The 270,442-nt window shown below is 45.0% G+C and overlaps 3 protein-coding genes across 6 annotated transcripts; 2 read left to right on the top strand and 1 right to left on the bottom strand.

Annotated features, from left to right (window-relative positions):
• Positions 1-3,046: 3,046 nt before the first annotated feature.
• On the top strand, positions 3,047-33,801 carry LOC147431040 (uncharacterized). The gene is made up of 8 exons (XM_086493613.1): positions 3,047-3,532; positions 4,147-4,652; positions 4,863-4,935; positions 5,270-5,350; positions 5,427-5,490; positions 31,575-31,662; positions 33,162-33,246; positions 33,325-33,801. The coding sequence occupies exons 1-8, from the start codon at positions 3,431-3,433 to the stop codon at positions 33,358-33,360; spliced, it is 1,035 nt and encodes a 344-aa protein (XP_086349739.1). The 5' UTR covers positions 3,047-3,430; the 3' UTR covers positions 33,361-33,801.
• Positions 33,802-72,765: 38,964 nt separating this feature from the next.
• On the top strand, positions 72,766-224,920 carry LOC147431039 (MBOAT (membrane bound O-acyl transferase) family protein). 4 transcript variants are annotated; one of them, XR_015185668.1, is made up of 21 exons: positions 72,766-72,980; positions 73,120-73,190; positions 96,990-97,171; positions 104,950-104,998; positions 105,080-105,183; positions 105,689-105,753; positions 137,466-137,542; positions 137,644-137,703; positions 138,077-138,190; positions 138,262-138,386; positions 139,576-139,627; positions 159,106-159,168; positions 159,245-159,354; positions 176,226-176,318; positions 184,775-184,856; positions 184,923-185,000; positions 185,162-185,237; positions 217,766-217,815; positions 217,894-218,011; positions 218,869-219,112; positions 224,185-224,920. XR_015185668.1 is itself a non-coding variant. In XM_086493585.1 (19 exons), the coding sequence occupies exons 1-19, from the start codon at positions 72,848-72,850 to the stop codon at positions 217,951-217,953; spliced, it is 1,644 nt and encodes a 547-aa protein (XP_086349711.1). In that variant the 5' UTR covers positions 72,767-72,847; the 3' UTR covers positions 217,954-218,241. The 4 variants fall into 4 exon arrangements, 1 of the variants encoding a protein (XP_086349711.1); XR_015185669.1 differs by having other exon boundaries at positions 218,869-218,928; positions 224,185-224,917; XR_015185667.1 differs by lacking the exon at positions 224,185-224,920 and having other exon boundaries at positions 218,869-220,204.
• Positions 224,921-245,333: 20,413 nt separating this feature from the next.
• Positions 245,334-246,495, bottom strand: LOC147431038 (uncharacterized). Its single transcript, XM_086494501.1, has 2 exons — positions 246,303-246,495; positions 245,334-246,188 (listed from the first exon to the last, which is right to left on the bottom strand). The coding sequence occupies exon 2, from the start codon at positions 246,124-246,126 to the stop codon at positions 245,545-245,547; it is 582 nt and encodes a 193-aa protein (XP_086350627.1). The 5' UTR covers positions 246,127-246,188; positions 246,303-246,495; the 3' UTR covers positions 245,334-245,544.
• Positions 246,496-270,442: the final 23,947 nt, after the last annotated feature.

The following is a 270,442-nucleotide window of genomic DNA, read 5'->3' as shown; positions in this document are numbered from 1 at the left end:
AGTCCGAAGTTTTTATGTGCTTCGAATTGTTTTTGGCTATGGCTGAAAATGTTTTGAAATGTACTATGGGCACCCTCCATTCTGATCGAGGGGGGGGAGTATATGTCTCATGAATTTAATGCATCTCTGGCTAGTTGTGGGATAAAACACCAATGTACAGTGCCTTATACACCTCAAAAAATTGGTGTTGCTGAGAGGAAAAACAGGTCACTTACGGAAATGGTTCGATGTATGGTCAAAAGTCAAGCTTTGCTGCATTCTTTTTGGCTTAAGGCCATCATGTGTGCCACTTGTGTACTAAATAGATGTCCTACGAAAGCTTTGCCGTCTATTACTCCATATGAAGCATGGCATGATAGAAAGCCTTCTATTGAGCACATGCGTGTTTTTGGCTGTTTGGCACATGCTTTGGTGCCACAAACACAGCGCAGAAACTTGGATGATAAGGCTATCAAATGTATTTTTGTTGGTTATAGTTATGAAAGCAAAGGTTACAGGTTGTATCATCCGCAAACACAGCGTATTCTGGTTTCACGGGATGTAGTGTTTGTGGAAGATTCTGTTCAACCCTTGCTGTCATGTACTAGAGACAATAATGTAAGCTCACAAGACATTTATGACACTTTGTTGCCTCTTTTCAGTGGTGGAAATACGAATGTAAATTCCAATGAGGCAAATGTACAACCTATGGGGGTTTTCGAAAATGTTACAAATCAGCCTATTACTGATGCAGATGTTCATGATGTACTTGATGAGGAAAGGGCTGAAAATGAGCAGGCTAGAGGTATGCCAAAATGGCGGGTGCAGACATTGCGTGATAGTAAATTGGATGCACCTTTGTCTAGTCGTACTCGTTTGGGCTCTCACCATGCATCTTATGCATCATATTGTTATGCTTTGGTTGTGTCTAGCTTACATAATGTTGAGGAACCTCTGTCTTTTGATGAAGTACAAAATTCAAAAAATTGGATGGCTGCCATGCAATTAGAATATGATGCACTTATAGAAAATGACACATGGACTTTATTGGATTTGCCTCCTGGAAAAAAGGCCATTGGTACAAAGTGGGTTTACAAGTTGAAATGCAAGCCGGATGGTGAGATCGATTGTCATAAGGCTTGACTTGTTGCAAAGGGTTATGCATGACAAAAAGGCATAGATTATGAAGAGACTTTTGCTCCCACTTGTTGTATGACTACTGTGTGTTTTCTATGTGCATTAGCAGCTCATTTTGGTTGGGATGTACATCAATCAGACATTGTTACTGCTTTCTTGAATGGTGACATATTTGAGGAAGTTTATGTAATGCAGCCTCGCGGTTTTGTCAAGAAAGGACAAGAGAACAAAGTGTGCAGATGTAAGAAGGCTTTGTGTGGGTTGAAGCAATCTCCTCATGGTTGGTATGAGAAAGCTGACACTCATTTGGTAAAACAAGGCTTTCATAACAGTCCAACAGAAAGCACATTGTATGTAAAGCTAGAGGGTGATGTACTTCTCATTGTGGTTCTTTATGTAGATGATTTGCTGATCACTGGACCAAATGAGAGACATGTTGCTGAATTTAAGGCTGATTTGAATGCTACTTTCAAGATGAAAGATTTGGGATGTTGCATCATTACTTGGGTATATAGTGTAAGCAGTGTGATGGTGGTATTGCCTTGTGTCAAAAAAGTAACATAGAGACATTGCTATGTAAGTTTGGACTTGAAAATTGCAAACCTATTGCCACTCCTATGGAAACAGGTTTGAAGTAGAGTCTACATGATGCTGGTGATCTCGCTGATGTCACTCTTTACCGAACTGTTGCTGGCTACCTCATTTATGTATGCAACACGAGGTCGGATATTCAGTTTGCAGTCTCACAGGTCAGCAGATTTATGCATAGCCCAGGGTCTAAGCATTGGCAGGCTGTCAAGAGGATTTTTCGCTACCTTAGTGGCACTTTACACCTTGGCTTGTTTTATCCCAAGGGGGGATCATTGCTGCCAGACTTACATGCTTTTTTGGACTCAGATTGGGTTGGTTGTTTTGACACGCGAGTGTCCACAAGTGGTTTTTGTTTCATGCTTGGCAGTTCATGTATATCATGGTTGAGCAAGAAGCAGCTTACTGTGGCCACTTCGAGTCGTGAGGCTGAGTACATGGCAGTCTTCACAGCTACGTTTGAGTGTGTATGGCTCAGACGCCTTATGGCTTATTTGGGTATTGGATAGACACTGCCAACACTATCTACACTAATAGTCAAAGCGCATTGGCGGTTGCGAGGAACCCAGTTTTTCATGCTCGCACAAAGCACATTGAGGTGCATTACCACTATGTCAGGGAGAGGCTCTTAGCAGGAGAGATCAACTTGGCTTATGTGCCAACACAGGACAACCTTGCAGATCTTTTCACAAAGCATTGTCTCGTGAGAAGCTCGAAGCTTTGGGCTTACTCCCCTTTGTGGACCGATCACGTCCTCAGGGCATGGCACTTCCCTTTACTCATGTGTCATCTCTAGTTCACTGCATCACTCAAGGGGGGATTTGTTACCATATACATGTGGTAGTGATGTGTGTGAACACACTAGGACTGCTGGGGCATTTTTCCCCTCTTTAGGAGGTTTTCCCCCGTGCATTATATATACGCCCATCACTCTAGGGCTATCTATCTTTCCATTGCACACTAAGTAATACACTCTCTATTGTGTGCCTTCAACTTCCTTCGTCTTTTCCAAGCCGTGTGCGTTTCTTTGCAACCCTAATTCCAACAGACCATCATCCATAGAACCTATATCATAAACCCGGTCTTACATTATAACGACACACAACATTCCAAATGCCCTTTGCAACAAGCTTGGCATTGTTCATATGCTGAAAATATGAGAGGATTATCATATGCGGCTATTGTAAGTGGTACCTTGCATGAGAAAGCGCAATCAAGCATTCATGTCTCCTACCTAGCCTTAGTAAAACTATATTCAGCAGTAAGTCAAATGGTCATGCCATGTATGCCTTAGAAAAAGAAAACCTTTGCATTGTCATTCTAGGACAGGTTTAACCACCATAGAATCTGATCGACCATTTTTGGCCTCTTCTGCATTAGTGCATTTTAAGTGTCCAGGATACTGTTCCATGCGAGCGGCGATGGCGAAAACCCTAGCAGGTCCTACGAGAGTGAGCTATGGATGTTGAGCCGTTTCTGTGCGCAACTTGTGTGTGTATGTGTGTGTGCGCGCGCGCCCTCTTATGATCACCAGCAGTGCGGCAGAACACAGCAGATGCTCCTTACCAACCTGAACTTCATTTCATCCGATCTCTCACTGCTTGCGGCAATTTCTATATCAAGACCAAGCGACGGCTTGCACAGGTGGCTGTGTAAGAGCTTGAGCTCACATCTTCAAGGATGACGTTTCGCAGAACCATAGCTCTGAGGTAGATCTACAGCTATCATGGGGTGGAAAGGCAAGCTGGCGAATAAAGTGGGGCATTACCTCTCTCAGTCTCTGGAATTTCCTCTCAAACATCTGTACACATATCCATCTCCGTCCAGGGTAAATTACTCACTTGCAGATTGTTCTGGCAGAGTTGATCCATATAGCTTAACATCTGCTGATGCTGTTTGGGCCATAATTTGCATTTTGTTGCACTAGCTAAGAATATGCAGAGCTATCTATACAACATAACATGCACGTTGTGCACTTGTTTGATTGGTTATTGCTTGCAAGCAAGCCTTTTGAGAGAGAGTTAAGCATCCGCATATATTATTTGTATGGTGGAACATGCAAATTGTTGCACTTGTTTGATTATTTTTTAATCAGAATTTTCTGGAGTTTATTCCAACTGTGCCACTATCTTATTAGTTGCAATCCACTTATCTTGTTGTGTTGTTGCCCTTGTTTGATTATTTTTTTATCAGAATTTCCTGGAGTTTATTCCAACTCTGCCACTATCTTATAGTTGCAGTCCACTTATTTTGTTGTGTTTTGGGCAATTCATGTGGAGGCTGAAGGAGCATGGAATTGAAGAGTACTTACCGATGTGACTTTGTGACTGTGTGTATGTGTAATTGTGTACTATTAATTGAAAGAGATCACCTTTCCAAATGGAAAAGTACTTACTGATGTGACTGTGTGTGTGTGTGTGTGTGTGTTGTGTGTGCTATCAGTCGCAAGAGAGTACCTCAGTCGAAGAGGGCTTTCGAGAGTTTCAGCAACGCTCAGGAACCAGCATTGAGACTCCTGGAGGTATAGAAGATGAATATGGACCAGATACAACATCGTTGACTGCATTTCTTTTATCTCTCTTGTCAAGTTCCGATAACAGCTCAAGGAGGGGTAGTGATAGCGCTGAGGAGTCAGACACAGAGCAAGATGGCAGTGCAGGGTCACTGGGTCACAATAAGGCAAACGATGATGCCGGTAACAACAAAATCATGGGGTTTGGCAGTGAAGGCTCAGAAAGACGAGTGCACCCTTTAGAAGTAAGCGAGGTTGTTTCGAATTCCTTCAAAAGCAGATTGCAAGCAGCATCACATCAAGCAGCCACAAGTGCATCTCCAAGGCTTCCCCCAATGTCTGAAGACTCTTTGCTTTTGTCCGAAAGTTTCAGGGCGTTGCTATATTCAGCAATGCCAATTATTGTCAAGGACAGGCATTGGATTTTACTCTACAGGTATTTTTCTTCAAACACCAACTTTTATAACTACCATCTATAACAAAGCTTCTCGACTACATCTTGGTTAGTGCTTCGTAAACTTGGGATTTTTATAATTTTAATTCCAGTTGTGCTGCAAGGTATTTATGGTGGGTCCAAGAATTTCCTCTTTCATCTGAAGTTGAGTATGATCCGCTCATATCTTTTTACATTGTATATGAAGGGCAGCACAGCGAAACATGGAATTTCACTACGGACATTGTACCGGAAGAGTGCTGCTCTTCCTGACCCCTTTTTGTTGGTATGATATTTTCTACTGCTATCTTAACTTTCTGGTTGCATGCTGTGAGGTACGCAGATAGTGTACATTTTTATTTTCTGCAGCTGTGCCAGTCATTAAGAACCCTTTTTGAGAAGGACGGGGTGCTATGAAGGTGTTGTTGCAATTATCGAATATTTGAATATTTCTTTGAGGATTTGTTCTTTTAAAGTGCGCACTTAGATTCAAATTATTCTATGTTTTCATGGTTGGCATGTTGTATGAGTTTGTCAAGTTTAGATGTATTGCACCATTAATGACATCTTTGTTTCCAGCTTAGTTGACCAGGATTGCACTTACTTTGAATGGAATCCAGGTTGTGGGAGATGTTCGTGGAGCTACCTTTGGCGGGCTTTTGACAACACCTTTGAAGCCAACAACTAAACGGAAGTATCTGGCAAGTTTTTTGTGTTTGGATTTCTTGAATTGCTTACTTTAAAGCTTTTCCAGCTAGTGATTCAACATTTATGCAGGGAACCAATGAGATGTTTGTATTCACTAATGCTAATGGCAATCCAAGGATTTTCAAGGCTACAGGTAAGAGGAGGTATCATTGTTAGGGCTAATCTCAGAAGGATGTTCTAGTGTTTTTGGTTATGTGTTTCAGATGTTTAACATTCATTGTGAGATGTTTGAACTCTTCTTTGTTGTTATGTTTCGATTGCTACATTGCTTGTCTGCAGATTCACGTTGCAAGTTCTCCTTAGATGATGAAATTTATCTTTCTTTCTTGTAATGTTATCAACGGGAAGAGTTGCGACTTTTCATTAAAACCAACAACCTTTTGTAGTTCAGACTAAAGGAACAATATATACTTTTGTGTCATTTTATCAGTGCAAAATGCAATTTTTTTTCGATAGGTAGGTTGAAACTTATGTAACATCACCGATTTAATGAATTTATTGGGAAAACGCATGGATGTTTGGTTAGAAGGTTAAGTCTGTGCACAAGAGAGTGGATTTGAGTTTTTGTAAAGCTAAATAAACTCTTCTATTCCTTATTATTGCCATGTAACTTTGGAGGATGTATAACTCTAACAAGATTTTAACAAATTCCTAGGGCAACTTATGTTTGGGTGATTAGCTATTTTTAAGGAAGATCGTCTGAGACTTTTATATAGTACATGAATGAAGCTTTCGGTCATGTAGTTGTATGGTAAGATTGGCCTTGTATATGTATTTTAGTTCAGTGTCGTCTATCTTTATTGTCTTGGACTTTTGTTAGTCAATTAACCTGTTTTTGGTCCAAGTGTCCCTTTTTTAGTTGAGGTGGCACATTTATTAGCTTGATGCCCACTCTTGCCTCAAACCTGGTCGCCGCGCCCTATACTGCACAGAGACAAAACACTGAGAGAGAGAGAGAGAGAGAGAGAGAGAGAGAGAGAGAGAGAGAGAGAGAGAGAGACACCCAAGAGTACTAACTCAATAACTTAAGAGGTTGCTCATACAAGTCGATAATGAAAATGAGAGGATAGCGAGGATGGCTTAGAGATCCTACTTATTTTTTTGCATTGTCTAAGTGGGATCTTCAAGCCAAAACGCCTGGGGTGCTAGATGCCGGGGTACTGCGACGACGACGACGACGACTACGAGGGGTACTTGTATTGCGGTGCTGCTGAGGTACTAATGGGTATTGTTGTAGATGCTTGGTACTGCAACGACGATGACGACAACGAGGATGTGGGCTGATCTGCTATCGTTAGGGACGGCGATGGGTTGAAAACTGAAATCGCTGAAGAGCCTATGGGCTGAAAACTGAAAACGCTGAGGGTATTGGGACGAGGACTGCAATCGCGACGAGGATTGGGCTGAATGCTGAAAACGCTGCCCTAGCTGGTGCCAAAATGCTGGTGCTTCTGGAGAGGCTGTCACTGCTCCTCTGCCTTCTACTAGTGCACAAAGGGCTTCTTTTATAGGTCTTTTAGCCATTTGCCCTACCTACTTTTAATAAATGTCATGGACTTAAGTGATTGTTCATATGCCTATATGCTTAAGTGACATAACTGTTGCAAGTGAGGGTATGCAACCATGACTTGCCTGGACATGCTCGTCATGCTGGAGCCTCACCAAGTGCCAGGCTAGGTCCTATGCTAACTATGAGTGGCAGAAGCTTGTCGACGTGGTGCAAGTGCAGTGTGCACGTGACATGTTGCCAAGAGCATCAGTGAATCGCTCCCCTTGCAAAGCCGATGCCCATTACAGGTATTTTGTAGCAGTGCGTTTCAAACCGCTCCTGCGTTGAGAGACCAAGATCGGCCAGCCTGCCTGCATTTCAAACCGCTCGTGTTGAGAGACCAAGATGACCCAACCAACACGTGTCGAGGGATGATCAATAGATGCCGATCTGGCTTGTGTTTCAGGATGCTACAAAAAACGCAGGGGGGGGGGAGGAGCGTCGATAATGCTGCTCCTCTCTAATTCCTCTTCTTTGCGTCGTTTCTCTCCCGTGATCAAAGAGCACGTAGCTCTGATACCATTTCAAAGTCGACGATGCGGAAGCGTAGAGAGAGAGAGAGAGAGAGAGAGAGAGAGAGAGAGAGAGAGAGAGAGAGAGAGAGAGAGAGAGAGAGAGAGAGAGAGAGAGAGAGAGAGAGAGAGAGTCTCTTGAACCAACCAACCTTGGCAATGAATAAGTGATGTACAATACAATGGGGGTTGAGGGTTGCTTATATATATTATACCAACCTCAGTAAATTGGCCTACTGTCACGAGGATGTGGCAACTATTAACTATGTCTCGAGGATGTGGCAAGTGCTAACTTTAGTTGTTGGTTTCTTTCCAATGATTTTTGTTTTATTTTTGAGACCCTCTTTTTGAAGTTGCAAATGGTTCGACACTGTATGGCCAACGTGAACGGTAGTTTCACCGGCAGACGGGAAGTTGGTCGACACTGGAATTCGTAGTAAGAGGATGTCTAGGCTCAGTTCAAGATCAAGTAGGTCCCCTTGTCGCACTTAGCAAGTTGGTGGATACTAGGAAGTGAACTCAATAAAGGCATAGTGCCAAGGTGGAATCACCAAGGGAAAATACCCAACAGCTGGGCCACATTGCATTTTTGGATGCGGTCCCAGTGGGGATAGAAGGTAAGAAGACCGGTGGGAGCCCAACGGAAGCATCTCCTAAAATTTAGGGAATTGCTCTTTTGGGCCACGAAATCTGTTAGCGTCATTACCTCCGGAATGACAAGGGAAACATTTTAGAACTCTACTGCAAAGTCAATCGGGCAACCAATCGGGAGATTTTTAAGCGAGAAGCCCAAAGCGGGAAATCGCTTATAAATGTGCCAAGTGGCACACTGTGGTGCACTTTCCTCATGCAGAAGAAGGTAGCGCTGAATTTTAAGCCGAGAGAGCTCATTTGAGAGATTTTGTCACGGGTTAAAGAGCTATTGCTGCAAGCTTTCCCTCTCATGTACAATGTGGTGCAAGACGTCATGTCCTGCACACCTCACACTGCTCTCTCTCTTCCCTACGTGCAGTAATGTGATGCCCCACAAGAGGGCTCTTCATTTGACTCATGTGCAACTGTGAGGTCTATACGTTTTTGCGGAGGCAAGAGCCTCTCTGAGCAGGAATAGGAGTAGCTAACTGCTGCTCCAAAAGCAGGCACCGATGTGGGTGATAACCTCACTGTACATGTGCGTTTTCAACGCTAACTATGCGTTGAATTTGGATTGTTTTTCAGCCATACAAATATCAGAACCATTGGGAACAGTGCCCCAATGTTAAGAGGACAATTCAGGGACTGTTTAGGACTGAAAACAGGTCAAAAACCAGTAAATATAGAGTGCTGAATTTACTGTTTTTGGGCAGAAATCAGAGGGTTTATGTCAATGGAAGTGAGTTCCAGCAGGGGAATTGGTTTTAGGCACGTTTTGGGGTTGTTATGCTACCGAAATTTTTCCAGACCAGGTGGTATCTAGCTGGATACATGTAAAGAATCCCAGGACTCTTCTTGCAAGCTACCCTCTTAAAGAATAAAGAAATACCGAAAGGGACGCCAATATTGGGGCCTACAGGTTGTCGGCGTTTACTCGGAGCGTTCTAGCTATCTAGCCGTGTGTGTTTTAATTGTTAATCCCCGTTGCAGGTTACCTTTGCAAGTTCTCTGTGTGTGTGTCTAAAGTAAAGACTTTCGAGTGAAAGCCAAAGCCTACCGCCCCACGGACCGCTTTCAAGGTTCCATTGCTGGGACATAAATTACTTTTTGCTCAAGAAGTGAGCCTTGGTTGTTTTGTGTAACGACACAGAGTACAGAAACGCGGGATTACGCTATGACCGACGAAGGGAAGGGCATTATGGAAGACGGTTCCTCTTCGAAGGACAAACAAGAAATTCCAATGGTGTTCGAGATTGGCGAGTTCACGGCCACGACTGTCTGTACCTCCTGTTGATGTGAATGTGTAACAGATTTGGACACTCCAAGTCAAGAATCAATCGCGACAGCACCAAACAACCACTTCAAAACAATTCACAGATCACAATAGATTTGCACTGGCACGGCGGAGTTCCGTGCCTAGAGATATTGGCCCCAAAGATTGGCGCCCCTTCGGTATTTCTTTATGTATTAAATCAATGTCAAAGTACAAAGAGCGGTTAGGGTTTCACTCTCAGACTCTGCGCCAGATGCTCTGAGAAGTGAGGCCCTCACCGCGTATATAAAGATTACAAGGGATGCCCAAAAGCAGAGCCCCAAAAAGCTTCCACTTCAAAAGCAATCTCTCTCTCAAGAGAGAGAGCCATTAATAAAGCAAATCAACTCCCTCTCTCTCTCCAATTCCTTGTGTAGCCAAAAGCTGCAATTGCGTTGCCCATCATGCTGTTTTTCAACTTCCGCAAATTCCGTACACTGCACGTGGCAATAGCGCCTGCTTTTAAGATTTCCAGCCACCGTAGGGTTTCAGCCAGCAGTTAGGGTTAGGGTTTTGAGAAATTAGGGTTTTTGTAAAATTAGGGTTTTTGGCAGAAATTAGGGTTTGCAGGATTTTTAGAGTTTCTGGCAGAAATTAGGGTTTATGTTGTCGATAGCCACGTCATCACTTTGTGACATACCCCCCTCTTGAAAGCATTGTAATCGACCGCGATTACGCTTGCAAAACCGACAGAAGCCATAAACCATCTTGGCAGACACTGACTGTTAGTACCTACGTACTAGGAACACACATCTAGCACATGTACTAACTCGACAGTCACATCACTCGACATCACAGGACATCACTAGACATCACAGGACATCACATGACATTCAACATTCATTCGGATCTTAGACCATGATTTATCGGCAATGTAGCTAGCAATCGCATCTAGATCCAATCGGGACCTCATCGATGTTCGATTGTCTAACCCCTATTGCAACCATGTCTATTCGAGATCAATCATACCAAAATGCTGTAGTCATTTCGTCTATCAGTTCCTGCACTTAAAAAGTCAAGAACAAATTAGTATCATTATCAGGAATTCCATTTCATTAAAGTCATACAACAGAATATTGTCAGCTTTCAGTATCCCTGAAGCTCAAAGAGACATCAGTGACTCTAGTATCTAAATCAAGGCATCTTTTGACAAAGGAACGGAGTGACTCCCCTCTTATGCATCCCAGTGCACCAGATCTTCGGCCAAGCTGAATTATGGGTTCCGTTTGGAATAGACTATGCTAAACCAAAAGCATCGAGGTAAAGTTTCACAATTTGAGGAGTATCTGCTAGGTGGTCCTCCTCCATCCACTTCGCATCCAATGCAGGATAGTTCTTGAACTTATCCAAGAACCGCCTTCAGACTTTACCTTTATTCTTCGTATCCTTATGTGCCAAAATCTGTTCAGGAACAAGGATCTCCTCATTTTCTTCCACTTCTGGTTGCTCATCAGGCTCTCCATCATCAGACACATCACCCTTAAAAGGTTTCAAGAGACTCACATGGAATGCATTGTGAATCCTCCAAGTATCTGGCAGTTTCAATCGGAAGGAGACATCATTTATCTGTTCAGTGATTTGGAAAGGTCCGTAGTATCGCATACTAAGCTTTGGAAAAAGCCTCTCCTTTCCCTTTTTCTTTCTTAGGCGTGCCTTCTCAAAACGTAAGAGCACCCAATCATCCTCCTTCAATTCCAAGTCGCGACGATAGCGATCCGCTACCTTTTTCTGTCATTCTTGAGACTTCTGCAAAGTCTCGCAAACCTTGGTAAAAGCTGTATCCAAATCTCGCGTATATTTATCCGCTTCAAAGATCTTATCTTTTGTGCTTAGAAAGGGTGGAACCTTTGCAGCACCTTCAACAATCTCAAATGGCGTCTTCCCCGTCGAAGAGTGTATCGTGTTATTGTTGGCAAATTCCACCAAAGGTAAGTACTTTTCCCATTGAGTCTTCTGATATAAGACTTTAATAAATCTAGAACCACTGAATTTGCAATCTCAGATTGCCCACCAGTCTGCTGGTGGAACGATGACGAGAACTGCAACCGCGTGCCGATGTTCTCCCAAATTGCCTTCCAAAACAAACTCGTAAAATCTGGGGTTTCTGTCGGAGACAATCGTCTCAGGCATGCCATGTAATCTGGAGATCTGGGCCACAAACAGTCTCACTAAGTGATCCGGCTTGATTGTTTTCTTCACTGGAATGAAATGAGCGTGTTTGCTAAATCTGTCAATAACAGTCCAGATACCATCGTGACCACTTTGTGTTTTCGGGAGATCAAAAATGAAATCCATTGCAATACTTTCCCAGGGGCGGGTGGGTATGGGTAAAGGCTGTAACAATCCCTGTGCCTTATGCCTGTCAAACTTGACCTTCTTGCATACTAAGCAACTGCGCACAAACTCTTTTTGAGTCTCGGCCAAAAGAAGTATCTCTCTACCCCCTTCATGGTGGTGCCGTGGTCTCCCGTAAAAGGTGGACAGTGGCATTCGGTCATAATCTTTTCCCTCAACGGCTGTGTAACGCACAACATAGTCTTTCTCATCAAGTAGCCTTCCCGAATGGAGTATCTTGCTAGTGTCTCCCCATCCCGTATGCGTGTGAAAATATCTGCAAAATCTGATAACCGCCAAAAGCTCTTTCTCATAAATCTGTGCTGTCATCTCTGGCCTAGAGAACAATCGGCGCTCGTACGCAATGACATGGCCTTCTTGCATCAAGACCGCACCTAGACTACGACCACAAGCATCACAATATACTTCGAATGACTTTTGCAAATTTGGCAAAGTCAAAATTGGTCCCGTAGTCAATTTCTCTTTGAAAGTTTGAAAAGCAGTCACCTCTGTGGATCTCCACGAGAAAGGAACTCTTTTCTGTGTCAAGATATGCAAAAGGGAAGCAACCTTTGCAAACTTTCGTGTGAACCGCCTGTAGTACGAACACAGTCCCAAGAAGCTTCTAACTTCATGGACATTCTTCAAATCGGGCCAATCACATATAGTCTCTATCTTGGCCGGATCCATTTGCACTCCTGCTGCTGCTGACACAATGTGTCCCAAAAAGTGAATCTCTGGTAGGAAAAATTCACTTTTCTTTGCATTAATCACTAACTGGTGATCTTGTAATGCTTGAAAGACTTGAAGCAGATGATCTCTGTGTTCTGCCTCATTCTTGGAGAAAACAATGATGTCGCCAAAGAAATTGCCAACAAATAGCTTGTATTGTCGAAAAATCCTGTCCATCATCCGGTTAAATGTCGCAGGAGCATTGGTTAAGCCAAAAGGTATCACCAAAAACTCAAATAACCCAAAAGTCGTTCGAAAGGCTTGTCTTGTAGACGTCTCCCGTCGCGATTCGGATCTAATGATATCCACTCTTCAATGAAACCGGCCTGTTCAATCCAAAAAGGGCGGTAGACTTTACTTTAAACCTTGATTTAGCTTTCACCCATTATTAGTCGTCTATTTTACCTGAACTTTCAAGACACAACAAAGGGGAGAGGGATACAGGTTGCTAGATTGCACCTGTATGAGTAGACGGACACCAGATTGGCCCCTAACTTAGGCGTCCCTTTCGGTATTTCTTTATTGTTCAAAAGAGGGAATAAACGCTGAGGTTCCCTACAAGCTGCCCCGCACAAACTCGGCTGAATTTCCACTGTTCCAGCCCGATTTCGGCAGCATAACTGTACTAGAACCCTTCACAGTCAATATTCCCACGCATTAAATGACTTTCCCGACGCATACGGGCACTTTGCAAAACCTGGCGAGAATCTGTAGCACGCTGAATTCTCTGTTTTCAGCCCTGAAAATGCGCCAGATCACCTGTACAGCGGTCCCCTTGCGTCCCCGAACGTCCTGGGGGTATTAGGGTCCGCTTAGGGCCAAAACCCTAAACCTGCAAAAATACACAGCAGGCTGTAATTTACTGTTTCAGGCTCCGTTTCGCGTGCCGGTCGCATCCGTAGCAAGTCCTCGAGCTCCCGCACCTGTAGGGCTACTTGCCCTTTGAATCGGACGAGATTTCTGGCGTGAAACCTCTCCGAATTCACCTGTACCTGCGGGGGGATTAGCCGCTAGCTAATCCAGTACCTGTGCAAGAGGCTCTTGCCTCGGCAATCGCGCATGAACCCACACAACTGTACATTGGTCAAATGAAGAGCCCACTAAAGGGGCATAACATACTGCCAAAGGGGAGAGAGAGGGCAGTGCGTAGCGTGCAGGGCATCACTCCTGGCACCTCACTGTGCATAAGAGGGAAAGCAAGCACTCCATAGCTCTTAACCTGTGACAAAACTGAAAATGAGCCTCTCCCAGCTTAAAATTCAGCGCCACTTCTTGTTGCATGAGGCAAGTGCACCAGAAGGTGCCACTTGGCACATTTATAAGCATTTTCCCGTTTCGGGGTTGCCGTCTAAAAATATCCCAACCGGTTGCCCAATTGACTTCACGGCAGAGTAAGAAAATGTTCCCCTTGTCATTTCGGAGGTAATGACGTCAACACATTTTCAGGTCCCAAAATAGCAGTTCCCTAAATTTTAGGAGATGCTGCCATTGTATCTTTCTAGGTCATCCGACCCTCTTTGTACACTGCGGCCACATCCAGAACTGAAATGTAGCCACTGTAGCAAAGGATTCCACTTTGGCTAGTCAATGACCCCACTTGGCTAACCATAGTCCTTGTCCAACCTTAGTGCTCTCTTGCCCTCAGGCCTGGACTCCCTCTGGACAGTTCCACACTAGCTATGCAATGCAGGGCAGTTAGATTTCCCGAGGGGTGTTTCCAAAAAGTGAAAGTAAATAGATAATAAGAAAGAAATCAACAAAAAGGATAGATAGTAGTCACACGCTGGTGACATACCCCCCTCTTGAAATCTCAAACGTCCTCGGTTGCATCTATGTCGTACATGCTTACTGTCAACACTAATGTATTCAACACCTGTCGACACATATACGACACATACATGCTCATTGTCAACCACGACTCATGTATTGCTTGCGTGTGAACCCTGTCCCAATGACATAGTGGTAGCTGCGCACTCTGCCATTGCTTTGAGTCACTAACTTTCCAATGACAAAATGGTAGCTGCACATTTTGCCACTGTCTTATAGTACACGTTGGATCCCGTAACACTTTCGAGCATACCCAAACCGACATTTTAAGAATGCAGTTACACATGTACTCTTTAATAGAAGCAATCACTGTATCCTTGACAAACTGACAAGAAATACTCACTTCTATAGCACTAACCAAACTTTTGGACATTCCATAAGAGCAATTGCCAAATTGACAATCTGTATAGCTTTAACATTCATGTAACAGGTATTTGATTTGAGCTCACTTTAAATACCTTGTACATCATTTGTTTCAGAAGCCATTGTCACACTGACAATCCATGTAGCTTTGAAACTCAAGGGGTCAAGGTAGGTTGCAAACCGAAGGCTTCAAGGTAAAGTGATAACACAGTTGGTGACTCTGCAAGTTCACCTTCTTCCATCCACTTAGCATCCATTGGTGGATAGTTTCTGAACTTTACCAAGTAACGCCTAGCAATCTTGCCTTTCACTTTCCTTTCTTTGTGTGCCAAAATCTGTTCAGGGACCAAGATCTCGTCAAGTTCCTTGACTTCTGGCTGATCTTCAGCTGGCATATCTTCTGGCACATCACCCAGATAGGGTCTGAGAAGACTCACATGAAACGCATTGTGAATCTTCCAACTGTCAGGCAATTTCAGCCTATATGCAACATCACTGATTATGTCGCATACTTGAAAAGGCCCATAGTAACGCATGTTGAGCTTTGGAAACAGTCTTTCCTTGCCCTTCATCTTCTTTAACCTTGCCTTTTCAAAGCGTAAAAGCACCCAATCACCAAGTGAATATACCACTTCACGACGGTGACGATCAACTGCTTTCTTTTGCTTTGCCTGAGTCCTTTCTAAGGCCACTTTGACCTTCTTGTACATTTCATCCATGTCCTGAACATACTTATCTGCTTCAAATATCTTGTCCTTTGTATGCAGTATGGGAGGAACTTTCTTGCCACCTTCAACTATCTCAAAGGGTGCCTTGCCAGTTGATGAATGCACTGTATTATTGTATGCATACTCCACCAATGGCAAATACTGCTCCCACTTTCCTTTATGCTCTGACACATAGCACTTCAGCATATCTAGGACAGTAGAATTTGCCTCTTCTGACTGCCCATCTGTTTAAGGATGAAATGACGAAGAGAATTTGAGCGTGGTGTCCATATTCTCAAACAAACCTCTCCAGAACAAACTTGTCATGTGTGTGTTGCATTGGGGAGCATATGTTAGTACCTAGTTCTACACCCACTGTTGGGCACTGACGACGTTAGTGGGGATGTCGTGGTATTTGGTCGATACTATGCATGATGGAGCTAATGGTTATATTGTCTTGTGGGTGACTACCATGGGTCTATACCTTGCACTTTCCTTCAAGGGTGAATCTGGGCTTATCCTGGATTCATCTAGGTATATATATCGAGTAAACAAACAATAGGGACAGACTCGCCCTTTAGTTTAATATCAAGTACAATTGTTCTGTCCTTTTCTGTAGTCAAAGTCGCTTTTCTCGTCTGTTTATCGACAGCGGCGTTGTTCTTGTGGTACCAAGGAATCCCTAAGAGAACATCACAACCCTCCAAAGGCATTATGAAGAAGTCCTCATGCCCCAAATACCTCTGACAATGCAACCGAAGTTTGCCAATGACAGGTGTAATGGCTAAGTCCCTGCTGGGTGCCGCTAGAACTGCCTCCTCAAGTGGTCCCATCCGATCGGGAGTGATCTCGAGCCGCGCCGCCAATTTCGGTGAAATGAAGTTTGCCTTGGCTCCTCCATCAAAGAAGATCAGGGCTTCTTGATCTTTCACTTTGCCCCAAGCTTGGCAAAGTTCTGTACTCTCGTCCATGGTGTTGTACCCACACAATCTGGAACCAATCCTGTTTTCATCTTGCCTTTCCGTCCACGTTCCTCAACTGCTCTCGACCTCTCAGGCCTGTCGTCGTCCTTATCATTTTGTTTTTTCTGTGCTTTTTTAGGGCACTTCGCGGAGATATGTCCATGTTCCCCACATCCAAAGCACTTCCCCTCCTTGATGAATTGAGCTCGCTCCTGAGGAGTAAGCTTGGGTCGTGCATCCTTTTTCTTTGGGTTGCTCTTTTTCTTTCTACTTTCATTCCCAGAAATCTGTTCGGCTCGTTGTGTCATGGCCTCATTTGTGGGGTAGGTCAGATTGCCAGAGTGAATGGCAAAGCCATGCTTCGCATGACTCATCATCTCCTGAATAGAAGTTGACTTCTGCTCCAAGCAGTGATCTCGGATCTCTGTAGGTAGACCCAAGGTAAACCGCTCAATCTCTTCTCTGAAGAAGATCTTCTTGAATGAAGAGGCGGGTAGAAAAGAGCTCCAGAATCTTTCACAGTAAGCATTGATTGTATCTTTCTTGGTCATCCGAAGATGGTTCCAAGTAGCTCGTATATCTCGTTCATACTCTTGCGTCAACCAAGAAGAAATAAAAGCTTCTTAAATTTCAGCCATTTAACTGGCGCAGTCTTGTTTAGAAGAAGCGTGAACCACCAAGTGCGAGCATTCCCTTTAAAGGAAGAGGCAGCTCTCCGAATCTTGGAGTGCTGTGAGTAGCGTCCTCCCGCGAAAGCGATGTCAAACTGTTGTATAAAAGACAAAGCCTTTGAAGCATCTGAGTATCCTGAAAAAGTATCAAATTTAATCGAGTGTCCACCTTCCTTAAACTCTCGGCTTGCTTTTATCTTCTAGAAAGTCATACTGGTTGGCTTTATAAAAATTCTTCTTGTTCGCATAAAAGTTTTCGTCATCGGAATCTGAGCTGTCTATAGACGAGTTCTCAGTAGAACTGTGAGTCTCTGGGCGAGATTTAGCCTTCTTTGCCTTTTTCTTGCCCTTTCCGAAGCTTTGTTTCTTGCTTCGCTTTTTACCTTTTCTGTCTACTTCGCTCGAATCTGAAGAGCCAGAAGAACTGCCAGAAGAAGAAGAAGAAGAAGAAGAAGAAGAAGAAGAAAAAGAAGAACTAGGTACTCCTTCAAATTGATCACGCTTCTTCTGTTTCTTTGCCTTGTCAAATGTCGACTGACGACCCTAATAACCAGGGAAGTTAGTGCTTTTCTTTTGCTTTTTGCCGTGCTTTTTGGCTTTCTTTTGCACGTCAAAAAGCTGAGCAATCCGTGCATCAACCACCTCTTGTAATTCCTTCTCTAAATATTGTTTGTAATCAGAAGGTTTCTCTAGAGCGGGTTTCAAGGGTGGTGTAGTGGTTTTCTGCCACTGCGCATGCACTTCTTGAAAAGAAGTCTCGCTCATATATTTTGCCAATTTCGGATCCTTGGTAAAACTGAGCATCTTCTTTGTTGCATCGCCGATCAATTGACGACGCTTCATCTATATTTGCTCCTCCTGAGTAGGCCGAGGCGGGCCATACTCTCTGCCGGAATCTTCGCTGTGATCCCTGTCCGCATCTCCAGATGCAGAGGGAGTCGACTGATCCTTGCATGAGGAAAAAAAAGATTGGGGATCGGATTTCTCGTAGAAGAGAAATTGGCCATGCTCTGATACCACTGTAACAGACTTGGACACTCCAAGTCAAGAATCAATCGCGACAGCACCAAATAACCACTTCAAAACAATTCACAGATCACAATAGATTTGCACTGGCCCCACGGAGTTCCGTGCCTAGAGATATTTGCCCCAAAGACTGGCGCCCCTTTCGGTATTTCTTTATGTATCAAATCAATGTCAAAGTACAAAGAGCAGTTAGGGTTTCACTCTCAAACTCTGGGTCCAGATGCTATGAGAAGTGAGGCCCTCACCGCGTATATAAAGATTACAAGGGGTGCCCAAAAGCAGAGCCCCAAAAAGCTTCCAGTTCAAAAGCAATCTCTCTCTCTCTCTCTCTCTCTCTCTCTCTCTCTCTCTCTCAAGAGAGAGCCAATAATAAAGCAAATCAACTCTCTCTCTCTCTCTCTCTCTCTCTCTCTCTCTCCAATTCCTTGCGTAGCCAAAGTTGCAATTGCATCGCCCATCATTCTTTTTTTTAGCTTCCGCAAATTCCGGAAATTCCGTACACTGTTGCCACGTGGCAATAGCACCTGCTTTTAGGGTTTCCAGCCACTGTAGGGTTTCAGCCAGCAGTTAGGGTTAGGGTTTCGAGAAATTAGGGTTTTTGCAAAATTAGGTTTTTGGCAAAAATTAGGGTTTGCAAGATTTTTAGGGTTTTTGGCAGAAATTAGGGTTTTTGCTGTTGGTAGCCACGTCATCACTTTGTGCCAGAATGTTCCTTCAGTACAAGGCTTTATGATTGGGCAACTTGAGGATGATGCGTTCAGAACTCGGTTAGTTGCCGCGGTGAATATGTTTTTGCAACTGGTGCAGAACCCAAGGTTTATGGAGTTCTTGCAAGCGTCACTAGTGCCACAACAAAATAGGTAACCTACACCGCGAACATAGCTTGTTGAGGCTCAAGCCCAAGTACTTCATGCGTCTCAGCAGGATAGGGAACACTCGCATGTTGCGCAGTCAGGGGCTCCAAAACAGGTTCCTCTTGTCCTGAACATGTGGTTAGGACGCCTATTCCACAGGCTATGCCAATTCAGTCCGCCCTCTGCTGTCTTGAATGGACAAGGAACTGATTACCAAGCGATGCATCAAGTTTTTCCACCGCCCATGGTATATCCTTGGTATTTTGGGGGTGGATCTATGTTCGTGAGTACGGCTGGTCATGCGCTCGGAAGCAAGCCGTACATGCCAAGAACATTGTTTGGGGGTATGAAAGGCATGATGCCAAACCCCATGCATCGACATGCAGCGAGGTTTTCAGAGGAACCAGGGCCTGTTTGGGGTACCCCAGGTTCAGTTTGGCATGGCAGGTTTTTCTGGACAGCAGCCAGATATGGCATCTATGACTCAAAATGTCAATGGCCAAGATGTGCCGATGATTCCTACTACAATGCCCATGTTGCAGACCATTCCTTATGACAATTTGGGGGCACTGGAAAAGCCGGAAGCTTACAAAGAAGGTGGTGCAGTTGTAAAGTTTAGCACTTTTAGCGGCTTCAAGGATAAGGCAAAGGCTCTCACTTTCCTCCAGCAGTTTGATACAGCTTATGCAAGAGGGAATTTTACAGAGGCCTGCCAGGAAAGCTGCCACTTTCTTGAAAGACAATGCGCTTACATGGTGGATGACACTGTTAATGCAAGGACAGGCACCCGCCACTTGGGTCCACTTCAAGCGAATGTTTGCATTTGCTTGGCTGTCAAAAGAATTTGAAGCCAACGTCATGACAGATTGGCACCAACTCCCGAGCAACGAGAAAGGAGGGCGACATAAGAAAAATTCAGCGAAGAAGCCCTTTGTGAAATCGGCTCCTGAAGCGTTATAGGGGTCGGAGAAGACCAACAAGGATAAGGACTTAGCCGGGATTTCTGGAGCGTAGGCAAAGAAACAGAAAAAGAAGCCTTTTGTGCGTATGTCGCTCGAGGAAAAGGTCTCAATGGCTGAAAACAAATGCTTTATATGCGAGCAGCAGGGTTGTTCTCGTCCGTCGGACAGAACGAGGCGTCCAGTGGCATCCCGTCCGGTCGATCTGTTCGGTGGCTTTTTTAGTTCGTTTGACTAGTCAACGGTCAGTATGACCATTTTGAGAATTTTTGGTTGCACTTTTTTTTGGAAGGTTTTTGGGTTGTCTTTTGGCATAGGATCCCTCCCACCTACCCTAGGATCCCCCCCCTCACCTCCCACATGCCTTGAGCCTCCTCTCTCTCTCTCTCATTGCTTTGGACCGTGATCCTTCAACCTTGGATTCCATTAGGCTCCTCTCTCTCCCTCTCTCTCTCTCTCTCTCATTGCTTTGGTCCTTCACCTTGGATTCCATTAGGCTCCTCTCTCTCTCTCTCTCTCTCATATTGCAGAGGAAGCACTTAGACTTTAGTGTCTCTCATATCTTTTTTGCCACTACTTCCACTTTTTGCACGATTGAGGCTTACAAAACGTACGTGACCGTACGAGACCACCCTGGCGAGAAGCGTGGTCACTTTGCTACCAATTGTCCACAAAGGAAAAGACCAACTGACTCAGATGATAAAGAGGACCAGAAAGGCAAGAAGCCTAAACCCATGGCAGGTTTGGTGTCAGATATGGTGGGTGACAGGTCCAATACAGTTGCCAACGAGTTATTTAGATCACGGAGTAAAGTTAGAGATCAGACGGCACTCATCTTCTTTGATCCAGGTGCCAAAGCAAACTTTATGTCACCAGGAGGTGTATTTTTCTCGTTGCCTTCCGTAAATAAGTATTAGATATATTTATTTTATTTTTACTTGTTTGTCCCAAAACCCTTGAAAAGGTGCAAGTGGACATTGCATGGCCAGTGTGAAACGGGTGTAGCCAAATGGGTTTCTCACATCGGGGATCTAGGTCGGTCAGACAGGGACTGCCCGGGCCAGTTAGCACTGAATTCTGATGAGTATGGAAGCTCGTGTGCGCCAAACTGGAATTTGGGCCACTCGTCAAGTCACTGCAACTTTATAAGTTGAAAGGGGCCAGTAAATTAACCCACATTGTAGATGTTGGTCAAATGGTAGTCTTCAATGATGGTCAGGAGACCGATAGGGACGCCATGGAAGCATCTCGTAAAATTAAGGGAACTGCTATTTTTGATCGGAAAATGTGTTCGTGTCATTAGCTCTGGAATGACAAGGGGAACATTTTATTGCTCTGCTGCCAAGTCAACTGACGCACCAGTTGAGATATTTTTAGCAGGGAAAGCCCAAACTCGGAAACTGGGCGACGTGTCAGCCTGTGAGCGATTTTGCCACTCTGGGAGGCAAAAACGAGCTGCATATCAACAAAGGGGGCGCCATTTTCAGCCTCAAGTGGATTGTAGCAGGTACAGAAGCTATGGAATGCTTACCTTGCCCTCTATGCACAGTATGGTGACGGGAGTGATGCCCCGCACGCTACATACTGCTCTCTTTCTCCCCTACGTACAGTATGTTATGCCCCACTAGTGGGCTTCTCATTTGACCTATGTACAGTTCTGGGGGGTTATGCGCGTTTGCCAAGGCAAGAGCCTTCTGAACAGGAACCGGATTAGCTAATTGCTAATCCCCCATAGGTACGCACAGTTCCATCACGAAAGATTGCGAGTTTGGAGAGTTTTCTCGCGTGAAAACTCGTCCAATTCACAGGGGAACTATCCCATTGCGTACGGGAGCCCTTGGGACACGCGTAGGCGTGTTCGCTCCACTAAAAACGATCCGAAACAGGGAATTACAGCCTGCTGTGTTTTTCTGCAGGTTTAGGGTTTCGCACCTAAATTGCAAGGGAACATCGGGGGAGCCTCGTGAGAGCCTTGGGATGCGTGTACAGGCTTTTGGGCTCTCGGCAGTGAAAAACAGAGTTTTACAGCCCGCTGAATTTCTGTGACAGCTCACCAGAAAGCTTCCAGATATCGAGGGAATCCGTCCTAGACAGGTGTTTTTGACCTACAGGGGTTTTTGCGCTGTTATGTTGTCGAAATCCGGTCGAAAACCTGCGTTTTCAGCCCTCGCCAGGTTTGGACAGCTTTGTGAAGTGATGTCTCAGATAATTGTCAGTCAAATTTATATGTGTTAGATAAAGAAAGGTCAGCATTTTGCGAGAGTTTAGTGACTGTTTTTCTGATTCATTACCGTCACAATTGCCGCCAGAGAGACTTGAGGACTAGCGGATAGATTTGGTGCCAGGGACCAAGGTGTAGCCCACCAAATAGACCTCCCTACAGGGTTAGTGCGGCACAACAGAAAGAGATTATGGGCCAGGTTGAGGAGTTACTAGAGAAGGGGCTGATTCAACCTAGTTCTTCACCTTTTTCTCCCCAATGCTCCTAGTACAAAAAAAGGATGGCTCATGGCGCATGTGTATTCATTACCGTGCATTGAATAAGAATACCATCAAGAATAGGTTTCCTATTCCTAGGATTGATGATATTCTCGATCGTTTTAGAGGGTGCTGCATTTTTCAGCAGGATAGACCTTAAGAGTGGGTACCATCAGATTCGTATAAGGTTAGAGGATGTGCACAAGATTGCGTTTAGAACGACATTTGGTCTTTATGAGTTTCTAGTGATGCCGCTTGGGCTAACAAATGCTCTTGCCACGTTCAACAGAATGATGGTCCGCTTGCATCAACAGTCTGTTGGGACGTTCTTCGATGACATGATAGTATATTCGAAGAATGAAGAGGAGCATAGGCTCACTTGACCATTGTGTTTGAAGAGCTGCCCAGTCACATGCTACTTGTCAATCCTAAGAAAAAAGTGAATTCTTCTTGGAAGAGATCCACTTTCTTGGGCCACATAGTCTCAAAGGATGGTGTTAGAATGGATTCCGCAAAGGTCGAAGCTATTAAGACATGGCCAGACTTGAAGACTGTGCACGATGTCAGAAGCTTCTTGGGATTGTGTTCCTACTATAGAAGGTTTGTCAGGAATTTTGCAGATATAGCATCACCTCTTCACGCTTTGCAAAAGAAAGAGGTCACTTTCAAATGGACCCAAAAAGAAATTTCAGCTTTTAGTCTCTTAAAGGAAAAGTTTTAGATCCAATAATTGTTTTGCCAGATCATAGGAAGTCATTTGTGGTCGAGTGTGACGCGTGTGGTAGTAGCATCGGAGCAGTGCTAATGCAAGATGGACGGGTAGTAGCTTATGAAAGCCGAATTTTGCAAGGACCAGAAAAGACTATGCAATCCTATGAGAAAGAGCTCTTGGCTGTGATTCATGCGCTTTCTAGTTGGAAGCACTACCTTTTAGGTGTTGATTTCGTTGTCCAAACAAACCATAAGGCAAGAAGAATATTGTGGCTGATGCGTTATCAAGGAAGCCACAAATTTCTGCTGTGTCAATTCCTTATCATCATGAGCTGGATGACATGAAGGAACAATATGCTACTAATGAAGATTTTGCAAGGATCTTTGAACAATCAGAAGAGGGGCAACATCATGAACTCTACCTCCTCAGAGATGATTTTATGATGATGCATGGCAGACTTTGTATCACTAGGCCATTGCGTCGTAGGGCCATGGAAGAGAGTCGTGCCACCGTATGTAGGGCATCGTGGTATTAATGCGACAGTTAAAGCGGTAGAGACATTCTTCTATTGGCCTACCTTGAGGAGAGAGGTGGATGCCTTTGTGCGAGCATGTGTGATTTGCCAAAAGGTCAAGTTTGACTGGCAAAAGGCATCAGGTTTGTTTCAACCACTGTCGATTCCGAATAAGCCATGGAAAAGCATTGCTATGGACTTTATCTTTGATCTTCCAAGAACCCCAACAGGGAATGATGGTATATGGACCATTATCTGTAGGCTCAGCAAGCAGGCCCATTTTATCCTTGTCAAGAAGAAGATAAAATCTGATTGGATGGCAGGCTTGTTCATGTACAATGTGTTTAAGTACCATGGTATGCCACAATCGATTGTCAGTGATCGTGATCCTCGCATGACAAGTTTGTTTTGGAGAGGATTGTTTGAGAACATGGGCACTACGTTTTATCCACAAACGGATGGGCAGTTAGAAGAGGCTAATTTAGGCTGAAATTGCATGATGCGTGGAAGATTCACAATGTGTTTTACCCGAGTCTTCTAAGACCCTTCGTGGGTGATGTGCCAAAAGATATGCCAGATGAGGATCAACCAGAAGTGAGGAACTTCATGAGATCCTGGTACTTGAGCAAGTTGGCACATAAGGACAGTTTGCAATCCGTACAGTTGCCACGTCATCAGTGCGACTTACGAAAACTCCTTCAGAGTTCAAGCTTTGGGTTTTTAGGGTTTCAAGCCCCACAACCGATGCTCCATAAGTTCTTTCAGTTCGTAGGCCCACGACTTATCTTCTGGGTTCAATTCCTCTTGTCCACTCGGCCATTTCTCTTCCTGTTGAGCGTGCCATATCATCACTTTGTGACATCTGATTTGGTGGACATCTCATCGCCACTGGCTCAACTTCGATAGGATCCTCGACACTAGAGAACATGTGCAATGCGTCATACATAGACAAGGCAACGGTGGAGAAGAGTGAGCACTGAGGTAGAAAGAGATGGGACATGAGAGAGAGAGAGAGAGAGAGAGAGAGAGAGAGAGAGAGAGAGAGAGAGAGAGAGAGAGAGAGAGATACATAGACAAGGCAACGGTGGAGAAGAGAGAGCACTGAGGTAGAAAGAGATGGGACATGAGAGAGAGAGAGAGAGAGAGAGAGAGAGAGAGAGAGAGAGAGAGAGAGAGAGAGAGAAGGTTTTAACGTCGTAGGAAACTATCCCAAGAGACCTTAAAGATCTATCCTACGAGGAGGGTTGAACTCAAGACCTTTTATTCAAGAGAGAGAGATCTTGGAAAGGCTGTCCATGCTATACAAGGCTGCATAGCAAGTTGTGAAGTAGAAGGAAATCCAGACTTACTGGTCAAAAGCAGCAGTAAATTTTGAAGTTCCAACCCCTTGTGTGAGACATCATCAACGGCTATGAAATTCTGAACTGTGTAACCACTCTGGACAGCTGGTTGTATACCTAAGCCTTGTGCACTCAATACATCTGGCTGTGGTGATGGTGGCTAATTCCTCTAGAATAACAACTTTCTTATCCTGCTGCCATGGAATACGTACAGTAGGTGGCAGGTGCTGACTGGCTTTTCTGGGTCACTAAATTGTCGTCGTAGAAGTGCTCCAGTTCCTTGTCAAATCGTCTATCCTTATCTTTGCAATCTTGTTATGTCAGTTATTCAAGTTGGCTGCAGTGTAGTCTTTTCTTGCAGATTTCATAGTGCTTTTTTTCGCCACCTAGCAAACAGAAGCTGGTTACAAGCTGGAATGCTCAAAAACTAGGATTATGCTGGAGAATTTAATTACCTTGTTAATATTGCCACATATGTCACCTACACAACTTAATACATGTCTCTTTATCTTCATAAAAGCTCGTGTATTCCCACTTCTTTGTATCTGTTTGAGCTATCATCAATGCTTTCTAGAGAAGTTAACCCTCTTATTGGCTACTATTAGGAGGTAGTTGCTTTGTCATCGCATCAATTAGTAATTTTCACTTTGTGACACAACAAGCATGTTATTCTTTTCTTTGTCGAGTTTCTCTATAGATGTTAATTTATTTGTCAAGATGTCTGGTTCTACAAAAATAAAACTAGGATTATGCAAGAGAATTCAATTTCCTTGTAAATACTGCCACCTATGTCACCTAAACTGAAGTGCGCATGCGAGAGCATGTGTGTGTGTGTGTGCAGCAATGGAGAAGAGAGAAGAAGAGAGGAGACACAGGTTTGGGTGGACTCCAAACACAATAGTGTTAGGGTTGAGTCCTTATTCTATTATGTAGAATGAATGGTCAGTGTTAGTCCCTTGTAGTCTCCGGCCGCCCAACACTCAGGCGCAGCACATTGGGTTTTACCACCCCAACAACCTCCCACTTAAAGGACAATGTGCCTTTAAGCTGGGGTGACAATCTATATATACATACAATATAGGTAGACAATGACCATGATCATCTACCCAATGTCCATGAGTGCTCGACAATGTGCAAACCGCTCTAAAGGTAATCCCTTTGTCAGAAGATCAGCAGGATTTTCAGTGGTGTGAATTTTGAGAAGCTGCAATCGCTTGTTCTCAAGCACCTCACGAATGAAGTGATACTTAACATCCACATGCTTTGTCTTTGCATGAAACATTGGATTCTTTGCCAATTTTATAGCACTTTGGCTATCACAATGTAACACAGGCATCTCAACATTGATTCTCAAGTCTCCCACTAGCCGACCAAGCCATATAGCTTCCTTGCAAGCTTCTGAAGCTGCAACATATTCAGCCTCTGTAGTCGACAAGGTAACACAATCTTGCAAACAAGATCGCCATGAAACTGTGCCTCCAGTGAATTCAAAAACATAGGCTGAAGTGGACCTTCTCTTGTCCAGGTCTCCTGCATAATCTGCATCCGTGTAACCCATTACACATGCTTCCTTTCTTCCAAAGCAAATGCATACGTCTTTTGTACTATTCAAATATCGCATAACCCCTTTCAGTGCCTCCCAATGTTTCTTGCCTGGATTTGACATATATCTGCTAACAACTCCCACCGCAAAAGCAATATCAGGACGTGTAGCAATCATAGAATACATCAAACTCCCAACTGCAGATGAATAAGGCATTTGTGTCATTTCAGCCTTTTCCTCTTCAGACTTAGGACAATCATAAGAAGAAAGTTTTACATATGGAGGCAATGGAGTACTCAATGCCTTCCCCTTCTCCATATTGAATCGTTTGAGGACTTTAGCAATGTACTTTGATTGAGAGAAATAGACCAATTTCTTGCTTCTATCTTGCTTAATGCGCATGCCAAGGATATGACTTGCTTCACCCATGTCTTTCATTTCAAAGTTTGCGTGTAACTCTGACTTCAAGGCTGAAATCTCATCCGTGCACTTCCCGGCAATTAACATATCATCCACATAAAGGACCAAAATTAGCAAACTACCATCTTTAGCTCGCTCAGTGTAGAGGCAATGGTCCATATCGCTACGTTTATAGCCTTGAGAGAGCATGAACGAGTAGAATTTACGATACCACTCCCTTGATGACTGTTTTAGACCGTAAAAAGTCTTTTCTAACTGACACACCAAGTCTTCATTGCCCTTCTCAACAAAAACTTCTGGCTGTTGCATATAAACTTCTTCTTGAAGATCACCATGCAAGAACGCAATCTTGACATCCATTTGGTCAAGTTCCATGTTGTCTTTAGCAACCAATGCAAGTACACACTGCAGAGTAGTCATCTTGACAACCGGAGAAAAGATCTCATCAAAGTCAATACCTTGTTGCTGCTTAAATCCTTTAGCAACAAGTTGTGCCTTGTACTTGGGTTTATTATCATGAGGTGTAATTTTCTGCTTATACACCCATTTGCATGGTAATGTCTTTTTACCTTTAGGCAACTGAACCAACTTCCAAGTTTGATTCTTATGCAACGAGTCCATTTTTGATTGCATAGCTTTCTCCCACTTCGCCTTGTCGTCCATTGACATGGCTTCTTTATAGCAGGAAGGCTCTCCGCAATCTGTCAATATAATGTAGTCCAATGAGGGAGTAAATCTATCAAGAGGCCTTGAAACTCTTGTAGACCTTCTAATAATTGCTTGAGCCGGTTGTCCCTCAGCAACATCTTGTACTGTAGGAGGATTCTGTACTTGTTGTCTGATATTAGGCACTTCAGCCCTATTGTGGACAATTCCATCTTCTTGGAAGATAACCCTCCTGACCTCCACTGTATGCACAGGCTTCTTATGCATCTTTTCTCCATTGAAGTATACGTCATTACTGCGAACTATCTTTTTAGCTTCAGGATCCATAACCGAAATCCCATCTTGCCATAGCCAAGAAATATGCATTTCTTTGACTTAGGAGCCAACTTGCTTCGAAACTCCTTTGGAACATGGCAATACGCTTCACAGCCAAAGACTCTAAGATGCTTGTAAGAAGGTGGCTTCCCAGACCAAAGCTCTTCAGGTACCTTTTCATCTAAAGCCTTGTTAGGAGATCTATTAATAAGATGGACATCAGTTGCTAACTCTTCCGCCCAAAATCCATTAGGCAACTCTGCATTAGACAACATGCTACGTAACTTCTCTTGTATGGTACGGTTCATCCTCTCAGCAACACCATTTTGTGGAGGGTTATATGGAGCAGTCAACTCTCTTTTGATGCCTTTGGAATCACAAAAATTCTGAAAGGCTTTAGTGACATACTCACCACCATTGTCTGACCTTAAGCACTTGACTTTCTTGCCAGTATGATTCTCCACTAATGTCACAAAATTCTGAAATTCTGAAAGAACTTCATCCTTCTGAGAGGATATACCCACACTTTCCTTGAGAAGTCATCAATGAATGTAACAAAGTACAATGAACCTTCCATGGATACGTTAGGCATAGGTCCACACACATCACTATGCACTAACTGTAATGGCTCACTTTTTCGAGTGCTTCCCCTTTTGTGTGGTGACTGTGTTTGTTTACCATAAAGACAATGCTCACAAATTGGAAAGTCTGAGAAAGTGAAGCCAGGCACATGACCAACTCAATACAAGATTTTCATTCTCTTTTGAGACGTATGTCCTAACCAGCGATGCCACAAAGAAACACTTGGCTGCTCGATTACACAAATTACATGGTTTTTAACATTGGATACATGTAGCACGTACAAAGTCCCAGACTTTGAACCATGTGCTACCACTAAAGAACCTTTGGTGATCTCTCACGAACCATCACCAAATGTGCAGTAATATCTTGCGTCATCCAATTGTCCCGTACTAATCAAGCTTTTTGGTAAGCTTCGGCACATGTCTCACATTCTTGAGCATGAATGAAGAACCATTCTGAAATTTCAGCTGCACATCGCCGACACTAACTATGTCGCAAGCAAAATCATTGCCAAGACGAACACGACCTTTACGGGCTGCATCATATGTACTGAACCACTCTCTGTGAGGAGTCACATGGAACAATGCACCTGAGTCAATAACCAAATCCTGTAAAGCGTAGTCATCAGTGGCAACCAAAAATGCTGAATCCATGGCAGACATGAGATAAAATGTCTCCATTAGAATCTTCAACAAAAACATTGTTGATCTCTTCAATCTTTATACTGCTTTCCTTGCTCTTGCCTTCTTCCGACTTCTTATCTTTACCTTTCTCTTGTTTCCACTTTTGACAGTCTTTCTTCATATGACCCTTTTTGTGACAATGATAACACTCAATGTCTTTTCGGCCACGTGATTTGCTACGAGATTTTCCTCTCTGATTGCTCTTTTCTTGTGATCGACCACGAACAACGAGAACATTGCTAGTACCACGAGAAGTATCAAGATTCTTCTTGCTAACCTTTTCAGTAAGCAAATTGCCCTCAACATCAACACATGTTAAACCATCAGGAGGTGCCGAGTTACTTATGGCTGTGCAAAAAGTATCCCAACTTTTTGGCAAGGTAACTAGCAAGAACATTGCTTTGACCGAATTGTCGAAATTGACTCCCTGCGCAGAAAGCGGACTGAAAGTTGTGTTGAACTCATTGAGATGGTTGCACATGGGTGTGCCCTCATCCATCTTCAAATCAACTAACTTTTTCAGCCAATAAACTTGTGATGCTGCCCTTTGCTTCTTATACAGGTCACATAACTTCTTCCACAGCTTATAACTAGGCTTTTCCATGTTCACATTGAAGTACACATTCTTTGACAAAGTCAGCATGATGGTGGACCTGGCAAGCTCATCCCACTCCTGCCAATCATACTCATCCATATCCTCAGGCTTTATCCCTTTCATCTTTATCGGCGGGATCTGCTTCTTCTATACTAAGACATTGTAAATTTGTTCCTTCCAAAATGGGAAGTTAGTGCCATCTAACTTCTCAATGTTCTCAATGTTGAACAAAGAGTTCTCCGATGATGAAGCCATCACTCAACAAGGAACAAAAGTGATAGATCCGCTCCACTAAAGAAGATGAGAGAAAACCTGGAAAATTTCAGCAGTTTCTCATGCAAAACAAATGTGTACAATGATTGAAACGCTGATCAAAGTGGCTAAACCGGCAAGATAGAATCTCAAAGGAAACTGTCAATGTCAATGTCTCCAACTCTAGAAGAGTGTCTCTAACCAACTGAACACTGTCAAACGCATAGGCATAAAAGATGACAACAATGTCAACAATGGTGGGTCAGCAGATGCACACCAATGCTGCACTAACTGCATAAACATACATTCTATGTCGATGCTGAAACTTTAGGGATGTCGGGGGCTCGCTTCAAAACTTGTATCACCGAAAGGATCTTCACATTTGAGAATCCCTCAGCTCAATAAAACCTTACCACGACCCTCAACAATAGGCTTTGCATATTTCCATCACAATACATAAACCGCATAAGATCTTACATCAACCACAGAAACCCTTTTCTGTAACCGTTGCGGTGGTTTGTTTGATTTAACATACCCTCAAGACCTTAAATATGCATATGACAGAGATTGCAGAAAGAGTCTGCAACGAAAACCTTTATGCAGAAGAACCGACGAAGGTAGACCACCCTGCTGTCTGAATTGAATATCTCTCAAACTGTGGAAGATTTGCAAAAACTTCCTTCTGCAAAGTTGTAGACCACGCGAAAACGGTTGGGGATCGCGAGAATGAACATGAAATAAGGTGTTTTTACAGGTCAAAACAGATGTGTAAAAATCTGCAGCCTCTACTTCACGACCTACAGGCAGTTTGAGTGACGTATCTGAAAATTGCTGAAGATTTTGAGAAAACTTTCTTCTGCAAAGTTGAAGAGGACAAAAAACCGGTCAAGAATCGCGGGAATCGGCTTGAATGAAGATGTTTTAGTAGGCCAAAGAAGATCTGAAAAAACGTGCTGCAATTTTTGCTGCTTCTCCGCTTGCCTCTCCGCTGAGCTTCAATGGTGCTCCCAATCCCTGAGCTCTGATACGAGTTGAAGTGCGCATGCGAGAGCCTGTGTTTGTGTGCAGCAATGGAGAAGAGAGAAGAAGAGAGGAGACACATGTTTGGGTGGACTTCAAACACAACAGTGTAAGGGTTATGAGTCCTTATTCTATTATGTAGAATGAATGGTCAATGTTAGTTCCCGGTAGTCTCCGGCCGCCCAACACGCAGGCGCGGCACATTGGGCTTTACCACCCCAACATAAACAACTTAATACATGTCTCTTCATCTTGGTAAAAGCTCATGTATTCCCACTTCTTTGTTTCTGTTTGAGCTATCATCAATGCTTTCTATCTTATAGAGAAGTTAACCCACTTATTGGCTTACTATCAGGAGGTAGTTGCTTTGTCTTCGCATCTAGTAATTTTCACTTCGTGACACAGCAAGCATATTATTCCTTTTGCTGTCGAATTTCTCTATAGATTGTTAATTTATTTATCGAGATGTCTGATTCTACAAAAAGAAAACTTCTAGGTTTGAACTTTGAGCTTTGCAGGATGTGTCTCTGACACCGTAAACTTAATTCTTGGTTGGTTGTTAAAAGAATCTGATAAAGCTTTGGTAGGTGCAAGAGTGTTTGGGTGTGTTTTTTCACCGGTTAATTGAACTTATAGTTTGTGTTGTTGTTTTGTAGGTGCCAATAGGTATTATTTGTTATGCATGAATGATGCTATCTCTTTGGGTGGTGGTGGCCATTTCGCAGTGCATCTGGACGAAGACTTGTAAGTTTAAAGATCTTTTTTGCAAACTGCAGTAGCTTGCAGCTATTAAGTATGCTTGAAAGCTGTGCTCTGCATTTGGTTAAAAGCACGTCTCTTGGTGTTGCATGGGGGTCTTAGATTTCTTCAAGATGGAGGAGAAGAAAGGCACGAGCATAGGTTCGTTATGTAACTGTGGCTTTTGACCATTTTGCATTGTTTAGTGCAAGCCAGTGAAAAGAGGGGCAAAGCATAAACTAACATGTACATTGTGCGACGTGACGCCATCGAAAGTAATATTCATTGTGATGTAGGTCAGATGCTTTATAGTCTCGGTTGTCTTTACTAGGTGCAATCAAGGCCTTGACAAAAGCTCTTTGTCGTTTGTGAGTAAGCTTCAGTAGGCACTCTGAAAAGGAGTAAGTTGTGCTGATGGTATGTCATATGTAGCATTCACACACAAAAAAATGGCTCTTAAGCAGTACTCATTGGGCCTTTGTAAAATGTAGGCTTCTTTCTAACAACCTTTAGAAAGTTATCATTTGTCGTAGTTACGATGTTGTCTGCTTAGACAATGAATTATGAGACAACTTGATGTCTTCAAGAAAGGTCCTGTACGTATCATACCTGTAGTAGACAGGCTACATAAACATGCACTTTTGGATTTGAATGGTCAATATTTAAGCTTCAGCTTGCTGTAGGATTGTTCTAAGGCTTAATTTTGTTCAACGTTAGTGCACTGCGTCTTCACCACACGGCCTGCTCCGGGGGTGTCCTAGCTTTTGTATTGCCTCGACTCCTAGCACAACCACTGCCGCGTCTAGGGGGATTGCCACATTTTACCAGCCAAAAGAGATCCAATCCTAGAGCTGCGCTCAGTTGATATTGTAATAATTCTATCTTCTGTGGTGCATATGCCCTATCAACTACCTTACTTTTGTGCTATTTTTTCTTATTTAATGCTTCGTTTAGTGCTAGGTGTCATTACGGCCGAGTCGGGCCTGCATCTTTCAGAAATTCAGAACACAGATCTTTGTGTTGATGTATGCTTGTGTGTGTGTGGTGTGTGTGGGTGTGGGAGCATATATTGGTACCTGGTTCTACACTCACTATTGGCCATCGACGCCGTTAGTGGGGATTTCGTATTATTCAGTCAATATACTATGGCATGGTGGAGCTGATGGTTGTGTATTGTCTTGTGGATGATTCGCATGAGCCTAAAGATATTGATATGTTTTGAAGCAAACGTCATCTAAGCTAAATGATTGCCTGCATTTGCCTTTGAATTTGGGTTTTTGATAATGAAACCAAGAAGATGCCCTTATATACCCAACGTTTCAAAAAGCTGAACCAAAGTTATTTATATTAGCACTCACATATGATTTTTATCTGAACCGGAGCCTACATTTTAGTTTTTAAATTTGGAAGGTTCTACGTGAGTTTTTGAAAGCTTTTGTATGAATTGGTGGTAATTGCATTGTTTATGAGTTAATAATTGACACAAATGTTACTGGGTGTCGCAGATTAAATGGGTCGAGTGGTGCTTGCGACACATATGGAAACGAGTGCTTGGCAACCTCTGTGGACTTCACAATTTCACATGTGGAGGTAAGGCTTTATTAAGTTTATTGTGCTCTGCATTTTTGCTTTGTGCTACTTCTTTCTTAGTAATTTCTTTGTTTCCAGCTATGGGGTTTTGCCCATGCCATAAGTTATATATGAAGCATCCTGGCGCATACAAGCTGTCAAGATTTCCCTATGTGTACTCAACACATTGTACAGCAACTCACCTATCAATTGTACATGGAACATCCTTAGTAGTTTGCCTTTTCTGCTTATTGTATTAAATTCTACTTCTATCCAGCATTACTGCTTGGAAATGGATGTCCTATTCTGAGCCTCTTTAAAGCTTGACTAAACAGGTTATCATCTCCTTTTACCGATCTTCTGGTACAAGATGCATTAGAAAAGAAATGCGTTATCAGGAATTCACTTATGGTCTATAATTAATACACAACGATTCCGTCTAAACTCTAAACAATGGGTGATTGACGAACCTAGGAGGGTCATGATTCTTGAGTACCCTGAATCCAAATCTACATGTAACCGACGCAAATCGATGTAATATGGTGGAAAGTTGGAATAAGAAGGAATTGGCTAGCATCACGACATGAATATGTGATTTGAGTGTCTGGATTACTAGCTCAGATCTGTTGCGACCATGGGAAAGGGGTTGGGGGTTGTGTACACACATGAGAGAGAGAGAGAGAGAGAGAGAGAGAGAGAGAGAGTATGCTTTAAAAGAGAGGCAGAACAACTTCTCTTTTATTATGGGGGATTCCAAACTCTCTACAGATAGGAGTCAGCTTGGTTGATGTGTCTACATTCCTCTTCCAAAGAGCTTTACTTGTACAGGACTAGGATCAATCTCTCATTATTTAAATATTAGTCATGGAGTGCCTATGTGACATATTTTCAGTGTCTGCACAATAAACACCGCTAATAGATCCTCACCAAAAGGTTCTCCATTTGGTGAGGACAGCAAAAAGTTATGTAAAACAGATTTATTATATAGTCACCCATTACTGTCTCAAAGCAATGCCAAATTAAGGATTCCAAGCTCGCATGGCAACACCAAATTATGGGCTTTAAACGCTTGCTAGCACTGTGCAAGTGGTTTTGATGGCAAGGACTACATGTGGCTATGGTGCTAACTAGTCTCTTCTCTTGTATTGGGACCATATATAGCTAGGGTACTAACCTTAACCTTATCCAATCCTATGGCCATGGTGGCTGTATTGGCCTGACCACCATGGTTGAGTTCAGTTGTGGATAGGGTGAAGAAAAACAAGGCGGCTCTCATGCTACCATGGTGTTGAAGGTGATGACAATGCAAAGATTATACATTTTAGCTACACATTATGTAGTGTTTATCTTTACTCCAAATATACACGAATTCCTTAAAACAAATCCTCAAGAGGAACTTTTCAAATATAGATGAATTCCTTCAAAGAAATCGTCAACAGGAACTTTTTACATATAGACCTTACTATTTAAAGTGGAAAATTTCCTCCTCACTTGTTCTAACTTGCTATTGGGAATTTCTAACAGATTAGGCTACAGACAGACTTAGTGAAATTTAATACGAATATAGTGCAAGGACACATAAAGAGAAGAAACTTCGTTATCATTCCTGCACTACAATATCCATGCAGCATTCCGCTTCCATTGCGAGGTCTAACTACTCCAGCTGAAGATCGACAGAGTGGAGCTTCATGCGTCAAACCTCATCCTCAAAAAAAGAGAGACATTATGTGTGCTCCTACCCCACCTTCGTTGCCACTTGCACCTGCACTTGTCCCCTCGGCAGCCTGCACACACAATATGGTGAACCTGTCGACTTGCAGCCTCGCAACTCAAGATCGGAGCCTTGCTTTGTGCCCATGCATGCTCGCTGCGCTCCTCGACATTTTGGCCTCTGCTTATTGCAAGCAATGCATTAACCATGTCATCGGAAGCAATGAGAAGATGCACTCACACATCTCTGTGATGCAAGAAAATATCTCCCTATGCATAGTAGCCTCGTGATGTAAGCATAGTAGCCTTATCATTATACCAACAAGGTGCCTTTTTGGACTATCTCATAGAGTCACAAAGAGCCATCTCCCTTATTTTTGGAGTCCCATCTTCATTTGTAGGAGCATCACAATAACATTAGAACCCTTAAGATGTTTCTCATGGGAAAAGCTATAATTACATAGTTCCACCTAGAAATCATGTTGTTCGGTTAAAGGGTGTGTGCCTCACCTCGGGGCCGAACACAGTGTCCAACCGTCCACTTATCTCATACCTTATTCATTATAGTGTAGAGACTAAGAGGCTCCTCTCATTGTGAGATTGGTTCCACCCACAGAGTTGCTTCTCCTGTGCACACACATACAGAGACGGTGTGAGCACATTCTCTCTCTCTCTCTCTCTCTCACACACACACACACACACACACACACACATTTTGTTCCCTAGCTTATTTGATTCCGGATTCTCTACTTCGACAGTTTTTTGGCATCTCAAACATCCTTTGGCATACTTTGACACCCCATTCCCCTTGGTTTGACACATATACGCTCTCAACTCTAGTAGAGAGCAAAACGGGGAGTACTTAGAGTTAATTTCCCGAGCACATTGCTTGTAGACGGGAGATTTTGCATCGGCATTACAAGTGCATTGAATCACCGACCTACAAGCATCTTTTCGGCCAAAGTGTAAACGATTGCATCAAAGCCACAATTGGTTACAAGTTTGCAGCTTTCAAGCATTTTGTTACTCTCTCGACTTTCAGAGAGGATTTTACTTGGCAACAATCATATGCATTTTTTTTTTCAAATTTTGCTCATTGATTTAGATTCCTCACAACACTTTGATAGTGCAGACGTGGCATCAGGTTTTATGCTTTTGTATTCTCTGCGTGGACTCCTAGAGAGTGTTACTAGCTTGGTTTTGTGCTACTTTTGCTATCTATACATATGCAGATACAGTTTGAGCTAGTTACACCTCATGATTCATAGATCCACAGGTGTACGGAGAGCCACTCGTGCGAGAGTGAGTTTGCCACGGTTTTGGCAGTCCATGTATGTTATATGTAGATTTATTGTTGAGTTTATGCACTTTTGATTATCAACGTATTATTTTGCTTCTCTTCATGGGTTTTGGAGAACTGTACACTCCGGTTTTAGTCAAGTGTATGATATATGTGGATGAGAGACCGATTCTCTATTTTGTGTATAGTTTAATTTGACCAATTTGAGGTTTTGTGTATGCTAATTCCTTGAGATTTTTCTCAAATTACCTGCCAAATTTTTTAGATTCTGGCCATAACTTATGTATCTCCACATTTACTCTTTGATGAGATAGTGGTCGAGCGTCACTCCCATTTTCGCAGTGATAGAGTTTTTACTCTCATTTTCATAGGTTTTCTCCTTTTCTACGTGATTTTGTGCCGTGCAAAAGCAAGCGCAAAAAAGATAAGAAAACCTAGACATGGTATCATTGTGAGTAAGTAGCATCGAGTCCTGAGAAAAACATCTCAAAGAGCATAAACCACATAACCATATACCTAAGCAGAGACCAAGTATGATGCGGACTACACGTCCCACAACTCTGTTTGCAAAACAACTATGCATAAGCTATACATGGAATTTATAGCACCAAAACATGTGACTATCTGAGTGCATGTAGCGATAATGAGTATGTAACAATCTCACTCTTTCGAGCGTGGATATAAAAACACAAAATCACGTAGAAAAGGAGAAAACCTATGAAAATGAGAGTAAAAACTCTATCACTGCGAAAATGGGAGTGACGCTCGAGCACTATATCATCAAAGAGTAAATGTGGAGATACATAAGTTATGGCCAGAATCTAAAAAATTTGGCAGGTAATTTGAGAAAAATCTCAAGGAATTAGCATACACAAAACCTCAAATTGGTCAAATTAAACTATACACAAAATAGAGAATCGGTCTCTCATCCACATATATCATACACTTGACTAAAACCTGAGTGTACAGGTCTCCAAAACCCATGAAGAGAAGCAAAATAATATGTTGATAATCAAAAGTGCATAAACTCAACAATAAATCTACATATAACATACATGGACTGCCAAAACCATGGCAAACTCACTCTCGCACGAGTGGCTCTCCGTACACCTGTGGATCTATGAATCATGAGGTGTAACTAGCTCAAACTGTATCTGCATATGTATAGATAGCAAAAGTAGCACAAAACCAAGCTAGTAACACTCTCTAGGAGTCCACACAGAGAATACACAAGCATAAAACCTGATGCCACGTCTGCACTATCAAAGTCTTGTGAGGAATCTAAATCAATGAGCAGAATTTGAAAAAAAAAATGCATATGATTGTTGCCAAGTAAAATCCTCTCTGAAAGTCGAGAGAGTAACAAAATGCTTGAAAGCTGCAAACTTGTAACCAATTGTGGCTTTGATGCAATCGTTTACACTTTGGCCGAAAAGATGCTTGTCGGTCGATGATTCAATGCACCTGTAATGCCGATGCAAAATCTCCCGTCTACAAGCAATGTGCTCGGGAAATTAACTCTAAGTACCCCCCGTTTTGCTCTCTACTAGAGTTGAGAGCGTATATGTGTCAAACCAAGGGGAATGGGGTGTCAAAGTATGCCAAAGGATGTTTGAGATGCCAAAAAACTGTCGAAGCAGAGAATCCGGAATCAAATAAGCTAGGGAACAAAATGTGTGTGTGTGTGTGTGTGTGTGTGTGTATGTGAGTGAGAGAGAGAGAGAGAGAGAGAGAGAGAGAGAGAGAGAGAGAGAGAGAGAGAGAGAGAGAGAGAGAGAGAGAGAGAGAGAGAATGTGCTCACACCGTCTCTGTATGTGTGTGTGCAGGAGAAGCAACTCTGTGGGTGGAGCCAATCTCACAATGAGAGGAGCCTCTTAGTCTCTACACTATAATGAATAAGGTATGAGATAAGTGGACGGTTGGACACTGTGGTCGGCCCCGAGGTGAGGCATACACCCTTTAACCGAACAACATGATTTCTAGGTGGAACTATGTAATTATAGCTTTTCCCATGAGAAACATCTTAAGGGTTCTAATGTTATTGTGATGCTCCTACAAATGAAGATGGGACTCCAAAAATAAGGGAGATGGCTCTTTGTGACTCTATGAGATAGTCCAAAAAGGCACCTTGTTGGTATAATGATAAGGCTACTATGCTTACATCACGAGGCTACTATGCATAGGGAGATATTTTCTTGCATCAGAGAGATGTGTGAGTGCATCTTCTCATTGCTTCCGATGACATGGTTAATGCATTGCTTGCAATAAGCAGAGGCCAAAATGTCGAGGAGCGTAGCGAGCATGCATGGGCACAAAGCAATGCTCCGATCTTGACTTGCGAGGCTGCAAGTCGGCAGGTTCACCATATTTGTGTGTGTAGGCTGCCGAGGGGACAGGTGCATGTGCAGGTGGCAGCGAAGGTGGGGTAGGAGCACACATAATGTCTCTCTTTTTTTGAGGACGGGGTTTGACGCATGAAGCTCCACTCTGTCGATCTTCAGCTGGAGTAGTTAGACCTCGCAGTGGAAGCGGAATGCTGCATGGATATTGTAGTGCAGGAATGATAACGAAGTTTCTTCTCTTTATGTGTCCTTGCACTATATTCGTATTAAATTTCACTAAGTCTGTCTGCAGCCTAGTCTGTTAGAAATTCCCAATAGCAAGTTAGAACAAGTGAGGAGGAAATTTTCCACTTTAAATAGTAAGGTCTATATGTAAAAAGTTCCTGTTGACGATTTCTTTGAAGGAATTCATCTATATTTGAAAAGTTCCTCTTGAGGATTTGTTTTAAGGAATTCGTGTATATTTGGAGTAAAGATAAACACTACATAATGTGTAGCTAAAATGTATAATCTTTGCATTGTCATCACCTTCAACACCATAGTAGCATGAGAGCCGCCTTGTTTTTCTTCACCCTATCCACAACTGAACTCAACCATGGTGGTCAGGCCAATACAGCCACCATGGCCATAGGATTGGATAAGGTTAAGGTTAGTACCCTAGCTATATATGGTCCCAATACACGAGAAGAGACTAGTTATCACCATAGCCACATGTAGTCCTTGCCATCAAAACCACTTGCACAGTGCTAGCAAGCGTCTAAAGCCCCTAATTTGGTGTTGCCATGCGAGCTTGGAATCCTTAATTTGGCATTGCTTTGAGACAGTAATGGGTGACTATATAATAAATCTGTTTTACATAACTTTTTGCTGTCCTCACCAAATGGAGAACCTTTTGGTGAGGGTCTATTAGCGGTGTTTATTGTGTAGACACTGAAAATATGTCACATAGGCACTCCATGACTAATATTTAAATAATGAGAGATTGATACTAGTCCTGTACAAGTAAAGCTCTTTGGAAGAGGAATGTAGACACATCAGCCAAGCTGACTCCTATCTGTAGAGAGTTTGAAATCCCCCATAATAAAAGAGAAGTTGTTCTGCCTCTCTTTTAAAGCATACTCTCTCTCTCTCTCTCTCTCTCTCTCTCTCTCTCTCTCTCTCTCTCTCTCTCTCTCTCTCTCTCTCATATGTGTACACAACCCCCAACCCCTTTCCCATGGTCGCAACAGATCTGAGCTAGTAATCCAGACACTCAAATCACATATTCATGTCGTGATGCTAGCCAATTCCTTCTTATTCCAACTTTCCACCATATTACATCGATTTGCGTCCGTTACATGTAGATTTGGATTCAGGGTACTCAAGAATCATGACCCTCCTAGGTTCGTCAATCACCCATTGTTTAGAGTTTAGACGGAATCGTTGTGTATTAATTATAGACCATAAGGGAATTCCTAATAACGCATTTCTTTTCTAATGCATCTTGTACCAGAAGATCGGTAAAAGGAGATGATAACCTGTTTAGTCAAGCTTTAAAGAGGCTCAGAATAGGATATCCATTTCCAAGCAGTAATGTTGGATAGAAGTAGAATTTAATACAATAAGCAGAAAAGGCAAACTACTAAGGATGTTCCATGTACAATTGATAGGTGAGTTGCTGTACAATGTGTTGAGTACACATAGGGAAATCTTGACAGCTTGTATGCGCCAGAATGCTTCATATATAACTTATGGGATGGGCAAAACCCCATAGCTGGAAACAAAGAAATTACTAAGAAAGAAGTAGCACAAAGCAAAAATGCAGAGCACAATAAACCTAATAAAGCCTTACCTCCACATGTGAAATTGTGAAGTCCACAGAGGTTGCCAAGCACTCGTTTCCATATGTGTTGCAAGCACCACTCGACCCATTTAATCTGCGACACCCAGTAACATTTGTGTCAATTATTAACTCATAAACAATGCAATTACCACCAATTCATACAAAAGCTTTCAAAAACTCACGTAGAACCTTCCAAATTTAAAAACTAAAATGTAGGCTCCGGTTCAGATAAAAATCATATGTGAGTGCTAATATAAATAACTTTGGTTCAACTTTTTGAAACGTTGGGTATATAAGGGCATCTTCTTGGTTTCATTATCAAAAACCCAAATTCAAAGGCAAATGCAGGCAATCATTTAGCTTAGATGACGTTTGCTTCAAAACATATCAATATCTTTAGGCTCATGCGAATCATCCACAAGACAATACACAACCATCAGCTCCACCATGCCATAGTAGAGTTGGAGTAGCCATGCTCTGATGAGACACAACAAATTTCTCCTCACAAGACAGAGATGCCTTCTACGACAGAAATGGATGATATGGAGTTTTTGATATGCTCATGATAGAGAATCATATGGTGATGGCAGGACATGTAGATCCACCTATGAATGACAGGGACATGATGACTATCCTGACATTAAATATGACTCATACATATGTGACGAGTTTCACTGACGATCCACATAGCATTGAGGTGCTTGCTACGAATAGATTGGTTGCATTGAGTGTTGATACTACGGATACTAGAGACAGACTAAAAGATATCATGTTTTATCATCAATCTTCTCAAGTCTCATGTACGACCCTTTAGTGTCGATACCCATATAGCAGTTGTAGTGGGAGCGTTTGTGGTTGACGTTGTAAGTCATGCGATGATAGACACTAGCATGATGCATCATGGAGCTTCGCAAATCATTATGGGATATCTGCAAGATGTGCATGCACACTTTAATGGAGATGTACGCTTTCGTATACGGCTAGAGTTTGGAGCAGGGCATGTATGTATTTGACATAGCTTCTCACTTATCATTATATATTCTCCTAAGTTTTATAGTAGATCCAATTATTGATACACTCGCTTTTAACTGAGAGATTGATGTGGTAAAGACGATTTGCCTCATTCTGATGCTGGAAACAGTGCGTTCACTTATCCCATACTTTACTCATTATAGCATAGAGAGTAAAGGGATCTTGTCATTGTGAGGTTGGCTCCATCCACATAGTCGCTTCTTCTCTGTGCCTTCACTGTATATGCACGTATCACTTCTATATCACGAGCTCTTCACATAGATTTTTGAGCAAAGATGTTTCAAAACATGACAAATTTGTTTTAACAAATTGTTGAAAAAAGGTCCTACATATATTTATCCTAAAAAGAGATTTTCATAACTTTTTGGTTGAGCTACTCTAACGCACGAAGTGGAGGTTCCAACTTGTTTTGTGAAGGGTTGTCCTATAGATACAACCAATGAGAGGCATATATAGAACATCCTTTCCTCTTTGTTGCTAGAGTTGTGTTGACTTCTTAAAAACTAAATGAGTTAGAAGACACTCTGAACGCAGGTTCAAGTACTGGTGGAAAAAGAATTGCTTTGGCATATTGTGAGGGATAATAGCATTTGATCTTGGAGCCATTTTCCAGCGGCAAGAAAACACCTTCCAGAGTTAGTAACACCTTGCAACGAAGCTGCTCTACTTTAAGAGCTTGAGAAGCCAAACGGCGGCTTTCTTCCAATAGAGCGAGACGAGAGACAGAGGCAGACTCCAAACCCCCACTGGCATGCAGACTGCCTACTCGCGGAGATCGTGAGTTGAATTCGAAGGGTGCTATTGCTTCCAGACCAAAGGCTAACTGAAATGGGGTGTGATTGGTTGTGACTTTGAAAGAAGTGCGGTATGCCCAAAGGGTGCTGTGGGGATAGCTTGAGCCCAAGACGCCGGATTGAGATGACATGCTTTCCACAGAAGGGCTATCAGAACCTTGTTGGTACTCTCAGCCTGTCCATTTGCTCTAGGATAATAGGAACAAGACTTACGATGAAAAATCTTGTCGTGGGCGAGCAAGGTTGAAATCATTCCATTAACAAAGTGAGTGCCCCTATCATTGGTGATCTCTAGGGGACATCCAAACCTACACAAAATATTTTCATACAAAAATTTGGCTACAATATTGCAAGTGCAATCAGTTGTCGCCAGTTTCTCTATCCACTTGGTTGCATAATTTGTAGCCACCAACAACAGATACTTTCGGTTACCTGGTTGGGCCGGGGAACCAATTGAACCCACAAAATCCATGCCCCATCTCTCAAAGGGAAGCCATGCCATAGAGACCTGTAGAGGATGATTGGAGTGCTTGCTTGGCTTTTAGGTCCACAGTGCTGACACACATCACAGACTTTCACATAGGTGACGGCATCCCAAAAAACATAGGGCCACCATAAACCACTGTAGAATCTTCTGGGCGGTGATATGACCAGGGTAATGGCCACCAGTGGGACCACTGTGGGAATCTTCCAGAATATGCTCAACTTCATGAGGGGAGACACACTGCCTCGGAACACCATCTGGTCCTTGCTTGTAGAGCTGGCCTTCAATCACAGTGAATAGCCTAGATTTCAACAGAAATCTTCTCTTCTACAGTGGAGATGCATTCTCTAGGTACAGGCGAGTAGATAGAAAATGCAAGACATCGTTGTACCATTCCGGAGTGGTATTCACCTTAAAGAGATTGCTATCGAAAAAATCATCATCAACCCCTATAGTTGCTTCACCAGTTTGAATGCGAGATAGGTGGTCATCCATGACATGATGACCATTATTTATTCGGGGTCTACTTCATAATTATTACTGATCACCATGCCCTGTGGAAAGTTCTTCTAGGATAGTTACCTTGTTTAGAGGGCAGTAATTGATGCATACACTGATTTTATTGGATTGCTTCTTAGGTGCTATCACCATGGTGATAACCACTCAGAGTGCTCCATAGGTACAATGATCCCTGCTTCTTGCATTTTTTATAGCTCTAACTTGACAGCTTTTGCATACTTTGGGTTGAGCTTGTAAGCTCGCTTAGCCCCTTCAACCAGAGGGATAGTATGGACACCCAATTCTAGTGATTCTGGGATCCCTTCCAAATCTTTGTAGGACAAAGCAAAAACATCTTCAAAAGAGTGCATGAAAGAGACTACCTGATTGAGTAGTGCGCGATGCTCCCATAACCACGCGGCTAAGAGGATGTGCTGAGGGTTGTCAAGGTGGCCCAGGTTGACTTCTTTAACTGGGTGAAGAGGTGTAGCTGTAGAGCGCGCATCAAAAGATGAAGAGTGAGCTGCCTCTTGGAGCTTGAAGACATCATGGGCTGGTGTCTAATCGATTGGAAACTCCGCATACTCTTCTTGTAACCATCATGGTGGAGGCTCCTTGAAGGATAAGTATTCAGGCATAGCAGAGTGCTTTTGAGTGGACCGGGCATCAGACCAATGGGATGTTAAGGGAAGAGAGAGAACATTGGCGAACTCCTACAGAGGAGATTTCTTTCCCCTTATATGATGTGTTGTAGGTCCACCAAGGCCGACAATTTCCAATAGGGATACACTTGAAGCATGATCATCAATGTGACTGACACACTTGCTTCTTGGACTGGCACTTTCTTCTGGATGACTTGGGTCACTGGTTTCAGCCCGAGGATCCGAGAAAGAGGGTGTATCCACAGGCAAGGCTTGAATAGAGACCACATAGCATGGCATCGATGTGGTAGCTTCCAACCACTGCAGTAGGTCTTCGTCAGACCCGTCAGGTGGGGTAGGCTGCTCGCGGTTGGGGTTGGACTGTACTGACAAAGAGCTGTGATGAACTACTGGATCCATGCCTCCTTCGAGGTGAATTGGTTGCATGGGGGAGCGGGAGCTAGGAGTATGTATCCACATGGCGTCATTTCCCCAATCATAAAGTGCCTTAGTGTGTCGCAACCATTGTCTACCAATAAGCAAAGGAAATCCTCCCTCCACCTGGGGAGGACTAACCACCACAAAATCCAAGCTAAAGGTGAAGTCTTGTACCTTTAGAGGCATCTTGTCTACTATGCCCATTGGATAGAATACCCTTTGGTTAGCCAATGTAACAATGAAAGGAGCAGGGCGGGTAGGCTGCAAACCTAAAGCCAACATATCGAACTCTGGCATCAGATTGACCCCAGATCCAACATCGACTATGACATCGGAGAATTTATGCCCAAGAATAGATAGAGTGAGATGAGGACTTTTGTAATAGGTGAGGGGAGCGGCTGGATAGGAAATCATGTAAGACTCTAAGGCTGTACGGGGAGGTGCCCGCCACTAGGCCCTGCACCTAGGTACAAAGACTGAATGACTGAGAGGGTGTCACTTCTGAGGTTTGCATCGAGCTTGAGCATATCATAAAGTGACACTTGCTGAAAGGTGTTCTTATAGATGGCTTCTGTTGTGGGCTTAGCTCCTTCAATCTGGGCTTCCTCTAGAACTTTGACCTGTTGCAAGTCAGCCACTGCTTCCAAGAAGGCTCCATCAATGTCAGATAGCATAGAGGTTGGCGTGCTCTTAGCACCAATGAACGGTTTGCCAGTTGGGTTAGGTTGTGGAAGTGGAGATTGACGAGATGGACCTGTTGGCAAGTTGAGACCAAGAGCTGCTCTTTGTGCCCGAGTGAAGACGCCAGCCGGCTCCCCCACTTGTTGTGGCCTAACCTCATGAGTAGCAAGTGATGGCTGAGGGACAGTGTTCACTGGAATCAGATTGATCTTCGGGAATGTGAATTCTTGGTGGTTCTGAGTTGAGCTTGAAGATGAGGATGCCCTTTGCTTGGGACAATTCTTACTGTAGTGTTCCTTAGACTCTAGGCAATGATGGCAAGAAGGAGACCCTTTAGGTAGTAAAGGACATTTGCTTTGGTAATGCCCATATTCTCCACATCTATAGCATAAGATGGGACGATTTGGTGGACAAAACGAGGAACGAGGTGGTATTTGCTCTTGTTGCATGGAGTTGGAAGCTGAGTTGTAGAAGCTCCGAGCGACTGAGGGAGCATGGGTATCATTTCGAGATGGAAAAGTACTTGACATACCTTGGACACTAGGCGTATTGAGCAAAGGTGGCATGTAGGTTGGATGGCCATGTGGGGGAACCATATTAGATGTTGGTGGTAGCCCTTGTTGGAGAGAAGGACCGAGACTTTGTTGTATTTTCCGCAATCCGTTGATATAGTAGCAATCCTTGTCTTTATGTCGAGACTTTTCATAGAAGTGACAATAAGCGTGAAGGGGGTAGTCTTGTGGAGGGTGCCCTGGAGAGCAGCATGAGCTACACCATACCATAGCCTTAGTCTCTTGCTAAGACCTAAGCTCTTCTAGCTTTCTCTTGATTTGATCCAAAGCCTCGTGATGTGGGGGCTTCTCCTCTCTAAGAGAGATTGATTTCTCCTCTTGAAGAGCGCGTTGTAATTTTAGGGCTTAAAGTTCCCTACATATAGAATTCAAAGGGTCAGATGGACTTTCCAAGAGTACAGAAGTAGTCTCGACCTGAGAAGAGTCGGTAAACAGCTTCCTTGTCCCCCTTGTAGGAGTTGCAAAAAACTCCTCCAGGTTGGCATTAGGTCAAATATTCTCTCTAAGTTTTTGTTGAGAAGTCTTTGGTGGAAGAGCCTTCTTTACCCATTTCTTGACCATAAACTCACCTCGTTGGTGAGGAATCTTGGCGACCAGAGACTTTGTTCGGGTCATGAGTTCTACAAAGGTCTCTTTGGGCTGAAGCATCAGGTTGGCCAACTCATTCAGAACCTTTTCTTGGAATTCGCTTGGTCTGAAAGCTTCACAAAATTGTTGTCTTAATGTGGCCCAAGTAGTAAACTTGTTCTTTGCAAACTGACTGTACCACTTGTCTGCTAATCCATCCAAGGTAGATGGGAAGAGTACTAAGGAGGCATCTTCTCCGTTGAGGCCACGACCTCTGCAAAGAGAAACATACCTCTGGGCATGGTCATCAGCATCCTCTGTGGAGAGACCCTTGAAAGCCGAAAACTTAATATTCACCTTAGCTAGAACGCTTGTGAGCTCCTCCATGGCTGTCTGTGCAGGAGCTTGTTTCACTGGAGCTTGTTGTAACACATTGGATGAGAAGTGTATTGATGGGAGTGACTGGGGAGGTGTAGAACTGATTGAGGGGGAAGGCAGGGGTATTGGGGCTGGTGGACTTCTGCTTGGCACGAAGGGTTGATGTTGCCTGTGGTAGCACTTCAAAGGACTTAATAGTGGGCTTTGTCACTCTTTTGATTGTCTTGTATGTGTCATGCAGTAACCAAAATCCCACCCAAGCTTTGGGCACGAAGACCTTTTACCTACTGCACATTGGTCCAGACTCCACTAGACCACGACGAGTGACTACACCTCCTAGCTAGACCTGGACGAGAGAGGACTAGACCTAGCCTAGAGACAACTAGAGCAGGATGAGAGACTAGATAAGCAGGTCTACACAAGCAGGTTGAAAACTAAGCATGTCGAGGGAAAACTAGATGGGACCAAGCTGAGGCAAGCCCAACTGTGCAAACAAACCGAGTGATACAGGGAGCTGAAACCAGGTAGCTCCTCGACTCGACTTCGAGGAAGTGAGACTCCTCAGCACATGTCCATTATTTACACCCAATCTTATATTCTCATACACATCAAAATAGCCTTAAAGCAAGAGTTAAAAAACTTCCCATCCTATTTGCTCTACCTCTCCTCTCTCGTACTAACCTTAACCCTCAAACCTGCCCCATATCCCTTTCAAACCCCCTCGCCTCTATCTTCCTGGCCTCGCCCTTACCCCTACCCTAACCCTCTCGCCCCTCATCAACCATCCCTCGTCCCTTTCTAGCACTCACCCTCCTCCCCCCCCCCCCCCCCCCCCCCCCCTCTTGGCACCACCCTCTCCCTACCTCTTGGCATCGCTCCTACCCTCACACTCGCCCCTCACCATCCCTCCCTCGTCCCTCTCTATTCCTCACCCCTATCTACCCTTCCTGTTAAGTATGAAGCTTGACTTACCCCTTGTAAATTTTTGTGGTAAAAAAGTTCATTCGTAAGGCCCCCATTATGAGGAGAAGCCATCATGCATGAAGAAAAATCACTCGGCGAAAACCAAAATTTTCACGAGGAGGAATATTCCTTTTTGTCAGAATATTATGGCCGGACGGCGGCCGAAAAGTGGTTGAAAAACGACCGGTCGGTTGGCCGGTGGCCGAATTCAAAAGCGGACTTGTCTTCTCAAGGGCGGCCACACATAGGCGGATTGGAGGGTCCGATTTGGACTTATCTACACGAGGGCGGCGACACATGGCTACCTCTCATTAAAGAGGGCAGCCCTTTTGGCTATAAAAGGAGGCCTCTTCTACACACAAAAACGGACTTTGTGAAGCATTTTGGTGCATTGTGAAGTTGATGTGAGGTGGTGAGAGTGAAGTAAGGTGGGAGCTCCAAAAGGGTATAATCCCTTTGTAACTTACTTCTTGTTTGAAGTACTAAAGCCATTGCGTGGCTGTTTTCCAATGGACGTAGCCCACATTGGGTGAACCACGTATATCGTGTGCACTCTCTCTCTCTCTCTCTCTCTCTCTACTCTATAATCTCGTGTGTGTTTAAATTACCTCTCTCCATTAAGTAATCTACTCAATTATCTACTTAGATAGGTCATATTTCCTAACACTTCCCTCGTCCCTACCCTCACCCTCTCGCCCCTCACCATCCCTCCCTTGTCACCGTTGTCGTACCTACCCACTCTTTCACCCTCTCTACACTTCGCATCTTCCCTAGCCTCGCCTGCAACACGTCTCTCTGTTGCTAGTCAGAAACCTTGGATCAGAGTAAACTCCATCCCTCTCAATATCAGTCCTGCATCACACACAACACATCATAGAGATAGCGTCCTCTACAGAGACAAATACACCTGCATACTTGCATACTGCATAAGAGAATCTCGTTCGGTTATGTATGCTATTGTGAAAAATTATGCTATAAAGAAATGCTTTCGAGGATAGAGTATAACTCACGTTGATACATATCAGACATGTTGATTATGATTATGAAGAAATTAATCTTCTTTGAGTGTACGCTTGTTCGAATTAGTAGTGACCAGACCAGTAATTGAGAATATGTAGACTCCCTATGGCTGGAAGAAGTAAGGAGGTGCATAAAAGGACCTTGCACTGGAGGCCCTTGTCTAATAGATCTGAAAGTTTTGCTGAGGAAGATGCAGAACTTACGAGCCATGGCCTCACAATTATCTCTTCAAGGGATCCCATTGATGACAGTTACAAAGCATCTACAGAGTCCTCACAGTCAGAGTTCGCGACTCAGACCCTTCTAGTGATCATAATGTATGTCCTAAAGAAAAGAAGAAGAATAACACTCAAGTGTTGAGCCATCAAATCAGTAGGCGTGAGACATCAAAGAGTCACACCAAATTCACCGTGAATTTTCACCTACATCCGCCTCATCCATCACTTGGCGAGTTCTATCCAAATATCAATTGCACACGGTAGGTCTAACAGCATTGGCAGATGTAGATCTACCAGATAATGTCCATGTGGATATGGTCCATGAGTTTTTAAAGCTTTTCCCTAAGGTACGCAGTCACACACTTACATCTACATGCATTGGGCACACCTTGGGGACAACAAGCTTTCCCTCTGTAAACCCAACCACTAGGACATACTCACAACTTTCCAAAAAGGTGATCATCCAAGTGTGTCAAGATCTACTGAGTACTGATCACCCAGACTATGCAAGGAATAAAAACCTTTTTGCTATATTCAAGTATTACTTTCTGGTCAAAGATGCTAAAGTAAGTAAGGAAAGATGCAATGTACCTACGTTGTTCTCTCACTGCGACGACCTCTATTGTCTCATCCATACCATTCCGTGTAGTTTTCATCATATTGTTTACACATCTTTAAAGTCCCGATCTAAGAGATTTCAACAATTTCAAACTCTACATCATTGTTTCGACTATCTGAGGACATATTACAAGAGTCCAGGCAGGCCAATGCTACCATTGAGTTTGGGGCAGAGCGGTTGACAGCTACTCACTAGCGCCACTCCGCCATACATAGCTATGGACGGCTCGAAACCTCTTAGCTCAGGACTGTAAAGATGTGTAAAGAATTTGATAAGACCACACAAAATAGTGTGGATGAGACAATAGAGGCCATAGCAGTGAGAACATCGTAGGTACATCGCATCTTTCCTTACTTAATTTAGCATCCCTAGCATCTTTGACCAGAAAGTAATACTTGAATATAGCCAAAAGATTTTTATTCCTTGCATAGTCTGGGTGATTAGTCTTCAGTATATCCTAACAGGCCTAGACGGTCGCCTCTTTGGAAAGTTGTGAGTATGTCCTAGTGGCTAGTTTTACGGAGGGAAAGATTTTCATCCCCAATGCTTGTAGGTGTAAGTGTGTGACCGTGTATCTTAGGGAAAAGCTTCAAGACCTCATGGAACATATCCATAGGGACATTATCCGATAGATCTGCATCTGCCAATGTTGTAAGACCTAGCGTGTGCAGTTGATCTCTGGATAGAACTTTACCAAGTGATGGATGAGGTGGCTATAGGTGAAAATTCAAGGTGAATTTGGCATGAATCTTTGATGTCTCAGGCCTACTTATCTGATGGCTTAGCACCTGAGTGTTAGTCTTCTTTTTTTTCTTTAGGATGTACATTTTGATCTCACTAGAAGGGTATGAGTCAAACTTTGACTTTGAGGACTCTGTAGATGCTTTGTAACTGTCATCACTTGGATCGCTTGAAGACATATCTGTGAGGCCATGGATGGTATGTTCTGCATCTTCCTCAACAGAACTTTCATATCTATCAGATAAGGGCCTCTGACGTAAGGTCCTTTTACACACCTGCTTGCTTCCTCCAGCCATAGGGAGTCTGTGTGTTCTCAAGCACTGGTCTGGTCACTACTAATTCGAACAAGTGTACACTCAAATTAGATGAATTTCTTCAAAAGCATACATCAACATGTTTGATATGTATACACATGTGTTGCACTCTATCCTCGAAAGCATTTCTTTAGAGAAAATTTTTTCACTATGGCATACATAATCGAACGAGATTCTCTTATGTAGTATGCAAGTATGCAGGTGTATTTGTCTCCCTAGAGGATGCTATCTTTGTGATGAATTGTGTGTGATGCAAGACTGGTATTGATAGTCACAGAGTTTACTCTGATCCAAGGTTTGTGACTAGCAACAGAGGAACATGTCGCAAGCGAGGCTAGGGAAGGTGCGAAGTGTAGAGATAGTGAAAGGGTGGGTAGGCACGACAACAATTTCTTGGTCCAAAAAGGATAGAAAGGGGTTGGGCTGGGCCAAAAAGAGAAGAGAGGGGCAAGGGGTTTGGGTTGGGCCACAAAGGGAAAAGAGGGGCGAGGGGAAGGTGGTGAGGGGCAAGGCCAAGAGAATAGGGGCAAGGGAAGGGTAGATAGGAGCGAGGACCAGAGAGGAACGAGGGTAGGGACGAGGCCAAGAGATGGGACGAGGGTAGGGTAGATAGGGGCAAGGACTAGAGAGAGTCTTGTTGCATGGACTTGGAAGTTGAGGTGTAGAAGCTCCAAGAGGCTGAGATGCATGGGTATGATAAAACTTTTGATATGGAAAAGTACTTGACATACCTTGGACAATAGGGGTATTGAGCAAAGATGGCATGTAGGTTGGATGGCCATGGGGGGAAACCATATTGGATGTTGCTGCTAGCCCTTGTTGGAGAGAAGGATCGAGACTTTGTTGTATTTGCTGCAATCCCATGATGTAGTAGCAATCCTTGTCTTCATGTCTAGGCTTTTCCCATAAGTGACAATTAGCTTGAAGGGGGAAGTCATCTGGAGGGTGTCTTGGAGAGCGGCATGAGCTACACCATACCATAGCCTTAGTCTCCTGCTGAGACCTAAGCTCTTCTAGCTCTCTCTTGATTTGATCCAAAGCCTCGTGATGTGTGGGCTTCTCCTCTCTAAGAGAGATTGATTTCTCCTCTTGAAGAGCGCGTTGTAGTTTTAGGGCTTAAAGTTCCCTACTTAAAGAAGTCAAAGGGTCAGATGGACATTCCAAGAGTACATAAGCAATCTCAACCTAAGAAGAGTGGGTAAATAACTTCCTTGCCCTCTCTATCCTTGTAGCATCAGCAACAAACTCCTCCTGGTTGGCGTCAGGTCAGAGATTCTCTTTGAGTTTTTGCCTGAGAAGTCTTTGGAAGAGCCTTCTCTACCCATTTCTTGACTCACCTGGATGCTGAGGAAGCTTAGCAACCAGAGACTTTGTTTGGGTCATGAGTTCTGCAAAAGTCTCTTTAGGTTGAACCATCAGGTTGGCCAACTCATCCAGAACCTTTTCTTGGAAGTCGCCTAGTCTGAAAGCTTCACAAAGTTGTTGTCTTAATGTGGCCAAGTAGTAAAGTGGCTAATCCATGCAAGTTAGATGCGAAGAGCTTTGTAGCAGGGCTATAGTGTCGCAGGCACTGGGCAGATAGTTAGTTGTTACAGTTGGGCTGAGTCCACATTGGACGGAAGTTTGCCTGGTTGTGACACGAGGCTGGCATAAGGGTAGTGGTCTAGCGGATGGGAGGCCAAACTACCACGACCACAGTTTTGAGATAGTCATAGCTGGGTTAGATATTTGTGAGCCGTTCGCGGCTCTTTATGGTTGTATATATCCGTAATTGTTTGGGTTCTGTGGGGATCATCTACTTTGTGTGGTGAGTCATCTAGAGTCTATCATCTTGAGTTTTACACATCACATCTGCACCAATCCCTACATAGTTGAGCCTCGACATCCCCACCGTACCTATGAGATCTGGGCTGGAGCTGAGTGTGCTGCCATGCTCTTCAACTCACAAAGTGCCCTATGTAGAGTGAACATTGCATGATGTAGGGAAACAACTTTAGTAACCCCACCACGAGCCATTTTTGCATTCGAGTATATTAAATTTGCTGCAAATAAAATACAATAAACACCTGGTTTAGCACATCATGCATTGTCATCTATTTGCATTGGATAGATATGAACCAAGCATATCAAACGCCCTTCCGCAATGATCAAAACAGGAATGACTGTGCTTGCTCTATTTAGGACTTCGCATGGTAGAAAGTGGTTTCAATCCCCTAAACTTTGAATCCCATGATGAGCTTGACCTTTGTGATTCTCAGTGCCTCTTGGAGTCACCCTGCTCAAATCCGATGTGTCACTTTGCTACTCGCTTTTCTTGAATTACTTCTCCTTTGAAGACTGCTCCAACTCTTTAATGACCATCCAATCTCTCTTCTTTTCACTAAATAAATTTGTTGTTATTTTGGGACGAACACCCTTTGGTTATGCTAGAAGATAGAGCATCCTTAGATTGGTTGATGGTGGCATTTGAGCCTTTTCTCTTTCCCCTCATTTTTCTACAAATAGGTATAAATCATATCAAGAGTGAGTGTATTGAACAACAACTAGTACTTTGTTCCTTCTATCGAAACGATGGAACTTACCATTTATGAATCTATTTTGTTTTCAAGAGACTCGCCATGGATAGTTTAAGAGCCATGAACACACTCTCAAAGCATTTTTTTCATGGAGCTTGTTGATCCACTCATCCGGATAGATTGTAGTCTCCTCTCTCTTTGACTCCACCCACACATTGTTGGGATGATCAAGGATGGCTATTGCAAAGATTTTTTGAGGGCTCTAACCCACCATCTACAATTAAAGCATGACACAATCACAACAAAGATGAGAGCATACAAGATTGATCAAAGATATTCCAAAAAACAAAATAGGTAAATATCTATACAACAAGTGATGCATAGTATACACATGGTGTGGTTGCTCCTCTCCATTGTCGGTGATCCGTATGCTTGCCTTCCACCATACAAATACTTTGTTGAAGTACTCACCACACCCCGTACAAAGAGTTGCTAAATTGTAGAATTTGTGAACTCCATCCTCTCCGTGAAGCTCAATACACCCATGCAAAATATGCATGAGTAGCGCTACACTCATATCTACGTTGAAATGTAATTCATTTAAGTGTCACTATACTCACTTCTCTAATTACCATTTGTAGATATGAATTCTTAGCAACTGCAAAAATGGCTACTCTTGTGTTCAAGTAGCGGCTCTTGTTGTTGCTACATCACCCCCCACCAAAAGATCCACTTGATTATATTTTCTACACATGCAAAAATGATATAACATTACAATAAGCTGCAAAAGAACAATCACATGTAAAATTTAAATATACTCACTCCTTAGAGCTCTGCTACTCAAAAGCAAGTCATTTTGCATCCTTTTTCTCCTCAAGCTGAAAAAAAGATGTACTTCTTGAAAAAGTGTTTCCCGTTGTTTGGCTTTGCGATGACAGTAATTTATAGCCCTTTTTAAACAAATAAGCTCTCCATACTCTTCAACGCCATAGCATAGATTGCTTCATATGCTTCTTCACTTGAATGATACTCCATTTTGCATTTTGTGAGTAAATTTTGTGTTTTTTGATGATGGAACAACACATCAAACTTCTCTTACAATAAGAAACATAGAGGTGGATTAGATCCTGGCAGAATTTATTCAAGTCATCTCATACATACATAATGTAAATATTACAACTTCCATAAAAGATTTGCTAGCAGAAACAATGAAAGTTCAATCCACTTTGATTGGTCTATGGAATTGCCATGAAGAGCCCTTGTAAATTTCACTCTATCTTTCTCGTTGAATTTTTCTAAGGACTGTGGATCTGCAAACTCTAATTTTTGCATCATAAAAAATATCATGCATGATCGTATGTGGTGGATGTATTTGTACCACTTTAATTAATATCAAAACAAATATCATCACACGACCTTAAAACTTAAGAGTTTTGTGTAGTCATCTTTCATTTATTTGATAATTTAAATAATGAAAATGAAATGTGCCCAGAACTTTATATGTTGATCGTACCGAGCACCAACATGAACTCCACCATCTCTAAAGGGTTGAACTTTATGAGGGTGCACTCAACCTTTGGCATTCTGAACTCATCCAAGCACTTACACAATGTTTACTCCTTCTATGCGTGAAGCCTCTCATTTCCATCGTATACCACAAACATCTTCTTTTCCATGTGCCTAAGCTCTAGAACATCTTTAATTTGATTGTCAAAAGTGACAGACATGATTAGCTCTCTTTTGCAAATATCATGCCCACCAAATGTTGTGAAGTTTGGCTACGATAGACCTTGGACACAATGAAATCAGTCGTGATAGGCTAATAGCCTCTCTTTGCTATCCAATTGGTTAGCTTAGCAGCATAATAATCCTTCGTTCTAATGGTCAAGTTTGTCTAAAGATGATCAAGAAGATCCATGACAAAAGGTGATTGTATGTGGCACTGTGTGGACATCAATCCATCCCACGAAAATGTGGTTATCAAACAAAGCCGATAAGACTGCTTAATGATTTATTACAACCATTTTGCAGCTCTATGATTTTCAATGCCATTGCACCTATTGATGCAATGGCATTAGCAATAGTCACTACAAATGCAACAACCATTGCGTCATTGTTTGTGACAATCCACTCTCTCAAGCCATGTTGATAGGAATTTTGTATTACCAAAATGTGGTTATCAAACAAAGCCAATAAGATTGCTTAATGGTTTATTACAGCCATTTTGCAGCTCCATGATCAGCAATTTCATTGCACCTATTGTTGGAATGACGTTAGCAATAGTCACTATAGATGCAACAACCATTGCGTCATTGTTTGTGACAATCCACTCTCTCGAGCAATGTTGATAGGAATTTTGTATTACCGATCAACACTTTTTGCTTAGTATCGTGTGAAAATTCAAATTTGAAAGAAAAAGAAAGTGGAAGAGATAAAAAAGCTCTTGAGAGGGAGGGAGAAGATGTCACGGAAGAGAGAAAGAGAGGGTTAGCTTGAGAGCGAAAGAGAGAGAAAGAGAGGGTGAGAAAGGAAGAAGGAGAGAGAAGGTGAGAGTGTGTGAGAGAGTGAGGGCATGAGAGCATGTGAAAGTGTGAGAGACAAGGGGAGGGGGGGGGGGGGGGGGGGGGGGGGGGGGGGGGGGGGGGGGGGGGGGGGGGGGGGGGGGGGGGGGGGGGGGGGGGGGGGGGGGGGGGGGGGGGGGGGGGGGGGGGGGGGGGGGGGGGGGGGGGGGGGGGGGGGGGGGGGGGGGGGGGGGGGGGGGGGGGGGGGGGGGGGGGGGTGGGGGGTGGGGGGACCCACACATGTCCAAATGGAGCGCCTTTGGACATTGAAAAATACCCAGTGTGGGCGTTTTGGCAGGAACACCAAATGTTCCGTTGATTGCCTCGTGGCAAATGCGGAGTGTCACATGAATTTCCAATCACTAGAAATCCATGTGGCAGTCTCACATGGACTACCACGAGGGCATGCTTGCCCATAGGCTGATCGTATGGCAGTCCATGCGCCTCGTGTGAACGCGTGTGGACACCTTGGCAAAGGCACCAAAAGGGGGCGAGATTGAGGGGTTTCTGGCACGGAGGGGTAGAGAGAGAGAGAGAGAGAGAGAGAGAGAGAGAGAGAGAGAGGGGTTAGAGAGAGTGTAAGAAGAGGGGATGAGTGAGGGGTTTAGAGATAGATATAGGAAAAGGAAGGGAGAGATAGGGAGATAGAAAGAAAGTGGGAAGTCTTGGAAGGGGGAGAGAGAGAGAAAGAAGAGATGGAAACAAAGTGGGAAGTATTGAAAGGGGAGAGAGAGAGAAAGAAGAAGAGATGTTTAAAAAAAGGTTAAAATCTATTTTATTTTGTTAAAATTATAAAAATATTATTTAATTAATTCTAATGGATGATTAAAATTGATTTATTATATAAACTTAACCTATTTTATGCTTAGAGAGTTGTTATCTTAGTGTAATATTCTATCTAATAAGTCAAATCTCTTTGCTTAATTTTATTTCTTATGGTTTGTACTCTTAACTTTGTTACTTTCAACCAAACCTTTTTTTTAATAATTAAAAGGTTATAATTTTTAAAAAAAAATTGATTAATTAAGTTGCTTCATCAAAGTTTATCTTTATAAATGCTATAATTGATATTGGTACAAAGTAAATGTATGTATCTTTGAAACGTACAATCAACCATTTTGGTAAAAGTGGCTACTTATTGGAAGAGTGTTTGTCCAAGTGCTTATAAGTTAAGTACCACCTTGCCAATAACTCCTCAACATTGTTGATAGCACACCTATTAATTTCAATATGACTCATTTTCTGTTGAAGCAAGCATGACAAAATTTATTGATCTAAGTAGTTTTGATGGGTATGATGTGTCCGCGAAAGCACGTTTGTATTGTTCACCATTTGCAAAGAACAAAAAAAGCATTGGGGATCTTTTGAGGACTGCATCACAGAAAAACACCTTAACAAAAATCATGTCCGACATCGATGTCATCGTGAAAGTGACAATGATTCCCAATGCCTACGATGGTGACGTCAGTTTTGAATTTCCACCTACCATGATAAAAGTACATACAATAGATTCGATGGAATATCGATAGACATTCATCCTTGGATGAAGCCCCAAACCGCAAACATAGCCTTTTTGGGGGGTTTCACGACAAAGCCAATGTGTTGGTTCAAGTTAGATCTTGGAGAAATCTCAACGGAGCAAGCTTTGGGTGAGCTTTTTTTTTTGGGGGGCGCCCTCCTCGCCCAACATCCTCCTCTCCTCCAATTCCTCCCTCCATCTCCTCCTCCAGACGCCCTCTCTTCCTCCATCTCATCCTCTAGTTGCCCCCCCCTAAAGCTCCCCCCCCCCCCCCCCCCACCCTCCCCCCCTATCCCCCCCCCCCCCCCCCCCCCCCCCCCCCCCCCCCCCCCCCCCCCCCCCCCCCCCCTCTCTCTCTCTCTCTCTCTCTCTCTCTCTCTCTCTCTCTCTCTCTCTCTCTCTCTCTCTCTCTCTCTCTCTCTCTCTCCTCTCCCACTCTGTGTGTGTGTGCGCGCGCGCACGGGCGTGTGTTTCAGATTCTACGGTGCACTTTTTCACTTGAAATCAATAATTTATATTCAAATCACTATGGTTGTGCAACTTATGCAATGAATTTACAAAAATATATCTTGGATCTACTCAAATGCAAAGAAATTGCTTTTTTTACTTTTCGGTTCAAATTTGGAGATTTTGGTATTCGATTGACTTGATATTCATTTTTTTTAGGCGGTACATCATCAACAATCAAACATAAAAAAAGTCATGCCTAGATCAGGTTACAAGAAATGTGGTGTTTTGCGCCAAAATTGCATTTTTCTCTCTAAAATCACTTCGTCAAAAAACCCCATTCGACCACATTCTAAGAAATCTACCCTTTCATATTATAAACTAGCCTTTCTTTTAATAGTTCTCGCCAAAATTTGGAGATTCTAGTGTCCAAATAGCTTGAAATCTGGTGTGCAAAAAATTGGCACTTTTCGTAGAAATTGCGTTTTTCACTTTTCAACCTAAATTTGCAGATTTTGGTGTCCAATTGATGATATCTGGTAGACTAGGCCTATGTACTATGACAATACATCAGCAATCATTAAACATGGAACTATCCTCAAAAGAAGTGTTAGAAGTAAAAGTCGTCTGCTGAAAATAAATCTAGCTATATCAAGAATCTTCTCAACCCAACCGACTCACAAGTCACACAACCAGAATATGTAGAAGGTATTGTTGTTGACTATTGAATGCATCATAATGGAGGTTGTTAACATCATAAATTACTAGTATCGAGATCATTTCCCAACTCTAAAATGGTCCACCTTTGAGAAACAAGTTGGAACCTATACCTTTGGTCATATATCATGTGCCAAATCTTCAAGCTACTACGGGAAGTCCAAAAAATGGGACAACCAAACTACTGAGAACTCAATTGTCCGATGGCAAAGAACCAAAGAACTACACCAACCACCATATACAATCATGAACTAGAAACAATGTTTGAAGGAACTTCAGACACCATATACAATCATGAACTATAAATTGTGTTTGAAGGAACTTCATTGGAATTTAGAGTGAAACTGCTATCGATCTTTATCTAACTAGAGCAGAGACCCAAGGGAATATCACCCCACTTTCAAAGTGAATCAAGAATAAACATCCAATAGAAAGGAACACAAATCTTCCAAGAATGCTTGAGTTTTTTGGAGACAGGGTTACACTAACGAGGACCATAAGACATTTGCCGATATTAAAGATGTGGAGGCAAATAGTTTGCATAGGCCAAAGTAGGTCACCTAGAACGTCGCCCATCAAAGAAAGGCCAGGAAATCGTTGTTTGGTGGTGCATCATAGAGAATCAAAGTACCCCACACGGATGAAGAGAATGCTGAGGTGATGATTCAGGCCATCAAGGTTGACATAAATGACACCATGTGGGCCATCTATAGGTCCAAACTGGGGAGTCGGTTCACTTGGTACGGAATCGTCAAAGGAGAAAAATGAAAAAAGAAGGTGCATGTATGCACCACGGGAACAACGAGCCCAAGTTTTCGGCGAAAATGCAATTAGAAGGGATGAACACTCACACATGGTTATGGTTTTGTAGCGATGATGTGGAACATGTCTGGAATGTATGTCAACACATTGTGATGCAACCTCCAAGGCCTCCGCTTGAGTGGCTTGGGGCACGGGCACATCCTTAAGAGCATAAAAAATAAAGGCATTGCAGCTTGCAGGGTTTCATATGACAACAGAAATTGTGGAAGTGCAAGGGGAAAGACGTGTAGGTAGGTACAGGACATGTGTCTCTCTCCTGAAGAGGCATCCAAAAGGATAGATAGTGCCCTAGGGATAGAGATGGACATTGAACAAGTGGAAGTGATAGAGACAAGTAACCATGAAGTGTTTGTTGTGGAAACTCAAAAATCAAAGTTGTGTGGTGATATATATTGGGTCACTATAGCTAAGAATCTGAGTTGTACTTGTAGAGACTTTCAAAGGAGGGTAGGGGAGGGAATAACCTGCATGGCTTAAAAACACTTGTATTAGGTCTACTTGAGAGTGTTTGGAATGGACATAAACTACAACATGTTCATTCATCAATCTAGTTTGGGTGATAACGAGCTCAAAACTCTATTGGAGGCCAAAAAGGCTATTGTAACAATTCTATATTTTTGGATTGCCATGTTCTATTTGAGATGTGAAAATGATGATAATGTCTTGAGTTGACCACAATTGGCTTCTTGTATTGTTTTCTTCTAATCTTCAATCCAATTTTAAGTCAACAAGATAGAGAGAGAGAGAGAGAGAGAGAGAGAGAGGACGAGGGAAGAGACACAAGGAGAGAGGGAGAGAGAAAGGGATAGAGGGACAGAGAAAGGGATGTCTGAGTTGCAAGACCTCCTCATTATAGAAACATGCAAAATGAAGAAAGAGGACATGAATTTGCAATGCCTTTTCTGGAATTTCTTCAATAAAACGTTGACTTAACATGGATGAGAACCTACATATTTTTTTCGTTTCATGTAGACAAAGCACATGCAGATTGAAACTCACTACTAACCTAGAAAATGTCCTCCTTCAAAGCACCAAGACTATTTCTTACATGTAGGGTAAAATTTAGGAAAGGGCTCGTCCTTACAATGGCTTGATGAGCTAGTAAGCAATCGATCAACTCATGCCACATGAATAGTTAAGTAATCCACCAAGGGAACCTCGTGCTACATAGCGCCCTTAACTCTAATAGAAAATAAGGAAACTTTGTGAAGAAAGAGGCTACCAATAGTGGTGATTAATATAGAGGATGAGTCAACTCATTGACTGTAGTATAATTGAGTCACCAAGGATTGCCGAGTCAATTGGATGAACAAAGAAGATTAACTTTGCAAGTGAAGAGTCCACAAACACACATGCTAAGAGGAATGAAGAGGTTGAAACTATGGTAAAAGAGAGGAGGATCAAGAAGCAATTTGAGCTATTCGGTGCACCCACATAGGGAGCAAACTGACTTGTAGTGGGACACCAAATAGAGAGCAAAGATGTGGTAGGTTCGTTGAGTTCCTGCTCTCTCTTTTGAAGGATATCACAAACATCCAAACTAAATGGCCCATTGATGGTTGTGGTTCGATCCTAGTCAAGTGATACGTTGCCATGTTTTGGATACAATATTGACATACAACTTGGGGCAATACCAATCGTCTGGCTTGTGCAAGTTGGCACAAACCTTCCTTTGGAGGAGGTGCATAAATTGTATGAAAATGGGTAGCAAGTGGATTTGGTTTTAGGGGAGTACACTCCTACAAATGTGCATACTCTAGGGGCTAAGGAGCACATGATAGAGGCATCACATACTCCAATGCAAAGCGAGCACTCCAACACTCAAGATGGAGTGTAGACAAAGTACCAAACAACAAGTTCACTAGAGTCAACTTGCAAAATGTCTTTGATTGTTTTGACTTTAAAGGCAAGGGTGATAGAGGATATTTGTGCGCAAAATGAGTCCATGAGTTTTTCAAGGTGGAAACCCATTGAGACGAAAGCCATTTCAATAAGTACGAGGCTCAAATTTGCAAAAGCCAATTTGTACATGGGATTTTCAAGATCGCATTTCACATAAGCGACCCTATCTTTTGTGTAAACACATCTACTTTATATTCTTGTGTGTCTTAAGTAAGAATGAGAATTTGTTTATGCATCTATCTATTATTAGCAAAGGTCAACTCTTCAATGCACTAAGTAGGGAGTGCACTTAAGTGGATTTTTTATTCATCCTCTTCAACAACAAAACGTGCCCTTGAATATATATTACCATCAACTCTCTTAACTTTGCATATTTGCAGTTTGGACTTCTAATGATGAAATTTTAATAATAGTTTCATGTTTTTAAAGCGCATATTCTTTGGCTTGTTGAATATTACAATGCAATGTTTTATAATGCCTTTTTAGATTGTGCCAAATGATATGAGCTATTCAACTCCAAAATTGGAGCAGGAGACTAGTTCTTGTCAAAAGCTTTGCTCACCACCGTGATTGCCAAAATGGAATGAGATGGTCACTCAATAGCTATTTTGGGTTTAGAACCTTAGAGTCAGATGCCACATATAAGATCAGATGAAGCTGAAAAAAAAGGCTTCCAAAGACCGGATGGGAAAATAAGACAAATAACTGAGTTGAACTGAAAGAATAGATTCAAATGATAGCAATTGAGACTCAAAATTGGATATTTGAATTTATAAGTTCAAGAATACAACTCTAGAAGTATCATTGATGATGCACTCAATGCTCAATTATAGGATGGTACAAGAGTTCTGACCACTCATGATCTATACAAATAAGTTTACAGAAAGGAAAGACCAACCCAAATGAAAGTAATGTGTCCTATTTATAGGCGCCCGTACTGGTTTTTTGATTGACTGATTGCACAATTACAGAAAAGTAACTACTGGGTGACTGTTGGTAACTCTGTTAAGTAATTTGTAGAAGCCATGTCCATGGGTAGTTTTTCACTATCCATGCAAGTATGTGTGACGAGATGAACTCTTATGTTTGATGAAGTACCAAATTCAAAGAATTGGATGGCTACTATGCAAGATGAATCCGATGCACTTGTGAGAACAATACTTGGTCTTTATGTAAATTGCCTCCTAGCAACAAGGACATTGGTACAAAGTGGGTTTATAAATGTAATCCAAATGGTAGTATTGATCGTTGCAAGGCAATGCTTGATGAAAAAGGTTATGCTCAACAAAAGGGCATAGATTATGAAGAAACCTTTGCTCCCACTTGTCATATGACTATTGTCCATTCATTTGTGCATTGGAAAATTCTTTTGGATGGGAAATACATAAGTTGGACATTAAAACTACTTTCTTGAATGGTGCCTTGTATGAGGAAGTGTATGTAATGCAGCCTTGTAGTTCTGTCAAGAAATGACATAAAAAGGAAGTATGCACATGTAATAAAGTATTGTATGGGTTTTAGCAATCTTCTTGTTGTTGAAGCAAAGGAGCCCCATCACGCCTATCCAAAGGGGAAAGCACAACCTTTTCTCCTCACTTACTAATTTTTCCACCTAAGCTGGCGTTGTAAGTCCTGAACTTGAAAGACTCTAATAATTTCCGAACCATTCTTGTACTTAATAGAGAGGCTATATGCCAGAGCCCATCACATTTTTGAAATACTTATCCCTTTCTAGCCAAAAACCCAAAAGTTTCACCTTCGGTATATAAGCCAAAATTTGTGATTACTAAAGAATCTGTTTTTAGTTTGGAGCTTACATAGTGAAGAGTACGCCTACAGTCGCGTGCTCACTTTTCCTTGTATGCGTAAGATTTTCTAATGAAACTTCATCTGTTGCTTCCTCATGCTCTTGGCATCATGTACATGTTCAATGTACTATGTTTGAGTGTGTGTGTGTGTGTGTGTGTGTGTGTGTGTGTGTGTGTGTGTGTGTGTGTGTGTGTGTGTGTGTGTGTGTGTGTGTGTGTGTGTGTGTGCGCACACGACGCAATGAGCGGTTTTAGCTTTGGGTTGCCTCATGTGTTTAAGTGCTTGTTTTGTGTTGTTGATGGTTTTTTAAGTGAAACTAAGCATGGAAAAAGGTAAGTAGGCCTTAGGAGGAGTCAAACGACCCCTCATTCATCATTTTTGGTGAAGTTGAGAGGTGACGTAGCTCATCCACCCGGACTGTACTTTTGTAGGTTTTGGTGTTGGGAACCTATTGCCTATAGCCTAGAGACCCCCAATCTCAAGTTTCATGTCATTTGGAGTTCATTTGAACCCTATATGATCATTTGAGTGTTAGTTAGACCGCATGGTAAACTTAGGCAGTTTTCCACTTGGTTGCTTCCTTGCTTGAAAGTGACACCTTTCTCCTCAATGCTTTGCCGTTTGGGCATTGCATTTGACATTTCCATGCACTAATCGGCTTGGCTACATCCTTAGATTGACATCTTTATGTTGGTTTGATTTCTCGCTAGGCTGCATCATTCGATCGTGGCGGTCCACCAATATTGGCATCGTTGCCAGGGATGTAGGACTTACACTAGCGGAGGAGGTCACGATGAGGTTCTTCTTTACCCAATGCCCAAGTTTTATAGTTCATTACATTTACCTTTAGGTAGGAGAGCCAATGAGTCTTGCAGATTTCTCAGGTAGACTGAAGAGCCGTGTGTTCTCTGTTGGTTGCCTTGTAGGTTAGGTCGACCTTAGTTGTTGGTTTCAGTGCATTGTGCATTGACTCTGCGTTTGAGTCTTGTGTATATTATGTTTGGTAGACGGTTGTGGTAAGAAGAGGAGAGATTCAGAAATTCCGCTATCATCTACCCCGCTATCACTTCTTTTTACTTTTGTTTTGTGAGTCCGCGTTTGAGTCTTGTGTATATTATGTCTAGTAGATGGTTGTGGTAAGAAGAGGTGAGATTCAAAAATTACGCTATCATCTACCCCGCTATCACTTCTTTGTTTTGTTTTATATTTTGTTGTTTTGATGTTTAGATTAGTATAGGAGTAACATTTAGGTTAACATTACATTTTGATGTTGCTTGAACGAGCCAAAGTTGCTTATGAATGCCATATTGCGGCTTTGATGGCAAAAATGACCAAAAAGGCAAGAAGTATGCATAAGTTGAAAATGGAGTGTGTAATTTGAGGAATTCTTGCTTGTGCACTTGCATACACTCTAGTAGAGATTATCTAAAAATTTTGAGTCATCAATTGTGAGATAAAGCAGATTTTACAGTAATTGACCAAATCGGATTTGAAACTTTGGATAGAGACCAAAAATTGATCATTTTAAGTCATACAGGGTATCATTGGGAAGCTTCAGAGGTAAGGAATCAGCAAAAAGTGACCATGTTCAAATCAAACCCCAATGGTAGCTATCGTGGTTGCTATCACTTGTCACTTTTTTCACAGCTTGGGTATACCATCAGGATCCTGAGACTCTCTACTTGCCAGATCCACCTTCCTCAGGTTTAAAAAGTTTAAAATTTGGGTAAAACTAGCCAAAATTGCTTAAGTGACCAGGCCCAAGGAGTTAACTTGCCTTTTGACACGACAAAACCCAAAATTGCAAGTGGATTTATAGGTGCAAATGACTGCACAGGTGATAGGAAAACCACTAGAAGTGTTAGAAGTCCAAAATTCCACAAAAGCCAGCTATCGTGGCGGTGGACCATCTTGGTGTCACTTGATTCCTAGCAGTGCAAGGATCCCAAATATACCTTCCTTTACTCATTAGGACTAGTAAAAGCCCCTATAGTCATCGAGAAACTAAAAATCCAAGGACAACTTCTGATAATTGACCCAAAAAGCCTCAGAAAGTATCAAAACACTTCAAGCAAGGTATTAAAAGACTCACCATGCAAAGACCAACCAGCAAAAAGTGACAAGACTCAAAGCGCTCACTAATGACAGCTACCGCGGTAGCTGCCATCTGGTCCAGCTAGAAAATTTGACTCCACCAGCGTGTAGGCCATCCTGCCAGAATTTCAAAAATACCTTGGTTGAATCAAACAGACTTTGGAATCACCTAGAAAGATCTTATTAAGGATTATGCTTTGAATTGTCAGATTCTCAACCTAGGTTTCATAATTTCATCAAATTTTGAATTTTAGTAAAGATTTCAAAGAGAAATTTGGACTTATCACTCAACAGGCCAAGAGGCAAAGTGCTTGATCTTGTATATACAGGTATCCACGGTATCAAAAGCAAAAGCTGCACCAGGAGCTAGCTAACCTCATAGGTAAGAGGTTGGGGTTTTGTAGAAGTGTATCTCTCCTTTTTCATGTATTTAAGAGCGGACAGGTATCTTTTAAGAGACGGTAGAGTAACGACGGACCAAGGGAGTCTAGCATCAATAGAAGAGAGTGTAAACCAAGCCAAGATAGATCCCTTAGCACCAATCATAGAAGAGGGCAGTGATACTGACACTTCTTCCAACAAATCATATTAGTGGATGGCTAACCAAAAACTTGGGAGGCTTCCGACAAATCATATTAGTGGATGGCTAACTAACAACTTGGAGGATTCCAATAGTAAGGCACTATGGGGGGTAGCACCTCAAAAACCCTTAAACATACCAAAATACACGACAATCTTTCCTAAAGGGAACAAACACCCATGGAGCCCTAGTTGTATGCGGATGTTTGAGGACGTCAATGCATCTATATTGAAGAACGACAAGCTAGAGGATTAGAAGTAATCCTAGTAAACGGCAATGGTGATAGGTTTTGCGATGAAGAAGGAAATCACTATCTCATTGTCAAAGACCCAAAAATTACAATCGGTATGGAGCCAACATAGCAAAAGGGAACATGGTTATGGAGATCCAAGAACTACCTCCTTAGCTTAATCTTCCTTGAGCCTTCTACATTCATGACAAGAGGGTAGCAAGAGTGGCTACAATTCATGAAAATATCGGGATTTGCAAGAACGGGGGTGGGAGAGTCATCTCCTACTACCATTGTGTGGAACCCCATGTAAATGAATTAAGCAAAGAAAAATTTCTCTACTTGTTTTCATATGATTCTGCAACTGGAACCCATATCATTTTTGTGATAAGTATAAGTACGGATGAGAATACGAACCTATTCACCTAGAAGATGTAGGGAGAGTGAAAACACCGGAACTGTTGGCACAAGCTTTTGAAGAGAAGCAAAAGCCCATCAAAACCCCGAGCAAATCTATGAATCCCTTCTTAGATGATTACAACACTACATTGCAATCAAATAAATAGCCATTGCCCAACCCTCAAAACTCACAAACCTTACCACTATCATTTCAAGCATGGCTCAAGCAGTTTGCAACCCCATAACTAAACACAAAAAGAGGTGGACATCAGGCCACGTCAAGGCTAGAAGCACCACCAATACCACCACTCCATCAGCAATACCAAGATGAGATTAGAACAAGAACGTCAAATCTTACCAGGACTGAAGCACCACATCAAGAAGGAGAACGAGAACGAGAAGAAAGGGTCCGAACAGAGGAAAGACCACTAGCTAGACGAACCAGGAATTATGGATTAGGAGCACCCCTATTTGAGGATCACGTACCATATCCTAGGCCAGAAAGAGCTCATAGAGGAGGAATGGGAGATCCTATGCTTAGATTAAATGATCACCGTAGGATCATACCATCTCAAGTCCAAAAATGGGTTAACAAGAAATATTTTGGAAATAGGGATATGAGGATCATGTGGCAGCATTTGTGCGCGTCATTAGAGCTCAGGAAGTCCTAGACTTTCCCATGCAATTTGTAGGATTCGGACTAACTCTTGAGGAGGATGCCGCCACCTAGTTTGATCCTGTTGAACATAGAGATTTTGAGTCAAGGGAGGAGGTAATTGACAAGTTTATTGAGTAATTCTCTCAAAGAGAGATAGCCCACAACACTGTCTTGCAAATCCACAAATTCAAGTAGAAGGAAGGAGAGTCTGTACCAAAAGCAACCTTAAGGCTGAAGAGATACGTGAAATTTTGTCCAGTAGAAGAAATGTCAACCCAATCAAGGTTAATGTTCATTCTTATCCAAAGATTGAGGAACGCAGATCTCCAAAAAGACCTTCACATGAGAAAGAGCCCTACATTGAATGAGTTAACAAAAGAGGCTTTCTATTTGGTAGATAATTGTGATGTCTACAAGGAAGGAGAATACAAGGATTTAGACGATGATTCCTCGTCGTAGCATATGGATCCAAATCTGTCAAGTCCGTACAAAAATCCAAATCCCCAATAAACCAACAACAACTCCTCAGCAACTCATTGAAGAGGTGCTCAAAAGGATCAACCCGTTTGCTAACCCACATGCTAAGCAACTGAAGTGGTGTGCGATAAAGCAAAAATGGACAAATCACACAACAAAGGAGTGCTATTACAACAAGGGATACATGAAGGAACGCCAATATGCCCCACAAGCCCAAGCAACACCAGCTCAATCTCCACCAATGCCTAGATATACAACAAGGATTCTTCCAGGGCTAGTAGGAGTTGAAAGAGCACAACCTGTCTTGGGACAAAAAACCCCAATGCGAGCGACGAGACCAGTAGGAGTTAGATATGCACCAGTAGTAGAAGAACCTGAGAACAAGCCTTAGTGCCAATCCCAGCATATCAGAAGAGCTTAGTGGATATATGCCAAAGTCAGGATACTATCCAGTAGTAGAAGAACCTGAGAACAAGCCTTAGTGCCAATCCCAGCATATCAGAAGAGCTTAGTGGATATATGCCAAAGTCAGGATACTATCCACCTGAAGAATCAAAAGCGTCGGAACCATGGACCATGATTGAATGAGTTGGCCCACCAACTACTCCGCATGCTGTAGGAGAAGGAAGATACAACTTGGACGAGTGCACATTGCTATTCATAGCAAATGGAGGATTAGCGAGATCAAGACTTGCTTATCAACAGAGGGTTGCTCAATGAGCATCTCAATAACCCAAGGGACCGTGCTATAAGTGTGGTGGAGACCACTTGATGAGAGACTATTCTCACAAAGAAATTATTAAGGTAAATGCATATTGCCTAGAGTGTGTGAATCACTCATTTGATCCACAATTTCCCAAAGAACCCAAATAAAGGAGCAAAAGTAACATTGAATATACTAGAGGCAATACCATCTAATAGTGGGTCAGAAAACGAAGCAGTGATACCAATCCAAGTGATCATGATAGTCCAAGCTTAAAAAGTGGTTGACGAACCCATCATTGAAGAACCAAAAACGACGCACCTAGCATTGAGCAGAAAAGTCAAGGAAGCACATGGAAAGCTAGGAAAGCTAGAATGACATCTAGGAAGGAACGAGAATAAACTTCCTTAGCAGACGAACTGAAACAAACCAAAGGAAAATTGAGAAAACTAGAAGGAGAAACAAACAAGGAAAAGGGAACCCTTGAGGTAGCACCAATGCTAGACAGAGTTGAAAGTCCTAAGAGCGCTAGTTTAGGAGGATCCATACTAGAAGAAAAAGTGAACGCGCCATTAGACACCCTCCTTAGAGATTGTGAAGCACGGCTCAAAAATAGTCAAACCCAAGAGCAAAGGTGGATGAAATATCCCTATGCAAAACTTGAAAAGCAAAGGCTTGAAATGTGTCATAAAATGATCCAAACGGCCCAAGCTTTATTAGAACCACTAGTTGCAAAATTTGAGGATGTGTTCCCATTCCACCAACACCAATAATCCCACAAAACCAAGAACAAATAAAGCCAAATCCTAGTCATGAGCATGGAACGGAGCCCAAGGACCCAACATTAGAACCAAGGATAGTACTTAATACCATGGATAACTCTTCCGAGAGATTTCACTTACTATTGCGAGAGGGTTGTAAGGAAATAGAGGGTCTTGACAAACCGTGGAAGCAAGTAAGAGAGTCCAATGAGCTAAGCAATAATGTAAACCAGACTGGTAGCAGAAGAGGAGTGTTTCTTCTATCCATAAAGATTGAATCTCAAATGGATCTAGAAATATAATCCTATTGGGGAGACTTAGGATCTGTACAATCTATGGACAACCAACCCATTCACTAAGAACACTATTGTCCTATACGGGAGAACATGAAGCCAAATCAAATGTTGTTGCAATGCCATCATAGAGGCTCTCTTTTAAGAAAGTCATTGACTCTAAAGGGCTAAAAGACATGTTGTCAACACCTGTGACATGCATGATAACGCTAGTTGAGCTGCTACAAATAGGACCAAACATGTGGACGATGGTAGGAAGTTGTTTGGAAAAGTTTTGTGTAAAGGATCCTTCATCACAAATTCAAGAGGGGATCAAGGAACTCAAAAAGCTGCACCTCACTACCAGACCGGTACCATTGAACAACGTTGGAGAATGTTGCAAAGGATAAGATGGCAACACTACTCTTCCTGTGGAATTTTGAGGTGTCACCACCATGGCAATTCTTGACAGTGGAGCTGGGGTAGCCATTGCTACAAAAGAAACATGGAAAAAATGGAAAAAAACCGACTTTAAGAGGAACAAGAATGAAACTGCAGCTTGCAGATGGTATATGGAGAAACCCTAGCGCTACTAGAGAAAGTGATTTTTACCTCTTGCAGAATTGAATATGATCATACATTTGCCGTTGTTGACTTCGGCAAGAAGAACAACTACGACATCATATTGGGAAGACTATTCATGAGACAACTAAAAATGGTCCAGTATTGGGGGTATGACCATATATGCCTAAGAAACATGAAAACAATAACGAGGATAAACCTAAAAGACCATGGTTACAAGGATGTGACCAGAACACCGGTTGAGGAGTTTGATTTAGTCACATTAGCAAGATATGAACTTCCCGCATGGTTAGGTAAGTCCAAGCAACTATGGATGTGTAGAGCTTCGAAATGTGGGAGCTTAAAGAGAGAAGAGTGCACTTTAGAAAGGGTTTTAAAAGACAAAGATTGCATCCCAAAGCCCTTCCCAGAAGAAGAATTAAAGCCTCTAAGATGGAAACACATTTTGGCAACTTTGGATGTGTGCGTCGTGGCTGATGGCACCACAACCAAGTATTGCGACAAGGATGGCTATGATGTGATCCCAAATTACATGGTCAATGTAGTTGAGGAGAGGAAGCAAACCAAACCCCAAAAGAACCCTAAATAGAAAAAGAAAACGAGGACGGGGAGAAAGAGTTGTTTTATGACTTCATAGCAATTCAAGTATGAGAATGACGCGGATGACGAATGCTCTGACAACCTGAGCGACCAAGAAGAAACCTTAACAGATGTCAAGTTTTATGATTTTCCAAATCAAAAACCTAGACGACAACAATGCTACACAAAGAAGAGAGCCTTAAACATGGCCAGAGGAAATCCAATGCCAAGAGTAAAAGGGAAAACACAATTTCTGATGCTTGTAAAGGTAGAAGATTGCATAAAAGACAAAATCTCGGGTCACTTCACAAAAACACGAGACACAAGAATAAAAGAGAGTGCTAAGATCAGAAACAAAACAAAAGAAACCAAAAGAACCAGGGATGGATAAGTTCGGAGAGCCAAATTATACCAAGGTCGAGCGTAAAAGAAATACCAAAGAACTCAAAAGAACCATGAAAGAAGTATGGATAATGGAGATAGAAAGTGAGGAAGAAGGGAGCATCGAGATGGAAAATATGAATGTCCCTTTGCACTATTGGAAATTCACCATCCAGGACAAAAAAATAGTGATGATTGAGCCAATCAGGGAGAAAATAGGAAATGAATTTTATGATGGCCCAAAAAATGCAAAATGAATAAACCTGGTGGAACCTAGAGAGGCTACAAGACTAGTCTACAAAGTGATTATATAAGGTGGAGTTGAGTAGTTCGCGGGAGTGAATGGTTGGGGTCGAGGCTAAAGAAAATTTGTTTTGTTTATACAAAAGGTGACTCCAATCGCTTAGACACACACACACACACACACCTAAATTTAGGAAAAATAATTAGCTTGGGAAAAGGGAACCAGAATTGAGGTTAAGCAGGCTTCCAAAAGCAACAAAAAAAAGGGGATTTTGAGAGCACAATTAAGGAGCATAACGTCGAAAGGCACCGAAAAATACTTTACACGCACACAAATTGCACTAGCCAATTGTGCTTCAAAGAGAGCTATTGTGTGATGAAGAAAGATGAAAATAAGCACAAAAAATAAAAAAGGAACGCACACAAGATTAGTAAGTGCCACTAATCATGAAATCACTAAACAATAGGGGTAGTGACACATTGGTATTGCCAAGAGCGTGCCCAAGCTTAATTGGTGATTCTAGTGATTACGGCAAGAGAGAATGTGGATCTTGGTGGTGATTATGAGCGTGCTCTACCGTAAGGGTCATTAGTGATCTAGGCTATGGTGGATGAAGCCTTAAGCTCACCATGATGCTAGGGTTAGGGTTTGAGCAATGGAAATTAGGGTTAGGCTATAGCTTAGGGCAAAAGCATAAAGGTAGAGTGTAGACACAATGATGATAGCTCAAAGTGAAAATTCTCATTAGAAAAAAGCCTCTCAAATAGGCTCGATGCTTTACAATCATTGGCTAGAGAGGTTGCACCCTCTTGCTATTGGACCATTTCATCATTTATCTTTACGTGGGTGGCTAGAGGGCATTTCCATATGGTGCCACAAGTTGGGGTTACCCTAACAAGTTTCTCCTTTGGTACGTTGGGTTTGATGAAAATTCATTGATTTTCTTCCTTCTTACTCTCCTTTTGAATGGCCTCGATTTCATCCATATTTGGTTTGATGACAATTTGTTGATCTTCTTCCTTCTTACTCTTCTTTTGAATGGCTGCGGTTTCTTCCATATCTGGCCCATCATCATCCATGTCAAGCTTTGAAAGACTTTGATAAAAAAACTCTTCTTCCTTTCAAGAAGAAGAAGAACTTGAATACTCATCTTATATGTTGCGCACGACTGAAGTAGACACCTTTGTTTCTTCCTCTCCCTCTCCAACTTCCCAAACTTTGCCTGTCTTCATGTTGTAAGAAATTCTTCCACCTACTAGGTGAAAGCAAACTAGGACCATGATTTTAAAATTGGACCAACGATAGATGGGCCAAATTCACTTTGAAAGGTCTATTTTTACCTCACAAGGTCAAGGACATGTGTGGGGGTGGTAATCGAGACAAAAGTCTCTAAATAGTAGAGTGTTTCTGGTAGATTATTACTTTTGTTTTGGAGGGGGGGAGGGCTCAACCCTAATCACACGAGCAAGGGAAGGTGGGATCAATGGCCATTGCCGATCTTGGGTGTGGGTGCTAACATCAATCAAGCATTGTAGATCTTGTCAAGAAAAATAATCTCGAGTACCTAAGATTGTACTAGAGCTTACTTCTATCAACAAAGTAATTGAGGGTACCCCAAGATTACTCTTTGTTCTAGCAGCACGTTTACATGTATACATCATGAATGCACGTGCAAGCAATGTGCCTCTCAAAGCCTAGGTGATGGGTTTCATCCTCAAAGGTGCAAGAGAGGGGCATGGTCACACGCGAAGTATGATTACCTCGCGGGCCACCATGAGCTACAACCCTTATTTGTCGTTGATCCCACCTTCCCTCGGGACTAAGTGGCACGGGCATGGGGCGTGGGATCTACGATGAGGTCATCAAGTGCCATAGATCTTGTTAGTGGTGCTAAACGTACTCGAGATTACTTTTTGTAATCTCCGGTACCCGAGATTACTTTGGGCAGCGTCGACTCACATTTGGTATAAGAATAAACTTGGCCCCATACCATCATGAAAAACACGCGGGACATGGAGTCTCACAGGTGAGGTCAAGGGTTCGAACCTTGGGTGTGCATGGAGAGTAATCTCGGGTACTACTTGGCCAATGCAGCCACGATCTACGGCTCTCCTTCATTCCACCGTAAATCCCACCCCCTCAATGCCCGTGTCACTCAGACTTTAGTGCTGAGGACCACGCCAGCTTGGCTCGCCAAAAAAATGTTTACGTCTACACATTCAAAAAAACGCCCAGATGCCGGGCATGGCAAGAGGGCGTCATAGCAGCATGGCAAGCCGCTGGAGGAGGACGGAGCTCGTCTTCTTGTTGGTCTACGCTGCAGCTTTCTACTTTCTCGTAGCACAGAAATCGCTGAAACTTGCTGAAGGTACGGAGTGTGTGGAGAGAGAGAGAGAGAGAGAGAGAGAGAGAGAGAGAGAGAGAGAGAGAGAGAGAGAGAGAGAGATGTAGCCACGCATGCTCGATCTCTTTTCACCTACTCAAAGCTATCGGATTTCTGCTGCCAGATTACAGCATTGGCAAGAATAGTGGTAGATTGCGAGGTTTACGGCAGGAAAGGTTTTGGGCACGCCTTAATGTAAGTCTTTTGCCTTCCCTAACGTCTTTTAATGTCTTAGTAGAGAAGGTGGATTTTTTTGGCGCTTACACATGTATATAGGTTCATAGTAAGACCCCCCCTTTGTTTGTTGTGCTAGGCATATAGTGGTTGTAGCTTTGATGTATTGCCATATTAAAAGGCGAGGGTGTTCTACATATTTTTGCTTATAGTTAGGTTGTTCCTTACTAAAATCCGGAGTATTCTAATCACAAATTGGTGGAGCCGAAGGACTAACTACAGGGAATTCGGAACAACAATGTACATTTTTCAATGATCATGTAGCACAAGAATGAACAAAATCCCGTAAGAAATTCTTGCTTTGGGATGTGTGTGTGTGTGTATGAGAGAGAGAGAGAGAGAGAGAGAGAGAGAGAGAGAGAGAGAGAGAGAGAGAGAGAGAGAGAGAGAGAGAGAGAGAGAGAGAGAGAGAGACGATGGATGATGGAGCATCGTTGTGACCCATTTTTCCTTGTACTCACTGCTTGGCTTGGTGTTGATGGCTTGAGGCGAGTTGAGGCCTGGTAATGATGGTGCTCCCCCTCAAGATATATATGAGGGACTCATTATGTCTGCTTTGCATGGGGGCACTACTGCCGTCTTTGACAACTTCCTTCTAGGTTTGATTTCTGTTTTTTCTTTTGTTTTATCTTGTTTGTCTTCTCTTTTGGTCGTTGCTTGTTGATTCTTATTTTTGATATTCTCCTTATTTCCAATGTGCTCGTATGCTGATTGAGTGGGTGTGAGTGTGTGGGTATGTCGGTGTGAGTGAGTGTGTGTGTCAGCGTGCAACGTGTGTATTTACTTTTGTGTATTTTTTCTCTTCGTCTACTTGTTTTCTTCTCTCGCCTATGAGTTGTTGTATGCGTGTGCCCGCTTGTGTGCAAGTTTTGTTTCTTGTTTTTCTTTCCCTCGGGGGTGGTGTAACAGACTTGGACACCCCAAGTCGGGAATCTACCACAACACACGTGAGCAAACTGAAAGAGCTGAACAAAACTGAGAGAGCTGAACAAAATTGAGAGAGAGAGATGACACGGCACGTAGTTCCGCGCCCAGAGGCACGGCGTAGTTCCGCGCCTAGAGAGACAGGCCCCAAAGACGGGCGCCCCTTTTTCGGTATTTCTCTATTAATGCTTCACAAAGTACAATGCCCAAGGGTCCTCGTCTTAGCAGTGCTCCCAATCGTATATGCCTGAAATTGAGGCCCGGACACTTTATTTATAGGCCCTAGGCCTTCAAAAAACAATGCATATGAAAAGCTTCAAGTCTAAAAGTATCTGGGAGAGCTGCCAACGTGATTTGCGGAAATTTGTACAGGTGCCACGTCAGCAACATAAATTGCAGGGGTTCGTACGGTCTGCCACGTGAGTAGCATGATTCGCGGGTCTATACAAATGCCACGTCATCAGCCCTTTCCACGCCTTTATTTTAGCCTTTAGTCCCTTGGGCCCCATCGGACAAGACCCCAAAGTTAGTGCAACTTATAAATTTGGACGTCCTTTCATTTTTGGCTTCTCAGATTGGTTCTGCAAGTTGGTACAACTTGTTCTACATCTTTCAGTAGGGCTTTGACCCCTCTCTATGACCTATCCAGAGTCCATCCTTAAGGTCATGCCGCATCATCACTTTGTGACATACCCCCCTCTTGAAATGTAATCGCCGCCCTCGATTATGCCTGCAAAACCAACATAAGCTAGAAACCAGTTTAGTAGACACCGGCACCAAGTACTGACGCACTAGACAACACATATCGAGTACTTGCACGAAGATGAGAGTCACTGAACATTCACATGACATTCACATCAGTATCCTCGTCGAGATCTTAGATGAGAATCACGATCATCGTAAGGTATTTAGCAATGACATCAGATCTCACTGATTTGTTGTGGATGTCTAGATTGACTAAATCTTGTTACTATCATATCCACATCACCCCTCAGGTGAACAAGACCGAAATGTTGCAGTCATTTTGTCTTTCAAACATGCACTCAGACACGACACACACGAGAGAGCACATATATCAAAATCATTATAGGAATTCCCATTTTAGAGTATTTCTTTTCATAAAGTCATACAACAGAATAATGTCAGCCCATCAATACCCTTGAAATCTCAAAAGAAATCAGTGACTTTAATCCATTTGGGTAATTTGTGACAAAGTAGAGGAGTAACTCCCCTCTTGTGCAGTCCGCACCGCAACAGATTCAACGAGTTGATCATCGGTAACTCTTGGAATAGTCGAAGCTAGACTAAAAGTCTCAAGGTAAAACTCTAAAATCCGAGGAGTATCTGCTAGGTCCTCTTCCTCCGTCCATTTTGCATCCAATGCTGGATAGTTCTTAAACTTCACTAAATATTGGCGTATCAGCTTACCTTTCACTTTCCTTCCCTTGTGAGCCAATATCTATTCTAGGTTGAGAATCTCCTATGTCTCTTCCACCTCAGGTTGCTCCTCTTGCTCCTTGTCCACTAGTACATCACCTTTGAAAGGTCTCAACAGACCCACATGAAATGCATTGTGAATCTTCAAAGTATCTGGTAACTTCAGTCTGAAGGATACATTATTTATCTTTTCCTGAATCTGGAAAGGGCTATATTATCGCATACTTAACTTTGGAAAAGATTGCTCCTTATCCTTTCGTTTCCGTAGGCGTGCCTTCTCAAACTGTAGAAGCACCCAATCATCTTCCTCCAAGTGCAAGTCACGTCGATGCTTGTCCGTTGCCTTCTTATGCCTTGCTTGAGACTTCTCAAGAGCCTCGCACACCTTTGCAAAAGCAGTCTCCAGATCTTGAACATTCTAATCTGCTTCAAAAATCTTATCCTTGGTGCTTAGAATAGGTGGAACCTTCTTAGCACCCTCGATGATCTCAAATGGTGCCTTCCTCGTAGACGTATGTATTGTGTTGTTGTAAGCAAACTCCACTAAGAGCAAATACTTCTCCCATTGTGCCCTTCTGATTAGAGATGTAAGACTTCAATAAGTCCAGAACCACTGAATTTGCGATCTCCGATTGCCCATTTGTCTGTTGGTGGAAAGAGGACGAGAATTGTAATCTAGTAACAATATTTTCCCAGATTGCCCTCCAAAACAACCTAGTAAAATGGAGATCTCTATCTGAAATTATAGGCCGAGGCATGCCATGTAGTCAAAATATTTGTGAGACGAACAATTTAGCCAAATGATCTAGCTTAACCATCTTCTTGACTGGAACAAAATGAGCTTGCTTGCTAAATCTGTTGATGACTGTCCAGATGCCATCGTACCCACTGTGAGTCTTGGGGAGGTAAAAAATGAAATCCATTGCTATACTTTCCCAAAATCGGCTAGGTATAGGTAAAGGTTGCAAAAGACGTGGTGCCTTATGCCTGTCAAAATTGACCTTCTGGCATATCAACTGCGAATAAACTCGTCCACGTCCTTTTTGAGCCTCAGCCAGTAGAAGAACCGTTTCACACCTTTTAAGGTGGTTCCTATGCCGCGATGGCCCGAAAAAGGTGGATAGTGGCTCTCTAACAAAACCTTATGCCGCAACGATTGTATAGCACACAAAAAGTCTTGTTAAAGTTTTGGCCTCTAAAGTGAACTGCCCAAAATGATCCCATTATTTATTTTGGCTATTAGGTATTTATTTTACTTATTTGTCAAAGTTTGGGTAGGTTAATTTACTGAGGTGACTGTGAGGGGTGAAGCTCAATGGTCCCCACAGCCACCCTTTCCGTCGACACCTTCAAGACATCAACACAAATTCCTCTTCTCAACTCACAAGTGTCTTGCCTCGCCTAGGGTCACGGAGCACAAAGCTCTGATACACTGTCAAAGTCGATGATGTGGAAGCATAGACCAAGGAAAGAGAGAGAGAGAGAGAGAGAGAGAGAGAGAGAGAGAGAGAGAGAGAGAGAGAGAGAGAGAGACTCCTGAACCAATCAACCTTGGCAATGAATAATTGATACAATGTACAATGGGGGCAAGGAGTACATAGTACACAATTCACTAATGTGAGTATACACAGCTACAACCATAAGGTTACCATCATATTCCTATCACCATGAATGTGAAAAAGATCAGCATCAGTCGTAAAAACATAACTTCCCAACTCAATAATATTCCTCCTGTAAATCCTTATGAAAAGCATGCTAAAAAGCGCAAGCACAAAGTGGCAGCACCAACATCGTTTTAAAGCGCAGGCAAAAAGTCGGCGCGCCAGGTTTAGCTATGGGGCTAGCATTGCTCTGCGAGATTGTAAAGTCGGAGCCTTTTTCGCCGGCAACAACCTGACACAGCGTTTTGAAACACTTGCAGATTGCTAGCTTCTTGAAGCTCTGTGGCACACTGCGTGCGTGTTGAAACGCATGCTGTCAATGGCTCTCCCTTAGCGACGTCAGCGACCTCCCTTGGTGACGGCATGTCAGTTAGCTACCCTTATGCAGCCCTTGTCGGCCACCCGCCATGTGTCACAATATGGGCACCACATGCCAATAGAAAAGAACAGATTGAACAAACTTTTAGCACTTCAACGCCCCTTTTGGTATTTCTTTATATTGCAGCATCAAAGTACAAGCGGGTACTCCATCCTCTGCTCCTTCGTCAAGAAGCATGCCAGAGAATGAGCCCATGGCCTCATATTTAAAGGCCCTAGGCCCAAAAGCAGTTTACATGAAAAGCCTTGAACTCAAAAGCATCTGATTCAAAAGCATCTTGTCCAAAAGCTGCCAGCGCAAGTTAGGAAAATCAGTACAGTGCCACATCAGCACCTTTCAATGCAAATCACGGAAATCCGTATAGGCTGTCACTGTGAAACGCGAAAATCCGTACAGGCTGCCACATTGAAAGAGAGTAATTGTCTGCGATCTTGACCTTTACTATTGTGGGTGAATTTCTTGGCCATCGGTTGCTTCACACTGGCCATACAATGTCTGGCCATTTGTGACTTCAAAAAGAGGCTCCCAAAAAATAAATAAAAATCAAGGGAAAGAAACCAACAACTAAGGCTAGACATACTTTTATTGCTCGGATTCAGTGCCGACGGCCCGACCAACTTGTGTCGACTTGACCTTTACTAACCTTTACTACTGTGGATGAATTTCTTGGCCATCGGCCATTTCACACTAGCCATACAATGTCTAGCCATTTGTGACTTCAAAAAGAGGATCCCAAAAATTAAATAAAAATCAAGGGAAAGAAACAAGCAACTAAGATTAGTAGTTGCCACAACCTCGTGACATACCCCCCTCTTGAAATCGCAAACGTCCTCAATTGCATGCGAGATATACATGCCATAGACAGTTTAGTGTGATTTTTATCATCACATGTATCTGCAAGAAAGGTCATAGAACATAGATACAAATGACTTAATGAAAGCTGCATACTTTCGTCAATTCTATCCACGATAGAAGTGAACAGTATACCTTTAGAATTTGTAGAGCAGTGTACACTTCCATTGCACCGAATCCGTATGTACATTTGATGTGCTAGCTCCATCATTACCCCTCTTTTGAGCACGTTGAGTTGGGGCATACGTATGCTGTAATCCAAAGGCCTCAAGGTAAAGCTATAGTACATCGGTGACTCTAGCAGTTCTCACTCTTCCATCCACTTCACATCCATAGGTGGATAGTTCCTGACTTCACCAAATGACGTTGTGTAACTTTTCCCTTAACTTTTCTTCCTTATGTGCCAAAATGCTCAGGTATCAAGATCTCATGAAGTTCCTCAACTTTTGGTTGATCCTCATCTGGCGTATCTTCTGGCACATCACCCCCAAAGGGGCTTAGAAGACTCACGTGAAACGCATTCTTCTAAGTGCCAGGAAATTTCAGCCTATAGGCAATATCGCTGATCTTCTCAAGTACTTGAAAAGGCCCATAGTAACGCATGCTGAGCTTGGGAAATAACCTTTCCTTGCCCTTCATCATCTTCTTTAACCTTGCCTTTTCAAACCGTAAGAGTACCCAATCACCAAGTAAAAACAACAATTCACGTCCGTGAAGATCAACAACCCTTTTCTGCTTTGCCAGAGTCTTCTCCAAGGCAAGCTTGATTTTCTTATACATTGCTTCGAAAATTTTGTCCTTCGTGTGCAAAATGGGAGGAAGCTTTTTGTCACCTTCAGGAATCTCAAAGGGTGCCTTGCTTGTTGACGATTGCACCGTATTGCTGTATGCATACTCAAACATAGGTAAATTCTGTTCCCACTTGCCCTTATTATCTGACACATAGCATTTCAGCATATCTAAGACAATAGAATTAGCCTCTTCTGGTTGTCCATCAGTTTGTGGATGAAATGATAAGGAAAACTTGAGCGTGGTGCACATGTTTTCAAACAAGTCTCTCCAAAACAGGCTCGTCTACGAGGATCACAAGCACTGACAATAGATTGTGGCATACCATGGTAGTTGAAGACATTGTACATAAACAATTGTGCCATGTGATCAGATTTTATTTTCTTCCTGACAAGAATAAAATGGGTGGTTGCTGAACCTACAAATAATGGTCCATATATTATCATTCCTTGTCGACGTTCTTGGAAGATCAAAGTTAAAATCCATAGCAATACTTTCCCATGGCTTATGTGGAATAAGCAGTGGTTGTAATAACTCTTGTGCCTTTTGCCTGTCAAACTTGACCTTTTGGCAAATCATGCATGCTTGCACAAATGCATCCACATCTCTCCTCAAAGTAGGCCAATAAAAGAATGTCTCGACCGCTTTCACTGTTGCATCTATACCACGATGCCCTGCATATAGTGGGACATGACTTTCTTGTCGAAGTCGACGTTGCGGAAGCGTAGACCAAGGGGAGAAAGCACGAGAGAGAGAGAGAGAGAGAGAGAGAGAGAGAGAGAGAGAGAGAGAGAGAGAGAGAGAGAGAGAGAGAGAGAGAGAGAGAGAGAGAGAGAGAACTGAACAAACTAACCTTGGCAATGAAATGATGATAATACAATGGGGGCTGAGGGTTGCTTATATAGCAACCTCAGTAAATTTCCCTATCCAGACTTTGACAAATAAGTAAAATAAATACCTAAAAGCCAAACTAAATAATGGGATCACATTGGGCAGTTCACTTGAGATACCAAAACTCTTAACACCCTCTTTGCAACTCATAGTGGACATAAATAGTGAGACAAACTCGATGAAGAAGCTACTGTGGACACCCCAGTAGTTGATCAGTCTACCGGATACACCTCGATTATGTACCCTCAACTTTGTACCTTTGAAGAATGCCATCTTGAGCATTGGTTGTTGCCTTTTAGAAAATTGAACTGTAACTGACTTGGACTCTTCAAGCGAGAAATTAATAGAAACACACGAACAGAAACTTCATAATCACTCAAATTTAATGGGGTGAGAGAGAGAGAGAGAGAGAGAGAGAGAGAGAGAGAGAGTGTCGACATGGCTTGATGGAGTTTCGTGCCCATAGGTATTGGCCCCAAAGATGGGGGCCCTTTCGGTATTTCTTTTTATATTAATCTTTGAGCAAAGTATAACTTTCCGCGGGTGCTCGCTCTCAGACTCTGCGTCCAGATGCTCTGAGAAGTGAGCCCCCTTGGGTTACTTATAAAGATTACAAGGGTTGCTAAAAGCAAAGCCCCAAAAACAGTTAAACTCAAAAGCAGCGAGTTCCAAAAACAAATGATTCCCAAAATCTGCGAATAAAAAGGCACTAGCGCAATTTTCAAAAATTTGTACAGGCTGCCACGTCAGCACTGCAAGCGCAAAATCAAGGGCGTCCGTACAGCCTGCCACGTCAACGTTCGTACAATTTGCTTGCATGTGTGCCACGTCATCAATTTGTGACATACCCCCCTCTTGAAAGAATTGTAATGGCCCTCGATTACACTTGCAAAACAAATAGCGGCCGTAAACTAGTTTACTAGACACTGACTCTAAGTACCGACGCACTAGACACGACACCTCTAGTACTTGTAGAAAGACGACACTCACATCACTGCACATGACATCACATGACAAATCAATCACAGAGAAATTCATTTCAAATCTCAGACCATAACTTCTAGCAACGTATTTAGTAAGCGCATCTAGTTCCATCCCGGACCTCAGTGATGCCCGATTAACGAATTCTTTTTGCGATCATGTCTATAGAGATTTATGAGACCAAAATGTTGCAGTCATTTCGTCTTCCAGTTCCCGCACTCAATCAAGTCAGATGAGAGAGTTCAAATCATTCATGTTCAATTTCAAGAATTCGGTTTCATAAATCAAAAGAATACTGTTATCCTTGAAACCCAAAGGGGACATTAGTGACCTTATTCAATCGAGGTAATCTGTTGACAAAGGAGCGGAGTGACTCATCTCTTGTGCAAGCCCGCTGGACCAGATTGAACCTTGCTGTGTTCGGGGTTCTATCGGAGTAGACGATGCTAAACCGAATGCTTTAAGGTAAAGTTCCAAAATCTGAGGAGTATCTGCTAGGTCCTCCTCCTCCATCCACTTCGCCTCTAATGCCGTGTAGTTCTTGAATTTAACCAAGAACCGCCGAATCACTTTACCTTTCATCTTTCTTTCCTTGTGTGCCAAAATCTGTTTAGGAACGAGTATCTCCTCGCTCTCTTCCACTTCGGGTTGCTCATCAGGCTCCCCATCAACTGACACCTCACCTTTAAAAGGTTTCAAGAGACTCACATGGAATGCATTGTGAATCTTATAAGTATCGGGCAGCTTGAGTCGAAAGGAGACATCATTTATCTTTCCTTTAATTTGGAAAGGGCCATAATCCCTAATGCTAAGCTTTGGAAAAAAAAAACCGCTCCTTTCCCTTTCGTTTCCTTAGGCGTGCATTCTCAAAAACGTAAGAGCAACCGCACCCAATCGTCTTCCTTTAATTTATAGTCTCTACGATGTCGATCTGCTGCCTTCTTATGTCGTTCTTGAGACTTCTCTAAAGCCTCACGGACCTTGGGAAAAGCAGTGTCCAAGTCCCTCGTGTTCTGGTTAGCTTCAAAAATCTTATCGTGGGTCTGGGGAATGTTTTGATCTACCAACTGATTCCCTTTTTCCTTTCTTTCCTTGCGCCTTGGGACCTGCGGGTAGCGTCTTTCGTTGCCCCTATCCATTGGCACGTTAGAGTCGATCATTGGAACCCTAAGACGCACTATCATCTGATTCCTCTTTTTGTGGAATCCTTTGATGAACTTGCATTTGGTTCCCTTAGTTCGTCGGAACCCTCTGATTCTCCAAAATCCTGCGATGAGCTGTCATCAGGTTCCCATGATGCATTGTATTACTGGCAGACTCTTGCCTTTTTGAGGTGGATACTATGCTGCCCGTCGCATAAGTAAATGAGCCGGCATGCATTTCAAATCGTTGCTTAGTCATGTTTCATAAGTCTCTGAATGGAGTCAGACTTCTGGTTTAAAGCATAGTCTTGAATCTCTTTAGCAAATCATAACAGAACCGCTCAATCTGGTCTTCCAAAAGAATCTTCCACAAGTATCCCAAATCCTGTGGCAGTAGTCATCCAATGTATCTTTCTCAATCATTTTCAAGTGATGCCAAGACGTGATAACATCTCATGCATATTTATCTAATATCCAAGTTGACTTTAAAAAAATTAAAGTTTAACCATGTCGCATGTGTTTCTCTACGTAATAACAGAGCCAGATGCTGCTTCTTGCTCCCTGGAATGTTCTGAGAACCACTCTCGAGAGAAGGCGACGTCAAACTGTTGTACAAACTCAAGGACTTGATGGGTGTCGTGGCCTGACTCCCTTCCTTTAACTCCTTGGTTTTCTTGTTGATTTGGTCATTTTCAAAAGAGGATGAGCTCTCCTCCTTTAAACCACTAGATGGCCTCCATGCCTTCTAGACTTTGTTTCAAAAATCTCATTCCCTCACGCCAAATACTAAGCTGTTTTGATCTTATTAGAAGGAATCTCTCTCTCTCTCTCTCTCTCTCTCTCTCTCTCTCTCTCTACGCAAGAGCAGGTTGAGGGGCAGCAGATAGCGCCCTCATCATTACAGGTTTCGGGGCTGCAGACCATAGGGCTGTGCCCTCAGCATTACAGGACTCGGGGCAGTATACAGCAGGGCTGCTCCTCCAGCAATATAGGTTTCGGGTGCGTGGACAGCAGGCCTCTCCCACAGTGGGGGACCGCTTTCGGGTTGCAATCAGCGCCCTGAGAGGGCCTATCGGTATCGCAGGCCAACCCAGCTGGGGGCTGTGTGTGTTGTTCCCTTACAAGTGTTGAATCGGGTGCAAATTCGTTGGGGCTGCATCTCTTGTCTTTGGTGTGGAATATACCCTGCGCCCTGCGGGGTAACCTTTTGGCAGCGAGCTGACCCAACTCAAGGGGGGTAGCCGGTTGTATGCTGGAGAGTTTTGGGCAGGTTCAGTTGCATGTGACGGCGGGTGCAAGGCCCTTCATCATATGTTGTTCTAGTGCTGATACCCACAGTGGGCTGGAAATGTGAATGTACCCGCAACGGGTTGTGGATGACTGATTCTCCACCTGGTCTCAGCTGAGCCAGAGTGTCGAGGTACTTTGAGTATTTGGCTGGTCTCTCGAGTGGGACTCGAACCCCTACTTTTGTATGTCAGTTGAAGGGTGAGCCGTGGTGCTCCGAACCCCTATTTACTCCTCCTTGGTAGAGCTGTGTTTGCTCCCCGAGTCGAGGTGAGTTACCCCTCACTCGCAGTGGTTATTACTTCTCCGCCTAGACTCAGCCGAGCCAGAGCGTCGAGCTATACCCGCATCGCCAATGGAGGCCATGAACGCTTCGCTAGTGGAGGTCATGATCGTTTCGCCAGTATGTAAGCCCCATACGAAGGCAACCTTTGTGCTTACAAACAAGCGGATAACACAAATGGAAAGGGAGATGAAAGAATGGAAAGCAGAGACGGAGGGATGGTGGAAAGAGAAGGCCAACCTTCTTCAAATGTTTCTCAATGAAGGCGCACAATGGAAGAAAGAGAAAGAGGACTTGCACGTAGAGCTACAAGCACTTAAGGCGGATTCACAAGCACTTAGAGAAGAGGTCATAGCCCTCAAGTAAGAGCTTGCGGATAGAGTAAGCAGTGGACTGGGAGAAGGGGAATTCCAGCCCTCGGTGATAGAGGAGATCAAGGTCATCAAGGAGCAGGTATGGATGATCACAGAGGAGGAGAAACAGAAGGTGGTAAAGACGTCTTCGTGGATGGATGTGATCACGAAGACGCAGAAGAAGGCGGATGAGGCTGTTGGACTTAGGGTTGCAGAGAAACGCACACAGCTTGGAGAAGACGAAGGAAGCTCAAGGCACACAATAGAGAGCGTGTTCCTTAGTGTGCAATGGAAAGATAGATAGCCCTAGAGTGATGGCGTATATACAATGCTCGAGGGAAAAAACCTCCTAAAGAGGGAAAAAATGCCCTGACGGTCTAGTGTGTTCACACACATTACTACCACAAGTATATGGTAACAAATCTCCCCTGGAGTGATGAGGTGAACGAGAGCTGGCACATGAGTAAAGGGAAGTGCCATGCCCTGAGGACATGATCAGTCCACAAGGGGGAGTAAGCCCAAAGCTTTGCGGAAAGCTTCAAGCTTCTCACGAGACAATGCCTTTGTGAAAAGATCTGCAAGGTTGTCCTGTGTTGGCTCATAAGCCAAGCTGATCTCTCCTGGTGAGAGCCTCTCCCTGACATAGTGGTAATGCACCTCAATGTGCTTTGTGCGAGCATGAAAAACTGGGTTCCTCGCAATTGCCAATGCGCTCTGACTGTCAGTGTAGATAGTGTTGGCAATGTCCTGTCCAACACCCAAATCAGCCATAAGGCATCTGAGCCATACACACTCAACCGTAGCTCTGAAGATTGCCCTATACTCAGCCTCACAACTTGAAGTGGCCACAGTAGGTTGCTTCTTGCTCAACCATGATATACATGAACCGCCAAGCATGAAACAAAAACCACTTGTGGACACTCGCGTGTCAAAACAACCAGCCCAATCTGAGTCCAAAAAAGCATGTAAGTTTGGCGGCAATGATCTCCCCTTGAGATAAAACAAGCCAAGATGTAAAGTGCCACTAAGGTAGCGGAAAATCCTCTTGACAGCCTGCCAATTCTTAGACCCTGGGCTATGCATAAATCTGCTGACCTGTGAGACTGCAAACTGAATATCCAGCCTCGTGTTGCATACATCAGGCACAATCTTTCCAACTCCCTCAACCGGATAAGAGGCATTGTTGGCACAAGTGACTGAATTCCCATGAGGGACAAACTCGAGAGAGGTGAACAATTCACGATGTGAGGTAATGTGCTTTGTAGCACCACCGTCGAAATACCACACATGTGAATCTGCAGCAACTGACAAGCATGCATCATGGACAGCAGGATTGTAAGTGCACTCTGTACTAAAAGCCCAGTCTGCATCAACATCAGCAACACAATCTCCTTTCACAGAAGACTCAACAATGGCTGCAATTGTAGTGGAACCAACATTTGCAGTGGAACCACCCTCTTTCTTCTTAGCCTCTTTTGCCTTCAACTTAGGAAACGACTTGATCAAGTGATCATTAGTTTTACAATAATGGCAATGCATTTTCTTTTTGCCCTTATCACTAGAATTTCCAGACGAATTGCTGCTAGCAGAAGCATTAGGAATATAAATTTTCCACTCGCAGCAGAACCATAAGAAGTGGTTGTATTGCTGTTACCACCCTTTCTCTGAGTAGCAATAAAAGCCTGTTCAATTGCACGTTGCCTAGTCCTGTTTTTTCTAGAAAGTGACTCTTGCAATAGCAATGTGCATAATGCATCAAACTTGACAACTTCAGGATTTCCTTGGGTTATAAGTCTCCAAGTGCTAGCAAAAGTCTGGTAAGAATCTGGTAAGGCATCAAGAACAGTCTGCACAAGGGAATTGTCTGAAATGACTTCACCTGTAGAAATAAGTTGCTCATTGATATCCTTGACACTAGCAAGGAAAGTGTCCATATCATCTTCCTCATGCATTCGAGCTCTTTATGTAGCAAAGCAATTTTAGCCTCATTGCGACTTGCATAAAGGACCAGCCAAAATATCCCAAGCCTGTTTTGCAGATTTTGCTGAACGGATATGAGGATCAATAGTATGCTTCAGAGACAACGCAATCAATGCATGAGCCTGCGCATCCTTTACATCCCAACGAACTTGTTTTGCCGTAGGCAAAACAACTCTAATAGCAGCAATCCTTGCAGCAAGACCTGCAACATCCTCAACATCGCCTACATCCTCAGAACCAAGACGTACATCAATGCCCTGCATAATATTCCAGACGCCCTTTGACAGAAGAACGTGTTGCATCATATAAGCCCACATAGGGTAATTGTCCCCATCCAACCTGTCTCAACAGCAAACATCTTGAAGACATCTGTGTTGTTGTCAGCCATGCTAAATGCTGCACCTGATGTGAAAACTGCCCGAAAATAGGAGAAACGGAGCAGGAACAACACGTGCTATATAGCACAAACCGTAGAAGACTGTAAGGCACCTGTTATGCAGAAATCGGTACTGAGAGAAATTTTGCATAAAATGACGAAATTGCCTGTGCAGAACTGCGTGTTGTGGAAACGGAGGTCGAAATGAGCTCGAATCAGAAATGAGCCCGAAATATTTGTTGATCTGCGAACGCTCGCCACACCTCACTGTAATCGGAGAAAGTGAGCAGGCGTGTGCTGGAGCAGCTGGCAACTAAGCCTGGGATGACGTTACCTGCTCTGATACCAATTGTTGGAATTAGGGTTGTAGAGAAATGCACAGAGCTTGGAGAAGACGAAGGAACCTCAAGGCACACAATAGAGAGTGTGTTACTTAGTGTGCTTTGGAAAGATAGATAGCCCTAGAGTGATGGACGTATATACAATGCTCGAGGGAAAAAACCTCCTAAAGAGGGAAAAAATGCCCCGGTGGTCCTAGTGTGTTCATACACATCACTACCACAAGTATATGGTAATAGAGGCCGAGAAATGGATAGATGTCGCTAAGAAAGGGAAAGGGAAAGAAACCACATCCGTCCCCACTCCTACAATCATCAACATGACTCTAGAAGAAGAGCAGCGAAGGAAAACTAGAGCCTTGCATATAAGAATAACCGGTCTAAAAGACCAAGATGATGTGGAAGGAGAAGTCGAAGAACTTCTCCGCATGATGAATAATGAGGCTACTCATACAAAGGCATGGAGGGTAGGGAAGAAGACACAAGGCAATGGGGAGACTTCAAAAGGGAGAGCTTTAATCATCTGTTTCCCATCCATGGAGGCAAAGGACTTCTTGAAGAAGCGCCCGACACTAAAGAAAATGGGTATATTTCTTGGAGATAACCTCACTCTCACACAGCTTGCGCATATGAGAGAGGTAATGCCAGAGATTCAAGCGGCAAGGGAGAAGGGAAAGACGGCCTTCTACAGAGATGGCCGGGTGGTGAGTGTAGAGCGGCGCTCCACATGACGGTGCGAGACCCATGGGACCACACTGAATGTTGCCACCTGGAATTATAATGGATCTATGCGCCTTGATGTGGATGCTTTTGAGGATAGTTTTATGGGAAGAGACATCGTCTTCTACTCTGAGACACATCAGGCCCCGGGGCAATCTATGCCTCACATTAGTGGATATAGATGGAAGATAGCCTGTAGACAGGAGACACAATCAGAGCACAGAGGGCGGGGCTCAGGAGGAGTGGCAGTGTTATTCAGGGAGGAGTTGCAACCATTGATACATATAGCCAGTAAGGATGAGCAAGCTAGGTACATGTGGGTGAGATTGAGAGCAGAGACAGGTAGATATCTTTACATTGCTATTTGCTACTTTCCCCCGAGTACGTCAGTTTATGCACCACCCAGAGGACAGTCCCCCTTCTCTATTTTGGATAATGACGTATGGGGGTTCTCTAGAGATGGTGACATCATCATTCTAGGGGATTGCAATGCTAGGATTGCCCATCATCGGACAATATTTTATGATACTTCAGAGGAGATGCTGAGAGAGTTGGATGTTGCAGAGACGGGCCTATCTAGACTATCACAGGATGGAGAACACACTGGGTATGGACAACACCTGATAGACATGGGGACTGCCCCTGGATTGGCCATCTTGAATGGCCTACAGAGATTTCCCGTTGCGGGGGGTTTTACATTCTTTCCACACAGACATGGAGCCAGCACAGTGGATTATGTCATGGAACAGCCGACCCTCATCTCTAGTATCCAAGATCTCATGGTTGGACCCAGACTTGTTGGTGTGGCAGTGGACCATGCTCTTGTGTTGTTGATCATCTCTTTTTAGTTTAGTGTAGCACACACGCTACGGGCAGCAGCCCCTACTCGCTACACCTTCACTCGGGAGACGGACTCTGTATACATAGATGGGATCTACAGACGCCTGTGCACAGAGGAGCCAGGGTGACCTCTGGAGGAGCTTACTACTATACTGACACAGACACAGACACTACATGATGCAGCAGCAGAGGCATACCCACATACCCAGCCTGAGCAGAGACGCCGTTCGGGGAGCATGCCCGAGAACAGTTGGTATGATGAGGAATGCAGGGACGCTAGAGCTAGACTTCAGAGGGAGGTGCTTTTGGGGGACATCACTCATAGACAGTCACAGATTGACTTCCGACGCCTAGTGCGGTGGAAGAAGAGGGCATTTTTGGCTCGCCTAGAGCAGGATCTATACCAGCTATTCTTGAGTCAGGACTCACGTGAGGCATGGCGGCTCTTTCATGAGCACTCCCTACCCCTGCCATCACTTCGACAGAGGCCTGGGGCCAGTATGCATCATCTTTGTACACAGTTCCTGAGCAGCCCCCCCTTCTCGACTCCCCCGATCCATGCCCACACACATGTGCTTTTTTCACCGCTGAGATGGTGAGGAAGGCCATTGACAGGATGAGGACTGGGAGAGCATATGATCATGATGGCTTAGTGGCTGAGCATTTCACGCATGCCAGAGATTTACTAGCAGAACTTCTAACAGTTATGTTTAACCGTGCCATGTGTGAGGGCTTGCCTGATACTTGGAGCCTATCTACTATTGTACCTATCTTCAAGTCGGGAGACCCTATGGAGCCTGGGAATTATCGCACTATCATGATTGGACACACATTGGCACGGTTGTACACATCTATTCTTGAGCAGCAGCTGAGTAGATGGGCAAAGAGGGAGGGGATACGCGCAGCCGGGCAGGCAGGTTTCAGGAGGGGTTTTTCTACTCTTGACCATATCTTGACACTCAGAGCCATCATTGAGGAGGGTAGATCGCGTGGGAGACGGATCTATTGTAGCTTTGTGGATTTCCGCAAAGCATTTGACACAGTGCCCATAGCTAGATTGATGCGCAGATTACAGCAGATGGGAGTACCCACAGAGCTCATTTGGGGGGTCATGGCATTATACAGGTCAGTAGTGGGGCATGTACCAGCAGAGGCCAGGACATGCCCCCTGTGTGACATCGAGCCTGAGACAGAGTTGCACTACACATGCCACTGCCCCGTCTACTACGAGATACGAAGCCGCTTCCATTGCTTGTTCAGAGAGGGCTTTGGACCATTCTCTAGAGTCATGCGGTACGAGGATCAGAGATGCTTGGGTTTGTTTTTGCTCGAGCTGCGCATACACACAGAGAGCCTGATGAGAGGAGAGACTAGCCAGTCTCAGAGACAGATCACAGACTTCTTTAGAGCTGCCACTGGACACCCAGAGGAGTTACTACCACAGCAGAGCTCGCCGCCTTACACCAGAGGCACATTGATCGACCGAGCGACTGAGTTGGGGAGATCTAGACGCCCACGATTGTGGAGAACTACACAGCATCGACGGAGGCTGCATCAGAGGATTCGGATCACTTTGGCTCGACATGCACGACGCCCGGTCAGACTACTGACCATGGAGGAGATTGATGAGATCCGTCAGCGATCGATGCTGGATCTCCTGTGATCTAGCTATCCCAGCTAGCTGTTTAGCTACTTAGTTCACACCTAGCAGTTTAGGATTCCATAGTATTTTATTTTGTCATTTTGTCATTCTGTCATTTTGTCATCTTGTTACTCTTGTTACTCTGACTTTGTATCAGATCCACCACATTGTAACTTTCTGGTCTCATAGGTCACTTTGGCCTTTTGAAGACGTTAATATAACATTTCATTTCATTTCATCTCTCTCTCTCTCTCTCTCTCTCTCTCTCTCTCTCTCTCTCTCTCTCTCTCTCTCTCTCTCTCTCTGCTGACGCGCGCATCTGCTGCCTGCTGCTGCTGCTGACGCGCGCGCAGGTCAGGTCCTTCTCCCTCAGGCGCAAGCCAATGCTTGTTGCTCGCGCGCAGGCCAATGTCTGCTTCTCGCGCGCAGGTTGTCTCATTTTCAATAGTAGAGCATCCCTCTCTTCATGTATGAGTGAGGCCGTCAATCAGCGAGTCTCAAGAAGTGGCCTATCAGTACGATCATCACCAATACGCACAATGGCGAACACGAAAGAAAAACTAGCTACTCCACCCAAAACAGAAACAGGTACATGTACAACTACAAGTACAGGGACAAGTACAGGTACAGGGAAAAACACAGGTACAATCACAAGAATGGACGGTCCGGTTGTATGCTCTATGCAAGACATATGGTGTCTCATTACATCTATGCAAGAAATGATGATGAGGCAGAGTGAGGACATTAAGAAACTTGCTCTCAAAAACCAGGAGTTAGAGCACACAATCAAGATGCAGGACCTGAAAATCACGCAACAAGAAGAGAAATTTCAAGCATTACAAGACACTTTAAACAAGCAGGTAACTATCCAAGAGGAGAAGCTTGCAAATGTATGTGACGCACAACAAAATGTACTTGGGCATGCAAACTCATGGGCAAATGTAGTAAGGAATGGCCATGCGAATTCACATGCTATATCACATGCGACAGATAGGTATGTAAATGTGGATGAGATAGAATACCATGAACGTGAGAAACGCAATATGAACATTGTGATTCGTGGCGTACCCGAATCTGACAATGAAAAAGTGCTCACATTGAACACGGATGTAACAGATATCATCACAGACAAGTTTGGAATGCAAGACGTTGTCGTATACGGGGCACACCGTGTGGGCAAAAAAAGAGCCGAGGGCAATCGTGTGATTGTATGCACATTGTTAGATGCGCGTAAACGAACCATCATCCTTGAGAATGCACGGATTTTCTTGAAAGATAGCACAATCTACATTAGTGAGGACAGGACGCCCATGCAACAAAAAGAATGGAGACAGTCATATGAAGAACGCATAAAGAAGAACGCATCCCCTAATACAGGGACATCACAGGAGGCATGACAGGTAGGGACCCATGGGATCACAGATATACACGTAACAAGTTGGAATTGTCGGGGTTTCCCCTGGCACAAAGGAGATGGTCTGCAAGAAGTTTTGCCTAAAGCAGATGTACTTTTTTTGCTTGAAACATGGGAACATGATGCATGCCGTATCCCTTGCATTGAGGGATATATGACACAATCCATATGGATGCCAAGTATGAAAATGAGGGGTCAAGGCGGGGTTGCAGTGATGTACAAGGAGGAATTGCACAAGGTGATCAAAATAAGCAAGGTTGATGAATATAAAAGATATATCTGGATCAAAATTGAGACAAAGGATAAGCCAATATTCCTTGCTGGATGCTACATACCGCATAGAGAGTCATCATTCTATAATGCCTTCAAAATAGACAAAGGAGATCCTTTTGGAGAATTGTATGCAGATATTGAAACCTACACACAAGAGGGCATAGTCATGCTTATGGGAGACTTGAATGCTCGTATAGCACACACTCAAATGCAAGTTGTGGATTTCACACTACATCCTGCCAATAAGGAGGGATATGACACCCCCGATCCTATGTGGGAGAGGTGCTCTCATGACCAAATAACAAATCCACAAGGATCAGCCTTGATTAGCATGATGAACTCCATGCAAATGTTAGTCATAAATGGATCGCGGAAATTTGCAAACTCGGGTAAATACACATGCTACACGGCCAATAAAGGGATGAGCACCATTGACTACATGTTGGTTAGTTACGATGGATCACACATAATACATGATTTTGCGGTGGGAGAACGATCCCCAAACTCGGACCACACACCCATTCACGTATGGTTACGAGTACCCACACAAAGGAAGGAACAAATAGCAGTAGAGCCGACTTGGTCATACAAAATGCAAATAGAAAAGAAAAAGGAATATGCGACTTTTCTTGATAGCATACTCATGGTGCATGACATGCCCTGCACTGTTGAAGACACGTGGCTAATTTTCAAACAAGCAATAATCACAACCCTTGAAGTTGTAATGGGTAGAGCTCGCAAACAGAAGAAAGATGCAAAAGGCATGCCACATAATTCATGGTTTGATGAAGAATGTAAGGCAGCCAAACACAAGTTGAGAATGACACTCAAGTCAGAGGAGGAATGGACACCTTTAGTCAAAGAATATAATGCACTCCTACGAAAGAAAAGAAGAAGATATGAGCTGGAAAAAGAACAAAAAGAGATCAAGCATTTCAAAGAGAACCCGAAAGGGGCATGGCGGAAAATGAAAGGGAAACGATTGGATATCATGGGAGACATCAGCCAAGAAGACATGTATGCTTATGTGGAACAACTTTATGTACACAAAGATGCTAAGGAAATGATTGGAAATCAGGCTGAGTTGCAAACGAAAGAACCCTTGACTATCAAGGCAACTCTAAAAGGTATACAAAAGCTTGAGAATGGGAAAGCACTAGACACCAATAACATGAGCTCGGAAATGCTGAAATGGTCAAGCAAGGTGGCCAAGGAATGGATCCATAGACTCCTAAATCAAGCAGCCACGCAAGATCTACCCGCAGATTGGCAAGAAATGGATTAAGGCCTTATTCAAAAGTGGGGACAGAAATCAGCCACAAAACTATCGCACTATTATGGTTGGTTCATGCATGGCAAAACTCTTGGTTAGCATTTTGGAAAAAGAGATTAGTGTATGGGCTGAATGTAATGACAAACGTGCAATTGGTCAAGCAGGCTTTAGATGTCAATACAACACTATAGATCACCTCATGTCGCTCAGAGTATTGATGGAAGAAAGCCGATTGAAGGGAAAAACTTTCTATTGTTGTTTTGTGGACTTCAAAAAAGCGTTCGACACAGTTTGCAGAGATGGTTTGTGGAAAAGAATGGAAAACATTGGAGTACCGATACACCTTAGAGCGGCGGTGGCTCGTCTCTACAAAAAGGTGAGATGCATGTTGAAAATGCAAACGGGTTTCTCCCAAGAGTTCGAAAGTAACATGGGAGTGAAACAAGGCTGCCCTCTGTCCCCAACACTTTTTGGATTACGCATAGATCAACTTGAGGACTTCATACAACAAGCACTCGCACAAGAAGAAGATAGACCAAGTATTGGAGCTTTCATACTTTGGCTTCTCATATATGCGGATGATGTAGTCCTTTTTGCATATAACCTCAGGTCATTACAAAGATCAATGGATGCCGTGCATGCTTTCGGTGAAGCTACGGGCTTAGCTGTCAATGTGAAAAAGACGAAGATTATGTCCATAAGAACACACAAAATAGAAAAGTAGCCCAAGGTGATGTACCTAGACCAAGCAATCGAAGTGGTGGATAGTTTTAAATATTTGGGAGTGGATATTCCTTCCAATCATGCATGGGGAAGTTGTGTAAGAAGCAGACTTGATGCGGGCAAGGCCAAATACTACCAATTTGAGAATACGTGTACACAAAGCAATATCCGAAGATGGGAGATCAAAGCAATGGTATTTGAAACATGCGTAGTACAGACCATACTACACGGGGTGGAAGTTTGGGGTGCTAGCATATCGGCCAGTACATGGAACGAAATAGAAAAGATACAAAAGAAGTTCTTATGTAGACATCTTGGGGTCAAAACGACGACACCATACTCCGTGATGATGTTGGAAACAGGCAACAGGCCATTAGAAATGAAAGCATTGCAGAGAATGTACAAATACATTATGAAAGTGAAGAAGATGTCTCCCAATAGAATACCACAAGTGGCATGGGGAGTCGGTTGTGCACCACAAAAAACCAACAAGAGCAAAATCCTCTCCTCAAGTCTGGTACGAGATGGTTTGCAAGATGGAATGTGGAAGCATATGTAGACATGCCTATCGAAGAAGGAAAAGAAGGAGATTATATGCTGAATTTTGAGCTGATAGCGCTAGACAGTCTCCACAACAAATGGAAGACAGCTACACACAGATCTAATTTTGAATACTATTGCAAACATGTACACACAAAGTATTGGGAGGCATACAAAATGTCAGAAACACAAGTTCACATTAGAACTCCTATGTGTCATCGAGCAAGAAGAGCCATCACTATGATGCGTATGAGAGCTCACAGGCTGAAAGTAGAGACAGGAGGATGGCTGAAAATTGATGCAAGCCAAAGAGAATGCACCCAATGCAGTTTACAAAAGATCGAGGATGAGACACATGTGACTCTAAAATGCCCCGCATACACCGACATTGAAACCGGCCCGTAGGGCGGTAGGCGTTGGCTTTCACCCGAAATTCTTTACTTTAGACACACACACAGAGCACTTTGCAAAGGAGACCTGTAATGGGAATTAACACTTAATCACACACACGGCTCGGAAGCTAGAATGCTCCGAGCAGACGCCGACAACCTGTAGGCCCCAAAATTGGCGCCCCTTTCGGTATTTCTTTATTTTTTAGGAGGGTAAAGTACAAAGAAGAGTCCTGGGAATCCTTTGACTGTATCCCACTAGATACTACCTATTTTGGCCAAATTTCGGCAGCATAACAGCCCCTAAACTTGCGCGAAACCAATTCCCCTGCTGGAACTCGCTTCTACTGGCGTATACCCTCTGATTCCTGCCCAAAAACAGTAAATTCAGCACGCTGTATTTACTGGTTTTTGCCCTGTTTTCAGCCCCAAACAGTCCCCTCACTGTCCTCTGCCAATGGGGCACTATTCCCAATGGTTCTGGCATCCATATGGCTAAAAAACAGTCAATTTACAGCGCATACACAACGCTGAAAACGCACCTGTATGGTGAGGTTATGACCCTCACCGGTGCCTGCTTTGGAGTAGCAGTTAGCTACCCCTGTTCCTGCTCAAGGAGGCTCTTGCCTCAGCACAAAAGCATGAAACCACACAGCTGTACATCAGTCAAATGAAGAGCCGTCTTGTGGGGCATCACATAACTGCACGTAGGGGAGAGAAAGAGCAGTGTGTATTGTGCAGGGCATCACTCCTAGCACCACATTGTACATGAGAGGGAAAGGAAGCACTCCATAGCTCTTAACCTGTGAACACTCTCAATGAAGCATCCCCCTCAGCATAAATCGAGCGCCCTCTCTTCTGCCCCTTAAGCTGTAATGCATCTGCGAACAAATAGATGCAAAAAGGAGAAGATTTCCATGGCTGCCAAAACCTGCGTATCGCTGAAAACGCAGCAAATCAGCCCTGTAAACACGCATCTGATGCCTTCCAATGCTGAAAATGAGCTCCTTGAACCTAGGCAAAGTCATGGGAAGCTCAAAAATGGAGAGAAATGGCTGAAAATCAAAGTTAACAGCCTCCAAAACTGCTCCCAAAAGTTAGTTACGGTTTCTATTCTCCCCCACTTGGTAAATTGACCAAAAGTGCCACTTGGCACTCATACATGCAATTTCTCCGCATTGGGCTTCCTGCTTAAAAATCTCTCAAATGGTGCATCAGTTGACTTTGCAGCAAAGTAATAAAATGTTCTCTTGGTCATACCGAAGGTAATGACGCGAACACATTTCACGGCCCAAAATAGCAATTCCCTAATTTTTAGGAGATGCTTCCGTCGGGCTCGCGCTGGTCTTCTGACCATCTATCCTCATTTGGACCGCATCCAAAAGTGCAATATGGCCCAACTGTCGGATACTTTCTGTTGGTGATCCCACCTTGACTTTATGCCTTTATTGAGTTCACTTCCTAGTATCCACCAACTTGCTAAGTGCGACGGGGGGACCTACATGATCTTGCTCTGAGCCTAGACATCCTCTTACTTTACAAATTCCAGTACCGACCAACTTCCCGTCTGCGGGTGAAACTACCGTTCACATTGGCCATACAATGTCCGACCATTTGCAACTTCAAAAAGAGGGTCTCGAAAATTAAACAAAAATCATTGGAAAGAAACCAACAACTAAGGTTAGCAGTTGCCACGTCCTCGTGACAGACATACGTGTTGATTTTCAGCAGCTTACAAGGGGATGCACTATTCTTGAGGAATTGCTCTCTAAAACCGACCCATCTCCTACAGCTCTAGGCATACACCTAGCCAGTATTCTAGAACATCACGCACTACTCATGGAAAAGGCAAAGGGTGCTACACACCACACACCCCTTGCAAGGGGAGTTTGCTTAGAGTTTTCGAGGGTCCCATGGGTCATTTTGGCCCCCCGAGGACGTAAATATCAAATCAAATCTCTCTCTCTCTCTCTCTCTCTCTCTCTCTCTCTCTCTCTCTTTGTGTGGGTAGCCAAGAAGAAGATAAAGACAAACATTCATGAAGAAGGAGAGAAGGTGGTAACAACATACAAAAGGGGGAAAACTGGGGCAGGGGCAACACAAATGCAACGACAAAACATGATTTATTTACTTGGGGGGGGGCGCCAACAGCAATGCCGGGTAGAGGAGATTATCGTATGGCTTTTAATTCGCTTTTAAATTTTTCTTCTTTTTGGGGATTGAATACAATATTTTGAAGCTCCTTACATATTATTCAAATTTTTTTGATGTAGGATGTGTCTGATAGCCAATGGCGTAGCTTCCGTGAAAATTTACCATTGTTGGCTCTGGTCATGGCTTCTTTCATACTTATCAATACTACAACACGAAGTCTTTTTTCGCTACAAGGAAAGGGGACTGCACGCATGTGGCTTGTGTCTTCATTGGTTTTTATATTTTACCTACATGGGGCATGGTGAGTGAATGAATTTTTTTTTGTGATTTTATTTTTTTCAAGTGAAATGAATTGATGTAAGGTTTTTGCTTGAATAACTGAAGTTAATTTAAGTTTTGACTGCTGCGTTCTTCTCTCCTCTTTGTAGCTAATTGTTGTATTCATAGTAGTTTCTGTGCAAAAGAATTGTTCCGGTAGGACTGCCATATCTAGGAGTTTTTCTTTAATTAAATTATGCTGTTCAAGTCATGAAATACTTTTTGAACATGTCTAGCTCGTTTTTGCTGCTTTTTTTTGCATGTATATTTCGAGTTTTAACATGCCTTTTCCAAAAAAAGCTGATACAATGAAGCGTTCTGTTATTGAGGTTAAGATGCTGTTATCCTAAAACATGTTTGCACTTTCAATTGTTCGAGAAGAAAGTCAAAAGGCTCCAACCATGCAAGAGATGCACATTTTGCAAGCACCCCTTCTCAGATCCTGGGGCTCTCTGCATCCTAGACCAGGCTCATTGATGACGATAGGCTACTCCCAATGTTTTTGAGATGCAGCAGTGTTTTTGGCTTTACACTCTGCGATCTCTTCTCCTAGAGCTAGCCTTGGCGTTTTGTTGCAGTTTCATCGTGAGACGACTCCCCTCACAGCTCTCCTAGGGTTTTGCCTTTCAATAGTGTTTTTTTCTGCAGCTGCGTTTGGGAGTTGGGCTGCATTTTTTTTTAGCAAGGGGCCAATGCTATGTTGTTTCTATCTGGGTGTAGCCGATCTACCTCCTCCTTCCTAGTAAGGCATCTGGTCCCTTGACCGGCCGAGATATGATGTTTTAGCACTTTTCTGTAGGTGTTACGATGCTGTTTTTTCTCTGTTTTCAGCTCTCTGACGGCAATGCACACAGAGGTTTACCCTTCTTGGACCCTTTGCACAGCTTCGGTATGGATCGAGAGCCTACAAGCGTGCTGAAATTCACATTGTCCTGAACTTTAGAGAGGATCTTTGATCTCTACTTGGACAAGTTAATTGCCTCGATCTACAGACTAGAGTGTGACTTTAGTTCTTCGGTGTCCTTTGGGAAGTTTACCCACTGTTAGATGCGGGAGACTAGGTATGATACCATTGCAGCCAGAGCTGCTTGGATATTGGCTTAGATGGACGTGTAGTATGGTGTTCACAAATTTAACCGTGCCACTTTGGATGATGCATCACGGATGTTGAGCGTCTAATGATAATCGACGCCCACACAGGAACTTCTCCGGTGATTGATCTTTTAATAGTGCCCGCGCTTTCAACGCAATTGTAGAAAAATCAAGGCCCCTTTTCTGGGTCTCAATCTTCTAGATAACACTCCTTCCGGCCGCTGTTTTTTGGACAAGCAGACACTTCTACACAGGATCTTCTTTAGGACAATCCTCAGGAAATAATCGGAATTGAGAACGATCTCGACCAAAGTGTCGAAGAAATGATAGCCGTGATTTCAGGCGCGATGCTTCATCTGGGCAGCAAAGCCTCTTCATCAGCTCCCTCCACCTCGCAATCAAGCTGTCTAGGACTATCTACAATTTGTTCTGGCCTGTACGGGTGGTATGAGTGCCCGAAGCGTCATAACCCCTCCAATACTCGGCATCCACCATGGAATAATCAGGATATGCGGCGTACTGATCTACCATATCCTCGAAGCTTTGATGATGTATCGTGGAAATAGCCAAAACCATGCATTTGCCACTAAATTCTTCTGTCCCTTATCATGGACTATCTGGTAGTGTAACTATGACAAGATGCTAGCCCACCTCATCTGCTTTCGCGAAAGCTGCTTCTGCGACAAGAAGTAGCGTAAACTCTGATGATCTGTAAAGACTGTAAAGTCGGCTCTGAGTAGATAATATCGCCATTGTGTAAGAGCAGGGATAAGTGCCAAAAGCTCTTTTTCATAAATTTGTGCAACCAACTCAGGACGTAAAGACATCCTGCTCTCGTAAGCTATGACATGACCTTCTTGTTCCGGTTGTCAACTTTTCCTTTAGAGTCTGAGAGGTTGCAATCTCCGACTGTCCCCAAGTAGAAGGAACCCCTTTCTGAATCAACACATGCAAAGGAGAAGCTATCTTTGCAAATTCACGAATGAACCGCCGATAATATGGGCACAAGCCCAAAAAGCTTCGAACTTTATGAACATACTTCAAATCAGGCCAATCACGAATAGTCTCAACTTTGGTTGGATCCATCTTTACCCTTCTGCTGAGACGATGTGTCCCAAGAAATGTATCTCAGGTAAGAAAAATCCGTTCTTTTTCGCATTTATAACTAATTTATGGTTCCACAGTGCTTGGAAAACATGCAACAGGCGGTGTCTGTGTTCTGCTTCATTCTTCGAGAAGATGATAACGTTGTCAAAGAAAGTACCCACAAATGATCATTACTCTCTGAAAATCCTATCCGTCATGCGGTTGAATGTAGCCGGAGCATTTGTAAGACTAAAAGGCATCACCAAGTATTCATACAAACCAAAATTCGTCTTGAAAGCTGTAGACGTCTTCTGAGCAATTCAGATCCGATGATAACCACTCTTCAGATGAATTCGGCAAGTAGAACCCTGAAGTTTGTTGAGTATATCATCGATCCTCGGAATAGGGAAATTTGTTCTGGTTCATTATTTCTTCATGTTGGGCTTGGCTAGGTCGGTAAGATGGCCGGTTCGATGATGCACTATCGGGAATCAAATCAATCGTGTGATCTTTAGGACGTGATGGAGGCAACTTGCTTGGTAAGTCCTCAAAGGATCAGTCATCCTTAGCTTGCAGAAAATTTTGTCGTTCCTTTTTCTAGGTTTGACATATTCGACCTTTAATCATCATTTAGTTCTTTCAAAAAAATCGGGTAAACAAAAAAATTGGATTTCATCAAGTGAGACGGACTCGCCTTTCAGTTTTCCATTAAGTACAATCTCTTTGTCCTTCTCATTCTCCAAGATGGCGTTCACTGCCCTATAATCGACCACGACATTGTTCTTGAGGAACCAAGGGATTCCTCGGAGGATGTCACACCCTTCCAAAGGCATGATGTGAAAGTCCTCATGTCCTAAATACCCTTGACAATGCAAACATAGTTTGCTAATGATAGGTGGAATGGCAACATCCTGTCCGTGTTCTGCTAGCCTCGGTCTGTGGCCCGATTTTCTTGGGCGTAATTCCAAATCGAGCCGCCAATTCGGTTGAAATTGGCCTTGGCTTCTCCATCAAAGAAGATAAGGGTTTTATGAAAGAAGATAAGGGTTTCCTGGTCTCGCACTTTGTCCCATGTTGTGCAAAGTTTGGTATTTTCGTTCATCTAATCAAGGTCGGCGGTCATTTGGTACCAATCCTGCTTTTGTCTTTCCTTTTCTACCATGCTCGATTGCTACTATGTAACTCTTTGGCTTGTCTTCTGGTGGTCCTCTGGTTCATCTTCTTTTCAAGAGTTCTGTCCAGCTCTTTCTGCGAGTACAGGCTCGGCTTGTCTGCACTCAGGTGTCCTTTCAACTTTCCTCTTGACTTGAGACGAGAATCAATGACCTCACGCCATCTCGAGTAAATCTCATTAATCGGGTAATCCTTGAAGTGTTTCGCAAATCTTGGGTCTTTGGAGTACTTGATCAATCTTTTCACACATGTGTCAACTTGGAGTTGACGTTTGTACTCTGCTCTGGCAAACTTCTCCACCAAAAATTTGTCCAAATCTTCATTCTTTTCTTCAATTTCTTCACCGGATTTCAACTTTTCTTTGCCTACCCACTAGAGGTGTTTTTTTGTCAGATTCTTGCGAGAACCCATGTGTAATCTGGGGTTCTTTATGGCTTATGCTCTGTAAGATAGAGCGATGAAGATGGGAGCGCGCCTGATGCGCGATGTACGAAGGGTGGGAGTTCCTAATAGGCCCGGGGTGGGGACACAGAGATTCTTCCACACAACCACCTGCGTGTGTTGCAAAAAGGATCGGATCCTCCATAGAAGAAGAATCTTTCTAAGCTCTGATACTCCAAGCGTGAAATCAATAGCAACACACGAACAGAAACTTCAAAATCATTGAACTTTAATAGAGAGGGAGAGAGAGTCGAGTGACGGCTCGACGGAGTTCCGTGCCCAGAGGTATTGGCCCCAAAGTCTGGAGACTGGCGCCCATTTCGGTATTTCTTTATCATTCATCATCGCAAAGTACAACTCTCGAGGGGCCTTTGCTCTCAGAGTCTGCGTCCAGATGCTCTACAGAGTAAGGCCCCAAGGGCTCTTTTATTCTTACAAGGGATGCCCAAAAGCAGAGCCCCAAAACATTCAGTTCAAAAGCACTAAATTCAAAAGCATCTGCTCTCAAAAGCTGCCAGCGTGAATCGTGGAAATCCGTAAACTTGCCATGTGGCACGACCATCACAAAACGTGGAACCGTGCGGTATGCCATGTCAGCTGTTTAGTGCAATTCGTGGGCAGTCCGTATAGCTCTGCCAGGTCAGCATTACTTGTGATTTTCTTCTTTTCTCTTTTTCTTTTGCCTATGTGTCCCTTGGGCCATATCGGACGGGGCCCCATAAGTTGGGAACAACTTATAAATTAGTCATTTTATCCATCTGGTCATGCCACGTCATCATTTTGTGACACCCTACGCGAGCAGATATCAACAGAAGCTTCTCATGTGCAAAAAATTCTAGTATGAAGCAGACATTGCCGTTCTCCGCTATAGGGTATCATGAATTTCAGCCAATAGGTTTATGAATCCATGCATTTGTATGCATCAGAAAAGTGTTGAACAATGAATAACGTTTTGGGATCTTGTGCTTGTAATAGTTTAGAAAGTAATACAAAACTCCTTCAAGGAGAGGGGGGGGGGGGGGGGGGGGGGGGACCAACCCATCTGCTAGTCCCTATTGCTGTCGATTTTTTGCATTGTTTTTCTTAAGTTTATGCTCTGCACAGGATTCCACATGTAATAGTGAATTAGCTCTATAGTATCAAGTGCACGCTTCCGTTTCTGTGACACTTTCTCTTCGTTAGAAGACTCTTGCCCCGTTGAGGTGGACACTGGCTTGTTCGTAGGATAGGTCAATGAGCTAGCATGCATACCAAAACCTTGCTTGGCATGTCCCATAAGCCTTTGAATGGATTCTGACTTTTGTCTCAAGACACTGGCAAAAAGGTATCCCAAAACCTGTGTTTCATGTCAAATAAGGCGCCTCTCTTCGTGCCTTGCAGCGTTGCAAGAAACGACCTCCTGAAAAGGCGATGTCAAACTGCTGTATGAATTCAAGGGCTCGATGGTGTCCTTGTAGCTTTAAAACATGTCAAACTTGATTGCTTGACCCCCTTCCTGAACTTCATTTCTCTTTTCCTCAGTGTCTGAACTAGTAGAAGAGGACGAGATCTCCCCTTCTGATTTGCTAGATTGCTTTCTGTGCTTTCTAAACTTTCTCTTAGATTTTTCTTGCTTTTTTTCTTCTTTTGCCTTTTCTCATCTTCACTGGAATGAGAGAATGACGAACTGTCAGAACTCTTTTGAAGACGAAGGAAAATTTGGGTCATCCTCGAAACAGACACGCTTCTTGGATCTTCTAGCCACCTCAAAAGTCAATTTTCGGCCCAAATAATTGGGGAAATGTCCCAATTTTCTCTTCTTTCGAGCGTGCTTTATGCTTTTTCATCAATTGGTTTGTCTTCTTTTCAAGAGCTTCATCAAACTCTTTTTGCGAGTACAATCTTTGCTTGGCTTTCTGCTTCATTACCAAGTTAAGAGGAGAATGGACTGCCTCCGCAGTGAACCTCGTCGAGTTGGTAGTTCTTTAGGTGATTCACATATTTCGGGTCCTTGGAGTACTTGATCAATCTTTTCATGCACGTTTCAATGTTTAGTCGGCGTTTGTACTCTGCTCTGTAGAGATTCCCTGCTAGAAATTTGTCAAAATCTCTCGACTCATCGGAAGAAGGCTTACTCCTGTTGGAATCTCTGTTGGTTTCCTTTATTCCCTCGTTGGGATTTTGCCTTCGTTCATCTCCCTGTAGACTTACAGTCAGAAGGGTGTCACCTTTGTCGTATGTCACGGGGACGGGCACCACGTGCCAACGGAAAAGAACAGACTGAGCAACTTTAAGCATCTTAAATAACAATTGAACTGAAAGAGATAGACGACACATGAGACGGGGAGTAGCGGAGTTCCACCCTAAGAGAGCACTAGCCCCAAACTTTGGCGCCCTTTTCGGTATTTCTTTATATTGCTTGGAATTCAGTACAACGATGGTACTCCAATCCCTGCACCTTCACCCGGAAGCGTGCTAGAGAATGAGCCCTTGGCTCATATTTACATGCCCTTGGCCTCTCAAAGCCAGTTACATGAAAAACTTCAAGTTCTAAAAGCATCTGGTCCAAAAGCGTGGAGCAGCTTAAAACACGGAAATCTGTATACTTGCCATGTCATCAGCAGTAGCGCAAAACGCGAAAGTCCGTACATGCTGCCACGTGGCACTGTCAACGCATTATGTAGAATTCTGTACAGGTCTACCACATCATCAATTCTTTACGCAAGGGATTTTGGTGTGTGTGGGTCTTGCTTTATTTGAATGCCTTTAGGTCCCCTGGTCCCCATCGGACGGGGTCTCATAAGTTGGTGGAAACTCTTCTTCAAAATAGGCCACCGTGCAAGACTTTGCAATTTGGTAAAACTTCTTTTGCTGTTGCTTCTACTTCTGCTTCTTCTTAGGGTTTAGGCCCCTTGGCCAGGATCTACAAGTTAGCTCTGTTCTAAAGTGGCTTGACATGTGAGTAGTTTGTGACACCGGATTTTCCATGAGAACCCAGGTGTGTTGTAGAAAGGATCGGATCCTCTGTAGAAGAATCATTATTTGAGCTCTTATACCGCTGTTAGAGGCTTAGACACTTCAAGCGAGAAATCAATAGTAACACACGAACAAAAATTGCAAATAATTGATCTAAACTTGAATAGAGAGATAGAAGAGGAGAGCCAACATGACACGGTGGAGTTCTGTGCCCAGACACACTTGTCCCAAAGAATGGTGCCCCTTCCAGTATTTTTTTATTATTGTTTCACAAAGGTACAACTCCCCGAGGTTCCAACTCTCCCAAACTCCGCGTCCAGATGCTCTCCAGAGACTGACCCTCAGGATACTTTTAAACAATACAAGGGTTTCCAAAAGAAGAGCCCCAAAAGCATCCTTCTGAAAGCACTGATCTACAAGAGCAGTGGCCCCAAAAGCTAGTGCGCAAATTTGCTAAAAAGAGCAGCACAAATCACGGAATTTCCGTATATGCCAAGATCCAAGCAAAGCTGAGCCTGGATGCATGGAAAGTCATGACTGGTCTTCCCAAGGTTCACCATAAGGCCCCTTTCTGTGTGCAAAAATCATCAAGTGCGTGGAGATGCTGCTGTACTCCTTCAGGTGACTCATCTTTCACACATTTCCCCTACACTTAGCCATATACCGTGCTTGCTTGCTTCATCGGAAATGTTGTTTGGCCACAAGCAGGCTACTTTGCACCCCAAATTGCCAAAATCAGACTGGTAGGACAACCTAGCAACTAGGGCGAGTCAAATCTTTCCTTCTAGATTCCATGTAATAGGCAAAAAGTTTGCTGCCACAAAGGCTTATTCGCATTCTGTATGAGTTTCCTGTTTATTTTGGTTGCTTTTTGTAAGAACTTGTACAGTTGCATACTCTCTCTTTCTTTATGAAGGGCCTATGTCTATTTAGTTTCAATGGAAATTTTGAACTCCGAATCAAGAAATGTCAATTTCTAACGTGTGAACCTACTTTATTTGCTATGCTGTGCAGCTCTTTTTTAATGCTCACAATTGCGTTTGGAAATTTCTTGTTGGTGAAGGTACGCTGAAAATGTTCTGTTCTTGTATATATTTCTTGTTTGCCTCAATGCCTTTATACTATTGGGTAATAATCTGTGCAGGTGATGGCTGGGAGTTCTTGTTTGCCACCAATTCTTTGGTTGTATAACATGGTTTTTCTTGTTAGCAACAGGGTGTATGAAGGCTATTCCTTTTCCCAAATTGGGTAAAAAATGCTTTACTTGTCAAGGCGTTGGCGCATCTTTTAGTTGTGCTCAAACAAAAATACTCTCTGAAATTATGCATCTATTCAAATTCTTTTACACAACAAATATTGAGATAGCATGGGAGCTTTTGTCTGAACCCCTGCTAAGGGATAAAGCCCACAAATCATTTGTTTATGTGCATGACAAACATAGATGCGTGGATTGCATTTTGTTTGTGCTTGGTTCTATATGGATAGTAATGATAAGTTTTATCTTTGAAGTATTTCTAGCACTTATAGTAAAATCTGTTTAGTTGCAATTCAATACTTTCAAACGTGGTCTGAGTGTGGGTCATAGCTAAGTGTATGACCCTAAATGGTGCTTATTATGACTACACATTAACTATATCCACTCGTTCTTCGACAATATTTTGTGCAGTAAATGACACCTTGGCTGTTCTTGACCAGCTGGTATTGCTCTTGTCAACGATTTTACTAACTACAACTCCAACTTGTCTGAATCCAGGAATAAGTTTGCTTTTTTGGACAGTCATAGAGGAGTACAACGCTGGCATATCAGTTTCAATTTCGGTGCTTTCTTCAACTCAATTTGAGTCCATTACTTTCCCAATTTTGATATTTTGTGTAAAGATTCTTTTTAGAGTTGGTCACCATGATTTTCATCAATTCTGATGTGTGGTCTTCTGTCCTACATGAGGTTGTGGGTAGAGAATCCATTCTTTCTACCAAAAGTACTACTATTGTGGGGTATGTAGAGAAATTGCTTTCTCTATAGTGAACATCGCCCCATAGTTGGGAAATTTCCTGGGAAGCTGTCCCTTGGGGTGGTTAAGCATCAAGGGCGGTTAAGCTTCTCCGCAGGAAGTTTCTTGGGAAGATTCTCCTTGAGGCGGTTAAGCATCAAGTATACTCAAGGGCGGTTAAGCTTCTTCGCAAGAAGTTTCCTCACAGGTGAGAGTTTGCTGTGAACAAATTGATCACACTCTCACTCGCCAGCACTTATTTATAGCGGGGAAGCTTAACCGCCTCAAGGGGAGCCCTTGTTGCTTAACCGCCTCAAGTGGACGCTTCCGAGGAAACTTCATGCGGGAAAGCTCAACCACCCTTGATGCTTAACCGGCAACTCTCTCTCTCTCTCTCTCTCTCTCAAGACTTGCTTGGCTTGACATATTGGAGTTGGAGGCTTGCTGGTTAAACTGATGCTTCTGTCTATTTAAGCACACCATGGCCACATGAATGACACTGTGAACCTGCGAATTTCGAGAAGCGGCCTCTCCGCAGGTCCTCACCTACACGCACCATGGGACCCAAACCAATACAGCTAACAACCCCCCCGAAACCGGACATCATGGAAGGGAATACGCCACCATGCTCATTACGAGACATATGGGGACTCATCTCCTCGATGCACATCACCATCATGAAGCAGAGCGATGAAATCAAAGACCTAGCTCTAAAAAACCAAGAATTGGAACACAAGCTCCAAATGCAAGACCTACGAGTCCGTCACCAAGAGGAGAAGATGCAAGAGCTCCAGGGTGCTCTTGATAAGCACACAGCTACAATACAAGACACGCTAGCCACACATGATGAAAAGATTGCGCAAATGAATGTATCTGAAAATGTGGGCTCTTGGAAAGATGCATTGACACACACACCAATGCCTCAGACTTCCTCAATGAACAGAGACATGTATGCTAATGAGGATGACAAAGAATACACCGAACAAGAGAAAAGAAAAATGAACATCGTGATACGGGGCATCCCCGAATCCGACAACGAGAAGGTCATTACCTTGAACACCGACATCACGGAAATGATCTCCGCTAACTTCGGAATGCATGATGTGGTGGTATATGGTGCACATCGAGTAGGCAAGAAGAAACCAGAAGCAAATCGAGCAATCGTATGCACACTTCTGGATGCCCGCAAGAGGGCTATTATCCTCGAAAACGCCCGCATCTACTTAAAGGATAGTGCACTATACATCAGTGAAGATAGAACGCTGAACCAACAAAAGACCAGACGTGAAGCATACGAAGCTCGCATGAACAAAAAAACAGCCCAAGCGGACACGAAAGGGGAAGCAAAAGAGGAAACAAAATGACAATGTGAGACCCATGGGTTCATGGAACTACACGTGACAAGTTGGAATTGCAGAGGCTTCCCGTGGCATAAAGTAGAAGGATTAACGGAAGTCCTACCACAAGCCGACATTCTCTTTTTATTGGAAACATGGGAACACGATGCATGTAGAATACCACACATTGAAGGATATGTCACACACTCCCTACGGATGCCATGTACAAAAATGAGGGGACAAGGAGGAGTCGCGGTGATATACCGAGAGGAACTCAGAAAAATGATCACAATTTGCAAGACAGATGCTCATAACCGGTACATATGGATCAAGTTTGACACAAAACCTAAACCTATGTTCATTGCCGGGTGCTACATCCCCCATAGAGAGTCACCATTCTATGGTGCCTTCAATGTAGAGAAGAATTACGCTTTCGAGGTTCTGTATGCCGATATCCATGCCTATGCACAAGAAGGGATGATTATGCTTATTGGGGACATGAATGCTCGCGTAGCACATGCGCAAATGCAAATGGTGGATCTCATGACACCTCCAATGCTTCAACATAATGAGATACTAGATCCCACATGGGAGAGATGTTCGAAAGATCTCCTTACAAACCCGCAAGGTATTGCATTGCTCAGTATGATGACATCCTTACAACTAATCTCCGTCAATGGAACAAGTAAGTTTGAAAAATCGAGAGAATGCACATGCTACACGGCCAACAAAGGCATGAGTGTTATTGATTATGTATTGATTGCATATGAGGCATCCCATATTGTAAGTAATTTTACAATTGGGAAGAGGTCACCCAATTCGGACCACACCCCAATCCATGTATGGCTACAAGTCCCACTCAAAAAGCACAAAAACAGCCCCATGCCCGATCATGGACATACAAAATGCAAGTGGACAAGAAAAGAATGTATGCAGAACATCTAGACAATGCACTTGCTCATGTACCCATGCCATCACACATTGAACAAACATGGCCAATTTTCAAACAAGCTCTATGTCACGCCGTGGAACAAACAATGGGAAAAACGCATCGGCGAGGAAATCATGTTAAAGGGCTACTGCATAACCCATGGTTTGATGAAGAGTGCAAGTATATAAAAAAACAATTTCGGGCACTGTCAACGACGAACACGGAATGGGAAACTCTATCAAAAGACTACACAAATCTCAAGAGGCGGAAAAGAAGAAACTATGAGCTACGCACGGAGACACAAGCCATAGCCAACTTCAAGAAAAATCCCAAAAAGGAATGGCTGAAAATAAAAGGACGGAGACATGACATTATGGGGGACATAAGCTCAGATGACATGTACATGTATGTGGAACAACTATATGTGCATAATAATGCGGAAGAAATGCCACACATGCAAACCGATCTCCATGCCCAAGACCACTTTGATTCCGAAACGGTTAAAAAAGGCATACAGAAACTTGCAAATGGGAAAGCTCCGGACATACTACACTTGAACTCAGAAATGCTTAAATGGTCAGGTATGAGAGCCAGAGAGTGGATACATAGAATGCTAAACCAAGCCATTGTTCAAGGGCTACCCGAGGATTGGCAAAAGAACTGGATCAAAGCACTTTACAAAAAAGGGGATGTAAATCAGCCTACCAACTATCGTACCATTATGGTAGGATCTTGCATGGCAAAGCTTTTGGGAAGCATCTTAGAACAAAGCATAAGCACATGGGCAGAGACAAATGGAAAACGAGCAAAAGAACAAGCAGGTTTTTGACCAAAACATAGCACCATTGATCACCTTGTGTCACTCAAGGTATTAATGAAAGAGAGTCGGCTAAAGGGAAAAACATTATACTGTTGCTTTGTAGATTTCACCAAAGCCTTTGACACGGTCCCGAGAATGGGTATATGTGTAGCCTGCTACAGTGTCACTTTCACTTTCATATGATAGTAGTTTATAGTTGGGCTTTGGTCAGTTGGCCTTTGGTCTAGTCGGTTCACACTTGAGCAGACACGTGGCAGGGTGGCCTAGTGGACATCGTGGCCAGGTCACCACCGCCACCCAGTGGGGATAGACTTAGATGATGTTCTTTATGGGCCGTTGGTGGCTCTTATGGTTGTACATATGAGTAGTCATTTTTGGGGGCAGCCCCATCTCATCTTGCAAGTAGTCGTCTAGAGAGTCTTAGACAGAGCACTGCTTCGCCATCCCTGCACATCTGAGCCTCGACACCCCATTTGTACCTGTGAGTCCTGGGCTGGAGCGGAGTGTGCTGCCACGCCAGGGTCTGTACATGGTTCTTTGAGCTAGTTGAGTCCACATGTTCTGGTCCACTGTTGTGTCTCTGTTGTTATCCATTGTTTCTGTGTTGTTATCCGTTATTTCTGTGTTTCATTCTGTCTGAGAGAGTTTTCATTTGGTTGAGTGAGATTGTCACGCACATTGCACTGAGGGGCACCCACACTGTAGGGAGCACGACGCATTATCCGCGCTACAGGTGCTCTCATTTTGGCGATCACGGTGGGACCTCAACTGAAGTCTCACTCTTGTTGAGTAGCTGGGTTCTTCGCTTCGCCTGTGCAGTCTAAGTCTCTCGCCTTGCTGGTCTGGTCCCCTCTCGCCCTGGTCCAGCTTGCCCTCGTCTCTGGTCTAGACCCCCTCGACCCTGGTCTAGCTGGTCTAGTCACTTCTCTGGTCTAGACCCTGGTCTAGTCCTCCTCGTCCCTGGTCCAGCTGGTCTAGACACTCGTCTGGTCTCGACACTCGTCTGGTCTAGTATGGTCTAGTAGAGTCTAGACCAGTCTTCAGCCAGTTCAAGGTTTCTTGCCCAAAGCTTGGGTGGTTTGGAGGTCACTGTATGACACATACACGGAAGTCAGTTGAGCGTCAAAGCCCACTACTGAGCCCTCTGAAGTACTATCACAGAAGACGACCTTTGACACCTTGTAGAAATCCTTCAACCTCATCACCTATACCTCCACATCTCACATCACCCATTCCTTCATCAGGTTCCCCATCTTCGCGATCACCTTCTCCGGAAAAGCTCTCTCCTATTCTTCTACAACAAGCTACTGTGCAACAGACTCAGCAAGGAATCATGGAGCCACTAGCTAGTGTTTTGGCCAAGGTGAACATCAAGTTCCCTACATTCAAAGGGCTGTCTTCAGAAGATGCTGACGACCATACAAGAAGATTTGTATCTCTCTGTAGGGGACGTGGGCTGAACAGAGAAGATGCTTACTTGGTACTATTTCCATCCACCCTGGATGGCCTGGCAGATAAATGGTACAGCCAATTTGCAGAGAACCATTTTGCAACTTGGGCAGCCTTAAGACAGCAGTTCTGTGCAGCTTTCAGGCCAGGTGATTACCAGGAGAAGGTGTTGGATGAGTTGGCCAACATGGTGCTCAAACCTGAGGAGACTTTTGCGGAGCTTATGACGAAAACTAAGTCTCTGGTGGCCAAGCTTCCCCAACAACCCGGTGAATTCATGATTAAAAAGTGGGTGGAGAAGGCGCTTCCCAAAACTTCTCAGCAAAAACTCCGAGAGAGTCTCCGACCCGACGCCACTCTCGACGAGTTCATCGCAGCTGCTACTAGAATAGAGGGAGCAAGGAAGCTCTTCAACAACTCTCTTCAAATAGATACTTCCTCTGTGTTCTCGGAAGGTAGTCCTACTGATCCTTTAACTTCTTTACGTAGGGAACTGGAAGCCCTAAAGCTACAACGAGCCCTTCAAGAGGAGAGGTCCTTCTCTCTTAGACAAGAGAAGCCTACACAGAATGAGGCATTGGAACAGATTAAGCGCGAGTTAGAAGAGCTCAAGTGTCAGCAAGAGACTAAGGCTATGGTTTGGTGTAGCTCATGCCGCTCCCCAGGGCACCCACCACAGGAATGCCCCCTTCGGTTTTACTGCCACTTCTGTGAAAAAGCTGGACATGAGGATAAAGATTGTTACTACCTCAAGGGATTGCGTCAAATACAACAAAATCTTGGTCCTTCTCTCCAACAAGGGTTAGCACCTACATCCAACATGGTCTCACCCTACGGCCATCAAAACCAGTTGCCTCCTCTGCTGACAACACCCCCTATGCAGCAAGGTATGCACAACAACTTTGCACCCCACAGTTTTTACCATGCCAGTACTCCCTCAGTTCCCCAAAGTTTCTACACCTCAGCCTCAAATTCCATGCAGCAACCACCTCGTCCCCCGTTTCGTCCTTCCAATCGGCCCATACTCTGCTACAGATGCGGAGAATATGGGCATTATCAGAGCAAGTGTCCTTTACCCGAGGGGTCCCCTCCTTGTCGTCATTGCCGTGATTCGAAGGATCACTACAGTAAAGATTGTCCCAAGCAAAGGGCATCCTCTTCTTCAGGCCCAAATCAAAATCAACAAGAATTTACATTCCCGAAAATCAATCTAATCACAGTGAACACCACTCCTCAGCCAGCACCTGCTACACATACAGTTCAGCCACAACGAGCAGCAGAGCCTACTGGGGTGCTCACTCGAGCACAAAGAGCAGCCCTGGGTTTAAGGTTGCCAACGGGACCATCAGGTCCAACACTTCAGCAACCTGTTCAAAATGGCGTACCCGTAAATGGTGCAAAGAATAGGCCAATCTCTATGCTTTCGGACATTGATGGAGCTTTCCTAGCAGCAGTAGCTGATTTGCAACAGGTCAAAGTTTCCGAGGAGGCCCAGGTTGTAGAAGAGAGGCCCACTGCGGAAGCAATCTTGAAGAACACCTTTCAGCAAATATCTCTTTATGAGATGCTTCGGCTCGATGCAACTCTTAGAAGTGACACACTCTCAATAATTCAATCTTTGTACCCCGGTACCGGGCCTAGTGGCGGGCACCTACCTGTGCAGCCCTTGGAGTCCTACATGATTTCAGATCCGGCTGCTCCCCTCACCGATTATAAAAGTCCACGCCTTACTGTATCTATTCTAGGGCAGTCGTTCTCAGGCGTCATAGTGGACGGCGGGTCTGGAATCAACCTAATGCCCGAATTTACCATGTCAGCCTTAGGTCTGCAGCCTACTCGCCCTGCTCCGTTCACTGTTACATTGGCAGACCAACGGACAGTCTATCCTATGGGCATAATAGAGAAGGTGCCTTTGAAGGTACAAGACTTCACTTTTAGCTTGGATTTTGTGGTGGTCAGTCTTCCTCAAGTGGAGGGAGGATTTCCCTTGCTGATTGGTAGACCATGGTTGCGGCATACGAAGGCACTTCATGATTGGGGAAACGACGCCAGTGGATATCCACTCCCGGCTCCCAAATGCAACCAATCCGGCTTGAAGGAGGGATGGATCCAGTGGCTCAGTACAACTCATGGACAGTACAGTCCAACCCTGACCCGGAGCAGCCCATTCCACCTGATGGGTCTGATGAGGACCTGCTACAGTGGTTGGAAGCTACCGCTTCGATGCCATGCTACATGGTCTCTACTCAAAACTTACCTGTGCCGCCAGTTACACTCTCTCTTCAAAATCCTCAGGAGGACATCGATGTCCAAAGTCCTACAGACAGTACAACAGTCGAAGAAATAAGTGTGTCAGCCCTACATTCTCATGCGTCGAATGAACCGCCGATGGAAGCCCTCGGTCTTGGGGAACCTATCACACATCACCGAAGGGGGAAGAAATCTCCTCTGCATGCGCTAGCCAAAGATTTCCCCCTTCCTGGAGCATCTCTCAAGTTGGACCCCATTCAAAAACACTCTGTCAGGTTGTCTGCATCGGAAGATTTGCCCTTCGAGGAGCTCCCACAGGGATGGTTAAAAGAAGAGTATGCAGAGTTTCCAATCGATCAAACCCCTGCTCATGATGTCTTGAAGCTCCAAGAGGCAGCTCACCTCTCATCTTCAGAAGCACCCCCTCCAGCTACAACCCCAGACCCGGTCAGAGAAGTCAACCTCGGAGATCCTGACAACCCTCAGCACGTACTGTTAGCAGCTTGGTTATGGGAGCATCCCGCACTACTAAATCAGGTCGTCTCCTTCATTCACTCTTTTAAAGATGTTTTCGCTTGGTCATACAAGGATTTAGAGGGGATTCCACCAGAATTGGGTGTCCACACTATACCCCTGGTCGAAGGGGCTAAGCCTGTAAGAGGCCGAGCTTACAAGCTCAACCCGAAATATGCTGAGGCAGTCAAGGCAGAGTTAGAAAAAATGCAAGAGGTAGGGATCATAGTACCTGTGGAGCACTCTCAGTGGTTATCACCCATGGTGATAGCGCCGAGGAAGCAATCCAACAAAATCCGCGTGTGCGTCGATTACCGTGCTCTAAATAAGGTAACTATCCCAGATGGGTTCCCAACACCTTTCACCGAGCGTGTGCTCGAAGATGTAGCAGGGCATGTATTGTACAGTTTCATGGATGGGTTTAGTGGATACAATCAGTTGGGCATCCATCCAGGTGATCAACTGAAAACTGCTTTTGTGACTCCTTGGGGTATTTTTATGTACACTCGAATGTCTTTTGGGTTGAAAAATGCTCCACCTTCTTTCAATAGGGCGGTATATCTCATCTTTTGTCCTCTGCTTACGGATCATCTTCGCATCTTCATGGACGATTTTTCGACCTTCTCAGGTGCTCAATGTTCAACCCCAGTGGAAAACCTAGAGGAACACCTCTCTCAGCTCTTTGCTGTCTTCCTCAGGTGCAGAGAGGCGCGTCTAAAGCTAAATCCTAAGAAATGTCATTTTTTGGTTACTGAAGGCACACTTCTAGGCCATGTGGTGTCGGCTAAAGGTTTAGCTCCTGACCCAGAGAAGATTGTGGCAATCTTAAAGTTACCACCTCCCATCAACCCAAAAGGGGTACAAAGCTTTGTAGGCCACACAGGGTATCATCACAGGTTTATACGCATGTATGCACAGGTGGCTCAACCCCTGACCCGTCTAACCAGTGTTGCTGTTCCCTTTCAATGGTCAAAGGCAGAGTCAGAAGCTTTTGCATACCTTAAAAAACGCCTCACAGAGGCGCCTATCTTAGTAGCTCCTGATTGGTCTCTCACCTTTCATGTGCATACAGATGCCAGTCAACTGGCTGTGGGTGCGGTGCTGACTCAGCCTAGTAAGGAGTATAACCTGGATCGCCCTGTTCACTATGCAAGTCGCCTACTTACCAAGGCAGACTGTAACTATAGCACCACAAAAAGGGAAGGTTTAGCCATTGTGTATGCTCTGCAAAAATTTCGGCACTACTTATTAGGGGTCCACTTCACAGTTATTACTGATCACCTTGTCCTCAGATATCTGCTCAACAAGCCGCAGGTTGCAGGTAGAGTATGGCGATGGCTACTCTTATTTCAAGAGTTCAACTTCGAAGTGGTACTCACGCCCGGCAAACATCATGTCCTCGCCGACCATCTTTCTCGCATTTACACTGGTGAAGAAGCAACAGGGGTTGCTGACGACTTTCCGGACAGCAGTCGTTTTAAGGTGGATACCACACCGGAATGGTACGGCGATGTTTTGCATCTGCTTTCTAGGGGCCTCTACCCTGAGAATGCTTCTCCCCTACAGAAGAGACGCCTGTTGCTAAAGTCTCGACCTTTCACTCTCATTGGGGGCCAGTTATACAAATCAGGGCAAGATGGTGTTCTGAGGCGGTGTGTCTCCCCTCATGAAGTCGAGTATATTTTAGAGGATGCCCATAGTGGTCCCACTGGTGGCCATTACCCTGGCCATATTACTGCACAAAAGATTCTCCAGTGTGGCTTGTGGTGGCCCTATATTTTCCGCGATGCAATCGCTTATGTAAAGGTATGTGATGTATGTCAGTGCTGTGGCCCTAAACCAAGCAAACAGTCTAACCGTCCTCTGCAGGTCTCTATGGCATGGCAACCCTTTGAGAGGTGGGGCATAGATTTTGTAGGACCCATTACTCCCCCTGCCCAACCCGGCAATCGGAAGTATCTCTTGGTGGCTACCGACTATGCAACAAAGTGGGCAGAGGTACTTGCCACATCGGACTGCACTGGCACTACAGTAGCCAAGTTTCTCTATGAAAATATTTTCTGCAGGTTTGGATGTCCATTGGAAATCACCAGTGACAGGGGTAGTCACTTTGTGAATGAAACAATTTCTACCTTGCTGGCCAACTACAAGATTTTTCACAGAAAATCTTGTTCTTATTACCCTAGAGCAAATGGGCAGGCAGAAAGCACTAATAAGGTTCTGATAGCACTCCTACGGAAAGCATGTAATCTTCATCCATCAACTTGGGCTCAAGCTATCCACGGTACACTTTGGGCATATCGAACTTCTTTCAAAGCCACAACCAATCACACTCCATTTCAATTGGCGTTCGGGTTGGAAGCAATAGCACCTTTCGAATTCAATTCAGGGTCCCCGCGAGTGGGAAGTCTTCGTGCCAATGGAAATTTGGGGTCGGCAGCAGTCCCTCGTCTTTTCATTTTGGAGGAAAGCCGAGGTTTGGCTTCACTGGCTCTAGAAGTAGAACAGCTTCGTCGTAAAGCTTGGCATGATCGCCATCTCAGGAAGCCGCAAATAAAACAAGGAGCACTGGTGCTACTTTATCAGGCCAAGTTTCTGAAAAAAGCAAAGAAGTTGGTCCCAGCATGGCAAGGACCATATAAGGTGATAGAGATTCTACCCCATGGTGCAGTACAATTAGCCTCTCTCGAAGGAGTTTCTCTGCCTTTGGTCAATGGATCTCGGATCAAATGCTATCATGCTTGAAAGACGCTCAAGGGTCTAACCGCACGACAATCAGAGAAAGTGTTGAGCTTTGCAGACTCATGACCCTTAAATGACTTCGGAATCGCTATCTTTCCCATCTTACTGTTCTGATTTATCTTATCTCTCTTAGACAATTTCCTTAGGCAGCTCTCCTTCCGCGGTCTAGCTTAAGCTCATAGGGTGCTTCTAGACTTGATCAACTCTATCTTCACTCTATCTGTCTTCAATCTTTGTCTTTCTTGGAAATAACCTAATCGTCCCAATCTGAACAAGTTCCTTTTCTCAGATTTTACTCTCAAGTCAAACTCAGTTCTTGGAGATGCATAAAGCTATAAATGCCTTGAGTGGGGTATTTATGAAAGACGATACTTCGCGTTTATGAATTGCTAATTCTTTCTACTAACTCGATATTATCAATGCGTGTTATTCTTTTGGTCTACTCTATCTTTAAGGACTCTGGGATAGTTTTGATGATTAGTACTAACTGTTTTTTTTTTTTCCTCCCCTCAACTTGTCTCTCCTCTGAACCAACTCCCCTAGCCTCTGTCCTAATCCTTCCCTTTCCCTCTTCCTCTCATAACTTTCACATCCCCTTCAGAAATTAGATGTGGGGACAGTTGCCAAATCAAGGCGCCTTTGGTAATGCTCATTCTGCTACTAATGATAAGCTACTATTTCTGCAGCGGAGCTTAATTGAGCTTAGTGGGGTAAGCCCTGAATTAATGTGGAATTGCAAGTCCCTTGCCCTTTCCCCCTCACCCTCTCTCCCTCGTCCTACCCCTTTTCCTAACCCTCCCACCCCCGGCCTCTCCCATCTCCTAAAACTATCGCCCTAGCCCTAGCCCTCTCACCTCTCAACCCTATTTTCTCGCCCTCACCCCTCGCCCTCTACCACCCTCGCTCCTCGCCCTTTTCCCTCGCCTCGCCCCTTACCTCTCGCCCTCGCCCTCGCCCTCGCCCTTTCCCTAACCTAGCCCCCACCACCTCCTCGCCCTCGCCCTTTCCCTAGCCTAGCCCCTCCCACCCCTCGCCCTCGCCCTCGCCATAACCCCACCACCTCCTCGCCCTCGCCCTTTCCCTCGCCTATCCCCTCCCACTCCTCGCCCTCGCCCTCGCCCTCGCCCTCAACCTACTCGCTCCTCGCCCTCTCCTACCCTCCTCGCCCTCGCCCTACCCCTCCCACTCCTCGCCCTCGCCCTCACCCTCGCCCTACCCCTCCCACTCCTCGCCCTCGCCCTCACCCTCGCCCTAACCCCACCACCTCCTCGCCCTCGCCCTTTCCCTCGCCTAGCCCCTCCCACTCCTCGCACTCGCCCCTCGCCCTCGTCCTACTCGCCCCTCGCCCTCTCCTACCCTCACCCCTCGCCCTCGCCCTAGCCCATGCCTAATCCGTTTAGCTGCTCGCCCTCACTCTTCCTTTTCCATCGCAATTTTCCTCGCCTAGCTGGGCCTTGCGCAAAAGCAACATTAAAATCTTAAAAATAAAAGCAGCTTGATAAGAATACTGAAAAGCTACTTTAGCGTACATATAAGGTTCATTTTAGGCATAATTCTTCTTATCAGCAGCAGCACAGAGTCTTCACAGTTCACAACTCAGCGGCAAGGTCTCGCGGCAAGGTCTCCTGAGCTCCTCAACACCTCTTACTCAACTTTCTCACTGGAAGCCCACGCACAGTCAAGTAAGATGGTTCGTACTAGAAACAAGGAAAAGCATCTACAATCGGAGGACGAGTCCTTTGCATCTGGGGATAGTTCTGACAGCAAATCAGACTATACTCCCAGTTCAGAGCAGATTTCAGAGGAATCTTCTGAGGAAGATTCACCACAGTCAGCCACTGTTGACAGAGTCACTACTCTCCAGGTGCCTCACCCGTCTGGTGCTCTCTCCAAGGTACCTTTAATTATGATATATCATCTACAGGCTCCGAATCCAGCACTGAAGGAGGTGTTCTCCCAACAACAACTGATACACTTGGGTCTCCAAAAGTTGGCGGAGACCGAATTGTCTGCCAATATCTCTATTGCCAAGCTATGTTCCCTCTTACTAACTTTTCCAAAGCTGAATGATACCGCACTCACGGCGGAGGATATCGGACAGGCAATGGGAATATTGACTGTGCTGACACCTCTGCCCGCAACAAAAACCTTCTCGAATCTTTCACCAGAAGAAACGGCAAATGCTTGTCAGGAACTTTTGCTGGACTCACACCCAGACTATCACAGGAGTCAGCAACTATATTCAGTGTTACAGTATTATTTTTTACTGCGAGCACCTGAAAGATCAGGGGTTTCATCTCCTCCAGGTTCTCCAGCAATATGCGATGCTCTCTTTTGTCTCTACCATTGCCTGCCATACCCATTTCACAATTTGCTGTTTAAAGCGTTACAGGACAGGGCAAAGCGGTTTCGGACTCAACGTAAAGGCAAAGCGGAAAAGTTCAATTGCTATGCAGCGCCTATTATGTCTTGGGTGGTACAAATTATGCAGCAAAAGCCGGATGCAAAGGCAGTTCTCACCCTTCCCGACGATCCGAAAGAGCAAGAACGTTCCAAAACGGCAAAAGGAAAGGGCATCTCGCGCAAGAGGGCAAAGGTACAAAAAGACTCATCTGCGCAGCTGGCAACACTACCTTTCTCAGAATCGCAGGTCAAAATCTTGGACTTCCATCCTACAGCACCAGCAGTGCGTATGTCTACTTCTGTGGCCACCTCCACTTTCACACCACCTATTGTGAGTAGTGTTGCCGTCACTAAAACACAACATCCAGTTGTCTCCCCGGCACTACATACTACTCTTACTGCTGGGGCACTGAAGGATACTGCAGGGGCATCTAGCTCTGGGGCGCCTACATCTGACAAACATAACATGTATGAGACTTTGGCGCCTCAAGCTGACAGACTTTTAGAGGCAGACAGAAGAGCCATTTCGACGATTATCAATGCAGCACTCTCATTGCAAGGTACCAACGGTATGCATCGCTCTTGCTACGACGGTATGTCAAGGGAAGTGCAAACGCATCTTCAACGAGCGATGGATAGGGAAAATTTCATTGCTACCTCTCAGGATCGTATAAGAATCTTAACTCAACAGGTAGTGGACCTCAAACATATCGTCCACACTCAGCAAAAACAGTTAAAAGAGGCAAATGATATGACTGCAGCAATTCAGGATCTCTCTCCGGTGGTACATACACTATGTCCTTGTGCAAAATACCAAGCTGTAGCCATTTCACACGCAGTTCAAGCTACAACTACAACTACAACCCCGGTTTCTCAGCAAGTTCCTGCATTGGCACCACAGGTACCGGCACAGACGGACGTGTCCAAAGCACATTCAGGGGACTCTCAAACAGCAGAAAAAGCAAATCCTAATAATATGGAGTCTAAACCAACAGGCTCGGTCTCATCACAATTTCAGGGTCCCTCTATGGCCTCCCCCTCCCAGTCTCCATCCTATCCACAACACTTCTACGGCTTCCAGGGATTCCAACAACCAGTTCCACCCTCGCAGCCTGCGCAGTCGTTTCCTGGGTTTCCACCAGCTCCACCTACTCAACCGCAAAACATGACGCAGCCTGTTGCTCCATACCCGATGTACCCTCCTCATGGCCACTACCCCTCACCATACACTTGGCCTCCATCTCCTTACCCAACTTACTATCAGCCTCCGCCACCTCCTCCTCCATCATCCGACCACCAACAGTAGAGCGCCGTTATTTCAGTTCATCAGTTCCGCTCTCCGGGACGGGCAGCGGACTTGTGGCGGGCAACCTGTAGCCTGCTACAGTGTCACTTTCACTTTCATATGACAGTAGTTTATAGTTGGGCTTTGGTCAGTTGGCCTTTGGTCTAGTCGGTTCACACTTGAGCAGACACGTGGCAGGGTGGCCTAGTGGACATCGTGGCCAGGTCACCACCGCCACCCAGTGGGGATAGACTTAGATGATGTTCTTTATGGGCCGTTGGTGGCTCTTATGGTTGTACATATGAGTAGTCATTTTTGGGGGCAGCCCCATCTCATCTTGCAAGTAGTCGTCTAGAGAGTCTTAGACAGAGCACTGCTTCGCCATCCCTGCACATCTGAGCCTCGACACCCCATTTGTACCTGTGAGTCCTGGGTTGGAGCGGAGTGTGCTGCCACGCCAGGGTCTGTACATGGTTCTTTGAGCTAGTTGAGTCCACATGTTCTGGTCCACTGTTGTGTCTCTGTTGTTATCCATTGTTTCTGTGTTGTTATCCGTTATTTCTGTGTTTCATTCTGTCTGAGAGAGTTTTCATTTGGTTGAGTGAGATTGTCACGCACATTGCACTGAGGGGCACCCACACTGTAGGGAGCACGACGCATTATCCGCGCTACAATATGGAAAAGGATGGAATGCATAAAAGTACCGATGCATCTCAGGAGTGCAGTAGCACGTCTCTATGACAGTCATATGTCAACTAAAAACGCACGAAGGGCTGTTCAAAGCTTTCTCGAGCAACATGGGGGTCAAACAAGGATGCCCTCTCTCCCCTACTCTTTTTGGATTATGCATTGATCAAATAGAAAGCTTCCTCTCTCAACTAGAAGGGGATGAACCAGCCATCGGGATGCTTACACTTCTCATGCTCATCTATGCAGACGATGTGGCTCTTTTCGCCCATGACATTACAGCTCTACATCAATGTAGACAAAACAAAGTTCATGATTGTAAAGACTCGTAAGATGGATATCCACGCCCCCCTCATGTATCAAGGGAAACAAATTGAGAAAGTCGACAGTTTCAAGTACTTGGGGATTGACATCCCGTGCAACTATGCTTGGGGACAATGCGCACATAATAGAATTGACATCGGCCATGCCAAGTACTATCAATTTGAAAATATGTGCACACAAAGGAGCATAAAAGGATGGGAGATAAAAGCGACCATTTTTGAGACATACGTAGTGCAAGCCATCCTTTACGGAGTGGAAATCTGGGGAGCAAGCATTTCAGCCCACACATGGAATGAAATTGAAAAAATTCAGAAAAAGTTTCTATGTCGACACATGGGGGTCAAAAAGACGACACCATACTCCGTGCTACTCTTGGAGACAGGCAAGAGACCACTAGAAATGAAAGCATTGCAAAAAATGTACACGTATATAATGAAGGTCAAAGCGATGCCTACTACTCGAATCCCCCGCATTGCATGGGAAATGGGATGTGCACCGCAAAAGACAAAAAAAAGCAAATTTCTGTCATCGAGCCTCATACAGGACATTAAGAAATGGTTCGCTAAATGGAATGTAGAAGCATATGTGGACATGCTTATTGAGGAGGGCAAGGAGGGAGAACATATGCTGAATTTTGAAATTGCATTACTAAATAGCCTCCACACCAAGTGGAAGACAACGCAACACCGCTCGAAATTTGAATACTATTGCAAGCATGTCAACACAAAGTATTGGGAAGGCTATAACACAAACCCAATGGAAGCCCAGGCCCACATACGAACACCCATGCCCCACATGGCATGAAGAGCCATCTCTTTGATGCGCACAAGGTCACATATGCTCAAAATAGAAACAGAGGGCTGGCTGAAAATTGATGCTTCTAAACGGATATGCACATCATGTACAATGCAAGCTCCCGAAGATGAAGCCATGTGACATTGGAATGCCCAGAATACGCTCACATCCGGGCTAATTTTCAACCACTTCTAAGCGGTTGCTCTACCTTTGCGGACCTATTATCCAAGACAGACCCCTCCCCTACAGCTCTCGGAACATACCTCACCTGCATACTTGAGCATCAAAAGACACTCATAGGAACACAAAAAGAGAATAACACACACCACACCATACACCCTCGTGAGGGGAGACTACGTATCACTTTGAGGTCCCATGGGTCATTTCTGGCCCCCCGCGGACGTTAATACCAAATCAAATCAAATCAAATCGTTCTCTCTTATATCTTCTATCATGTTGCTTATTTACCTAAGTACCTTGGGCGTTTTTCCCAAGCGAGCCTCTACTACATACTCCCGCATGTCTTCGCGCCATGGCATCACACGATGCTTCTCTGCATCAGAATGGCGTGGCTAGCACGGATCAACCAATGGAAGAGACGCGTCTTTCTCCTCCCGATTCCACACACATGCACGGGCTTCGCCTTGAGAGTTCTCTCCCCTCTTTGGCCTCCGATGCATCTCTCTTCGCTACGCTTTAGGAACAACTAGCAGAGATGCAGAGGTAGCTCTCAGAGTTGAGTTCTACGCACATAATATTTTTGTCCGTGACCATGAGTACTTCCCTCTTAAATTTCATCCCGACTCCTTCAAAGGGGAGAGAGAGAAATGTTAGGAGACGGCATAGACTCATAGCTTGCAAAATGGATGGCCTTCTTCGACATGCATCGCTTTAGTGATGTCCAATGTATTGGGCAGATTCAATTTATGGGGCAATTGAAGGCTTATTCTTGGTGGGCTGGGTTATGACCACAGCCAACAACTTGGGCAATGTTTCACCGAATATCTTGTGCCCGCTTCGTGCATGTAGACCGGATTGAGTGCTTCGAGAAATTGTTGCTAAATTACCTTTATCTGAAGGAAAATTAATTCTAAATGAATTATTGGATTTGTAAGTGAGGTTTTTTTCTCGCTTGAGACATCCTAGTACAGATATTTCTAGTGCGTCATTGAGAGTAATGACGAGAGCAATGAATGGGAATATATGTAGGGCCACCAAGAATGGGTACTTCTGATGCGTCACATTGGATGGGTGACAAGGAGCATCGGGAAGAAGTATTTGACCATTTGGAACGGACATCTTTGATGCGGCACAGGATGGGTGACATAGAGCATCGCAAAGGATATTGTACCATAAGTTTGGTGAGAACGGAGTAGGTAATGGGTATTCCTGATGCGTCTCAGGTGGGTGACAGGAGCATTGAAAAGGGAATATTCCATAGTCAGGAGGTATTCTGAACGGAGTTAGAACTATGCACAAGAAATGAGGCAAGATGGGTTCAAAGGAATTTTTTTTTTCCCGAGAAAAAGATCCTTCTATTAGTTAATGAAACTGCCCATAGAGCTACAGTCACCTCTACAAGAGAGGGCTACAACATGATAGGGAGACTCTCCCAATGAAAAAAAACAGCATATGTACAATGAGGCTAAATCAAGAGATGGGAGGAGGGAAAAGCCACACAGGTGGACGGTAGTGCCATTTGAGCACACCCTGGACCATGGTGAAAAAAGGCCCAGGACGCCTGTGTCGAAGGAAAGCCTCTCTGTGCTTCCGCATGCGGTCGGAGCTGCCTTGGAGTCTCCCGAACTGTCCTTTGAGTGTATGGATCAGCTCTAGCCAAAGATCCCGAATACTCTGTTGGTGGTACAGGGCGAGCCTCGAAGATGGGGAAGCAGCGGGCCCGCCAGACGAACCATAGTGTTAGGCTGCTGATGAGCTCCCAACACTCCTCTCTCTCACTGCACCACTCGTGTGGAGTAACCTTTGTAGCAGGCTGGAGTGTAGGATGACCACCCTGCATCACTATCATCCTGCTGGTGGAGTATAGCTCAAACTGAAGTGCCATGCCCGTGAGAGTGGACCAAGCAACTACCCCCAAGTGTACTGCCGAGCTGTAGATAGAGCTGTCATCAGCCGAAGAACACGAAGCCACACCTGCTGTGCCAAAGGACAGTCCCAAAGACAGTGATGCTGACTCTCCACAAGATGGTCACAAGTTGCACATCCGGCCGAGAGACCACTATGTACAAGCCAACTCCCAACTGTTGTAGCTCGGTGTGTAACCAGCACTGGAACAATGTGACTTGCCTCGGCTGTCTGGAGTCCCACAACCTCTCCCAAAAAGCTGCCAAGAACTCAGCTGAGACTCTCCTCCTGCCAATGAGGTGCTGTAGCAGGACGAGCCTCTCTCTGCGCTGCGAGTGTGTGACGTCCCAGTCGAACAGTGTACTAAAAGAAAGGGACACTTGGATGGTCTGCTGAGGAGAAAGGGTCTCCAAAGCCACTCTCCAGGATCCCACTGTACTCGTGCCAGTGGTCAGCTCTCCCAAGCCCACAGTCTGCAGTGGCCAGTCTCAAGCGTTGCTAGGTCGGTATCTATGACACAAGTCCTCCCACAGATACCCACCACCCGGATCCTCCGAAAAAAACACTCTGCCACCTGTGGGGCCTCTACTGCAACTCAGTGTAAGCGTCCCTTGCCCTGTAGCTCGAGAAACAGGGAGGGTATAGTCTCGGAGCAAGCTCGAACTGAGATGAGAACCTCGAGTCGTGTGAAGGCCCCTATCTATCTTGGCGTTGCTGACTCGAGAGGTGTGAGCCACTCAACTGGTATTGCTTGGAAGATGTCCTGACACATGCTCTACACCCCTCTCATGCCGTGTAGCTGAATGCCTTGAAGCTCCTCTAACAAGCCTGAAAACTGTAGCCAGTCACCTAAAGTGCGTGCTGAACCCTCTGCCATGGGGACCCAGGAAACATGAGGCCGGCTACCAACCAAGTGGCCTCTCTGAGTGCTAACCATGGGGTTCCAAACAAGGGGTTGTCTCCGGCGCTCCTCCGTGCAAGTAGGCTGACGCTGCTCTAGGCCTCTCCGCAGTTGCTCCCAAGATGGGAGCAGACTCACAGCGAAGCGGTCCTCCAGTCTCCTGCTCAAGCCAACTCTGCACATCTCTGTGAAAATCCATCTAGTCGAGGGTCGCCAGGGGCCTCCAACTCGAGGCACCCTAGTACTAAGTTGCTGAAGCAAGAACTCCCTCTAGGGCTCCTCTCCTGGAAGAAGTCTTTTGACTATAAACTTCCCATGAAGGGCTCTCCTCTGCTGTGCTGGGTCTATGATCCCAATCCTCCCTAAGAACAAGGAAGAATGATGACCTGCCATGCCACTTTGGCCCGGGCTATCTGAGTGTCACGCCCTGAGCAAAGGAAGTTCCTGATCAGCCTCTCTACCTGGCTGATACAAGAACTCGAAAAGGTCCAACAAGAGGTGATGTACCACATAGTAGCCAACAACACCTGGTTGGCCACTACAACTCTGCCTGCCAGAGAAAGTAGTGCGGAGCTCCAATGTAACAACTTCCTCTTGATAGATAGGAGGAGGGGAGCAATCTGCTGCTCGGGAGACAAGTCCAAACCAACTGGACAGCCCAAGTACCGAAGTGCAGTCCTTGGGGGAATCCACCTGAAACCCTCACCTGGCATCCAATCAGGCGTAGGAGCACTACCAACCGAAAAAGCCACTGTCTTTCTCCAGTTGATTAGTGTGCGTGATGCACAACAAAAGGTCTCCAGAGCGTGCTCACACCTGTGAAGGATGGCCTCCTGGCCATCCAAGTACAAGGCTGAGTCGTCTGCAAACTCAGCGTCCAATAGCTCATCCCCGAATAGGGAGCGCTAAGCCACGTAAACCAACCTGCTGTGAAACCAAAAACCTGCTCATCGCCTCAGCATAGAACAGAAAGAGGAAGGGGGCAAGAGGGCAGCCTTGTCTGACCGAACGTGTGAGCATAAAACGATCACCTCTACCACCTGACAAAAGTACCTGACTATTGCCCGTCTGTACAAAGTTGACACCCCTCTGATCCAAGCATCTGAGAAGCCCATCTTGCGTAGAGTGCCCTGCAAAAAGTCCCAGTTAACTCTATCATAAGCCTTCTCAAAATCGAGAAGAAGAATCACCAGATCCTCACCACGGAGCCGTGCGAGGGCAGAAGCCTCCCAAAAAGTAAAGATGTTGTCAAGGATACTACGCTCCTTGACAAAACGTGTCTGTGTCCCATGTATAATGCTCTCTAGCAGTGGCTGAATCCTCAAACTCAGAGCCTTGGCAAGAATTTTGTAGGCTGAGTTGAGGATGGTGATGGGGCGCCATTGTCGAATCTCACCCAAGGAGCCACCCTCCTTGGGAATGAGGTAGATCAGACCCTCACTCATGCTGTCATGCATCTCTCCTGTGTGCAGGATGAACTGAAAAGCACTGCAGAGACCTGTGCCAAGCAAGTCCCATAACTCCAAAGAAAAGCTGGGAGCCATCCTCACCTGGACAGCTACCACGGGGGAGTGCTCTAAGAGCCGTGTGAAGCTCCTCTAGCTGAAGAGGCAGCTCAAGCCTTTGGTGCATCTCCTCAGTCACAAGACAAGGCATCTGTGTCCACACCTGCTCTCTGCATGCATCCTGACGCTCTTGCTGAGGCTCTGTAGACAATTGATCACGGTAGAAGTAAGTAGCAACGGCACACATGTCCTCTGGCTCCAAAGCAATTGATCCGTCAGGCCTCCTCAACCGGCTGACCTTGGCATGCGTATGCTGGGGTCCCACTGCCTCAAAGAAAGCGCCTGTCACTTTGTCACCCACGTGGGTCCATTGAGATGCTTGTCGATGGAAAGCAAACTCATGGCGCCTCTCCTTTGTGTTGACGAGCTCTTGGCGAGCCTACTGTAACTGCTCCTCCAACCAAGGACTGTCTGGATGCTGCTCTTGCATCCTCTGTAAGGAAGCAACGCCCCATCGGAGACGCTGTATAAGAATGTTAATCTCTCCTCCCACAAGGCATCGCTGAAGCTCTTGACGAAGCCGGCCCCTTCGATGCTGAAACTGGGGCCCACCTAACCCTTGTACGTTCCATGAGACGGTCCTCATGGGGAGCGAGAGAGAACTGATGCTGCTGCAACAGCTAACGGTGCTATCTTCGAGGCAGGCTTGGATGGGGAGTAATCCGCATCCGAGCGTCCTCGAGATAGGCGTGACTACATAGAGTGTCTAGCCCAAAGGCCAAGTAGACTGAGCCGTGCGTAGAGCAACCTCCTCTGTCCAGGAGTCCTCATGTATATGTACATAGCATGGCGGGCTCTGTGTGTCAGCAAAAAAGTGAACCACAATATGTCTACATCCTGCTGTGTCTGGAGTTGTCACAACAAACTTGGCCAATGGCCAAAGAGTCTGAAGCAAGTCTATAACCCCTAGGTCTCCCATGTGATGAGAGAACTCTAGGGCATGTGTCTGCAGCCACTCCAACACTGAGTCTATAGTCCACTCAGCTTGGTCCTACCGCATAGGGGAAAAGAGAAGCCAACTGCTGAGTCCAAGGCCTCTATCCCCCTAGTTGCAAGGAACAACACATGAACTCTGAAGCAGTCTGGTGAGGGGTCGCCGAGAAAACGTGTAAAGTCGTAGGCAAAGAAATCCCAACGACGACGAATGTCGAAGCTCGTTAGACAACGAGGAACTGTTGCAAAGGGAGTTGTCTCTACCAAAAGAGGAGGTCGCAAGAAAGGTTGTCCCTCTCTCGCCAAGCGACTCGTGGCAAAGGCGCTGCCAAGAGATCTCCTAGTAGCCGAGGAGGGCCCTTCTCCCTGGGACGACTGCGGGACTGGAGCGGGAGGAGGTGAGGGAGCAGGGGGGAAGGGGGAGAGGGAGGGCGAGGGGGATCGGCAAAGGTGGGAGGGCGAGATAGAGAGGCAGATGGAGGAGGCGGCGGGGGCGGGGCGGAAGAGGGGGGGAACTCGGGGGGGGGGGGGGTGAGGCTGTAGCAAGGACCTCATCCTGCTGAAGAGGGTCGAAACGGTTCCCTGTGGGAATCCACTGCTGCTAGGCAAGAGCCTGAGGACCACTTTGAGTGCCAGGCTGGCGCGGTGGCCCTTGTCGACATCGACCACGAACCTGCTGCCAGCCCTCCTCCGCTTGAGCCCCAGGCTTGGAGGGTGGCTCTGCCTGCGTACTCTGTGACTCTGCCTGCTGCTGTTGGCCAGCCCTTGAGGGCTGGGGCTGGGCCTGTGGTGTAGGTTGGGTCTCCTCCGTGGACAGGCCCTGGTCCAACGAGCCCTCGTCCCTGGACTAGTCCTTCCTCGACCCTGGTCTAGTCCTCGTCGTCCCTGGTCCTGGGTCTAGTCACTTTCTTGGTCTAGTAGAGTCTAGACCTGTCTTCAGCTAGTTAAAGCAGTTAAAGGTCTCCTTGCCCAAAGCTTGGTTGGGCAAGGAGACCTCTGCATGACACATACAAGGCGGTCATTAGAGCGTCAAAGCGCACTACTGAGTCCTCTGAAGTACTACAACAGAAGACGACCCTTGGTACCTAGTAGAAGTCCATCAACCTCATCACCCATACCTCCACATACGGCATCACCCATTCCTCCATCCGGTTCCACATCTTCCAGGTCACGTAAAGCTCTCTCCTATTTCGTTACAGCAGGCTATGAGCAACGGGCTCTTTAGCAAGAGGCCATGGAGGTGTTGACCAGGGTTTTGGCCAAGGTAAACATCAAGTTTCCTACTTTCAAGGGACTCTTCTGAGAAGATGCAGACGACCATGCACGGAGGTTTGTATCTCTCTGTAGAGGTCGTGGTCTTAATAGAGAAGATGCTTATTTGGTGCTGTTTCCATCAACATTGGATGGCTTAGCAGACAAGTGGTACAGTCAGTTTGCAGAGAACCATTTTGCAACTTGGGCAGCTTTACGACAACAGTTCTGTGCGGCATTCAGGCCAGGTGACTACCAGGAAAAGGTTTTGGATGAGTTGGCCAATATGGTGCTCCAGCCAAAGGAGACTTTTGCAGAACTAATGACTAAAACCAAGTCTCTGGTTGCCAAGCTTCCTCAGCAACCAGGTGAGTTCATGGTCAAGAAATGGGTAGAGAAGGCTCTCCCAAAGTCTTCTCAGCAAAAACTGAGAGAGAATCTCCAACCTGATGCCACCTTGGAGGAGTTTGTTGCGACTGCTACTAGGATAGAGGGGGCAAGGAAGTTGTTTACAAACTCTTCTCAAGTAGAAACTGCTTCTGTACTCTTGGAGAGTCCAGCTGACCCTTTGACTTCAATACGTAAGGAACTTGAAGCCCTAAAACTACAACGCGCTCTTTATGAGGAGAAATCAATCTCTCTTAAACAAGAGAAGCCCCCACATCGCGAGGCTTTGGATCAAATCAAGAGAGAGCTAGAAGAGCTTCGGTCTCAGCAGGAGACTAAAGCTATGGTATGGTGCAGTTCGTGTAACTGTCCAAGACACCCTCCACATGACTACTGCCACTGCTGCGAAAAGTCTGGGCATGAGGACAAGGATTGCTACTACCTCAAGGGATTGCGACAAATACAACAAAGTCTTTGGCCTGCTCTTCAACAAGGGCCAACACCTGCATCCAATATGGTTTCTCCCTGTGGCCATCCACACCACATGCCACCTTTATTGTCAGCTCCTCCTATGCAAGGTATGCAGAGCACTTTTCCCTCTCAAAGCTTTTATCACACCCATGCTCCCTCCCCACCTCACAGCTTCTATGCCTCCACCTCCAACTCCATGCACCAGGAGAAAGGACCACCTCGTCCTTCGACTTGCCCATTGAATCGGCCCATTTTGTGCTACAGATGCGGGGAATATGGTCAGTACCAAAGCAAATGCCCTCTGCCCGAAGGGTCCCCTCCCTGTCGTCATTGCCGTGAAATGAAGGATCACTACAATAAGGATTGCCCTAAACTTCGTGCATCCACGGCTTCGAACCCAAGTCAAAGCCAGAATGAGTTTACCTTTCCCAAGCTCAATCTGATAGCAGTTAGCACTGTTCCTCAGCCGCCCCCTTCTACCCACGTGGTTACTCCTCAAAATAAGCTGCAGTTGGTAGAGAAGCCATCAAGTGTCCTCACTCGGGCCCAAAGAGCTGCTCTTGGTCTTAGCATTCCAGCAAGTTCAACTTCCCCACACATTCTCACACCAGTGGATACCCTGCCTTCAGCTGTTGACAAGCCGTCCCCCAGTGCCATGAAAGAATCCAAATCTTTGCTCTCCGATATTGATGAAGCTTTCTTGGAAGCAGTTTCCGATCTACAGAAGATCAAGGTACCAGAGAACAACAGGTAGAAAAAGAGAACCTTACAACAGAGACAATATTGAAGAACACTTTTCAACAAGTGTCTCTCTATGACATGCTGCGGCTAGATGCGAGTTTTAGAAGTGACACCCTTGTTGTTATTCAGTCACTTTGCCCCGGAGCAAGTCCTAGTGGAACAAGTGTCTCTCTATGACATGCTGCGGCTAGATGCGAGTTTTAGAAGTGACACCCTTGTTGTTATTCAGTCACTTTGCCCCGGAGCAAGTCCTAGTGGCGGGCACCTCCCAGTGCGACCATGAGAGTCCTATATGATATCCAATCCCGCTGCGCCCCTCACTGATTATAGAAGCCCTCGCCTAACAATGTCTGTCTTGGCGCATCAATTTTCAAGAGTAATGGATGGTTGATCTGGCATAATTATGATGCTTGAGTTCACTATGATGGCTTTAGGCCTGCAGCCTACCCAACCTGCCTCCTTCACAGTATTATTGGCCGAAATAGAGGACAGTATAACCTGTCGGCATAGTGGAAAAGGTGCCTCTACAGGTATAAGATTTCACTTTTAGTTTGGATTTTGTTGTGGTGCGTCTTCCACAGGTGGAGGGAGGATTTTCCATGCTCATCGATAGACCATGGCTGCGACACACTAAAGCACTTTATGATTGGGGAAACGATGCCATGTGGATACATACTCCTGGCTCCCCGATGCAACCAATTTGCCTAGGAGGCATGGATTGTGTCGTGCACTGTAGTTCTTTGTCCCTAGCAACCAGCCTCGAATTGGAACAGCCTACTCCACCTGACGGTGGTGCAGCCAAAGTTGGTCTAAGCTAGGAAATGGTCTATGCCAAGCAGAGGCAGCAGGCAGGTGCAGTGCAGAAGGCTAGAGCAAGTACCAAGGTCCTGGGCAGACTAGTGGCAGCGGAAAAGTATGGCCAAGCCAGGTTTTTAGGCTAAAATAGCTCCAAGTTGACTCAATTGGAATGACAGGTGAAGGTGCCCAAATGCCAAGTTAGTGCTCTGGAATGTAGTATTCAGTGTGCTCTAGAAGCCGGTCCAGACGGCTCGTCAAACGGAGCCATGGTGCTCAAGATATTGCAGTTCAAAGATAGTGTGTGTAGTAGATCCCCGACGGGCAGGGCAGCTGAGGACAGGAGGCCTAGGCTGATGTTAGTGGATGTATGTGTAGAGCTCGAGTTATGGAGCGTGCCTGTTTTCTCGAATTGCGGATCGGAGCCCTGGTTAGCATGTTATGGTCAATTGAAATTTTTCCGGGGACTAGGTTTGAGCCCACGTGTCCGCATCGAAGAATGTGCCATCTGGCATCCTTTTGGCTTTGCCAAGGTTCTCAGTGATAGTATGCATCATGTGAAGCTAGCACAAATCGACGGCACGTCAATCGAATACTCGGATAACAGGATACAACAGGACGAAGTCGGGAGATAATGTCGAGGAAGGAATTGGCAGGTGTTTTTTTACCCTTTTTGTGGCCTCGAAACGCGGGCCCGGGGACTCGGAGTGTGGTGAGCACGAGGAAGTTCGAAGTCGGGAACCGGCTCTATCGGTCGGACCTTACAACTCCAAGGTCCGGTCACCGGGCAAGGAACTGGCGGAGATTAAAATTGGCATTCAAAGAGAGTTTCCTATGAGGTTTTTGAGGTTTTGAAGATTTGGAGGCCAGCAACCCACGGGATGCCACGTGGAACTCCCATGGCCCCATATGCGAATGCGCGACAGTTAACGTTGGAGTATATAGGCCAGGTGACGGCCCATTTGAGGGTATGTGGTTGAAAGGGAGCTCCTTGAGCGCAGCGATGGCGGGCTACAATGGAGCGCTGCGTCGGCGGTGCCAGTGGTGTACCGGGCGGCGGTTTTGAGAGGAGCAAGCGGTGGCGGCTCTGCGTAGGTGGCGCACGTTGGTGGGTGGTGGATGTGATTGATGACGTGGCAGTGCCTAAGACGGGCTCATTCCAGCGGCCCTTGGGGCCCCAACATTTTTTGAAGGCAAGACCCTCCCCCCATTAGCGAGGTCGCTAATGCTCAAGATCTGGGGGTAGGGGACGGTTCCTGCAGAGAGAGAGAAAGAGGATGTAGCCGGCCAGAGCAGGAAGGCCGAATCGGGTCAAATGCCAAGGGGGGTTTCCGGAGGCAGTAAAGTGAACCAGAGAGAGGGAAAGCCCGAGGACCTTATTCATGTGGACCAAGCAAAGACAAGTGAGCCATTCAGAGGCCGTCCGAGCAAAGGCCGGGCAAAGACAAAGACAAGGAGGGAGAGCACGCCGGGACCAAAAAGGAGCAAATGAGGAGAGAGAAATAGAGGGAGAGAAGAGGTAGGAGGAGTCGGACAAAGGTTGGCCAAGGGTCAAAGAGGAGCCAAAAAGGCAGTGCAAAGTTTGCGTAGCCCCAAAGGGGTAAAAATAATGAGGAAAAAATAAAAATAAAAAAGCCTAGGGGCAATAGCGACCTCGCTAATGCCCCCCCCCTCCCCCAAGTGGAAAGAGAGAAGAGAGAGCAGAGGAAAAAAGTAAAGCGGTTTCCCCTTCCAAAAGATGCCAAATCAAGGTGCCAAATGGACCAATTAAATTGTAAATTCCAAAATTAAAGGTCCCCCCTATAAAGATCAATTTTAGTCAAATTAAGGGCTTTTTTTGTGCCGTTTGAAGCCTGCAAAGTGGAGTTCTCTGACAATCTAACCCCTTCGTAAATTTTTCTTGAAAATGGCCATGGTGATGGCAGTGCAAACCGGTGTACATGCCTTTTGAAGTGCAATCAAGCCACCGTTACCCCCTATTGCTGTTGTTTCCCCTTCCCCCCTTCTCTTTCTCTTGCTTTCATGTTTCCCCTCGGTGCCGGCAGTGTGGATGTGTGTGCCCCCCCGGACCGGCGGTGTTTTGTGTGAGAGTGAGATTGAGCGGCTGTGAGTGTGTGTAAGGGTGGAGATAGACCGTGGCAGTAGGTATGCTTGGTGTGGTGGGTTTGTGGAGTGTGAGAAAAGTGGAAATTGAGCAGGCGGTGGTCTGCTAGTGTAAAGTGTATTTTTGAAGGTGTTTTCCGAGAGGATAGGGGTGCTGTGGATACCCTGAGCTATAGAGAGGCCCTTGTGTTTGTGTCGGATGAGGATCTGTTGGAGTGGTTGGATGCTACGAAGTCTATGCCTTGTTATGGAGTCTCTATTCACTCTTTGCCTGAAGTTACACCCTCTTCCAATGTTTCCATAGGAACTAAACCTAATGAGCCACCTGAGCCAGCTCAAAGGTCGAAGGTCACAGAAGCTACTCCTGATGCGCCCTTGGTGGAAGCCTTTGAATTTGGTGAGGCTATGAAGAATCATAGAAGCGGGAAGAAATCACCTCTACAAGAGTTCACCCCCTTTCAAACATCAGCCTCTTGGTGTCTGCTTCTCCGACCATAACAAAGCTCTCCTCTGGGTCTAGCGAACTCCTTTCACAGAGCCGGTCCTGCTTGATGAATTCCCTGCTCATGATAGTTGTCTTGCTGATGGTACCTCCTCATGCTCTCCATCAACTGTCGTGCTCTGTAGCATCTTAACTTTCAGCCAGTGGACCATGGAATTCGTCTGCAAAGGAACACGAACTCTTCCGGCCATACTTTGCATTGGAGATTAATATTTGCTATCTGCCACCTCCTCCCACCCTCTCGCCCCCATCTACCCCCTATCCCCTACACCCTACCCTCCCCCTCACAGCCCCTCTCCTCCTTATCCTTTTTCCCCTCGCCCCTACTCCCCATGCCCACTCACCCTCGCCCTTGGTCCGTTGCCCTCGCCCCTACCCACTCCCCCCTCGCCCCTCACACCCCCTACCCACCCGTCGCCCCTACCCCTACTCACCATTCGCCCCTACGCAACCCCTTGCCCTCGCCCCTACCCACCCCCTCCCTTCCCCTCTCCCCTAACCAGCCCCTCCTCGCCCCTACCCACCCCCTTCCACCACTCGCCCCTATCTAGACCCCTGCGCCCCTACCCACCCAGTCTCTCCCTCGCCCCTACCCTTTCCCCTCTCCCCTATCTAGTCCCCCCTCCCCCCTGGCCCTTGTCTAGCCTTCCCCACCCCTCTCAGCCTTAGCCAGTTTTTCCCCCACCCCACATGATCAGCCCATTAGCATGTGGCTCTCAAGCATTCACCTGGCTACCATCTTGTTGCTGTGAAGGCTTTTCGTTGTGCCATCATGATGGAGCTTAACCTTATTTGCGGTGTTACTTGGGCTTATGGTCATCCCTCTTTTCGAGAAGAGTGTTGTTGCAAAAAAAAGTGTGGCAAGGTTCATCTGCAACTGCAAGCATGGACCAAATCATTTTCCTCTCACTATGGTTATGGAGGATAAAGATGCGCTTGAATCAAACTGAGCTTATCTCTTTGTTGTAGAGCCTCATTCTGTTTTGCCAATTGGGATTCTTGGACTATGTAATTATACATACTGGGTTCCTGCCTATTTAAAGGCTTAAGGCGTTTGCAAGCAGTGCAGTGTTTTTAACTCCACTTTTGAGGCATGTAAGGTCATGGGCCTAGCACCTGCTTCAAGAAAGATGTACGGATGCAGTACCTAGTGGTTTACTTTCACAGTTTTTTTAGTATTCCTCTCACCGAGACGGTGAGCGGTCTTGTGGCGGGCAACCTGTAGCAGGCAATAATGTCACTTTCACAGGACACAGTTAGTACAGTTTGGTATGACCTGGTTCACACTGGGCGGACTCTCTGGGCTGGGCAGTGACACGTGGCATGGATATGGATGGTGGTCTATTGGACATCATGGCCAGGTCACCACCACCATGTCACCACCACCACTCAGTTTGGAGATAGACTTAGATGGCTGACATTTATGAGCCGTTGGTGGCTCTTCATGGAGGTACATGTGAGTAGTAGCTATTGGGTCAGGATTATCATCTTCTAGATATATGGTCCAGCGTCGTTGTTTTGGGTATCGAGTCTGTACACACAGCATGTCTTCACCATCCTTGCACATCTGAGCCTCGACACCCCCATTGTACCTGTGAGTCCTGGGTTGGAGCTGAGTGTGCTGCCGCGCTAGAGTCTTGTATCGGTTCTTTGAGATAGTCGAGTCATATGTCCAGGTCTGGTCTGCTGTTGTGTCTTTGTGAGCTGAGTCGTTATCTATTGCTCCTTTGTTTTCAGTCTGTTTTGAGTGAGATTGTCACGCACATTGCACTGAGAGGCACGCACTGTAGAGAGCACGACACACTATCCGCGCTACAGGATTTTGGTGAGGGACTAATTGGTGGCGTATTGCCAAATGGCCTCTTGCTGGAGCACCTTTCTAGTTGGCTCACACTTTGCTTTTTGAAATTGCTCCTTCATATGAACTAACGTTCTCAATACGTGATAAACTAGCAGAATTGTGTTCGTTACTTCATGATCTTGTAGCCATCTTCAAGGATATAGCCATGGCAATGACTTTGTTACGTGATGGAACTACTCTCCAACCTTTACGCTTGCATTACCACGGCTATATCCTTATAGCTGGCTACAAGATCATAAAGTAATGGACACAAATCTGCTAGTATATCACGTATTGAGAACGCTAGTTCTTAGGCCGCGTCAATAGTATGCATGATGGAGCTACTCTGTTACACTGGTCTGCAAGGCTACACCTTGTTACCACCTCTACACGGCTACAGTTTGGTACACCTAGGATACATGTGGCGTACGGCTGAATGGCCTCTAACTGGAGCACCATTCTAGTTGGCTCACACTCAGCCTCTACAAGATCATGAAGTCAAGGACATAGTTCCTTGCTCTTCATGTATTGAGAACATTAGTTCGTAGTCTGTGCCAATACTATGCATGATAGAGCTGATGGTGATATTGTTGTGCGGATGACAAGATGAGTCTATTGTCACAAATTGCTGACGTGTCAAGCCATGGAAGACCTGAGCCAACTTGCAGATCTCGGCCGAGGGGCCTAAACCTTAAGAAGCAGAAGAAGTTGAAGTTCCCACCAACTTATGGGACCTTGTCTGAAGTGACGCAAAGGATATAAAATAAAGCAAGATCCACTTTGCGTGGAGAGTTGGTGACGTGGCAGACTGTACGGATTTTCGCGTTTTGCGCTGATTGATGACGTGGCACTTGTACGGTTTTCTGTAAATCACACTGGCAGCCTTTTGCTGTAGCTTTTGAGTTTCAAGCTTTTCATGTAAACTACTTTTCAAGGCCAAGGGCCTTTAAATAAGTGTAGAGGGCTGGCACGCTTCTGGGTGAAGGTGTAGAGCGCAAGTACCGGCATTGTACGGAGTTCAAGTAATATAAAGAAATACCAAAAGGGGCGCCAACGTTTTGGGGCCAATACTCATTGGGGTGGAATTCTGTCACTCCCTGTTGCGTGTGCTCTCTCTCTTTCAGTTTCAGTTTGTATTGAAGTGCTAAAAGTCTGTTCAGTCTGTTCTTTTCTATTGGCACGTGGTGCCCGTCTTGTGATAGTGGTATCAGAGCATCATGCGTGTGCTTTTCTGAAAGCATACCGGTCCTACAAAAAAGCAAAACCGGTGCTTCCAAAGTCTATTGGAATCTTATTTGAAGTATCTTCGGGTCCCGACCCCAAACTGATTAGACACTCCCACCCTTACTTCATCGTGCATTGGGCGCGCTCCCATCTTCACCGCTCTGTCTTATAGGGCATAAGTCGAAAAGATCAATTGCAAGAGAAGGATCCAAGATTTGTTTCGAGCTGCTGTTTTTCTCAGATGCAGTGTCATGCAGTGGTGGAAGTTTATAGCTACCAAGCTGCACATTGCAAGGACTTGGCAAGCTTTCAAGAAAAATTTTGCCCGAAGTTATATGGTTTTTGACATCTTCCTTTGGAGTGCAACTTTTGGCAGAGTGGGGTATCCTGAAATGCTTGCTATGGAAACTCTAGCAGATTATAACTTGAAATTTCTCGACATCTCTCAGTAAGTGTCTCTTCTCGAGCTGATAACCTTGGAGGTCCGGTTTGATTGCTACGTCTTGGGACTACCATCGCCCCCAGAGGAACACTGTCTATCCAAGAGCTGATGGACCATGCTGTGGTTGGTTACGACCTTATGGAAGGAATCTAACCCTAATTTTTGGTGTTGGTTTCAAGAGGGAAAGTCAGTCGACTTTTCGAGGTAAACTGATGTCGAGATTGCTTTTTAAGTTTGAGTTCTCTTTGAACTTGTTTGGTGATCTTGTTTGGAATGGATGGTATCTGTTTTGAACCTGTCTTGGTCCGATTTGAAATGTTTGACACTGGGTTTAATACTGGTTTCAATGATTGATGATTTTACTCCTGGGTGGAGTAGTAAGAAATGCTGTTTTGGTATTGTTTGAACCTCGGAACGATGCAGAGGTGATGTCTGGGGAGCGTTTTGTTGTATGCTTGAAAACCTCAGAACGATGAAGACAGGATGCCTGGGGAGCGTTTCGTTGTATGCTAGAAAACCTCCAAACGATGCGGACGGGATGTCTGGGGAGTGCCCGTCTTGTGACATCTATTATCTGCACTAGAGGTGAATATGGGCGATCATCTGGGTGATCGTTACTAGAGTCGTGTGTAGAGCTCTTATTGCATGAAAACATTTGTCCTTTCAATGTGCTAAATGAGCTGTTTATCGAAAACAATTTTTTAAGCTGTCTGCTTGAGTTCTTTTGAGATAGACTGTGATGAGAGCTGTGTTTCTTCGACAGTTATGCTACGCATGGTCAGCTTTGGCTTGGATTATCACTGGGCCTGCATATCTCGAGCATCGACTGTTGACTGGGAGGTTGGTCAGTTATGAACTGTTCCCCATCGTGTTATTTTTTCCTTTTAACTTTGTTTTGAACTATTGCTTTTGCTGATTGTTGTGTTTCCTGTGTGATGTAGAAGCATAGTAAAAGCTGTGATATTTGTCAGTCAGGAGCAGAATGCTACTTGAAAAGGCAGGTAGACTATCTCATGAAAATTCAGTGCTTAAAGTAACTACATTGTCATTAGCCGAGAGTTTCGGCCACTGCCGTTTATTGCTGCAAGATGTAGGGTAAAAGAGCCAAAAGATTTTGGAAAAACAAGTCCTGATATCTATGTACTAATGCGCAAAGAGAAACCCGCTAAAATGTTTAAAGTTTTGTTTTTGTCAAATTGAAGTCTCAATAGTAACGTGCCAATGCCTCACATAGAGGAATCTGCTAAAGGTTCAGATTCAATGATGAGTTTTGAGATCTCTCCGCATGAAATTATCTTTTTAAATAGGGTACATGACATTGCCTTCTTCAGTTTATTTGTCTGTTTAATTTCGTTTGTCTGCTGTGTGTGACAGGAAAAGTTTCTTACATTGAGTAGTTATTCACCAGAGGCTTACCTATCCTACCTATTCTTCCCACCCTTGTATATTGCAGGACCAATGATATCATTCAATGCTTTTGCTTCACAGGTTCGCAGCTAGTTTTACCGTGAGTGGAGGTTTTTGTTCTACAACGTGGTAATGTGTATTTTGTTCTCCAGTTGGAGTATCCTCAAACAAGCTTCAACAAACGTGACATTAGTTTGTATGGCTTGCGCTGGATTGGCTGTTTGTTATTGATGGAACTGCTAACTCATCTGTTCTACTTCAACAGTTTGGCAGTAAGGTATGCATCATATTTCCTGTTCTCGCTTACACTGCAGTCTTCTCCAAGCCGGGTTTTCTGACATTTTACACAACATTTATCTTTCCAATGCCTTTCTTTTTTAGAATTGTCTACTTTGTTTCATCTTGCTTTTTAGGGATTTGTTTTCTCATGTTCATCTACATGCTGCTATCTGTCCATCTCGCTTTAAGAATTCTGTATAGGTTTTTGTTACTAGTTATTGCTTTCTGGATCACTTTTTCATGTTTTATAATCGTCACAAGCACTTGTAATGACTCAATATTCAGGAGTTTTAGGTGTCGAATGCCCAGAGCCTAGCCTGTGGGGGAATGGCAAATTATGCGACTCGTATTTAAATATTGACAATACATACTGATACATTAGTGCATTAATCAGCATCATATCAGACAAACATTCAGCCAAAAGTGACTATATAGAGGCAAAGATAGCAGGTTGCAAGGGCTTGGCTGTGGTTGCTTCAGACCAGATGAGCTGGAAAAGCCTCAACAGAATGTTCTAGTCAGTAAATAATATGCTATACCATTCCAGATAGTCACTGCTGGAAGGTTGTTGGTGTGAGGAGAGGAGGCCTTGATCATCCTGCGGTCCTTGATGTTGGAAGAATTGTTCTCCCTAGCTAATAATCGTATTGAAAATGCTTTCCCAGTATCTTTTGGAAGGAAGGTTTTGGTAGCACTCAACTTTATAGATAATTCTAGCCCGATATGAGGAGGATTGGTGAGATTAGTGTATTCCAAAAGAGTTAATGAGAGCATTCTTGTGAGCTTTAGAGTAAGGAAATGATTTGTCCTGACTTTTTTAAAACGTTAAGTCTGAATGCATTGACTGAATCTTGCTAATACTCCTTTGCTTTGTTTTTTGACTTTGTTGAAAAACTTCACATATTGTGTTAGTGCCTACGTGGGAGAATCGGCAATTGCTTTCTTCCTCATTTAAGTGCCTGTTATTCTAGCTCAAAAATTTATGCTTACTATGTGCATAATTTCAGGACCCTCGATAAAGTCTATTGGCTATTGAGCCAACCATGGCTCTTGCTTGAAGTTTGTAGATTATTTGAAAATTTATGTGTTGGAAAATCTAACAATTACTATACAACTTCTATAGACATTTCAGACTTTCATTTCTTGAATCAAAGGGGATAACAGAACAACCTTGTTACATTGTGTAGTGGCGTTTGGCAAAATCTTCTACCTTGGGAGATCTTCGTTGTTGGCTATGGGGTAAGTTTCTGATTCTCTGACTTTTAGCATGTGACCATACAGAGTAAAATAAACAGGGTGTTAGTTGTTAGGTTCTTTGATCTTATCACCAATGGTTGGATGTGTGTCTGGATTTTTGTGAAGTAAACATTCCCTGTTTTCTATATAAGTATGTCTAACAAAGTTTTTGTTCTTGTGCTCAATTTTTGAACAAAGGTTCTGTTAAAGTTTGACACGAGTTGTAGTAGGGAAAGTCAAAGTCTTCTCAATGATTCGACAGTGTAGTTATAGTAGACAAAGGCCCGGGAGCCTGCAAGGGTCTCACATCCCTTGTTGTATCTGAGGTAATGACAGCGTCATCTCCTTACTGAGAAAAAATGGATTAAGTCTGCCTGAAAGTGGAGCCCTTGGCTCCTTCACTCAATCCCTTATGTCTAAGGGCCCATCAATGTATAGCAAAATCAAATTTTAGGGGGGTGTATGGCTGGTCCTTCTGTCCTTTAATGCAGTTGTGTTGTGAATCGCCTTTGAATATCATTAAGCAACTGATGTTCTCCTCTAGTGACTGGCATGCTCAATGCTATGACTCTCATGTAAATTGGATGTTATTCCCCTCTTATCTTCTCATGAGTCTTGCTCGTGCAAACATGTCAACTATACACCGAGCAATCCTCCTCTTGTGAGCTAGCCTGTGCTTGTAAGAGTTGAAGGCTGAAGAAGGAGCTACATTGGACAGAGAGAGGCGCTATGGATTGGAGCGTAACTGTTTTGCTACCTTTACAAATGGAGACAGAGCATGGATCTCTCTGGCTTGGGCGAGGTTCTAACAGTTATAGTGTGATTTCCAGGTATTTTCTCAGAGGTTCAACCATGTCTTTCAAAGATTGGCTGGACTCCTGGAGATCTTTTAGATGAGGGCGCCATCCAATGGTGGGCAAATTTCCACTCTCAGAGTGATCCTTCACCCCTCCCTAGCGAAGAATCCCCCTTGGTTTCTCTCTCTCCCGACTATTCATAGAGGAGATACCTGTCAAAGGGTCTTCTTTATTGAGCTTAGCTCTTTTGGCAGAGCCGGGCATGTGGCCGCTGGATGCATCCATGGACCGTAGTATAATGCATCAGGAGCACAAATAGCACACAGATATGCTGGAGAGACGGGAGGCCCTTGGTGGGTTTCTAGCATCTTGCACTTCAAGAAGGCAAAGAACAGATGCTGGAAAGCAAGGGAAAGGGGCAAATCAAGAATTTCTCATACGAGAAAGGTGCCTCACACCACGCAGGTACCTAGGTGCAGGGATTACACAACTGGAATTGCATCGTTTTCACCTGCCCCCTCTTTTTCAGCTCCATACAGCTCACATCTCCTAGAAAGAAAGAAAGAAAGTTATTTTGACGTTCTATAGAGGCCAAAGTTGACCTATAGGACAGATAAGTATCTGGTAAAAAGTAAAATAAAAATAAAGCTGGGTACTTTTGCGGGAACACTTGGTACTCGTAAGAGTTATAGTTAAAATGGGTGTTGTTACAAACATCATGAAAACAACTATATCTAGATGGAGGTGTGGTCACTCCTTGGGGAGTGGTGTTCCAAACTCTTCAATGGTGTTCCAAACTCTTCAATGATTGCTTTCTCCTCTGTATTTTTTTATCCAACTTGCCTTGCTTCCTTACCTCCCTTCTGCTTCGTCACTGCTTTCCCACTTGCCATACTTTCCCAGGGTGATTTTCCTCTTCATAGCAGCTTGAAGGGTCCTATTTTGCAGAGGTTTTGGTAGATACTTTCTCCTTCTCTCCTCCTTTCTAGTTGTTGCTAGGGAACTTGTCACCCTCATTAGGAGCGGTTTAGTCACAACCTGCTGACGTGGCAAGCCCTAATAAGCGGGCCAACCTGCAGATCCTGGCCGACAGTCCTAAACCCTAAGAGAAGAAGCAGAAGAAACAAATCCAAAAGAGAAGAAATCCAACATATAAAGTTTGGTCGAGTGGCTCAAATAATAAATGGGTTAGGATTTCAAATCATAACCCCTAACCAACTTAGAGTACCCATCCGATGGGGCCTAACATTAAAATAAAGCGTGCGCACACGCGCACACACATTGAAGATTTGCATAGAGGAGTGATTATGTAGTAGTTGCATGGACCTTCTTCATTTTACGTTGATAGTTGATGACGTGACAACATACGAACAACCTATGGGCGCTTGGCTTTTGGACCAATAGCTTTTAGAAGTGATGCTTTTCATTTAACTTGCTTTTGATGGACCTGTGGCCTTTAAATAAGCCATGTAAGCTCTCGCTCTGGCATGTTACGCACGGGAGATGCAGAGCATAGCCATAGGAGTTGTTACCTTGTTGAAGCAATATAAAGAAATACCGAAAGGGGCACCACGGTTTGGGGCCAAAGCTCTCTGGGGGTGGAACTACGCCACTCCGTGTCGCTCCCATGGACTCTCACTCTCTCTCTCTCTCTCTCTCACTCTCTCTCTCTCTCATATGTCATTTTGGCCTTTTGAAGACGTTAATGTAACATTTCATTTCATTTTCATTTCTCTCTCTCTGTATCACACACACACACACACACACACGCACACACACACACACACACACACACACACACACACACACACACACACACACACACACACACACACACACACACACACACACACACACACACACACACACACACACACACACACAGAAATGAAATGAAATGAACTGTTATATTAAACGTCTTCAAAAGGCCAGAGTGACCTATGAGACCAAACTGATACAAAAGTGGTGAATCTGGTACAATGTCTGAAAAGTGTGAGATTGTGAAAATAAATGCGAAAAACTAAATACAAAGTATTAGATAAACTTCTTAGGAGCATTCTGGGTGTCTGGCTAGAATGCTTCTAATCCTTTGTTGTAGTCTCCTCCGGTGAAGTGTGCTTCTACATCTCGGTCGTGGTCGTCCCGATTTCCTAAGCTCAATCGCCCTGTCAATGAGGGTGCCTTTGGTGTGAATGTGAGTATTCCTTTGTGCTCGCTGCTGGCCTCTTGCTTCTCCTTCCATTCCTGCTTCTCTCGATCCAAAGAAATCTGTGATCTGCCTCTGAGGTTGTAGTGCTCTTTGTCTTCTCATTAGATTATCCCTGTGGCGATGTAGTTCCAGTAGGTACATGCCTAGGCACCTTTGATCTTGGTATTGCATGATTCTATCTAGAGGTCCAAAGCCTTCTTTAAATAGGCAGTGGAAACGTCCACGTATCTCATAGTATACGGTGCAATGGCATATGTAGTGTAATTCTGTCTCCGGCTCCATTCCGCATAACTTGCAAATTCTGCTCTCAGGTGGGATTCCCCTAAGTCTGCCAAATTCAATTTCCAGTTGGTGTGAGGATGTACGAATCTGACCAAGAGCACATCTCATACCATGAGACAGGTGGGTATCCATGTAGTTCGGGCGAATCACAAAACCATCTTCAGAGAGCTGTAGGAAGTTTTCTTCGTAGTCGGCCATCTTCGAGCCCAATTCTTGTGTAGGGTCTACCCATGTCCTCTTAGTGTCCAACTGTATAATATCCCAGCGGATGATTTTATTAATCTCCGTTCGTGTGATTGCCAGTGATGGAGCCTCAAGAGAGTATTGGAAGGGGGGTAATCTTTCCATACTGAACCCGTGTCTCTGAAACCACGGAGAATAAGCGGAGAATAAGAGAGAGAGAGAGAGAGAGAGAGAGAGAGAGAGAGAGAGAGAGAGAGAGAGAGAGAGAGAGAGAGAGAGAGAGAGAGAGAGAGAGTATCACACTACTACACACACCCAAAGCTACTGCTTGCTAGCGTCATCTTCAACAGCATGTGGCCAGTGCTAATGATGTGGGAAAGCATTATATAGATTTTAGTGGGAGAGGGAGAAATAGGTTAAATGTCACAAACTGCTGACGTGTCAAGTTAGTGAAGAACAGAGCCAACCTTCAAATCACGGCCGAGGGGCTCAAACCCTAAGAAGAGCAAGCAACAGGAGAAGAAGAAGAAGTCCTACCAACTTACGGGACTCGGTGCGATGGGGTCCAAGTGACATAAAGGATTAAAATAAAGCTAGATCCACACACACAGAGAAAGACTGGCGTAGCAGCTGATGATGTTGTAGACTGTACGGATTTCCGCGTTTTGTGTTGACTGTTGACGTGGTAGTTGTACGGAACTCCGTGATTTACATTGGCAGCTTTTTGAGCATTGCTTTTGGACTAGATGCTTTTGAGTTTGAAGGATTTTCATATAAACTACTTTTGGGCCTAGGGCCTTTAAATATGACGCCATGGGCTCATTCTTTGGCATGCTTCCTGGAGAAGGTGCAGAGTCTGGAGTACCGACTTGTACTGTGTTGATGCAATATAAAGAAATACCGAAAGGGCACGAAGGTTTGGGGCCAATACAATCTGGGGTGGAATTCCGCCACTCCGTGTCGCGTGTCGTCTCTCTCTTTCAGTTCAGTTGTTATTGAAGTGCTAAAAGTCTGTTCGGTCTGTTATTTTCTATTGGCACGTGGTGCCTGTCTTGTGACATTAGAGAGATTTGATTTGATTTGGTATTGACGTCCGCGGGGGCCAGAAATAACCCATGGAACCTCAAAGTGATACATAGTCTCCCCTTACGGGGGTGTATGGTGTGGTGTGTGTTATTCTCCTTTTGTGTTCCTATGAGTGTCTTTTGATGCTCAAGTATGCGGGTGAGGTATGTTCCGAGAGCTGTAGGGGAGGGGTTTGTCTTGGATAATAGGTCCGCAAAGGTAGAGCAACCGCTTAGAAGTGGTTGAAAATTAGCCCAAATGTGAGCGTATTTTGGGCATTCCAATGTCACATGTGATTCATCTTCGGGAGCTTGCATTGTACATGATGTGCATATCCGTTTAGAAGCATCAATTTTCAGCCAGCCCTCTGTTTCTATTTTCAGCATATGTGACCTTGTGCGCATCAAAGAGATGGCTCTTCGTGCCATGTGGGGCATGGGTGTTCGTATGTGGGCCTGGGCTTCCATTGGGTTTGTGTTATAGCCTTCCCAATACTTTGTGTTGACATGCTTGCAATAGTATTCAAATTTCGAGCGGTGTTGCGTTGTCTTCCACTTGGTGTGGAGAGAGAGAGAGAGAGAGAGAGAGAGAGAGAGAGAGAGAGAGAGAGAGAGAGAGAGCGCATGTATGATGTGCCATGGCCCATGGGTGATGGAGGGAGAGGTAGGTTAAAACTCAAAGGGAGAGAGAGAGAGAGAGAGAGAGAGAGAGAGAGAGAGAGAGAGAGAGAGAGAGAGAGAGAGAGAATGAAATGAAATGCTATATTAACGTCTTGAAAAGGCCAAAATGACCTATGAGACCACGAAGTTACAACATGGTGGAGTCTAGTACAATGTCTGGGTACAAAAGATAAAAAGTAGGGTGCTGAAAAAAGTATCAAAAATCCGTATCTACTAGATGGTCAGTGGGAGGGGCGCTCATACTATGTCTAATACAAAGGCTGATCCAGGGCTTTGACAGAATTGATACAAGGGCAGATACAAGAGTGAGCATGATATACAATCCTCATCAGGATCACAGGAAGTCCATCATAAGTCGTCGCTGGCAGATCTCATCAATCTCCTCCATGGTGAGTAGTCTGACCGGGCGTCATGCATATCGGGCCAGGGTGACCTGAATCCGCTGATGTAGTCTCCGCCAATGTTGTGTAGTCCTCCTGAGCCTTGGGCGCCTGGATCTCCTGAGCTCTGTCACTTGGTCGATCAGCGTGCCTTTGGTGTGAGGAGAGTATGAGCTCTACTGTGGTCGTTGCACCTCTGGCTGCACAATATCCGTGCTACCGAAGAAGTCTGTGATCCGTCTTTGAGACTGGCTAGCCTCTCCTCTCAACAAGCTCTCTCTGTGTCTTCCTAACTCTAGCAAGAACAATCTCAGACATCTCTGGTCCTCATACCCCATGACTCCAGAAAGCGGTCCAAAACCCTCTTTGAACAAGCAATGGAAGCGACCTCGTATCTCATAGTAAACTGGGCAACAGCATACATAGTGCAACTCTGTCTCAGCCTCGGTATGACATAGGGGACATGTCTGGGCCTCTGCTGCCACTTCGATGTATTTGCTAGTCTCCACCCAAAGCTGGTGTGAAGATGTGCGTATCTGGCCAATAGCACACCGTATTCAGTGAGATAAGTGGGTGTCCATGTATTTGGGCCTCACCACAAAACCATCCTCAGTGAAGTGGAGAAGATGCTCCCTATGGAAATCTATGTTGGTGCCGAACTCCTGTGTCGGCTGAATCCAAGTCCTGGTGTCCAAGTTGAGTCATGTCCTCGCGAATGAGCCGGTGATCTCGGATTGTGTAAAGAGTCAGAGAGGGGGCATCCAATGAGTCCTTGAAGGGGGGTAGTCTGTCCATGCTGAATCCATGTAGCTCAAACCATGATGTCATCTCTCCATACCAGTATGTCGTGTCTCCCTGCAAAGCTAACTCTCGAGAGGACTCAAGGGCTAAGTGGGCATATCTGTCTCTGGGAAGGTCCCACAAACGGTGTATAAAGGAGACTGCTCTAGTAAGTGCCTCAACCGCTATGGGGGGGGCAACTAGCTCTTCTTGAATAATGTCATGTGGTACTGATGCCTTGGCTCTAATAAGCCACGCAATCATAGAGACTAGAGGCTTCTCCATACCTCCCCATCCATCAGTGCGACCTTTCCTCCTGTGGTGGTCCACGGAAGGCCCCCATATCTGAACTTCGTATAACAATGCAGAAGCCACTAGAGTGTCAAAAAGCCAAAGTTCGTCCGAGGCTCCCGAAACTGGATTTGTGAACACATCCTCTCCAATCCACCCAATGCTGCATAGGCTCTGGTCATTCTAGTCTCTGCTGCTCTCCTCAATGAAAATATAGACACAGTAAAGATCACCCCTAGATAAGTGTAAGCATCTATATACTCCACTGTCTCATGACCGTATGTGAATGTCGGTGCTGATCTCCTAATCCACTGTGGGGTGGTGCTAAACACTATAACCTTGGTTTTGCCAAGGTTGAGAGACAAATCACTATCATGAGAAAAGTTGTGAAATGCATCCAAATGACGCTGCATCCCCTCTGGAGAGTCAAAAATCAGCACAATATCATCAGCATATAACAATAGTGGAATCCATGTGCCTGCCAACTGGGCACCTCTATCACCATCTCTCTCAATGTAGTCTGAAACCTCATCCGCATACATACCAACTAGCGTAGGAGATAGTGGGCATCCTTGTTTCACCCCGATAGTGGAGTGAACTAAAGTAGATAGCCCCTCTGACGTTCGTATATGTCCCACGATTGACCTGTATAGTTCCATTATCCCCCAAATTAGCTCTATGGCACTCCCATCTCCTGCAGCCTGCACATCAATCTAGCTCTAGGTACTGTGTCGAATGCTTTGCGGAAGTCCACAAAGCTACAATAGATCCGTCTCCCTTGTGGCCTGCCCTCCTCAATAATGGCTCTGAGTGTCAGAATGTGATCAAGAGTAAAGAAACCTGTCATGAACCCTGCCTGCCCTGCGACTGGTACACCCTCTCGCTCTGCTCATCTACTCAGCTGCTGGTTAAGAATAGATGTGTACAACTGTGCCAGTGTGTATCCAATCATGATAGTGCGGTAGTTCCCATGCTCCATAGGGTTTCTAGACTTGAAGATAGGCACAATAGTGGATAAGCTCCAAGTATTAGGCATGCCCTCAGTCATGGCACGTTTAAACATCATCGCTATAAGCTCTGCAAGCAACTCCCTTGAATGTATAAAATGCTTTGCTACCAAACCATCATTATCCTATGCTCTCGTGGTCCTCATCCTATCAATGTCCCTCTTCACCATCTCAGCGGTGGAAAAAGCACATATGTGTGGGCATGACTAAGGGGGTTCGAGAACTTAGTCACAAGGGACACCCATTTTTGGGCTTCCCGTCCCCACTTTTTTGTCCCCATTTGCCGTCAAGCCCTCTTTTTTACACAAAGTCCATTTGAGCCATGTCCCCCGTCCCCACTCCTTGGGACTCGTCCTTGTGACTGTCCGGAAGAGGTGGCTGTCCAGGCACTATGTACAAGGATGATGCATACTGGGCCTAGGCCTCTGTAGAAGTGATGGCAAGAGGAGTGGAGTGCTCATGGAAGAGTCTCCATGCCTCACCTGAGTCTTGACTCAAGAATAGCTGATATAGGTCCTGCTCCAATCATGCCAGAAATGCTCTCTTCTTCCGCCAAAGTAGGTGTCAGAAGGCAACCTGTGACTGTCTGTGAGTGATGTCTCCCAAAAGCACCTCTCTCTGGCTCTCGTCTCGCTGCACTCCTCATCATACGAGCTGTTCTGGGGCATACTCCCAGAACATCGTCTCTGCCTAGGCTGTGTGTGTGGGTATGCCTCTACTGCTGCATCATGCGATATCCGTGTCAGTATAGAAGTGAGCTCCTCCAGAGGTTGCCGTGGCTCCTCAGTGCACAAGCGTCTGTAAATCCCATCAATATAGATAGAGTCAGTCTCTCGAGTGAAGGTGTAGCGGGTCGCAGCTCCTGTAGCTTGTGTGCTACACTGAACTGGAAAGAGATAGTCATCGACAGAAGGGCGTGATCCACTGCTATGCCAACAGGTCTGGGTCCAACTGTGAGGTCTTGGATACTAGAGATAAAGCTCCCTCAACATCTCCTCTGAAGTATCATAAAATACTGTCTGTTGCTGAGCTTTGAAGTCGCCGAGGATGATAATGTCACCATCTCTAGAAAACTCCCATATGTCATCATCCAAAATAGCAAAGGGGGATCGCTGTCCTCTAGGTATTGCATACACAGATGTACCAGGAGGAAAGTAGCATATAGCAATGTATAGGTATCTGCCTGTCTCAGCTAGCAATCTCACCCACATGTACTTAGCCTCCTCATCTCTGCGGGCAATATGTATCAATGTTTGCAACTCCTCCATGAATAAATCTGCCACTCCCCCTGAGCCCCGTCCTGTGTGCTCTGATCGATTCTCCTTTCTGCAAGTTGTCTCCCATCTGTATCCGCTAACCCGTGGCAGGGACTATCCAGGGGCATAGTGCGTCTTTGAGTAGGATGATGTCCCTTCCGGTGAAATTTTCCTCAAAAGCAGCGTAGAGACCCATTACAATTCCAAGTAGCAAGTTTGAATGTGGTCCCATAGGTCTCGTGTTGTCATGCGGAGCGCTTTTCCATAATGACCTCTCTCCCATCTCTATAAAATGCCACCTTTCCTTTCTCTCTGTCGGTCCTTATCTCTGGCATGATTTCTTTCATATGAGCAATCTGTGAGAGTGTGAGGTCATCCCCAAGAAGTACCCCCGTTTTCTTTAGTGTAGGACGCCTCTTCAAGAGGGGGAAAGAAGGATCAATGCTCTCTTCTTTTGAAGTCTCCCCATTCCCTTCTTCCGTGTAGGAGAATGGAGAGAGCTTTTTATGAAAAATGGATTGGCAGGCAAATTTATTGAAAAAGCTCTCTCTATGAACTTTGTGATGGATTCCCCAATCTTATGCAAAAACCTCCCTCCGCCAAATGATGAACCATGATGTTGCAGGTTGTCACCCAAAATCGTGCCGCCACATTAAAAGACATTGCTATGGAGTGGCGATTGGGTGGTTGAAGGTCTTATGTGCACTTTCAACAGTGTGCCTACACACAACCTACAATACATGTGCAGACAAGTGCATAAGTCTAACACGCGAGGGCGTTATATGACTCCTGATTACTTAAAATAAGCAATAGATTTTCACCTTAAAATAGAACTGAATAAAATATGAGCATCAGACTAAATGATGCTGGATAGAACTTCTCTGATGCAATGCACGCGGCGTGGAGGTGGAGAGAGAGAGAGAGAGAGAGAGAGAGAGAGAGAGAGAGAGAGAGAGAGAGAGAGAGAGAGAGAGAGAGAGAGAGAGAGAGAGATGTACTTAAACATTCAATAGAGACAATCACACCTCATTCGACATGTTGCAGCAGGTGTGTGTGTCAACAAGACCCTTCATGCTTCATCCGCAATTGTTCTTTTTAGTAATTTCTCAATTATCAATTCTCGACAATGACAAGAGACGGAGAGAGACAGAGGGAGAGCAAGGCAGAGAGAGAGAGAGAGAGAGAGAGAGAGAGAGAGAGAGAGAGAGAGAGAGAGAGAGAGAGAGAGAGAGAGAGAGAGAGAGAGGGGGGGGGGGGAGAGAGAGATTAGACGAGAAAGGATGAATCACGATGTTAGAGCCGGGAACTTGTGATTGGTAAGCTCAACTACCAAGAAAGTAGAACCACAGTGATTGCAAGTTTATTGAGAAGAGTTAGAGGAATATGAAAAATCCACATAATTACGAAAGACTTTACAAAAATTATCAATCCACACACTATTCGAGTAGATATTTGTCATATCTACTCCAGTTTAGTGGCTGGAGGATCTAACTCCACAATTTTTGGATGTGGCTGAATCAATGATGCTTCCTGCAGTGCAAGATCCACCCACTCAGCAAGTTTTCTATCTTGCTCTTGAATCTCTCTTAGCCGCTCGGCTTGCAGTTTAAGAACAAAGCGCAGTTTGTTGGAGAACTCCTCGTTGCTCTCAAATATTGTCATCATTCGGCCCATCTCGCTCCCCAGCAAAGCCATTGCCCCACAGTCACCTCCGTATTGTACGACAACGCCGTTCTCATTTGTATATTGGGCAAGCATCTGCCAAAGAAACCAATGCCCACATTCTAGACCTCTTGCACGACAAACGACAATCAAAGACAACAGAAAAACTTTACTCCGATAAAGTGGCGGCGAAGTGTACCTCGCATAGATGTCCCATCAATCTCCTTCGTCCAATCACTTTGCTCTAGCCCATCGAACCAGGCATCGTCTAATGGTACGTCGAGGTGTGCTCTTCCCTCATTGCGGACACCAATAGTGTTTGCACAGTCCTATTATCCTTCTTGCATATCACTGTCTTGCAGACAACCACGTTTACGTGGCCTTCACGCCTTCCAGTTGCAACGGCAATATCATGCACCATTCCATAATTATGTGAGAGGCAGATGACTACGAACGCACCTCTGTCATCTTATGTAGACAGCGCTAGACGGGCAAGCTGTCCAAACTTGCACACCTCCATTCTGTTCCATTCTGGCACTTCAGAATTTGACATTCCATACAAAAATGCATTGCAAGGCAAAAAACAATGGAAGCATTCACTTTAGAATCCACGGCTGATCCTTCACGCAACAAACGAAGACATTTCTCCACAACGTGTGGCCTCACAGAGCTTAGCAAGGCCATCTTCAAGTCATCTTCTGTCTTGTCTTAACCAAAATGGACAATCTGAAGATGGTCGCTATCCCTCTCTGCAAATACCTCAATCAACACAAGTTAGATCTCGAAACGCAACGCAACTCCGATTCAAGTTTGCCACGTATTGGTTGACGGGTATGTAACCATTGGCAAGTGTGAGACATGCAATATTTCTGTTTCTAAACTCGTTGCAAAGTCCACCATCTCCTTTGCTGACATTCCACTTCTCTTGCCTGATCACCAAGAAACGCACAAATTTCAAAGTGAATAAAAAAATGTTCACCATTTGGATGTTAGTAAACATAATCACGTTTCTCTTTTAAACGAGTCGCCCCCTGCGAACCTTATGCCTCCTCGGATTGATCCATGTGCAAAGCAGTATCGTATAGGTTATTTAAAACTAACTCTAACAATGGGGGCAGGTACTATGCAATTATGAAGGCATCAACTTTCACACCTGAGGTGTTGTATCAAATCCCTCCAATGGAGGCCTTTAATGTCCCAAAATGATAAAGTGCCCCCGACGCCCCCCCGCCGTAAAATGCGATGATAGGTTGTACGGACAGGCCATGTGGCAGCAATACGGAATCCCGTGTTTCATGTTGACTGCTGACGTGGTAGGGCTATACGGATTTCCGTAATTCGCGCTGCCTGCTTATTGGGGCAGATTTTAGACCAGATGCTTTTGGGGACTATTTGCTTTTGTGTTTGAAGCTTTTGGGGGCTCTGCTTTTGGCATCCCTTGTAAAGTTTATAAGAGCCCCTTGGGCCTCACTTTGTAGAGCATCTGGATGCAAAGTCTGAGAGTAGAGGTCCCTCGGGAGTTGTACTTTGCAATGATTAATGTTAAAGAAATATCGAAAGGGGCGCCACACTTTGGGGCCAATACCTCATGCTGCTGTTTGACGTACGAGGACAACTCTGTTGCGGATTTGGAAGGAATTACGTCTTGCTTTGATTTGCAACGCACCTTCATGTGTCGAGGGGGTAGAGAGGCAACTACTTGTATGGATTAAGAAGGCCATCAGCTAGGCGAGAGGACACACATTGATTGGGCTAGATAGGAGGATGAGCCAGCATGCCCTTTACACCGTTGGTCAGATGCTTCCTTGGTTGGGGCACAAGTGATTGGCACTACCTACCAAGGTTGTACCAATACGAACGTGTGGAACCGTATTGTACGGTACGTCCGTATGGATCATACAGTACGGTGATTTTTAAAAAAAAAGAATTTAAAGCCCTTTTAGGCTACTGGACTCTGGATATCGATTTGAAGCAATGTTTCTACAGTTCTGAGTTTATTGTTTTGTTCAATTGCTTCATGCTTCAAGGTTTGTCATTGTTCTGAGTTCTCTTGTCAGCAGATAGAAATGTTTTTACGTTGTTCAATGTATATTGTTTCTTGAAGGTTGGTACTTGTTTTGAAGTTAAGTGAATCTCTAGTGGATAATGTGTGTAGTAATGTGTCCCCAAGTACTTTGCTTGATATAGATTGGTTAACCCTCTAACGAGGAAAATAAAATTTTCTTAAATTTCCTCTCATTTATTGTTTTTTAACAAAGGTACGTATTTTTACGTACCTAAAAAATTTATCCATACAGCATGACGTACAGTACGTACAGTCACGACCCGTACAGTACGTATGGTACAACCTTGCTACCTACGGGATCCGCGGAGGGGTTTCTCCCCGTATCAGAGGTTGATGAGGCTATTCCACCCGGCTGGGACGCCTTCATCGCAGGATCCCTTCTCAAAACGAATGGTGGGTGTACTTCGATCCTCACTCGAGAGACCCAATTTTTACTTAGCAGGGGACTCTCGTCTCTAGTATTGTGGAGACTAGCCATCATGGACGTCACATTAGATTGGAGTTTCAAGGTTAGGTTTTGCTTGAATAGTTGACTTCCATTGGCAGCTTGTTACAGTGGTAGGCTCTTGCTAGAGGAGGTCATGTTTTCACTACTAAGGAGGCACCACGTTGGAGACTATGGATTTGGCAAGGAAAGCCACTTGTATAGCTAGGATTGGGATCCTGGTGAGTGGGAGTTGCCCTTGTTGATGGAGGAGCCCCTCCATCCTTTTTTAGAGTACTCCTCTCCCTTGGGAGGAGGCTTCTTTTGTAGACTCGGCACCCTCCTCACCGTCCACGCCAGTCTGAGGTATGGCAGGATCAACGCATTCTTCCCGCTTTCCAAAGACAATTTTGGTCATGCATTTGGACCCTCCAAATTAGCCATAGGATATGTTTTTAGCCCATCGTTATAGGCCTGGACACCCCAAACCTAAGATCTTCTACAACACACGAAAGAGACTGCAAATAAATGTGAAAAACTTGAATAGATAGAGAGAGAAAAGGAGAGTTGACCCAGCACTACGTAGTTTCGTGCCTACATGCACTGCCCCCAAAGACTGGCGCCCCTTCTCTATATTTCTTTATAATTAAGATTCGCAAAGTACAATGTGCGAGGGTCCTACTCTCAATGCTCCCAAGCTTATCTGAGCAAAGGAGAGGCCTTGGGCACACTTATAAAGGTCCTTGGCCAAACTCAAAAGCAATACATGAAAAGCTATGCTTCTAAAAGTTTTTGGCTCCAAAAACAAGCGCCCAAGGGCTGTCTGTATGTGCTGCCACGTCAGCAAGGGATGTCCGTAATCTCCGCCGCAAATCGCAAAGTCCGTATGAGCTGTCACGTGAGCACCTCTATGCAAATTTGGGTGTTAGCTTTATTTTGAGAGAGAGAGAGAGAGAGAGAGAGAGAGAGAGAGAGAGAGAGAGAGAGAGAGAGAGAGAGAGAGAGAGAGAGAGAGAGAGAGAGAGAGAGAGAGAGAGAGAGAGAAATGAAATGAAATGAAATGAAATGTTATATTAACGTCTTCAAAAGGCCAAAATGACCTATGAGACCAATCAGTTACAAAATAGTGAATCTAATACCATGTCTGGGTACAAAAGAACTAGAAGTGGAACAAAATACTACTACTACTACTACAATCTAAAACTACGTGGGTGTAGCAGCTGATACAATAGGTCCCCGGTAAACTGGATGTAACAGTGTGTGAAACAAAGATGGAAGAAATGGTGAGGATCCATCCTCATCTGCACTCTGGATGTCGAGAGAGTATGGCTCGAATCTTCTGTTGTAGTCTCCGTCGATGCTGTGTAGCTCCTCTCCTCAGTCGCGGTGGTCTGTATCTCTGTAGCTCCAATGCTCGGTCGATGAGAGTGCCAGTAGTGGTCGAATGAGTGTGGGACGAGCTCTGCAGTGGTGGCTGCTCCTCTGGCTGTCCCATATCTAGTGAAAAGAAATCTGTAATGTGTCTCTGGGACTGCCTCTCGCTAGCTCTCCCCAGTAAAGTGTCTCTACACCTGTGTAACTCAAGTAGATATAGTCCAAGACATCTCTGATCCTCATAACTCATGACCCTAGATAGAGGACCAAAACCCTCTCTGAATAAGCAGTGGAAACGCCCCCGTATCTCATAGAACACTGTGCAATGACATATGTAGTGCAACTCTGTCTCTGGCTCTCTCTGGCATAATCGGCATATCCTGCTGTCTGCTGGTATCCCTCTGAATCTACCAGTCTCAATCTCGAGCTGATGTGAGGATGTGCGTATCTGACCAATGGCACAACGCAAACCATGAGACATATGTGTGTCCATGTAGCTGGGTCGAATCACAAACCCATCTACTGTGAGGTGGAGAAGATGCTCTCTATAGAAAGCCATCTTCGTGCTCAACTCCTGAGGCGGCTCTATCCATGTCCTCCTGGTGTCGAGCTGGATCAGGTCCTGACGAATGAGTCTAGTGATCTCCACCCGTGTAAGAGACAGCGAGGGTGCCTGAAGAGAATACTGGAAAGGGGGCAACCTGTCCATGGTGAAGCCATGCGTCTGAAACCATGAAGTCATCTGTGCATACCAGCATGAAGTGTCCCCCTGTAGAGCTAACTGTCTGGAAGACTCAAGGGCCAGTCTAGCATATCTGTCTCTAGTAGTATCCCATAGGCTGTGCACAAAGGACACTGATCTGGTAAGCGCCTCAATCTCCATGGGGGAGGCAGCTAGCTCTGCTCGAATGATCGCGTGAGGTACGGAGGCCTTGGCTCTAATCAATCGGGAGATCATAGATACCAAGGGCCTCTCCATACGTCTCCAACCATCCTGGCCTACAGAAGGTCCCCATACCTGTACCCCATACATCATAGCTGAGCCTACTAAAGTATCAAAGAGCCATAACTTTGTCCGAGGTTCCTGGAACTGAACCTGCAAACACATCCTCTCCAAGCCTCCCAAGGCCGCATAAGCTCTGGTCAGTCTAGTCTCTGCTGCTCTCCCCAAAGAAAACCTCGGCCCAGTGAAGACTATCCCAAGGTAAGTGTATGCATCTGTATACTCCACAATCTCTTGACCATACGTGAAGGTCGGTACCGATCTCCTGATCCACTGCAGTGTGGTGTTAAACACCATGACCTTGGTTTTACCAAGGTTTACAGACAATCCACTATCCTCTGCAAAACTGTGTAATGCATCCAACTGTCGCTGCATACCCTCTGGTGAGTCAGAGATCAAGACAATATCATCAGCATATAACAACAATGGGATCCACGTCCCTGCCAGCTGGGCACCTCTATCACCCTCTGTCAATGTAATCAGACACCTCATCAACATACATACCAAATAGAGTAGGAGACAATGGGCAACCCTGTTTCACCCCGATAGTGGAGTGAACTAAGTCAGATATCCCCTCTGGGGTGCGTACATGTCCCATCACTGATCTGTATAAAGCCATAATCCCCCAAATCAACACTGTGGGCACCCCCATCTCCTGCAGTCTGCGCATCAGTCGAGCTCTCGGTACCATGTCAAATGCTTTGCGGAAATCCACAAAGCTACAATAAATCCGTCTCCCATGTGACCTGCCCTCCTCAATGATAGCTCTGAGTGTCAGAATATGGTCAAGAGTGGAGAAACCCCTCCTGAAACCTGCCTGTCCCTTTGCCCGTACACCCTCACCCTCTGCCCAGTTACTCAACTGCTGCTCAATAATGGATGCATACAATCGTGCCAGTGTGTGTCCAACCATAATAGTGCGGTAATTTCCACGCTCTGTAGGATCACCTGCCTTGAATATAGGCACAATAGTAGACAACCTCCAAGTCTCAGGTAATCCCTCACACATGGCACGATTGAACAACACTGCAAGAACCTCCATCAGCATATCCCTAGCATGTATAAAGTGCTCCGCTACTAGACCGTCATGATCGTAAGCCCTCTTGGTCCTCATCCTGTCAATGGCTCTCTTTATCATCTCAGTGGTAAAGAAGGTGCTCGTAGGTGGACATGGCTCTGTAGGAAAGAGAGAGAGAGAGAGAGAGAGAGAGAGAGAGAGAGAGAGAGAGAGAGAGAGAGAGAGAGAGAGAGAGAGAGAGAGAGAGAGATGAAATGCAATGAAATGACATATTAATGTCTTCAAAAGGCCAAAATGACCTATGAGACCATCAGATACAAAGTGGTGAATCTAATACAATGTCTGAAGTACAAGTACAAAAAGTACTGAAAGTAAAAAATGAAAACTGAAAATGAAGAGTGAAATGTGAAATGTGAAATGTGAAAATGTAGAGTAGGCCCTCAATGACAATCTGGGTGTCGTGCTAGAATGCCTGTGATCCTCTGCTGGAGTCTCCGTCGATGGAGTGTGCTCCTACGTCTTGGTCGTGGTCGTCTCGATCTCCCGAGCTCAGTCGCCCTGTCAATGAGGGTGCCTCTGGTATGAATGCGGGTACAACCCTGTGCTGGTGGTTAGTCTCTTGGCTCCCTCGATCCAAAGAAGTCTGTGATCTGTCTTTGTGGCTGTCGTACTCCATGTCTCCTGAACAGACTATCTCTATGTCATTGTAGCTCAAGTAGATATAAGCCAAGGCATCTCTGATCCTGATACCTCATGACTCTATCTAGGGGTCCAAAACCCTCCCTGAATAAGCAATGGAAGCGCCCTCGTATCTCATAATACAAAGTGCAGTGGCATATGTAGTGTAGCTCTGTCTCTGGCTCTCTACCGCATAGTTGACATATCCTAGACTCCGGTGGTATCCCTCTGAATCTACCCGTCTCAATCTCCAGTTGGTGTGAGGATGTGCGAATCTGACCAATAGCACATCGCAGACCATGAGACAAATGAGTGTCCATGTAGCTCGGACGAGTCACAAACGTGCCAATGTGTTCCCTATCATAATAGTACGGTAGTTCCCTGGCACCGTGGGGTCCCTTGCCTTGAAGAGAGGTACAATAGTAGATAATCTCCAGGACTCGGGTAGTCCCTCACACATGACACGGTTAAACAACCGCGCAAGAACCTTTGACAGTAAATCTCTAGCATGTATCAAGTGCTCTGCGACCAAACCATCATGATCATATGCTCTCCTAGTCCTCATCCTGTCAATGGCGTTCTTCACCATCTCAGTGGTAAAGAAGGTACTAGTGGCTGGACATGGCTCTAGAGGGTCTGGTAATGGTGGTTGCCTAGGTACTGTATATAATGATGCTGCATACTGACCCCAAATCTCGGGAGAGGTAATCACTGGAGGAGGTGAGTGCTCGTGGAAGAGACGCCAGGCCTCACCTGAATCTCGACTCAAAAAGAGCTGATACAAATCACGTTCCATCTGGGCTAAAAAGGCCCGCTTCTTCCGTCGCACTAAACGCCGAAGGGCAATCCGAGACTGTCTATATGTAATGACTCCAAGTATAAGCTCGCTCTGAATCTGAACTCTCAGCTCTCTGCACTCCTCATCATACCAACTATTCTGAGGCATGTTCCCAGAACGTCTTCTCTGATCTAGTTGAGTGTGTGGGTATGCCTCTGCTGCTACCCCATGCAAGATCTCCGTCAATAAAGTGGTGATCTCCTCCACTGTATTTACAGGCTCGGCTGCCCACATCTGTTTTTAAATCTCTTCCACATAAATTGAATCCGTCTCTGGTGTAAAAGTATACCGTGTGTGTGCAATCCTTCGTGGTGGTGTTTGAGAGGCACTATACTGGAAAGAGACTGAAAAAGTCAGGAGAGCATGGTCCACTGCTACTCCAAGAGGCCTAGGACCCACACTGAGATCCTGAATATTAGAGATGAAGCTCGGTGAAGTCATGACATAGTCCACTGTACTGGCCCCATGTCTGTGTGGAAAGCATGTGAATCCCCCAGACAAAGGAAAAATCTCTAGACCATTAAGTATGGCCAGACCATGCGTGGTTGTCATCTCCATGAGATATCTCCCATACTCTGTGTGCTCTCTATCCTGTGAGTGTCTGTCAAGCCCCATCTCCAATATATCCATCTCTCTAAGCATCTCCTCCGAGGTATCATAAAATACCGTTTGGGAGTTGGCCGTAGGAAGAAGAAGAAGAAGAGAAGAAGAAGAAGAAGAGAGTTTTAACGTCGTAGAGAGAGAGAGAGAGAAGAAGAAGAAGAAGAAGAAGAAGAAGAGAGATTTAACGTCGTAGGAAACTACCCCAAGAGACCTTAAAGATCTAGCCGACGAGAGAGAGAGAGAAGAAGAAGAAGAAGAAGAAGAAGAGAGTTTTAATGTCGTAGGAAACTATCTCAAAGATCTAGCCGACGAGAAATTGAACTCAAGACTTGCTATTCAAGAGGGAAATGGCATAACCAATCTACCACTCTTGGGTGATAGAAAGGTTATACCATTTTCCTCTTTTTATTAGCACACACACACACACACACACACACACACACACACACACCCACACCCGAGAAGAAGAGAGTTTTAAGTTTAAACGTCGTAGGAAACTATCCCAAGAGACCTTAAAGATCTATCCGACGAGAAGTTGAACTCAAGACCTGTTATTCAAGAGGGAAATGGCATAACCAATCTACCACTCTTGGGTGAGAGAGAGAGAGAGAGAGAGAGAGAGAGAGAGAGAGGAGGAGGAGGAGGAGGAGGAGGAGGAGGAGAGAGTTTTAACGTCGTAGGAAACTATCCCAAGAGACCTTAAAGATCTAGCCGACAATACGGAATTTTTCAGCTCTGATATATTAAGTTGTTCACGTTTTGAAATTTTTTGAGGTGCTGAACTTTAAGTGGGTCGAGTTTCTTCTCATCTGGAAATTCTTCAAATTTGGGCGGAATTTTTCAGCTATGACATATTAAGTTGTTCATGTTTTGAATTTTTTTGAAGGTGCTGAACTTTATGTGGCTCAAGTTTCTTCTCATCTGGAGATTCTTCAGATTTTGGGCCTTGGTATATGTCTTGTATATGATTTATGTTGTGCTTCTGTTGCAGTTGATAAATACAAATTTTTATTTTTGTTTTAAAGGTGGGTGGCGTTGAGGCTGTAGAAAACATGCCACATTGCATCAACAACTGCTATGACCTCGAGGGATTTTGGAAGAGCTGGCATGCATCCTACAATCGTTGGCTTGTTAGGTTGGTCAGGATTATTGTTTACTGACATATTGAGCTAAAGTACACATTAGTAGCCCTGCAGAACTATGTTCGCTGCAATTGTAAAATCTCTAGAGAAGTAGCAGCAGACAAATTATTTCAGTAGGCTCCAAATGCTAGTCGAAGTTTTGGGTGATCAGAGTACATAGTACTTGTTTTCCTGCCTATCTGAGGCACATATTAAGGCATCATGTCCAATTGAGGATGCTTGTCTGGGGAAACTAGTTGTAAAGTGCTGGCTTCAAGATTTGATCATATCTAGCTTGATGGACAAGGGCTACATAGAACTCGAATATAGCTCATCTTGTTGTCTTTCATAGGTATTCTTTCTGCAGGAAGCAGGCGCAGTAGAAGGCTCTCATGTGGGAGCATGTTTTCAATCTACACATTAACCAGACTCAGAAACACACCAACGAAACTGTGTTTCCCATAGATAGAGTGTAGTGCCTCATAACCAAAGTTATCGGTCCATCTAGATCCAAATTAGATAGTCTAGATTCTTTTGAATGGGGCAGAGGCCCTTACAATACAGAGGTTTTTTCTTTCGATTGATCTCTTGCCATTTAACCAAACAGACTAACCAAACAGACTAAGGGCTCTGTCTATCCAGCAGATTCTTATCAGTGTGCAAGAGCATTTCAGAATAGAACTGTTGAAATCCACATTTCCATTTGTGTGCTTGTAACTCTTTCCCAAGATTTAAAGGTTATCCTGAAAAAGGGGGGCAACTAGCCCATCTTCAAGTCCCTAGTTTGGTGTTGACTCAATTGTTCTTTCTTTCCCTCTTCTGTTGGGCTTGAGATAAGGATTTCATTTATTTAGTACATTAACACCATTGTGCACTCGTGCTTTGTGACATTGCTTTCATTTTATTTTCAGCTCCCTTAAGAGTGGCCTTGCTCCATATTCCTCAAGAGGTTCTCTGCCATCATGTTGTCCCTCTTTAAACTTTCATGTCCTCTATCTATTAACCGACCCCCTTTGAAGACCTTGCACCTATGGCCAAGATGACAATAGCTCTCCCCTTCATTTTCTCTTATATCTTTGGGTGTGTTTCCATAATGATCTGCAAAAGTTTCTTGCTGATACTGGCCCTTTAAGCACCATCCTATTCTTTATGAATGTTGCTTTGTTTGCCGCATCTTTGATTGCACAACAATCATCCTTTTTTGTGGGTCTCTGCCTATTCTCCATGGCCTTACAAAGGTTTTTTAAGAGTTTAATGCATAACTCCCTGCTATTGTCTTCTTGATTCTCAGAGATGCTGGTGGCCTGGATGTTAAGTTTCTTTTGTGTCACATCTTAGCCTTCTCGAGTGTGGTGTTTATTCGTAATGTCTAATCCCGGTGTCTCTTACCTCACTTCGTCCTTGCTTTATTTTGAGTACGTCCAGTGATGCCTTCCGTGTTCCTTCCATCCATGGTTTTGGACAATTCTCAGGCGATCTCTTTTATGGCCTACGAATCAACGTGGGGGGTTTCCCTCTCTTTACAGGAGGTTGGCGATCTTATAGTAGCATAAGCACGCCCTTTAGTAGCTGAATTTTTTATTGCATTGCAGTCTTCTTCTCGTAGGCCGCCTCCAACTTGGGGATCTGTTCCAAGGGCCTATATGCGTGGTGCTAATGCTGTTCTCCACTATCTTGTTATTTAGATTGATGAGGTTTTTTTATGTCTTTTCTCCATAGTGTGTAATTTTGCATCCATCTTGTCCTCTTTAATCTGTGAGCTTGTGTTTGTTTGAAATCTGAGAGAGAATGAAAGAAAGATTTTTTGAAGTCTCCTAGAGGCCGAAAGCGGCCCATGAGACCAATCTATATACGTGTGACATGTGCGTCCTCTAGGCTTTAGCTACCTAGAAAAAAAAGGAGAAAGGTACAAAATGAATTAATAACTACAAACTGAGTGAATAGAGGTAGGAGACTAGGAAGACTAGATGTCTACATGGGGTGACAGAGGGACGGAGCCTTTAACATTGAGAACAAAATTATATGTACCAAAATGTCTGTAGGATATCATGTATGGGTAGGTACAGGGTGAGGAGCCTATAGCACAAAAGTGAGCACTATGCTCTAGTGGCAGATGCGTTGTCTGGCAAGCCACATATATTTGTTGTTACATGAGTGCATCATCAAGATTTTGATGCGATTGCGAGAGCAGTATGCTACAATCCTGGATTTTGCTTAGATCTTGGAGAGTGGGGAGACAATTTTAGGCTATTCTCTGTGGGAAAGACCATGTTGTGTGTGACACGTGGTTTGATGCAGAGGGTTTTGACGGAGTGTCACAATCCTCCTTTTATTGGGCACAGGGGCATAGAGGCGACGCTGAAGGTGTTGATAGATGCTTCTATTGGCAAGAGCTCAAGAAGGATGTGGATGAGTTTGTGCGTACTTGTTTGGTATTTTAGAAAATGAAGTATGACAAGCATAAAGTGATAGGACTCGTACAGCCTTTATTGATTCCGGATTGACCTTGGAGAGTATAGCAATGATTGTTTTTTTTAATCTTCCCAAGACTCGAAGTGGGCATGATGGTATTTGGACTATCGTGGATAGAGTCAGCAAATAGGGTCATTTTGTACGAGCGAAGAAGACAATGAAGGCCAATCATTTGGCAAAGTTGTTTATCTTGCACATCTTTCGGCTACGTGGGATGCCTAAGTCTACTATTTTAGATAGAGACCCCCCTTTACCGGTTTGTTGGCACAACCTTTCGGCAAAAAGGGAGGGTGTATGCCGAGGGAGTTTCAGCCCGTGTACAACAGAGTACCCTTGAAATTTTGGAAGGTATGTTTTATTCTTCTTCTCTTTAATCTATAGTCGCCTTATTCTTCTTCTTCTTCTTCTTCTTCTTCTTCTCTCTCTCTCTCTCTCTCTCTCTCTCTCTCTCTCTCTCTCTTCTTCTTCTTCTTCTTCTTCTTCTCTCTCTCCCCCACCACCACCTCAAAACGGATTGAAAGCCAGTGCCAACGTCTGTCTCTAGATGCCTTGTTTTGGAGTGTAGTGTGTGAGAATGTGGGCACTATGTTCAAATTTTCTCTTCTTTTTATTCGCAGATCGATGGACAGCCAGAGATTACCAACTCAGTGGCTTTAGACTTCTTATATATTTTTGAAAATAAGTACTAGTGGCAGAAGCATTAACTTGGTGGAGTTTCCCTATAACAACGTAGTTCACACTTGGACGGGAAAGGCACCATTTGAGATTGTTGAGGGTGGCAAAAAGGTTCCTCCTATTTTGTGCACCAAGGACAAGATATTCCAAGGAGATCATTTTATACACACAATTTTTGTCCGATCCGTCATTTTCCACGCGTGGCGAAAAAATAATAATTTTGAAATCTAGGGACACCATCTTTCTCATGTGTGCGTTCTGCACTGCATCCGGCTAATGTTCTCCTTATCCTAGTATCCGGACATCGATCAATTTTCTTGATGGCACACAAATTCATAATAGTTCTATGTGCACAATAAACATTTTTATTCATTTACAGTGTTAGCCAAAATTATTACATCCCTCTGGCTTCTACAATTGTCCTCAATTGTAGGGCATCAAGATAATTATTGCATCATTTCCAATTTTTGCTTGAGGAAGATCCATAATAAAATCCATGGCAATACTTTTTTAAGGTACTTTGGGTATCGGTAGGTGCTGAAGTAAGCCATGAGTTTTATGGCGATCATACTTAGTCTTCTGGCATGCAACACAATCAACATATTAATCTTTGCCAGCTCGTAGTGTTGGCTAGTAAAAATATCTTTCTAATGCTTGTGTTGTGGATATTATGCCTTTATGCTTTACGTAAGAAGAAGCATGTGCTTCATCCATTACTTTTTTCCTAAGTGAACACGCCACAGAGGGCTCGATGGAAATAAAAATATCATTCTTGATAAAATAAGGGAAGATTTACCGGTTTGTAGTTGTTGCCATCTTCCACTAAAATCAGAATCTTCAATTGTAACATGCTTGCACAACCAAGCGAGAAATCAATAGCAACACATGAACAAGAATTGCAATAATTGAACTTGATATGAGAGAGAGAGAAATGAACATGAAATGAAATGCTATATTAACGTCTTCAAAAGGCCATAATGACCTATGAGACCCGAAAGTTACAAAGTGGTGGATCTGCTACAAAGTGGTGGATCTGCTACAATGTCAGAATAACAAAATAACCTAACAACATTACAAAGATATCTACTATGGGGGCCTAAGCTGGTCGATGTGAGCCGAGCATAAAACTAAGCGGGAAAATTTGGGTGGCTTGTTGGGATGGGGGAACCAAGAATGAGTGGAATTTCACGATCTTTAGGTCATACTGGTGGCAATAGCCCAAACAAGGGTTCTTCAAAACAATTAGCGTACTCTTGTAAGAAGTGTAGATGACTTTGATCTTCAGTGGATAAAGGAATAGATGCATGTGTAGAATTAGAGTTTGCATAAATGATGTAAACAAAACGAGGTCTCTTTATTAATTTCTTGACGGAACAAGCAGATACAAGGGGTACAAATTAGCCCTGAAATTTTACATCCAATTTTATGTGTTTGTCTCTAGTGAGGAGGATCTCTCAATCGCGGGCGTGAAGACGGGTATCATACTTATGGAACCAGGGCATCCCTAACAAAACATCACAACCTGCTAGTTCCACAGCATCTAGAAATCCTTGGACGTAGACTCAGCATGAGCCCACTAAGGGTGTAGTAGAACCATAAGTTCCATTCACCATCTGGACTTCAATGGGGTTGCCCTTTGCTCATCTTTGAATGCCAAGGCGGGCGGCCATGTTGGTGGAAATGAAGTTTTTTACTAACCTAGGCTCTACAAGGCTGTGATGCTCTTCGACGAGGTTTGGGATCAATCCTACAGAAGGGGGAGGCTTCTTCTTGTTGTTGTTGTCGTTGTCCTGAGTGTTCTGTCATTTGACAAGAATGTTACTGGGTGGGGTAGGATGGATGGTTTGGTTACATTCCTTGAAGGTGTGTTCTCTACGACCACACTTATAGCATCTACCTGAGTCCTGTACTCAGCCATCTGTTGAGGAGCTAAAATAAAGATGCCTATTTAGGGTTTGGGAAGAGCTCGAAGCTTGTTGTCGTGGAGTGGAAGAAGTGTTGTTGGGGAGTTTGGTGCATGAGTACATAGAGTCAGTGTCTATTGAAGAAAGTTTTTGTCCTTTGGCTGTTTTTGTTGGTGTAATCGAGGACTATTACAAATTTTTCAAGGGGAGGGATGTCACAAAGTGATGACGTAGCATTTCCAATTGGAAGAGAAATGGCCGAGTGGACAAAAGAAACTGAGCCATCCAACTGAAAGAACTTATGGAGCACAAGCCAAGGGGCCTAAAATCCTAAAAACCAGAAGCTTCAAGTTTGCGGCTGATTTCCGTAAAACGCGCTGACATGATGACATGGCAAGCAATACGGACAATGACGTGGCAATATTGTACGGATTTTCTGCGTTTTGCGCTGAGGATGCCACGTGGCATGTTGTACAGATTTTCGCAAAAAGCGTTGGCCATTTTGAGCCGGTTTCAGCGCTAGCTTTTGGGGTTTAAAGCTTTTAGGTGAAGTGCTTTTGGGCTTTGCTTTTAGGAAACCCTTGTAATGTTCATAAGGAACCCAAGGCCTCACTCTGGAGGGCATGTGGATGCAGGCTCTAAGAGAAGAGGACCCTCGGGAGTTGTACTGTTGCGAGTATAATAATAAAGCAATACGGAAAGGGGCGCCAGTCTTTGGGGCGAGTGTTTTTGGGTGTGGAACTCCGTCATGCTGCCAAGTCTACTACGAGATACGAGGCCGCTTTCACTACTTGTTCAGAGAGGGCTTTGGACCACTCTCTAGAGTCATGGGGTACGAGGACCAGAGATGCTTGGGTTTGTTTTTGCTGGAGTTGCGCAGACATAGAGAGAGCCTGATGAGAGGAGAGGCTAGCCACCCTCAGAGACAAATCACAAACTTCTTTAGAGGAGACATTGGATACCAGGAGGAGCTACTACCACAACAGAGCCCACACTCGCCTCGCACCAGAGGCACATTGATCTATTGAGGGACTGAGCTGGGGAGATCCAGATGCCCACGACTGCGGAGGACTACACAGTATCGACGGAGGTTGCATCAGAGGATTCGGATCACTTTGGCCGACAATGCACGACGCTCGGTCAGACTACTGACCATGGAGGAGATTGATGAGATCCACGAGCGATCGATGTTGGATTTGCTGTGATTAAGCTAACCCAGCTAGCTAGCTAGTCTCACATCTGGCAGCTTAGGATTCCATAGTATTCTTATTTTTGTTACTAAGACTTTGTATTAGATCCACCACATTGTAACTTTCTGGTCTCATAGGTCACTTTGGCCTTTTGAAGATGTTAATGTAACATTTCATTTCATTTCTCTCTCTCTCTCTCTCTCTCTCTCTCTCTCTCTCTCTCAAAGTTAAGTGATTTTGTTGTTTCTGTTCGTGTTGCTATTGATTTCTTTCGTGGAGTGTCCAAGCCTGTAACACGTGCATCGATATTGGTAGGATCGTGCTTCGATTTGCAGAGGGCAAGGAAGCAGTCTCTGCTTTGGTACCACTATAATTTCTTCCGACGACGGACCAGATGGAAAGAGAGAGATACCTACAATCTACACACTTGGCAACGCTTTAAGTACTCTAAAACCACTTTAATTATTGTGAAAAAGAGAGAGAGAAATGAAATGAAATGTTATATTAACGTCTTCAAAAGGCCAAAGTGACCTATGAGACCAGAAAGTTACAATGTGGTGTATCTGATACAAAGTCAGATTAACAAAATAAATTAAACTAGGATAACAAAATATATATATTGCGGGATCCTAAACTAAGCAGTACAATGTGAAGACAATATGGGAGGGGAGTAGAGATCCATCTTCATCTGCACTCTGGACGACGAAAGAGTATGGCTTGAATCCTTTGCCATAGCCTCCTTCGAAACTGTGTAGCTCCTCTTTTCCATCAGGGTCGTCTAGATCTCCCTAGCTCCAATGCTCGGTCTATGAGAATGCCAGTACTGCCGGTAGACCTCTCGACCGTTGGCTGCTCCTCTGTCTGTTCTTCTGGGTGTACAATATCTAGTGTAAAGAAATCTGTGATCTGTCTCTCGGGATGTCTTCTTCAGCTCTCCTCAGTAAAGTTTCTCTATGCCTCTGTAACTCAAGTAGATATAGCCCAAGACATCTTTGATCCTCATAACTCATGACCCTAGATAGAGGCCCAAAACCTTCTCTGAATAGACAGTGAAAACGGCATATCCTGCTATCTGCTGGTGTCCCTCTGAATCTGTCAGTCTCAATCTCGAGCTGATGTGAGGACGTGCGTATCTGGCCAATGGCACAACGCAAACCATGCGAAAGATGCGTGTCCATATAGCTAGGTCCAATCACAAACCCATCCCCCGTGAGGTGGAGAAGATGCTCTCTATAGAAAGCCATCTTTGTGCCCAACTCCTGTAACGGCTCTATCCATGTCCTCCTCGTGTCCAGCTGGATCAGATTCTGACGAATGAGTCTATTAATCTCTACCCGTGTCAGAGACCTCAAGGGTGCCTGTAGAGAGTATTGAAAAGGAGGCAACCTCTCCATGGTGAAACCATGTGTCTGAAACCATGATGCCATCTGTGCATACCAGCATGATGTATCCCCATTAAGAGCTAATTGTCTGGAGGACTCTAGAGCCACCCTGGCATATCTGTCTCTTGTAGTATCCCACAGACTGTGTACAAACAAGACTGATCTGGTAAGCGCCTCAATCTCCATAGGGGGGGCAACTAATTCCGCTCGAATGATATCATGCGGTACGGAAAACTTGGCTCTAATCAGCCGAGAGATCATAGATACCCGGGGCTTCTCCATACGCCTCCAACCATCCTGGCCTATAGAAGGTCCCCAAACCTGCACCCCATATAACATAGTAGAGGCAACCAAAGTATCAAAGAGCCATAACTTTGTCCTAGGTTTCTGGAACTGAACCTGCGAACACATCCTCTCCATTCTTCCTAGAGCCGCACCAACTCTAGTTAGTCTAGTCTCTGCTGCTGTTCTCAAAGAAAATCTCAGCCCAGTAAAGACTACCCCCAGGTAAGTGTATGCATCTGTATACTCCACAATCTCCTGACCCATTGCGGTGTGGTGTTAAACACCATAACCTTGGTTTTACCTAGGTTTACACACAATTCACTATCCTCTGCAAAACTGCGTAGTGCATCCGAATGTCATTGCATACCTTCTGGTGAGTCAGATATTAGTACAATATCATCAGCATATAGCAACAATGGGATCCACGTCCCTGGCAGCTTGGCACCCTTGTCACCCTTTCTGTCAATGTAATCAGACACCTCATCAACATACATACCAAATAGAGTAGGAGACAATGGGTAGCCCTGTTTCACTCCAATAGTAGAGTGAACTAAAGCAGATACCCCTTTTGGAGTGTGTACATGTCCCACCACTGATGTGTACAAAGCCATAATCCCCCAAATCACCTCTATGGGCACCCCCATCTTCTACAGTCTGCGCATGAATCGAGCTCTTGGTACCATGTCAAATGCTTTGCGAAAATCCACAAAGCTACAATAGATCCGTCTCCCATGTGCTCTGCCCTCCTCAATGATGGCCCTGAGTGTCAGAATATGATCAAGAGGGGAGGAACCCCTCCTGAAGCCGGCCTGACCCTTTGCTCGTACACCCTCGCCCTCTGCCCAATTACTGAAGTGTTGCTCCAGAATAGATGCATACAGCCGTGCCAATGTGTGTCCAACCATAATAGTGCGGTAGTTCCCAGGCTCTCTAGGGTCACCAGCGTTGAAGATGGGCACAATATTAGACACTCTCCAAGTCTCAGGTGATCCCTCACACATGGCACGATTGAACAACACTGTGAGAACCTCCATCAGCATATCCCTAGCATGTAAAAAGTGCTCCTCTACTAGACCGTCATGATGATATGCCTTCCCGGTCCTCATCCTGTCGATGGCCCTTTGCACCATCTCAGGTGTAAAGAAAGTGCTCGTAGCTGGGCAAGGCTTGGTAGGGTCTGGAAGGGGTTCCTGTCCAGGAACTGTATATAATGATGTCGCATATTGGCCCCACACATCAGGTGAAGTAATCACTTGGGGAGGGGAGTGCTCATGGAAGAGTCACCATGCTCTCTTGAGTCCCTACTCAAGAACATCTGATATAAGTCTCGCTCCATCTGAGCTAGGTAAGCTCGCTTCTTCCGTCGCACAAGGCGTCGGAAAGCAATCCGAGACTGTCTGTAAGTGATGACTCCTAAAAGAAGATCGCTCTGAAGCTGGGCTCTCATCTCTCTGCACTCCTCATCATACCAACTAATCTGGGGCTTGCTCCCAGAATGTCGTCTCTTGCCTGGCTCACCGTGTGGGTATGCCACTGATGTAGCCCCATGCAGTGTCTCAGTCAGTAGAGTGGTGCACTCCTCCACTGAGAGGCCTGTACCATTTGTGCCAGTTGTGCCTTCCAATAGACGGTCCCAGATCTGCTCTGTATAAACGAAATCAGTCTCTGGTGTAAATGTATAGCGGGTGTGTGACCTGCCTCCTGATGTCTGGGTTGTACTATACTGAAATATAACGGACAGTGTCAAGAGAGCGTGATCTACTGCTATGCCCATTGGCCTGGCTCCCACTGTGAAATCCTGAATGCAGGGGACAAAGCTCGGTTGTGTCATAACATAATCCACTGGACTTGCCCCATGTTTGTGTGGAAAGCATGTGAAACCGGCTGCTTCGGGAAATCGTTGTAAGCCATTAAGTATGGCTAATCCATGTGTAGTCGTCATTTCCATGAGGTATCTAAGAAGAAGAATATCCTTGTTTTTGAAACTGTCCTCAAATGCACCCACGTCCAACCTCATAGACCCATTACAATTCCAGGTAGCCATCTTCAGTGTGGTCCCATAGGTCTCGCACCGTCATGCAGTGCGTCGCTCTAAAATCACCACTCGTCCATCTCTGTAAAAGACTATCTTTCCCTTCTCCCTTGCCGCTGTAATCTCTGGCATTACCTCTCTCATATGTGTGAGCTGTGAGAGAGTCAGGTCATCCCCGAGGAAAATACCTGTCTTTTCGAGAGTAGGCCTCTTCCTTCTTCTCTTCCAACGAGGGGAAGCGTAGTATGATAGCTCTCCCCTTCGAAGACTCTCCCGTGCCGTCACTTTTCTTACCTACCCTCCATGCCTTTGTGTGCAAAGGCTTCTCCATCCCCATCATGGATGTAAGGCTTGTGACCTCTTTCTCCACATTGTTTATGTCCTTGAGACCGGTCACTCTCACGTGTAGTGCTCGCATCCGCCTTCTTTGTTCCTCTTCGAGGGTCATGTTGATAAGCATCGGTGTACAAGGGGTTTCTTGACCTTTCCCTTTCTTGGCGACCTCAATCCATTTTTCGGCCTCGTCCGCCTTTTTCTGTGTCCTTGTTATCAGCTCGGTCCATGAAGATGTCTTTGCCACACTCAGTTTCTCTTCCTCTGTGATCATCCTAACCTGTTCCTTGATTTCATCTATTACCGAGGGCTGAAATTCGCCTTCCTCTAGTCCACTGCTTACTCTATCCACAAGTTCCTGTTTAAGGGCAGAGACTTCTTTTTTGAGTGTCCGTATCTCGGCGTTTGGGTTCTCCTGTTTGAGGGCTGAGACTTCTTCTTTGAGTGTCTATATTTCTGCGTGAAGGCTCTCTTTCTCCTCCTTCCATTGTGCGCCTTCATTGAAGACTATCTGAAGGAGGTTGGCCTTCTCCTACCACCATCTTTCCATCTCTGTTTTCCACTCCTTCATTTCCCTCTCCATCTGTGCCATCCGCTTGTTTGTGAGCATGAAGGTTGCCTTTGCAGGCGACTTGCAAACAGGTGAGACATTGACAGCTTCCGCGTCTTGTGCCAGGTCCTGTGCAGGGGAGATTGCTTCCATGTTTTGTTGTTCAAGAGATGTATCGGGCGCACTTACTCGCGGCCTCCTACTGGGTCAACTCGCGGCAACAATTTCGCATCTGCCAGAGCCCCGCAGGCTCCCTGTATGTCTGACCTGTTGCCCCCTCATGTACTCGTGAGGAGGACCTGTGCCACGGCCCAGTATGGGCGCCTCTGATAATCAGGAACAGCCTCTCGCTGCCCCTCTGTCTGGCTGTAAACAATAAGTCCTGCAACCCCCTGTGTAAGGTATCCGCAGGCAGCACTGCTCGCTGCTGCGTGTGCATTAACCAGCCCCTCAGGCGACCCGTCTCTTCTGGAGCAGGTCTGCAGCCCCGAAACCTGCTCTAGTGTGATGGCGTATCTGCTCACGGCCCCCAGAGAGAGAGAGAGAGAGAGAGAGAGAGAGAGAGAGAGAGAGAGAGAGAGAGAGAGAGAGAAAGAAAGAAAGAAAGATTTTTAACGTCTATGTCAGGCCGAAATCGGCCTATGAGACAGATCAAATGTACATTGTGTGTATGTCATCCGTCTATCGGAAAGACAAATGAAACAAAATTGATACAAAACTGAACTGAATGTAGGTAGTGGAGTATCTGAGGAGGGATGGAGCTCTATCTCTAGGGGTATATGCATGTCTGTATGCTCAAGGTAGTACAATCATGAGAATGCATCAAGCTATCTAGCTCCATCCGATACTAATGGGGGGATGTAAGATGTGGTACATGGGTGGGTCTGGTGCCAAGGCTACCCGGATGAAAGCTGTCGGGTCAGCCCTCATCTGAGCCACTCGCTCCTCAGTGGCACGTCGCTCCCGGGCTCGGATCTCCTCGATCTGTCGGTGGTGGGAGCTCGCGCCCCTGTAGCCTGTGACTCATGGTCGTCGTCTAGCTCGGTTCACCTCCGCCTGTGGGAGTGTCACTCCCCTCTGAGTGTCTGGTGAGGGGGGGGCGGAAATCCTCTGAAAGAAGTCTGTGAGCTGCGACTGTCTCCCCTCTGTCTGTGTAGCTGTGTGTGGCTGTAGTAGTGTGTCCCGATGGCTCTGTATCTCTAGTAAGAAACGTCCGAGCTGTCTCTGATCTCGAGATTCCATGATCTCTCGGAGAGTGGGCTGTCCTCTAAATAGGGCCTCATACCTGCCTCTGATCTCAGTGTATGCTCTGCATCTACATACAAAGTGCTCCTCACTCTCCACCTCCTCTGTGCAGGCTCTGCAGATTCGCTCCCCCTTGGGAACACCAGTATGTCTCCCGATCTCAATCTCTAACCTGTGTGAAGCCACTCTCAGCTGACCAATCGCCACCCGTGAGCTATGTGGCATATATGTGTCCATGTAGCGTGGTCTCTGTATGAACCCCCCAGACAATATGGTGAGAAATTGGTCTCTGTAATCTGACATCCTCGTCCCCAAGCTAGGTGCCTCCCAGACTCTCCTAGTGTATAGCTGCCACAGATCCTGTCTCAATACCAAGTTCCTCTCACTGCGAGAGAGGTGAACATATGGTGAGTGGGGGTCGTACTGGAATGGTGGTAGGCTCTCCATGTCAAGACCGTGTCCCTCAAACCATGCTCTGACCTGTGAGTACCATGCTCTCTCATGCCCACTCTCTGATAGCTGTATAGCTGCCTCAAATGCTCTACGGGTAAGTCTGTGAGGAGGTAGCTCTCTCATCCTCTGGATGAAGCAAACTGTCTGGAATAGTGCCTCTACAACCATAGGTGGTGTGGCGAGCTCGGCTCTAATAATGTCGTGTGGCACTGTCTTCTTGCTGCGGAGCAAGCGTGAGATCATATATACCTGTGGTCTCTCAAGTTGTGTCCACTGGTCATCTGTCAATCCTGGTGCCCATACTGCCGCCGAGTACATCAAGGCCGGGGTGACTAAGGTGTCGAAAAGCCACCTCTTCGTGCGGGGCTCCTGAAAGTGTGCCTGGTGGCACCTCCGCTCTAGCATGGCCAGAGCTGCATATCCTCGGGTGAGCCTGTCAACAGCAGCCTGCCTCATAGTGAAGGGTCCTGGTAGGCTGGTGAATGTGATGCCAAGGTAGACATAGGAGGTGACTACATCAACCTGTCCTCCTGCTGCTGTGAAGGTGGCGGCGCTCCTCACTGCACTGGATGTGTGAAAGATCATAACCTTGGTTTTGCCAAGGTTCACAGTCAACCCCCTGTGTGTGCTGAATTCGTCCAAGGCCTCAAGATGGCGTTGCAAGCCCTCGGGTGACTCTGAAATCAACACAATATCATCAGCATATAACATGATGTGGACCGGAGTACCTGCCAAGTCGCTCCCCTCTCCCCCTGCTCGCAGTATGTAGTCGGAGATCTCGTCGATGTATAGCCCAAAGAGTGTCGGGGAGAGTGGGCATCCTTGCTTAACACCAATGGTGCTAGCAATGGTCTCTGAAAAACCGCCTGGGCAACGAACCCGACCCGTCACCCTCTCATAGAGAGCATATATGGCCCAAATCATCTCTGTTGGTACCCCAATGCTGTGAAGGCGCTGGAAGAGTCTCTCGCGTGGGACTGTGTCAAAGGCCTTGCGGAAGTCCACAAAGCAGCAGTAAAGCCTCTTCTTCCGCGCCTTTGTCCCATCAATGAGGCAGCGCAGAACGAAGATGTGGTCAATGGTGGAGAAAGCTCGTCTGAAACCTGCCTGGCTTGGAGCTCGTAAACCCTCGATCTCTGCGTAGCAGCTGAGCTGTGCCTCAAGTACTGCTCCATATAGCTTGGCCATCGTGTGGCCAATCATGATAGTCCTGTAGTTCCCTGGGTCCAGGGTGTCGCCAGATTTGTGGATAGGCACTATGGTGTGCTGTGTCCACTCCTCTAGGAAGCCCTCCCCTATAGCCCGGTTGAAGACATGTGCAATCAACAGGGCTATAGTGGAGGCCGCATAAATGATGTGCTCACTCTGTAATCCAGTATGGTCAGCTGATCGTCTGTGCTGCATGCGGCGTATGGCCCTCTCTACCATCTCTGCTGTAAAGAAGGAGGAGCACGTGGGGCGAGGCTCGTGTGGTTGTGGAATAGGAGGCTGCCCTGGCAATTCATAAAGTCGCTCTGCATAATCATGCCATATCTGTGGATCCTCAATAGCTGTAGTCGGACGTGGCTCGCGCAGGGTGCGCCATGCTGTCGCGCTATCCATGCTCATGAATAGGCGGTATAGCTCAAGCTCCTGTGCCTCTTCGAATGCTCGCCGCTTTTGGCGTGTCAGCGTCTTCATATGCCGTCTAGCCTCTCTCTCTGTGATCTCTCCTAAGGCTCGCCGTGCATGGAGGCGTCGGTATAGCTCTCTGCACTCATCATCATACCAGCGGTTCTGAGGCATAGCCCCGGGGGGGGGGAGTGCGTCCTGTGTGAGTGGTGTGTGGAAAAGAGCTAATAGCTGAAGTGTGGAGAACGGAAGAGATATGTGATGTGAGAACTGAGAGTGGTGTGGATGGGTGGAGGAGACATAGGCCATGTTCGACCTTGGCCGAGTAAATAGAGGCTAGCTCATGTGTGAAATGGATGGTGGTGTGTGGAGTGTGTGTTGTGGAGCTGTGTGTGATGGTATCTCCGGTGATGGAGAAAGAGAGGTATGTGTGGTCGGCTCCGATGGGTATGGGTGGAATGGTGAAGGATGTGATAAGGTGTGTAGCCTCCCTGGGTCCCAGAATATAGTCGACTGTACTCCCCCCTCCTTCTGCAACTCCATGTGGCATACAAGTCAGGCCCCCTGAGGTGGGCCACTGGACCATCCCGTTATAAATAACGAGACGGTGCTGGGAACCAAGTCGAAGTAGATGTCGTCCGTAAGCTGTGACTGGAGCTCTGTCTGCTGTGTCTCTCATAGTAGCCTCCTCATCTAGAGTGTGTAGTGTCTCTGGGTCCTCATGGTCATATGTCTCACACTGCTCACTACGTGTACGAGCATTGAAGTCTCCCATAAGGAAGACTTCACCCAGTGTGAAGTACTCCATAATCTCCTCCGTGAGGCATGCGTACGGTGACTCCTGCTCAATAGGGGCGAATCTGGAGCCTGTGGGAGCAAAGTAGCAAAGGGCAATGTAGACGATCCTGTCTCGTGAGAGCTCGAGGCGAATCCACATGTAGCGGGCCTGTGGGTCCCGGGCAACAATCTGTAGTCTGCTGTGAAGCCCCTGTCTAAAGAGTATGGCCACTCCTCCTGAGCCGCGAGTGGTGTGCTGGCGCATACATCCTCGATGTAGAGACTCCCACTGGAATCCATGTATCCGTGGTAACCCTCTCTCCGGGCTCTCGTGTGTCTCTGTAAGTAGAATGATGTCTCGACCTCTCATCACCTCCTCAAGTCTCTCTGGGTGTGTCCATAGGTCTCCATTGCAATTCCAAACCGTGACATGAATCTCCTCGTGTGTCCCATAGGCCGCGAGTCCCTATGCGATGGTCTTGCCATCAATGATAACCCTACCATCCCGATATACTGCCTTCTTCCCTTCTTTGCGGGCTTGGTGGACTCGAGGCATGCACGCGCGACGGTGATCTTGTTGCATCTTTGTGAGGTCATCATCAAGATAAATCGGGGGGCCGTCTATCCCTCTCAAGATGACCCTCTTTCGGAGGAAGGAAGTTCGAGACTCCTCGGAGGCGAATTGGAGGATGAGAGCTCTTTTCTTTGGATCTTTGCCGGCTCTCCAAACTTTGGAGAAAGGGATCTCTTCTTCCTTGTATCCCACTTTCTTGCATAAAGCTTTCCCATCGCTTTCGGGTGTAGACCCTTCTTCTTCTTTGATGCCGGTCACTCGCACATTGAGACGGCGAGCTTGTCGCATCTTCTCCTCTTCGATGGTTGTGTGTACGATGAGTACCTCATCTTTTTGGGCTTCCTCTCTTGCTACCTTCTTGATGTTCTTTTTGACCACTTCGACCCATCCTTCTTTGGTGGCCTCTAATTTGTCCTCAATGCTTGCGGTGAGGGCTTTGGTGATCTCCTCCTTGAGGGCTTCCTTAGCCTCCCCTTTAATCTCTCCTTCCTCGGGGGTGAGGGATGTGAGGGAAGCATGAAGGAGATCGATTTGTGCCTTCATCTCTTCTTGGTCTTTCCTCCATCTCTCCCTCTCCTTCTCGTTCTCCCGTTCCCTTCTCTCCTTCTCCTCTTTGAGATTTTGGATTTCCGCTCTCATGTCCTCCTTCTCTTCGTTCCATAGCTTGATGAAGTTGGCTTTCTCCTCCTTCCATATTTCTCTCTCCATCCGCCATTCCTTCATGTCCTTCTCCAATTGTGCAAGCCTCTTATTCGTGAGCATGAAGGACGTTGTCTTCGTTGTCGGTGTCGGCGTCTTGATGATGGGGGAAGACATGGTTGGCTTCGTAGCTACCCTCTCTTCATATTGTGAAGAAGAGGGGAGAAGGGGAAGAGAACACTCAGCTTGTGTGTATGCAGGGGGCAGCGGGCAGGGGATGGGGATGGGGTGTGTGTGTTCAGTGGATGGGCTGGTCGTCTTGGCGTGCAGGGAGCAGCGCACGGGGGGGGGGGGGGGGGGGGGGGGGGGGGGGGGGGGGGGGGGCAGCACACAGGGGTGGGGCAGCGCGCAGGGGAGACAGCGCGCGGGAGGGAGCCACGCGCAGGGAGCAGCGCGTAGGGGAAGCAGCGCGCAAGAGAGAGAGAGAGAGAGAGAGAGAGAGAGAGAGAGAGAGAGAGAGAGAGAGAGAGAGAGAGAGAGAGAGAGAGAGAGAGAGAGAGAGAGAGAGAGAGAGAGAGAGAGAGAGAGAGAGGGCCTGCTCACTGTCCGCCATAGACCTCCTGCTCGCGGCCCCCACACACAGAGAGAGAGAGAGAGAGAGAGAGAGAGAGAGAGAGAGAGAGAGAGAGAGAGAGAGAGAGAGAGAGAGAGAGAGAGGAGTAAAAGAAAATACCAATTTTATGTCTATTTTGATTTTGTACAGATATCTTTACATTCCTCTTGGAGGACAGCATTGGAGAATCTTGAACATCTGGATCATATTTACCTTTGTTGCAATATGGCATGACTTAGAATGGTAACAAGCAAAGTTTGCAGCTGTTGTTTTTGAATCTTGTCAAGAAATCTAGTCTTTTGTATTCCTAAGGAAAGGTTGCATGTGATAGCTATTTGCAAGGAACATGCATACTCATGCCATCAAAGAATGGTTTGAGGTTTTTGTCATTAAAAAAGTGCTCATAAAATTTAGTTCTTGTCAGATCAACAAACTTTCGCTTGCATATATATATATATATATATATATATATATATATATATATATATATATATATATATATATATATATATATATATATATTGGTTCATACAAAAGGCTTCCTTTTTCTTCTTTTTTTCCCGAGAAAAAGATCCTTCTATTAGTTAATGAAAACTGCCCATAGGGCTACAACCACCTCTGCAAGAGAGGGCTAGAACAAGCATGATCGGGAGACTCTCCCAATGAAAAAACAGCATATATACAGTGAGGCTAAATCAAGAGATGGGAGGAGGGAAGAGCCACACAGGTGGACAGTAGTGCCATCTGAGCACCCCCTGGACTATGGTGTAGAAAGGCTCAGGGCGCCAGAGTCGAAGGAAAGCCTCGTGGCGCTCCCGCATGCGGTCGGAGCTGCCCTGTAGTCCCTGAAGTTGTCCTCTGAGAGTATGGATCAGCTCTAGCCAAAAGTCACGAACAGTCTCTGCTGGTGGCACAGGGCGAGCCTCAAAGATGCGGAAACAGCGGGCCAGCCAAATGAACCAAAGTGCCACGCTTCTGATGAGCTCCCAACACTCCTCTCTCTCACTGCACCACTCCTGTGGAGTAAGCTCTGTAGTAGCAGGCTGGAGTGTAGGATGCCCCCCTTGTATCACTATCATCCTGTTGGTGGAAGATAGCTCAAACTGAAGTGTCGGGCCCGTGAGGGTGGACCAAACCGCTGCCCCCCAAGTGTATTGTCGAGCCGTGGAGAGAGCAGGCATCAGCCGAAGAACTCGTAGCCACACCTGCTGGGCCGAGGGACAGTCCCAAAGACAGTGACGTTGACTCTCCACCAAATGGTCACAAGCTGCACATGTGGCCGAGAGACCACTATGCACTAGCGAGCTCCCTACTGCTGTGGCTCTATGTGCGACCAGCCACTGAAACAAGGTGACTCGCCTCGGCTGTCTGGAGTCCCACAACCTCTCCCAAAAGTCTGCCAAGAACTCGACTGTGAGACTCTCCTCCTGCCAATGACGTGCTGTAGCGGGGAGGGCCTCTCTCTGTGCTGCTAGTATATGACGTCCCAGTCGAACGGTGTACTGAAAGAAAGGGACTCCTGGGTGGTCTGCAGAAGAGAAGGGGTCCCTCCATAGCCACTCACTAGGATCCCACTGTACTCGTGCCAGCGGACAACACTCCCAAGCCCATAGCCTCCAGTGTCCTGTCTCAAGAACTTCTGGGTCAGGGTCTATGACGCAGGTCCTCCCACAGATGCCCACTACTCGGATCCTCTGAAAACAGCACTCTCCTACCTGCGGGGCCTCTACTGCAACTCGTAGTCGTCCCCCACCCTGAAGCTCGAAGAATAGGGCTGAGAAAGACTCAGAGCAGGCCCTGACTGAAATGAGAACCTCCAGTCGTGTGAAGGCTCCCATCCACGGGGGTGCTACTGGCTCGAGAGGCGTGAGCCACTCAGCTGGAACTGACTCTGAGATGTCCTGACACATGCTCTGCACCCCTCTAATGCCCTGTAGCTGGAAACCCTACACCTCCTCTGACAAACCTTTGAACTCTAGCCAGTCACCTAGAGAGCGCGTTGGACCTGCTGCCATGGGACCCCAAGAAACATGAGGCCGACTACCATTCAAGTGGCCTCTCTGAGTGCTAACCATGGGGTTCCATACGAGGGGCTACCGTAGGCGCTCCTCCGTGCACGTCGGCTGTCTCTGCTCCAGGCCACGCTGTAAGAGCTCCCAAGATGGAAGCAAACTCACAGCGAAGCGGTCCTCCAGTCTCTTGCTCAAACCAACTCGGCGCAACTCTGTAAAGATCCATCTGGTCGAAGGTTGCCAAGGGCCTTCTGACTGAGGCACCCTGGCACGAAGCCTCTGCAGCAAGAACTTGTTCCAGGGCTCCTCTCCTGGAAGAAGTCCTCTGACTACGAACTTCCCAAGAAGGGCTCTGCTCTGCTGTGCTGGATCAATGATCCCAAGCCCTCCCTGAGAACAAGGAAGTGTGATGACCGACCAAGCCACCTTGGCTCGGGCAATCTGAGTGTCACGACCTGACCAAAGAAAGTTCCTGATCAGCCTCTCTACCTGGCTGATACAAGAACTCGAGAAGATCGAGCAAGAAGTGATGTACCACATAGTCGCCAACAACACCTGGTTGGCAACTACTACTCTACCAGCCAACGAAAGTCGTGCTGAGCTCCAATGTAATAGCTTTCTCGTGATGGACAGGAGAAGAGGAGCAATATGTTGCACGGGGGACAAGTCCAAACCAACCTAACAACCCAAGTACCGAATTGCAGTCCCTGGGGGAATCCACTTGAAACCCTCGCCTGGCATCCAATCTGGCAGAGGATCATACCAAGCGAGAAAGCCACTGTCTTTCTCCAATTGATCAGTGCGCTCGATGCACAACAAAAGGTCTCCAAAGCCTGCTCACATCTATGTAGATTGGCCTCCTGGCCCTCTAAGTACAAGGCTGAGTCATCGGCAAACTCAACGTCCACTAGCTCATCTCCCCGAATAGGGAGTGCTAAGCCCTGCAGACCAACTTGCTGTGACACCAAAAATCTGCTCATCGCCTCCGCATAGAACAGAAAGAGAAAGGGGGCAAGAGGACAACCCTGTCTGACCGAGCGTGTGAGCATGAAACGCTCACCTTCACCTCCTGCCAAAAGCACCTGACTGTGAGCCTGTCTGTACAAAGCTGACACCCCTCTGATCCAAGCATCTGAGAAGCCCATCCTGCGTAGAGTGCCCTCTAGAAAGTCCCAGTCAACTCTGTCGTATGCCTTCTCAAAATCGAGAAGAAGAATCACAAGGTCCTCCCCACGGAGCCGTGCCAGGGCAAAAGCCTCCCAGAAAGTGAAGATGTTGTCAAGGATACTGCCCATCCTGTCTGAGTCCCATGTATAAGGCTCTCGAAAAGTGGGTGAATCCTCAAACTCAGAGCCTTGGCAAGAATTTTGTAGGTTGAGTTGAGGATGGTGATGGGGCGCCACTGTCGAATCTCATCCAAGGAGCCACCCTCCTTTGGAATGAGGTAGATCAGGCCCTCACTCATGCTATCAGGCATCACTCCTGTGTGCAAAATGTACTAAAAGGCACTACAAAGATCTAGGCCAAGCAGGTCCCAGTACTCCAAGAAAAAGCTGGGAGTCAACCCATCCTCACCTGGACAGGTACCACGAGGAAGGGCCCTACGAGCCGTGTGCAGCTCCTCAAGCTGAAGTGGCATCTCTAGCCTTTGGTGCATCTCCTCTGTCACAAGACAAGGCATCTGTGCCCAAACCTGCTGCTCCCTGCATGCATCCTGCCGCTCTGACTGGGGCTCAGCTGATAGTAACTCACAGTAAAAGTCAGTAGCAACTGCACGCATATCCTCGGGCTCGCAAGCAACTGACCCATCGGGTCTCCTCAACTGATTGACTATGGCATGCGAGTGCCGAGGTCCCACTGTCTCACAAAAAGCCCCAGTCACTCTGTCACCCACCTGAGTCCACTGAGATGCCTGTCGGTGGATCGGTGGAAGGCAAACTCATGACGCCTCTCCTCTGTGCTAGCAAGCTCCTGTCGAGCCTGCTATAACTGCTCCTCCAACGATGGACTGTCTGGATGCTGCTCCTGCATCCTCTGTAGTGAAGCAATGCCTCGTCTGAGACGCTGCTCCTCCTCTCTCGCTGCTGCAGCCCGGCGAGCCAGAGACTCCTGAAGAAAAAAGTGGCTCATCTGAGCTAGGCCTAAGGCCACTCTGTCTACAGGTGGAGCCTAGCTGTCCATGCCCTCTGTCCAGAGAGCCTCTACCCTCTCTTTGAGTGCTGAGTCCAACAAGACCCGCTCCGGGATGCGAAGCATCGTGCTCCCACTCCTCTGCCTGTCTGCCACTGTGAGGATCACTGGTGCATGGTCCGAGAAGGATGTCCCTGCCAGAATGCCCACTGATCCCCCCAAGTCACTAAAGTGGTCACTAGTGTAGAAGCGATCTATCCGAGATAGATTCACTCCTCCCAATCTGCGGTCCGATCTAGAGAAGGCAAGACTGTCTCGAGGCCTCACAAAGCCAGAGTGCTGCCATGTATCCGAGACCCTTAAAGTCATACACAACCTCTCCCAAGCTGCTAACTTGACTCCATGCACAGTAGCATGGCTGCCTCCAATCCTGTCAGAAGGGTCCTCCAACATGTTGAAGTCCCCTCCTACACACCAATGGTCGGCCTGTGGCAAAGACTCAATAATCTGTGACGAAAACTCTGCACGAGCACTCGCCACATTGGGTGCATAGATGTTCAGGAAGCCCACAAGGCCACCGTGAACCTGCATAGTAATCCACTGAGCCCTGCCTGGCACAATAATCCCTCTGCCCACAATGGCCTGTTGCAATGAATCCGCAATGGTCATACATACCCCACCCTAGATGCCTCCAAGTCCAAAAGCAGCTGACCAAAAGGTATCATATCGTCCACGCAAAATCTGACCATATCGCCGAATGCGGCTCTCACACAGATGGTGCTCCTGAAGCATAAGGAGATCAATCTCTCCTCCCACAAGGCAACGTTGAAGCCCTTGACGCAATCGGCCCCGCTTCGCTGAAACTGGGGCCCACCTAGTCCCTGCACGTTCCATGAGACGATCCTCATGGTGAGCGAGAGAGAGCAGATGCTGCCGCAGCAGCAAGACGTGCTATCTTCGAGGCTGGCTTGGAGGGGGGGTAATCCACATCCGAGCGTCCTCTAGATAGGCGAGACTGCAGTGAGTGCCTAGCCCAAGCCCAAGCAGAGTGAGCCGTGCGTAAAGCAACCTCCTCTGTCCAGGAGTCCTCATGAATGTATACATAGCAAGGCAAACACTGTGTATCCGCAAAGAAGTACACCACAATGTGCCTACATCCTGCTGTGTCTGGGGGTGTCACCGCAAACTTGGCCAATGGCCACAGAGTCTGCAGCAAATCTGTAACTCCAAGTTCTCCCATGTGATAAGGGAACTCGAGAACCTGTGTATGCAACCATCCCAACACTGAGTCGAGGGACCACTCTGTCTCGGCCCTACCACAGGGGAAGGAGAAACCAACTGCTGAGTCCAAGGCCTCTGTCCCCCTAGCAGCGAGGAACAAAGCATGGACCCTGAAGCAGGCTACCTCGTGGTCTGCTGCGGAATCGCCGAGAAAGCCAGTGAAACCATAGTCGAAGAAGTCCCAGCGGCGTCGGAGGTCAATGCTCGTCAGACCACGAGGGATAGCTGCAAGGGAAGATGTCTGAATCTGTAGAGGAGGCCGCAAGAAGGGCTGACCCTCTCTCGCTAGGCGACTCGTGGCAAAAGCGCTGCCAAGAGATCTCCTAGCCGCCGGAGAGGGACCAGTCTCCTGAGTCGATTGTGGAACTGGAGCAGGAGGGGGGGGAGAAGGAGCTAGGGGGAGCGGAGGAGAAGAGGGGCGGGATGGAGCGACAGAGGAAGAGGAGATCTCCTAGCCGCCGGAGAGGGACCAGTCTGCTGAGTCGATTGTGGAACTAGAGCAGGAGGGGGGGAGAAGAAGCTGGGGGGAGCGGAGGAGAAGAGGGGCGGGATGGAGCGACAGAGGAAGAGGGGCGAGGTGGAGAGGCGGCGGGGGGGTGGGGGGTGGGGGAAATGAGGAGGAGGAAGGGAACTCTGAGGGGGAAGCGGCTGTCGAGGGTGAAGCGGAGGTGGAGGCTACCGTAGGGGACTCCTCCTGCTCAAGAGGACCAAAGCGGTTCCCCGTGGGAACCCACTGCTGCTGAGTAGGCACCTGGGGGCCACTCTGAGTGCCAGGCTGTCGATGCGGCCCTTGGCGTCGACGGCCACGGGCCTACTGCCACCCCTCCTCCGCTGGAGCCCCAGGCTCGGAGGGTGGCTCTGAATCTATGCGCTGTGCCGCTGACTGTGGTTGCGGCCCAGCCCTGGCAGGCTGGGGCTGAGGCTGTGGTGCAAGTCACGGCCTCCTCCGTGGACAGGCCTTCGCTAGGTGGCCCGGCAAATGAAGCACTGGTTCGGGAGGCCCGAGTACTCCACACTCTGTCTAAACCAACCCCCACTCACCCGAGGCAGAAGGATGACCTTCGGGAGCGTGTGGGTATCTTTGACCAAAACTCGAACTGAGGGGATGCCAGCCGCCTTGGCAGCTACTGATGCTGCCGTACGAGGTGTCTCCAGGACAGTCCCGATGGCGGAGCCGATCCTGGAAAGAAGTGGTAGATACTCCCTCCGTAAACCCGGAAAGCAGACTGAGATGGGGATGTCTGCCTCCTCTACTAGAACATCCGAAGTCGGGTCAAAACCATGTCGCCACTGTCGAAAGTGGGCACGTGATTGTCGGATGGCCAATGGACTCATAGCTATGACCTTGGCCGCCATCTCGGAGGTCTCAAACTCCATCTGATAGTAACCCCGTCCGAGAATCTGGACATGCAAGATCTTGCCCACCTCTGTGAGAAGGCGGGCTTGGAGAAGGTCTCGCAGCTCTCCTCTGCTAGGTCGGGTGCCGAGAATCTTGCAGATGACCGACGTCGCCTTCAAGCGCTCTACCTCTGCAGCTAGGCTCGCTTGCTCTGCCGGTGAAAGAGCAAGTCGAATGGTGGGCTTAGCGGGGTCGGGCAAGGGGGCTTCGAGCGAGTCCCTCTGTGGCGGAGCTGGAGCCTCCATCTGTGTTTACTGCTGTGTCGGAAAGGAGAAAAGAGAGAACGCTGTCAACGACCTTGACGAGCACTGTCCCAAGAGGAGTACTGCCAGTGCCAGCTGAAGGAAATCTTCGGGAAGGAAGGTGGGCGAAAAAACAAAACAAAGGAGGCTGCGGGGGGGGGGGGGGGGGGGCGCAATGCGGATATGGCAGTGGCAGAGGGGTAGCGGGCTGAGCGGCAGAGGCAGCGGGCGGGCTGGGCGAATGGCGGGTGGGGTAGTGGGCTGAGCGGCAGAGGCAGCGGGCGGGCTGGGCGAATGGTGGGCGGGGAAGCGGCTGAACGGCAGGGGCAGCGGGCGGGCTGGCTGGCACAGCGGGCAGCAGGTGGGGTGGGGGGGCGCGCTGAGGGGCTGCGAGCAGCAGCTCAGGCACAGGGCGCGCGAGGGCAGGGGGGGGGGGAGGGCAGCGATGGCGAGAGGAGGGGGGCGCGGCAGCAGCAGCGAGCCAGCAATCCTAAACAAAAAAACCTAAGGCTTCCTTTTTCTTGTTTTGATAGAAGTCTAAAGATCCTCCATTTCTTCTTGATATGAGAGTAGTTAGTAATTGAAATGTCTCACTTTTCATCCAGTATGTCCTCTAGCGACACACTTTTACCATCATGAATCTGATATCGGAAACCTTTAAATAATGGAATTGGTAGTGGGACCAGAAGATTTTTCCAAGCAGAGAGTCAACACTCAAGTCAGGGGGATGCCCTCTGCTATCCTTATCTCTATTTCACATGGGCATGGGTGGGAGGGGATCAAGGGCAAGCGTGATTTTGGGGCCAGCTGAGACATTGGGGCCATAGATCTGGCACCACCAATTTGCATGTACAGCCCCAGATTTACCAATCCGCCGGGAATAGTATTTTCTGCAGTTACGACACCAAGCGGGCTCCCATTTTAGATCAAGAAACACATGCAGATGGAGTGGTGAGACTACAAGGTTTCCAAGGGCAAGGTCCTGGGTTCAAGTTGCGGAGGATTGAAGGGTGGGGACTGTCCAAATTCATCTTTTTGCCTGAATTTAAACAAGTGCATTGGGCAGCCCTGTGCTCCCAACCGTTGATCCCCTCCCGATATGCCCATGTGAATTAAAGAGGAGGCTATGCTATCAGATCCAAAGAAACTCTCCTTAAAAGGTTGCCATTGCCTTGAAAGCTGTGTCATTTTATGTTTGTTTGTTGGATTTTGTTTTAGGTATTCTATTTTTCTGGTGTTTGTTTGTAGGTATGTGTGCACACGCACGATTGTGTGTTTTCTCCTCTTGCATACTACATACTAAACGACTGTTGATACATCACCTGTAAGATTGCATGTATGGAGTCACGCATAGGATGCTTCCCAAGTCCCTTGCATCAATTTAAATCTCAATTTTGTCTGAAGATTCCAATTTCAATGGCTTTCAAGCGGTTAGTTATGTAGAAATGTCACTATTGAATACCTCTTATGTCTATCTTAGGTTTGTGTCTTCATATTTAAGCAAGGAACCAGTGGAAAACTGCTAATGATGGTCAATGCAACTAAATGACTGCTGCGTCCAATTAGCACCTCCAATGTCCAATGCTTTTTGGCATTGTGACCACATAGATTTCTAAACGTTTCAACATTCTACAGGAAGCTTCTGTCCTGGGCTTGGGTAACATGCTTATTAATGGCTCCAGAGCTGGTTGTCAAATCTTTGACGCGAACAACTTGGGTAAGTTTGTGCAAGCGTTTCTCAAGATTTTCAATAAAGAGACATCTCTCAGAAATATCTTTGCAGGTGCAAAGAGTTCATGAAGCAGCCTTTTACCGCGAGCTTTGTGCAATTGGAGGTTCATTTAACATTACTGGTCTCATGGTAAGTGTTGTTTGTCTTTTCCTCCTCTCTTGAAATCGTTCAGAGAAAAGAAACTAGATTGTTTGTTTGCCTTCACACAGCTACATTGATGCCTAACTAGAAGGACAGACTTCTTGTGCTCTTAAATACTACTACTGAAGCTTTCTAGAATTTTCATGCAGACAGCTAATCTCATAGGATTTGTTGTGGGCCCTGAACGAATGCAGTGGCTTCTTCATACTTTGGTGGAACGAAAAAGTAAGAATTAAAAAGTCCTGTATTTGGATTGGTTAATGCTGAGTGGTTATAACACGCTTTAGAAAAGTTATATTGTTTTTTTTTTGCAAGCAAAAGATCCTTCCGTTAGTTAATAAATACTGTCCAAAGGCTACAAACCACCTCTACAAGAGAGGGCTACATCAAGAACATGGGGAGACTCTCCCAGTGAGAAAAAAGTATGTACAATGAGGGCTAGATCACAAGATGGGAGGAGGAAAAAGCCACACTGGTGACAGCTAGTGCCATCTAGGCACACCCTGGACCATGGTGAAGAAGGGCCCTGCACCCCAAAGACGCAAGAAGGTCTCCCGGCGCTCCCTCGTGCGGTCTGAGCTGCCTGGAGTCTCTCAAACAAACCCCTGAGAGTATGAATCAGCTCTTGCCAAATGTCACGAACTGTCTCTGCTGGTGGGGCGGGGTGAGCCTCGAATATGTGATATAGCATGAACCAGAGTGTCGGGAGCTCCCAACACCACTCTCTATCACTGCACCACTCATGGGGGATGAGCTTTGTGGCTGGCTGAAGTGTAGATCGACCCCCCTGGATCACTATCATCATGTTGGTGGAAGCCAACTCAAAATGGCGGACAGGGCCCATGAGAGTTGACCAAGCTACAACACCCCAAGTGTACTGTCGGGCTGTGGAAAGGGATGGCATCAGCCAAAGAACCCGAAGCCAAACCTGTTGTTCCATGGGGTTGTCCCACAAACAGTGACAATGACTCTTCAAAGGATGACCACAGGCTGCACATGTTGCCGAGAAGTTGTTGTGTACCAACCAACTCCCAACTGTTGTAGCCTTGTGCGCAATTAGCCACTAGAACATAGTAACTCTCCTCGGCTGTCTGTTGTCCCACAACCGCTCCCAGAAGCCTGACAAGAACTCAGCTGTGAGACCCTTCTCCTGCCAATGAAGTGCTACAGCTGGGCGAGCCTCGCTCCGTGCTTCCAGTATGTGTTGTCCCAAGCGAGCTGTGTACTAGAAAAAAGGAGTCCATTGGTGATCGGCTGAAGAGAAGGGATCCCGCTAGAACCACTTTCCCGGCTCCCATTGCAGTCGTTCAAGAAGGATCAATGACACAAGTCCTCCACAGATGCCCACAACTCGGATCCTCTGAAAATAGCAGTCTCCAACCTGTGGTGCCTCTACTAAGACTCTCTGAAGACAACCCTCTCCCTAAATCTCGAAAAACATGTGGGGCACTAACTCCGAGCAAGCCCTAACTGCAATGAGGACCTCCATCCACATGAAGGCCCCCATCCATCTAGGAGCTGCTGCCTCAAGAGGGGTAGCAGGTATTGCCTCTGTAATATCCTGACACATGCTTTGCACCCCCCTCATGCCTCGTAATTGGATGCTCTGGATCTCCTCGAGAACGCCTGAAAACTGTAGCCAGTCGTTTCGAGAGTGCGGGTTGGAGTCTCTGCTGAGGGACCCCAAGAAACATGAGGCCTGCTACCAACCAAGTGGCCTCTCTGTGTGCTAACCATGGGGTTCCAAACAAGAGGCTGCCTCAAGCGCTCCTCCATGCAAGTGGTCTAGTGTTGCTCCAGGCAACTCTGCAGCTGCTCCCAGGACCTAAGCAGGCTCGCAGCAAAGCGGTCCTCCTAGCTCCTGCTCAAGCCAACTCAGCGCATCTCCGTAAAAGTCCATCCGATGGACGCGCTTCATTGGCCGCCCGTATGAGGGACGCGAGCACAAATCCAATGTAGCAATAGCTTCTTCGAGGGCTCCTCCCCTCGAAGAAGCCCTCTGACCACAAGCTTCCCAAGGAGGGCTCTGCTCTACTGTGCTGGGTTAATGAGTCCCCGCCTCCTTGAGAACATGGTAAGGTGATGACCTCCCAAGACACTTTGGCCTGGGCTGATTGGGTGTCCCGCTTTGACCACAAAAAAATCATGATCAACCTCTCCAGCTGGCTGATGCAGGAGCTTGAAAAGATCCAGGAAGACATGATGTACCACATAGTAGCCAAAAGCACCTATTTGGCCACTACAACCCTGCCAGCCAAAGAGGGTCATGCTGAGCGCCAATAAAGCAGTTTCCTAATGGAGAGGAGGAGAGGAGCAGTCTGCTGCTCTGGAGTCAAAGACAACCCAGATAACGTAGAGATGTCCCTAGGGGGATCCACCTAAAACCCTCCTGTGGCGACCAATCAAGCATAGGAGCACTGCCAAGCGAGAGTCGCATTTTTGCTTCAATTGATCAATGCCCCTGATGCACAACAAAACACCTCAAGAGCATGCTCACACCTTTGCAGATTGGCCTCATGGCCCTTGTCACAAACTGATGACATGGCAGTCTGATGACGTGGCAGAAGTGTATGGACGATCGGAAAACGCGCTAACATGCTGACGTGGCGGGCCGTAGAGAATCCCGCAAAATGTGCTTATGTGGCAGCGTACAAATTTCCGCTGACAGTGCTTATGTGGCAGCGTACAAATTTCCGCGTTTCAGACTCGCAACTTTTGGGACCTAAGTTTTTGAGTTGCAACTTTTCATGTAATTACTTTTGAATTGAAGCCCTTGGGGCCTTTTAATATGAACCTAGGGCCTCTCCTGTTCTCAGACTTACTGACAAGCAGTTGAGCAGAGAGGATCCTCGAAATTCGTACTTTGCTCAAGCATTAATATAAAAATAAATACCAAAAGGGGCACCAGATTTTGGGGCAAATACCTCTGGGCATGAAACTACGTAGAGCCGTGTCAACTCTATTTTTGAAGTGTGATAAAGTTGTGAAGTGTTTAAAGTGATTCTCTCGTGTATTGTGCGAGGTTTTTGACTTTGGGTATCCAAGTCTGCTACAGTGGTATCAGAGGTTCAGGTATGTGCTTTTCTCAAAGCATACCGGTCCTACCAAAGAGGAGACATAGCACTTTGGTGCTTCCAAAGTTTATTGGGAATTCTATTAAAGAATCTTCGTATCTCGACCCGGGACTTATTAGCCACTCCCACCCTTGCATCGGGCGCGCTCGCGTCTTCATCGCTTTGTCTTACAAGGCATAAGCCATAAGGAATTCAAGATCACTTGCAAGAGAAAAAGGAGTTCGTTTTTGCCCTAAAAATGCTTCTTGATGCTTTTCTGTGTTTAGAGACTTTTAAAAATCTCTTCAATGGTTAATAATTTCGATATGTGACAGAAGGTAAAGTTGATCCTCTCGACAAGCTCTACACATTTACTCGAACAGATTTTATATCCAACAACTTTGAAAAAATTAGGGTTTTTGCATAAATTTTCAATATGTGGAATTAATGTTTTTGGAAGATCTTGTTATTTGTGTACAGATAACAGGTGAAATCGAGAATGAGATCATGACAAATTTGCATATGAATGCAATTGGGAGCAATGACGGCTCCAGAATGAAGCCGAGCACACGATTCAAGAAAAGAATCATGAATTCTGAATGATGATGATGATTGATGATGAATGTCTGAATGAGATGACTGGATATTGTGGTGAGTGGATCAAGAGTTTCCGAGGGATGAGATTGCTACATAGGGATCTAAGTGCATCAAGATTTTTGAACGATGAGATGACTACATTGAATGATGGAAACACTTTGTTCAGTATGAACCAAGTGTGTGATTGATGAACTGGAATTCCCGGAAAGGAATGTGATTTTTGAGTACCCACTCATGTGATTGTGTTTGAGTGCAGGATTGAAAGACGAAATGACTGCAGCATTTCGGTCTTGAGAAATCTATGGACATAATCGCAATAAGAATTAGTTGATCCGACATCAGTGAGGTCGGGTGTGAATTTAGATGCGATTGCTAAATACGTTGTCAGGAATCATGGTCTTAGATCTAGATGGATTCTATGTGATATGATTTGAATGTGATGTGAATGTTTAGTAACTGTCGTCTTTGTGCAAGTGCTGATTTGCATCGTCTAGTGTGTCGGTACTTCAGCGTCTATTGAATTGGTTTATGGCTTATGTCTGATTTTGTTGGCGTAATCGAGGGCGATTATAATTCTTTCAAGAGGGGGGTATGTCACAAATTGATGACGTGGCAAAACTATACAGATGACCCAAAAACTCGTGGGGGGGTTGTGTGGAGGCGGGGCAGAGGAGTCGGAAGGTGGAGGAGGGGGAATATGTGGTGGCGGTGAGGTTGAGGTGGAGGGGGGCTCCTCGGGGGACTCCTGCTGCAAAGGGTCAAAACGGCTCCCTGTCAGAATCCAATGTTGCTGGGTTGTAGGAGGTCGGCCACGAAGGGGGCAGTGTGGCAAACCCTTCCCTGTTGACGGCGGCCATGCACCTGCTGTCAGCCTGTGTGGTGAGGGTATCTATCTGCTGGGCATGTTCAACCTTGGGGGCTGAGCATGTGGTATGGGGTCGAGATCTCCTGCGAGGACATGCCTTCATTAAGTGGCCCATCTGTCTACAAACGAAGCGCTGGTTCGGGACTCCCGAGTACTCCTCCCTCTGGCGTAGCCACCCGCCACTCACCTTAGGAAGAAGGACTACCTTCAGAAGGGTGTGAGTGTCGCGCACCAAAACACGAACTGTGGGAATACCTACAGCCTTGGCAACCACTGAAACTGCCGTGCGCGGGGTCTGCAAGACTGTCCCGACCTTGGAAACAATCTTGGAAAGAAGCGGGATGTACTCTCTCCTCAAGCTGGGGAAGCAGACCTGCTTCCTTGACAAGAACATCTGAAGCTGGGTTGAAACCATGGCGCCCCTGTCGAAAATAAGCCTTGACCGCTCGGATGGCCAACGGGTTGATCAAGATGACCTTGGCAGGCATCTCAAGAGTATCAAACGCAATCAAGTAGTATCCCTGCCCTAGAAGCTAGATGTCAATGATCTTTCCCACCTTTGCTAGGAGACGGGCTTGTAGTGGGTCATGCACCTCTCCTTTGCTGAGTCGACTGCCAATAATCTTGCAGATGACAAAGGTGGCCTAAAAGCACTCCATCTCTGTTGCAAGGCTCGCTTGCTCTACTGGCGATAGAGCAGGTCGGATGGTGGGCTCGTTTAGGTCGAGCGAGGGGGCTTCATCTTAGTCCCTCAGAGGCAGAGCACGAGCTTCCATTTGGTGTCTGCTAGTGCAAGGGCGAGAAGTATTCTTGCTAGGATGCAATAAGATACGGCAAAAAAGCTATCCACCATTGTGGTTGTGTCACAAACTACTGACGTGTCAAGCCATTGAAGAACTAAGCCAACTTGCAGATCCCGGCCGAGGGGCCTAAACCCTAAGAAGAAGCAGACGAAGAAGAAGAAATTCCTACCAACTTATGGGACCTTGTCCGATGGGGCCCAAGCGACACAAGAGAATAAAATAAAGCAGGACCCACACACACACACACAAAGACTTGCGCAAAAACTGATGACGTGGCAGCTGTACAGACAGCCCGGATTTTTCGCTGACTGCTGACGTTGCGGCGTGTATGGATTTTCACGATTCGCACTGACAGCTTGTACGGATTTCCGTGATTTGCATTGGTTGATTTTCAGTGCCAGCTTTTGGGCCAGTTGCTTTTGAGTTTGAAGCTTTTCACTGTAACTTCTTTTAATGGCCAAGGGCTTTAAATATGAGGCTAGGGCTCATTCTCTAACACAATTCTGGGACAAGGTGCAAAGTGTGGAGTTCTTGCTTGTACTGTGTGGATGCAATATAAAGAAATACTGAAAGGGGCGCCAACGTTTGGGGCTAGTGCTCTCTTGGGGTGGAACTTCGCCACTCCCCGTCTCGTGTCGTGCTCTCTCTTTCTCTTTCAGTTCGGTTGCTATTGAAGTGCTAAAAGTCTTTTCAGTCTATTCTTTTCTATTGGCACGTGGTGCTCGTCTTGTGACAGTGGTATCAAAGCATCAGGTGTGTGCTTTTCTGAAAGCATACCGGTTCTATAAAAGAGCAGACAAAGCAAACCAAAGACTACTAGAATTTTATTTGAAGTATCTTCGGGTCCCGACCCCGGACTTATTCACCGCTCTGTCTTACAGGGCATAAGCCATAAAGAACCCAAGACATCGCGTTCATGGATTCAGCAGAATATATGCAGTTCCTTCTCGACGAGCTTCACGACATTCTTTCGCGGCATCCTCAACAGAATCTTCTAATGCTGCAAAGTTTTCAACAATTTTTGAATTACATGTTACCCCCTCTTATGCCTCAGGTGGTACCTCCTCCTCCGGCACTAGAAAGTACAAGGGCTTCCAACCGGCAACCTTCCCAGTCGTGTGTTCCGATCTGAAGAGTCTTCAGGAATATGGTGCAGCCAACCGCCTTTGCCACCGCCGTTGCCCCCACCACCACCGCCACCAGGCTACAATGGTTGGAGCCCATATGGATACCCTTATTACCTGTACCCGAGATACGCGCCTAACCAACCTAAAAATTTCTAGGATGGCGGCACGACAGTCAAATTTTTCACTTTTTCCGGGATGAAAGATCGAAAGAAAGCATTGCAGTTCCTACAGCAATTCGACAACATCTATGCTTTGGGGAACTATAGAGAAGAAACGAAGATTTCTCAAGTAGTGGGATTTCTTAAAGATAATGCTATGCAATGGTGGAGTTCAATCGCGAAACAACCGCATGCTCATGGACTTGGCAAGCTTTCAAGATAGTTTTTGCACGTAGTCACATGACTTCTATGTTTGAAGTGCGGATTTTGGCAGAGTGGGGCAACTTGAAAATGCTTCTTACCGAAATCATGGACGACTATAACCAAATGTTTCTCGAAGTGTACCTGGTGTCCTTCTTTAGGATTGTTCCCTTGGAGGCGTCTGGGGGGTGTTTGGCTGTAAAAGGCCTCTATATCTCCCGGCCCGAACCTTTTTAGGTTATGCGGGAGGAGTGATGAGGGAGTCGTTGAATATCTCCCGGCCCGGATGTTGTTAAGTTATGCAGGAGGAGTGTTCATCAACGACTGTATGTTTCTATGTCTTGTAACATGCTTATGTGAGCATTTGTGTTGCTTTGTGATGTGCCAACCAGTGAAAATTCCTAATTGGATGAGATTGCATCAAGACACCCGTGGAAGATTAATGCGGTCTCGGTGTGATGGCTAATTTTACTGCGTTGGAATATCAAGAGTTTCGATCTGGACGAAAGGAGAAGTCGACTCTTTAACAAAAGAGCCGAAAGAAGAAGCCAACTTCTTAACAAAAAAAGAGCAAACGGATTGTCCCTCGGAATGACCCTCGGAAATGTTTGAGTTAAGTTGAGTTGTTTTGCAGATATGGTGTAATCGCAAGCGATTACTCTCTTTCAAGGAGGGGGGATGTCACAAACTACTGACGTGTCAAGCCAGTGAAGACCTAAGCCAACTTGCAGATCCCAGCCGAGGAGCCTAAACCCTAAGAAGAAGCATACGAAGAAGAAGTTGTTCCTACCAACATATGGGACCCCATCCGATGGGGCCCAAGTGACGCAAGAGAATAAAATAAAGCAGGACCCACACACACACACAAAGACTTGCACAGAAACTGATGACGTGGCAATTGTACGGACAGCCCCGATTTTTCGTTGATTGTTGACATGGCAGTCTATACCGATTTCCCCGTTTCGCGCTGATAGCCTGTACGGATTTCTGTGATTTGCGTTGGTTGATTTTCAGCGCCAGCTTTTGGGCTAGCTGCTTTTGAGTTTGAAGCTTTTCACTGTAACTGCTTTTAATGGCCAAGGGCCTTTAAATATGAGGGTAGGGTTCATTCTCTGACACTTCCGGGAGAAAGTGCAGAGCGTGGAGTACCGGCTTATGCTGTGTGGGTGCAATATAAAGAAATACCGAAAGGGGCGCTAGCGTTTGGGGCCAGTGCTCTCTTGGGGTGGAACTTCGCCACTCCCCATCTCGTGTCGTGCTCTCTCTCTCTCTCTCTCTCTCTCTCTCTCTCTCTCTCTCTCAGCTCGCACATATGAGAGAGGTAATGCCAGAGATTACAGCGGCAAGGGAGAAGGGAAAGATAGTCTTCTACAGAGATGGACGGGTGGTGATTTTAGAGCAGCGCACTGCATGACGATGGGAGACCTATGGGACCACAGTGAAGATGTCTACCTGGAATTGTAATGGGTCTATGAGGTTGGACGTGGGTGCATTTGAGGACAGTTTCAAAGACAAGGATATTGTTTTCTTCTCAGAGACTCATCAGGCCCCTGGACAGGTGATGCCACATGTGGTAGGATACAGATGGGAGACGGCTCACAGGACAAATGCGAGATCTGAGCATGGGAGTAGAGGTTCACGAGGAGTAGCAGTGCTATTCAGAGAGGAACTACAACCATTACTGCATATTGTACGAAGAGATGATCATGCTAGATATATGTGGGTGAGATTGAGAGCTAACACAGGTCGATTCCTATATATTGCCTTTCCTCCCAATACATCAGTGTATGCTGCATCCAGAGGGCAGTCGCCTTTCTCTATACTAGAGGATGACATATGGGAGTTTTCTAGGGATGGTGATATCATTCTCCTAGGGGACTTCAATGCTCGAACGGGAAACTCACAAACAGTCTTCTACGACACTTCAGATGAGATGCTTAGAGAGCTGGATGTGGGTGAGTTGGGACTGGACAGATGCTCAGATGACAGAGAGCAGATAGAGTATGGGAGATACCTCATGGAAATGACGACTACACATGGATTAGCCATACTGAATGGCTTACACTCAGGGCCATCATTGAGGAGGGCAAAGCACATGGGAGACGGATCTATTGTAGCTTTGTGGATTTTCCCAAAGCATTTGACATGGTACCAAGATTTCGATTGATGCGCAAACTATAGGAGATGGGGGTGCCCATAGAGGTGATTAGGGGGATTATGGCTTTGTACAGATCAGTGATGGGACATGTACGCACTCCAGAAGGGGTATCTGATTTCTAGGACAAAGTTATGGCTCTTTGATACTGTGGTTGCCTCTACTATGTTATATGGGGTGCAGGTTTGGGGACCTTCTGTAGGCTAGGATGGTTGGAGGCGTATGGAGAAGCCCCTGGTATCTATGATCTCTCGGCTGATTAGAGCCAAGGACTCTGTACCGCATGATATCATTCGAGCGGAATTAGCTGCCCCCCCTATGGAGATTGAGGCGCTTACCAAATCAGTCTCCTTTGTACATAGTCTGTGGGATACTACCAGAGACAGATATGCTAGGGTGGCTTTAGAGTCTAGAGTCCTCGAGACAATTAGCTCTTAATGGGGATACATCATGCTGGTATGCGTATATGGGTTCATGGTTTCAGACACATGGCTTCACCATGGACAGATTGCCTCCTTTTCAATACTCTCTACATGCACCCTTGAGGTCTCTGACGTGGGTAGAGATTAATAGACTCATTTGTCAGGATCTATTGTAGCTTTGTGGATTTTCGCAAAGCATTTGACATGGTACCAAAAGCTCGATTGATGCGCAGACTGCAGGAGATGGGGGTGCCCATAGAGGTGATTTGGGGGATTATGTTCACTCTACTATTGAAGTGAAACAGGGTTGCGCATTGTCTCCTACTCTATTTGGTATGTATGTTGATGAGGTGTCTGATTACATTGACAGAGAGGGTGACAGGGGTGCCCAGCTGGCAGGGATGTGGATCCCATTGTTGCTATATGCTCATGATATTGTGCTGATATCTGACTCACCAGAAGGTATGCAATGACATTTGGATGCACTACGCAGTTTTGCAGAGGATAGTGGACTGTGTGTAAACCTTGGTAAAACCAAGGTTATGGTGTTTAACACCACACCCCAATGGGTCAGGAGATCGGTACCTACTTTCAATTATGGTCAGGAGATTGTGGAGTATACAGATGCATACACTTACCTGGGGATAGTCTTTACTGGGCCGAGATTTCCTTTGATACCAGTGGGAGTCAGCTTACAGGAGGACCACGAGACAGAGTACTACACGAGGATCAGGAGGTATAGCCATGCTTGTCAAGAGAGAGATGCGGGGGCAAGTCCACATAGTGGCTCGGGACCCAGATGCGAGATACATGTGGGTTTGCTTACACCTATCTGCAGGACGAGTATTATACATTGCATTATGCTACTTCTCACCTAGAGGGTCGAGATATGCCACTTCTAAAGGAGAGGAGAATACTAAGAGTAGTGATAAGGAGGAGGAGGAGACTATACCAATAGGCGACTCACCCTACTCGGCTCTCTCTGAGGATATTATGCACTATTCCACTATGGGTGAGCTCCTCTTGATGGGGGACTTCAACGCCAGGACCCAGAGTAGGCAGTGTGAGATGTATGATATGGAGGACCCAGAGATGATGCTTGTTATGGAGACAGAGGATACAAGAGCCACTCGGATTTCTGATGACACTGGGCCAGACAGCACTAGATATGGGCACCACTTACTAGAGCTCGGCGCCCGTCACCATCTCGCTATATATAACGGGATGTTACAGTGGCCTTGCTCCGGCGCATTGACATGCTCTCCATTTCGGGGGGGAGGGAGCACAATGGATTATGTACTTGGATCCAGAGAGGCAGCACAGGCGGTGACCTCCTTCACTATACCACAGTGCCCGATTGGGGCAGATCACACATACCTATCTCTATCCTTTGCAGGTTCATCATGTACACCTGCCACACCCAGAGCCACGCATCACACCACGGTCTACTTCACACATGACCTGGCTGACATATATGAGCACCATGTCTATGATGGGCTACTCCAAATGGATCCGTCGGCACCCATGAGTACACTTACCACTCAGCTCTCTTCATTGTTACACACATCCGCCATTAGCAGTTTCCCCCACCACATGCATACAGGACATACGATGAGATTTGGGACCATGCCCCAGACCGTTGGTATGATGATGAGTGTAGGGAGCTTTACAGACGTCTTCGCAGACTGCAGGCTTTGGGAGAGATCACTCAGAGAGAGGCCAGACAGCAAAGGCGGTCCCTTACACGCCGCAAACGGCGAGCATACGAGGAGGCACAGTATTGGGATATGTATCATCTACTTATGAGCCGAGATGCCGCCACAGCGTGGCGAAGGATTAGAGAGCCTCGCTCTCCTACCCCCATAGAGGATCCGCATACATGGCACACATATGCTAAGAGTCTTTACCATGTACCTCATCAGCCTTCGATCCCCCAGCCATCAGTATCCCGTCCTACCACATCGACTTTCTTTACAGAAAGTATGGTACAGAGAGCCATTAGACGTCTACAGCATGGGAGATCAACAGATCATACAGGCATGCAGAGTGAGCACCTTATATATGCAGTTGATACACTTGCACCTTTTATTGCCCGCTTGTTTAACAAGGTACTAGCAGAGGGCTTCCCAGCAGAGTGGACCACGCACACCATAGCTCCTATTGACAAAGCTGGGGACATGATAGACCCCGGGAACTATAGGACGATCATGATTGGTCATACATTGGCCAAACTATATGGGGCAGTACTAGAGGCAGAGCTGAGTACACTTGTAGAGAGGGAGGGACTACGCACTCTAGGCCAGGCAGGTTTCAGACGGGCTTTCTCTACTATTGATCATATCTTCACTCTCTGTTGTCTGATCGACCAGGCAAAGGCGAGGAAGAAGAGGCTATATTGCTGCTTTGTGGATTTTCGCAAAGCCTTTGACACAGTACCATGGGAGCGCCTCTTTCATCGGCTTCAGTCTTTAGGGATACCCACGGAGATGATATGGGGCATCTATGCATTGTATGAGAAGGTACTGGGTTGAGTACGTTGTCCAGGAGGTCTATCTGAGACCCTTGCTAGCACTATTGGTGTGAAGCAAGGATGCCCACTGTCTCCCACTCTCATTGGGCTCTACATCGACGAGGTAGCTGACTTCATCATACACAGAGGAGGAGGAGGAGTTGACATCTCAGGTACACTTGTCCATGTTATGCTATATGCTGATGACATCATCCTAGTGTCTAAGTCACAGGCGGGACTCCAGTTACACCTACAGGCTCTAGATGATTTCTGTACACAGAGAAAGCTGTCAGTGAACCTTGGGAAAACCAAGGTTATGATATTTCACACATCTGGACACATTAGACGACAGGCGATCTTCACCCTTACAGGAGGCCAGATTGAGGTGGTGGATTCATATGTATTCTTGGGTATCACATTTGCTAGCACAGCGGGACGCTTCTCTATGACAAGAGCAACGAGGGATAGATTGACACGAGGATATGCTGCTCTGGCCATGCTTGAGCGACAGTGTCATCAGGCACACTTTCAGGAACCCCGCACAAAGGGGTGGCTTTTTGATACTTTGGTCACACCAGCATTGATGTATGCAACGGCAGTTTGGGCACCCGGGCTCTCTACTTCCTTTTGGACACAGATTGAGAGACCACAGATCTTGATGTTCTCACGAGTGATTCGCAGTAAACCTTCAGTACCACATGACATTATCAAAGCAGAGTTTGCTGCCCCGCCCATGCTAGTAGAGGCTCTCTTCGAGGTTCTGCTTTATTCACAGAGTACGAGATATGGACCCTGATAGACTATCTCGCAGAGCTTTTGAGGCATCTAGACAGCTAGCGGAGGATGGTGACACAGGATCATGGTATGCACAGATGATACAGTTATTGACTCGATGTGGGTGCCACTTACCACCTCTTCAGTACGATCCAGATGCCCCACATATACAGCTCTCACATAGTGAGAGGAACAGAGTTATGAGACAGGACCTATTACAGCGATACACGACACGGACCTGGATCACACCCCACCAGTCCCTGCCCACGAAGATGCTATACTACAGAGACTCCATTTTGAGCATCTCCGAGGATGGATTTATCCAGAGACCCAGATACATGGATGTATACATGCCCCACAGTGCCCGAGTGGCAGTTGGCCAGCTCAGAGTATCATCACACCAGCTTGAGATTGAGGCAGGCAGAGCGGCACGGGTCATTAGAGGAGAGAGGATCTGTAGACTATGTCAGGAGGAGGTTGAGAGCGAGGAGCAGTACGTATGCAGGTGCAGAGCATACAGTGACATCAGAGACATACACTTCCTTGTTCAGTGGACACCCCACACTACGCCAGATCATGGAGTCTACAGACCAACGTCGATTTAGCCAGTTCTTGACGGAGATACAACGTCATAGGGAGATGCTACTACAGGATCCTATTACAGGGAGGGAGAGACGGCAGCTCCAGCTCACTGACTTCTTTCAGAGATCTACTTCAATGCATATACCGACACAGGAGGGGGTTACCCTTCAGCGAGTTGAGGACCTCCGAGCCAGACGGAGACCGAGAGCATCTGGTTACCAGACACCTGTACTACATGAGAGGGAGACACCTGTACTACATGAGAGGGAGATTACCAGACACCTGTACTACATGAGCGCCGTATCCAGGAGCAGATCGCTCATTTACATCTACATCCGGAGATCATGCTACGGGGGATTTTTACTTCACCATCGCCTATGTATCAGATATTACATCCTCATTATGGGACTGGACAGAGCTAGCTAGTTTGCATTGCATCCTTGTACACCCCTACGCATATATTTCACATACCCTTAGTGTTAGTGATCCATCTCCCACCCCACTCCACTCATCACTCCTATCCTACTAGTTTAGTCCTATTTTATTTTATTTCATGTTATATTTTGTCCTTTTTCCCAGAGGGCATTGACAGTTGTACATCGATTTTGTCTCATAGGTCAAGTTCGGCCTCTAGTAGACGTTAATAAAGCTTTCTTTCTTTCTTTCTTCTCTCTCTCTCTCTCTCTCTCTCTCTCTCTCTCTCTCTCTCTCAGTTCGGTTGTTATTGAAGTGCTAAAAGTCTGTTTAGTCTGTTCTTTGCTATTGGCACGTGGTACCCGTCTTGTGATAGGTTGTGGTTGTGGATGAGCATGGGAGTGTATAGAATTATAAGCTGATGTAGGGGAGTACAGGAGGGTTGTGGATGGAGCTCTAACCTCTATGGACTTTTCTGAGTATACAAGTGTCATGGTGCCTTCCCTTTCTATGTGTTCAATCTACTTTGTTCTTGAGTTCTGGTATATTCTCTTCTTTCTTGACTAGGTCCTACTTGACAGACGTAATATCTTCTTGAAGTTTCTTGGACTCTTGCATTAAGTATAGCTCTTATGCCAGTTCTTGAGTGATGGTTAGTAGAATTGTTGGTGTTGTCCCCAGACATCAGAATTGGTGCCTGAGCTATGTCCAGCAAGTGTGAACTGACCCTGCGTGTGAACACATCCTTAGTTGAAGTGAGGTTAAGAAGGGTGGTTAAGAAGTCCTATAACTAGGACCAAGGTCTGATTTGTAAGACATTTTGTGTGATCACGACACCAGGACTCTAGGCCCTTGGCAGCTTGATGGTATGGAACACCAACCCTTGTGGTAGAGGCTAGCCCGTTAGCTACAGGCTCAAGGGTGAGCCCGTATTGCCTTTATGGTTGGGAGGTGAGTCTAATGTTCGCTCGCTATGCTTGTCTTTGTGTGAGTATGGTTTGTGCCATGTCATGTGTGCAGGATGGATCCGCCGGCGAGGTACTAACATCGGTATCAAAGCTTCTTCCTGCTCGTACATACGTCATGGCAATTGTGCAAAACACCATTAGAGCTTATGAGGCCATTATGGCCTAGCCTGACAAGCTCTCTACCCTCTTGCATAGGGTGATATGGGATACTACCGGCAAGAGAAAAGAGCAAGGGGGGCACATGCAAGCGGATGGTGAGAATCTATGGTAAGTCTTTTCTTATTTCTTGTGATTTCTCTTGTTTTCTTTTATATCTACTATCATTTTTCTTATTTACCTAGGTGCCTTGGGCATTTTGCCTTGCCCAAGCAAGCCTCTACTCCATACTCACCTATATCACTATCTACACAATTCAAGCCCTTCGTCCATAAAACGAAGGCCTTGGCGATTAAAAAACTTTCCGGACAAGATTGTGTGAAAAACAGACACGCTGCTCGTTATTGTTGCTCCGCCTCACTGCTCCCCCTCACGCTGCCCCCTGCTCCCTCCCCATGTTGTGCCCTACCCCATTCTCCCCGCCACTCCCTCCCTCCCCCTCCCCCTCGCGCTGCCCTGCCCCATCCCCCCGCCACTCCCTCCCTCTCCCTTCGCATTGCACACGCACCCCCCCGCTCGCCCACCTGCTGCCGCTTCTGCTTTGCCCACCCCCTCCTCGGCCAGCGCGTAACTCCCCCCAACACTGCCCACCCGCTCTTCCGCCCGCTTTTTCATTGTCCCCCCCCCCCCCCCCCCCCCCCCCCCCCCCCCCCCCCCCCCCCCCCCCAACACACACACACACACACACACACACACACACAAGGAGCCTCTGCTGTGGTTTGGCTCAACAGTGATGCCTCATTGACATTGGTCGCCGGTGTTCACTTTAGCAGGAATACGGTCTCTCGCGCCTTCATCAGCAGTAGCAGACACATATGGAAGCTCGTGCTCCACCACAGAGGGACTCCGATGAAGCCCCCTCGTCCCACACCGTTGAGCCCACCATCCGGCTTGCTTTGTCGCCAGCAGAGCAGGAGCGTCTTCACGCCACCTTTGTCATCTGCAAGATTATTGGCAGTCATCCCAATTGAGGAGACGTACACAACCTTTTGTAGGCCCGCCTTCTAGCAGAGGTGGGAAAGATCATTGACATCCAGCTTCTTGAACGAGAATACTATCAGATAGAGTTTGAGACTCCGAAGATGGCTGCCAAGGTCATGTCAATGGGCCCGTTGGCCATTCTAGCGGTCAGAGCTCATTTTCGACAGTGGCGCCATGGGTTCGATCCAGCATCGGGGATGTTCTTGTCGAGGAGGTAGACTTGCCTATTTCGGTTGGCTTCCCTGGCCTACGAAGGGAGTACTTCCCGCTTCTTTCCAAGATTGGTTCCGAGATCAAGACAGTCTTGGAGACACTGTGCACGGCAGCTTTAGTTGCAGCCAAGGCTGCCGGTGTGCCTTCAGTTCACGTCCTAGTTTGTGACACTCACACTCTCCCGAAGGTGGTTCTTCTACCTAGGGTGAGTGGGGGATGGTTACGCCAGAGGGTGGAGTATTCAAGACTCCCGAACCAGTGCTTCATTTGCAGACAGATGGGCCACTTAGCGAAGGCCTGTCCTCGGAGGAGATCTCGACCCACAGCGCATGTGCAGCCTTCCAAGGCTAGCAGACAGGTACCCAGGACACACAAGCTGATACCTCGACAGAGGCCAGCGATCAGCTAGCTGATGGTTGCCGCCGGCGACACGAACAAGATCGCCACATTGCCCTCCTTGGTGGCCATCCTCTAGTATCGAGAGGGAACCGTTTTGACCCCCTCCAGCAAGAGCCCCTTGAGGAGGTCCCCCTCCACTGCAGCTCCTTCACCCCCAACCCCCCCCCCCCCCCCCCCCCCCCCCCACCACCTTCAGGCTCCTCCGCTCTGCTGCTGCCTCGTCCTCCACCCTCACCACCACCCCTGCCTCCCGCTCCTCCTCAGACGCAGGGGACTGGACACACATCCAGAGCGAGACGATCTCTTGGTAGTGCTTTTGCTACGAGTTGCAGGGCTCGAGAAGGACAACCCCACCTAAGGACGCCTCCTCTAGTCTAGACCTCTCCTTTTGCAGCAGTCCCTCGTGGTTTGACCAGCTTTGACATTCGCTGACGATGGGACTTCTTCAATTATAGCTTCACACGCTTCCTTGGTGACTCTTCTTCTGACCTGAAGGAAGCTTGCTTTCGAGGTTACGTCCCTTTTCTTAGCAGCCCGAGGCACTGAGACTTTGGATACAACGGTAGGTTTCTTCTTTTCGTTGTGCGGTAGGGACCATATAGAGGGATTACGTAGCCCGGAGAGCAATGGCGGTCCGGATGCCCGTTGCCTGGCCTACGGAGAGAAAAGTATTCCATTTGTGGTGGATTGCTTTTGGCACCAAATTTCATTTTTGGTCTACTTAAATGAATTTTTTTTGGTTAGAATTGGCCATTATAGTGAGAGAAAATAAAAATAGTAGGAGGGCCAATTATGTACAATGGACAGAGGAATGAATTAGAGAGTTCCAAAATTTGAAATTATTCTTCATAAGTGCCAACGGGATCGACAAGGCTCAATTGGGATCTTATGGGGCGAAAACGGGATATTAGCAAGGCCAAAAGAGTCCTTAACGGATCTTAAAAGCCTCCAAGGATAACCAAAAGGTGGGAATGGAAGCCAAGGTATTATTATCTACGCTTGCCAACCTAAAGCTATGTGGAGATAAGGGATGTGGTCCACAAGCCTCCCATGCAAAAGAGAAGGTTAGAGGAGTAACTCTAAAAATAGAAAACTGCTTTTTCAAGACCTAAGGTAATCATTTTTTTAATAACTCAAAAAGTAAGGCGTTTTTTAAGAAGGGGCCATAGTCATAACCGAAACGGTGAGACGAACAACTTTGTAGTTCATAGTTTTTTCAATTGAGGACCGCAAGAGGGAGTTTTCTTCGTTTTTCTGCAGGGCTGTTTGGAGAGAGCATGGAAACTTTTGTCTTCATGGCTCTTAAAGCTCCTGGCAATCCTCAGCCAAAAGGAAGCTCTCCATGCTCTTCTCAAGGCTCATCATCTTCTCTCTCCCTCCCACACAAGTCTCTATAGCTATGGCTGCTCAAGCTTATACATAACTAACTATGCAGGTTACTACTTGTTAATGCTGACATATCTTCTTTCGAGCACATCCTATCACCCGCGAGGTGTTTTGAATAAAAAGTCTAATCGCGATCTCTGCCGAATTTTAGAGATTTTATCTCTTTAATTTGTGTAGTTAAAAGTGTGATTAGCCAGTTGTATTGATCAAAAGTTCTTTTGAAGAAGAAGAATTTATTAATACAAAGTCCTTTTGGAGGGGGGGGGGTCGGCTCCAAAGTTGGAAACATTGCTTGCTAGGTGCTGATTTTGTTGTCTAAACAGATCATCAAACCTTGCGATATTTCTGACGCGGTCAAAGTTATCCGGAACACATATGCAATGGGCAAACATTCTGTCTATGTTTCTCTTTCAGAGTGTGCATGGGGAAGGCAAGAAGAATGTTGTGGCTGATGCATTGTCAAGAAAGCCACAAAATTCAGCTGTGTCAATTACTTACCATCATGAGCTTGATGCTATGAAGGAACAATATGCTACTGATGAAGATTTCGCAAGAATCAGTTGCTAGATGGGCAACGCCCTGAGCATTATCTCTTGAGGGATGGTTTTATGATGATGCATGGAAGACTGTGTATCACTAGGCCATTGCGACATAAGGTTATGGTAGAGAGTCATGTCCCACAATATGCAGGGCATCGTGGCATAGATGCGACAGTGAAAGCGGTCAAGACATTCTTTTAATTGCCTACCTAGAGATGTGGATGCATTCGTGCGAGCATGCGTAATTTGCCAAAAGGTCAAGTTTGACAGGCGAAAGGCACTAGGGTTGTTACAACCACCGTCTATTCTAGATCGGCCATAGGAAACTATTGCTATGGATTTTATCTTTGATCTTACTAGAACGCCGACAAGGAATGATGGTATATGGACCATTATTTGTAGGTTCAACAAACAGGCCGACTTTATTCTTGTCAAGATGAAGATAAAATCTAATCAGATGGCACGATTGTTCATGTACAATGAGGTTTAGAACCATGGTATGCCACAGTCTTTTGTCAGTGATCTTGGTCCTCGTATGATGAGCCTGTTTTGGAGAGGCTTGTTTGAAAACATGGATACTAACTCAAGTTTTTGTCCTCATTACATCCAAAAACTGATGGGACAGTCAGAGCATTCGTCAACAAGCAAGGCACTCTTTCAAATTGTTGAAGGTGGTAAAAAGGTTCCTCCCATTTTGCACACAAAGGATAAGATTTTTTAAGCACATCGGCATGTAGAAAATATGGATGAGATGTATAAGAAAATTAAGCTTGCCTTAAAGAAGACTTGGGCAAAGCCGAAGCAGAAAAGAGTTGGTGATGGTCACCGTTGTGAACTCTTGTTTTCACCTGGTGATTGGGTTCTTTTGCGGTTTGAAAAGGCAAGATTAAAGAAGATGAAGGGCAAGGAAAGGTTATTTCCCAACCTCAGTATGCATTACTTTGGGCTTCAAGTACTTGACAAGATCAGCGATCTAGCATATAGGTTGAATTTGCCTGACAATTGGAAGATTCATAATGTGTTTCATGTGAGTATGTGAGTCTTCTAAGGCCCTTTGTGGGTGATGTGCCGGAAGATATACCAGATGAAGATGGACTGAAGTGAAGGAATTTGATGAGATCTTGGTACCTTAGCAGATTTTGGCACATAAGGAAGGAAAAGTCAAGGGACAAGTTGCAAGACCTTATTTGGTGAAGTTCAAAAACTATCCACCTATGTATGCAAAGTGAATGGAAGAAAGTGAACCGGTAGAGTCACCAAATATATTGCAGCTTTACGTTGAAGCCTTTGGTTACAACCCACATATACCCCAACTCAACGTGCTCAAAAGAGGGGTGATGCTAGAGCTAGCACATCATATGTACATACGGATGCAGTGCAATAGAAGTGTACACTGCTTAACAAGTATTAAAGGTATAATGGTCATTTGTATGATAGACAAAAGTGACAAAAGTATAAAGGTTTCATTAAGTCATTTGTATCTATGTTTCATAATCTTTCTTGAGGATACATGCGATGATAAAAGGGTGCTAATCACACTAAATCATATGTGGCATGTATACCAGGCATGCAATCGAGGACGTTTGTGATTTCAAGAGGGGGGTATGTCACAAGACTGTGGCAAACACTAACCTTATTTGTTGGTTTCCTTCTATTGATTTTTATTTAATCTTGGGACCTTCTTTTTGAAGTCACAAATGGCCGGGCATTGTATGGCCAGTGTGAAACGGCCGATGGCCGAGAACTTCACCCGCAGTAGTGGAGGCCAAGGAACCACGAGTTGGTTGGGCCGATCGGCACTAAAATCTGACTTGTAAAAGGTTGGCTAGCCTCAGTTAAAGTCATTTAGGCCCCTCCCCGAGACTTCATAACTTGGTGGGTACTAGGAATTCAAACCAAATGGGCATAGAGGACACTTGGCAGCTCTGGAGCACTTTGCAGGAGACCTCTATTTAAAGGGGGTGCCCATAAGCGATTTGGGGCTGTTGGGGCTGATTTTGAAGGTTGTTGTGAACCTACAATGTGTATGTGAGTAGTGGGTGCAGGTCTACAACTCTAATGGAAAGCTTGCCTTCTCCTCTGTCCTATGTAGTACGAAGATTCCGCTCTCCAGCACACACCTCCCTTTGAAATACAAAATCGTGATGTCCAGCTCAAGGGCTATTCATCTGTATGTACAATTTTGTGGGTTTATGCACGATTGCCAAGGCAAGAGCCTCTTGCATAGGTACCGTATTAGCTCATTGCTAATCCCTATTACCATATACATGTGGTAGTGATGTGTGTGAACACACTAGGACCGCCGGGGCATTTTTTCCCTCTTTAGGAGGTTTTTTCCCCCGAGCATTGTATATACGCCCATCACTCTAGGGCTATCTATCTTCATTGCACACTAAGTAACACTCTCTCTATTGTGTGCCTTGAGCTTCCTTCGTCTTCTCCAAGCTGTGTGCGTTTCTGTGCAACCCTAATTCCAACAATTGGTATCAGAGCAGGTTGCGTCCTCCCGGGCTTAGTCGTCAGCTGCTCCAGCACACGCCTGCTCACTTTCTCCGATTACAGTGAGGTTTGGTAAGCGTTCGCAAGTCGACAAATATTTCGGGTGAGGTCGTAGAGCTCAGTCTGCTCAGATTTTTGATTCGGGCTCATTTCGGCCTCCGTTTCCACTATAGTCAGTGTTGCATAGTCTATTTCGTCATTTTGTGCAGAATGCTGTCAGTGCCGTTTTCTGCATAACAGGTGCCTTATAGTCTTCTACGGTTTGTGCTATATAGCACGTGTTGTTCTCGCTCCGTTTCTCCTATTTTCAGGCAGTTTTCACATCAGGTGCAGCATTTACCATGGCTGATAACAACAACACAAATGTGTTCAAGATGTCTGCTATTGAGGACAGGTTGGATGGGGACAATTACCCTATGTGGGCTTATATGATGCAACGTTCTTGTGTCAAAGGGCGTCTGAAATATTGTGCAGGGCATTGATGTACGTCCTGGTTCTGAGGATGTAGGCGATGTTGAGGATGTTGCAGGTCTTGCTTCAAGGATTGCTGCTATTAGAGTTGTTTTGCCTACGGCTCATGCATTGATTGCGTTGTCTGTGAAGCGCACCATTGTTCCTCACATCTGTTCAACAAAATTTGTAAAACAGGCTTGGGATATTTTGGCTGGTCTTTATGCAAGCCGCAATGAGGCTAAAATTGCTTTGCTGCTAAAGAGCTGGAGTTGAAGATTATGCATGAGGAAGATGATATGGACACTTTCCTTGCTAGTGTCAAGGATATCAATGAGCAACTTATTTCTGCAGATGAAGTCATTTCAGACAGTTCCCTTGTGCAGACTGTTCTTGATGCCTTACCAGATTCTTACCAGACTTCTGCTAGTACTTGGAGACTTATGACCCAAGGAAATCCAGAAGTTGTCAAGTTTGATTTATTATGCACATTGCTGTTGCAAGAGTTACTTTCCAGGAAAAACAGGACTAGACAGCGTGCAGTTGAACAGGCTTTTATTACTTCTCAAAGAAAGGGTGGTAACAGCAATACTGCCACTTCTTATGGTTCTGTTGTGAGTGGAAAAACTTCTGTTCCTAATGCTTCTGCTGGCAGCAATTCGTCTGGAAATTCTGGTTATAAGGGCAAAAAGAAGATGCGTTGCCATTATTGTAAAGCTAATGATCACTTGATCAAGTCGTGTCCTAAGTTGAAGGCCAAAGAGGCTAAGAAGAAAGAGGGTGGTTCCACTGCAAATGTTGGTTCCACTACAAATGCAGCCATTGTTGAGTCTTCTGTAAAAGGAGACTGTAATGCTGATGTTGATGTAGAATGGGCTTTTAGCACAGAGTGCACTTACAATCCTGCTGTCCATGATGCATGCTTGTCAGTTGCTACAGATTCACATGTGTGGTATTTTGACAGTGGTGCTACAAAGCACATTACCTCACATCGTGAATTGTTCACCTCTCTCGAGTCTGTCCCTCATGAGAATTCAGTCACTTATGCCAACAATGCCTCTTATGCGGTTTGCTATGAGCGTGTATAGAGCTAGAAGAGAGCAAGAGGAGGCACTCACAATGTACAAGAACTTGGATTTGATGATAAGCTTAATATTGATTACAAGACTTAATACTTTATTAAGAGAGCTAGATACAAGACTTGGATTACATGACTTGAGTACAAGACAAGGCTTGATTGCAAGGACAAGACTTGAACATAAGAACTAGAAGAGGGATTTTCTTCATAGGAGGCTCACAACTGGTGTTGGCAAGACTGAGGGGCTTGTGGCCCAAGACCCCTATTTATACTAGTGCTTGAGGGGGTACTTGAGGAGGTTAGGACTTTCTAGGTTCTTCTTGAGGAGGTTAGAATCTTCTAGAACCTTCTTGATCCTTCTAGTTCTTTTAGAACCTTTGGGATCCTTCTTTAACTTTCTAGAGCTTTCCAGAAACTTCTAGATTCTTCCGGAATCTTCTCCAAGCCTCTAGAAACTTCTTGATCCTTCTAGATCCTTCTAGATTCTTCTAGAGCCTTCTGGGTCCTTCTAGAACCTTTTGGATCTTTCTTCAACTTTCTAGAGCTTTCCAGAAACTTCTAGATTCTTCCGGAATCTTCTCCATGTTTCTAGAATCTTCTAGATTCTTCTAGATTCTTCTAGATTCTGCTAGCGATGATGTAGGTGATGATGCAAGCAACGACTGACTCGCAAGCATTCATGACATTACCCCCTCCTTTAGCGACGAGTTCCACGAGGACCTGTGGTATTCCTTGAGCTGGGCTTCCATGGATGTTGTTGATGGAACTCTTGGACTTTGAGAGATGCATGCTATAGATTGTGTGCTGGTTCCCAGGTTCGTTTCACTAACATCATAGCCTTTCCAATGCACCGAATAGTGTAACTTGCCACGCGAAACTCGAGAATCTAGGACTTTCTCGACCTCATATTCGTCATGTCCTTGAATCTCAACCGAAGGAGGTGGTTGTAGGGCTCTTCCTGGGATCTTAGATGTGTGACAAGGTTCTAGAACTGAGACATGAAAGATCGGATGGATTTTCATGGATGAGGGCAATCGGAGTCGATAGGTGACTTGATTGTCTTGACGGATAATTTTAAACAGGCCAAGCCTTCGTTAATCAAGCTTTTGACAGGGACGAGATGAACGCAGATCACATCGGAGGAGCCACACTTTATCCCGTTCTTTGTGAATTGTAGATAATTGTTGTGTAAGATGAATAGCAGCTGGATTCTTGACTTGATAGTGTCTGTGGATATCCTGTTTGGGATGTTGACCATAATTAGCAAAGAATGGAGTGTGACGGGTGGAGGCATGAAATTATAGGAGAATTCTGCTAGCGGTAGGAGCTCGACCCAATTATCCTGGTGATAATTGATAGTATAGCGGGGATACTATTCCAAAACTTGATTTACTCTCTCTGTTTGTCCATCACTTTGTGGGTGATTGGTTGAGGAGAGGTTTATTTGTACTCCGAGTAGCTTGAATAAGCTTTTCCAAAAGCTAGAGATGAATTGTGGGCCTCGATCAGAAACTATGTCATCCGGTAATCCGTGATAACGATAGATATGCTGTAGAAAGAGTTTGGCCGTACCTTCGCTGGTGATGGTTTTAGTGGTTGGAATGAAGTGTGCCATTTTTGTAAACCGATCCACGACTACTAAAATGGAGTCGAATCCTTGTGACAAGGGTAGCTCTACAATGAAATCCATGGAGATGGATGACCATGGTTTGGTTGGAATGGGCAAGGGGTGGAGTCACCCATGAGGATGATGACGAGGGGCCTTTGATCTATTGCAAGTGTCACAAGTGCCTACATACTCCTTGACAAGCTTCCACATTTGAGGCCACCAAAAGTCACGGGAGAGAAGCTCAATTGTCTTATTAACCCCAAAATGTCCTGCTGATGGAAGATCATGCGGTTGCTGAAGTACCTCCAAGCGTGTTGGTCCTGGCGGAATATAGAGAAGACCCTTATAGTAAATTAGTCCATCAATTTCTTGAAAGTCCTCATTAACCTCTTGTCCTTGTAGTTGTTGTCTAATATTTTGAGCAAGTGGGTCTTTGGCAATTTGCGTCTTCACCTTAGAAAGAAAAGTAGAATCTTCAGGAGCTTGCCTCATGGTGGCGTTTAGCTTAAGTTGCTCAGGTTTCAAAATCACTGACTCTTGTTGATCAAATGTTGCGTCGCCTTCTCTAGGTGCAAGGTAGGATCTTCTTGATAAGGCATCTAGCTTAGCTTGTTGATGGCCAGGTCTATAAGAGATAAGAAAATCAAACCTTGATAGGATACCACTCCACCTGGCTTGGCGACGATTCAAGACGCGGGATGTCATGAAGTATTCCAAATTCTTGTGATCTGTCTAGACGGTGATCTTATGAGGAGCTCCTTCAAGTAGGTGACGCCAAGTGTCAAAGGAGTCGATGATTGCTAAGAGCTCTTTGTCATGGATTTCATAATTGATTGCTGCAGCTGAGAACTTGCGGGAATGAAAAGCCACTGGATGTACTCGACCATCCTCTCCTACTTGGGATAGAATAGCGCCAAGGGCAAAATCTGAAGCGTCTGTTTCTAGGATGAAAGGCTTTGTAGGATCTGCATGAATTAGAATGGGTGTGGTCGTGAAAGCTTGCTTGACAGTCTGAAATGCTTTCGCGGCCTCTGAGTCCGAGACAAACTTATTATGGCATGTCAACCTTGTGAGTGCTGTAACTACCTTGGAGTATCCTTGTATAAAGATACGATAAAAATTCGCAAAGCCGAGGAAACATTGAACATCTCTTACCGAGGTGGGTGCCTCTCTATCAAGGATGGTTTGAACCTTCTTTGGATCCATGGAGATTCCCTTTTCAGATATTACGTAACCAAGAAATTCCACCTTACATTGATGAAAAGAGCACTTCTCCAACTTTGCATATAACCCTGATGCACGAAGCTTTTCAAGCACTAATCGTACATGGTGCTCATGCTCTTCTTGATCCTTGGAAAATATCAAGATATCATCCAAATATATTACCACAAAATAATCTAAATACTCCCGAAAGATATCGTTTATTAAATGTTGAAAAATAGCTGGGGCATTTGTGAGACCAAATGGCATGACGGTATATTCAAAGTGGCCATACCTTGTCGGAAAGGCTGTTTTCAATTCATCACCTTCTTTGATTCTGACTAGATTGTAGGCACCACGAAGATCTATTTTTGTAAATATTCTTGCCTTGCCAAGGCGCTCAAGAAGCTCTAGGATCAAGGGAAGGGGATAGCGATTCTTGACGGTGATCTTGTTTAGGCCCCTATAATCCACGCACATCTGGAGAGTTTCGTCCTTCTTTTTCACAAAGAGTATTGGAGCTCCTGCTGGGGACTTTGAATGCCGTATGAACCCCTTAGCAAGATTCTCATCAATATTTTTCCGTAATTCTACCAATTCATCTTGAGATAGCTTGTATATTGGGCCAAAAGGGGGTTGGGTTCCCTCCTGAAGCTCTATAGCACAATCATAGGCTCGATGCTTCGGTAAGAGGTCTACATTTTTCTTCTCAAAATATCATTGTAATCTTGATATTGACTTGGCAATGCCTCCATGACTTTTGTTGTCGACGTGTCGGTTGGTGTTGCAAATATCAGGAAAGTTGGATACTTTTTGGCCGGCATGAAGACCTTGGCTCCAAGATATATAGGCCTATTATGCCTTCCCTTCTTCTTTTGAACTTTTCGTGGTACAATTCTCCGAGCCCTCCAATCGATGTCAGGATTATGTAATTCAAGCCACGGTAGCCCAATAACAATTGGACTGCTTGGGCTTTGTATAATATTGAACACTATTCTTGAAACATGCTCCTGCAATGTTACTTCTATGGGGCGAGTTTCATACCTGACATCCCCTGAACCGAGGGGACGACCATCAATGACTTCTACAGTTGTTGGATTAGACTTCTCTACAAGTGGTATGCCTTGTTCTTTTTCAAATTCTTTGTCAATGAAGCACGCCGTTGCGCCTGAATCTAGTAATGCTTCACAATCCATGTGCCCACCCGGCATATGGATCTTGACTGGTAGCATAAAACTTGAAGTGGAGTAAGCGGGAAGAAAGAGACATTTTTTTGCTTGTCTTTTGTCCAACCGGTCGGGCTCTATTGGGGTTGGACGTCCATGTTTTCCGAACACGTTGAGGCCATTGCACCATGAACCTTCATTCTTCTCTTCCTTGGATACTGTCGAACTATGTGCCCCTGCTCTCCGCAATACATACATAAGCCATTAATGCGTCGCCTTGGCTTCTCCTGGGCTAAGAGAGGTTGAAACCGTGCTGAATCAATTTGCATGGGCTCAATGTGTCACTTCTGTTTGGGGTCGCAATGTTGCCCCAAGACGCCTCTCTTGTCTCCTCTCAAATAGTCGATTGTCACATTCTATTGCTTGAGAGATGAACTCGCTTAGTGTGTGAACCTTTGGCATAGTCAATAAAAGATCTTTTACGTCATCCTTTAATCCCCACCGAAATTGGCTAATGAAATATTCCTCGTGCCAAGTCAGATCACAAGTGAGCTGTTGAAATTCGGATCCATAGATGGATGCAGGTCTTGATCCTTGGCGGAGATTTCTAAGTTTGGTTTCAGCAACCCTTGCTCTATCAATATCCCCAAATGTGGCAGAGAACTCCCGCACAAAAGCTTCAAAGTCATGAATGAGAGGAGATTCTTTTTCAAGTAAGGGAGCAAACCAAGAGAGAGCCGTACCTGAGAGGAGGGTCCCAATAAGGCCTACTTGAGAGGCATCATCTGGATAACGCTCTCGTTGCATTCGAATGAAGAGACGCACTTGTTGGAGAAAACCTCTAAACTTTGATCTAGTCCCATCAAATTTTTCAGGCATGCTGACCTTCGGCTCCTTCTTATGTTGTTGAGTATAGCTGGATCTTGCAGCTTGTGCTTGATGTGTGCTTGTCTCTTGAAGCTCTTGAATTTGACGTTGAAGATCTTGCAACGCCGGTCCCAAGATTAGGGGTTGCCCTGCTTTAAGTTGAGCGTTACTCTCGTGAAGTTCTTGTAACTGAGCTTGAATGCTTTGCAATGCGTTGATGAGACCTTCCATCGTCGGCTCCATGATCGCTTGAGAAGATTAAGAGATGGAAGTCTTGTCAAACTGTTATGAGCGTGTACAGAGCTAGAAGAGAGCAAGAGGAGGCGCTCACCATGTACAAGAACTTGGATTTGATGATAAGCTTAATATTGATTACAAGACTTAACTTTATTAAGAGAGCTAGATACAAGACTTGGATTACATGACTTGAGTACAAGACAAGGCTTGATTGCAAGGACAAGACTTGAATATAAGAACTAGAAGAGGGATTTCCTCATAGGAGGCTCACAACTGGTGTTGGCAAGACTAAGGGGCTTGTGGCCCAAGACCCCTATTTATACTAGTGCTTGAGGAGGTTACTTGAGGAGGTTAGGACTTTCTAGGTTCTTCTTGAGGAGGTTAGAATCTTCTAGAACCTTCTGGATCCGTCTTCAACTTTCTAGAGATTTCCAGAAACTTCTAGATTCTTCCGGGAGCTTCTCCAAGCTTCTAGAAACTTCTTGATCCTTCTAGATTCTTCTAGCGATGATGTAGGCGATGATGCAGGCAACGACTGACTCGCAAGCATCCATGACAAGGTTCAGAGAGTTGGAAAGATTGTGCTTACTGCTGCTAATGGCAGTCCTTTCACACTTGTCGATGCACTTTATGTACCTAGGATCAAGAAGAATCTTTTGTCTGTATCCACACTCGCTAGACTTGGACTCGTAATCAAATTTGTGGATGACAGATGTACAGTTCATGATCTCAGTTTTGGTGAAATTGTTGCATGTGGCCTTTTGTGCCGTGGGCTGTATAAGCTCACTTTGTATGACAAGTGTGGACAAAAATTTGCAAATGTATTTGCAGATTCAAGGGCTATTTCAGATGCAAAACTTTGGCATGCACGTTTTGCAGATCTGAATTTTGCCAGTTTGCTGCGTTTGCAGAAATCTGATATGGTTGCTTCTTTGCCGCCTCTTGAAGCACCTGTCATACATGTTTGTGAAGGTTGTATTTTGGGTAAGATGCAGCGTTCTAAGTTTCCAAAGGATGGTTCAGCTCGGGCCACATGCAAGTGTGCATAGTGATGTTTGTGGGCCTATGCAAACTCCGTCCTTGGGCAATTACCTTTACTTCGTGACTTTCATTGATGATTACTCCAGGCATACATGGGTATTTCCGCTTAAAGTGAAGTTCGAAGTTTTTATGTGCGTCAAAACAATTTTTGGCTATGGCTGAAAATGTTTCGAAATGTACTATGGGCACCCTCCGTTCTGATCGAGGGGGGGAGTATATGTCTCATGAATTTAATGCATTTCTGGCTAGTCGTGGGATAAAACACCAATGTACAGTGTCTTATACACCTCAGCAAAATGGTGTTGTTGAGAGGAAAAACAGGTCACTGACGGAAATGGCATGATGTATAGTCAAAAGTCAAGCTTTGCCGCATTCTTTTTGACTTGAGGCCATCATGTGTGCCATTTATGTACTTACAAGTGTCCTACGAAAGCTTTGCAGTCTATTTCTCCATATGAAGCATGGCATGATAGAAAGCCTTCTATTGAGCACATGCGTGTTTTTGGTTGTTTGGCATATGCTTTGGTGCCACAAACACAGCGCAGAAAATTGGATGATAAGGCTGTAAAATGTATTTTTGTTGGTTATAGTACTGAAAGCAAAGGTTACAGGTTATATCATCCGCAAACAAAGCGTATTCTAGTTTCATGGGATGTAGTGTTTGTGGAAGATTCTGTTCAGTCCTTGCTGTCATGTACTAGAAACAGTAATGTAAGCTCGCAGGACATTTATGATACTTTGTTGCCTCTTTTCAGTGGTGGAAATACGAATGTAAGTTCCAATGAGACAAATGTACAGCCTATGGGGGTTTCTGAAAATGTTTTAGATCAGCCTATTACTGATGCAGATGTACATGATGTACTTGATGAGGAAAGGGCTGAAAATGAGCAGGCTAGAGGTATGCCAAAATGGCTGGTGCACACTTTGCGTGACAGTAAATTGGATGCACCTCTGTCTAGTCGTACTCGTTCAGGCTCTCGCCATGCATCTTATGCATCAAATTGTTATGCTTTGGCTGTGTCTAGCTTACATGATGTTGAGGAGCCTCTGTCTTTTGATGAAGCACAGAATTCAGAAAATTGGATGGCTGCCATGTAATCAGAATATGATGCACTTATAGAAAATGACACATGGACTTTATGTGATTTGCCTTCTGGCAAAAAGGCCATTGGTACGAAGTGGGTTTACAAGTTGAAACGCAAGCTGGATGGTAAGATCGATCACCATAATGCTCGACTTGTTGCAAAGGGTTATGCACAGCAAAAAGGCATAGATTATGCAGAGACTTTTGCTCCCACTTGTCGTATGACTACTGTGCGTTTTCTATGTGCATTGGCAGCTCATTTTGGTTGGGATGTATATCAATGAGACATTGTTACTGCTTTCTTGAATGGTGACATGTTTGAGGAAGTTTATGTAACATAGCCTCGCGGTTTTGTCATAATAGGACAAGAGGACAAAGTGTGCAGATGTAAGCAGGCTTTGTATGGGTTGAAGCAACCTCCTCGTGCTTGGTATGAGAAAGCTGACACTCATTTGGTCAAACGAGGCTTTCGTAACAGTCCAACAGAAATCACATTGTATGTAAAGTGTGAGATGATTTGCTGATCACTGGACCAAATGAAAGACATATTGCTGAATTTAAGGCTGATTTGAATGCTACTTTCAAGATGGAAGATTTGGGGCTGTTGCATCATTACTTGGGCATACAGTTTAAGTAGTGTGATGGTGGTATTAATAGCCTTGTGTCAGAAAAGTTACATAGAGACCTTGCTATGTAAGTTTGGACTTGAGGATTGCAAACCTATTGCCACTCCCATGGAAACAGGTTTGAAGTTGAGTCTACATGATGCTGGCGATCCTGCTGATGTCACTCTTTACCAAACTGTCGTTGTCTGCCTCATTTATGTATGCAACACGAGGCTGGATATTCAGTTTGCAGTCTCACAAGTCAGCAGATTTATGCATAGCCCAGTGTCTAAGCATTGGCAGGCTGTCAAGAGGATTTTCCGCTACCTTAGTGGCACTTTACATCTTGGCTTGTTTTATCCCAAGGGGGGATCATTGCCGCCAGACTTACATTCTTTTTCGGACTTAGATTGGGTTGGTTGTTTTGACACCCGAGTGTTTACAAGTGGTTGTTGTTTCATCTTGGGAGTTCATGTATATCATGGTTGAGCAAGAAGCAACCTATTGTGGCGACTTCGAGTTGTGAGGTTGAGTACAGGGCAGTCTTCACAGCTACGGTTGAGTGTGTATGGCTGAGACGCCTTATGGCTGATTTGGGTGTTGGATAGGACACTGCCAACACTATCTACACTGACAGTCAGAGCGCATTGGCAGTTGCGAGGAACCCAGTTTTTCATGCTCGCACAAAGCACATTGAGGTGCATTACCACTATGTCAGGGAGAGGATCTTAGCAGGAGAGATCAACTTGGCTTATGTGCCAACACAGGACAACCTTGCAGATCTTTTCACAAAGGCATTGTCTCGTGAGAAGCTTGAAGCTTTTCACAAAGCTTTGGGCTTACTCCCCTTTGTGGACTGATCATGTCCTTAGGGCATGGCACTTCCCTTTACTCATGTGCCAGCTCTCGTTCACCGCATCACTCCAGGGGGGATTTGTTACCATATACATGTGGTAGTGATGTGTGAACACACTAGGACCGCTGGGGCCTTTTTTTCCTCGTTAGGAGGTTTTTTCCCCGAGCATTGTATATACACCCATCACTCTAGGGCTATCTATCTTCCATTGCACACTAAGTAACACTCTCTCTATTGTGTGCTTTGAGCTTCCTTTGTCTTCTCCAAGCTGTGTGCGTTTCTCTGCAACCCTAATTCCAACAATCCCAAGGAGGTACACGTTGATTTAGAGAGATCTCTTGCGGAGAAATATCGTCTAAATCAAAGGGCAAGTAGCCGTACAGGTGCAAGAACTCAAAGGCTACCGTTTGGCACGCAAAACGGAGCCCAAACAGAGAATCACAGCTTGCTGTAATTTTTGTAGGTTTTAGGATTTTGACCCTTTTTTATGCCTAAATGTCCCATAGCGTCGAGGAAGCTAGGGAACTACCAAATAGGTGTTTTGGTGCATTTTAGAGGCTAAAAACAGAGATTTCAGCTATTGTATTTTCTCACCAGGTTTGTAAAAGTGCTCTAATGCACGCGAAAATTCAGCTATTACATGGGGATTTTGTCTGTGAAGCCTTCTACTGTCGTTATGTTGCCGAAATTGGGCTAGAGTAGGGGAAATTCCGCCCAATAGAAGTGGGACAGCTCGTAGAAAATTACAGGTTTTTGTCTACTTGGGAGCACTCTAGCTACCAAGTCGTGATTTGTTTTGAAGTGTTGAATTGTAGTCACTGGTTTATTCGTGAAGTTAATATGTGTTGTAAAGGACAGGTAAAGTTAATCAACATATAGATCGGGTGAAAGCCAAAGTTTACAGCCGTTTAGTAAGGCTACAGGCTGGTTCCATGTCATTGCTCATGGAAGGCTGTGCGAGTTGTGTGAATTCATATATCTCGGCTGTAAAAGAAATCATCCTCAATAAGATGACAAAAATGCTCCTTGTAAAAAGTTTTTTTCTTGCGCAACTTCTCAGGATGGCCCATGTCCTCTTTGTATCAATTTGTGTGAAGTGTGTCCAAGCAGTACTAAGAGGCTGGCAATCTGTCCAGCAATTGCAAGCAAGTTGATACTTGAATCTTGTGCATACCAACACCTAGAGTGTCTCCAATGCCTGGCTGTCTAGATGACTTGAGAAGCAATCAATGACCTAAAAGCATAGTCACAAGGGACGTGTCCCGAGGAGTGGGGACGGAGGACGGGGGACGGGGCTCAAATGGATTTTTAGTGTAAAAAAGAGGGTGGGACGGCAAGTGGGGACAGAAAGCCCAAAAATGGGCGTCCCCTGTGACTATGCCTAAAAGCTCCCACAACCCATGTTTACTAGATATTGATCTAGTACGTCGACCACAACCGATGTATCATCTAACAACTTCTTGTGGAACTGTGGCCTTAACACCGGATCATTCTAGAGATTGCTGTGAGCAGTAAGTGTATATAGGAGGGGAAGGGGGGGGACATGTAGTGATGGCAATGGCAAGGTGAGCTGGGAGGTGGGGACTAAGAGTGACAGCAGTGAGCAACAAGTGCGAGTATAGCAGATAATATTTGCAAAATCTCAGCATCAACATGTGGCACCTCAGCTTCCTTACTGTTTGCTAGGATCCAACCTATTTTAATAATATTGTGTTCTAGTCTAGCTGCTAGCATTACTAATCAGTGTGCTTGAATGCAGATATCCCCACATCGTTAGCAATTCTTTTTTCATTCTACATCGGGACAAAAGTAAGCATCATTTTGTTTTGCAAAGGATATCTTTTTCTGTGTCACATTACTTATCTTCTGCGTGCTGTTTTCATTCAGCTCATGTTTCATGTAAGAGAGATAAAAATGCTTCGGGAGAGGAACAAACAGGCAGATTGACGTACGAGTTCACATAAGTTGTTATGGGGTCAACATTGAGGAGATTCATAATTGAAATGTATGCTCTTTCATCGATCACAATGCTTTTTTTATAAGCCTTGGATTTTGGCTTTTAACCAAGCATACAAAAATAATTAACTATTAGTGGGAATAGAGATTCAATATTTAGTTGAATGTGGTCTTGATGTCCATTAAAAATTTGTTAAAGACTTATTGTATTTTGTGAGGAATGCATCATAAATCGAAGGTAAAATTAAACAAGATGGATGCCCATGCCCTTTTTCTTTATGTCAGACTTTTTGTTAAATCAATGTGTAACAAAACTGATATGCTGCATTGAGTACATTAAATTCATTGAGTGTTCTTTCTCTGTCTGTCCTCTATTTACTAAAAATGGCTTACGTCAGGTGCGATTGGGCCGGAACAGGCGTTAGCTTAGGATTCATGTAGTTCAATGTTTAAGCTCTATGTTGACTTGGTCAATATAAATTGAGTAGGTTAATGCCATGACTGATAGAAAATGGCGTCTGGAGAGAGAAACAGAAAGATAGTCTTTGTTCTGATACCCACTTCATGTCACTTTTTAGTGGCAGAAAATGACTTCCACTCTTCCGAGTCCCCTTTCCAAGTTTAGTGCAATGTTCCATGTTACTTTTGTTAATGTGATGACAATGAAAGAGGACATTATTGGGCTTTGAGCTTCCAAAAATCAGTTCTGTTGTCTGCAGCTCCTTTTCTGCCATTGAAATCCCCCCTATTATCATTTTTACAGAATTTGCTAAAATTTACCAATAGTTTCCCATCATTGATTTGGCAAGCACAAAAATTGAGAGTTTTTTTGTCTGTAGCTGCCATAAATCCTTGTGTTTCAGCATATGTTTGATCCATTTTGATGGGATATGCATTGTATGCCAGGTACGTTATAAAACTGTACAAGTAGCATGAAGTGAGGCTGTCTCTGCTCAAGAAGAAACGGTACATCTCCATCTCCTTACCGCAGCCAAAGCACGCTTTTTATGGTTGGTGAGCCTCCCCGTCTCTCTCCTTGTCTCCCTCTCTGTGATAAGCGCTCCCCATGAGATGTGGGCTATCTCTGCTCAAGAAGAAACAGTACATCTGCATCTCCTAGGCCTCAGCAAAAGCCCACTATTCAGAGCAGGTGAGCCTCCCCATCTCTCTTCTTGTCTCCTCTCTGTGATAACCGATCTCTGTATGTGGAGACGTGAGTGTAGAGCTCTACACTATCGTAAAACCAGCTGTTTTGGGGCATAGTCCCAGATCTAGGAGGCTCCCTGGAATGGACACGGTGGTGGAAGCTCTATACTGCAGCTGTGGAGCAGTGACGCGAGCTGTGTGGTGAGAGTATCCATGGGTGCTAAGGGATTCATGACTAGCAGTTCATCATGTACTCTACTAGCGTATATGTCAGCCATATTATGGTGAAGTAGGTGGTAGTATGTGGGGTCTGTAGATCTGGTGCTGGCATCGCTGATACACCGGCTAGTGAGAATGCAAGATATGTATGATCCTCCTCTTTACACTGCCCTTTTGCCATTCTTTCTTGCTTTTTTAATTTTTAACTCTCTTGGCCCGATCTGTGAAGGGAAGTGGGTGCCTGAATGCAAATATTTAAATTGTTTTTCCTTTTTTTTTGGTTTCTTTTTTCGCTCAAAAGTGGCTGTGGTGGCCTCTTCAATGTGGTGGTACCCTCCCTACGAACGCAACTTGATGGTTTTGGACGGATGAGAGCCTCCACTCATGATTTTAGACCGGTGGTTTTCTCACATTGGTGCTCCCTCCCTTTATTCATCCTCGCCCTACTAGTGGTTGCCCTATTGGTTTTCAAGGCCGACTTTATTGGACCATCTTTTGGTGGTTCTTTTTAGTGGCTACCTAATGGTTGACCCGAGGTCTCCTCAATTCCTCCATTGGTGGTGCTTTCTTCTATTGTTGGTGGTTGCTTTGCTGGCTTCCCTGCTGATCCGATTGGCCTCCTTTTCGGTGGTGCCTTTTAGCAGCTATGTTGTGGTTGCCTCACGGTCACTTCAACCTCCTCCATAGCAATTCACTAGCATTTACCTTTTTCTTCTCAAGCAGTACCTTTTGTTGCAGTAGCTTTGGTTATCCTTTTGCAACATCTTTCCACCCATCCCTCAACCTCTTTTGTAGTTGTTGCTCCTCGCGACGTCTTTTGATGTTGTCTTGGCTTCTTCAATTACACCCCATATCTACCTCGCAGGAGGAGTCCCTATTTACTTTGGTGGAGAAGGTAGTCAAGTGCTGCTTCGTCTAGCCTTTGGTCACAGAGAGCAGGATTCTCCAGCAAAATTTTGACTCTCATTAGGAAAAAGTTTGGTTCATTTGCCTGCATTGTGGCTCCTCTTCAGTCATCCATTTCTTTACCTTCCTTCATACCTGTGGTTGCAGTCCCCCTCTTTTGTATATTGGCATCACTGTCAGTTTCCCAGCTATGGTTTTTATTCATTGAAAGTTTCAGCAATTTTTTTCACCACCAGTTGTATCTGTTATTGCCTAAAGTAGCATCTTTTGTGATGTAAGTGCCTTTGGGCTTTGATGTAATATGATGGGTATCAAGCCCCCTTTTGTGTGTGTGTGTGTGTGTGTGTGTGTAAGAGAGAGAGTCAGATTTTGACCTATTGGACCCTGTGGCGTCAACGCAACAGCTGCATGTTCTCTCGTGCCGATGCAAATCCACTTCATTTTTTCAAGATTTCCCTTTGGCACTTCTTACGTTTTGCCTGGGAAGTGGGCGATGTCACTTGAGACATTATCAGCTTGGAATGCTTTTAGCCCTTTTTCGTGGATGAATACTTTAGACTTCATGCCTTTGTATTTGCTCTTTTCTGTGGGTTTTCCTCCCCTTGAGGTTTCCGACTTTTAAATTAATCCCAAAGATTTACAAAATAAAAAAAGTAAGTGTGTGTGTGTGTGTGTGTGTGTGTGTGTGTTTGTGAGGGAGCTCTAGCGGGAGATTCAAAACATGCTTGCTGCTCATTCGCCCATTCCTCCTCTGGATAAAGACTCTCGCTTCTCTGATTGGAATCTGCCTACTACTAGATTGGACTGCATCTTAGCTGCCAGTGTCTATGCCATTCTTCAGTCTGATGTATGGATTGTGCATCGGGGTAATCAGCTGCAGTCGCTTTTCGAGTCATCCTTGTGGTGGCAACACGCATTGTCTCGCATTTGGCAGAGTCATCTGCCTCTCAAGGAACGTGTTTTCTTGTGGCGGTGCTTGGTGGGAGCTCTACCTGTTGGCAGTGTGTTGCATGCTCGGCATATTGCGCCTTCCCGCTGCCCAGATGCCTTGAAGCTAAGGAGACCGTGCCACACTTGTTGTGATGTTGTCATCACTCTAGAGCCTTCATTCGGCAAGTGTCGACTGCTCTTCGACTACGTTTTCCTTCCGGCTCTTTTCACAAACAATTTTGGCTTTTTGGGGTGCTTCGGTCACCACAATCTCAGTTTGCGGTCTTCTTCACCTGGGTCAGATTTTGGACTATGTGGGCCATCTGGCATCATAGGAACTCCTTAATGTTCTAGGGCACTTTTGTTGACCCCTTTCCCTATTTCAAATTATCTCTTGATCAAGCGTTGCATTTTGCCTAGAAGCTGGAGACATCACTCTTGATGCCTACAGGATTTACTTTGATTGTTTCTAGCCTTCGGAGCCTCATAGTGCTCCGTCTTTTGTATCCCTTTCTTTTCGTGGATTTTCCTCGCTTTGAGGTTTCCCACTTGTAAATTAATCAAAGCAGATTTACAAAAAAAAGTGTGTGTGTGTGTGTGTGTGTGTGTGAGAGAGAGAGAGAGAGAGAGAGAGAGAGAGAGAGAGAGAGAGAGAAATGAAATGAAATGTTATATTAATGTCTTCAAAAGGCCATAGTGACCTATGAGACGAGAGAGAGAGAGAGAGAGAGAGAGAGAGAGAGAGAGAGAGAGAGAGAGAGAGAGATGAAATGACCTATGAGACCAAACTGTTACAAAATTGTTCTGATACAATGTCTGGGTACAAAAAGACTAGAACAAAAATACTACTACTACTAGAATCCATCGTCAGAGAGAGAGAGAGAGAGAGAGAGAGAGAGAGAGAGAGAGAGAGAGAGAGAGAGAAGTTCCAAAGACGGATGCAGGGAAATTCACTGAGGCAACGTGCTCAATATGTCAGCGTGCATGAGAAAGGAAAAAGAGAAAAGAGAGGTGATGTCCTCTTGGGCATACAAATAGCCCCTTGACAAAAGCAGATAGACAAAGAGAAGAAGAAGAGAGTTTTAACGTCGTAGGAAACTATCCCAAGAGACCTTAAAGATCTATCTCACGAGGAGAGTTGAACTCAAGACTTGTTATTCAAGAGGGAAATGTCATGGTCATCTAAATTTGGTCAAATGACCAATGAATTAAAACAAGTATTCCATATTGTTTATTTATTACTGGTTTCTTTTGCGAAAGCTAACTAGTTCGATGAAAGAGAAACATTATGCACACAAGTGAGTGTGTGTTGGCAAGATTATAACTCAAGCAAATTAGGTTCCAAGTTCAATTAACTTGGACTCATAAACACAATCTTGAGTAGTTGCTAAGCCATCACAAGTTCACCATAAACAAGAGAGATGTAATACAAAATAGAATTGGTTTATTCATTCAAGAAATGAGCTTTAAGTAGCTCTACAACCTTGCACCACTGCATGTGGGATAATTCCACCTTTCCGCTCCTTGACTCATACTCTAGTACTATAGGACAAAGCTCACACCTTACAATCCTCCCCTTGAGGATTGCACTAGGAAGAAGCTGAAGAAATTGACATCTCTGGCACACTCCAATCCAAGAACATCTCCAATCCAAGAGACCATCCCCAACCCATGAGACAAATTGTCTCTAATCCAAGTGACACTCAGCACCTCCCCTCAAATCGATGTATAAAATTGAGACCAAGCTAGTCCAAGCTATCTCCAAACAAATACGATTGAAGGGGAAAGGCAAAACAAAAAGCTAGAGAACATCGTCATAGACTAGAAGGCTATTGACGCCTTCTTCTTCATCTTCATCTTTGTTTTCTTCTCCCAAATAGACTTTGGGCCTTGGAATTCTACTCGTGCTATCCCTGTCCTTTTTGATACACTTGGAAGGAAGGTGACCTTCCTTCCTTCAAATGCTGCAAGTCTTTGATGCTAGACCGTCCTTTGCTATGTGCCCTTCTTAGCCACACTCGAAAAAAGTTTTGTTACTAGAGCTAACTACAAAAGCTCCTCCCCCTAAAGTAGCATTCCTCCCTTGCTTCTTCTCCTTAGACATCAAAGAGTTGATTACATCTTGAAAATCTGGTGTTGGATCCTTCTCCTCAATGATGATCATTATTTGGTCAAATCTAGGTGGTAAGGTTGCTAGAAGAACTGTAATTTTGTTCTCCTGTAATATTGCATTATTGACATAAGCTAGTTGTGTGGTCATGATTTTAAGGCGATTGACCAAGCTTGCAATATCTTCGTTATGTTCCATTTTCAATTTGTATAGATCCTTCTTTAGGCTCACTTTGTTCTTCTTTTCCCTAGCTGTTTTTTTCTAGTGCTTCACATGCAACCGATGAGGTTTGGCAATCATGACTAAAGTGTACACAATTTTCATGTAGTGCAGTGATTATGATTCCTAATGCCTGCTCATCCTCGGCTTGATTTTGTGTGCTCATAGATCGTGTCAGTAGGTGTGCACCATCAACAGTTTTTGGATTAATGATTGTTGGCTTTACTACTCCCCACAATTGATTTTTCATTAAGTAACCTTTCAACTTGGTTTGCCAAGTGTGAAAGACCTCCCCATTCAATTTCCTAAGCCCTTTCTCTTCCATTGCGCTTATAGAGGGGTCTTAGCTCAGGAGATTCTCCCAGCCAGTTTCTACCTCTTTACACGAGCACAAACACCCCTTATGAGATTTATTTGCAAGTTATTGTGCTTGGCTGCAAAATTTTAGGGTTAATTGTAAGAGAGAGAGAGAGAGAGAGAGAGAGAGAGAGAGAGAGAGAGATCTTTTTGTGAAGCTCCTCTTCACTTGGAGTGAAGCTCCCCTTCACAAAAAAAGGTTGTCTTCTTTGATTGCTTGGAAATGCTCGATGCGAAGTTTTAAAGCCTTGAAGATTCTTGATGGGTTTAAACTTCTTTGCTTTCTTACAAATGCTCTTTTGTACAAGACTGAAGATTTTCCTTTGGAATAGTAGGTTGTCGGACCCTCAGCTAAGGGAGCCGGAAGCTGCAGGTTTGTGGGAATAGTTTCTCAATATGGGCCTTTTAGGCTAATGGCCTTGGCCACAAAAGTCGGTTGTGGGAAAGGCCCCTTAACTGGAGTTCTTGAGGCCCATGGGAAGTGATGCTAATAGGCAAAAGGCATCCCCGACAATGTGTGACAATGCAAGACTGGTTGTGGACAGCGGGCAGGGCACCAGGAGCTCAAAATTTTTTTGCATGAGAAGAGCTAGGCCATGTGTCAACAGCAATGCAGAGTCGAGGGCAACGAGAGCCACTTGGTGTCGACATCAGTGCAAAGTCAAGGGTGATGAGGGCCAAGTGGTGGCCAACGGGGCTACTGAGTTGGGCAGCACTAATGAGATTAGGTGATAGCCCTCGGGTGTTGAAAGGGAGCAGGAGATGGGATAGTCGATAGCAAGACATAGGAGCCTCTTCCGAGCTGCCCCACGACGGCCCTTAAGAAAGTCAAAGGCAAAACTTTTTAAAAACATGGGACCCTTCCACGTGCTCTCAAAGGAAAAACCTCCTCCACCAAAGATAATCCTCCACATCGAGTTCACAAAGACCTTTTTTTAGTTAGGTAATTATGTGAGTCTAATGAACTCAATTGCAGCTTATGGAAAGCTGAAAAACAAAGGCAATTTAAGAGCTTAATAGAATGGCTTAAACATTTGATAATTAGATGCTTGAAGGCTCTACGGAATGGTGTTAAAAAAGGCTTTGCGCACACACAAATTGCACGAAGTGATAATGATTATGATGAGAATTATGTTACCACAAAGTAGGCTAAAAAGGAGCACAAAGTGCACACTAATTGAACAATTACACACACAATTAATGCTAAATGAGAGTTCCCTTTCACCTTAATCACCAAAGAGTAGTGAAGCATTCTTTGGTCCACATGGTGACTAGGGATTAGAATTATTAAGCTAATGCAAATGGAGATTAGGGATTTCTAATTGCACAAATGCATAACAAGAAATTTTGCTAGCATAACCTAGCGCTCTGATACCAATTGATGGGAATGGGATTGTGCTAGCTAGGGTGGATAAAAGAGAAACATCGTGCACACAAGTGAGTGTGTGTTGGCTAGATTTTACTCAAGCAAATTAGGTTCCATGATCAGTTAACTTGGACTCATAAACACGATCTTGAGTTGTTGCTAAGCCATCACAAGCTCATCATAAACAAGAGAGATGAAATGCAAAAATTGGTTTATTCGTTCATGAAATGAGCTTTAAGTAGCTCTACAGCCTTGCACCACTGCATGTGGTATATTCCACCTTTCCTTCTTGACTCATACTCTAGTACTCTAGGACAAAGCTTACCCCTTACAATATGTGTGTTCCTACTTGAGGGACTATTCTCACCGAGTTGATGGGCTTGAAAGCTTGACATATGTATAGACTAACCACACGTTTTTGCATGCATGCACCTAAAAAAGGAATGGTGTATGTAAGTTCCTACCTAAGGGACTATTCCCACTGAGTAGACGGGTCTGAACCCAAAAACACATTCATAGATTAACCATGAAGTGACACACAAAGGGGGACTATTCCCACCGAGTAGACGAGCCTGAACTCAACAACACATTCATAGGTCAACCATGAAGTGAATACATAGAAAGGGGAAAATTGCAGGTTTTCACACAAGCAAGCAATCCCCTTGCTTACAAACTGATGCAAATTGTTGATGTGTCAATTTTTTAACATTTTTCTCAAAAATGGCTATTTGTTACCATTTTAATGCCATTTGGTCCAATAATGACTAGTTTTATCATTAAAAAACCCAAAGGAGCTAGGGAAAATCTCTAGTTTTGCAAAACAAAAATCCTTCAGCTCAAATTGCATGTTGAACATCAATTTTTCTACTTTTTATAATCATTCAACACATATGTGATGGTTGCACCACCTCATAGCTATTTTTGGCAGTTTTTGCTTGCATCGAATTTTGTAGGCAAGAGGAGTGTGCCACCATAAAACACTTGACGTATGTACATACTCAAACCAAATTAGGCATGTTACAAAGTGAGAAAACATGCAACAACACCACATCTAGGGCCACAACTCCCCAGATAAATATGTACATGACAACAACCACAATAGCCGCTTTCACATATATCACAATATGTATATTATTGCATTTATCCCCATGCATCAAAAGTATAAAAAGCAAGATGAGTGTTTTTATTTCACAATGAGTACGTGCCATAGCACGACAATATTATATGTCCTTAGATAAATCTTAAGTGTCCAGTGTAACAACTTCTAAAACTTGGCTTTCTACCTTTGTGCTAGAAGCTAAGCACAAAAATGCATGCAAAGTGCTCTCAGATGAAACCATGTGTCCCATACCATATGGCTTCATTCAAGTTTGCTTTGTTGCCATTTAAGGATCATTGCTCCTTTTCATTGAGACTAGTATCCGAATTTCTAATAATGCTTGATCAATAACATTTATGTGATTGTATCTCTTCTTTTTTGTTATTTGTATAGACATAGGGACTGACTCGTCCATGGGTGACAGCTAGAATGCCTCCATCCTCTGGCTATTCACAAAATGTGATGGACTAACTTGTACAGACGTAGGGACTAACTCATCCATGGGTGACAACTAGAATGCCTCCATCATCTGGCTATTCCCAAAATGTGATGGACTAGGTGGCTATCCAGTTGTCTCCTACATGTGAGCATATCAACATAATGTTCAGGGTTTTAGGGTGCTTCATATTCACTTTAAATTTGTTCAAGAACCCACACTTTCATTTCTTATTGCTCGCATGTTGGCCCCCCGCTTCTTGCCTTGATTATCTCTACGTGTTTCCCACATGAGAGGAGAAAAAGGGAGGTAAAATCTTCTAGTCTCTCATAGCTTCCAATTTATATTATGCTTTTGTCATGATTGATATTTGGTTGCATGGGGGTTTCACGCTCTAATCTTGCACCAATGTGGCTTGTTCAATGTCGCAACACAAAATTATGCCCAAAATGTGGAGCCAGCCCGATATCACAAAGAACTCTTAGTAAAAGGAGCCAACTGATGGCACAAATAACTCTACATATAGAATGTGGCTCAAAAGATGCTAAGGATTTTTTCCACTTGTGCCTTGCATAAAATGCTTCTTTTGACGAAAACCAATAATGGCTATTACATCATAGATAAAGGTCAATTCCTCTACATACGGTGCACAAAGAGTTCTTGAAAATTGTTTGACTTGGAAGCATGTTAATTGCACCCGGCTAGAGTTTGCTCAAGCTCTTAGAAAATTACAGCTTGATTTCGCAATGGATGGCAATTTCAATACATTTGAGTAGCACTCCACATTGGTTGTGACAACAAAGAAGGGACACTTGTTCTTAAGATTGCTTGTGCCATGCCAATACAAATCAAAGAACATGGAAGTTTATCTTCATTGTATAGTAGAGAAGTTAAAATATCTTCAGAGAGGTGTGGCAATGTTAGGTATCAATTAGCACACATCTTGTGGCAATGCTTCAATTTGAGGTATCCTCATGTGTGATTTTTAGGGCTATGAAGAGTAATCAAGTAAAACAAATAATGCTCTACATTGTTGTAGTAGTCATGTGAGTTTAGCATCCACTACGCACACTCAGTTCAAAATTATATATTTAGATATTGTCATTAGAGATGCAATCCATGCTCTTGCAATCCAATGCATGTCCTCTATCACTAGCCACTTAATGCATGTCCTTTGTCACTAATTACCATAATGCATGCCATCTGTCACTAGTGACTAGAATGCATGTTTTCTATAAGGTCCAGCATTGTGCACACTATGATTTCATGCATTGAATAAAACAAATATCAATGTCAGCATTTGCTCCTTCTATGGTCTTGTGTGAGAGCTTTCTTGGGTGCACACCTCCATGCATGGCTACAAAAGGGTAGATGGACCAAAAGGGCCTACATGATGAGGAGCTTCAACACCAGATAAAGAGGTTCGTAAGACTATTTAAGTTATATTATTACATCAATACCCTACAAAACACTCCAAATGCCCTTTGACGCAAGAACATGTGTCATCATCTAAGCCCACATTGGGTAGTTATCCCCATCTAGTGTATCCTTAGTAGCAAACATATTGAAAACATCGGTGTTGTTATCAGTCATGGCAAGTGACTGCACTTGATGTGAAAACTTCTTGGAAAGAGGAAAACAAAGTAGGACGGACACATGCTATATAGCACCACCCAAAGAGGCCTGTAAGGGACATGTTTTGCAAAAAATTGCACTAATAAATTTTGCATAAAAGGATGAAATTGTATGTGCAGTACTGCCTTTAGTGGGAACGGAGGTTGAAACGATCCTGAATCAAAATTTTGAGCATACACAGCTCGACAAGCTGTCCGAAAGTAGTGTTGACCTACTGACACACACCAAAGCTTACCCTAATTGGAGAAAGTGAGTAGGCATGTGCTGGCGATGCTGGAGACTATGCGCGAGAGGATGTAACCTACTCTGATACCAATTGTTGTAATTAGGGTTGCAACAAAAAACACATGGCTTGGAGAAGATGAAGAAGTCAAGGCACACAATAGAGAGTGTTTTTATTAGTGCACAATGTCAAGATAAGTTAGGCCTAGAGTGATGGGCGTATATACATGCATGGGGTAAAAAACCTCCTAGTGAGGGAAAAATGTCATGGTGGTCCTAAATGTGTTCACACACATCACTACCACATATATGGTAACCGAATGTAAATCCTTGGGGAAAACATTGTTGTATTCCCAAAGAAACTCCTCGAGTTGTAGTGTAACTCATGCTTAATTGTGGCCTAAATAAGTGTTGTGGTTATTTTGTAAGCTCATAGCTTGCTAAAAGTTAAAACCATTCCATCATATGAGTTGCTAGCCATGGTAGAGAAAGAATAGGGAGAAGTGTATAGTGTGGAGGAAGATTCACATACAAAAGAAAATTCATCACTTAATCTGGAACTTAAATGAGAAGTTGACAAGGCATGACACAACAAGTGAAAAGAAAAACTTTGTCTATTTCATTGTCATAGTTAAAAAATTCAACTATAAAAAAAAGCAGTGAATGAAGTATGTTATATTCTCCCAACACTAGCACACACGAACATTGGTTTAACATTAGACTGTTATGCTGGTAGGGATGGTGTAATGTAGGATCCAACCCATGCAAACACTTCAAGTTGAGAATCACATCTACCTTATCCATGGCCATGACTCGGAAATCTAAATTCATGATGTACCCTTCAACCTCAAGGGGGATAATTTAAACTTGTTTCTTCCACACGTTGGCATCATTACCTTTCATTAGTGCTACCTTTTAGCGATGTGAGTTGGGATTCTATTGCAGATTTAACTTCTTAACTAACTTATGGTTAAGGAAGTTGTGAGAGGACCATTCTCTACTAAGATACACACCTTGTGTCCCTTGCTAGTGCCATGCATTCCCAAAAGTTGGCTACCACATGGAGACAACCAGTCAGCATTCATGAACCTCTTCCATATGTGAGACTTCCACACTTGCATACTTTGAAGGAGAGTTGCACTAGGTGAATTGCTTTTTTCCTTTCCAGTCCTTTTGGTTTTTCATTTTTTGGGACAATCTTTCTTAGCATGACAACATGATAAACAACAAAAACAAACATTTTTACACTTTCCCTTACTACTAGCATGATATAGTGTTGCTAGTATTTATTAGTTCTATCTTAGAGCAGCAAGTCAAGCATATAACTCCTCCTGTAAGCATGGTGACCCATTTGAATAGATTCTTACCAGACTTGTGTTGGTACTTGGAAACTTATGACCCAAGGAAACTCTCAAGCTGTCAAATTTGATGCATTATGCACATTGCTATTGCAAGAGTCACTTTCAAGAAAGAAAAAAGCTAAACAGTGTGCAATTGAACAAGCTTTTGTTGCTGCTCAAAGAAAAGGTGGTAACAACAATGGAGCCACTTCTCATGGTTCTTTGATGAGTAGCAAATCATTGTTTCTAATGCTTCTACTGGCAGTACCTTGTTGGGAATTCTGGTGAAAAAGGCAAAAAGAAGATGTGTTGCCATTATTGCAAGGCCAATGATCACTTGATAAAGTAGTGTCCTAAATTGAAGACAAAAGAGGCCAAGAAGGAAGATGTTGGTTCCACTACAAGTGAAGCTATTGGAGAATCTTCTGGGAAAGAAGATTGTGATGTTGATGTAGATGCAAAGTTTGTAACTTCATGACTTTCATTGATGGTTACTCCATGCATGTATGGGAGTATTGTTGGGTTAAAGGCCCGTGTGCCCGACTGCCCGTTGTTCAGCCGCCCATGTACAACCATTCTTTTTACTTGTTCATAATAACTATACTCATAACTACACATTGTAGTATGAGTACCGCCCCGCCACACACGGTGTCTATCTCCTTCTTCGTGCTGGCTCTCCGTGTGTTTGCTCTCCGATCCCAACAAGTGGTATCAGAGCTTGGTAGTGAGAGCCTTGAGAGCTTCATCATCATTGTTGAGTGTGCTGAAAATTGATGCTGTTTCGTTGCCGATTTTCGGTCTCGCGCACGCGCGCATATCTAAAGAGCAGAAGGTTTTCCCGAGCTTGGCATTGGGAGGTTCAGCACTCCGCGAGTATTTTCAGCAGGTGTCCTGAGGTTTAACCCCCCTCTCGGAGCCATTCGTGCCATCAGAAATCCCATCCGAGCTACAGACTAGGAGTTGTGTTTTCAACTCTCTTTGGTAGTTTTCTGCTGCTGCAGAGCTTCCATAGCCATTACAACTGCCATTGTTGCAATGTCTTCCACTTACGTGATCCCATAGCTCATTAGAGAGTGTGTAGTCTCTTCTTGGAGTGTACTCATACACATAGATAGAGTGGGATTTTGGCGGCATTGTCTTCTTCGACTACAGGTACAGGTACAGGTGCAGGTATAGGTACAAGTTACAGGGAGCTTTGGATACAGGTTTCTTCTGTGGTTACAAACTATGTATTTTGATTGTGGGACAGCCATGTATATGGTTGTGGTTTGAGTGGGAGCTTCTACTTTTGTGGGCAGTCTGTTTATGCGTGTTCTTGAGCTACAGGTTTACATCATGTATGTATGTTGATGGATGTGTATATGGCAGTTTGACAGACACTCTTTATGCATGATATTGTGGAGATTTGGTTCACTTATACATAGAGCGGGTTTGCTCTTGCTTGTAGTGTTGCGGTTTGAGTACGGACAGGTACTTGGTTGACAGTAAAGATTGGACTTCGTTGAGCTTGTGCATTGGTTATATGCTCACTTGGATCCATTTATGCTCACGGATTTGTGTAAGCTTGGTCAGCTTATGTCTCTATTGTGGTTATTCAGACATGGAGTATGTTTATGCCTCTATGAAAGCTCATTGTTGATGCATTTTGTGGCACGGTTTTCCTAGGCCGGTTGAGTTACAGGTGTCACAGGTTTATGCATTTGTTTGTGGATTTCTACGTATGTTTTTTGACCATATTGTGGGCTGATTTATACTCTATGCGTTTGCTCTTTGATTGAGCAGCAGGTGTTGTCAGATTTGTAGCACTACTTTGTTGTGGCAGTTTGTTGGTTGGTTACAGGTTTCTCATTGTTGCATTCTTGTTGTAATGGGCACTAAAGTGGACACGGTTTTCAATATTGAGAAGTTGGATGGTGTTAACTTCTCATATTGGAAAGATCAGATTTGGGATGTCTTGGTGCAGAAGAAACAGATTCGACCTCTAAAGTTGCAGGGAGTTAAGCCAGAGAACATGGAGAGGGATGATTCGGAGGAGTTGGATGAGATGTGCAGGTCTACCATTAGGCTTTCCCTTTCAAAGTCTGTTTATTACAATGTGAAAGATGCACAGGGTGGAGCTTTATGATAAGCATTCGGCTGCTTCTATGGTGTATTGGATCAAAAAGCTTATTGATTTGCGAATGGAGGAAGGTGCTTCCATGAATGCGCATTTGAATGAGTTCAATACAATTTTCAGCCAACTTGCTACGCATAAAATTACGTTTGAGGACAATGTAAAAGCTATGTTTTTACTTGTCACGTTGCCTGAGTCATGGGACACATTTAGGACAGTCATAAGTAACTCGGTTCCTGCGGATGAGTTGACAAGTACTAATGTGGAGTCTAGTCTTCTCACGGAAGAGATTAATTGAAAGAATAATGCATGTAGTAAGTCTTCTAGTGCAATGGTTGTCTCACAGGCAGGACTATGAACAAGTATAAGTCCAACAGGGGTAAATCTAGAAGCAAGTCCCGTGCAGGCACAAGTAAAAAGGATGTGGAATGTTTTCATTGTGGTAGAAAAGGCCATTTCAAAAAGGATTGCTACAAGTGGAAAAGGGAAAATGGAGATGATAAGAAGAAAGACCATGATGCTAAGGACAAGCCTAAGTCCAATGTCAAGATTGAGGAGTTAAATGCAACACAGGGAGAGTGTAGCTCTCAAGATGACCATGTATGTGCTCCGACTACTGCTACTAGTGAAGAGCTTGGTGATGTGTTGCTTGCATCCTATTTTGATGATGCTTTTCTTCTCACTCATGAGAGTAGTATGCCTATGGATTGGGTCATTCACAGTGGTGCTTCTTTTCATGTTACGCCTCATAGGTCGTGGTTTCATGACTATGATGCTTCGAGCACAGGTACTGTCAGGATTGCCGATGGGCGTTCTATGCAGATTCATGGCATTGGGGATATTCATTTGGCTATGCCAAACTCTACTACGTTTGTCTTGCAGCACGTGCGTCATGTGCCGACTCTTGCAAAAAGCTTGATTAGTGTGGGTCAGTTGGATTCACTTGGTTTCAATGTATCTTTTGGTGACGGAGGTTGGAAGCTCACTAAGGGCAGCCTTGTTTTGGTTAAAGGTGCTAAGAGGAATACATTATATTCCCTTTGTGTAGCTAGTGTGGCTGATCACATTGTGGGGATCACTGAGCAACCTCCTGCTTCTTTATGGCATCAGCGTTTGGGGCATATGTCACTGAAAGGTTGTTGGCACGTGCGGATTACATTCCTGTTTCAGATTTTGGTGGTTTTGAGTTTTGTGAGCATTGCCTTTATGGTCGACATGCTCGGTCTTCTCATAAGAAGAGTGTTACACACTGATCTTTGGAAAAGCTAGCTTTGGTGCATAGTGATGTATGTGGGCCGATGTCTAATGCTTCTCTTGGAGGTGCTATGTACTTTGTTACGTTCATTAATGATGCTAGCAGGAAGGTATGGGCATACCCCATTCGTAAGAAGGATATGGTGTTTGATATATTTAAGCAATGGTTGGCTCTTGTTTAGAACCAATCAGGTTGTAAGTTGAAGTGCGGCGTGAGCTTAGTGCTCCCTATACACCTCCTCAAAATGGTGTGGCAGAGTGCATGAACAAGACTATACAGAAGAAAGTCCTTAGTATGCTTTCTATGGCTGGTTTGTCAGATGGATTTTGGGCTGAAGCAGTTGCCACTTCTGTGCATTTGATAAATTGTTCACCTAGTGTTCCTTTGGGCTTCAAAGTGCGTGAAGAGGTATGGACAGGTTTGCCACCTTCGTATGGTCACCTTCGTGTTTTTGGCTGTGAAGCTTATGTACATGTACCTAAGGAAAAACGCAGCAAATTGGATCCAAAGAGCAAGAGATTTATCTTCTTGGGTTATGGTAGCTCTGGTGAGATGGGTTATCAATTGTGGGATCCTATTGACAGGAAGATTGTGCGCAGCCATGATGTTGTTTTTCATGAGGACTCTATGTATAGAGCATCACCACGAACGGTTGAGGTTCGGCGTGTGATATTTGAGGAGGATGGTCATCAGTATGATGGTCCCATGGCTGCTCGTGGGCAGCCCATTGACCCTTAGGTGGGAGATAAGCCCTTGTTGGGAGATCATGTAGATGTGGAACAACCAGATGCACCTCTTGCACAGTTTTTGAGGCGTTTAGAGCGGCGTGCAAGACAGCCTCAACATTTTGTGCCTTCTATGGATTATGTATTGTTGACTGATTGCGGGGAGCCATCATGTTATGATGAGGCCATGTCTAGTGTTGACAAGCTCAAGTGGGAGCAGGCTATGCAGTCAGAGATGGATTCGTTGATCCAAAATGATACATGGAGCTTACTCCTTTGCTAGAGGGTAAGAAGGCACTACCATGCAAGTGGGTTTACAATATAAAATTGTGTTCAATGGATGCAAAGCCTAGGTACAAAGCAAGGCTTGTAGCTAAAGGATTCGAGCAACAGAAGGGCATTGATTTTGATGAGATCTTCTCCCCAGTGGTGAAGATGTCTACTTTGCGTATGTTGTTTGCTTTGGTAGCTACAGAAGACATGGAGTTGAAGCAAATGGATGTAAAGACAACTTTCTTACATCCGGTCTTGCACGAGGATTTGTACATGGAGCAACCAAGTGGGTTTGTTATTCATGGTTCAAAGAAGATGGTATGCCGGCTTCTTAAGACCTTGTATGGGCTGAAGCAATCACCTCGTGAATGGTATCGTAAGTTTGATGCATTCATGAGTTCAGAGGGCTATGTACGCATTTATGAGGACCCATGCCTCTATACTCGTCGCAGGGCTGCAGATGGCAGTCTTATTGTTTTGGTTTTGTATGTGGATGACATGCTAATCGCAGGGAAGTGTATTTCTGATGTGGATGCCTTGAAACATAGGCTACATGAGACCTTTTCCATGAAGGATCTTGGAGATGCTAGTCATATTTTGGGTATGCGGATCACTCGTGATCGTTCTCGCAGGGTGCTATTTCTTAGTCAGAAAGAGTACATTGACAGGGTGCTTGAGCGTTTTCATATGGAAGGGGGGAAGGCCATTAGTACCCCGTTGTCTCCATATGTAAAACTCAGCCATGATGACTGCCCTCAGATAGATTTGGAGACTGCAGAGATGTCTCAGATTCCTTGATGTATGCCATGGTGGCTACGTGTCCAGATCTTGCTCATGTAGTTGGTGTGGTTAGCAGGTACATGTCTAACCCAGGCAAGCGTCATTGGGATGCAGTGAGAGGTATTCTCAGATACTTGAGAGGGACTTCAGAGTTGTCCCTATGTTATGGTGAGAAGGATATGTCTATTTGCGGATATACAGATTCAGACTATGCAGGGTCAGTGGACTTGAGGAAGTCTACTAGTGGCTATGTGTTCACAGTTGCAGGTGGACCGATTTCGTGGGCATCACGTTTATAGCCATGCGTTGCTTTGAGCACTACAGAGGCTGAATATATGGCTGCCACTGAGGCTGCCAAGGAGGCCATATGGCTCTCACGACTAGTGGGAGATCTTGGTATGGCTGGTGATGCTCCGATGCTACATTGTGATAGCCAGAGTGCCATAGCGTTTGCACGGAATACTATCTTCCATGCGAAGACAAAGCACATTGAGGTGAGGTATCACTTCATACGAGAGGTGCTAGAGGACAAGCGCATAGAGCTTGTCAAGGTACGCACTGACGATAACCCTACTGACCTACTCACGAAGTCGTTAGCCTCACAGCGGTTTGCACAGTGTAGATCGCTGATGGGTATGGCTTGACTTCTTTTGCTATACTTTGGCCACTTTAAAGGCACACTGCCTTTAAGTGGGAGATTGTTGGGTTAAAGGCCCGTGTGCCCGACTGCCCGTTGTTTAGCCGCCCATGTACAACCATTCTTTTTACTTGTTCATAATAACTATACTCATACACATTGTAGTGTGAGTACCGCCTCGCCACACACGGTGTCTATCTCCTTCTTCGTGCTGGCTCTCTGTGTGTGTGTGCTCTTCGATCCCAACAAGAATCCACTTAAAGCTAAGTCCGAAGTGTTTATGTGCTTCAAGCAATTTTTGGCTATGGCTGAAAATGTCTCTAAATGTACTATAGGCACCCTTTGTTCCGATCAAGGGGAGGAGTATATGTCTCACGAGTTTAATGCATTTCTGGCTAGTCATGGGATAAAACACCAATGTACAATGTCATACACATCTCACCCAAATGGTGTTCCTAAGGAAAATTAGGTCACTCACAAAAATGTCACGATGTATGGTCAAGAGTCAAGCTTTACCACATTTGTTTCGGCTTGAGGCTATCACGTGTGCTACTTATGTACTTAACATGTGTCCTATGAAAGCTTTGCAGTCTACGAATCCTTATGAAGCATGGCATGATAGAAATCCATTTATTAATAACATGCACATTTTTGGTTGTTTGGCTTAGGCTTTGGTGCCACAAATGTAGCACAAAAAATTGGATGATAAGGCTGTCAAATGCATTTTTGTTGGTTACAATACTGAAAGCAAAGGTTACAGATTGTACCAACCATAAACAAAGTGTACCTTGATATCGCAAGATGTTGTGTTTATGGAAGATTTTGTTTAGCCCTTGATGTCATGTACTAGAGACAATAATGTAAGGTCACATGACATTTATGACAGTTTGTTGCCTCTTTTCAGTGGTGGAAAGGTGAATGTAAATTACAATGAGGCAAATGTATAGCCTATGGGGGTTTTTGAAAATAATACAAATCATCATATTATTGATGCATATATACATGATGTACTTGATGTGGAAAGGGTTGAGAATGAGCAGGCTAGAGGTATGCCAAAATGGCTAGTGCATACTTTGTGTGACAATAAATTAGATACACCTATATCTAGTCGTGCTCGTCCAAGTTCTTTCCATGCATCTTATGCATTAGATTGTTATGCTTTGGTTGTTTCTAGTTTATGTGATGTGGAGGAACCTCTTTCTTTTAATGAAGCCAAAATTCAAAAAATGTAATGGCTTCCATGCAATCAGAATATGATGCACTTATAGAAAATGACACGTAAACTTTATGTGATTTTCCTCCTAGCAAAATGGCCATTGGTATGAAGTCGGTTTACAAGTTGAAATGTAAGCCAAATGGTAAGATTGATTGCTATAAGGCTCGACTTGTTGCAAAAGGTTATGCAAAGTAGAAAGGCATAGATTATGAAGAGACTTTTGCTCCCACTTGTTGTATGACTAATGTTCATTTTCAATGGATACCTCCAAAGTGGATTCCATTCTTCGATGGCCTCATCCTACTAATTTGAAAGAGCTTCGAAGTTTTATGGGATTTTTTTCCTTCTATCTCAAGTTTTTTAGGGATTAAGCAAAACTTGTTATTCTTATGATGGACCAACTGAAAGGTAAATGCAAGAACTTATTTTGGGGAGAAGATCACCACCATCACAGTTTTGAAAAGCTCACAATAGTATTGGTATTGGTACCTATACCTACTATAATTGATCTACTTTAACTAGTTTTTCTAGAAATCAATGCTAGCTCTAGAGCTTTTAGTGCAAATCAACTCCAAGAGAAACAACAATAAATTCATGGCTCAAGGTCTAGGCCCTTTTGTCCTATCTAAAACTATCGATAGAGAAGAGGTTCACCTTTCTAATTTAGACGTCACCCCCATGAAGTAATTCATTAATGATGCAAGGATTAAGATATATAAGAGCCTCTCACCCTTGAATTTCTTTGGCAATTTCATGTAGGGAGGAACAAACTGGAACACAAGACCCTAACAAAGAAACAAGAAGAAAAAGAATGAGCATCTCACCCATGAATTTCTTTGGCAATTGCATGTAGGGTGGAAAAAACTGGAACACAAGACCCTCACAAAGAAACAAGAAGAAAAAGAAGTAGTAATGCGGCCCTGCCAAATCGAAACTCCAACATCAATATGTGAATTGCCTCATTGACAAGGTAAAAAATGTAACGGAGCCTTACCCTCCTCATCTCATCAACCTTAAGGTAAAAAAGTCACAAATATTAGTAGGAGGAGATTCTGTTGCCAACACTAATCTCCTTTCTTATGAAAACTATAATAAGCTCAATATGTCACTTGATAGCACTACAATGACAAATCTCCAATTTTATCCAATACACCCATCGCCACCTTGGGCACAATCAATCTCAAGCTTCTAACTCAATGATTCATCACCTCATGCCTCTTACATGTTGCAACACCCATGCACTGCACTCACACTACCATAATAGGTCGAGCTTGGATGAAAACCACAAAATACAACATTGAATGGAATACCAATCAAGCCATATTTGAAACAACCCATGGAGTAACCAAGGTACTGCGACAACTAGCTGAGATGCCATCTTGAACTCAACCCCTTCTACATCCACTCCACTACCACATACAGTCTACTAAGATTTATCCCTCTTTCTTAATGGAAAATAATATGCCCTTGTGTTTGTGTGTTATGTGCTAATCCTCACCTTGCATCCTAGTCGCACTCCCAACTAGGTGGTGGGTGGTGCTCCCCCCATCTTCTATCCCCACAATTAGGCCCATGTGCATCACCTTGGTGTAGAGGCTACCAAGTCCAATTAGCATTCTTGAACCCTACCAAGGAGGGATTTCCAAAAGCACCAGTCATTCCTCTAATGAGTGACAACCTTGGAAAGCACACCTGAAGGAAAAATCTTTCAGGTCAATGTTCACAAGAACGAGCTCGTCTACATCAAAGGAGGAAAGAGAGTGGTAAAGTCTCTCTTCCCTAAAGAATCACCAAGGAAAAGGAAGGCTACGATCATCCCTAAGTGTCCCAAGGGTGTCGTGCAAACAAAGGGGCAAGGGGAGGCTGCTACCATTAGCCATACCTAAGGTTACATGAGCCACAAAGCAAAAAAGGCGTTTTTTGGCGATGATGGTGCTTCAAGTTCATAGCCTACCCCAAAAACAATAACCAAGATACCACCTAAGCTATCATGGATGTTATCCTCTGAAGCAAAGAGGCCCAAGGCTGCATAATGTCTTATAGTACATATGTGAGTGGAGCAGTCCATTTCACCAACCGTGAAGCAAGTTGGCAAGGTCATTTCCATGTCCAAAAGAAAGGTTGTTTGATCATTGTAGCCGGTGTTTTGGTGAGCATATGGAGGGTCTCTCAGGCAAGGTAAATGGTGTGAAGGTGAGCATTTGGGTTGAGCGTGTCAATAGATGTTATGTAATTTCCACCCAGAGGGAGGGCTACCCGCTAGTTTTGGGAAGGCCTTGGCTTATGTTAATGAAGACTAGACAAGATTGGGAAACTAGAGCATTGGAGTTGTGGCTAAGGAGAAAATCTGGAGGGAGTAAACATAAGATTTTTTACAATGACATGAAGTTAGCTTGAAAACAAAATTTAGAGCTAGAGTTCTTTGCGGATGAGTGGAGTATGAGTGATTATTGTTTGTCTAATGAGCAGACATCCGAGGAAGATGCAAGCTCCTTAGAAGATATGGGTGTGTTACTACAATGGGCTAGAGTGGATTTACAACAAGTGGATCATATGGATCCATTCCAGCCATGCACTAATTCAGATGACAAAATAAATTTGTCGCGTGTTCCTTGTATTATATCCAAAGCCCAAGATTGTAGAGTGAAGGAGATTATCTGGACTTGTGACCACCAAAACATGTAATCTTTCAAAATATCATCTCCAAAGAAGAAAAATCTTGGGGCAATTGCTTTTCAAAATATATATCTTGAGATGGGGGAGGAGGGTGTTTAAAGACACCCATAGTGTAAGCTAGGATATATATAGGGGTATTATTCGACAAGCACTTGAATGCACATGGTATAGGGATATTTTGATGAGTGACCACCCTAAAAGCAAAAGTTTAAAGGATTCAAGTTGCATGATTGGCTGAAGATGTGTCAAGTATGGATACTTGTTTCCATCAAACTCGATTGTTTACCAATAAGATTTTAGTTCAGGAACGGACTTACATTCTTGATCTTGTGACTCTTTCTTTCATAGTTTGTTTTGCTTGTGGGGTCATGGGGTTTCCATTCAAGGATCTTTGTTGGAGTTTGTTTGCTCCATCATTTTTAAGCTTGCAAGGTCAATACATTGCATTTTGTAACACGAGATTGAAACACCATCCCTGTGGATCACCAATCAAAATTCCATAGAAGTGGTTTATATTTTTTAGAAGCGTTTCCTCAGGACCAATGCTTATTACTCAAGTTCATCTCTTTGTTGCACTTAGTGGACAAAGTGCATGTTACATGGGTTGTGCATTCTAGATGGATGATTTTTCTAGAGCACTTTACGAAGATACTTAAGCACTTTGTGCAAAAAATGATGCATCCAAAGGGGAGTATAGCTAAGGGCTAGTTGGATTTGGAGTCTCTTGTGTACAGTGCAAAGTGGCTCTAGAATTTTGACCATAATTCAAAGATAGTGTGATTCATTTACAGACTAAGAGTGGCCAATTACAAACCTAGTGGTAGGGCAAAGTGTTGTTGGGGTGTGTGTTACATCTGCACCACCACAAGTGAAAACTCCCTCTAGTTTGGAAGCTTGCACATTTGACATCACTGATTATGTCATCAAATTCCCTCTCTCGTGATTCTATAAAAGAAGCTTAAACTACACACTTTGTTTCCACTTTGCATTTTATCCCTACCCCATCACTCTAACCCACTTTGTACTCATTCTTGCATATTAATCTACTCATGATTTTCATCTCCATTATTGTGAATCTCTCTCCCTTAGATCATAGATTAAAGTTTGATGGCATTAGTTATAAGCACTTGATCAAATCAAGTTTCATGAAATTGCATTAAGTAGACTATTGCATCCCCTAGATTCAGCAATCTAGACCTAGCTCATTTGTGAAGAGAGAGAACCAATTCTTTGATCATGTCCATTAGCATCTAAACGAGTATCTATTTTTTTTTGAAGAGCCAAGGTCAACATAAGCTAAATTGGAAAAGAATGAGGTGGCCAACCCCTAAAACATGGAAGGTACAAGTCCGTTTGGGAAACATCATCTACCTACCCAAGGATATTGCAAGCTTCCATTGGAGTCCAACTTGCTCCTGCTGCTCCTTGGTTTTTGCTTACAACTTTGCCATTGATCAAGCCACCCACTCATATGCATCATCAAATATTTGCTATCAAGCCAAGCTACCTTAGCATGTGAAGTCGACTACTGCTCAGAATCAAAGATTTGTGTAGTTGATAAGAGGACCTCAACTTGTGTTAAAGGTCCATCAAGGTGTGTCATCACTTAGCCTCAAGGCTCGACCTCAACAACTGTGTGAGTGAATCAACCCCTCTGCTCATCCTCATCTCGTGGCATCACCCCTGTAGTTATTTTTCACCTCTGTTTGCATTTCCATCGTCTGTTCCAATACTTCTCCTGCGCGGGCTCATACTGGGCACACTCCCTCATCATCAAGCCTCTGCTACATTTACACAAACTTGCTACCTCGCATGTGCCCATCTTCACGATGCTTACTAATGCTCCACTTGCGTTGCCTTGATTGCACGGCTCTCAAAATCCTCATCAGTGAACTGGCACCAGCCGTGAACCGTCCATCCCCATCGGTAGCCAACAATCGGACACACATTCCAATCGACCACAACCACAACCAAAGAGTGGTTTCCCACATAGTGGGCCACCAAGGGCCAAAGCCGCCAAAAGTCTCCTCAAGTAGAGAGATCTTTATACATAGTGAGATTTATGCAAAGTAGTGCCATGATGAGATGAAGAGTTCATGAAACTCAATCATTGTCTTCTCAATAGACTAATTGAGGCTAGCATAAAATTGAGTCTTCCATTGTCCCTGTTATGGATCTACAGCATGTTTTTGCTTCTTGTTATGGATCTATAGCATTCTTAGAGAAATTTTGTGGACAATGTTGCACTATTGTCCTACAAAGCTCTCACACAATGTTTTGGATTTACACTCTCTCACAAAAAACTATTAAATATTATTGATACTACATTATACCAATAGCAAGGGAAAGTATCAACCTGTGGGTACCAGTTTATAACCCAAGAGACCCAAAGGGGCCCCAAGGGCATCTCTCTCAAGAAGACTTTGAGAGAGATAAGAAAGAAAGCCTTTGTTTCTATTGTTTATCGTGTAGTCATGCTGCTAAGAAATATTGTTTCAAGGGGAAATCACAAGGAGTGGGAAATGAAGAAGCAGAGCACATAGTGCAACTACTTTCTTTAGATTCACCTTCCAAGTATGAAAATGTGGAAGTCTCACACATGTAAGCGGTTTGTGAGTGCTGATTGACTGCCTCTATGTGGCATTGCTCTTGGGAGTGCACGACACTATCAAGGGGCACAAGGTGTGTATCTTAGTATATGATAGTCCTCTCACAACTTCCTTAACTATAAGTTAGTAAAGGAGTTAAACCCGCCATAGATTACTAATTTGCATTGCTATAATGTAGAAATACTTAAAGGGAATGACACTAAGGTGTGGAATACACATGTTAAATTTGTCCCCTTGCTTATTTAACATGGCTCGTCAATGCCATGATGGTGTTCTTCTTGGTAGCATCATTATTGAAGCTTTATAGTAGGCTAGTGCATGACCTTTGGAAAAAAAGGTTCCCACTTGAAACATGGAGCCTATATAATCTATGGGACTTTCAGAATACCGCATATATAGCTATTAGCCAGGCACAATGGGTATGTCAATGTTAAAGCCAACAGTACTCGAGGCTGCGACCATATGTACATTCTTGACTTTAAATAACAACATGGAGATTGTACATACTCATGCTTGTGTACCAACCTCCTTATCATCAAGTGTTATGTGTCTCTAGATGATTTTTGCAAAAGCAACAATGATATTTGTGTAGTAAAATAGTGAGATGTGTAATTTTGTAGTACCATGCAAAGTATGGTCTACCCAACGGTCATAGTACAGGTGTACATAAGAAATCCACCTCACTCAAAGCAACGTTTTTTTAGATAACAGTGGCCATTGGTCCACTATTGCAATGATAACCTCTCATTCTCTTCTTCTCTCACGCTCCCCTTTGCCTTAACTTCAATATGTAAGCTCTATTTGAAGTCAGAGAGACACTAGATAATGTTAGGCATTTTTGCAATGTGTAGATTTCTTGAGGGTTCTTTGAGATATTGCAATTAGGTGGTACACATTTTAAAAAAAGCGTACACATTTTGATGCGTGGGAGGAGGTGGCGGGGGCAGCAAGGAAAACACCCGCATGGGGGGGGCGGGGTGAGGGGGAGGTGACACAAGCAAGTGGCGAAAGAAATAGGGCAAGCCACGGTTGTGCACGAAGGGGGAATAGCCATTAGTTTTAATTTGTTCAACACTGCGTGTATCACACAAGGCACTTGCTCGGATGGCGCACAACATCCTTGAAGTGATATGCTAATCAACGTGGGCTCAAGTCTTGGTTTATAATGCTTCCTACTTTTAGGGAGGAAGAATACCTTCATATAAATAGAGGCAATATGGAATATTCTCGATGAATGAATAAAATAAGAGTAGAGGCAGTAGCAAGTTGATAGCACGTTACATGCAATTTAATGCACCCAAAGGTGAAGCATCTATGGTGGGGAATGTGAAAATTAACTAGCCTAGGATAAAATGATCAATAACATGTAGAAGGCTAGAAGATAGAGAAGGCTAGAGTAGACGACGAGTCATGGTTCTAGCATTGGTTTAGACATAAGTAGTACATGGGTTCGAATAACTTCTCTTTTCCACAACAGTACTGCCACTCGCTGGCCTTAGGACTAAGTGACACACAAAATTAAATGCGGGGTGGTGAGGGGATCCGTAATTCATAAGTCCACACATGAGAACCTATGCAATCGTAGCCACAACGGTCCCATCAAAACCAAACCTGGCCACAAATTAAACCTCCTAAATCCGGGTAGTGCATGTTGCCTTAGAATAAAACATCATAAAAAAGAGCTTGGAGACATAAAAATGCTCACGCGGGTGAGTTGGTTAGCCCATGTGACCCAAAACTAAGGCTGTGAGGTGGTGGGTTCAAAACTGATCGACAGGGGGCCGAATTTTTGCGATGCCTAGACATCTTTTTGCCTCAATTTTTGCGCTACCCAGGTTTGACCTGCCTCAAGATCCTGCCTCCCACTTTTGAGCAGTCAATCCCCTCAGCCCCCCCACATTTAATTTTGTGTGTCACTTAGTCCCGTGGACTCAACGCTGAAAGTATTCACTTATGATAATTCATTCGAAAGCCTTAACTCCTTATTGAATATTGCCATATATGAGTTTCAATGTAGGAACTTGAATTAGCTTTTATATTTTAGCAATGTGATGCTTCACAAGAGAGAGTTTTATGGGATTGCATTGACACACACTTGCATGTCATAGGGATTGAACCCTCGGTTGAAGCGCCTTAAGGTAAAGGGGCCAATATAAGGTCACTTAAAACATGGGGACCAATAGAGAGACTTTCAATTCGAATGATCTAAATTATATGATAGGATTGAAAGTTTTCAATGAAATTGATACGCAAAGATAGATCATATCAAGCTCTTGCCACTCCCAATGCAGTCCCAATCATAATTCTCATATATTTTGATAACATTTTTCATTTAATTTTAAGGTGGCCTTGTTTTGGAACCCCGACCCGTTATTGGCCTCTTTACCCTAATTGTAGCCCAACTCCCCTTCACTTGAATTAACTTTACAAGGCCAGTACTCAAGAAACTACTTACTAGACAAATGTATAATCCTCAAGTCGTTTAGATTCTTGAGTGAGAGAAAAAGAAAGAAAAAGATTTTTGGATCTCTACTACTCCGTTGAATAAATGTATTATTTGTAAGATTCCCTCTTGCCCCCCCCCCCACATGTCGCCTCTGTGCGTTCGCTCTTGCAGTACGTTCTCTATCGCCACCCTATTGCTAGTCGTGAGCTGTTGTTGGCTAGAGACAAGGTAACTGTTGGCGAGACAGATGTAGTCGTGAGGGAGGGAGGGACCCTGAGAGTCCTCATCTTGTCTCTCGCACAACAACAATCTCATCATGTCTCTCTCGTAATGCCACACACTGTCAAGAGTTGGGCGCTAGCACTTGCCACCACCTATAATTACTCACAGGTTTTCAAAAGCAAGCTGAGAGAGAGAGAGAGAGCCCGCGAGCTCACAAAAAAAATCCATGCATAGCAATCTCTACGCTTGAGGATGGTGACGATCACACGACTGGTGGTGGATGTAGATGTAGCAATCACATCATTCGGGATGATGCAAAGCAAGCTACTGTTGTGTGTAGGCTGCCTCACAGGAATCACCGTAGAGCCGTAAAAAGGGGGGGGGGGGGGGGGGGGGGGAATCTCCATAAAATTGATTTTCTACGAATTGGTATCACTTACCTACCATGAAATCGCCTATCTATGAGACTCTTTGTATTTTTGAAACGACAAGTTTACAAAACGATTAAAAGACACGGTATGAGAGAGAGAGAGAGAGAGAGAGAGGGAAGAATTTTAACGTCGTAGGCAACCATCCCAAGAGACCTTAAAGATCTATCCGACGAGAGAGAGACGGAGGGAGGAGAACATAGTAGCGACGGAACTGTCAAGGGAGGAAGAGGCGGGCTTCGTAGTAGGTGACGATGTGGGTGCCATTGGGGGAGGGTGTGGCGGAGACAAAGGTGCCGACGTTGAAGCCACGGACCATTCGGAAGGAGCCTGTGCCGGACAGAATGGAAAATTCCCAGGGGGGCCGCGAGAAGACGGCCTCGCCCTGCTGGGAGAGAGTGCCATTGAGTCCGCCATACTCCCAGTGGATGACGTTGTTGACGAAAAAGACGGTGGCGGCGGCAGTGCTGTTGACCACCAGCGCAGTGCCCCGCACAAACCCCAGCACCTCCGACGAGGCCTCTTCGTCCCTCGTCATCACAAACTCGTACACCACCTGCAGGCCCACCCCTGCCGCGAAGCCTGCCCCCGCCGGCGGCGGCTTGGCCGCCTGCACCATTGTAAACTCGTTCTCTCCATACTGCTGCTGCAAATAGTATCTCAGTACCTCCCCCCGCCCGCCAGTCGCCCACTCTGACCTCATCCCCGCCACCACATCGATATGCACAACCTTCATCATCATCACCATCATGCTCACCAGTAACGCTGCTGCTTTGATTCGCCTCGCTGCTTCCTCCATTGCTGCTCGTTTGGCCGTCGTATCTCCTCTTTTACGTCAACTTACCAGCTCTTGTATGCCACCTGCAGGCGGATGCAAAGTCGTCAGCAAACATATGCACAGAGAGAGAGAGAGAGAGAGAGAGAGAGAGAGAGAGAGAGAGAATTTGTGAAAGTCGGAGAACAATCCCAAGAGACCTGAGAAGATCTATCTGACGAGTTTTAAACTTGTTGAGAGAGAGAGAGAAGATTCAAGATTCCGAAATGGATCCATCCCACTCCAAGGCTCAAGTCCTTGTTGCCACAAGAAAATTGACCTAAACACTCTTGAGCCAAGGCCCTAAACCTTTACAATACCTATAGTACAAAACCTTGCACATCAAGGGAGAAATGCCCTAGCTTGCCTACCATACTTGGCTTTTTTTAGATAGTAGCATAAGGATAATACCAAGGGACCATTCGATGGTTTATCAAACTAACCTTAACCTAGGACCTTGAGCATACTAGGACCGTCAAAACCCTACCTCAAGTGAGAAATGGACTACCCTGTCTACCAAACTTGAATGAAGAGAAAGAAGGGAGAAAGAAAGGGTGACAGCAAGCTACCTTGAGGCATTGTCTCCAATTGAAGTACTTCACATGGACTACATCATGCCTTGATTGCCCATTTAATAGAGCACAATCAAAAATTACCTCAAAAGCTTACCTAGCTACAAGTTCCTTCCCAAAGTCCAAAATTTCGAGAAAGTGTTTTCTTGTGTCTAACCAGTCACCAAGGTTCCTCACTCTGTGTCCTTCAAACTTCACACCCTCTTTGTGGTTCCCTACGGATTTGTGGAACTTTTTTTAATCATATATTGGTCTTCTACCTTGTAAAGAGTGTAGATAACAAGGTTTCATCACATGTGGCCGCAATCGATGCATCCACAATTGAACAAGTTGACTCCAAAAGCCAACATGGTAGCTTCTTGTTCACGAAAGGTTCTAGTTGCAATGAAAAGCGTGCCTCTACTTCCAATCCTCAAGATTGAAGCTCACAGGTTCATGTTTGATAGGTGGGGAGAACAAATAGGAATTCGATCACATTTCCACAATAAAATTATTAACTTTGTAAATGTGTGTGTGTTAAAAAATATACATGATTGAAATATTAATTATCACGGGAAAAAAAGGTTTTCTCTAGGGTAGCTCGGGCCTTTATGGCCTTAAAGTGAAATTTAAGTAAGCCATGTAGATTCCATAGCCCATTTTATTATATGCTTCATGCCTTGAATATAATGAGAATGAGGGGAGCCAATAAGTGTGCATGGATATTTACTTTAGTACAAAAGTATATATCGTGGTGATCGGTTAAGTTATTCCAAAACTTATCTCAAGGACTTTTTTTTTCTTTCCAAAAAACATATATATAGGTTAACTAATGTAAGCACTCTTTGCAAAGAGACCTTCTTTTGAAACACCTTTCAAAGGCTTCATGGAATAAAAAGTGCCATTTGCCCCATTTAAAAAGGCAATGTAAGCTTTTAATTTGAATGTGGCACGATGCATCATGCGTAGCTTGCACCTCGAAAGAGTGAGGGCACGCATTTACATTGGTGCCATTGTGAAATTCATGAACGTTGGGAACCAATCCACATAAGGACTTGAGAGGTTGTTAACTTCAAGGGAAAGTAGTTGACGCCAAATATTGGCTAGCTTTTAGTAACATCTGTAAGATCAAGTTACGATGTTTCACAATTAGTAACGAAGTGTGAGACACGTTCTCCATTTAACCTTTCTTTACAAAAGCACAGTCTTCATGGTTAACATCCAGATATATCATGACACACAATGGAGCAAAATCATATATTTGCTTCTACATGTGTATAATTTAATTTTATGGTTATCATGGATATACAAACTAATATAAACATATATTATGTCGACGGGAGCTAGCTCGATTGGTTGAGTTATCCTCCGTCACCCTCGTAATGGGTTCAAGTGCGGCAGAGCGACCTAGTGGATGTTCAAAGGCGTGCTTTTGTATCACCACCCATGTGAATTATGGGTACTGCTACAAAAAGAATATAAACATATGTTATAGAGACATGTTTGTACTTATATACCAACATTTCATGCTATTATCTACACTAGTGGTCCAAATTGGCCGGCATGTTCCACTTCTCCCCCTTTAGCAATGTTTCATAGACTTATTACACTACCCTAGTTGGGTCTACTCAGCTGTCAATGCATACACCGGCCAAAGCAATGTAAATACAATGTTAGCTTTGCAAGACCTCCTCACTAATTACCAACTTTCATCATGAATTTGTTTTCGCACTTCATTTCATTGCCTAATGTATATGCCTTCAATCTACTACCTTGCATGAAGGGCTCGCCTACATCCAAGATGCAAGCATAGGTGATTTTATAGAGAGACCCTACTTTGCATCCAATAAAAATAGCTAGAGCTTCTTTGTTGTGGGCATGTAAATAAATAGAGAAGTAAAGAGCTTGAGCTCTTGCAAGCACACATGAAAACAACCAAAAGAGCACACAATGGACATGGATGCTACTTCTTCTTCTTCTTCATGAGTGAAACGATATGATGGCTTGCAAAATATAAGTAGAAAGATAGCATAAGGAAATAACCATATACAATAGTCAATGTAAAACTGTTAGTTTCTAAACATTACAACATGACGTGCAAAAATCGGTGCAGATATCGACGAAATAAAGTTAGTTTTAAAACTTAAAAGCGTTGAAATAGGCTTCGGAAGAGATGTCGGTATCGTAACGTTGGTATAAGTATCGGTATACTATGTGTCGGAATAAACGGTGAAATGAGCTTCGGAATATGCAATGAAATAACCACTGAAAATTGTAAAGGATATTCTGACGCTTGTTTCGAAGTTTATACCGGTGCGTTTACCACAGTTTGTACCGACGACCAACCCTGCAAATTTTTTATGGATAGAGAGAGCTGGGAACTGATGCTGCATGTACTGTGGTAAAAGAAAACAACCCTCTGTCCAAAGGAAGAGTGCACAAGCAACCACAAGCTGACGCTAAAGAGCGAGTGTATGGCAATTAGCAAAATTGTAAGAATAACATAACCACAAAATCAAAAGCTTGATCATAGCATAATGGCATAAAGATTTTATAACCATAATTAAAACATGGATCGAAAACTGCAAAACCAAACAAAACCTGTTTGCCATACCATAACCATTACCATAACTTGCTTGTCATACCATAACCATAACAGCCATACCATCATTGCACAACCATAACCATAACCATAACCATCACATGATTGCCATACCATTATGATTCATAGCAAAACCATGACCTTAACTTGACTGCCAAACCTTAACCATAAGTTATAACATATGTTCCATACCATAAACATAACCATAAACCATAAACATAAACACTACAAAACTGTACATATGCAAACAATCACTGAGTGAGAAGACCCTCATGGTAATGCCTCCCAATTGACGTCATCTCCCTCCTCTTGCAGCAGGGTCAAAAGGGCCACAAGTCCATGCTTGTATCCATACTTCTCCTCTCGGCGTATCGAAGGAGGCTTCACGGCAACTTCCTGCAAAATTATGGTTTAATCATTAGATAAATCTGCAAATAACATATATATTTTCAATAATTTAAAGCATACGTATAATACTTACAAACTCATGTCAAAGCGCATCGTAGCCTCCACTCCCAAGATGTGATGCTCTAGTAGACTCCAAACGTGCTCTGGCTGCATCTCTCTGCTGCTGAATTAATCTCTCAGGATTGTCTTGTGTCTCTCGTGCAATCCTTGCGCACTCCTCTGCATCCAACCATGCCGGCTTGGGACTGCGGTCATTGTACCTATCTCTCCCCTATGACCGACGGTGTGACATTGTGGACTTTGCCAGGCTCAAAATCCAGGGGTTCGAAACTGGATCGTACCCCTTTGTTGGCCTATACTCTCTGTGAATGGCCTTGACGATGTAATTCTTTCTTTCAAGATCGAGGTTATCCCAAACCTCCATCATAGAGTGACCAAATTGAATCGTACAGAGCTGTCGAATTCTCTGTCGCATGGCCTTTCTGACCCTATTCGCCGCAACAGCCCCATCCCTGCTCTTGTACACCTTGCTAGGATCATGCTCGTGTGATCCCCAAGGTGTACGTTGTGTGCCCCTTGATCACATTATTGAATTGTAATTTGAACTTTATCATGCTTAGGATACAATGTGTTTACCTGAAAAGCTCTATGACTCAGGTGTCAGACCAACCGTAGATAGACTGCAAATTAAGCATTGCTAATGCGGTATGGAGAACTGAGATTTTTGCACCACTGTAAAGCGGCATGCGTGCAAGACTTTGCATCATCTCGCCCTCTTTATCATTGCTATCATGCCATCGGTATGAACGAGATGACTGAGGTCTGCAGTATTGCGTTCAATGTTGTCGTCTTCTATGTTTTCAATGATGGGATCCATGTCAAAGAACGCATCCACCATCCGCTCCATCTCTACTTCTTGAAATGCCACATCAGGTATTGATTGAGAGGACTCAGTTAATGGCTGCTCGTTTGAAAATCGTCTTCTCTGGGATGAAGTTGGAGCAATATCTACTTGCGGAGTTTGAATTTCAGTCTCTAGACCATGAGATCGGTAACGCAGGTCTTATAGTTGCTCAATCGAAAAGAGACCGTGATTGTGTATGTGTTGATCGCAGATTTTTTGTTTTTGAAAGATCCGATGCTTGCAATGCGCACAAGGACACGCCATCCTATCGTCCATACTTTATCTACCAATGATGCAATGACCCTCTTTCCATGCATTTATTGCTGCCACAATAAAGTCTCATTAGGAACTGAGGGCAAGGGCAAGGGTAAGGGTAAGGGTAAGGGTGGCAAGCTGCAGTCGACTCTGCGAAAGGTAAGGGTAAGGGTGGCAAAGCTGCAGTCAATTCTGCAAAAGGTGTGACCACTACACAAACAGTGGGTAAAGCACTCCAACAATGGTTTCAAGGTATCCTCAGTTGTAACCAGAGTGTACCCCCTAATCGTGACATGGACGATCCGAATTGGGATTCTATTCTACCGATTCCTCTGAGAAATGTGTATGTGTGCACACTCTTCATGCCCGTCTACGAATTCTTGACAAGTTGCTTGTGCTCCATATTAATTATGATTGAAATATGGAGCCTACAGAAAGAAGGGAAGAGTGTATCAGAGAACCTGAATCTATTCTATCAAGCGTTGGCCTGCATGGGGGTGCAGTAGAGCTATCAAAGGACAAGAAGACATCTGGAAGTACACAGGATCGTCCTAATAAAATATGTATGGGTGGTTGTAAAGCTACACATATGATTTTAGACTATTCTAACTCCCAAAGTCCCAATGAGTTTCAATTATGGAAAAAGGTATGTGACATTACCACCTATAGAGGTAACGAAGCACTTCTAGGAATTAAGCGTGCTCGTGTGTGGCAGTCTGTAGATGATATTTTTTGTTTGCTTGAAAAGGAAAATCTAACTTCTGCTGAGATATCCACTTTAAAGTTTGTAGTCAATAGTTTCACAACGCAAATGGTGGATGCCTGGGGGGAGACGCAGATAACACATTACATGGTGGGTTGAGCACTTTGTCTTTGCAGTAAAAAACCATCAGTGTTTGAACTAAAGGTTTATGTTTTTGCAGCACATTCTTTTTGCTCATAGCTCAGTTTTTCTCGACACATTTGGCTCATTGGGCATCTGGAGTAGCCAAGGAATGGAGTGCTCACACTATCAAGCAAAAGCAGTGTATTTTAAAAATGCAAGACATGGAGGTGGGAGGAAAAAGAGCAATGTCCTGCACAAAATGTTCAATTGGTTCTACAGAGCTTTAGTGGGAAGAGAAAGGAAGAAGACTATAGTGCAAATAAGCTTGAAATGCAGAATAGAGAAAGTGGTAATGGAGGAGGTAGAGAAAAAAATAGCTGAGGCAAAAGCTCTTCGAAAGGAGCTGAAGAAGAAAAACCAAAAGGCAAAGGCTGAGGAAAACAACACCGTAAAGACTGAGGACAAGAAACCACCAATGATAAAGGAGAAAAAAGAATAATTAAAATGGACAAACAAGATTGTGCTTTCTTGAAGTTGTAATGGATTCCTTGAAGACAATGCAAATGTCTTCATATATTGTTCCTTTGTCTCTGCCTCTTTGTTTCTTTTTTCTGTTAATGATTGTGAAGAAAGAGCTTTTATCAAAATGTGTCACACCACAATGCGAGTGGTAGGTTTATGTCACACAGCCGTTTACCTGCTTGTGGTGTGCGCATTGATAGAAAAATGTCACGCCACAACGCGATAGGGAGCTCTCTCCATGATATGGGTGGTTCCTATCGTGTTGTGACGTGACATCCAAATGTCACACCACAATGCGAGTGGTAGGTTTATGTCACACAGCCGTTTACCTGCTTGTGCTGTGCGCATTGATAGAAAAATGTCACGCCACAACGCGATAGGGAGCTCTCTCCATGATATGGGTGGTTCCTATCGTGTTGTGACGCGACATCCAAATGTCACACCACAATGCGATAGGAAGGCGTGTCCATGATATGGGTGGTCCCTGTTGCATTGTGAAGCGACATCCAAATGTCGCACCACAACGCGATAGGGAGGCATATCCACGATATGGGTGGTCCCTATCGCGTTGTGACGCAACATCCAAATGTCGCACCACAACGCGATAGAGAGGCATCACCACAACATGGTTAGTCCCTATAGTGCCGTGGCGTGCCTTTAAAAGTGAAGTGCCACAATGCGATAAGGAGGTCTGGCTGTCATACACTCCCTCTACTTGCGTTGTGCCGCGACATTTTTCCTTATCGTGACACAATGCAAGGAGGGGGTTTGGTCAAACAAGGCACATCCCATATCGCGTTGTGTCACGACAACCACATAGTCGATCTCGTGTCCCACTCGACATGCAGTATACCACGTATCGTTCATGCGATGATGCACTCTTCCAAATGATGATGAGCGACTCAATTAATTGTGGCCGCCACACGTTTGGTAATGATGATGATATCCTTGATGATTATATAACATATCTATTTTCGTATACCCACTGCTGTTTGACAACTGTTCTCACCTCTCAGAATCAGCTTTTGTGACGTAACCTTCTCACTGCTCAATCTTCTTCTTATTCTTCCCCACAACACTTTCCAGGGTAAACACTTGTTCCATGGCTCGCATGAAGCAGACCACAAGGAAGGTTTACCCGCAAGACAACCAATCTTATCCTCAAGAGTTGCAGGCAAAACCCTACCTAAGCTTTGAGTAACAATGCGTAGTCAGAGGTACAAGCAGGACCAAAGCGTTCTGCTTGAGCTGTACAAGCTCCAGAGGCATATTTCTCTTGCTATTCCTAAATTACCCTTTCAAAGAGTAGTTCACCAAATTTGTGAGAGCACAAATTTGGATTTTCGGTGGGCCAGAAGTGCAATGGGTTGCCTCCACGAGGCAGCGAAGGACTTTCTGATTGAGTTGTTCCAAGACAGCTACGTCCTCATAGCTCATGCCCATAGAGTGACAATGATGTCACGGGATATCAATTCTCTGAGGCTGTTACAATTTAGGTACGATAAGACACTTGCACCGGTCTATCTATCTGACAAGAGAATGGACAACTTTTTGGCAATCCCTCCAATAACCAATGTCAAGGTGACAAATGTGAGCACCACACAACACACATACGACACAGATTTGAATGTGGAGCAGACCCGAGAGGCACTCGTGGAAGAGCCTTCAGAGGAGTCAAATGAAAGGGAGATGTTGTTAGCAATTGAACAAGCTAACAATGACACCCTATGTTTCCTTGGCCCAGCTTTTGACATAGCACTTCGTGTATGGGGCCAAATTTTGTACTTTTATTTCGGCCCTCATGACATATGTGTTTTTTGAAATAGTGGAAGGGAGCTTACGGACCAAATTATCAACTTCAGTCTTTGGTATGTTAAATTATATTTGTAGAGGTATTTATTTGATTTTGGCTTATTAGAGATCCTCATCAATTAATTTTCTCAATTTATAGCATGTTGGTTTCAAACCTTGCATGGAATCGACAATCCGAGGTAGCCGTTTTGGACACACATCTGTCAGTCGTGCTTACCTTGGAGGACACTTCCCTGATTGAAGTCATTGATTGGTTTGAACGAGTGAACATGGACACGGTGAAAGTTTTACTTTTAGCTTACAACGAAAAGTAAGTATTTTTTATACCGCTAGTCTTCAATATTTTGTATACTACAAATAGCAAACTAATTCCTTTTTTTGTGCAATCAATTCACATTGGAGCTTTGTAGGCTTAAACATTGAGCGCAAGTGTTGCTACCTTGCAAACTCTGTGCATGGTTTTCATGGGATTGTCCAAATGTATGTAGTTACTTGTTTCTTGATTTTGCAATTTTGATGCAACTTGTGGTCACCATATGCTATTGTTAACCCTCATGGCATACGGACACCCATCACCTACAATGGACGCGTATTATGTATGATTTAGAGTCAGGTACCGGGCTTGTCGGACCAATAGGGAAAGGTAGAGTGATCGCCGATGAGAGGCGCACTTTAACTTGGACATTCAAGGGATTAGTTGGTTAAGCATGGGCGCCCAAGTGTGAATGGGGTGAGCTCCTATAAAAGCCAACTAAACCTAATTTTTACTCATTCTCTCATTTGTGCAATTGAAGAGTGCTCTTGCTCCATCTCCATCTTCTTCTTCTTCACCTCCTTGTGTGTGTGTGTGTGAGAGAGAGAGAGAGAGAGGGAGAGTGTGTGTGCGATCGAGCATTACGAAGGCACGACGGCAGCGAAGCGGTTGAGCGCGGCACGACTGCAGCTTCTTCTTCATCGCGGCGAGGAATCCACCACGAAGGCGAGCGTAGAGCGGTGAGTGACACACCCTTTGTTTTCTTGAGCTTGCTAGTTTAGGCTTGTTGTGTGCTTGGAGCCGTTTGTGGCTCGCATACGGTGTATTGGCAAGTCCCTTGCTTCGACAGTGCGGCAAGGAGCGCACATTTTTGGCGCCGTTGCCGGGGATATGCCCTACACTAAGCTCGGTTAGCACTTTACGCTTCCTTGTGGTGCAATTTCTATCATAGGAAAGGCAGGGAAGGAGTGTGTGGAGATTTCTGTTTTTTGCGTTTTCTGCAATTGCTGTCAAGTTTCAATTTCTGCTATTGTCTGCGTTTTGAGAAAAAAAAATAAAAATAAAAAAACGCGAGCGAGCGGGCGGCGATATTTTTCGAAAATAAAAAACGTGACTCTTAAAACGGACGGGTTGGTTTGTATAAAAGATAGATCGGGATCGGGATCATTTTCCCAAGCCCAAGCCCAAGCCCAAGCCCAAGCCCAGGCCTCAGTCCTCAGTCTTATGATATATACTAGACTCACTCTTATATATATACCCTACTCCCTCAAGAGAGAATGAGAGCATGTGGGACAAGTACTCCACTCTCCTCCTTTCTCTTCCCACTTGCACCCTTAGACTTTCTAGTTTGGGCCTAGTTCCCTACTGGAAATTGACAGTTTTAGGGATTCCGAGGACATAGAGTGACCAAACGGAGGGCTGTAAAGCACGGCACGACCCTCTGACCGATACGCTCATTTCGAGCTATCACACGGCCCATTCCACGACACGCTCTAAAAAATCTAGCAAAAAAACAAACAAAAAACACGCTAAAAACTAGTCACAAGGCCTCCTAGAGCAGCTTTTTGACACCTTAGGGTATCAAAAGCACATGCACTTACGCTCTGGGCGGGTGCTAGAACACGAGCATATTGAGGGTGCCTCTGTTCATACGGACACCCATTACCCATCCACGATAAGCTCTAGACCCTCAGCGGGGACACAAGGTAGCACCACCCAAGACCCTAAAATAGCTGCTAGTGATTCCTCCTCCGACTCAGAAATCATGGAAGCATACCCTAACCAAAACACTGAGAGAGAAGGCCATGCACCTCCCGAAGCTCCACAGCCTAGTACTAGTATGTTTAGCCGTTTCATGGAAACATTAGGTAGAGCTACTCGCTCGGAACCTGATGCAGATGAAGCACGCGAAGGGGGTGGGGAAGTGGACTCTCCTTTCACATCGCACGTGGACCCCACACCCCCAAAGAGTGTCCATGTGGATATCCTACCAACTTCTTACCAACAAGGCCCTGTTGAGTTGCCTCCTTCAGAAGTTCCCTCTAGAGTACCGTTGCTGACAAGTAAAACCACGGGGAGCCACATTGCTTCTACCTCACAAGAAACCATTAACACGTCGACTCTAGAAGGATTGTTCATTAATGATCATTGGACATACGACCTCCACACTGAGGTGTTGACGGATCTACACTCTGGCCACGCCTACCATGTAGGATGGATAGAGATTGTACAATCCACCTCTAGTGCCACGAGCATCGAAGATCAACAGAAAATGATCTGTAATGTTATCCATGGCATTATTCAATCAGAAAGGCAAAACCGAGGGGTAAATATACTCTCAACTGGCCCCATGAGATTTTTGGATACGAGTAAGGCTCAACAGCCTACTCTATCACAAATGGAGACTCCTCTAATGAGCCCCATGGACCCATCTTACGTCATTTCACCTGGGGTCTCTATGCAATCTGAGCCTCCGAGCGAAAACTTTAGCTTCCCTAACTTGGCTCAACCCTCTATCAAGGAAAACACAGTGCTCACTCCAGGGATAAGCCTGACAGAGAATGTACCGATGACATCTACGGTTAGCGCAGTGCCACTACCTAGTGTCGTAGTACCTAATATGGGGCCTCGACCGTATGTGCCTCTAGCCCCTTATGCACACATGGCCCCCACACCTCCAATAGTACCACTTGCTTATGCTCCTCGAGTGCCGCTCCCTAGCTCTTATCCGAGTGGACCTATGCCCGGTTATGTTCCATATCCTGCATCATCCACACATATGCCAAGACTGGTACCCGTTCCTCTCCCACATATGATTCCAAGAGTACCTCCACCGGCCCTGCCTCCTCACATAGGTGACTTGGCAGTGTTTGCTCAAACCATAGGTCGATCTATTGCGGAAAATATGCGTCATGCATCTGATAGAGAGCCTAGAAGTAAGGCAGTACAAATTGCCAAACTCACGCAAAAATTCAATGGGGACGAAGATGCTAGGAAACACATTGAAGTGTTTGAACAAGTATGTGATTCCTTAGGGGAACGCAACGAACTACATAAGTGCAATGCCTTAAGCTTGACATTAAGTGGGAAGGCTGGAGATTGGTATAGGACCCTAAGGGTGGATGAGAAAACAATCTACCCTACCCTTCGAAGGTTGTTTCTAAAGGAGTACATACGAGAAGGTGTGCTTTGGGGTGTAGCATCTCAGCTACAGAAGGCCGAACGTAAGGAAGGAGAGTCAGTAAGAGACTTCATTAGTCGTCTAAAGCACTTAAACTCTCGCTGCCCTGTAAATGAACGCTTCAACAATAACCAACTGCTTGATCAATTCATTCGAGGGTTGAGGAATGAAGGAATCTATAATGGACTAGTGATTAGAGGTATCACAACCTGGGAAGATGTCACTGCCAATGCAATCCAACTAGAGGACAACTTGATGATAGCAGGCATGAGGGTGTCTACTGACACGAGATCCACTAGCTCACAAGCCATTGAGTATGAACCCATGACTGCAAAGCCCATTGCCAATGAGCCAAAGGTATTTGAGACATTCTTGACAGACCTCACCAAGGCAATCCAAGAGTCTCTTAAGGATAATCGACCCCCTCAAAATAATCACATGTATCCAAGAAGGGAGCAACAATGGTGTTCCATTTGCTTAGGTCCACATAGCACTAGTGAGTGCCCTACGTTTAGAGTAAAATTTAATGGAACTTGCAACGCATGTGGTAGGTATGGTCACCAAGCTAAGGATTGTTTAATGATCAAACGTATGATGGCAAATAGACCACCTGTAGCCTGGACGGATGCACCTCGAGCTCCTGTATTGATGCCTACTCCACCTGTTGAGCAACTACCGCAACACATGGTCCCTAGATCTCAAAATGTTGTACAAGCTACACCGCTACCACCTCCTGTGCTAGGACCGCAGCCCCCGCATCCAAGAGTCGCCCCTATGAACCAAGTGGGTTGCGAGCCATCTAATGCTTATGCAGATGGTTGTGAGGAGGAAATAGACACTAGTATTGCCTACGGACTTGATACATTGGAAGAGTGTCCTATATACTACATGGAAGATTGTTGGGGACAAGTCAAGCCGGTTTATCAAGCTGCTGCTCTCGCATCCAGAGGTCAAAATATCAACACCCAGGCTAGGAGGCCACCTCTTCAATGCTACGAGTGTGGTGGACCACATCGAGTAGCGGAATGCCCTATTAGGCTGCAAAAGAATGCTGCACAGATGCAAGTGAATCAAGGGAGCACGTCTGCAATGCCAATACTCACATGTAATCGTTGTGGCATAGATCACTTGATTGCCCAATGCCCCTATAACCCAAATGCGCCTAAAATCACACCCCTGAATTTGGTCGAAATTGCTAGTGTGACATCGCCAATACCACCCGTTGCACCCGCTTATGCGATTACACGGTCCATGCTTCAAGGGCCAGGCCATATCCTCGAAGAGAGAGATACCGCGTCAGTTATCCAAGCAAATAAAAAGAAGACACGAAGGAAGAAGTCGCAGAATACGGAAAATTCAAAGCCAAGTTCCAAAACAAACATAGGAACAGGAGATGACCCCGTGTATATGAATGACCTCGAGGATGATTCGGATTCAGTCGAGACAATGGAGACTAGAACCAATACCACAAAGGGAAAGACCGACAAAGAAAACCGTAACATGGAACCAAATGAAAACCGAATAAGAGAAAACCATAAAGAGCCTCTGAAAACACCACAAGTGTTTCCAAATCCAATCCAAGACCCCCAAGATAAACCGCAGGGGCAAAAAGGGAAAAATCGTAAAAAGAAGATTGGGACGTATCCAAACCCTGTAGACGAGATTAAGCAGGTGAAACATCTAAGAGGTTTAGTGGAGGAGACTCAAAGGAAACTAGAACCAGAACCCATGCATGTAAAAATTCATGACACAGTGTTTCCCACGCAAGTTCATCCATCCCACATGAACCATAGACCGTTAGCCATATCTAGTATCATCCCAGAAGGGAGTGAGGACAGGACATCAGAAAGTGAGCATACACCTTTCTTGTTGGAAAGGATGTTTAACGAAGGAATACCTGATCCCATTGAGGAATATGAGATTCCATCCTCACTAGTTCCTAGTCAAGGACCTACACCCTGCAAAACGCCAATGAATGTTGCCAAACTAGTGGAATTCATGTCTTCTGAGGTCCGAACCACGATCATAGCAAAGCTGTATGGAGATCCTGAGTTATTCCTTGCACTTCGAGCATTCCTTAACGGAGAGCTACGAACGGGATTACCGCAGTTTGCGCAACCAAATAGGCCTGACTCGATTATGATTGATGAGGAAAATCATGTGCAATCACTTGACTTAGATGGACACGAGTCTGTGATAGAGGTACCCATTAACGAATTAGGCCAGTATTTTGAAGGCGACGAGTCTAATGCGACCCTACCCATCACTACCAAGGGATTAACTATAAAGGGAATTCTTGATGGTGGTGCGGGAGTTAGCATCGTTACAAAAGATTGTTGGGAATCCATGGGAAAACCCCGCCTCAGTGTTACTAACATTGTGGTAAAGATGGCAAATGGTACCATAGCCAAACCTATGGGGATGCTCAAGGATCTTAAGATCAAAGTTCTAGGACACAAGGTACGACATACGTTCATTGTAATGGATTTCTCTAAACACCTTATGTCATATGAAATGATTTTAGGACGACCATTCATGAGGGAAGCACAAATGGTTCACGATTGGTCTAAAAATCATGTCTATTTGCAATTCCAAGACTCTGTCCTTAGAGTGGATTTGGTGACTGGTAAGGTACACCCCTTAGGGAGTAAAACCATTATTGATCATCGCTCTGACACCACAGTTCACTCGGCCCCACTACAATATTGTTACACTTGTAAGAAGGATACAAACATTGGCCAAGATTCTCCTTACATGGATGTGTTACCGGGTATGACGGAATCAGACAATGTGGATTGGGTCCACCTAGCATCAACCATAGACACTTGGGGAAATAGGGGGACGACCTGGGTAACACCTGAGGGGGATGCATGTACCCTTAAATATGCTACAAGCAATGCATATCGCTTCCGACAAGACTCATCCTAAGGTAACGAAGAAAACATACAAGTGGGTCCCTAAAGCTTCTTTAGCGACCATAGCTAGTGCTAAAAAACAGAAGCCTTGTAAGAAACGTACCACTCGCTCCAAGAAAAGTAAGAAAATGTTGCGATGGATCCCTAAACGACTATTGGAAGCCCAAGGCTACTATCAAGGAAATGATCAAATCTGGGTGCCAAAACGTAGATTGTGCTCTTACCTATCACCTGACCCAAGTGAGCCCAATCCCGTAGCTCGAAAACGAATCAATGATCGTGGAAAGAAAAAAAACAGAGAATGCTACACACCTGCTCCCGAGCTAGTTTGGGTACCAAAGAAAGAACGATTTGTTCCACCTAGCTCAGGAAGGGGGGAGTCCCATGAAGCTTCTAGCTCCTCATGTAATACATCCATAGAGGTAAAAGCTTCTACACAGCCTCCATCTATAGTAGTGGACCTCCATGAAGCTACAAAAGAATCCACACCTCCCAGTGTTCAAGAATCACATAATGAACCACTTCAAGTTCGATCCTGGGAGAGTACCTTACCACCCTTGCAACTTGATGAGGCACCTAGGGTAATAGAAAACTACTGGCAAAAATCCTCACCTATTACCAACTGGAACAATTGGTTTCAAAGGGTGACAAGCTCATTTCAAACAGTATGATCTACCCAAGGAAGGGGGGAGTGTTTGCTGACAGTCATCATTCATTTGTTTCCCTCTCAACCTTTTTCCCTGACCTATCAATTCCAATCTTAGGGAATGTACATATAAAGCTTTATACTCAAAAAAAAAAAAGAAAAAAAAAAGAGCAAGAGCAATTAGCAAACGATTATGCACAATAAAAGTCAAAACATTGACTCAGACCTACACATGTCACATCTGGTACAGTGAAACAGAAACCTATGCCATAAAACACCTTTGATCCTCATCACTTGAGTGATGGAGGGTAAGTAAGATTAGTACGATAGGAGTGTTTCTGTTTTAGAGTTGAGTGATTAGCAAAGATCTCTTTTCCCACTGATGTGCCTCCTGGAGGTATTCCTTTTGTTTCCTAGTGTGTACAGGAGCGTGTTGCTATTGATAGGATTTGGACCTTCATGGAACCTTTCTCTCGTTCACACTTCATATCAAGCGCGACCATCAACACAAACAGGTGTTTCTTATCCATTAGCATTGCCCTTATCTTTTTTGCATCTATGATTGTCTTCTTTGATTGTGATTGGTAGCATAATATTTAGCGCATTGGCTTAGTATCAAACATTTAATTCAATGTAATGTTTTGTCATAATCACTTGTTTAAGGTGTAAAAATCAAGCAGTCCGACTAAGCTAGTTTGACCAAGCTAGGTATTAGAAATCTTCTCTTAATACCATGGGGAATGCCTTCCTAATAAACAATGGTTACTTAGGTTCTTAATCAGATTTAGGCAGCATTGTATGAAATGTACTAGGGCTTTCTAGTGGGCTTAACACTAGTGACCTTTAGCTTAAGTATTATAAAGGGAGTTTACTAATGTGATGAGCCTGGGGAGGGTAACAGTGTTATTTGACCCCCCAAAGTTACAAAATTAAAATGCTGAAAATGAACAAACAAAAAATCAAAGTGCTACAATGTAAAATTTTAAGCTGGAAAAGAAATCTCGGCTTGATTTGGTACTTCACTCACATGTATCGCCTATGGTACTAGAGCCCTAGAGGTTCCCAGCGTGGGCGCTTTTCCTTGAAAAGCAAAAAACCCAAGGCATACAAAATAAGCACACACATCATAATTGACTCAATGTGAAAAGACTTTGGGGGGTCAAAGAAAAAGTAATCAGCCAGGCGATGATTTCATGAGAAATTCCTTTTATGGTAGCTTAACTACAAGGTTTTCTAGATATAGCCTCTAGTCAGCCCTCGAACATGAATACTTGGCTCTCGCGATTAAACAACTTAATTGACCACAGAAAATTAAGAAGCTTACCCATGGTATTAATATTCGATCTCTAGTGCTTTTCGACCGTCAAATTAGCGACCCCAGACTTGTTTAATTTTCTACCTTTACATCTGTTTATGCATTTGATTACATTGCAATTTAATGTTCATTGCTAACAAATTGTTTGAAATTCTTTTTCCAATCGATGTGTCTACCTAAAACTGCATGTGCTTTTTAAGAGAATGCCATTACTGTGCCAATGTTGTTTGATTTTGCAGTGACTGAAGAAGGCTAAGGACATTCATCTCAAATGCTCTTCCACCTCGACGAACCAGCTTCAACTCAATAGCTTCCGAGGACGGAATCTACATCAGGAAGGGGGGCATGTTAACCCTCATGGCACACGGACACCCATCACCTACAATGGACGCGTATTATGTATGATTTAGAGTCAGGTACCGGGCTTGTCGGACCAATAGGGAAAGGTAGAGTGATCGCCGATGAGAGGCGCACTTTAACTTGGACATTCAAGGGATTAGTTGGTTAAGCATGGGCGCCCAAGTGTGAATGGGGTGAGCTCCTATAAAAGCCAACTAAACCTAATTTTTACTCATTCTCTCATTTGTGCAATTGAAGAGTGCTCTTGCTCCATCTCCATCTTCTTCTTCTTCACCTCCTTGTGTGTGTGTGTGTGTGTGTGTGAGAGAGAGAGAGAGAGAGAGTGTGTGTGCGATCGAGCATTACGAAGGCACGACGGCGGCGAAGCGGTTGAGCGCGGCACGACTGCAGCTTCTTCTTCATCGCGGCGAGGAATCCACCACGAAGGCGAGCGTAGAGCGGTGAGTGACACACCCTTTGTTTTCTTGAGCTTGCTAGTTTAGGCTTGTTGTGTGCTTGGAGCCGTTTATGGCTTGCATACGGTGTATTGGCAAGTCCCTTGCTTCGACAGTGCGGCAAGGAGCGCACAACTATGTATTGCAAGTCTATTCAGAAGCTTGTTGCTACATGGGAAGCATTGACCCAAGACAGTGTTTGGGAAGATATGCTGATTTTGAGTTGCAAGGTTTCAAAGAAAGACGATGTGCATTCTTGTGGATGGAGAGTTCTTACAAATGTGAAGCTTCTTCTAGAACGCATTTATGATCAGGAGCATAGGAGTGTAAGTGCAATATTTTGCTTTTGTAATCCTTGCACACATGATTTATTTCAATTAGATATAAAAGCTATGGAATTCATTTGCAGGCAAGGAATGTGGAAAATTATTCGAACTTGCATGTGGAGGCATTCATGACAACGATCATCCAGAATATGATCAATCTTGTGGAGACTCGTCCTAAAGGAGTCACCGATGCATTTGTCGTGCCATCACCACGACCACAAACTTGGTCTCCACCTCGAAGGTACGGAGCAGCACCTCCATCAATGACAGTTCAAGCGCCCGGACCTACCACTCAACCTCTAGTCTTTTTGTAATACCTGATTTTATTGAGAAAGACGAGGCAACTACACAATCTTTTCCTCAACCCCAAGCCCATGACCCAACCCTCGGACCGTCTCATGAGCCTTTACATCCTAATCATGATAATCAAGCCAGGGGGAGCTCCGATTTAATTGGACATTATTACAGTGTACATTATTAAACGCAATGTAAAGACAACTTCAATCGATTTTCAAAAGATAATTGTTCTCAGACTTTATTTGCAAGAAACTCCTTAACAATGCATTTTCGCATGAATGTAGATTGCAAGCTTGCTGTGAACAACTTTCTATAATATTCGCAGTACAGAGCAATGTGATATATTGTGTGAGCCGCCTTCTTCAACCAAGAGTTGCATTACACAAAAAACAGTCGGTCATCCTTTATCTTTGTGCACAATGCCTTCTCCTTTCTCAGAGGCACATGCACAAAAGTTAATTCAGCAGTTAGATTAAACCAATATTTTGTGATGATAACCAGCAGGAAAATAATTAACGCAACATTAATGTTTACATACAAAACATGCTATCTTTCATATGTACCGGAAAAGAAATTTTGAAGGCAAGCTGAGGTCAACATCATTCTCCAAATCCTCACGCACTTTTCGTAGTTTCACATTGCCTCAAATGCTAAGAACAGTTAGCAGATCAGGTCCACACCATACTTCAAGCATTCTCAAAGGAGTTAAGGTCATCAGTTAAATCTTGGTCCAAAGTTACCAGATAACCATTCACTCAATGCCACCTTATGTAGTGGAAGGAAGCTATGAAATTTTGAGAAGCTACTGAGGGACGCAAAGCGGACCCCGAACCCCGACGGCCTCTAAAACGCCGGGGGCCGAATGGCTCGCCTCGAGCCTGCCACGATAAAGTGAACAGGGGGCACCACCTAGCTTTGAGCGGCTAGGACGCAAAGCCCACGGTGATATGAACACCGCAAGCCTACACACCGAGAGAGAGAGAAAAGGGGAGAGAGAGAGAGAGAGAGAGAGAGAGAGAGAGAGAGAGAGAGAGAGAGAGAGAGAGAGAGAATACTTGCAATTGATGAAAACAACATCGGGGGTGTGAGGGTGAGTTATTTCTGCAATATTTACAAGGTGGCATGCCGTGATGGTAGAGAGGTAGGGAGAGGAGATGGTGCAACCTACTTGTTGCGTTCTCTAGGGCGACTCAATGACGGTGAATACTCATTGCCAAGAGCGTGCATACGTGTGTGCATCGACCATTGGAGTCGAGAGGTGGATGTGGTTCCCTTCGCATTGTGCAATTTCCAAGGCAAACCCAACACACAAGACCCCCCTCCCCGTGATGGTGATGATGTCAATCCCTCCTACTACACTCTACCCAATGCTTGGTTCCACATAAGTTGCCCCCCCCTAATAGTGACCTCTCAGTGCCAATTTATAGGTGTTGGCTACTTGGATTATGGTAATCCCAGTGTGGTTAGGGTAATCTTAATCCGGGAGACAAAGCAAGTGGTGGGCCCGGTGTGGTTGACACTTGCTTTGTTTTGAGGAAGGTTATTAAAAGATGGGAATCTCTAGGTGGGCCTTTGTCACCATCACCTAGAGAGAGGATATTTACAAAATGGAAATTTACAATGGCTCGGGTCAAAAACTGAAGATAATGGTAAAATAACCTAAAATTATTGGGATGGCGTCGTGGTTGCGTGTTGCCGGCGAATGGCATGCTGTCGGTGCGTCGGTGTCGAGCGTACTTCTTTTCGGAGTCGGCCGGGGCATGCCTTCGGCACATTTCTGTTTTTTGTTGTTGGCGGCGCGTGCTTTGGATCCTTCTTCTTTTTGTTTGTTGATGTCGTAGCCTTTTCCTTCGTATTGCGGTGCGGTGCGTATATACGTGTGTGTATGTATTTGTACATGAGGCGGGTGTGTGTGTGTTTTGTATAGGTATGTGTGTGCGAAAGCGTGCGTGGGAAGGGGGGCTATATATATATAATGTATATATATAATTATTTATTTATTTTTTCCTTCTGCGGATGGCAGACGGCTTACTCTTCTGCGCAAGGCGGAAAGGGAGGGGGGGGGGGGGGGGGTAGGATAGGGGGTGTGAGTGTGTGTGTGTGTGTTGTGTTGGCGTATTTGCTGCTGCCTGCATGGCGTGTGTGTGTGTGTGTGTGTATCGAATGCAGCGCACAGCGCATGGGGAGAGAGAGGAGAGGGGGGGGGAGGGGTGTTGTGGGGTGTGTGTGTGTGTGAGTGAGAGCGAGTGTGTGTGTGAGTGTGGGACTGCAGCGCTGCCCGCGCGAGAGAGAGAGAGAGAGAGAGAGAGAGAGAGAGAGAGAGAGAGAGAGAGAGAGAGAGAGAGAGAGAGCTTTGGCGTGGCCTGTCGGTATCCGGATGTGAGAGAGAGAGAGAGAGAGAGAGAGAGAGAGAGAGAGAGAGAGAGAGAGAGAGAGAGAGAGAGAGAGAGGGAGCTTGGCATGGCCGTGAGAGGGAGAATGAGGGAGGGGGGGAGGGGATAGGGGTGAGGGTATAAGAGATAGAGAGAGTGTGTGAGGGACAGTGAGGGGAGAGGGGGAATGGCGGGGTATGGGAGATGTGTGGGTGAGAGGGAGAGGGGGGGGGGGGGTGGTGGTGTTGTCTTGTATGGGCTTGAGGACGAAGGGGAAATAAGTCAATGGGGGGGGGGGGGGGGGGTAAGGGAATATATATGCGGGCCAAAGAGAGGGGGGGAATGAGGCCGGGGGGAGGGAATATTGGCGGGCCAAAGAGAGGGGGGGGTGGGGGGGGGAGGGTAGAGGGTAATGGGAGAGGGGATAGGGTGAGTGTAAGAGTGAGGGGGGGGGGGGGGGGGGGGGGGGGGTGTGTGTCACACCGAGGGAGCACGAGAGAGGGGTTGGGGGTTCCTTCTCTGAGTTTTTGCTTAGCCGGGGAGGGTGAATCGGGAGGAGAGAGATATTAGGGAAGGGGGTATGTAGGGAAAATGGGGGGGAGAGAGTGCGAGGGTTTTATCCGATGCCCGTAGGGCGGGAGGGAAAAAAAATAAGTTACGGTGGGGGGGGGGGGGTACTGAGAGTGGGGGGGGTGTAATGAGTTTTTTTTCTTTTTTTTCTACTTGATTTCCGAAAGTCGGCTATCATTAGCTCTCTCTCTTTTGGCTAGAGGCATTCATGCTTCTAGCCCTTCTTCAATTTCTTCAGTTTCTTCAGCTGTAGAGTTAGAGGGTTCTCCCTCTTCTGGAATGTCTAGCACGAATTCTGGGTCAAACCTAAGGAAATACCTCTTCAGTCGCCATCCATTGACTCTAGTCTTGTGAATTCTCCCATCTGCTTCCATCAGCTTATAGCTGCCGTTGTCGTAGCCCTTCTTGATGATGAATGGCCCTTCCCATCTGGGTTGAAATTTCTTATCCTTCCTGGTATCAAATCTGTTGTCGTATCGCATCACTAGCATGCATTTTTCCAGTCCTTTCTCTTTCAGCCCTTGATTGAAAGTGAGTCGGCGTTGTTCTACCTGTGCTGCATAGTGATTGATTGCTTCTTCCCTATCAAGTTGGAGTCTCTCTAGATCCAAGATGTGGTTTCGAAGGTTTACGATTGGACAGTGGGTCTGGCTAGCCAAGACTCGTAAGCTGGCTATTTGTACCTCAATGGGTAGAATTGCCTCCTTCCCATAAACTAGATGGAAAGGGGTGAAACCTAGTGATGTTCAGAACGTTGTCCTGTAGGCCCAAAGAGCTGCCATGAGATGTTTATCCCAATCTCCTATATGGTTGTTCACCTGTTTTGTGATGATCTTGCAAATCATTCCATTTACCTTCTCTACCAGACCATTGCATTGTGGATAGTATGGTGTGGAATGTCGACGTGTGATGCCTAACTTCTTCATTTATTCTCCTACCACAACATCTCTGAATCCTGGTCCTCTATCTGATATTATTTCAAGAGGAGTGCCAAAACGGCAAACGATATGCTCAAAAATGAACTTTGCCACCTCTTGGGCTGTAATGCGGGTGGTGGCCGTTGCTTCTGCCCATCGCATCATGTAGTCTACACCCACTATGATGTATAGTTTACCTAATTGGGCCCTTGGTAAGGGACCAATTGCATCTATTCCCCATTTCTCAAACGGACCATATGAAATGATAGGGGTTTGTGGCTCGTAGGTTAGCGTACGATCACTGGCCACTTGACAAGCCCTACATATTTTACACCAATGGTGTACATCTCTGTTCAAACTAGGCCAAAAGTATCCTGCTTGTAGAATCTTCCTAATAGTGATATCTAGAGCAAAATGACCACCGCAGACGCCGTCATGGCAGCTTGAAATTACCTCTGTGATTTCACTAGAGGTTGGCACCCGCCTGAGAATTTGATCCTTGCCTTACAATACAAGTGGTCGTCTATAAGGCGGTACCTAGTAGCTGAAGGGGATCGGGGAGCACACCACAGACGGAGAGTGAGAGAGAGAAGGAGACACATGACACACAGATATGCATGGGGAGACTCAAAGAGTGAGCAACCCCCTATACACTTATGCTATGTATAAGGTATACAAGTCAGTGGGCACCCAGACTCTGGGCAGCCGAGCAAGGCACAAACGCCTATACCCCAACAACCTCCCACTTAAAGGCGACTGTGCCTTTAAGCAAGGGAACCTAGTCTAAAGACTACAAAAGGTGAGAGAAAACCGCTCTCAACCGATGCCCACTGGCTGGCTGTGATCGTGTGCATCCGGCTGTCCTGCTCCCGTGTAAGTCCATACACCACCAGACGTACCGCACACGTACTGCAAGTATGTACGCAATACCTGCATATCTCCCTCGTGCACTATGCCATCATCAGTCAACAAACGACTGACAACCCCAACTGCAAATGCTCCCACTGCAGCTGCGATATCCGGTCTCAAGATCAGCATCTCATACATGAGACCACCGAATGCCGATGCAATGCTAACGGGCTCTGCTAGCTCTACGGAGCATGCATCAACATATATATCCCTGGCAATAGGCATCTCTGACTGACAAGGCGTGTCAGCCACATGCATCTCCTGACTGTCCGCAAAAGACGCATCAACCTGTCGTGCAACCTCAGAGCAAACCAGCTGCTCTAGGTGTCTGCTGGAAGACATATCCTGCACAACTATATCCCCATGCTCACTGTCAAGCATAGAAAGGAATGACTGCATAATTGCTGACATCTCAGCCTCCTCTGCAATCATCCACTGCAAACATGACCACTCAATCTGCTGTGACTCACTAAAGCTCTCATGCTCTAACTCCATATGCATAGACTCTTGCACAATGTCCTCCTGTCGTGACTCACTGGAGCAAGACCGCTCTACCTGTCTATCCTGCATAGAAGTATCTCGCACAACTGACTCTCTGCTTTGCTCAGCACTAGCAAAGCATGCATGTATGACTCTGTCACCTCTCTGTGTGACTGCTCAAGTCGTGCCCCAACTGTGTGCACAACGAGCTCACTACCCTGCACTCCATGCAAAGCACCCTACAACCCATGAGCAAAAGAGACTGTCCGGGTCTCTCGCTCTCTACCTGGCTGCATGATCACAGAGACAACACCGTCTCTCGCGTGATCCACATGCAATGGGTAACCTGTACCACTCCTGGCACCTCTCGCAATCACTAGCGAACCCAAATGCATCACAAAATCTCGCTCTCGTAGCGAAATCTGACATCCACAATCTCTAAGCTGACCAATTGAGATCAAACTCACTGTCAAATCTGGTACATAGCGCACATGTCGTAACAAGTAAGATGCACCACTCGGTAATGACAGTCTCACATCTCCTGCACCTGCTATCGCATGCACCAATCCATCGGTCAAACGTACACTGCCAAGCATCCCGCTAGAATAGCTACAAAATCATGCACGATGTGGCGTGACATGAAACATAGCATCTGCGTCTAGCAACCACTGCGAAGGGAGTGCACTATCCACATGTATAGCATCTCGTGCATAGCTTGAGGTAAAAGTGACATCCCCGTCACTAGTATACTCCGACACTACATCTTCCTCAACTGTCAAAGCAACTGAGTCCATGGCATCACTACATACATCTCTGAGACTTCCATGTCTCCTACGATGTCGCATACGATGAAAACAACGCCCTCTAACGTGTCCAGAATGACCACAATACCAACATATCACCTGTCGGCGTGCTCGTGAATGTACATATCTCACACGAGTCCGTGATGACTCACATCTATCATACATATCATGTAATCTGCGCCAAAGCGCTCTCGAAGTAGTCTCATACATAACAAGAGCATATACAGATTCCGCAAGGTGCAAAGAGAGTGCAGATAGTGCCATATCCTCTAGCTCCTACCACTGATCGTCAGACAAGCATGAAGGTCTACCTGCATCACCACTCAATGGTCCATGCAACCCTCGCTGTGTCAATGCGTCAAGCATACACTCTCTCCATGCCGCAAAGTCTGACCCATCAAACACGCGCATCTGTGAGAGGTCACAATCTGATCGATCACCTGTCTCTGCCATGAGCACAATGTAGCAAACTAGAAAGCAAAACCACCTCACCAACAACACCTGGAAACTGTCTACCAATATGGCAAGAAACACAATGTAAAACCTATGAGACACACTCCAAAATAGAGCTCCCACAATGTCAACCAAATCAGCCCTAAACTGTCTCGAATCGCATCAACAAAAGTCTGCAAATATGGCTGTA

The sequence above is a fragment of the Adiantum capillus-veneris genome, chromosome 21 (assembly GCF_014529385.1).
Source record: "Adiantum capillus-veneris isolate H3 chromosome 21, ASM1452938v2, whole genome shotgun sequence".
Lineage (NCBI taxonomy): Eukaryota > Viridiplantae > Streptophyta > Polypodiopsida > Polypodiales > Pteridaceae > Adiantum > Adiantum capillus-veneris.
Note: the sequence above shows the minus strand (reverse complement) of the source record. Positions and strands in the feature narration are given on the sequence as shown.

What these genes read in the sequence shown, in the direction of transcription:
- LOC147431040 (XM_086493613.1), top strand. Translation starts at nt 3,431, where the DNA reads ATGGGGTGGAAAGGCAAGCTGGCGAATAAAGTGGGGCATTACCTCTCT. An exon ending in TTCCTGACCCCTTTTTGTTG is followed by an intron (nt 4,936 to 5,269) that starts GTATGATATTTT and finishes AATGGAATCCAG; the next exon opens with GTTGTGGGAGATGTTCGTGG. An exon ending in GTGCATCTGGACGAAGACTT is followed by an intron (nt 31,663 to 33,161) that starts GTAAGTTTAAAG and finishes TGGGTGTCGCAG; the next exon opens with ATTAAATGGGTCGAGTGGTG.
- LOC147431039 (XM_086493585.1), top strand. Translation starts at nt 72,848, where the DNA reads ATGCCGGGCATGGCAAGAGGGCGTCATAGCAGCATGGCAAGCCGCTGG. An exon ending in GCATATCAGTTTCAATTTCG is followed by an intron (nt 105,754 to 137,465) that starts GTGCTTTCTTCA and finishes TTTCTTCGACAG; the next exon opens with TTATGCTACGCATGGTCAGC. An exon ending in CTTTGACGCGAACAACTTGG is followed by an intron (nt 184,857 to 184,922) that starts GTAAGTTTGTGC and finishes ATATCTTTGCAG; the next exon opens with GTGCAAAGAGTTCATGAAGC.
- LOC147431038 (XM_086494501.1), bottom strand. Translation starts at nt 246,126, where the DNA reads ATGGAGGAAGCAGCGAGGCGAATCAAAGCAGCAGCGTTACTGGTGAGC.